Genomic DNA, 238335 nt, shown 5'->3' with positions numbered 1-238335 from the left:
AAACAAAGTTACTGAACGATGTAGTGATTTTTGGTGTTGCCTCTACTTATAAAACAAGTTATCTGGCAGATGAAAAGGTGTTAGCTCAGTTTTCTCAATAACCTTTTTTCCTTTCCATCCTTAGACATGGTACCAAAATGACATTTCTTCTCATGTGTTTAAAGAGGTATCTTCTATGCCTCTTTCTGACTGAGAATTCCGTCTCTGGAACGCCCAATAGGGTGGAGCCCAGTGGTCATGTCTCCATGATGGGAGTAGAGTGATTAGTCACATTCACAGTGATTGATCTAGGCAGGAGCCAATCAGAGTTCTTCTCTGGCTTTTTTATTTTTTTAACTAGAACTGCGAGAGGTAGGGCTAGTGGTGGAACTGCATATATGAAACTCTAAAGCTGCTAATAGGCGTATTCCTTGGATTATCCGAGCCACTCCACTAACTTTCCAGTAAAGTCCCTGTTTTGCCTAAGGCATCCAGGCCACAATGAGAGAGAGTGAACTTGACTCACACAGAGAAGAGGTGAGTGAGAGGAGAATCCCGGCTGCCAATGCTCACCTGGATCACTGTCCTTCCCGTAATTTTATTATTCATCCGCTCCCTTCCATTATTTAAAATGTTCCAATACCCTTCCAGTAAATTCCCCTTTATTGCCAGATAGTTCTAGTTTGTTTGTCACTAGTGTCTCACAGAGCCCAGAAATAAAGCATCCTACTGGCCAGATGTAGCACCTGGTTAAAAACCTACGTGGGATTTTTCAGGTCCAAGCATAGGCAACTGCAAAGATTTGCTGGGTAGGGAAGCTGCTCTCCCACACCAGACAATGTGTACACACACATATCCATTCCATGGGGAAGATGGAACATTTCGGGGGCTGGTGCGTGTTCCTGTTTGGCCTCTTGGCTTATCCTAGAGCAGTGATTAAAGACTTGACTTTCCTTTTGGCGTGTTGTCTTAACTGAGCATCTCAACACCTGGCAACTCCGCTCGTGAAATAAACTCATCAGTGAAGGTGGGGTATCTATTTGCATTACATGATGCAACCACAACTTAGACACTTGAAGACATGCTTGTGATTTGGAAGGCTAAATCAACTGGAATATACACTTCTAGAAGTTTTTAACCTGACTTCTGTGGAAAGATATGAACATTTGCATCATAAAGTCCTAGATTGTTCATGCTACCCAGTCATTACATGCGTAAGTCACCACGGTAGCGACCACAAGTCACCATGACAACGCAATAAACTCTCATTTTGCTGCACTTTAAATGCTCTCCATTCTACAGATAAGAATGAAGGAGCATTCCTAACTTACCCTACTTTCGAATTATACTATTTTCCCATGATAGAGAGAAGGTACATAATCATGAATTATTTGAATGATAATCAAAATCATTTTCTAACTTGGTTCACAAAACAGTCTCTGCCCTTGATATTAAGGAGTGAGAACAAAGACTCATCAAAGTTAAGATGCAGAAACTGTCTGATTAACAGAGTTTTTAAATTAATTTACTTGTCTCTTAAACCCCGTATTTGTGTTGATTTTTTTTATTGAAGTATAGTTGATTTACAATGTTGTGTTAGTTTCAGATATACAGCAAAGTGATGCAGATATATATATATATATATATATATATATATATATATATACACACACACACACACACACACACACATATTCTTCTTCAGATTCTTTTCCCTTATAGGTTATTACAAAATGTTGAGTACAGTTCCCTGTGTTATACAGTAGGTCCGTGTTGGTTATCTATTTTATATATAGTAGTGTGTGTATGTTAATCCTATACTCCTAATTTATCCCTCCCCGCCCTTTCCCCTTTGGTAACCATAAGTTTGGGTCTCTATGTCTGTGGGTCTATTTCTGTTTCGTAAATAAGTTCATTTGTATCATAGTTTAGGTTCCACATATAAGTGATGTCATATGATATTTGTCTTTGTCTGGCTTACTTAGTATGATCATCTCTAGGTCCCTCCATATTGCTGCAAATGGCATTATTTCATTCTTTTTAATGGCTGAGTAGCATTCCATTGTATACATGTACCACATCTTCTCTATCCATTCCTCTTTTGATGAACATTTAAGTTGTTTCCATGTTTTGGCTGTTGTGAATAGTGCTGCAGTGAACATTGGGGTGCATATATCTTTTCAAATTATGGTTTTCTCTGGATATATGCCCAGGAGTGGGATTGCAGGATCATATGGTAGCTCTATGTTTCATTTTTTAAGGAACCTCCCTACTGTTCTCCATAGCTGCTGCACCAATTTACATTCCCACCAACAGTGTAGGAGAGTTCCTTTTTCTTCTGTGTTGATTTGCTTTTAATTAATTTCAAAAAATCTTCTTCCATTTTTTTCTTAACTAAGCTTCTTTGTTTCTCTTAAGGCCTACATTCAACCTTCTGTACGCCTTGGCAGGTACACCTGTGAATTTGCATAAGGACAGATGTGCTTGTGGCTGACTTTATGGTGATATGTTGCCTTAACACGCAACCATATGATAAGCCGAAAGCACAGGAAGTGAACAGCCAACCAGCTCACCTGACCAATCAAAGTGCTAACTGTCAATGTGAATCACAGCTGTCAGTTTAGGAACAGGTGCCGTTTCTGCTGAGACAAAGCCGGGAATGTCTTAACCACAATTCACAGGTAAAATAGATAAGGGCTAAGATGAGAAGGAGGGCCCGGGAGGGTCCAAGAAGGAGGTGAGACTTACGCTCAGTTTAGAACGTTAAGGGAGGAAATTTTTTTGAGAAAAGAGATGGATGGGGAGGCAACAGAAACCAAGGGTAGGATGTGGTCGGTTCTCCGATTCCCAAGTTGCATTTCTTTGGATGCTTATTCTTTGTGCCTAAGACTCTAGAGAGATGTACCTAGAAGATATAAAGGTGAACTTACTACCATGGTAACATCTTGACTTTCTCAGCTGTACCTTAATTATTTATTTTAATTGAATAAAAGAAATTAATCCTGCCACTTGCAACGACACAGATGGACCTGGACATTATGCTAAGTCAGCAAGACAGACACAGGAAAATGCTGCATGGTATCGCTTATATGTGGGATCTAAAAAAAATCAAACTCATAGAAACAGAAGGTAGAAGAGTAGTTGCCAGGGCTTGGGAGGCGGAAGAAACAGGGAGAGTTTGGTAAAAGGGTACAAATTTTCTAAGATGAAAAACCCGGTGACTATAGTTGATAACGCTGTATTGTATGGTAATTGGAATTTGCTAAGAGAGCAAAATGTAAACATTCTCACCAAAGAAAAAGAAAGATAAATATGTGAGGTGATGCATGTGTTAATTAAAAGGTCGGAATCCTTTCACACACAAAAAAAGTGTCTTTAACTTTATCCTTGGAGACATTAGGTGTCAGATGATGGCATCTCTTGTGAATCAGAATTTCTCCGTTTTCAGGAATACCATAGTAACAATGCCTTCTTTTTTCATCTGAGAATAACTTTTGGAATAATTAGAAAAATGTCATAGTATGACTCAAAATTTTTTCTCCCTCTGTCCTCTGAGGCTTGTATCGTGGACGCTGCCCTAGGAATTCAGGATTCCAGAAACTCTTGGTGGGTTAAGTCACCACATTCTCAATGAGATTACTCACCAGGATGCTTAACCGCTATCTGCTTCCTTTGATAAAGTCACTCCTGATTGTTTCAATGTGTGGATCTACCAATAAAATCATATCATTGCCCTTCTGTTACGTATCTATTCATACCCTGTGCTTATGACTGAGACAGTAACAGGGTGATGGCTCTATCTGATTCCCTCCTTCCAAGTGTCATCAGCCCCAATATAAAAAGGTTGTGAGATGTTTAAAACGGTTGTGAATAGAAAATTCACATTCTTGCTTCAGGTTGTGGAACTCCTAACCAGTCTACAGAGCCCCAAGCCCTGTAGCCGCAGCATTTGCTTCTGTGGAAGATGCTCCAACTACTTTACCTGTAAAACTGCTGTCGTCCAAGAGGAGTGGGCTCCTGCCCCTGGAATGCCGGGCTGTCACCCTTGGTTCTCCTGATACACTTACAATTTTGCTGAGGAAACAAATATACATACTTGAGCCATTAACCATGCAAGTAGACAGGATATAAGACTCTGTGTCTATATATGAAACGCTCCCATTCCGAAGGAAGGTTGAGTTTAGGTTAATTCACACAGAAAAACTAAATGGAAAGAGCAGTATAGGTTTCATGAAGGATTGAAGCCCTGGAGCCCCCAGAAGATCACGAAGAAGTTAATGGATTAAGGGGTACAGTCAGCATGCCCCTGTCCGAGATCGTGAAGTTGTGATCAGAGCAAGCGTCTTTGAAAGACAAATTCCGACCGCTGGAGAAAACCATGCCATGGAATTACTGAGAGTGGCACATCAGCTGCTTCTGTGTGGAAGCACAGAGGAGGGATGCCTCTTGCTAAATAATGTTGCAGCCACACGTGGCACAGAGTTCAGAGACCTCGGGGAGGCCAGGAGCAGATTCATCTATAAACTTCAGCCTTCACTCTCTTAAGAATGAGTTAGTATTATAGAAAACAAATGGGAAAGGGAGGCGGGGGAGAGATAAGTTAGAATTATGGGATTAAGAGATACAAATTACTATACATAAAATAGATAGGGACTTCCCTGGCAGTCCACTGGTTGAGACTCCGAGCTTGCACTTCAGGGGGCATGGGTTTGATCCCTGGTCGAGGAACTAAGATCCCGCATGCTGCGCGGCATGGCTAATAAATCAATAAACAAATAAATAAATGCATACATAAATAGATAAGCAACAAGGATTTACTGTATAACCCAGGGAACTATACTCAAGATCTTCAAACAATCTCTAATGGAAAATAATCTAAATATATATATATATGAACTAAATCACTTTGCTGCACATCTGAAACTAACACAATGTTGTAAATCAACTATACATCAATTTTTTAAAAAAAGAGTTAGTCTTGCAAAGAATGCCTTGAATGACTCAGGAAGGGAAAGGACTCTCCCAGAATTTGAAGTGAGTGCAGCAGAGAGTGGGTGTGCAGAACTTACAAAGGAAATGTCTGCAAACTGATCTCACCCTCTTAGCCCACTTATAAAAAGGTCATGAGAGTGGGAGCATCTTGAAGGATTTCTTTAAACAGAACGGTGCTGTGAACTCCAGCCACCTGCCCCCAAGCCCAGGGCCAGACCCTGGGGAGGGGGCAAAACCTGTGAGAGGGAAAAGGCTGGAGTGGCAGGAGGGGCGTAGACCACAGCCCTCCTGTCTGACCACGTGTTCTCCATCATGGCGGCCCCACCTGGGAAGAAAAGTCCAATGCCAAAACCGGCAGAAGTTTTGATTGTTCGCAGGACTGAGCCTTCTGATTAAGAAATCGAAACTCATTTTTTTCACCGACTGGTCCGTAAGACTGTTGTTCCTTGAGAGTGACCAGAAATGTCATCAATCTGACAGTTTTAATGGATGGACAGACTTGAGTCTGATGTGGTCGAAAAAGCCAAACTCTTTGCTTCAGATCAACAGAGGAAAAGCTTGCAGGAGAGCTGAGCAGGGCTGGAGGGAGTCACGATTCTCCCGCTAAACACAGAGACGCTAACCCTGCCGGCACGGATGCTGGAACGCAGTGTAGAAACAGGCAACAGAGGAACCGAGCTCCCCGTCCTAAATCATTATTTTGAATTTCTCCAGGGCAGAAGCCCAGACAGACACATGGCCGTTAAACTAAGGGCCAGGCATGGACAAAGTACAGCTAAGAGATTGAAGGAGTACGCTAGCCACGCTATCTGGCTTTGGTTACAAGCCCATGAAGTTGACTCTATTCTTGTTATACTTAAGTAGAACTTGTTTCTTTAACTCCAACCTCATGCTATGGTGTTGGACATTTCCTGTTCATCATTCTTTTCGTTGGAGCTGGTCCTGGTAAAGAGATAGTTCTCTATGACTCACAATCTCTGACTTCCTACTCCAGTTTGTTTTTTCTTTATTTGGTTGACCCAGGTCATAACGCCTCCATCAATATGAATGGGAAAATGAAAGAACCCAAAGAAAGCTGTCTTAAAAGTGAGCTTAAGTTGGTCTTATTTCCTTTTACCAAATATTTGTAACAGCTAAGGGAGCAGGTAGAGTGTTTTTACTGATACTTATTTTTTTCCCCCAATAATTTCTCTTTCTTCAGTATCCTAAGCAATTGGTTTGTTTTTTGGGTTTTTTATATAAATTTATTTATTTGTTTTTGGCTGCATTGGGTCTTCTTTGTTGCACGCGGGGTTTTCTCTACTTGTGGCGAGCGGGGGCTACTCTTTGTTGTGGTGCGTGGGCTTCTCATTGCGGTGGCTTCTCTTGTTGTGAAGCATGGGCTCTAGGCACGCGGGCTTCAGTAGTTGTGGCACGTGGGCTCAGTAGTTGTGGCACGAGGGCTCAGTAGTTGTGGCTCACAGGCTCTAGAGCGCAGGCTCAGTAGTTGTGGCACACGGGTTTAGTTGCCCCGCAGCATGTGGGTCTTCCCAGACCAGGGCTCGAACCCGCGTCCCCTGCATTGGCAGGTGGATTCTTAACCACTGTGCCAACAGGGAAACCCAGCAATTGGTTTTAAAATTATTCTGAAGTATACTGGGGTTCTTTGAGGCCAGAAGCCAAGACAGAATCTTCCAGTCTTTACTGATTTATATATTAGGGGGCCTCGTGTAATGACTTTTTCTAAAATGATTTCAGTTTTTTAAAAAATAACAGCATTTGAAAAGGATTGTGCTAGGCAGTGGCAACAAGGATTTGTTCTTAGCTTGCAGTCCTGCTGTTAGGCTTTTTCGTTTTAAGTATCAGAAGGAGAGAAGTACGTAGAAGGAGGCCGTGGAGAATGGCAGCAGGAGTCCGAGGACCGAGGAGGGTACTTCACAGCATGGGGGGCGGGGCCTCTTGTCCAGAAGAAGAAACAAAGTGGGGAGCCTGAATCCACTCGGCATCTTCTGGGGGAGCAGCGAGACCTCTTACGCTGGCTCTCAAGGGATGGCTTAGGGAGTACAGGAGCTGCCAAAATTGGGCCATTTAAGGGATTTTAAAAATTAACCTCACATCTGCCCTCACAGCTATAACTCAGAGGAACCCGGGGGAAAACATGCAGAGAGAGAAGCTCACTGCTTCCAGATCTACTCTGATGGTTTGATGTCATCCCAGAAGGGGGAGCCGAAAGGCCCTCAGAGGTCCCCTGGTCCAGTCTCCTTATTTGCAGATTTAATGGAGGGTTAGATTGAGGCTGGTTTCACTGACCACAGAGAGGCGACCTACAGCTGTGAACGGCAAGAGTGGCCAACCAGCCCGAGGTAAGCCCTCTAAAAATGGACATGCTGCTTTGTAAAGGGAATGATCTGAGGATCTTTAAAGACAGAACATCAGGAACTTGATACAACTGGTGAATTTTTTCACACGCTGTTTGCCCTGCATACGGATTCCCTGACATCATCTACCCAAAGCATTCAACCCTGAAGATATTCGGGGGGTGATAGCTGAAAAATATCTATGCGTAAATTACATGTTGCTATTTTTAACTTGAATTTGCATTAACGATTCCCTGTTCCCTTCTTTATCGGAGAAGGTGGGTGACTTCTGCTGAGCAAAATTTCCTCTTGAATAAGAGTCAGATTTAGTCCATTTGTGTCTGTCAGATTTAGTCCATTTGTATCTTTGTATCTTTAGTCCATTTGTATCTTCCAGTTTTTCTAGTGATTCCTCTTGAATTTACTGAGATCCTTAAAGGCTGAAGTAATAGAGGATAAATTATCTGAAAATAGTGCATGTTGTTTTAGTTCATGCAGGATCATTCAGTATTAAGCAGTTATTTCTCCAGTAGTAAACCAGGCAGTAAGCACTAAACAAAGTTCTGGGGGTACAGATGTAAATGTGACAGGGGCTTCCCTGGTGGTGCAGTGGTGAAGAATCCGCCTGCCAATGCAGGGTACATGGGTTCGAGCCCTGGTCCGGGAAGATCCCACATGCTGCCGAGCAACTAAGCCCGTGCGCCACAACTACTGAGCCTGCGTGCCACAACTACTGAGCCTGCGCTCTAGAGCCTGTGTGCCACAACTACTGAGCCCATGTGCCACAACTACTGAGCCTGCACTCTAGAGCCCGCGAACCACAACTACTGAGCCCACATGCCACAACTACTGAAGCCCGTGCACCTAGAGCCCGTGCTCTACAACAAAGAGAAGCCACCGCAATGAGAAGCCACTGCAGTGAGAAGCCCACGCGCTGCAACGAAGAGTAGCCCTAGCTCGCCACAACTAGAGAAAGCCCGCACACAGCAACAAAGACGCAACGTAGCCAAAAATAAAAATAAATAAATAAAATTTTAAAAATTTATTAAAAGAAAGAAATGCGACAGGGTTCTGCCCTCAAAGCTCACTCATGCAACCATTTAAGCATCCAGCATAACTGATTACTTTTAAAGCTCTGTTTGTGATTATCTCACCTTGTAAGAACCACGAAAGGTGAAACAGTGTTCCTGTGTGTTAGGGCTTCTGTTGTAAATCATTATGGACATGCTGATGTTTAGGGTTCAGAAATGCTTTAAGACATGCCATGGAATGTACTGGTCAGCACAAGAAGTACAGAGAAGTGGATTGAGGTCTGGTATGGTTCAGTATCGTACTCGCATGTAAAAATAAATGGGACAATAAGAGATCGGCCATTCCCATCTGCTGTAATGGCCTTAGGGGACAAGGGCCAGTGGGATATGAAGGACCCAAGCTGGGAGAAGAGCTCTGAAGAGTACTGAGTCCCATGCAGGGGCTGCAGCAGTGATATCTTGCTTATTCAGATGATATCTTTTTTATTACTTTGTATTGGAGTATAATTGATTTACAATGTTGTATTAGTTTCTGCTGTACAGCAAAGTGAATCAGTTATACATATATCCAGTCTTTTTTAGATTCTTTTCCCATATAGGTCATTACAGAGTATTGAGTAGAGTTCCCTGTGCTATACAGTAGGTCCTTGTTGTTTATCTGTTTTATATACAGCAGTGTGTATTTGTTAATCCCAATCTCCCAGTTTATCCCTCCCCCCCGCTTTCCTCCTTGGTAACCATAAGTCTGTTTTCTACATTCAGATGATATCTTAAGAGCCAATTTGGCCTTTCCCAAGCTTCCATAAGAACAAAAAAATTCACTAAAAGTGGAAGCCCAGGGACAGCCACGTCCTGGCTGGAGAAAGTCATCAACATTATTACATCCTTCTCCCATCAAATATTTCCTAAGGAGAGATGTCCAGCATCGAGAACCTTCTAACTACAGGGTCAGGGTTATGAAATTAGAGTTGGGCCAGTGCTTTCACTTGCAATTTTTATCATTTCCTTTTGTTCATCTCCTCATAAATAGCCTTTTTGTTTTCCAAAAGCCTGGTGTCAAAGAACGCTTCATGGGATTCAGTCACTCGGTGTGTGAGAACTGAAATTGCATGTCTGTAGATTATTCGTGTGAGCCCGCAGGAGTCCCCCTGGCCGCATTACAATTCGGAGAAATGCCACCACAGAGGTGTGCGATTGTGCTAGGTGATAGATCTCACTGTCAGTTATTTAAAAAGAAAATCAGGTGTGATTTGAGCTACGAGTACAACAGGTAATTTAGGAAATTGTGATGAAAGCAAAACTCCTTTCTTCGTCTCTAATTCCCACAGCACAAAGGATTTGTTCTACTCACAGGCAGACGTGCAGAACACTCTACCTTTTAAAAGGAAGAGGATTAGAAAATAAGGTATAGCCGTTCGAGAGCTCAGGAATGCTGGCAGCAAGGCAAGTTGCATCTGCGTGGCCACATCCAATAGCAGATGCACAGAGAGCCGAGGACCCAGTGCTCCCCAGGGACCCGGTTCTGTTTCCCAGCCCCACCCTATCAGAGACCAAGGTTGAGAATCCAGAGCAGCAGGGGGAATAAATCTATGCTAGATGATCAGAAGGGAGGAAGCAGTATCAGGTTCTGAAATCCAGGATCAAAGCCAGACACGGGTAAGCTAAGAAGCAGGCTGTTCAGAGCCAGGAGTGAAATGAACCCGACTTAACAGTCCAGATTCAAGGTGTCAAGTCAGAGCTGGGATCTGGTTAGGAAATGTGATGCTTGGGCAGGAAGCAGGAGGTAAATGGGAGGTAGCATCTTTGCCTACCCTCAGCCACTCCGTATCCTTACTCCTACTTGTCCAAGAGTAAAGGATGGCTCACCAGAAGTTTGAAAGGCAGCTAGAAATTCAGCTTCCCTGACACCCAAGCCTTCTCTTCCTGTCCCTAACTGCGATGAAAGCAGCTGCAGGATTTGTGGGCACCAGGCTGTTCCTCCTTTGCCGAAAGCTGCAGCAGTCAGAGGCTCTAGGCCCCAGTAGAGAAGCCCATAGGACAGCCAAACGGAAGCCTGAGCTTCCCCGTGGTCAACCTGACCTTTACTTTCTATTGTAGTATTTCTGCCCTCCGGGGAGGTCGGGTTCCTGAAAAATCTCCAAAAAGTAAAATGACACTTCATTTCTTTTTACTTTATCCGAAGGGAGAGAAAGAAAGAGGGAGGAGGGAGGGTAAGGGCAGAGACTGCCAGGGCAACCATATGCCGATTTGAATGAGGAAGAAGAATGAAAGAAAATGTTGCGTGTGAAATAATGGGGCTCTAGAACATTCTATCCAAAACTGACAAACTCAACACTGAAGTGGGATTTAGCTTGACTCTTACCACCTCAATAGCTGTTCTTCTACGCCCCAAATATGCCCAAAGTTGGGGTAATCATACGCATGTAGATGTTGAAAGGATGAATAGAAGAATGAATGGACTGATCGATCCACTAAATATGGAAAGTTGGGTGACGTCATTCAGAAGGATCATTGTAAAGTAGTGTGACAATTTAAAAGCTGACTTCTCTTAGCGTTATACTATGAAAAAGGTCGCAGACATACACGTTCACAAATAGGAAGGAACGCTCTTAAATACCCACACTTCTTAAAAGCTTCTGGCTTCCTTAAGTTTGTATTGAGAAACTCTACATGTCTCACAGTAATTTTCAAACATCACTGATTCCATGGGTGGACCCTCAGAGGGTGCTGGGGGGACAGATGTGATGACACATCGTAGATAGTGTATGGTGGGAGTGTGGTGCCCTTCAAGCTTGAATTTCTTAACATTTACAGAGCAGGTCATCTTACCACACTATCGGAATATTTTCCCAAGAGTAGGTGTGGTTTTCAATAGTTTTGCTAAAGAGTGGCATGTTACTCTTTCATGTTATTCTATTTCGAAAAATACAGTATTCTCAGCACTGTCTCCTGAAATATATATATGAAAATTCTGAAGTCAGGCTTGGTCTCAGAAAGATACTTCTGTGAGTTCACTTGTCCCAAATAACAAATAATTTTAGAAAAACGAAGTACGAGTTAAAGCATAAAGCATGACTGCAGGTATTATACAATCCAATACCTGGATTGAAACAAATATGTGAAAAGATATACTTAGTTGTATAAAGAGCTCACTTAAAATTTCACCATGAATATTGGATGCACTTCTAACTTTAAAATGATAGCATCTTCTGCACAACTATATCAACAGTCCATATGACCAAAAAAAAAAACCAAACAAACCCTTTTTAAACTATGAAATAATTCCTTCTACTGAGGACAGGATTACATTTTCTAGTAATGTTTAAATGGTTGGTTAAAATGTCAGAGCTCTTGTTCTCAGTGGAAAGTTTACTTTAGACTTGAAGTTGTCATCGTCTCCTTTGGCCTCTTCCAGAACTCTCCCCATCTTTTTCCTGCTGTCTGGTCCCTCCCGCCCCGGTTGTTCTGGAACTCTCACCCCGTGTTGCACTTCTGCTCCAGCCCCCACCACGCTGAATCTCAGACCTCCATCTCAGATCTCAGATCCCAAGTTTTCCTGGCTGGGTGCCCTTCCCTCTCCCCGCATCTGTCCTCCAAGGTCCCGAAGCAAACCAGCCTCTTAGGGTCAGCTCGTGTCCCTAAAGGATCTTCTAGAATGCTTTCCGTGTGTCCCAATGGGCCCACTCACCACGGCATGATGCTTCGTAATATAATTTACTTCAGTGGTTTGACCTGCCTCCATAAAAAGGTTAAACTCCTAGAGGGAGAACCATGCCTTTTTCTTCCTTTAACTCCCAGCAGCTGTTCAGCATTTGATTTGGAGGCTAGAAAACCTGTGTTAAAATCCAAGCTCTGTCATTTCATTCATGACTTCCCTGACTAGCATTCATTGGACGCAAGGTATGTCCGGTCTATGCTCCAATGGGGGAGTAAAAGCTTAGTCAGGCGTGGCTACCGCTTTCAAGGCAATATGGACTGAACTGTGTCTCCCCCAAAACTCAGATATTGTAGCCCTAACATCCAGTATGGCTGTAATTGGAGATGGCGGCTCTAAGGAAGTACTTAAGGCTAAATGATGTCATTAAGTGCAGGGCCCTGATCCGATAGGGTAGTGTCCTTATAAGAAGAGACCCCAGAATTTACTCTTGTGCCCTCTCTCTCTGCACACCCACGAAGGAAAGGCTATGTGAGGTCCTAGCGAGAAGCTGACCATCTACAAGCCAGGAAAAGAGCTCGCACCAGAAACCTACCCTGCTGGCACCTTGCCCTTGGACTTCCAGCCTCCAGAATGATGAGAAGATAAATTTCAGTTGTTGACGCCACGTAGTCTATGGTATTTTGTGACAGTACCCCGAGCAGACTAGTACGTAAAGAAATGAGGATTTAGGAGAAGAGGCACATGAGCTGTGTTAGGCAGCTGGCTTGTTAGCAGGATGTTGATCAACTTACATCAGATTGGTGGGAGCTTCCCACACAGCTACTTGTGACAGTGAAGCAAGCAAGAAACCCAGAAGCGGCCTTGCTGCCAGGCCTCGCAGAGATAGCTGGGAACCAGCCGCTGCTCTGGGCCCAGACGCTGGCAGCAGCTGGGGCACAGGTACAGGGAGTGATTGGGGCGATGAATGACATGGAAGTCTGAAGCTGCTTAAGAATGTGCTGGTCTAATAAATTGTACTGATATTTTTTTGGCTCCGTCTCCTAAAACAAAGGAAATAAAAGCAAAAATAAACAAATGGGACCTAATGAAACTTAAAAGCTTTTGCACAGCAAGGGAAACCATTGACAAAACCAAAAGACAACCTACTGAATGGGAGAAAATATTTGCAAATGATATGACCAGTAAGGGGTTAATATCCAACATACATAAACAGCTCATACAACTCAACATAGAAAGACAAACAGCCCAGTTAAAATACAGGCAGAAGAACTGAATAGACATTTTTCCAAAGAGAAAATGCAGATGGCTAACGGGCACATAAAAAGATGCTCAACGTCACTAATCATCAGGGAGATATAAATCAAACCACGATGAGATATCACCCCACATCTGTCAAAATGGGTATCATCAAAAAGAACACAAATAACAAATGTTGGCAAGGATGTAGAGAAAAAGAAACCCTGTACATTGTTGGTGGGAATGTAAATTGGTGCAGCCACTGTGGAAAACAGTGTGGAGGTTTCTCAAAAAACTAAAAATATAACTACCGTATGATCCAGCAATTCCACTCCTGGGTATATATAAAAAAAAAACCAAATAATTTGAAAAGATACATGTACCCCATAGCAGCATTATTTATAGTTGCCAAGGTATGGAAGCAACCTAATTGTCCATCAACAAATGAATGAATAAAGAAGATGTTTTATATATATATATATATATATATATATATATCTCCCAGCACTTGTTCAGCATTTGATTTGGAATACAGATATAGAGAACAAACTAGTGGTTACCAGTGGGGAGAGGGAAGGGGGGAGGGGAAAGATACGGGCAGGGGACTAAGAAGCACAAACTATTATGCATAAAATAAGCTACAAAGATATAATGTACAGCACAGGGAATACAGCCAATATTTTATAATAACTATAAGTGGAGTATAACCTTTACAAATTGTGAATCACTATAATGTATGTCTGTAACTTATATAATATTGTATAGCAACAACACTTCAATAAAAAAAGAAAACAAGAATGTGCTAGTCTAGTTGGAGGATTTGGCAAGGAAACGGCATGGTCCTGATCGTGGAGAGGAAGGCCTAGGCTGCTCAGAGCTCCCTGGATTCTGTCCTGGGGGTGCACTAGCCTCCACATCCATCAGATCTCAGGGGTTTTCCTAGAACCCATGGCCTTCTGGGAGCCCCTGAAACCAAGGCCTGCTTTCCTAAGCTCTTAGATGCTTAAGGAGCAGACAGCAGAGCCACTTATCTAAACAGTAATCTCAGCCTGGGCTCTCTTAGCCCCCCCTCCCTTCTCAGCCACTTCTCCCTGGAAACTAAAAATGAAATTGAGAAGAGGATCATTAAATCACAGAATTCAGCTGAGGCAGGAGCTGAGGCCTCAGGCCTACATGGAATTGATGAGAATAACTGGTCCACACCAGGATCTCCACCTCTGGTCATCCCATCTTTCGGGCGTCGGGAGTTGACAGACGGTATTCACTGGAGTGCACTTCACTGCCTTGATATGACTCAGCTTTTCTCGTAGCCTCTGTTTTGTCTTGTTTCATTTTTGTTCTTATGTCTCCCTCCTCTGTTAAATAAAAAGCCATCTGCCTATATCTGCAGTTCAGATTCCCAAAAGAGAGAATCCAATTTGGTCTTCAGACCCTTTTGGGGGGGATGCTTTCATGCAGGGCCGTTTGATGGTCCTGCTGGCCCCAGGCAGGCTGCCTTGTCTCCCTGCAGTGACCTGCTAGCAGGGCCCTCTCCCTCAAAGCGAGTGGCGAGAATCTGGGCATACAGAGGCAAGCCTGGCCTGCCTGTATTGATGGAATGCTCTCAGCTGCAAGTAAGACAATATCCAAATACAAGGAGCCCAAACACTAGGGAGTTATTTTTCTCCCCTAACAAGAGGCATGCAGGTGGTGGTCCTAGAGCTCAGAGGCTCTGTGACCCCGCTGAGGATCAAGCTCTTCACATCTTTCCCTCTGCCAAGCGGCTGGGCAGTAGTTGCAGCTGCTCAATTCCCCTGATGGCCCCCAGGAGGAGTCTTTATGTCTCATGGACAAAACGGGGTCATAGCACCACCTTGAGCGGCGAGAGAAGCCACCAAAGTGAGTAGCTGGCATTGCAGTGTCTACAGGGGCAGGTGGATTCTGATGACAGAATAGGGTAACACATCGTGTAGACAAGTGTCTTCTCTAACAAGAAAACAGGAACTTGCCACGCAGAGCTGTAAGTGCTGTAAGAATTTGCTAAGACACTATTTTGGATAAGTTACATAACCTCGTTGAGGCTCAGATGCCTAAATGGAAAATGAGAATAATGCCTACATCACAGAGCTGTTGTAGAGATCAGTACGAAATAATACAGTACAAAGTCTCTGCTTCAATACCTGACACCATAAATACACAATAAATACTTGTTGACCAAATAAAACAGCGTTCACCTGGAACATGATCCTCTTGGGTATTTTTGGATATTTGTTTTAAAAAAATCAACTTGACATGCAAAATAAAAGTAAACATAAAAAAATCCAAAGGCTGGCCTGGTAGGAATTACTTTAAAATGAAATCATGCTTCGTCGTATTTACAAGAAAGCTCTGTAACTACACTGAAGTGTCTAACACATTTCCCCTAGATCCTGGGAGTATCCATTGTCACCCTCCCTCAGGCGTGGAGACTCTGAATCACGTCCTGCTCCTTCCTGCAACTGGCTCGTTGCTAAAGTGTTGGGGGGTTTTGGTTGTTGTTTCTTAATTTGTGTGTGTTTGGCTGGTTTTTTTCCTCCACTGTAGAGTCTCTGGGACAGTCTGTGATCATTTCTCATCTGAAATAAGTCATATTAACTGGCAGTTTTGCCTCTAGACTCTGTTCCTCACAAGGCATTCAAAACACTAGTGAAATCCATTTCTCCCGCCTGCATCTTTGACAACATAATCGGTGGATGCTTCTGCAGTGGATTCAATTTATTCACATTTGATTTCAGGAGTCTTTATCAAAGTAGCCTAATTATATCGCCTCCCCGCTTCACTCACGGGTTCTTTCCCTGCCAGTTATGCAAAAGACATTTGGTTTTCTTCTCACTGCTCCAATTGGTCATCAAAGGTTCCTGCTCTCTCTACCCAACATCCAAGAATTCTTTTTCTGCAAAATTCATCTCCAAACCCACAACCTCCAGGAAACTCATACCAGCAATGATGGGAAGTCATATCTGTCCCACTAAACAGGACCATTTGAACATTTGGTCTTTAACAGGGCAGAAAAACCAATGGACACTGAGAAATCATTAGTTTTTTTCACTGGAATTGTAAGCGCTGCCATGCTCTGTGGGAGGCCTAGCCTCATGGTAATTCTATACATCTATGTAGTGCTTGAAAATCTCTGAAATACTTTCTCTTGCACAACTTCCTACTATTTCACTTAATGTAATGCCCTCCAAGTCTATCCATGTTGCTGCAAATGGCAAATTTTAGTTCCTTTTTATGGCTGAGTAGTATTCTGTTGTAGATATAATTTATACCACATCTTCTTTATCCATTCATCTGTTGATGGACACTTAGGTTGCTTCCATAGTGTGGCAATTGTAACTAATGTTACTATGAACATTGGGGTGCATGTATCTTTTCAAATTAGTGGTTTTTTTTATTGAAGTCATTGATTTACAATATTATATTAGTTTCAGGTGTACAACATAGTGATTCAATTTTTTATAGATTATACTCCATTTAAAGTTATTACAAAATAATAGCTATATTCCCTGTGCTGTACAATATATCCTTGTAGCTTATTTATTTTATACACAGTAGCTTGTATCTCTCAATCCCCTACACCTTTCTCACCCTTTCCCCCCACCTCCTCCCCACTGGTATCCACTAGTTTGTTCTCTGTAACTGTGAGTCTGTTTCTGTTCTTCTGTAAGTTAGGCTATGAGGATTCAACAACTCCAGTATCACGCATTGGCTTCTAGCAAGGGTCGAATTGGTTTCCTCAGTTGATGGTCACACGATGTACTGCCGGTAGGCAAGATTCTGGTTACACTAAAGGGTGGAAATTGAGGCCAGTGAGGATGAGAGAACGTGGTTGGATCTGCACCAACCCATTTCCACTGCAGAGCAAATGACTGAAGTGCCCGTCCTGAGTGGACAAGAAGGAAAACACTAAGAAATCTCTGTGGGTAAATGGTTGTGTCTAATGAAAAAGTATGACTTAAATCACTTTCTACAAATTTCTGTAAAAACATTCTCCAATTCAGAAGTTTTACAAATTAAACCAGGCTGTAACCCTCAACACATTTTAACACTGAGGTTTACGCTATGCAAATCTTGTGAATATGTATCTTCCTTGGCCATAAACAGGAATAGGAAGGTACAGGGATCTGAATCTATCTACAGTTTCTTCTTAAAAGGATGGTACCATTTTTGCTCGGAGACACTATTTACAAATAACTAAAATGATACATAGGTGGGGTTTTTTTGGCTTTGTTTTTGTCTTTATAAAATAAAATGGGTGTGGGACTTCCATGGCAGTCCAGTAGTTAGGACTCCACGCTTCCACTGCAGGCGGCCCGGGTTCAATTCGTGGTAGGGGAATTAAGATCCTGCATGCCACGCTGTGCAGCCAGAAACAAACAAACAAAAAAACCAAAAAAACCCATGCTTTCAAATCTCCCTTTCCCCACCCTTAGTGATATCTTGGGCAGATCCCAGAGCTTTCAGTGATGGCAGGTATTAAGAAGTTCACTCCAGTCACATTCTGTTTGAATCTTTTATCTTTTTTCTGTCCAGTGCCAAGTCCACCCCACCCTTGATTCTGGCATTTCCCTGTGGTTCACAGGATCTCTCCACATGCCGGGCTGTGGGGCCTCCAGAGCCCAGGTGGTAGGGAAGAGGGATTAGAGAAAAATGGTGTAACCTGTTTTACCTAATTGGTGCAGCTATAAGCTCCTCTTGGATATCAACACCCACTGGGTGGCCAGTATCCAATCTTCATGTGTGTTCCCAAACTTCCGAGGAAATATAGCTGGCTTTCCCAGGAACTTTCTCACCAAGCTCTGACACAGGAGTGCCAGTGTGAGCCCGTGAGTGTCTGCATCTTAGCAAGCTTGGGCGAGATGTACATCTTCCTTTCTGGCAGATCCACTGAGTGTGCATGGGAGGCTCCCGGGGAGACTTGGCTTCAGGGGCTGATGTACCAGTGATGGTATTAGCTTGTATAAAGACGAAAGGTCCTAGCAATGGGGAAGCATTTTTTCCTCTTTTACTGTTCAAATAGATTCCCTTCCTCTTCTTCCCTCACATATTTTACTTTTGAAAAAGTGGGAACAAGAATCCTGTGCTCACATATGATTCCTGGAAGAAATCTCTGTCCTTAGAAGAAACAAGTTAAACTGTGTCTCTACTTCCCATCTTTAAGTTTTCCTGAAAATCCATGGTAGGGATTTTACCAGGGATTTCCATGGTAAGAAATTTTGCCTGAATGCCTCTGCAAGTAAACCATCAAAAGGGGATGGGTTTGCATATAGGGAGAAATGAGGTGGAAGAGACATTCATTCATTCGTTCATTCTGGGCCAGGCACTGTTGGGTGATAGGGCTACTGAGACCAGTAAAAGGAGCAGGACTCTTCAGAGCTGACAGTCACATGATGGGATGGTTGCAGGCATAGAAAAAGGTTAATTACTGCATTGGTAACAGAGGCATGAACAGAGGGCCTTGGGAGCAGAGGACACTGGGCAACTCTCTGGTGTCTGGGAAGCTTGACAGGGAAGCAACATTTGACCTGTCATCAGTGATGGATGAGACGAGGGGGAAGAGACAAGTGAAATCTAAGTAAAGACCTGGTGCGTTTAGAGACTGGATGGAGTATCCTAGTGGAAACAGTATGCTGGTCATGGGGAGGCTTGAGGAGTGTGAGACCAGAGGCAAGGTGAGGTTAGTTTGTGGGTGGCCTTGAATGCTCACCTAAGGAGCTTTGACTCAGTGCAGAAAGCAATTGGGACTTGCAGAAGTTCTAAGTCAGGGGACTGATCAGATTGCTATAGAAGGATCATTTGAGTAGCACTGTTGAAAAGGATCTAAAGGGAGGTAGAGGCTGGAGGCAGGGAGTCCTCTCATCTGGGAGGCCCTTGTGGCCTTTGGGTTGCTGGCAGCTGATTCCCTACGCCTTTCTTTGCTTCCCTGTACCCCACTAGCGTCCCTTTCTTGATCTGCCCCTCCCCCCTTCCACTCCCTTACCTACTCTCCCTACTTCCTTTACTCTTTTCCTTTCTCCTCCACCCTTTCTTCCTGAGAGGACTGGGAAACCCTAATCCTGGACAGGCTAGAATAGATCCTTTTGCCTCCTTTCGTACTTAATACTTCAAGTAAAACTTTCTGATGAGAATGTGCTTCTGGAATAGACAGTTTTTATTCATGAAAGAACTGATAAACTTTGGCACTACACCATCCAGTGATGTGTTGGTGAACAAAGCCTGGCTATATTCACAGGTGGCAACAGGGTGTGGTCGTGAAATGACCTTGTTTACAGACTTAAGGCACCTTCTAGCTCATGCTATGGCGTCATCTCTACATCCTCTGGCAGTTTCCTTGGCGTCCCCCTCACACTCTGCTTTGTCCTACGGGGTGCGAGACGGTCGCACCAACAGTGAAGCTGCCTAATGCAGCTGGCCTGCTGGTACCACCCTGCTAGTTTGGACAAGTAGGAAAACTTTTCAGCAGGATCATAAGCAATGGGAGGTGAAAATTGCGCTCACACTGACCCTAAGAAGTGCTTGTCAAACACACAACTGCAAAAGGTACAGCGTAGTCATAGTTTCCTCCACAATTAGAAATGGAGTCACTTTTTTTTTTTTTTTTTTAATTACAATCAAGTCAACCTGAGTGTGAAGCAGACCGGCTATCAGGAAGAGTTAACACAATGCAAAAGTAATGGGCATTGTTTTTGTGAGTACAGAGCGGCACGTGCAAACTTTCGACTTGGCAGGAGTCTTTTTCAGACGTACCCTGATACATAGACGGTTATCAAGTTGATGATAAAGGATGTGTCAATCTTTAAGATTTTCTTTTGGTCTTTGCTCTTCTGTAGTATAGCATTTAGTTATTGCTTCATTAAACAAAACAAAAACAAAAAACACTCCACAACTTAATGGCTTTAAACAATGACCATGGATTATTTCTCACACATCTATGGGTCAGCTGGGCAGTTATGCTAAACTCAGTGGGGCTCGCTCACGTGTCCGTGGTCAGTTGGCAGACTGACCAAGAACTGGAGAGCCCAGGAGGTCTGAGCTCACTCCAGGTCCAGCCCACAGGCTAACCTAGGCTTGTGCCTGTGGAGGGGAAGCATTCCACTGGGTAGAGTAGAGTGTGCAAGCCTCCCTTTGGCCAGAGTTCATTAGTTCTCATATTAATAAATATGATGTATCCTAGATACACACCCTGTATCATCAGAATTTCTTTTTGCTGGAAGTAAAGGGATAGAGGAAGCGAAAGGGTATACTCTATGCACCCAAACTGCCACACCGTCACTTCTGCCAAATTTTGTTGGTCATCCCAGAACCAAGTGGTGGGGACGTTGGTTCCATCTCTTGATGGGAGGAGCTGCCAACGACAGGAGTAGAGATTTGAGGCCATAGTTTTGCAATGAATCTATCAATCTACTTTCTGGACAGTTATTCACATCCTTCTTACATCACATCCATCTTATGTTCACATTTTCCTCTCGCCCACAAGACTCCCCAACATCTCACCCAAATCACAGCATCAGCCTCAAAGTTTAGGATCTTATGATTTACAATAATACAATGTTATTCATACAACAGAATGTTATTCATACAACAGAATATTATTCAGTCTTAGAAAGGAAGAAAATTCTGATACATGGTACAACACAGATGAACCTTGAGGACATTTTGCTAAGGGAAATAAGCTAGTCACAAAAAGACTGTAAGATTCCACTTATACAAGGTACCTAGAGGAGTCAAATTCAGAGGGATAGAAAGTAGTCAGATCCATAGGTGGTTGCCAGGGGCTGGAGAGAGGGGTAAATGGGGAGTTGTTTAACGGTTCTAGTTGCAGTTTTGCAAGATGAAAAAGCTCTGGAGGTGGGCTTGCACAACAATGTGAACGTACTTAACACTACTGAACTGTACACTTAGAAATGGTTAAGATGGTAAATTTTATGGTATGTGTAATTTAGCACAATTTTTTTTAAAAGCAAAAAGTTACCATAGTTTAAATAAAACAAGACTAATTATACAACTATGATCTTACATCTATAATAAGAGATGAGTCAAGTAGGATAGGAAATTTCCAAGAGCTTCTTTTAACACACTAGTAATCACTGTACAGTACTCTCTTCCCCCAAATAAATGTTGGATCTGAGATTCTAGAAGATACCACCTGCTTCCAGTCCCCCAAACTCTGGGATTAAACCAGAGGAAGAAGCAAAATTTTTTAGAAACATAGTGAGTTTCTATGCATAACAATAGGATTTAAGAATTTTCCAGGGTTGTCGGCAAACTCTGTCCTCCTTCAAATGATTAATGATGACACACGTTTGTATTATGTAATACCTCCATCCAGTACCAAAGAGTCATCTGGGCCAACTTCTTTGCATTCTGGGGAACAGATGTTCCCTATTTATCATTGCTTTCCAGTGTTTAACTGGGTTTTTTTGTTTGTTTGTTTTGTTTTGTTTTGTTTTGTTTGCGGTACGCGGGCCTCTCACTGTTGTGGCCTCTCCCGCTGCGGAGCACAGGCTCCGGACGCGCAGGCTCAGCGGCCATGGCTCACGGGCCCAGCCGCTCCGCGGCATGTGGGATCCTCCCGGACCGGGGCATGAACCCGTGTCCCCTGCATCGGCAGGTGGACTCTCAACCACTGCGCCACCAGGGAAGCCCTTAACTGGTTTTTGATACCCTCATTTTAATATTTCTCCAGGATTATTTGTTATTCTTTTTGAGAGGTTCTCAGTCAAAATTTCTTGAGAATTCATATAAATAATACGTGTCTGCTGACTCGGCTTTGTATTTTTAAAACATTTTAGAGAACCCTTCCAATAGGCTATAGCAACCGATGGGATGGATTTGCAGCGTCCTGCTGACTACCCAACCAGGTTACCGTTAGCCAACTCTTCCCGTTCACAGGGATGAGCAGCGGGAAATTCACTGATCTATATTTGCCTAAAGTTTGAAGCTAGAGGGCCACATGTGACTTTCTGCCTCAGAAATCATTGCAATTGTGAAAGAAAGCATTGTATTTCCTTCGTGGTTTGGCCCCATTTTGCACTTCTTACAGAACCTTTGCTGGCTCATCCTCAGTCAGTCATAAAAGTCTGGTGAACTTTGAAATAGCTCTGCAATTTTTGTCTCTAGATACTTCTATCTTACCGTATTTTAAGGGCACGGTCTGGCTTGTGGGGAAAAAAAGGAGCCCCCAAATGCTCCCAATGCCTTTTGCAAAAAAAAGGACCCGCACCAAAAATTTCAGGTGGCTTTTAAAAGCCTCTTTTTTCCTCTCTGAGCATTTCTGATAACTATCTTTCCACTGCCTTTGTAAAGCCATGTAGGCTTCCCATGACCCAGTGGGACCTTGAACTCTGCTCATGAAAGGAGAACAAAGGAAGGGACCGGGGTGTACAGACTGCAACAGCAAATAAGAGTTTGGACTTCACCCGCGTTTTATTTGGCAATCCGCGGGGTGCCTCCTTCCCCTCCTGTGTTCACGGGGAGAGAAACGGGACCATCTGAGCCTAGAAGGCCACCCACTTTTGCTCGGAGGTCTAGGTCATAACCTTCACTTGAGGACGCCAGAGTGGCCTCACTCACTGACACTGTCCAAGGCCCCAGCATCATGGACAAGTCCCATTTCCCCAAAGATGGTTGTGGTCTAAGCCGTCCAGCAAAAACAGGGGCAGTTCTACATTTTTCTCTGTCAAGAGTTTTAGGGCTGCGAGTCTCGTTGGAACGGAGAGGCGGGAAGGCTGGAAGCACTCTGTTTTGACTCTGGCTTTGACTTTATAGTATACTGGAAAGACAGAGACATATGAAATGGAACTTTTACAAAGCGTACGTGGTTGGGGATGAGGTGAAGGGCGGGGGTGAGGGTTCTGGAAATCAGTGGTCTTGGCACGCCTACCCCTGACTAAGAATTTCCTGCAAAGAGTTAAAAGTCTTCCTACTACGAAGAGATGTAAAATCGCGTTGCCTGTGCTCCCAAAACGAAGACTCAGGATTCGGGGTCTTCAGGTTGCGCCATTCAGAGGCGAGCGCAGGGTTCAGGCACCGGCCGGGATCCAGGACCGCGCTCCTGCGCGCAGCGGGTCGCGACCACCTCTACTACCCTCCGCCCTGCCCGCTCCCTACCCCGGGTTGCGGGGGCGCGCGGACCGCCCGCCACCCAACCCGGGCCGCAGGGGGCGGGCCCGGGGGCGGGGCGGAGCCATGCGAGGAGGGGCGGGGCGAGGAGGGGCTGGCACGCCTGCGGCTCCGGCTCTGAGGAGACGGCGGGCGGCGCTAGAGGGAGCTGCTCGCTGCGCCGCCTCCGCCGCGCCGGCCCTCAGCGCCAGCTGCCCGGAGCGCCGCCCCAGCCCGCGCCGCCGCGATGGCGGAGGACAGCGAGTCCGCGGCCAGCCAGCAGAGCCTGGAGCTGGACGACCAGGACACGTGCGGGATCGACGGGGACAATGAGGAGGAGACGGAGCACGCCAAGGGGTAGGCGCGCCCGGGGCTCCTCGCGGGCGCCGGCTCCGGGGCGCGGCGGCCGCACCGCTGAGCGGCGGGCGGCCCCCCGCGTGGCTTTCGCGGGGCTCACGGGCGGCGGGAGGTCCGGGGGGCGCGTCTGGCTCGCGGAGCCGCGCGGCGGAGGCGAGGCCCCGGGTGGGCGGGGAGGCGCGGGGACCCGCCACGCCGCTGTCACCTGCCGCGCGGCCCGCCGGCCCTCGCGCGTTCCCATCCCGGCAGGCGTGAGACTCGGTGACACCGAGGGGGGCGCGGCGCCCTTCCCTTTGTGGCGGCCTGGCCGGTGGGAAGTGGTCCTCCTCTCTCCGCTCCTTGTCATCCTCTCCTGAAGTCCTCCCACCCCTCCCCCAGCCGCCACCACCACCGGGAGAAAAGAGTCGCTGATGGCGGGGAGCGGCTTGAGATTCGCTCCTGCCCGTTTCGGCGCCGCTGGCGGGGAGCTGCGGAAAGTTGTGCCTCCCCGGCCGCCCCGCCCCGCGCCGGGCCGGGCCGGGGGCGCCGGGGGTCCCGGCCAGGCTCCTGGGGACGCGCAGGTTCGCCGCCGCCGCCGAGCGGGTCCCATCTCTAGAAGTGGGTCAGCATCTCTAGAAGCGGGTCCGACCTTGATTTCAGCTCAGTCTTGGGGAGCAGCTCCCGCCGACCGGACCCGATCCTGCTTGCTGGTTGATGTCCAGAGCCATGCGTTTTAACACCTGATCAGGTTTCTTCCTCCTTTAACTGGCTCATTTTCTCCCTCGCAGACTTGATTTGCTCTCCGGTTGGAGAAAAGATTGCTTCCGGTGGTGGGGGGGGAGGGCATTGAAGTTCTGTTTTTGTAGGTAGAGGAGGTCATTTTAAATGCTGCCTGGGGTTTACGTTACCCTTTTACCCAGTTGAATGCGAACTATGAGCTGGCACCGAGCACTCATCCCCTTAGAAGTGAGATTTTACAAACCATGGTGACCGGGGAAGAAGTGGGTCAGCTTAAAAACATGATAGGGAGGCCGTAGTCACAGATGGCTTATTTATTCAGTTCATGGAGAGGATTCTTTAAATGATTGATGATTTAAAGTGTAAAGTATTTGCATTCTGTTTAACGTCTGCTTGAAGATTTGTTTAAGAAAGGAACTTTGAGCTTTAATGTGTTATAAAATATTAAAAGATCAAGAAAAAGAAAAGCTGACTAAATGTATCTTTCATTGGCATGAATATTTTTCAGTGGCAGCTGCAAGTACAGAATGTTATCAGTCTGGTCTAGAATGTTTTTTTTTTTAAGAGAGGAAAGGAAATTCTGCAGACATCTGAGCTCGACTTCTGTTTGTGCAGTGATAGAAATTTGTCTGTGATAGATAGCTAAATATAGATATGTTATTGAAACAGTGGCCCTGGTGCCAGCAGTGGGCCCAGATGCAAATATGTTGCATTACCCAAAAAACTTTTTAGCTCCTGTCTTTCTGGCAAAGGCCCTGGACGTCTGCCTTCTCCACTGTAATGTCTATTTGTTGTTCTTCATCCTTCGGAAGGTTTGATTATGTACTTCTTTGCTTATACAGTCAAGAATGTCCATGGTACAGAGAATTACTCATCTGTGTACCCATTGATCAGGACCTGCCCCCGGGAACCTTGCAGGAGGCTGTGCGAAGTTCCCAGATTAGCACCCAGAAGCATCTCCATGCCTTCTTCAGACATTTTCAGTTTTGGACACGGGCACGTTAATTATATGTTAGCACAGTTACTCAAAATTAGAGCTGCTCAGTGGACTGAAAGGTTTTCACCAAGAACAGATAACATGATTTCAGGTTCTAGAAGGAAGAAATGGTTGTAATGGGTTTATTGTAGTCTATTAAAATGTAAGGAGATTAGTGAAAATCCAAGTTGCTGTGCTAGTTGAACTGCTTTTCTGGATTTGAATTCAGATGCTGTGGCCAAATTTGGGAGAGTAATTGTGTTTTATTTGGCTCGGGTACTGATGATATGGCTCAGTGGAAACCTAGAGTTTTTTCTTAAGTAGCTCAAGTTTGTAAATGTTAAAATTTGAAAGACTCCTCTTTTTGACACCTGGCCTCTTCATTCCACCAGTTTAATCAGGTGACAAATAATGAGACTTTGGAGGAATGGGTATGTACACACTTTACCTTTTAAAGGTGAGTTATCACTTTGAGGCCACTAGGTATGGGTCAGTGCACAAAGCAGTCATTTACTAAATAGTACCCTTGTGGCCTATAAGAATTAATTCACCCACGCTATTGAGTATAATGTATTTACTGGCTGTTTTAGACATATTAAAACTGGAGCCTCAGGGAAAAGGAAATTACCAAATTAGACTCTTTTGTCCGCACAATGTAAATACTACTGTGTATGCTTTACTTACATTTTTGTAGAATTTTATTTTATGAATTAAAACATGTATTTCATTTTGTGGATAATGCCAGAAGTCCATAAATGAAATATGACTTTTGTTCAGTTAAAAGCAATGGCTGACATATTATAAAATACTTGCATTTCACTATCTCTGTATCTTATTTTTTGTGGAAAATGTGCTCTTCGTTTAACTTTTTGGTCCACCCAAGTATGAAAGTGGCACACCACTACCCAGATTTCATGAATTCCAAAAATCATGGGGGAGGGCAGGGATTGTCCATTTTAATTAGCAAGACTGAATTCAAAAAAGTGTAGCTTTATTATCTTCAAACAATATGCAGCAATTAGAAGTAGACCAATAGAGGATTACCGAGAAACATGCTTTAAATATTGCTTGAGCACATGATTTACAGTTAGGGGAAGTGTGTCTTTGTAAAGCGTTTGAGGGAACTTGAAAACTTTAAAGCATATTAAAAGTTCTAAGGTAGGACTGGCGGTCCAGTGGTTAGAATTCTGCACTTCTACTGCAGGAGACACGGGCTCGATCCCTAGTCAGGAAACTAAGGTCCTGACTGCTGCGCAGCGTGCCCCCACCACCCCAAAATGTTCTAAGGTAATCTGTCTACATAGGTAAGAATTACCTTCACCTGTCTTCTTCTCCTTGCCCCGTTGATCTGCGTCTTCTCCGTTTGTAAAATAGAGTGGGTCCTGGTCTTTATCTCTTAGCCTGCCTACCCCGCGTTAAGCATCGTTACTGCCCCGTGCCGGAAACGGGAGCACACAGTTGGCCCTACATGAAATTAGCATTCAAGTTGGCAAATCTCTCTCCTTGCTTTACCAACACTGGCTTGCAGAATGCATAGTTCCTGGATGAACTGATGTGTTTCATCTCCTTTTCACGCAGAGAGCCTTGCCCTCATTATTCACTGAGGTGAATAGAGACAGCTACCAAGAATATTTACATAGGGAATAAAATAAGCATATATGAAGGTGCCTATGTTGGCAGATAAATGACCAAATTATTCCCTGGGGTAGATCTGAAATAGTTTTGGTATTTGAGGGGTATTCCCAGACATTTTAAATAAATTATTTTTCTTAGAAAAATTAAAGATCTGGTATTTGGGAAAGATTAAAATTAAAACTTTGGAATCCTTTGAACAGAGACCCTAACCTCTCTTTTCTTACCCCCAATTTAAAGAGGAAAAATGGAAGTTATTCTGTGTGCACTGTGTTGTTAGTTCTGATTTTATCTGTTGTTGAGATGGGCGGTGGGAACTTCTCCTTAGTCAACTGTAGAGTCGGTGGGAAGATGCAAAAAATTACTGTAACTCTCCAGAGATTTTTCTTGTCCTGGAAAACTTTAGGGCTAATTCAGAGCTGCTTCTCTGAAACGTGATCTGTTATCAATAGTATAAAAATCTAAATGGAAGGGTGAGCTAACAGCCTTTGCCCAAGCAACCTCCCAATTTAGGGAATGACATTTAAAAGTATTAAATGTCGGTTCAGGCTTAACATTTGAAAGGGTGACATCACCCTGAGGCCCGGAACAAACTTCTTGCAGAGCTTGGCTAAACTCTAGAAAGTCTCCAAGTATAGGCCACCTACTGTGCCATCTTGAAATTGTTTATTAACCTGAATGTACACAGTAGATATTTACGAGTTCGAGTTGTTACTGGGTTAACCCTGGGGTTGGAACCAGGTTCTGTACCAAGTTCAAGAAAGAGGTTGGTTGGTTGGTTTGCGGTTACTCCCATTGAAAATATGTAAATGACTTTTACTCATTGTCTTGTAAAATATGCTTATTAAAAATGCAAACAGGGCTTCCCTGGTGGCTCAGTGGTTGAGAGTCCGCCTGCAGATGCAGGGGACACAGGTTCGTGCCCCGGTCCGGGAAGATCCCACATGCCGCGGAGCGGCTGGGCCCGTGAGCCATGGCCGCTGAGCCTGCGTGTCCGGAGCCTGTGCTCCGCAGCGGGAGAGGCCACAACAGTGAGAGGCCCACATACTGGAAAAAAAAAAAAAAATGCAAACAGTAAAGTATATGGAGAGTAAAAGCCCCCATCGTCTCATTTCTAAGAGCTACCACTATTGACAGTGTAATCAAGTCAGACTTATTTATATACATATATATACACCTACACGCATATTTACATAAATAAGGTCGTACTTTATACTTTATACACAGACGCTTTTGTTATCTATTACTTTCCACTGACAATTTGCATTTATATGTATCTGTTTATATGTATATATAAATGTATATTTAGCATAAATAGGATCATACTTTACATAGACTCATATTACGTTGTATTTTGCACTGACTGTGAGTGTTGTCTGCTAGACCTTTCTGCGGTGATGGAAATGTCCAATACAGAGGTCACTGGCCACTTGTGACCAGTGTGACTTAGGAGACGACTTTTAAATTTTATTCATTTTTAATTCATTTAAATTTAATAGCACCATGTGGGTCATGGCCATTGTGTTGGACAGCTCAGATCATATCCTGCCTTTGAATTTTTTAAGCCTTCTCGGTACTCAAAATATTTCCTTATTCTTTTCTTCTGTTTTGCAGAATATGTCAAGTTTCCATTCTTCCTTTTTTTTTTTCTCCTTCTAGTGGTTTAGGAGCTCTATATCCTATTTTTCTTCTTCTAGGAATTATCGTTAAAGTTCAAGCAAGCTTGCTTTTTTTCTGTATTTCTCTATCAATGTCAAAAATTAACCAATGTCCAAAATATCCTGTGTACTACCAAACAAGACAAACCATGTAGGATGTTTGGATTTCTCCTTCCTTTACATGTCCTAGATTTTGTTGAAATAATCTGAAATTTCAATTCCGTGTGCCTTCTTTTATTTTTGCCCTTATGTCATATTAAAGCTTTTTCTTAACTATTAACATTACAGTCACATCCATAGTATCAAAAACTTCTTAAACTTTCCTGACTGCATTACTGTTTTCATTGCTTACCACTATTTCTTATAAACTACACCCCCTCCTTTTCTTCTTTGATTATTTTCTCCCTTAATTTTTTTATTAGAGTAGGTGGATGATATATTTTCTAACTTCTTATATGTCTGAAGATGCCTCTTTTTGCTCTTACGCATGAACCAGAGTCTGGGTGTAAGTGTAATTCTGTGATAATCGTTTTCCTTCAAACTCCAGAAACATTGTTTTATTATCTTCTAGCATTTAGTGGAACAGATGTTTCTCTGCCAGTCTCTTCTCTTTCTTTTATAGGTAGCCGTATTCTTTTTCTTTGTTTTGACTTGTTTTTAGTCTAGAAGCTGGTAGGATTTTTCTTCCAATTTTCCCAAAACTCAAGTGTTTCCACATCCTTTAACCTTCCAGGATCACTTTTTTCTTTAATATCTAACAAAATGGCTCAAGCTCATACGTATTTGTGGCGGTCTCGTGGGGACCGAGGTTTTCGTGGTCCTCCAGCACGTCCATGTGGCCCCAGCTGCCCCATCACTAGCTCCTAATGCTTTGGGTCCTATAGCATTTCTCCCCAGACCTTTGACCCTGGTGGAATCCAGTCAGCTCTCTTTCATCCCCCTCCCCCGGCAGGAACCACTAATACAGGGCTGTCCTGCACAGCATTTGCTGAAGCTTTAGTGAATCAAGAGTGCAGATATTTGATTATAGCCTAGGGCAGAAAACAACTTCCAGCTCAATGTCAGACATCATTGTTCACCAAAGGGATTTACTGGCGTCCATCCTCCGCTCCCCCCATAGGCCACGGCCTCCCTCAGTGTCCCTCTGAGAGTGGTCTCTTAATCCTCTGACCTCTGCCTCTTCTCCAAGTTCAAGGTCCAGCTCCGGTGTGCTTTCTTTCATGACATCTTCTCTGGTCATTAGAACTGAGGGTGACAACCCCTGGCGAAGGCCCTGGGACCCTTACTGAGTGTATCCTTCACACGTGCCTTTCTACCAGTCGCTCTGTCTCCCAGCCATCTTCTCAGGCAAACCCTTGTTTTACAGGAAGGAAGCTCTGGCTCCTAGGTAAGTGACTTCTCCAGGGTCACATGGTGTGTTGTAGGTGGGAACAGAGTTTTTGGTGTCTCTCTCTTCTTTTTTTTTTTTTTTTTCCTTTGGCCTTACCACGCAGCTTGTGGGATCTTAGTTCCCCAACCAGGGATTGAGCCCACGCCCTCAGCAGTGAAAGCGCTGAGTCCTAACCACTGGACCTCCAAGGAACTCCTGGTGTCTCTTGTTTAACATGTATGTGTAACATCTGCACGCTGGCTCACATAAAAGATTTTATTTTACACGTACAGTAGGTTGTCTTGAAATAAAGCATGGCTGAAATTTATTAGAATTGAGGACCAGCAGGTCAGGAAGGCGGGTCTGTCTGTCTGTCTAGCCTTCCCTCCATCAGTCCGCTACCAGCAGGCTGGGTCCAGGCAGGGGTGGCAGAGGGTGAGCCGGCAGCCGGAGGGGGTTGTCACATGGTACAACATGGCCATTTAGGGCCAGGTCTTCAGGGAGGTCTGGAATCAAAGTAATTTTCAGAGAAGGAGATAATAAGCAAGGCTGGCACCTCAAAACATGCCTACAGAACACGAGACATGTGTCTACCTGTCTGCTCACCCCAGTCCTTGTAATATCTGGGAATTGCACACATAGGTAGCTTCATGAAGGTCACTTGAGTGGATTCCAGTGGTTCCCCATCTTCACTGACAGGCTAACTTCTAACTTAAAAGATGTTCCCCTGTGTGCATTATGAAGACGTGAAGGATTTCCTTTTCCTATTTCTGCTTTTGAAGGATGTGGACTGTGGCATTCTTAGTTGTGCTCTTTGCTGTATAGGACCCAGCATGGGAAAATGATAGCTCATCTTTTGAACTCCTCCTGCTATGGGCTTCTTTCCTTGTATATACTTTTTTTTTTTCTCACTGAATCATTATAATAACAGGTGAGGAGACTAAGGCCTCTCCAGGTTTAAATAACTTGCCCAGGCCACATCTTGGATTCAGACTTAGGTCTTGGGGCCTCTTGCTGTCTGACTGTCCGACCCCTGCCTGTTCACAAACTGCATGGTCTAGTGGACTCTCAATACAGAGCAGTTTGTTTGATAATGTTTCAAGTTCATCTCCCCATATGTTGTAGATTACCAGCTTCAGTGCCTCTGGAGCCAAGATTCACCAGCGTAATGGGCATACTATTGGGTTGGCCAAAAAGTTCGTTTGGGTTTTCCGTTAGATGTGATGGAAAAACCCACATGAACTTTTGGGCCAACCTAATAAATGTCAGTGAATTTAAAAGGAAATAAATGCATACATTTCTTTGTTTTAAAAGACATTGCACCTCGATTATAGAAGACCCTTTCGGAGTTTGTCTTTTGGTCTCGTCAAAGGACTGCGTTTAATGATAGCATCAGTAGTTGCAATAAGATCCTTTTTCTTCTATGCTGCTTTTCTGGCTGTCTCTTCTCCTTTCTGGTTCGAGTTCCGTGTAGCCCACAGTAGCCTGTCACATGCCAGCATCCTTTCCCTCCCGCACTGCCGTTGTTCACGCCTCCACCAAGTCAGATTTTTGTAAGAAGCAACGTGGGCTTAGGAATCTGGTTACTGAACATCTCTGGGTGGTAGCACTGCCGGAGGAAGCCGCGTCAGCCCCTCAGTACCCGGTACCCCAGCTCCACGGCCCGGCCTGTGGAGCGCCCGCCACGGGTAGCGCTTCTGGGCGACGCTTTGAGTTCCTCTCAGTTGGTGGCCCGTCATGGGAGAGAACCACAGCACACGGTCACCCGGTGCGGGCCCCAAGCTGAGCTGGGATTTACCTTTGCAAATTCTGTTTTGTAAGCACATTGCACTTCTATTGCTGGCTTGAACACACACGCCAGGGGAATGTGGGCTCCTCTATTCTGTGTTCACTCCATGGTCAAGTTCATGTACTGCTTTCCCAGAGAAAGATGGCAACTCAGTTACTATGATACTTTCCCACAATTTCTTCATTTAGTGTTTGGCGGTGGGGTAGATACTTGCTCTTTACTGCCCGTGGGTATTTATTAACATTTTAAAGAAACCGAAGAAAGAGCCCCTGAAAGCAGAGTTCCTTTTTTATTTTTCCAGTTGAAGTTTTTTAAAAAAACCTTTTTGCAAAAATGCATCATTTCTAAAATTGAACATTAGAATGTATCACCAAGCAAAAAGACAATGACTTGGCATATTCATTTACACATTTTCCAATTCATATATGTTTACAAAAATGCAAATATACTGCTTCTCTGGTACTGGAAATTCCTGTTTGTCACTTGATGTGCCAGGACCATCTTTCCAGGGTGTTACAGAGCCTTCTCCGGAGTCACGGGAACTGGCTGGCTAGTCCATCATATGACTCTGTGGAGATAATAGAATATCCTCGTCTGTTCAGTCTCCTGTTGTTGGGTCCCAGTGGCTGAGGCCATTAGTGGCCCCTTCTTCCAAAGGAGCAGGGCCAGGGTGTGCTTGTTTGAGATGGTAAGTCTCCGTGGACCAGGTGAGCCCGGCACACGTGCCAGGGATCCTGGGGATGGCCGAGAGCAGGTGAAGGATCTTCTTCCGGCAGAACTTCCCCACTGAGGGAAGCGAGACTTTCCTGTGAGCGCGACGTGGGCTTCTGTGTCCCGTGCTGCTGTTATTTTGGGACTCGACCCGCACAGCTCGACCTGTACACTAACTAATAGAGCATCTGTATATTACCTTTGATTTTGTAGACACCTTCATTTTTAATTATTATTTTTCAAATAGGTAGTATGAGCATATGGTACAAACTTCAAAAGGCATAAAAAGGGTATCCAGTGAAAAGGAAGTCTCATTCTGCCAGCCCTGAGCTTCCCTCCCTGTGAGCAGCTCCTGATGCCAGTTCTTGGCACGCCCTCCTGGTGGCATTCTGTACACATACAAGGATGCAGGGCAGGTGCATGCGTGCATGGGCGTGCTTACGTGTGCACGGACATTCACCAGCAGTGGGAATGTGACCTTCCATTGCTGCACCTTGATTTTTCACCTAACAGTGTATCTTGGAAATCCTTGCATATATATTATATATCAAAACCCATAGACCACCCTCATTTTTTATTTATTTTTTGGGCCGTGCTGCACAGCTTGGGGGATCTTAGTTCCCTGACCAGGGATTGAACCCAGGCCCTCGGCAGTGAAGGTGTGGAGTCCGAACCACTGGACCACCGGGAATTCCCCCAACCTCATTTTTTAAAAGGCTGCATGCCATTGTTGAATGGATGTCCCATTTCTCATTTAATCTGTCCCCTGTTCATAGATCATGAGATTGTTTCCAATCTTTTGTGCTAACAGACAGCACTGAAATGAGTATCCTAGGATGTATAGCACTTCTCCAGAATATTTCTTCATAAATATCTTAAAAAGCTTTCCAGATAACAAGTTTTAAGGAGGCGGTGTGGTGTGTGGAAATGAGTATTAAACCAGGAATCAAGAAAGTCCTGTCACTCACTCTCAGTTGGATGTTGGAATACTGGTCAGTGCATCTCTCTGGGTAGGAGTGTCTTGTCGGGAAATTGAAGCATTTGGCTCTCAAACTGTTAGGATCTAACAGGGATTTAACAAGTACACACGTGGTCCTGGGCCTGGTCCCTACCCTCAGGGATAAGGACCACAGACCTTGTGCCACGGGTGCTGTCAGGCCCCCAGAGCTCCTTGGATTGACTTTCTGCTTCCATAGCCCAAAGGTCAGGGGGCATGATAAACGTAGGCAGAAGAGAGATCCCTGTCCTGCCCATCTCCTGGCTTGTCCCACTTTTTAGCTGTACTTCTAGGCACTGCCAGCTGTTGTTTCTCTATTAGACACTTTCTCTGAGCCCTGGGGTGTTTCTGTGCTTTTTACATTTATTTTATTTTATTTTCTTAATTTATCTTAATGAAGTATAGTTGATTTACAGCGTTGTTTTAATTTCTGCTGTACGGCAAAGTTATACATATACATATTCTTTTTCATATTCTTTTCCATTGTGGTTTGTCACAGGATATTGAATATAGTTCCCTGTGCTCTACAGTAGGACGTTGTTTTATATCCATTCTGTATATAATAGTTTGCATATGCTTGTGCTTTTAAAAAATGTCCTTGTCTCTTTCCTCTGCCACTGCAAAGTGGACCGTGACCTCTGGCTCCCTTCTGGATCTGGGAGGTCCTGTCCTTTGTGTTTGAGAACTCCAAGTCCACCTTTGTGATTCCTGGAGAAGAGAGACACCTGTGCGACCTCTGCTTGGCCTCTGACCCTTGACTGTCCACTGAAATCATGTTTTCTCTGCATCCCATTTCTGGCCTTTGTACTTGGTCTCATATCCCAGACTCATCGCTCAGCCCTTCCACTCGAGGTCGAGCTGGTGTTTTCTCTGTTCCGGTGTTTCTACCCCTTCGGAGCCATCAGTCCCTGGAATCCCTCCAGGCTAGATGGGATTTGACCATCACCTTCTTGCTCTTGGCGCCTCCTGGCCCCTCCTTGCAGATTTAACGGCCTGAGACAGTGATTTGCCCTTCCCGCCAGGCATGTCTTGCCCCTTACTTCTTCACCAGATTTTTCTAGGGGAGAGGGGAAGCCTAATATTTTGCTACGTTCATTTGGAACGTTCATTTAATGAAAGAATTGAGTAGGTCCATGGGCAGCATCGGAATATACAAAAGAGAGAGTAAAAAATGAGTATTGGATTTAGCAAGGGAATTCACAAATAGGAATATCATTTGAAAAGCACTGAATTGTGAACTTTGCTGACACATTAATCTTATTATCTGTAACAGCGCTAATACAATATTGAAATGAATCTCAGCCAGAAAAAAACATTTTTTTTGACTTGTTAATCGTCTTCCTTCAGTAAACTCTGGAAGGCCCAGAAATGAGAAAAGTCATAGAAGTAGGAGCTAGTGTGAATGGGCTATTCTTCTATCAGAAAAACATTTGTGAGCATGAGTAAGAAAAGGCTGTAGGAAATAGGGTAGTTTTTCACTAATCTAGACTGTCTCGAAGGTTACACTCTGCCAACAAGCTTAACCTTTTTAGAAAACTTGATTTTTCTGCTTGTTTTGTTCACCATTTTATCTTTTGGAACAGTTTTACCTAAGATGCAAGGAAGTAAGCCTTTAAGAAATTTGCTTGTGGAATAGCTGGGCAATTTGAATGTAGTTTTTCAGTTACATGTAGTGATCTTAAAGATATCCAAACAATTTTTAGGAGCATTTTACATATTTCTTCCTTTATTCTGATCTTGGATAATCTGCAAAGACAGGTCTTACTTCACAAACTAAATTTCACAGTAGACTGGTTTCTGGCCAATGAGTATTGATAAAATTTTATGATGAGTTAACATTAACTCTTATTAGAATTGGGTTTTTATGGGAAGTAGGCCCTAAATGTGTTGAATAATAATGAAATACTTGTGGAAAGAGAAGGCTAATGAGAGAGAACGTATTTTCCCACATTTAGATTATAGTAAGAGGGAAAAGAACTAAAACGTTGGAAACAGCCCAGTCTCTAAAAAAGGGGAATTGGTTAGCAAACTCTAGACCAGAAGCTAGCAAAGGGAATCATCTAGGTCCTACTCCAGCTGGGCCCGGATTGCTCAGGGCTTATTGGTCAGCCACTGCCGGGAGCCAGCCACCCTCTGCTGCTGACACCCATGGAAATATTGGAATTGTTGGCTGGTCCTACCGTGACCTCTACCCAATGCTCCAGCCTCAGTAGCTACCGCTGCCTGCCTCCTTGGCTGACCTTTATAATGATAAGGATCATTGTCAGGTTTCCACCCCTCACTGATCATAAACTTCTAGGGCAGCTTTGAGCTCGGAACCCTCCAAGGGCTTCTCCGTGACATACTGCTTTGACCAGAGATGATGTGGCTTTAAAGAACTTCTGACAGGTGTTTCCTCCATCAGCCCCAGGAGGGGAAGGAAGGTACAGAGCAAGGGATGAAGCTCCCGCGTCGAAGAGGTGGCTGAAATCCTGCTGGAGGTCAGGCCGTGACAAAGCCAGCGGCCTGGTTAGCTTCTTGCTCTGAACTGTGCATCACGCTTGTGCAGGAAGCGGGTGAAGAAGTCGTGACTGGAGTCGCACACATGAGCCACTGACAAAACAGACTCACTCGTGGGCCTTCAAGAACCTGAACTATAGATAAAATCCATTCTTGAGTTGGGCGGCCGGGTGATCAGCTTGTATCAGATGGGTGCCCCAGTCCAGCATGAGAACAGCCTGTGGCCAATACCCAGGAGAGTTGGAGTCTGCCACAGCCACCTGCCCCGCAGCTGTGGCTGTGAGTTCTCTTCCATCACCTGGGCACTGTGATGCTGCTCTGGGTTACCTTTTTCATAAACTGTGCCCAAACTGCCTCATGTGTTTTCTCTCCTGGGTAGTGCATTTCCCTCTAAATAAAGTGATTTGGTATCCCAAACAGAACACACATACACACCTAAGCACACACACACACACACACACACACACACTAAAGATCTGTTACCATTCAATAAAAGACAACTAGGCTAATAAAAAGTGTTCACAGGGGCTTCCCTGGTGGCGCAGTGGTTGAGAGTCCGCCTGCCGATGCAGGGGACACGGGTTCGTGCCCTGGTCCGGGAAGATCCCACATGACGCGCAGAGGCTGGGCCCGTGAGCCATGGCCGCTGAGCCTGCGCGTCCGGAGCCTGTTGCTCCGCAACGGGAGAGGCCACAACAGTGAGAGGCCCGCGTACCGCAAAAAAAAAAAAAAAAGTGTTCACAAAAGAAGAGGTCATTCCCCAAAGAAGACCTCAAGATTGCCAATAAATATCTAAACAGATATTCATCCAGTGGAAACGCATAAACAAGAGATGATATATTGTAGTAATTACCTGAATCCTGGAGCCTGATTGGCTGATTTGAGTCCTTGGCTCTGCCATTATTTAGCTGTGATTTTCAGCAAGTTACTTAACCTCTATGTCTTGCAGTTTCCTCTTCTATAAAATGGGATTAACTATAATTGTAGGACTTAACCTCACAAGGTTGTTGTGACAATTTACAAGGTTGATATATATAAGGTGCTTACACGGTGAGTGCACTAAAGTGTTAGCTGCTCTGACAATGACCGTGACGATGATGACAATGACAGTGATGATGGTGATGATGGTGGTAATGATGGTGGGAGTGATGATGGTGGTGATGTTGATGGTGGTGGTGATGGTGATGATGATAGTGATGATGTGGATGATAGTTATGGTGGGGATGCCAGATTGTTTCCAAATTGCTTGTACCAGCATTATATAAATATTACCTTTCCTCACATTCTTCTGATATTATTAGACTTGAAAACGTTTGGCGAGTCAGTGGATAAAAAGTAGAATCTGAAGTGGGTTTCATTTTCAGTTTCCTTGCTGCTGGTGAGGTTGAGCATCCTTTCATAAGTTTATTGGCTGTTAGGGTTTCCTCTTTTGTGAATCATTTATTCGTATCCTCAGCCCATTCTTCTCTCAGTGTTTTGTCTTCCTATTGATTTTTGCATTGATTTCTCATTCACCCAGCAAATATTTATTTTATACCTCAGACACTGTTTTAGGTGCTAAGAATACAACGGAAAAGGCTGTCTTATGGATCTTATGTTCTAGTCAGAGGAAGACAAATAAATAAATAATACGTTTTTAGCTAGCGATAAGTTATATGAAGAAAAGTAAAGCAGGATAATCATAATAATAGCTAGCATTGACTGAGTGATTTCTCTTTGACAACTATTGATACTAATGTATTAGCTCATTTTATCCTGACAATTTTTGTAACACCATTCATTGAAAGCTTCATCCTTTTGCAGGTATGGAAACTGAAGCACAGAGAGGTTAAGTAAAATATTCCAAGTCACACAGCTAGGAAGTAGTGGAGCCAGGATTCAAAACCAGGTGGTCTGAATCTAGCTAATGCCTGCAGTCTTGACCTGGATATTATGTTGCCGGTCTATACTATGCTGGAGATAAAATGTGAATGGGAAAAGAGCTTTTTATATGTTCTGACTTAATATTTTATCATGTGCTTTATAAATACCTCCCCTACTTCTGTAGTTTTAAAATTTTGTCTATAATCACTTTGCCACAAAATATTTAACTTTGATTTTGTCAGGTTACCCCTTTTTATCTTACGGTTTGTACTTTTGGGTCCTTATTTAAGGAATTCTTTTCTTCACTGATATTATGAAGTTATTGTCATTCTTCTGCTTATTCATTCAACAGATATTTATTTGACCATATATGCCAGACGCTGTACTAGGCATGGTTAGATGTTAGCAAAACCAACAAAAATCATTGCCTTCGGTCTTAATCATTGCCTTAATCACCGCCTTTGGTTTTGTTTTCCATGTTTGGGTATTTAACTTATTTGGAATTTGTTTTTGTGATTATTGGGTAGTAGCAAACTAATTTAATTTTTTCTGTATAGAAAGTCAGTTTTTCTGATACTATTTATTTAAAACTTTATGCTTTCACTACTGATTCATGATGTAATCATTATCATATATCAAGTTCTTGTATGCTGTGAGTTGTAACTGGTCTGTCTACTTCATTTCTTTGATCTGTTTATCTGTTCTTGAGCTCTGTTGTATCTTGATAATGTTTTAGTTGCAGAGGCATTGTGGTTTTTATAGACAACTTAGAAAATGCATGAAAATACAGCAGCGATTAAAATCACCTATAATCCCACCATTTTCTATGCAGCAAGTTGGAAATCAAGGGGGAAAATTTTGTAAAATGATTATAATATCAAACTACTAATGGTCCTTGTGGGGAGGAGCTAAGTGATCTCTCTGGTGGAATCCTGTGAAATCTCAATTTTTTCTTATCTTTGGGGTTTGCATACCGTGAATCGAGCTCTTAAATAATGTATTAGGTACGACAGGCTAAGCTGCTGTAACCCTGTGGTGGACCCCACGCCATACGGCACGTGGGATCTTAGTTCCCCGACCAGGGATGGAACCCACACCCCCTGCAGTGGAAGTGCGGAGTCTTGACCACTGGACCACCAGGGAGGTCCCAGTTTTTTTCCGTATCGATGGGACAGTCCCAGACAGGTGTTCAAGTGGATGGCGAGGGAACTTCCCTTTATCCTGTCCATCAGATGCTGCCTCCTCCTGTCACGTGGTTCTGCCGTCCTCTACTGTCTCATTCTATACCTGCCTTCAGTCGGCCCAGGGGAGGGGGAGCCTGGAGGAGCAGCCCCGGAGCCTGTCTGGGCCAGCAGGAAGCGGCAGGCTCGCGTCCACTCCCATCCCGCTGGCTGGGACTCAGCCACATGGCCGCACCTGACTGCCAGCGGTGGGGAAGTGTGGTCTCGCTGACACGCTGTGAGCTCCCGGACGAAGGGGGGATGGATCTCTGTGGGCAGCTGGCGGTCTCTCTCTCACTCGTTTCTCCTGGGGCAACTGTAAAACGTTTACAGTTTCCTGTAAAATGTGTTACTTTGCTCATTCCATTAAGTCCTGTCTGCAGAATCCCTGTATATATCTTTGAAGAGATTTCCTGGATGTGCTTATTAAACTTAGTTTGACATTTCCGTGGCTGACAAGGAGTTTGTTGGTTTGCACTTGGGGTTTGAATGTGCCAAAGATTCTCTTTAGGCACAGACGGAAGTATCTTTCCTTCCTGGGGTAGCAAAACGGAGAGGCTTTTCCTTATGGATTTTTTGTACGAATTCTTGGGGAGGTGGGAAATGGAACTTCTGTTCTTAAAGAGGCAAGAGATCTTTGTAAAAAGGCTGCATGATTTCCATGGTTAAACGTCTGGGACTCAGTAATCAGCCTCAGGCACTTAAGAGTCTGAATCTTTTTCTTCATCAGATTTCGAAGAAGGATCTTCTTGAGCTGGGATTTTCCTCTATTATCCTGAGCCCTTTGCAGCATCTTATCACCCCCCGGGGACAGGAATTTCCATCTGCCAGTTTTTCAACAGCTTTGATGAGATATAGTCCACATACCCTGTGATTCACCCATTTAAAGTGTACAATCCAGCGGCTTTCAGTATATTCACAGAGTTGTACAACTATCACCGCAATCAATTATAGAACATTTTCGTCACCCCAGACTGAAACTCCACATCCCTCCTTTGTAACTGGCTTCTTTCATTTGGTGTAATGTTTTCACAGCTCATCTATGTTGTTGCATGTATCAATACTTTTTTTTATTTACAATTTTTTATTGCTGAATTAATATTTATTATATGGATATACCACATTTCCTTTATTCATTTATCAGTTGATGGATATTTGGGTGGTTTATACTTTTTGGCAGTTATGAAGAATGTTGCTATGAACATCTGTATACAAGTGACTGTGTGCACAAATATTTTCATTTCTCTTAGTCGTAGACCTAGGAGTGGAACTGCTAAGTCATGTGGTAAATCTTTGTTTAGCGTTTTGAGGGACTGCCAGGCTGTTTCCAAAGCGCCTGCACCATTTTCCATTCCCACCAGCAGTGTGTGAGGGTTCCAGTTTCTCCACATCCTCGCCAACACTTGTTATTATCTTTTTTGGTTGCAGTTGTCGTAGTGAGGGACTAGTGGTATGCCTGTCAGCTCTGATTCCCAAATTCTAGTCTCTTTGAGGCTAGACCCCTTCCACCCTTCCCCTGCACCCAACACAGTGCTGAGCACATACTAGATGGCTCAGTAAATACATGATAATAGGCTGCAATCAACTTTACCATGCAGGTAGGGAGAATTGTAGCTTTCAGAGATAGTCTCCTTCCTGGCAGTGTGTGACTGGAGCTACCCCAAGGATTATTCATTCATTCAACAAACATTTGTTATAAAAATCTACTAGTGTCAGGCATTAAATCATTAGCGACCTTAGGGATACACAGGAATAGTTTTCTTCTGTACCCTGCACACACTGACACGAATGCGCACATAAATCACAAGCGCAGCACAGCAAGTTCCCCACTTTATGAGGTGCCAACCCTGGGAACACTGAGGGAGGAAAACCCGAAATAGTCAGACTCCCAAACCAGAGAATGTACAAAACCATACTATCCATGGCATATTTCTAGCTCTGGTATCTGGCTGTGATATGTTTGTTTAAGCCCAATTGCTAGTCAGATATTTATGGAAGTCCTTAACTACTAGATGATTTTAAACATAAACATCACAATACATAGTACAGATTTGATTCTACTGATGGAAACAAACTGCTCATTTGGGGGTGGGAATGCATTACTGTTTTTAGACCACGAGGGTGCCACTTGGCGGGGTCTTCTCGTATCTCTAAAAATGAACACTAGTTTCTATTCCAGGATTAGGGAGAAGAGGGAAACACGAATCTATAGCTCATGCGCTTGTCTTTTAAACACTTTTTCTCACTATTGAACACGGCTTTCATGCTTTGACTCTGCAGAGGAATGAATTACTTTAACTCAGAAAGTTTTCTGATTTTAACACATGAATAACTGCCTGTCTGTCTGTGACGTAGATTGTGGGTGATGAGGCTGGCCCTTGGGATCCTCTAAGTGGTAAAGACCAAGCCCACAATTCTGTCATGTTAAGTCAGCAAAACTTGGTCTCCCCCGGCACTACACGCAGCACGTGGGGACCTCTACTCCTCGGAGGCCTCTCGGGCCTCAGCTGAAGGAGGCCCATCCCCTCCCGATGCGTCATCTTGACAAGGCCCTGGGGCTCGCTGGGAGGGGAAGTCTGCAAAGAAGAAGGTGTGGCGGCCCTCACGTGCTCTCACCTGGCAGCAGCACCTGTTCCATCCTCAACTTCCATTGGCTCAGCCTGCTTGGGCCTACTTTTCTCACTTGGGGGGTGGGGTGGGATGCGGAGTGTATGCGTCATCCTCTGGAATGTCCACAGGAGGGGAATTCAGAAATATCAGTGAGCACAGATAGTGTTCACCTGAGTAGGAAAACCGCAGTTCTCCTTCTGTGTTCTCCTGACTCTCACTGCTGTCACCCTCAGCGCTTCGGACACCAGGCGTCGGCGCCTCCCCACACCGAGCATTCCTGCAGCGCTAGCGTGGGCTGGGGTCCTACCATATAACTCGATTCTGACACTATCTGCCTGGAGGCAGCGTCAGATCCCACAGGTTGAGGGCTCAGTCCTGCCAGACTGCCCTCTCCCCACTTCAGATGCCAATGCTAAGTCCAGGTTGTCACCTGTGCTTCTGACCGATCAGCTACAAATTGGAGTTTCCTAAGATCCCCTCCTCGGATTCAATTAATTTGAATCCACAGAACTCAGGAAAACACTTTCTACTGTTCACCAGTTGATTGTGAAAGAACGTGGTAAAGGATGGAGATGAACACCCAGATGGGCGAGGTGTGCGGGGGACGGGTGTCCATGCCCTGTCCGGGCACCACCCTCCCGACACCTCCGTGTGATCACCAGCCTGGAAGCTCTCTGAACCCTGCACTTCTGGGGACTTCTGTGAAGGCTTACGATCGATCATTAACTCCATTTCCAGCCCCTCTCCCCTCTCTGGAGAACTGGGGACGGAGCTGAAAATGTCAGGCTTCTGATCATGGCTTGGTCTTTGTGGTGACCATCCAGGAGCCCACGCAGAGGCACTGCACTGGAACCAAAGACACTGCTCGCTCCCAGGAAATTCCCAGGGTTTTAGGAGCTCTGTGCCAGGGACTGGGGTCAAAGACCAATAGATATTTTCTCTATTATTTCACACATTTTTTAAAGAAATGGGAGACCTTCTGTTCTTAGGCAGCTTACACTCTAGTGGGGAAAGAGGTAAGAGCACTGGGTTTTGAGCGTGCCTAAATCTTTTTTTTTTGAAGTGTAGTTGATTTACAACGTTGTGTGAATTTCTGCTATACAACAAAGTGATTCAGTTATACATATATACATATACATTCTTTTTTTTTCTTTTCCATTATAGTTTTTCACAGGATATTGAATACAGTTCTCTGTGCTGTACAGTAGGACCTTGTTGTTTATCCATTCTATATATAACAGTTTACATCTGCTGACCCCAACCTCCCACCCCAGCCCTCCCCCAACCCCCTCCCCCTTGGCAACCACGTGTCTGTTCTCTATGTCCATGATTCTGTTTCTGTTTCATAGGTAGGTTCATTTGTGTCATATTTGAGATTACACATATAAGTGATATCATATGGTATTTGTCTTTCTCTTTCTGACTTACTGCACTTAGTATGACAATCTCTAGGTCCATTCATGTTGCTGCAAATGGCTTTATTTAATTCTTTTTATGGCTGAGTCGTACTCCATTGTATATATGGAATACCACATCTTCTTTATTCATCTGTCAATGGACATTTAGGTTGTTTCCACATATTGGCTATTGTGAATAGTGCTGCTATGAACTTAGGGGTGCGTGTATCTTTTTTGAATTATAGTTTTGTCTGGATATATGCCCAGGAGTGGGATTGCTGGATCATATGGCAACTCTATTTTTATTTTTCTGAGGAACCTCCATACTGTTTTCCACAGTGGCTACACCAGCTTACATTCCCACCAACAGTGTAGGAGGGTTTCCTTTTCTCCACACCCTCCCCAGCATTTATTGTTTGTAGATTTTGTGATGATGGCTATTCTGACCGGTGTTAGGTGATACCTCATTGTAGTTTTGATTTGCATTTCTCTAATGATTAGCAATGTGGAGCATTCTTTGATGTGTCTATTGTCTTGGCCTAAATCTTGAACGAAAAGCAATCTGCCAGGAAATGAAGGAGAGAAGGGTGTCCTGGCAGAGGAAACAACATGCCTAAATGTGTGATAAGAACAGTACCTATCAGTTATTGAATGGCTTACTCCATGCCAGACGCTAAGCTACACACTGTGCAGGCTCCGCCTCCTTTAATTTCCCATAAGCCTCCCATCTGTGTGTTGTCTGTTGCCTTAAGAATATATGCTCCATAGGGCAGGACGTTGCTTTGTTCATTGCTGTATCTTGATGTTCCAGTAGCTTGCTGTTTAATAAGCCAGCAACCATTTTATTAGGCTCACAGATTCTGTGGGTTAGGAATTTGGAAAGGGCATGGCTGGAGGGAGTTCTGGCTGGGGATCTCATGGGGTCACAGTCAGATTTCAGCTCAGGCTTCAGTCAGCTGAAGGCTCCCCTGCAGTGGACGCCCGGGGGGGCTCACTCACATGACTGTCCGTCCATGCTGGCTGTTGACTAGAGCCCACCCATGTGGCCTCGCCAGCATGCACACCTCTAGAAGTGGGTGGGAGCTTCTCACCTAGACTGGGAAGTCATATATTGACACATTTGTTGTGAATGATTGGTTGTGAGTCACAAGCCCATCCACATTCAAGGGGAGGGGAGCTAGATTCCATCGTTCATTGGGAGGAGTCTCTAAAAAATTTGAGGATGTATTGAAAACTACCACAGTCCATCTTCTGGCCATTAAAAGTATGCACATTCTCCCACAAGTAGAATACATTTACCCTCCCTGAGGCTCTCCTGCAAATCATATCGCGTTTTGGCTTATATATGAGGCTCAGGCTTGAAGTGCAGGATCTCATCATCTAAACCAAGTCTAGGTGGATGAGGGCCCTCAGAGTCCATCTCAATACCTGTAAAATGAGCAGGTATGTTGTCTGCTCCCCACATGCCCGTTGTGGAAGGGTGGACAGGTATAGGGGAGCCACGGTGGTGGTTCCATTCAAAAAGGGGGAAGTAGCACAGCACAGCCAGTGGTCCATAGCCGTTCTGAAATCCAGCCAGGAACCTGTCGCCAGTCCCTTGGTTTGAGTTCAGTCCTAATCTTCAGGAGCTGCTCTCCATGGCTCTGGCCTCTGTCCCTTGGGCTGTGGGTTCTGCCCTTTAAATCCTCCTTCCAAAAGAAAAGATGACTTTGCATCTGAGTGAGTGACCTTCTCTGTCTGCTTCCTGCCTGTAAAAGGCTGAGGGTCCAAAGGCCTCTTTGCATTTTGTCCTGTTCTGTCTCTTTCAAGCTGGTGTAATTCTTTAAAAAATGTACTGGACTTCCTGTTTCAATGTATAATCCAGCTGTCCCCAACCTTTTTGGCACCATGGACCAGTTTCATGGAAGACAGTTTTTCCACGGACGGGGAGGGGTGGGGGGATGCGTCAGGCGGTAATGCAAGCAATGGGGAGAGGCAGATGAAGCTTCGCTCTCTCACCCGCTGTTCACCTCTAATAGTGTGGCCCAGTTCCCAACGGCTGCAGACGGGTACCAGTCTGCAGCCCGGGGGTTGGGGACCACTGTACTGCACAAAAGCCACACCCACCAACCTCTTCTTCAAGATAAGCTTTTCTCTACCTTGGTCTTTATGTGAGGCTGAATGTCCAGAAGATTTAGAAGCTGTACTGTTTAGAGACAGAATAGAAGAGGCACATCCTTCAGAAACCGAGAGGGTGTTTTGTCTGTTTGAAATGGTCTATGGAACACCACCTTGAAGATTTTCTGAGGTCCTAACCACAGCTGCATTCCAGGTTTGACTTTCTGTCCTGAGACCATTTCTTAATATGTACAGCCTTTGCCTTCTGGGGATGCTGGGGATGAGGGACAGTTTAATTTTGAGTCTAACAAGCCCTGCCTGGGCCCGTGTATTCTCTAACTTCCTCTCAACTGCTGAGAAGCTCATTCTTGAGTTAATGTCTCTCTGCTCTCATTTTCACAGCTGGGAGAAGCCAGCACGATTTCAGCCTTCTGCCCAGAAATCGTTTTAGATTTTCATGCTCATTACGTCCATTCTCTATTTCCCACGTTATCTCTGGCGGCAGTTTTATAAACATTCCTCTACTACATAACGGGGGTCCCCTTCCGTCGATCTTCCCATATCACTTCCTTTACTTTCCCAGGCCCTCACCACCAGCCTCCTTGAGACCGTCAGGCTTCTGCTTACAGTCGCCGCAGGCTCTTTCCATCTGGTCTGAAAGCCAGGGCCGCGTGTTTCGGGTTTTAGTTACAGCAGCCCTCCACTTTCACACCCCACGTATCTGGCTGAGTTTTTATTGCTGCATGCAACACCGTTACAGGCCTGGTGACACAAAACAACGTTGCTTTATCAGGCTTGCAGATCCGGTGGGGGAGAAGGCTGGGAAAGGCAGTTCCTCATCCAGGGTCTCTTGTGCGCTTACAGACGGATGTTGCCTTGGGCTGGAGTCTTCTGCAGACTTGACCACGCTGGGCATTCATGAGGGTTCCCTCCCGTGGCTTCAGCGGGTGGTCTCAGGGCAGTCAGACCTCTTACGTGGCTCCTGGCTGCCCCCAGACTTGAGCATCCCAAGGGAGCCATGTGGAAAGTGCGTGGTCTTTTGTGACCTAGTCTCAGAAGTCATGTAGTGTCACTTACACTGCGTTACGAGCAAGTGACGAGCCTGCCCAGACTCAAGAGGAGGGAAAGAGACTCCCACCTCTCGATGGGAGAAGCATCAAAGAATTGGAAGACGTATTTCGAAACCGCTTGCACCCGGAGCAGTGTCTGGCAGCAAGGCCTTGCCATGCAATCGTATCCAGCGAGTAGGCACTTCCGCCTCTTATTATATCTGCTTGTTAGTCTTTGGGCGCTCAGTGTGGCCCCTGTAATAACAAGCTGTGTTATAAAGGGGCTTTCTTGTATTTGAAACGTACTTTTGGAAAGTAGGAATACAGGACTTCACATTCTACACACTTTATTCCAAATGAATTAGAAAGCTAAATATTTTTCCCCAAAAGTCATAAAGCTAAAAGAGAAAAAGTTACAGAAGGATACTTATGTAATTTTGGAATTGGGAAGGCTTTCTAAGCAAGATTTGAAAGCCAAAAAACCACAAGGGAAAAATTTTAAGTATTAGACCCCATAAAATTTTTAATTGTCTGTACAGGAAAAAATACCATAAATTAAGTGGAATGCTAAAAACTAAACTGTGTATTTACAGTCTAAACAATGGACACCAAACTAGGCAATGGAATATAAGCAGAGGGTAGTATCTCTCATAGGCCTGTTGTGAGGATTAAATGAGATTAAAGTGCCCAAAGTAAAAATTCTTAATAAATGACAGGTTCTATCCATGCTTTTATAAAGGACACCTACAAATCATTGCTTTTTAAGATGGCTAATGGAAAAAGGATATGAATGAGCTATTCGTGGAAAAATATAAATGCTCTGTAAACATATAAAAAGATATGTAGGGCTTCCCTGGTGGCGCAGTGGTTGAGAATCCGCCTGCCAATGCAGGGGACATGGGTTCAATCTCTGCTCTGGAAAGATCCCACATGCCGCGGAGCAACTAAGCCCGTGCACCGCAACTGCTGAGCCTGCGCTCTAGAGCCCGCGAGCCACGACTACTGAGCCCACGTGCCACAACTACTGAAGCCCGCGCGCCTAGAGCCTGTGCTCTGCAACAAGAGAAGCCACTGCAATGAGAAGCCCTCGCACTGCAGTGAAGAGTAGCCCTGGCTCATGCAACTAGAGAAGGCCCACGCATAGCAACAAAGACCCAACGCAGCCAAAAATAAATAAATAAAATAAATAAATTTATTTTTAGAAAAAGATATGTAGCCTCACCCCTGGTTAACTAAAGGAACATTAAATCTACAGTGAAATTTTTTCTACCTTTCAGATTGTCAGGTATGAAAAAGAATGGTTATATTTCAGTGCTGGCAAAGACATAGGGAAATTGCTGTTCTCATTTACTGTTTGGTCCTTTGTTCTTCTACAGGTAAGGTAATTTTTCCTCTCCGGCTCTTTTCATCTTTGATTTTCTGTAGTTTGAGAATGATTTGCCAAGATGCCATTTTAGGGGCATTTATCCTGTTTGGTGTTCTCTGAGCTTCTTGGACCTGTGGGTTAGCACCTGCTTTTGACTTGCGGAAATCCCCAGTCATTATTGTTTCAAGTATTTCTTCCATTTCTTCCTCTCTTCTCCTTCTGGTTCTCCCATTACACATATGTTATACTCTCTGTAGTTTTCCCACAGTCCTCGGATGTTCCGTTCTGTTTTTTCCATCTTTGTTCTCTTTGCTTTTCAGGTTTAGGGGGGTCTCTGAGGTTTCCACTGCTGTATCCTCAAGCTCAGAGATTCTTTCCTCAGCCACGTCCAGTCTGCCAATAAGCCCATCAAAGACATCCTTCATTTCTGTTGCAGCGTTTTTGATTCTTCTCGGTTCTTTCTTAGGATTTCCATCTCTGCTTACATCGCCTGTCTGTTCTCACGTGCTATCTACTTTGTCCATTTGAGCCCTTAGCATATTAATCAGAGTTGTTTCGAATCCCATGCCTGATCATTCCACCGTCCCTGCCACGTCTGGCTCTGATGCTTGCTGTATCTTTCCCAGGCGTGTTTTTGGCCTTTTGGAATGCCTTGTAGTTTTTTCTTGATAGCCAGACATGATGTCCTGGGTGAAAGGAACTGCTGTAAGTAGGCCTTTGGTCATGTGGTGGTGAGGCGTGTGGGGCGGGAGGCATTGCGGGGTCCTGTGATCTGGCCTCAGTCTTTCAGTGATCCTGCGCCTCTGGACCGTGAGCTCACAAATGTGAACAGGATGGCTAACGGGGGCTGGAGCCAGGTATTTCTTTTCCCCAGATTAGTTAAGCTCTGACCGTAGCCCAGCTGCTTAGGCTCTGGTTGACTAGTTTCTGCTGAGGACAGACCTTGTTAAGAAGCACAGAATGTCTGGCATTTTTCAGAAATGATTCCTCTTCCCCTCCCTCTACCAGAAGCATGAGGGGATTTTTCTCTGCTCTCTACTGTGGGAACCTGACTGCGCTCCTGAGGGTAGAACTCACAAAAGCGTGGGAGACCCTGTGACTGGGCTCCTAACTCTGGGTCTTGTTCACATGTAGCCTCCAGGGCTCTGTGAATTGCGGTCCAGGGGTTCCTGCCTGAGCCCTGGCTCCCATGGAGGTTTCCACGCGTGAGTCTCTGCTCCCAGAAGCTGTCTCTCCAATCTTGGGGGCAGCAGTTTGTCCTGTGTCCCTGCCTCCCACCCTTAGGGATCTCAGAAGAACTGTTGACTTTTCAGTCTGCTGGGATGGAGTGGTGACTTCCAAGCTCCTTGTATTCAGAACCAGAAACTGATTTACTGTTGGTATAGTGGAAACTGGAAGAGTATTTAGTAAAGCAGGCTTAACTATCCACTAAAACTAAAAATGTGCATGCCCTTTGACCTCACATTTCCACCTTTGGACAAACTAGCATGAATGCACAAAGATGTAAGTACCAGAATATTTTTTTGCAGCAGCATATTTTATGTAGGAATGGTTACATAAAATATGATACACTGACACAATGGAATGCTACCCAGTTGCTAAAAAGAAATGAGGTAGCTCAATATATCCTGACATGGAAAGAAAGAAATCCAAGACACATTTGTTAAATGGAAGGAGAAAAGGAGCCAAGTTTCAAAATAGTGTGTTTAAGATTCAATTTTTGTTGAAAACTTACTCGTAGTAAAAACGAAGGCATGCTTAGAGAAGAAAGGCTATTTTAGAAGAATTTATACCAGAAGAACTATTGGCTGCCTTTGAGGGACCCTGTTATAAGGCTGTTAATTAATGACATTTGTGTCTTATATAATGAATATGTATTTGATAATTAGGCAAAAATTCAAGAAAGAAAATAGGAACAGATAGAGCTAATTAAGAACAATAGAACAGAATTGCTTATTTCCATCACTTTTCCCTGCATCAGGGGATAATGCAATAATAATGACTCAAAATTTGAATTTACCTTCTGGGAATACTGTGGGAGAGTAGGCCCAAAGAAAGGGAAATTTTAAATCTCCTTGTGTCTCTTTTTCTCTTTCAGAAGATTACAGCTCTAATATGACAAGGGTTCCAAACAGAAATGTTTTGCCAGTGAACTTTTTTTTTCCTGTAGAGTTTTTTTATTGTTAATCCTTCTAATAAAAATCTTTATCAGGAAAAAAGCCACCCCCTGCAGAGATGCCCTTTCTTTGGTTCTCTTGTGTCAAGATTAGTGGTTTGTTGTGCCCAAGAGATGTTTATAATGGAATATTTTATGACATGTATCTCTCCCTGAAAAGGCTGATTTAAAAGTAAGTTAGTGGAGCAGTGATACCTGTGAAAGCTATTTGACTTTGGCGATAAAATAGAGTTTATTGCTACAGTTTTCCTGCTTCAGTGACATCTAAGCACCCTGCAGGATGACTGAGCGTAGACTAATATTCTTCTGGGTTCCTGGACCCAGTTCCAGTGGGGAGGTAGGGGTGGAGGGTTCTCACATAGCACCAAGCAATTCTCAGACGCCAGCTGGGTGTCCTGAAATTCATCTCAGTTCTGACACCGTCTATGCAGAGACAGCATCAGATCCCACAGGTTAGGGGCTCAGTCCCACGAGACTATCCCCCCCGACCCCTCCAAGGTGTAAACCCAGGTTGTCACATGTGCTTCTGACCGGGCTACAGATTGGAGGTTCCTAAGACCCCCTTCTTAGATTCGGTCAATTTGTTAGAGCAGCTCACAGAGAAACATTTACTTTCTAGATCACCTGTTTATTATAAAAGGATGGAACTCAGGAACTGTCAGATGGAAGAGGTGCCCAGGGCAAGGTGTGGGGAAGGGGCACAGAGCTTCCGTGTCCTCTCCAGGCGACACTGTCCCCAAACCTCCCCTTGGAGAGAAATCACCAACCTGGAAGCTCTCTGAACCCCCATCCTTTTGGGTTTTTATGGAGGCTTCGTTATATAGGCATGATTGGTTACATCATTGGCCATTGGTGTTTGATTCAACCTCCAGCCCCTCTCCCCTCCCTGAGGTCAGGGAGGTGGGATTGAAAATTCCAGCCCTCTAATCACAGGGTTGGCTCCCCTGGCGACCTGCCCCCGTCCTTAGGTGCTTCGAGAAGTGACCTTCTTAACATGACATAAGGGACACCTACCTTAAAGTTCTAATCTTTTAGGAAACTCCAAGGAGTTTGGAAGCCGTGACCCAGGAACCATGGATCAAGAGCAAATATAGATGAAAAATATATATTTTGGTCATCTGCAAATATATATATATTTTTATCAATCAGAATATTGCACATCCTAACGTAGTTTTTCCCTCCTGTGTATAACATGTGTTTTTCCTAAATGATTAATTTCATGCAATTCAGATTTTACATAATGACCTGTTGTTGTTTTTACAAACCCTGTGAATTTCCTAACAGGAGTCCCGGAGGTGACCTGGGTGCCAAAAAGAAAAAGAAGAAACAGAAGAGAAAAAAGGAGAAACCGAATTCCGGAGGCACCAAGTCAGACTCGGCATCTGATTCCCAGGAGATTAAAATTCAGCCGCCTTCAAAAGTGAGAACCATGTTTTCTTTTAACCTCCGTGGTGTCCCATGTGTGTGAAAGCGGGTCCGGGCAGCTTAGGCGAGTGCCCTGTTGGCTCAGAGGTGTAGTTAGGGTGTTGCCGTGACTGTGTACTGTGTGGTCACAGCAGGTTTACAGCCTTCCCAGGACTGACGTTGGCACCCAGAAAACTAAGAGGTCCGTGCTGGGCTTCTATGTCTGTGTGTTTTCTGCCCACATCCCCCCTTTCTCAGTGAATTAGTACATAGGTTGTAGTCATAGAAGAAAGTCTCACGGTGACCTTGTTAGATTTTTGTTTCTGGTTTTGGGGGAATTTTTTTTGTAGTTACGCTTAATATTTGATTCCCTTTTGTTCAGAAGATATTCACATTTTCATGTTTCTGGGTGTCTAATTACCTGAATAACACAGCACCATCTGGCAGCAGGTTTCAGCAGGAGCAACCATGGGTAAGTCTCACGTTGACTTTGCCTTGGACCAGTCTGCAGTGGCCATTCTTAATTCTATTGCCAAGGGTAGGAAGTAACCCATTTTGGACCAAACCAGAAGTGGTCCTACTGGGCCCTGCATCTCTGTATGCTTCTGGAGATGCCGATGCCAGGCGCCACTTCCCTGGGGCCACCCATCATCCTGGCTGTGAACAGAGACCTCGTGTGCTGGGCCCAAGGAAACAGAGTCCTCGATGCCAGAAACTCACAGCGAAAAGGGGTAGAGTTAGAAGCATAGCAAAGCAGAGGTCATCTGATTGTTGTAGCTCCAAGTAAGTTGGGCAGTGCGTGGTGTCATGGCAGGAGCTCAGTCCTGCCCCAAAGCTCTCAAGCTGTGAGCCTTTGCCAGGCTCTGCCCCTCCTTAAGCTCATTTCATCTGCAGCTTGGGGACATGCCTCCTCCCCAGCTCATAGGCTGTTAATGAGGTCACAATCAGACCATCTTTATAATGTGGTTTTTATACCATGTAAAGCAGCGGTCCCCAGCCTTTTCGGCACCAGGGACCGGTTTCGTGGAAGACAGTTTTTCCACGGACCAGGGCCGGGGGGATGGTTTTGGGATGATTCAAGCGCATTACATTTATTGTGCACTTGATTTCTATTATTATTACATTGTAATATATAATAAAATAATTATACAACTCACCATAATTCTGACGGGAGGCGGAGCTCAGGCGGTAACACGAGCGATGGGGAGCGGCTGTAAATACAGATGAAGCTTCGCTCAGTCGCCCGCCACTCGCCTCCTGCTGTGCAGCCCGATTCCTAACAGGCCACGGGCCGGTACCAGTCCATGGCCTGGGGGGTGGGACCTCTGCTGCGGAGCACTGTGTATACATGGCAGTTGTTACCGTTACACCAGTTTTGTGGGGTCTCAGGTTTTCTTCTTGCACAAACTTTACATCTTACGACATTGAGTGAGTCTTGCAGGTAGTTTTGCTGTCGTTGTTACCTGTTTTACACATAAGGACCAGGAATCACTGGGAAGGAAAATTCCTTGCCCCAATTTTTCCCTGATTGCCTTTGTGGGGTGAGAAGAAAGTGCAGTTTCCCTCACTAGCTTTTCAACTTGCTTCTCTGGTAATAAATAGTCTATCCACAGACATAAGTTCCAAGGTAACTCATATAAGGTGCACCATAAGCTGGCAAGATATCTTGTCCATTTCTCATCGTTGCTTCATCAGACAAATGTGGTGTTATTTACATGCAGTTGTGACCATCTCCTTATTCTTTCTGTCATCACCATCAGCTGCTGCCCAGCCCTGTACCCCTGGTGATTTAGGGCCCTTCCCCTGCCTCTGGTCACTTATAAGAAACTACAGAATGGGAATCGGGGATTAGCAGAGGCAAACTAGTATGTGTAGGATGGATAAACAACAAAGTCCTACTGTATAGCGCAGGAAACTATATTCAATATCCTGTGGCAAACCACAATGGAAAAGAATATGAAAAAAATACATATATGTATAACTGAGTCACGTTGCTGTACAGCAGGAATTAACACAGCATTGTAAATCAACTATACTTCAATAAATTTTAAAAAAATAAAAAATAAAATGAGTGGGTGGTTGGAATTTAAAAAAAAAAAGAAGAAAAAGAAACTACAGCCAAGCAAGGCAGGAGGAACTGCTACCGTGGTATGGTAGAGAAATTCTTTTCTTTTTTCATGAAGACTAAGTCAAAATTGTTTTAATGTGGGCTTTTCACTGCATTTTAAAAACTGCGGCTCCTTTCCCTGAAACTGATGTCAGCTCTACATAACACCGTCATTTACAGTGACCTTTAGAGATTCTTCAGTTTAGAGAATGTTGCAGTCTACGCTCAAGAACCAAAATAAAATGATATTTGGGTTCTTGTACACTTCTTAGTGATGAAGGACTTGAACATTTTTTCCAAGGTATTAAATTGGAAAATAATGGGCAAAGAGTACAGTTGGTGTTCAGTATTTCCCAAGGAACAGATATGGAGGAAAAGAGGCATGTCTGACTCTTACACCAGCATATGATAGTGGGAGGCTAATGCGGGGTCAGCACACATTCTTACCTTTCCAAACACCCCGTGTGGTGCTGCTCTGGTAGGTGGTTGGATAGGTTTAAGAATTTATCATAGCTGAGTTTTCCTTACTGCTCTGTCGCTATGGATTTGAAAGTTGTACTTACTTGAATCTACTTTGAGTGTCATCTATAAAAATATTGACTCACGGGGCTTCCCTGGTGGTGCAGTGGTTGAGAGTCCGCCTGCCGATGCAGGGGACACGGGTTCGTGTGCCAGTCCGGGAAGATCCCACGTGCCACGGAGCGGCTGGACCCGTGAGCCATGGCCCCGCTAAGCCTGCGCGTCTGGAGCCTGTGCTCCGCAACGGGAGAGGCCACAGCAGTGAGAGGCCCGCATACGGCAAAAAAAAAAAAAAGAGTCACTATATTGTACACCTGAAGCTAATATAATATTGTGAATCAACCTAACTTCAGTAAAAAACGAAAGCATTTAATAGTGAGCATTGGAATATGACTATTTCATGAATGGTGATTTCATGTAAAGACTGCTGGTCAACCTGCCAAGGCAGAAACCACTCTGAAGGCTTCTTCATGCAGACGGGGTACCATCATTGGCTCCTTTGGAACAAAGATGCTGATGCATGTTTGTTACAAAAGGGTTGGAGTTTGGTATAGCCCTGTTAGAGGATTTAACTCAAATAGCAGGAAAGAAGGGTTACCATGGCAAATTCGGTGCAGATACTGTAGGTATATTTTTGTAAGACTGGGTTCTACGTGGCCTATTTTAAGATAAAGGGGTGCATGTTCAAGCATTACTAGCTGAAATACGCTGTGCTCTCACCCTATGTAAGTTGCAGATCTCCTAGTTGATTGCACTGTTGGGAGTTCAAGTGAATGTAAATTTCATTTTGCTAGAAATCAGTTACTTTTCTGTGGGAGGTTCAAAAGAGGCCCAAACAAGAGAAATATAAATATACAGTAAATTAGAACAACAAAACTATTTTGTTAAATTAGTACGTGTAACTGATATATATGAACCTGATGATTCAGACCTCAATCAAAATATAAGATGAACGGCTTACAGAATTTGTGGCAGTCCTGGGTGAGGCTGTTAGACTTCCAAGAGGAGACATTAAGACTTTAACCTACCTCTGGTTAGACTCCAGCACTTTGTTTCTTGGAATCATTTTAGGGGCAAGAATCTTAAGGGAACCCAGTGAGTAAAGCCACCACAGGATGGTCTGTATTAAATAAACCCTGTTTTGTACTGGGTCAAACAAGCAGGCTTCCAGATTCAAAGATTTGCTCCAGACCACAGAGTTCAGAGTCAAAACGGAACAGAAGTCCAGAGCTGCTGTTAATAAACCATTGAGGATCGATGGTACCTTTCCTTGGTGCCCATGGTGTTGACATACAGGGAAACCGAAGACTCTGAGACTCCTTCTAACAAATTCTGAGCCCACAGTGAAGAGCATTCTTTGTATGGCATCAAAATTCTAAAATGAATCAATAATTTCACATGTTGAAAAAACCTCACTGATTTCCATATTCAGTCCTACATGCCACTTGCTCATTTCAGTTATAGTCTCATTTTCCATGAGGGATTTCTGCCCCCCCCCCAAAAAAAAGAGCTGCGGGATCTTCAGAGATGACAGGAATATTGGCTTTGAGGAAGGAACTTTAGTATTTAAAGGCATTGTCAATTTTATAGACTGAGGATACGTATTACTTAAAAGGGAGGTTGTTTCCACCACTTGGGTTGGGGGGAAAAGGCTTTTATGGTTGCAGAAGATCTGAATCCATAGAGGAAACTGCACATCCTCGTGGCCTCTGGAGGGGGCGTCAGGATTGGCAGAGGGCGGGGTGTGGTCCAGGAGGAGGCATCCTTAGAGAGTCCTTTGTTGATGCACTTCCTTCCCAGCCCGGCACTAAGTTCAGATTTCTTTCTTTCTTTTTTTTTTTTTTTGCGTTACACGGGCCTCTTCCGTTGAGGAGCACAGGCTCCGGACGCGCACGTTCAGCGGCCATGGCTGACGGGCCCAGCCGCTCCGCGGCACGTGGGATCTTCCCGGACCGGGGCACGAACCCGCGTCCCCTGCATCGTCAGGCGGACTCTTAACCACTGCGCCACCAGGGAAGCCCCCTCTTTCTTTCTTTTTATGAACTAAAATGTCCCTCGTCTGCCTGGTTTCCGTTCTAGAAGTTATTTCCTTTGTCCCCACGTTGCTCCTCCCGAGCATTAACCCCAACAGTGGAGCCGAGGCTGGAGTCTGACTGGCTGCTGTATGATGGTAGCATTTGCACTGCAGGGCACTCCTCTCTGCTGCTCCGCCCACACGAGTAATTAATGGTGAGGACCGAGGACCCTTTGCAGATGGGTGGGAAACTGAAGCAGAGAGTGGTTCGGTTTACTTGAGAGTTCCCAGACTGTCAGAGCCCCATTGAAGCTATAGGACTGTTGTTGCCTTCAACCTAATACATTTGCTTATATTTTAATACGTTAGCATCCTTGAGCCCAAGGGCCAGACTTAGAGGAGGGTTGTGCATTTCTCCAGCGAACGCCGTGTAGTCTCCAGTGCAGGTGCACGTGGACCTGCCCCAGGTTTGGGAGCAGCGGCAGCTTCCTCATATTTTGTGTCTGTGTGTCTTTGCTGTTGTAGAATCCCACCATTCCAATGCAGAAGTTGCAGGATATCCAGAGGGCAATGGAGCTGTTATCCGCATGCCAGGGCCCCGCCAGGAACATTGATGAGGCTGCCAAACACAGATACCAGTTTTGGGACACACAGCCGGTACCCAAACTAAGTAAGCTTTTCTGCCTTTTCCCCCAAAAAACAAAGCTGGGTTAACAACAAACAAAAAAACACAAAAGAGACTTGACTTCACTTATATGATTTGTTTTAGACCACAGATTCGAAATTTATACAAAAGTCATATTTTTCTTCTTAAAATAAGTGTTGGGTGGCGACATTGGCTTTCAGTAACAACAATTTTAATCTAACTCCTGTCCCTATAAAGAAATCTAATTTCCCCACACTTCAAACATTAGTGTATTAAATATATGTATATAAGAGGGGTCTCACCCACCCCCAGTTTTTTGGTTCTGATCTTCATGGAGTGGTTTTTCTTCTGCATAAATTTTTAGCAATCTCACACCTCAGTTATCCCAAAAGACACAGAAAATTTGCCCTATTAAATCTTACTGAAATGGAAAATTTTGCTCTGTTTAACAATAGGATTCTGAACACTCACCCATGTTGTTAATTATTACCAATGTGATAACATTCCAGTATAATAAGCGAATTGGGACACCCCGTGAAGGCCTTCATAAGTGCTCTGGGTCGTGTAGAAATCTGTAATAGGCCTCTTTCCCTCAGTGCCCGGCTTGCTCCATCACATTTCACTTAAACTTTTACCACTTAAGGTTCTGTAAACTTAATAATTTAATAATTATTAAATTAATAATTAATAAAGAAACTTAATAATTTCATTGTTACTCTTTCACATTATGCCAGAAAAAAGATGATATAAATGTATAAAAATGTTTTTCAATGTATTACAAGCTAAACCTGCTGCTTTGTCGTACGTTTATATGAAGATACATATTTCCATATATTATTTCCATACTTTTCTTCCTTGATAGTTCCAGTTCAAAATCTGTATAATAGAAGGTACTCGTTGCCATCCCAAACTCTTATTAGCCCAGTTATGTACACATAGTCAGTTTTAACAAATATAAAGCAAGGAACAATCCTTCTCTGTGCCTTCAAATAATGGGTTTCAAACTTTTTAAAAAGTGACCTTTCGTTTTCCACCCTTGCCCACGCCAAGCAGCTTCAAAATCGTGAGCTTCAGAGCATGAAAGAAAGAAGAAAGCAATTATCTTTGCTTGATATTTTTCTTTCAGGCTCTAGAAATTATTTGGTAGTGGAGGAAGACCTTCTAGAATGAATTTACTGGATTTTAAATGACATTGAGTTGAGTGACCATTAGCTACAGGGGTGTAGATTTATTGATCTGAATGTATTGGGTTGGGCTAAATTTTGCTGGGGCCTTTTGGGTCAGTGCCCAGGGGAGAAAATTCTCTTCCAGCTGGCGCCTCACCCCAGCGCACCTCTTTGGGAAGACTTCCCCGCCGCTCACCTCGTTTCGGCCCCTCCCCTAAATCCCTGCAGTGTTCTCGGGTTCCTAGAATGTTCTTTACATACCTCAATTAAGGCAACACCAGGTTAATGGTGGAAGAGGGAGCCTGAGGTCGGGGAGAACGTTTGAAAGTCAGGGAGACTCTGCCTCTTCGTTTCTCTCCAGAGCCACGTCCCAGTTCAGTCAAACACACCCAGCTGCTTGGAGCTGCTTGCGTGGGGTGGGCCCCCGGTGTTGTTATGTGGATCAGACAAGCCCTGAGCAACTCCCAAGGAACCCCAGGGGAACAGCTGGGAATCTGGCTTCTAGGGCTGACCCTGGAGCCTGAGGTATTCACTTGGGGATGAGCTGGTGGAGTGGAGATAAGATGAACGTGCAGAGTTAGGGATTAGGAAATAGAGAAGAAGAAACCCCTTGGGGCTGGTACAAACCCTGTGACTTCCCCCCTGTGAAAAGGTCTGTGATGGTAATAACTGTACCTGAAGCTCATTTATTCAGCAGATGTTTATTGAGTGTCTCCCACTAAATGCCAGGCACTGGGGCGCAGACCCGGGAAACAGTGGTAGGAAAGTAGGATAAACGGTGGGCGCGCGGTGAGGACATACTCCACGTAGGAAGAAGCTTTAGTCGGGGAGGATGCTGTGAGGACGTTATGTGTAAGGCTATGGCTGAAAAAATGCCAGCGGCCAGCCGTGTGAAAGACCGGGAATGGGCCTTCTGGGCAGAGGCCCAGTCGGAGGGAGGGCAGTGGGCCCGAAGCCCTGAGGGCAGGGCTGGGTAGATGTGTTGACGGTGGCCAGGCAAGCAGTGGCCCCGATCAAGGGCTTGGACTTTATCCCAACCTCACTGGGAAGCTCCGGAGGAAGAAGTGGGAAAGGGCGCCTTTGTGGAAATCGCTGGAGACACTGATGGCTTGAACTGTGCTGCCAGCAGCCCAGACAGAAGTAAACAGTCCTGAAATTAATTTTGAACTTTGCTGGGAGGGGTCAGGTCACTGCAGCCCTTGCCCCCCGTTGGTTGAAAAAGCAGTTAAACAGAAAACATCTCTAAGGCGGTCATATCAAGCCTGTGTCGCCGGCAGTTGTGCTGAATGATTAATCTGTAATCTAGGAGTTCAGACTGAGAAGTCACCATTGTTTCGTAATGTCCAGTTTGCCAGTGGATGACAGAGGATTTCTCCCGTAACTGTCCACTAGCAGTTACCCTCCACCTTGCGTAACCACCCTGCTTCGCACTGGCAGCAGCTGAAACGATACAGTACTTTTAAGGATTATGTGGAACTCAAGAGCCCTAAGCACGCTTTTGTTTCCTGTAACTGACCATTTTGGATCGTCAGGAAACTCTGTAATTGAATCGTCTCTCTTTTTGTCTTTATTTTTCCCCTCCTCCCCGTCCCAGATGAAGTAATAACATCTCATGGCGCAATTGAAGCTGATAAAGAAAACGTGCGTCAAGAACCGTATTCCCTGCCGCAGGGCTTTATGTGGGACACTTTAGATTTGGGTAACGCCGAAGTGGTGAGTAAAACCTTCGACCTCGTTCCCCGACTTGGCGTGGGTTGCTTCTGCGCTGGTCCCAAGCATCACAGGCAGGACGCTTCTTTGGTCTCGTAGCTCAGGGAGCTGTACACGCTGCTGAATGAGAATTACGTGGAGGATGACGACAACATGTTCCGCTTTGACTACTCGCCCGAGTTCCTGCTGTGGTGAGTCTCGCCGGTCACGTGTGCTTGCTGGGGACAGGGCGAGGGGGGGTCGGCCTGTCTCTGTCTGTCCCTGTGTTCCTGGACACTCACCGCATCTGTTTTCCTTGCCTGCACTGACTTCAGGGCTCTGCGTCCCCCAGGCTGGCTCCTCCAGTGGCACTGTGGAGTCAGGGTATCTTCGAACAAAAAGCTAGTGGGGTTCATCAGCGCCATTCCCGCGAACATTCGGATCTACGACAGGTACATAGTGAAGCTTGTCAGTTTTGATACATTGCTTCTCCAAGAACTGTGGTTAGAATAGGCTTTTTTTTGGTTTTGGCCGTGCCGCGCGGCATGTGGGATCTTAGCTCCCCAACCAGGGATGGAACCCGCGGCCCCTGCAGTGGAAGCGCAGAGTCCTAACCACTGGACCGCCAGGGAATCCCCTAGAATAGGCTTTTTGAAATGACTGAATGCAGGCTGCTGATGTTGAGGGAGGTTGTGTGCGTGGGGAGGGCAGAGGTGTATGGAACTGTACTTGCTGCTCTGTTTTGCTGGGAACCTAAAAGTGCTCTAAAAAATAAAGTTAAAAATAATTCATAAAAAACAGGTTGTGAACAGTGACCAAAAAAAAAAGAGCTGTATTTTTCTCTATCTCTTTTTCTGTCTCTGCTTCTCAGTCTCATACATGCACACACAGGTATGTATATATGTCCGTAGCAGAAAAAACAAAACTGTAAATAGGTATTTCAGATTTGTTTCTGGGGAAAATAATTACTCGAGGGATTCTTTTTAAGTCTTTCTATCCACAGATATGTCTGTTCCATTTTTGCTCTGGGTCTTCAGCCCAGAAAGTCAAAGATACAGTTATGAAACGCGAAGATCTAATGCGTAATAGGTCTCTTCACCTTTCAATGTACTGGGTGAGCTTATTTACTGCTAAAAAGCATTTGATCTCAAGGAATATTTTGTGCCAAATGAAATGCCTCCGTATCTGGAACCAGAGCAGAGGATGGGCTTTGGAGCTCTAGAAGGTTTATGGTCGCTCAGAAAAGCACCAGCTCTGGCCTGGTCGAGGCACTTCCCAGGGATCCTGGGTATTGCATTATGCTCCAAAGCAACGTCCTATTAGATTCTGCATCTGGGTGACCCAGATGTCGTAACTGTATACATTACAGGAAAAACAGATATAGAAACTTTGAGGCACAGCTGATCCAGTTTCTACACTGAAAATTCAGAAGAGACCAAAGTTCTCAAATTTATTTAGAACAAGAGGGTTTGCTTCTCCACAGCCTGGAGTTTTGATCATTTTGGTGGGGGAGTGTGGAAAATAGCTAAATCTGTGAAATATCTAAAAGATAGGATATTTTTCTTAAATATTGTGTTAAAGGAGGGCTTTCAGTTTCTCATTCTTTGAAATGTTATAGGTGTTGTCTTGTTTTTGAAAATGTTTTCCTCTTAACGGTGGCTCTAATTTTCAACACCTTTATTTCTTAGCGTGAAGAAGATGGTCGAAATCAACTTCCTTTGTGTTCATAAGAAATTGAGGTCCAAACGGGTAGCCCCAGTGTTGATTCGAGAAATAACCAGAAGAGTGAACCTGGAAGGGATTTTCCAGGCCGTTTATACTGCTGGAGTGGTTCTTCCCAAGCCAGTGGCCACATGCAGGTAATAGCGTCCCACCTTTATCTTGCACGTCACCTGTACCTAACGCTTTGAGCCTCCCTCCCATGTTGCTGCAAGTATTACTCTCCACCGGCGTAACCCAGAGGGACTTTGGCTGACCCGTGATGATGTGGTTGGTGGGTAGCAGAGATGGAGATAGAACCAAGAACCACTAGCCCAGTACTCTCGCAGTAAACCCCACAGTCACGTGATACTAATGGTGCTACATCTCCATTTCTGTGTCTCTTCCATTTGAAAGCATAGTCTCTGCCTTGGGAAACCCAGGGCATCAGTTATCTCGGGATGCCCTGTAGTACGATTTTCTTTCCTTCTCTAACACTCACTGTCACACCAGTGCTATCAGGAACTACTCCGAAAGCTTGATAAACATCAGCTGAAAAACCCGCTAAAGCTGTTTTTATTTCTTCATCTGCTCTTATCAAGCTTTTAAAGGTTAATCTAGTAAGAAAATTGTTTATCAGATTGTCACTTGAATAACCTGTTCCTACAGCCTCAGAAAGAGTTTCTCCCTCTGTTATTTTTATTGACTCAAATAAGATGAAACTTCAGGAAAACAGAGTATAAAAGACAAAACTGTAAAATGACTCTCTCCTATTAACTTATTCATAAATAAACAGAATAAATAAGACTTCACAGGTGTTATTTTAATATAATCATTCATCCGAGTACCTAAACTAGAAACACTTAAGAAATTCAAGCTTGTTTTTCAAAAAGTTGTCTTCTTTGGTGTGCGTTATATAAATGTGAAGGCTACTAAACTTAAGGAGAGTTTTTTCATGTTTTTAAACTTTTTGGTTTGCTATCTTAGAATCTGTGATGCTCATTCAATACTTACAGACTGAGCATTATCAATATTCCTTCTGCAATTCTAAGATTTCTCTTTATTGAAAGAGATGGACGGTTACAAACAACAAAGGAACATAACTGGGACATCATTTAGAGGTCAAAAATGACAGATAAAATAATTGCATAGGAAGAGGGCCAGCACCCAGCACTGCACTGGGCCCAACATAAGTGTCCATTCACTGCTTCTATAACAGCTGAGCTTAGACAAAGGTGAAAAACTTGGAGAGTCAGAAATCAGTTAGATCTTAAAATCTGTATTGTATTCCAGATACTGGCATCGATCACTAAACCCCAGAAAATTGGTAGAAGTGAAATTTTCTCACTTGAGTAGAAATATGACTTTGCAGAGAACAATGAAGCTGTACAGACTTCCAGATGTAAGTAAGAATGATTTGCAGTTTTTCAAAGCTGTTAATAACTGAAACTTTTAATGTAGAAAAGAATTATTTGCAGGAAGCTAAAAACTGGCTCATGGGTCTGAGGATGTGAATATGCAGCTAAAAAGACTGCATAGAACTCTGGGGCCAGAAAAAAGGAGGTGGGGTTTTTTTTTTTTAAGGCTTTTTAAAGTTCTTCAGCTTGGGGTTGGAAGGGCTTGAATTCCAGACATGTAAGTTTTGAAATTTTGAGTATTTATATTCTGTTTAGGAAGAGGAAAGAAAAGTTCAGGTTTCTGATGATATCTTAACACATGGAACTAAGGAATAAGGTTTAAAGAAGAAACCCGGGGAGAGGAAATAATGTCTCATTAAATTAGCATATTTTTAAACTAGTAAATTCCCAGTGTGAAAAATTGTCTCTTAATAAGTGGAAATTTAAACGTGCTTATCAGTCTTAGCTTTGTTCAGGGCTCAGATGGTGAATGAATTATCTATCGCTACATAACAAATTACCACAAATGTAGAAGTTCAGACCAACACATGTGCTATCTCTTGGGTTCTGTGGGTCAGGAATCAAGGCACTGCTTAGCTGAGGCCTTTGCTTCAGGGTTTCTCATAAAACTGTCATTAAGGTGTCAGCCAGGGTCGGGGCCTCCTCTGAAAACTCGACCGGGGATGGATCCACTTCCAAGCTCACATGGCTGTTGGCAGCCTTGAGTTCTCTGTGGGCAGTTGGCCTGGGGTCCTCAGTTCCTTGCCGGCCATCGGCCTGAGGCTGCCTCAGCTCCTGGTCGGCTGGGGTTCTCTGTAGCTTAGCTTACAGCACAGCGGCTTGCTTCATCGAACCCAGCGAGGAGAGTCTACAGAGAGCATCTGCTAGCAAGATGGAAGTTAGAACGCTGCATAGTCAATTAAAGTGGAATCACTGTTGCTGTATGTCATTGGTTAGAAGCAAGTCACAGGCCCCACCCACACTCGAGACAAGTGGATGGCGGGGACATGAACTCCAGGAGGGCAGGCATCACTGGGGCCATCGTGGAATCTGTCCGCCAAAGATGGGATCTTTTGTGTAAAGTTTTGGTTTCGTCAGAGCTATTCTTTCTTTTGGGTTGTAGTAGATATTTTAACTCGATTGAGGGATTCTTGTGCAATATAGCCATGTTCCTCCCAAAGAAGGAGAGGACTTCACCTGTGGAAGGTGCAGCCAACTCTAGCGCCTTTTGTCTTGGGCCGGTTGTGTGTTTACCAAATGCATGTGATCAGCGGCTGCAGGAATTGATGTCTTTTTTCTGATGACAGACCAGAATCAACTAATTGCTGACTCACGCAGAATTTCATAAGGAGAAAAGTGGAGGTGAAGGAAACCAGGTGTTGGAGATGTCAGGGTCATCATTCCGAGGCTCCGCCACCTGGTAGAGGGCCTGGAAGGCACTGTCTCCCTTCTGCCTAAGCTGTAGTTGCAGACAGTGGGGCTTGAACTATGAACTCACTGCCTATCTGTGAGGTCAAGGACAGAGGGGGGAACGTAGATCAGAACAGAGATAAATAAAAAGCACAGATGACATAATGAAGGAGGGTCCACGTGTCCTGAGGAAGAAGGACCAGGCCCCCTCAAGTTGGGGTGACAGAATTGAAGGTAAGTGTATGGAGACATGTGCACTGAAATGGAGATGCAGGAAACTGCTCTGAGGGGTCACACCATGATCATGACCATCGTAATTTACTGATCAGCTAGAAATAATTTCTGCTAGTGGCCGAGACCCAGAGCCACTGAGCGGGACAGAGTCATGTAGAGGCACAAGTGGCCATGAGAAATAAAGAGGAACAAGGGAGGCACAGTGCACAGCTAAGACAGGACACCATTGATTCTCAGCCTCCTCCTTGCAAATTGTCAAATACTTTGCCGTATGTGAGTTGAAATAAGAACTGGAGGCGTGCCTACTTTCTTCACTAGGGCCGAATGCTGTTCTACTTTGGTCTCCCCAGATTTAAGTTTCTTGAGCCTAAACCTGTCTAGTTGTGGGTAAGGAAAGTGCCCCCTTACACATAGTTGCCTAACGTAGACTGAAGAATAAGGAATTTTAGTAGCTGGCGTTGGTTTATTCAGGATGATTAGAATTAGAGGTACTGAAAGTTAGTTTTGACTTGACTTTTTCCATCAGCCTTCATATTTTTGTACAAGCATCCATCAACTCATAGGTAACAAAGTTTTGACAAGTTGGTGATAAATTGCTGGTGGGGCGGGCATTGGTGGTGAAACCAGACCTTGGCATCTTGGTTGTGGTTAACCTAGTTTCCTTGGTGGAGCAGTCCTCTTCTGGCCATGTTGCTATGGTGATTGCCTTTTTTCTTCCCTAATAAGTTGAAGTTTATAAAGTGCTGTCACGTATATTGTTCAGTATATTCTTCCAACCAACTTTTGAAGTCAGTATTCTTATCCCCATCGTACAGATGCAAAGACCGAGGCTTGTGAAGTTTGATGCTTAGACCAGGGCCTGTCACTAATAAGTGGAGGACTTGGAAGGCAGGCCCTAGACGTCCATGTTTCTCCTGTGAGGTCCCTTTGCCTCCACCCTCACCTCTAACACAACTGCCTTGGGGGCACCAAGGCCCAGTCCAACCAGACGTCTCACTGTGCCGTCATTAGAGACCAGGTTGAGGCAGGAAGGGATGAGTGTCAAGGTCCAAACACCTCTCATGGGTGTGTTCCAGCCTCCCTTCCTCCTTTTAAGTCATAGGGAAGGAAAGAAAACTAAAGAGTAAATTATAAAAAAAAAGAGAGAGAGAAGATAGAAGAGATGCAAGTAGAGACACTGGAAAATTGGAAGGTGCTTCCAGCAGCCACCATGGTGTCAGCTCCTGAGTTAGAAGCTGGACGAGGCAGCATACACCAGACCGCCTCCTTCTCTCCCGAGGGCCCAGGTGGATGATGCCCCCTCTGGCAACTGCATCATTTAAGAACATTTTTGTACCGTGAAGCATAAAGACAAGAACCTTACTGAATACAGCTTTTGCTCTTTGATTCTATCTCGTTTTCTGATTTGCCAGGCCCGTTTCTGCTTACCGTGCCGGCTTTACATCTTTGCTGTGGACATCTGACTATAAAAGTCAACATTGATTGCAGCCAGCATTATGCCAGACAGTTAACATCCATTATCTCATTTATTATCTACACCAATCAGAGAGGGCGGGTGACTGTCCCCAATCACAGAAGAGGACATTGAGACACCAGATTGATCTGCCCAGAGTCTTCCAATCAGGACAGAACCATCCCCGGGGCCCATGCCATTAGCTACTGTTACCTGCGAGACTAAGGTTTTCCCAAGAGGAACACAGTTTCCTACCCTTTCAGTGTTGGTTTGTTTTTAATTTGGTGTTGAGAATTTCCAAATCACGTTGGGTTTTTTTTTTTTTTTTTTTTTAGTCGGTGCTCTTCAAGGTGAAGGAATTTGAAGCAGATAAAAAGCGGGAGTCAGGTTAATCTCCCAGTGTCTTTACATTGTGTTGCAAGAACTTTACGCCTGGGAAGACATGCTAAGACTCAGGTGTTCTCGATTTAGTAACTGTCGATGTTTTTTTAGTGTTTAACGTCCTACTGCTCCTTCTTAAATCAAATAAATAATCATAATCATTGCCGACATCTCTACTGTGGAATCTTAGCTCCAAATCAGTTCACACCACATAGTTTGACAGAGAACGGCACTGCTTCTGTTTTTCAATAGGGCTCTGAGCTTTGTTTCCTTATGTACTTACAAGCAGATTTTACGCAGATTTCAGTGCATATAGAGTCCAACAAGCAATGCATATTAGTTGGATGGTGGGAAAGTATCTGATTCAGAAATAGAGTTTGTTTTTGTAAGTTAAGATTTTCTCAGTTACTGGAAGTTTTTTCTGCTTCTTATTGAAGTCTCAGAAAACATTGCCACTTGATTCTTTCAGATTATGCCAAAGCTGAGATTTTTGTCTAGGTATAGAATTTCCCCCACCTCTTCCTGAAGACAACAGCTATTATATAAGATATGATTCTTTTTTTGTTTTTGGCGGCACTGGGCAGCTTGCAGGATCTCAATTCCCTGACCAGGGATCGAACCTGGGCCACAGTAGTGAAAGCCCGGAATCCTAACCACTAGGCCACCAGGGAACTCCCTAAAATATAATTTTATATTTTAAAATTTATTTCGTGCTTCTGTAGATTTCTTGGAGAGGATGTGACTTTCTGATATTAGAAAGAAACAAGTTTAGGCTCTGAGACGCATAAGCCATTGTTAATCAGCAAAAGTAAATATTCTTCCCCTGTTTCTAGGACCTTATATGTTTTTATAGCTGGATATAGTCTGATGTTCTCTCCTGCTTTAATGCTCCTGTAAAAACTTGTTTGAAGTGCTTGGAAATTACCAAGTTTATGTGTTTTCTCCCTGCCGGTTTGCCAAACAATACTGTTTTCACTGAGTCTTCCTTATCTAAATTCTATTACCCATTTTTCTGACCTTCAGAGACCTGAGGTAGCAGTTCTCAAAGTGTGGTCCAGGGATCCCTTGAAGTTCCCAGAAACCTCTGGGGGGCCTGTGAAGTCAGTTTTTTATAAAACACAAAAGTATAATTTGCATCTTTCATTTCATTGTCTTATAAGTGCACTGTGCAGTCTTCCAGAGGCTATATGGAATGTGAGCTTATACATTCTTTTTTTTAAAATTTCTAATTTAGTTTCTAATATGATAAATGCGGATAAATATAACCCATGTAGGCAAAGCTCTTTGGGAGTACTGAATAATTTTTAAGAGCATAACAAAGTCCCAGAACAAAATATTTGAGAACTGCCGCTTTAAGGGTGTCTTCTGGGCAGAAAGGATGTTGATTTTAGTGATTACACAGTATGAAAATTCAGTGAATAAGAACTGTGCTGCAGAAGCATATTTTGCTCCAAAAAGGAGTTGGCCAGCTTCAGTCTTCATTTCTGAATGTTCTCTATGAACAGAGAAGATGTATCCTGTTGCTTTCATTAGTTAATCTCATTGCTTGATATTATTGATTCTTACTGAACCAGTAACAAAAGAAAGAACAATCTGATGTTGAGAAAGGCTGTTTAAAAATGTATCAAGGTCATCCTCATAGTAAAAAATAATCTTTTCAAATGACTGCAGTATACATTTGGTATGGCTTTGGCCTTCCTACCAGCATTTAGAAATGTATATTTATTTCATGTAACACCATTTAGCAATCACATAGGTTTCCTCTTCCCATGAATTGCAGTGTAGAAATGCTCCGAATAACTAAAATTGGCTTAGGGAAACAAAAGAAAAATACAGTTTCACTCCTGGCTTGTACTTAAATGCCAGGCTGTAGAAATATCATCTCTTCAGAGCTGACAGTGACTTTTTTCCGTGTCTGCAGCCTTCACCTCACCTTTTTGGGTAAATGATTGTGCTAAAAACCTAGGAATCCATTCATTCATTCAACACCTATTCAGGCCATTATTAACCAAGGGTTAAGCCTTGGGTGGAACCTGGGACCTGGAGATTTCGGGTCCTTTGGCTTTGAGATCCACAGAAATACTAAAAGTATGAGTTCTCTATTAAATGTCAAGGACTTAAATTCTCTCAATTTAGAATATTAAACTATTTTAGCTGCATTACTGCATCTTTGTAGATTCCATAAATCATAACTGAGTGGCACATAGTAAATACTCAGCTAAGGACTGCTGGGTCTGTAAACACAAAGCCCATCTCCTCCCAAAGTGAATCAGTAATCAATCAGCAGTTCTTGTCACAGAACGTTAGAAACCTCAGCACAACTACTAACATCCATCAGAGCCGACACTCAAAATGAAAACCCATTTTCCACCTTGGTCTTCTCCCCTACCAGTAGTCTGGGGGCATGCAGGAATTGTGATGATCTAATTTTAAAGGCAGTTTTTAATTTTAAAGTACTTAGATAAACAACAAGGTCCTAATGTACAGCACAGGGAACTATATTCAATATCCTGTGATAAACCATAATGGAAAAGAATATAAAAAAAGAATGTATATATATGTATAACTGAGTCACTTTGCTGTACAACAGAGATTGGCACATTATAAATCAACTATACTTCAATTAAAAAAAATTCTAAAAGTACTTAGTGGTAATTTAGGACAGAAAAGATAGAATAGCACTATTTATATGCAAGTTATTTGTCACTTAAAATTTATCCAATATTTCTTCAAGAAAAAAAAATATCGAGTTAACTGGGAAAATGCAGTTGTATTTGTATTAAGTTTTTTCTTTGTACAAACAAGCAAATGTAGTGACCTTTCTCACTTCTGTTGTCAAGTATCCTGGTGTCTGTACACTTCCTATAGTTGCTGTCTGGAGCTCTTTTAAGGATAAGACTTGAACAAATCCAAATGGGGACTTGTCCTGACCTTGAGGGTTTGTTATTCCCATGGCCTAATGTAAAAATTTTGATGTTCTGGAATGATGGATTCAGATGCCTATTCTGATCACCTTTTAATCAAAAGATGGCATAAGAGACCAGGGCCACTACTTGGCAACCAGCCATTCATTCTTGGCAATTAAAATGCTTCCCTTCCCATACTGACCGATATGATTTTTACTTTTCTTTCATTTTTATTGCTCACGAGAACAGAAGAGCTACATCTTTTCCACGGGCTATTGGACAAAAAGTTTCTCAGCCATTTTCAACTGTTGTTTTCAAAATGTCAGACGTGGCAGTCTTAAAAGCGTGATCCTCCGGAACACATGCTGAGATTGTTCTGCCCTATCGTGTAGGCTGTTAAAGTTCTTGGCATGGGGATATAGATGAACTTGTAGTGTTCCCGTTGGTTTTGTCTGGGTCATGGACAATACTGACCAAAGACCTGGTACACAGAGATAGGATAGAACATGTCGTGTAGCTTATGTTCTAAACTAGTGGTTCTCAAGCTTTATGTGTATACGAATCACCAGGGGATCTTGTGAAACTGCACGTCCTGACTTGGTAGGTCTGCGGTGGGCCCAAGATTCTGCAGTTCTGACAAGCTCCCATGGGATGCTAATATTGCTGGTCTGGGGATCATGCTTTGACGCCAAGTTTGTTTACTCCTCTTATTTAAACCTCCCAACTTTTTTTGTTTTAATAAATTTATTTATTTTATTTTATTTTATTTTTTTGGCTGTGTTGGGTCTTCATTGCTGCAAGTGGGCTTTCTCTAGTGGCGGCGAGCAAGGGCTACTCTTCGTTGCTGTGCGCGGGCTTCTCATTGTGGTGGCTTCTCTTGTTGCGGAGCACAGGCTGTAGGCACGTGGACTTCAGTAGTTGGCGGCGCACAGGCTCAGTAGTTGTGTCTCACGGGCTCTAGAGCGCAGGCTCAGTAGTTGTGGCGTACGGGCTTAGTTGCTCTGCAGCATGTGGGATATTCCTGGACCAGGGCTCGAACCCGTGTCCCCTGCATTGGCAGGCGGATTCTTAACCACTGTGCCACCAGGGAAGCCCGTCCCAACTGGTTTTGTTTTCACTCCAACAGGTTACAAAAACTTCAGGCTTGAGGCCAATGGAACCAAGAGATATCAAAGCTGTTCAAGAACTAACCAACAGTTACCTGAAGCAGTTTCATCTAGCCCCGGTGATGGATGAAGAGGAAGTAGCCCACTGGTTCCTCCCCCAGGAGCACATCATTGACACTTTTGTAGTGGAGGTAAAGAGAAGGTGATAAGATAGTACAGAGAAGTATGAGAACGCTGTGCAACTGAGTCCATTTTCCAGAAGGATCATAGAGTGTCCATTCCCTTCCTGCCCACATGACCCAGTGCTTCTGAACCAGCTTCCTGCTCACCCTTTCAGAACCAGCTGTTCTTACAGCTTCCATTCCTGGCAGAAGAGCACACTTTTACTACTTGATCATGGGGAATCAGGGTTCTGATCTGCTCTGTTGTTGTCTGTGTGACTAATTGCTTTTCTTAGTTTTGAAAAGGCCAGTTTGGATGATCTCATCTGAGAAGGATGTGTCCCAAAGTTTAATATTGTTTTGCTTTTGCAAAACTGGTTGGAACTGAACTGCCTTTGTTCAAGATGGCATAATTCAACCACTTCACTCAACCCTTGTCTTCTTGATTTGTAAAAGGTTTTTTTTTGGTTTTTTGTTTGTTTGTTTTTTGGCCATGCTGTGCAGCTTGCAGGATCTTAGTTCCCCAACCAGGGATAGAACCTGGGTCCCTGGAAGTGAGAGCACCAGGTCTTAAACACTGGACCACCAGGGAATTCCCTGTCAAAGTTTTATATAGCCTGAATACTGATACTTTGTATTGTGGTCCATTTCTGGGTTCTCTATTCTGTTCCATTGATCTCTGTGTCTGTTTCCTCACCAATACCACATTGTCTTAATTACTGTAATTGTATAGTAAGCCTTGATACCAGGTAGAGTGATTCCTCCTACTTTATTCTTCTTTGTCAAGATTATTTTAGCTAATCTAGTTCCTTTGCCTTTGCATGTAAATTTTAGAATAAGCTTGTCGTTATCTACAAAAGACCTTGCTGGGATTTTGATAAGAATTACATTAACTCTGTAGATTAATTTAGGTAGAATTAACAAGTCTTCCAATCCATGAACATGGCATGTCTCCATTTATTTAGGTCTTCTAAAATTTATTTTGTCAGCATTCTGTAATTTTCAGCATCCAGATCCTGTATATATTTTTTAAAGTGTTTACCTAAATACTTCATTTCCTTGGAGTGATTATAAATGGTATTATGTTTTTAATTTTGGTTTCCACATGTTTATTTTTAGTATGTAGAAATGTAATTGGTTTTTCTTTGTTGCTCTTGTATCCTGCAGGCTTGCTGAAATCACTTATTAGTTCCAGGAATTTACTTGGAGATTTCTTGGGATTTCCACATAGACAATTGTGTCATCTACAAATAGGGTCAGTTTTATTTCTTCCCTTCCCATGTGTATGCCTTTTCTTCCTTTCTCTTGCCTTATTGCAGGGGCTAGATATTCCAGTACTTTATTGAATAAGAGTGGTAAAGATCAACATCCTTGCCTTGTTCCTGTTATTAGGGGAAAAGCATTCAGTCTTACCCCATGAATCTTATTCCATGATGTTAGCTGTAGGTTTTTCATGGAAGCACCTTACTGATTTGAGAAAATTCCCAACTTGTTGAGAGTTCTTATTATAAATGGGTGTTGGATTTTGTCCAGTGCCTTTTCTGCTTCAATTCATACAATCATGATTTTTCTTCTTCATTTATTGATTTTCATTTATTGATTTTCAAATGTTTGACCACCCTTGCATACCTAGAAAAATTATCCACTTGGTTATGGTATATAATTTTTATACATTGTTGGATTTGAGGTGCTGATATTTTGTTGAGTATTTGCTGAGTTCATGAGAGATACTGGTCTGCAGTTTCTTTTTTTGTACTGTCTTTGTTTGGTTTTGGTATCAAGATACTACTGGCCTCATAAGATGAGTTGGGAAGTATGACCTCCTCTTCTGTTTTCTAGAAGAAATTATATAGAATTGGTGTTAATTCCTTAAATGTTTGCTAGAATTCTCCAGTTGAAACCATCTGACCTTAGAGAATTCTTTTGTGTTGAAATAATGAATTCACTTTCTTTTATGATTATAGGACTGTTCATCTTGTTTGAGTTTTAATACAGTTTAGAAGAATTGGTCTGCTTCTTCTAAATTGTCAAATTTGTAAGAATAAAGTTGTTCATAGTATTCCCTTTTAATGGCTACAGAATCTGTAGTCATAGCCCTTATTTAATTCTGGTAGTTCTGTCAGTTAATGAGAGGGGTGTGGAAGTCCCCAACTATAACTCTGGATTTGTCTTTTTCCCCTTCAGTTCTGTCAGTTTTTCTTGATGTCTCTGGAGGGTCTTGTTTGGTACTTATACATGTTGGACCTGCATGAGTTTCTAGTGGATTGATCATTTTATCATCATGTAATACCCCTCTTTGTCTTCAGTAGTTCTCTTTGCTCTGAAGTCTACTTCCTTGTATATTAATACAGGCAGACCTCGTTTTATTGCATGTCGCTTTATTGTACTAAGCAGATACTGCATTTTTTACAAATCGAAAGTTTGTGATAACCCTGCGTCCAGCAAGTCTGTTGGTGCCATTTTTTCCAACAGCGTTTGCTCACTTTGTTTCTCTGTGTCACATTTTGGTAATTCTTGCAATATTTCAAACTTTTTCATTATGGTTAGATTTGTTATGGTGATCTTTGATGTTACTACTTCTAGTCGCTGAAAGTTCAGATGACGGTTAGCATTTTTTAGCAATAAAGTGTTTTTAAATTAAGGTATGTACATTGTTTTCTAGGCATAATGCTATTGCATACTTAACAGACTACAGTATAGTGTGAACAAAAGTTTCATATAAACTGGGGAAACAAAAAAATTCATGTGACTCGCTTTATTGCAATATTCGCTTTATTGAGGGGTCTGGAACCAAACCCACAGCATCTCTGAGGTATATGTGTATAGCCACTTCTACTTTTTTAAAATTCATGTTTGCATGGTATATCTGTTTCAGTCCCTTTACTTTCAACCCATCTATGTCATTGAATTTGAAGTGAATTTCTTGTAAACGGTATATATTTGGGCCATATTTCCTTATCCACTCTGCCAGAATCTTTTGATTGGTGTTTTTTGGCATTTACATTTGATGATTATTGATATGTTAGAGCTTAAGTCTTCTATATTATAATACATGTTTTCTGTTTGTTTCTTCTGGTTTCTGTCCCTCTGTTTCTGTTTCCTTGCCTTCCTGTTCCTTGAACATTTTTGGATGTCTTGATTTATTTATAGTGCATTTGAGTATATCTGTGTAGGTCTCATGATGGTTGCTCTGGGTATTACAGTGTACAGATGTGACTTATCACAGTCTTCTGGTATCCATGTTGTACCACTTCAAGTGACTTTACTTCTCTTTACTTTTTCATCATTTTTTTCACATCTTTATTAGAGTAAAATTGCTTTACAATGTTGTGTTAGTTTCTGCTGTACAGTCTCATTGTTTAAATATCACTGTCTTGAGTATCAGATGGTGTCATAATTTTTGTTTCAATCATCGTGTCATTTATAAAACTCATGAGAAGAAGCATAGCTCAAAGTATGTACCCAGATTTCTGTTCCTTCTTCCTTCCTTCCTTTCTGATGCTCCATGATGCTTTCTTTTATGATTTCCTTTCTATTTGAAGGATGTACTTCATCCAGTCTTAAAGGTATGTCTGCTAGCAGCAAATTCTTTTAGTTTTCATTTGTCTGAGAATGTCCTTATTTCCCCTTCTTTCCTGAAGAAAGTTTTGCCAGATACAGAATTCATGGTGGACGGTTCTTTTCTTTCAGCTCTTGTGCCACTTGCTTCTGGCCTCTGTGGTTTCAGGTGAGCAGTCTGCTGTCATTTGAATTAGTATTTCCCCATAGGTAATGTGTTGTTTCTCTGTGGCTACTTTCAAGATCTCTCTCCGTCTTTAGTTTTTGGAAATTTCATTATGATGTGTCTTGGTGTGGATTTCTTTGGGTTTATCCTGTTAGAGTTCACATGGCTTCTTGAATCTACTATGTCCGTTTTGCCAGATTTGGGAAGTTTTCAGCCATTGTCTCTTTCAGCCCCACATTTTCTTCTTTCCCTCTGGGACTCCAATGATATGAATGGTGAAACTTTTGTTACTGCCCCACAGATCCCTGAGGCTTAATTCTTTTTTTTTTTTTCATTCTGTTTTCTCTCTTGTTTCAGATTGGGTAAATTCAAGTTCAGTGATTCTATCCTCTGTCATCTCCACTCTACTGTTGAGCCCATCCAGTGATTTTTTTTTCCTCTAATTTCTGCTGTGGTGTTTTCAAGTTGAAAATCCTTAATAAAGCTGAAAATTTAGGTCTTTAAGTCATCTCTCACTTTTGCTTAACATCTTTAATTTCATAATGTTTGAAAAAAAGGTTTAACGAATCAGAAGCACTCAAAAACCAGATAATACATCCTCTGGAATTTTCTGCTAAAACAAATATTAGCAATGGCATATGTGGTCTAGCCTCCGCAGCTGTATACTTCAAATATATCATGGTTTGAATTATATGCAGACTTGCATAGGTCACTGCAGGTAATAGAAACAATGCAAACAATATTGGCTAATTTCTTGTATTGAAAGTGTACCAGTGATGACAAAACAAACACCATCTTTTGCATCCCTTTTGATTTTTGATAGCTTCAGATTTTCTCAGTTATTCACACACATATATTTTGGTGCAGTACCAGTGCCTTTTTACAAGCTTCTAAAAAACTAGCTTCCAAATCCTATCCAACTTCACTTTAAGCTGATACAATTCCTGCCTTGTGCCAAGAAGATTATTATACAGTATCCTTTAGTTGGAAAAGGTAGCCTTCTAATCCTTGGTGCTCTTATTCCTGCAAAAACAATGAATTTACTTTTATCACTGTCCCATAAGTCTAGAGAGACTCATTAGTCAACCAGAGAGCGTTCCTTTTAGAACATTCTGCTTCGTAAGAACTTGATGCTAGTTGCTGACGAGCACTTAGGCTGAGGCACAGCTCCACGCTCTTCCTTGGCCTCTGCCCAGCATATGGTAAGGGGCTCCACATCAGACCTGGAGAGCGGAGCATGAGCTGTTGCTTTTCATTCTAACGGAAAGCTGTGGTGCAAGTCAGAGATCAAGACGTGAGCTGAGATGCCTGGATGAAACTTGTTCAAGGAGATGTTTACCTGACATTGCCTTTGTTCTTTAGAACTCCAGTGGTAAACTAACTGACTTCCTGAGCTTCTACACGCTCCCCTCCACAGTCATGCATCACCCCGCCCACAAGAGCCTCAAAGCCGCCTACTCCTTCTACAATATCCACACAGAGACGCCGCTGCTGGACCTCATGAACGACGCGCTCATCATCGCCAAGCTGGTATGCAGCTCACTCCTTGTCATCCCGTGTGTGTCTCCAAATACGTATATTGGAATATATAAAACATCTTGTATTTTCTTCCACACGGTGGGGGGATTTGTTTGAGATACTTCTTACTGTTGACAGTCAAAGGAAGAATTTTGATAAGAGGTTTTTTTTTTAAATTTAATGGCTATTTTCATCATTAATTCTGTTGTAACTTAACCAAAAAGACATTTTGTACAAATTAGAAACTTGTAACCCTTATATAAAGATACACGAAATTCATAATATAAGGAATATAAGAAAACTAACGTGATCCCATGATACAGGCATACCTTGGAGATATTGTGGGTTTGGTTCCAGATGGTTCCAGATCACTGCAGTAAAGCAAGCGTCGCAATAAAGCGAGAGCCACACAAGTGTTTTGGCTCCCAGTGCATATAAAAGTTATCTTTACACTATAGTGTAGTCTGTTAAGTGTGCACTAGCACATTTAAACAATGTACAGACCTTAATTTAAAATACTTCATTGCTAAAAAAAAAAATGCTAACCATCATCTGAGCCTTCAGCGAGTTGTAGTCGTATCAGAGATCACAGATCACCATAACAAATGTAATAATGAAAAAGTTTGAAATATTACAAGAATTACCAAAGTGGAACACAGAGACACGAAGTGAGCAAATGCTATTGGAAAAATGACTCTGATAGACTTGCTCGATGCAAGGTTGCCATAGACCTTCAATTTGTAAAAAACCCAGAATCTGTGAAACTCAATAAAACAAGGTCTGTCTGTATGGGGAAAATATGAGTGTATTGCAGTGAATAATTGGCAACAGTAGTTTTCTGATTCAAATAAATAGTCTGTGAATTTTAAAATTAAAGAAATTTAATTTTAACTATTGGAGTTATTATTATTAAAAGGATTTGAAATGAAAAGAATTAAATTCAAAATGTTCCTTACAATATTTGCATTATTTTTCTATTTCCTCAGTGTGGTAGTAAGGATAATTGTTAAATTCTTGCTACAAATAAACATTTTTCTTTAAAAAGAAATTGAAATCAGCTGATGGGGACATTTTGATGTAATTGCTGAGTGAGAAGATAAATATTGTTCACGAGAAATTGGGAGCAACCCTTCAAAAGTGTCTTCCTTGTAGTCTTCTAGTATTTGATCATTGGAAACATTTTTTTTAATCTATTATAAGTGGATCCCTAAATCAGCATTCTTCTTTGCTTCTTTGATCTTGTAGCTCATTTTCAACTACCTCCCCAAAAAGGCCAGTAATAAGTTATTTAAGGTAAAACCCCTGAGAAATAGAAATGTAGGTGCTTCATCTATATCACATTTTGCATAGTATTATCTAAGCTTTTTTTAAATTCTGTTTTTACTATTGAAATGTTACTAAATTTATTTCCCATTATCAGCCCAAGACAGATACACGATTTAAAGTCTTTACAGCTTTGATTTCTTGGCGTAGGTTCAGGTAAGTCAGAACGTAGAAAGGCCAGTAACTAACAGTTCTGGTGATAGAGCCATCTAGGCAGCTGTTTGCTTCAAAAACAGGGACAAGGGCTTCCCTGGTGGTGCAGTGGTTGAGAGTCTGCCTGCCGATGCGGGGGACACGGGTTTGTGCCCGGGTCCGGGAAGATCCCACATGCCGTGGAGCGGCTGGGCCCGTGAGCCATGGCCGCTGAGCCTGCGCGTGCGGAGCCTGTGCTCCGCAATGGGAGAGGCCACAACACTGAGAGGCCCACACACCGCAAAAAAAAAAAAAAAAGAGTAGCCCCCACTTGACCCAACTAGAGCAAAGCCTGCACACAGCAATGAAGACCCAACGCAGCCAAAAATAAAATAAATAAATAAAATAAATTAAAAAAAAAAACAGGGACAAAATATTTCCTGAAATTTTAATAGATTCTTTTTTGTCAGCCATCAGACTGCACTTTTCGATTCAGCATTTCTGGATAATCTTGCTAACTCCATCAGATTCACTGCTTGCTAGTTTAATAAGACAGTTTTGAACTGAATTCCTAACCCATACTATATATTGCAGACATTAAACCTTATAAATGCATTATCATTTCAAGCTATTAGTAGGGGAATGAAATGTTATACTGAAATACATAATATACAAAACACTCTAATCCTTTGAAACTTTAAAATTAAATTTTTTTTACATTGACAGAAAGGATTTGATGTATTCAATGCACTAGATTTGATGGAAAATAAGACATTCTTGGAAAAACTCAAGTTTGGCATAGGCGATGGCAATTTACAGTATTACTTGTACAACTGGAGGTGTCCAGGGACAGAGTCCGAAAAGGTAAGTGAAGTTGATAAACCTTTGTAAACTTGATAAATTTACCTAGAAAATCCCATATTTGCTTCTCTTCGGATTGTTGAGAGGTTTTTTCTTTAGTAGCTTTTTAAAAATATAGCTCTATTGTACTACATTATAATTTTTCTTGCTCACTTGTTTTTGCTATTCCGTTTCTTCCCTCCCTTTAGGTTGGACTCGTATTACAGTAGATGGATATTTCTATTTCTAGAACTCTGATGTCATCATTTGTTAATATCCTAGTTAATGATTCCTGGAACTGCCATTCCAAAGAATAAAAGCACAACCTAAGTGACATCGAAGTGTCAGTAACAGAAAAGATGGAAAAACATCGATTGGTGACCAATAGAACACATTTCTAGCTAGAATGTTAACATTCATCCTTTTTTTCGCTGTTGACCCATTTGTAGGAGGGATGGAGGGAGGATACAAAGAGCACATTCCTCTAATTTTCAACCTTCTGACTGTCTCCCAATGAAGAGAAGGTATTTGTCCCTCTCTAGAAAAATGGACGGCTTTTCTATGGATTGAACAGAAATCACAGAATCGTGTAGGAAAATCTTTGCCATTGTGTGGAGATAAACTGCTGCCTTTCTGTTTATTAAGTGAGGGTCTGTGGGTCCATGTAGCAGAATGAGGGAGCCATTTGGAAAGGGTTTACTTATGTCACTGCACATGATCTCATCGGGGACACCTATGGAGCCAGCATTTCTGTAACGCAGTGATGAGCGGTAGGTGTTAAAGTGAAGAGTGAGATAAAAATGTACTGGTTGACTATTTCTCTAGAAGCAAAGTTGCCAAATCAATAAACACACAAATGGGTACTTTGATCTTCAGCAGGTTCGTGGCTTGGTTCCAAAGCAAGGTTTGGGGCAAACATTGTGTTCTCTGAAGAGCACACAACCCTGACAAACTAGACTGTTCTGCTCCTGCAGAGACTCTCTTCTTCTCAGCAACAGCCAGGATACGTGAGGAAAAGAAAAATCAAAGCCCTCAAGTCAGAAGACATGCCCAGTGGCGTTTATGAGTGCCATCAGGACACTGATAATTTGAATGTTTTTTATTACTTATGCAGAATTGCACATATTTCTTTATCCTGACTCTAATTTATCATGAAAGCTGTCGTGCTCTAGGAAGATGTCTTAATTGTAAATAAGTCTTGTGGTTTTGTTACTGATGGTGTTTTTATCTAGGATTTGAAAATCCAAGTTTCTCGGTGTACATAGATAATGTATATATCACCAATAGCCCAAGGGGAAAAAGATGCTGGACAAGGCCACCTAAAACGGCCTCGACTCAAATACCACAAAGTAGATACTTCTTCCTGCCTTTATGTACCAGTGCCTAGGCCGTTCAGTCCAGAAAAATCTAATTACCTTCGACAACAGGATGCCCTTCCTTCATGTTACAAGTAGTCAAAGGACACAATCATACCTTATAAAAACAGGCAGGAGCTGGCACACTGTGGCCCATGAGCTAAACTCAGCACAGCGCCTGTTTTTGTACAGCCCACGAGCTAAGAATGGTGTTTACATTTTTGAATGGTTGAGGAGGAAAAAAAAAAAGTTTTGTGACATAAAAATTACAGGAAATTCAGATTTCAGCATCCATAAATAAAGTTTTATGGGAACAAGGCCTCATTCATTCATGTGTTGCCTGTACGTGGCAGGCAGGGTTGAGTTGTTCCGACAGAGACTGTGGACCCAAAGGCCTAAACCTGGCCCTTTAGGGAAAAAGTTCTGTTGCCTCTGATTTCCTCTAAAAATCAGAAAGCCTCTTTCTGCAGCTTCCCGTCATCCTGAAGGCCACCCCACAGCTGTGGCACCCTGGGACCTCCACTAGGGGGCATGCGTGGGCTCCGAAGTCGTCCTTAATTTAGGACACCACAGTTTTCCTTCTCGAAGACGCGAGAGAAGACTTCTCCTATAGGATGATTCAAACCCAATTGCGTTACCTTTCTTTTCCTAACGTGAGGAGGATGCCTGCAGAAGCAGAAGTGAACCAATTCACTGAAACACCAGAATTAAGTAAACAAGATTTTTAACATAATCCAGAGTCGAGGCTCCAGTTGGGAATTACGTTCCACTCATTTTTATGGCAATCTTAACATGAAGTAGGTTTTCGAATAATTGCAGGATTGTCCCTCAGAAATTGTGTCACGGGCTCACCCCATGACAAAACTGTGGCATTGTTCCTCTGTTCACTTACATAATTGCAGTTAATAGAGTTCATGTTCTTTTACTCAGTAATTTTTAAATACAGTAATTTATAAATTATTAGCACATTTGCCACTTTATAATGCCTCTTTATAATTTACGCATGTTACCAATGAGCATTTTAAAGTAGAAAATCAGTACAGCTGCTTGTGTTTATAAAGTAGCCGTTAGAACTAAATTTCAGTGCAATACACAGTGTCTTACAGATTCAAAAAACCCACACCACCCCGTGTCCTTTGTCAGTAATGGAAATGCTCTGGTCCATGACGTACCCTTGCCCACACACCCCACCATTTTTTGGTCAAGATGGCATTCAGTAAATTTAAACGGAGGTGGCATAATCCACAGATCAACCAGAATTTAGGCTGAAAATAAACCTTGGCAAGCCAGTACCTTTCCCGTAAATTACAGAAAGCACCTTTCCAAACACGTGCTGGAAAGAGCGGATGCGTTAACAGAGCACCGATCCTGTTCATATACTAACACGAGCGACCCCGGTCATGGCAGACCCACCTCTGAGCATCCAAGCTCCTCCACTTATTTTTTTATTCTCTTCCCGCTTTATTTCACCTAATTACCATCATACTTTGGATACATGCTAAAGTCCCAAGGAGGTAAGTTAACCGTGTAAAGGAGTGAATTCTTACCTAGTCAGAATAGCTTATCTGGCAATTTTGATAGATGTTTAGCCTTTCTCCCAAGCCCACGCTTAGGCCTGCCTACAAAGAAAGGCAAACTGACAGTAAAAAATAATAATGTATTGTTTCTGAGGACAGTGTATTGCTTGGCATTTACCATCTTTCCTTTACAACTGATGGTGCACCTGCCATCCAGCTTCATCTCCCCCGCCAACTAGAACCGTGTCTGTGTGGCCTATTTGCCAAGTTCGGACAGAAAGATGTCCAGTGTTGCAGGATACAGATATCCTTGCTCACAAGCATCGTGCCAGCCTTTTAAAAAGGGAATTTATACAAGCATGGACATTAGTTTCAATAAAGTTTTGTTTTGATACTCATACTGCTGAACATTCTCTGCACTTAGTGTCCCTAAGCTTCAGCCTATCTGTGTTCTACAGTCAGAGAATCTTACACATTCGAAAGGAACGATACTAAACAGTGTCCCAAGAATATATGTAAAAGTCATTTTATTCGCGGCTTCTCTACGAGGTGGCGTTTTACAACTGTATGAAGTGACAGGTTTATACAAGGTTACTTTGAAGCCGTTTTTTTACTTTTGGGTGGCTTCCTTATCTTATTGGGGTTTGGAATCAGTTTCTTTATTTTCAGGGGTTGTAACACTGCAGCCTGCTGACCCTCAGCAAGCTTTCTCTTGGATTTAGGGAGGTCTTCGAAGGAAGTGTCCAAAATCTCTTTGTCTTGGCTTTCCAAAGACTCCATCTCCGGGTTCTCTCCAGGGTCTTCAAGTGTGTCTCGGAGCCACGGCACGTCCAGACGGGGGACTCTGGGGATGATGGCCCTCACTTCCTCCGCAAAGGCAGCGGTGTTTCTTTTGAACCCCAAGGCCAGGACGCACGTCAAGCCCATGGCGGGTGCGAGCCTCTCGCTGAGCCGGGGCACCTGGCAGGCAGGGACACCTCTGCTGGCGCTCAGCGGCACCAGGTGCGCGGTGACGATGGCCGGCTTGGCCGACTTGCACGCCAAGACCAAGAGCAGCTCGTTCCTCTCCAAGGCTCTGGTGACCTCATTGATGCCGATGGCAAGCTGCTTTCTGACGTCGGCAGGGGTCCACCCTGATGCCTGGGGCTCACCTTCTGGCTTTTCCTCCTTCAGACCCTCACCAGTGTCCACATCCATGCTGCACGTGTCTCCGCTTTGTGTTTTCAAAGCGGGCTGCTTTCTCTTTCTCTTCCTGTCCTCAGTCTTCTGAAGCCCAAGAGATTTAATCCTGTCCTCCAGGGTCTGTAGTATGAAGTGCATATCCTCCCTGTCCAGGGCACCCCAGCGGATGGTATACGGGTTGTTCAATGATGTCTTCACAGGTAAAGGTCTGGTCTTCCGCACAGAGCCCCTCCCTGGTGCCTGGGGGGCTGCGGCCATTCTGAAGACCCTTCACAGGAGCAAAACGACAAAGGAAAACACGTGTTAACTAGACATGCACACCTTAAGGATATCTTGGCTGTGCCCTTTCTGATTTTGAAAAGGCTAAAGGAAGCCTACTTATATACGACATATATACACATACATATATATATGTGACCATACATCTAACTTCTCTTTTAAGTTTTCCCCATTTTTTTCTGTGATTCGGTCTTCATTCATATACACGCAATTTATGAATGTTTTGCGTTACTGTGATCATACTGAAATCTATTTATTTCCTTTAAAATGTTCCATGTTGCTACTTGTTCATAATTATTTATCCTCTTCAGGACCTCTGGTATTAGTCTGATAGATTTGTTACCATTTTCTGTATTGCCCTCTACTTAGGCTTCCGTCCATCCATTCAGCAAATATTCACTGAGCACCTCCAACTCTTGAGTCACGGGTACCGGGTTTCAGCCTTGAGCAAGTTCCCACCACCACCTCTGTGAGTCCCCGAGTCCGCCTGCCTCAGCACACAGTCTCTAAGGGCCGTGGAAGCCTCTGCCATTCATAATTAACCAGCTGTGGTTTTTTTTAAGAACTGGGACCATAATGTATGCACATGACTAAAAGTCCAAATGATGCTTTCATTCTGTGCCCTTTGGTAAGTCTCCTTCCCTCCCTGGACCCTAAGTTTCTTGTCTGTCTTTCCTAAAACACGATACACAGATTCCCCCTTCCCCTGATAGGTCCAAGCTGGCCGTTCCTCTGGCTGACAATGTGATGAAATCTAGGGAAATATCGTAATGAAATTTAAAGATATTAATCCATTAAGGCAAAATAGTAACAGGGATCCTTGCTGGGGAAATGTTATAAACCACTGTTCAGAGGAGCATGTCCTGTTTGTCCTGCCCAGAGGCAACTGCATATTCCTCTTTCTTCCCTCAGTTTTCTTCCTGGGCTCAGCCGGGAACCACAGGGACCCAAGGTGCAGAATTGAAGGAAGTTAAACAAGCCAGCTCTGGAGAAGTCTGGTTTTGGAACTGTTCCTGTTTTCAGGTAACCAGATTTTCTCATTCCAGGTCATTCATCCCACGCACACCTGCTACCCGCTTCCCCAAGCACCCCTGGCAGGATGAAAAAAAATGAAATCTCCTTCAATCAAACACCCTCCTAAGAGCCCGGCTGCTGCTGCTGAGGAGCGGGTGTCCCGTGGAGTGTGTCATAAGGCACGTTCTCCAAGAATTATTTGGTTCTCACCCGATTCCTGCGTGATGGCCCTGTGTGTGGAGGAGGAAACAGACTCAGGTTAAGTACCATGCCAGAGTCACAGCTGGTTTCCCAAATCCAAATTTTATGCTCTTTCAATCTTGGCTGCACCTAAAAAATAATCTGTGACTTTACAAAAGACAGAGATGGTTGGTCCGTACCCCAGGTCTGCTGAATCAGAATCCTGGGGAATACAGCAGGGCACCTGTACTTGTCAAAAGGCTGCCCAGCTTAATGTGATACAGAACCGGAATTGGGCACCATTGGTGTAGGACAGGGGGCCTTTCCACAGTGGAAAGGCCTGAGACAGGGTCTCCTGACCTCCACCGGCCTTAGACGTTCCTCCTACATCACCTTCTCACGGAACACCAAAACTCAGCTCCCTGGGGTGTGAGCTCAGACCTCGTTCGTGTCAGCGTTGCCCACTGCTAGAGACTCGGCGTCTGCCCCCTAAGCTGCTTCCTTCCGGTGCAGCCCCCCCCCCCCATCCCCATCATCCCCGTGCAAAGCAGGAGGCAGCTCATCCAAATCCAAGGAAGTGACTGGCAGAGGCTGGCACCAGGTTGAAGATGGTCAGGAAAAGGGAAATAAACGACCAAGGAGCAAACATGAGGCTCTATCGGAGCTCTGCCAGACCACAAACTGCAGTTCATGTGCCTCAGCATTCAAACAGGGAGTAAGTACTTACAGTCACGTGCTGCTCTGGGCATCAGCTCCTCCTGTCTTCAGAATCTAGGCGAGGAAGACAAGAGCCAAGTGGTTCAGATAAGTAGAGTCTCATGGGATATAATCCAAAACCGAAGTGGAACAAGTAACAGCTTTGGAGGAGAAAATGGGGAAGGCCTTGCTGAGGTGCCTTTGGAGGCCGCTGCTGCCCATGAGGTCAAGTGCACACTCACTGGAGTGACATCCAAGGGCCCCCATGTCACCATCAGCCTACCTCCTTACACCCCACCATGGAACCACATACTGTTTAATGAGGTCACCAGTTCCTCCCCTCCATGGCTTTACGCACATTCCCTCTGCCTGGGGAACTATTCCCACCCTCAGCCCTACCACCACCTTTCTTACTTGAACAAGTATTTGTGGATTATCCACAATGCACCAAGCCAGAAAGATGATGAATTAAAGCAAAAACAGCCACTGAGCTCATTGGGCTTAGAATCTATGTGGGAGACTTACCCACAAGTAAAATATAAGATGTGATGCACATTAAGGTCAGGGACCTACAGGATCCTGAGCAGAGGCCTGACTCAGTTGAGGGGGTCAGGAAGGGCCTCCCCGAGGAAGTGACCTTTTAACCCACATGTGACACCAAAGGGAGTACCTATTCGGAAGAGCATCCCAGGGAACTGCATTAAAGGAAATGATGTCAGTGTTGCCGGGGCAGAGATGCTAGAGAGAGCGGAGAGAGCGGGAAAGGCGAGGAAGGACCAGACGGTGAATACACTTGCAAACCCTACAGTGGGAAGCGGTTGTAACGTTCAAAGCAGAGGAGTGGCGTGGCTGGAAAGGCGGCACAGAAAGATCTTTGGGGATTCGGCCCAGGAGGAGTCCTTTGCCACGACCGGAAGCAGCAAAGAGGCTCCAGAGTAGTCCTGGTGAGTGACGGTGGCCTTAGCTAGAGTCGCCGCAGAGGGGATGGACGGAAATGCATGCTACTTGAAACAGTTAAGAGGTGCAATCCGCCCGACTCAGTGATGAACTCGGGGTAAAGCAGAAGAAGGACTCAGGGAGGACTCCGAGTTTCTGGATCTGGTAGCCGACCCCCGAGTTACTCTCTTCCTATGGCCTGCCGCCTCTCTATCGAGTGCCTACTTACTTCACTACTTAACACACGCGACTGGAGTCATTTTCTGGTCCCCCTCCACTTCTAGACCGCGGAGTACAGAAGGGCCAGGGTGGGGCTTTACCTATTTCTCGTACCCGACAGACGCTCAACTCCAGGCAGAGAGCGGAGCGTGAGCCGAGGCCGGGACGCAGGAAAACACGCCGGTACGGGCGGGGGCGGACCCAGGGACGGGGAGCCTGGGAGACCTTGCGCGCACCCGGCCCAGTGCCAGGCTCGATCCCCACCAGCGGCCCCTCCGGATCTCAGACCCCAGCGCAGACCCTCACTCACAGTCGTCCCTGCGCCGGTTCCACGTGGGCCGCGCTGTGCGTACGCAGAGCCCACGCCTTCCCGGGCCCCGCCTTCCGACGCGGTGGGGCGGGGGAAGGGGAGGAGGAACGGCTCAGAGAACACGTTTCATTCTTCTGCATCGGGCCATTTCCAAACGGGAAAGTCGGCCCAGGGCGTCGCGACAGAGCGACGAAAAGTTTCTATAAAAACCCTGAGTTTAGGAGCGGGTCGGAGGCTCTGAATAAGGCCCTCCAGCGGCAGTGCGCAGGCGCATTGTGTGTCTCGCGAGACTTCAGGTTGCCTGGTAACCGGCCACCTGCTCTCCCGGTTGCCCTGTCTGGGGAGCATTGTACCGCGGTTAGACTCCGGAACCTGGCGGTGCCGGCTGACGCCGCTTTCTTCTAACCCAATTTCTACCTTTCAGTGCCTGGCAGTCTGAGCCCCTCACTTTTCTGCTTTTGGCTTGCCTAAGGGACGCAAAATTCTGACCCAGTTCCCCCATCACCGAGCCTCTGCCGAATCCCCGGCACCGTGGAAATCAAGATAAATGGGGGATGGGGAGGTGGATTGAGGAAACCACGTGTTTACAGGCACCAATGTAGGAGATCTTGAGCCCCGGAAAGAGGAGAATAAAGGTTATCTTGAGTTGCGACAGCGGTTCAGAAAACTCCACCAGATGTCTGCTGTGGCTACTCCAGCCAATGGAGACTTTAATAGTTACGAATGGAGTCGCTGAGAAGTCATGGGCAATTGTAAGTCAGCTGAAGAACACTTTCAAGGTCAGGGGTCTGAATCTGTTGATTTACCCTTGTCGAGAACCAAGACCGAAACCTTAGGTTGCTTCTGACCCAGTGAGCTTCCTCCCTCCCTACCCCCTTTCTTTTCCCTTTCCAGTCTAACTTAGCACTTTTATTCCTCTTCTAAATATCTTCCTCCTTTTCTCAATCTCTTCTTCACTGCTCGTTTTGTTTCCCATTCTTTGGTCTAGTTTCTGTGTTTTCAGTTTTCATCACCGACATAGTACCCGACTGGCCGTAAACAAAACGGAAAGCTATGCGTGTGGTCAGAGTATTACAGGTTAGACGGGGTAAAGAGCAATTTTTTTAAAATCACCATTAGAAAAATTAAAAAGAATGAATTTACGAGTTTGAGTGTAACAACAGGCTTTTGTTTCATAAAATGAATAGTGAGAAATCGTCATGATGAGTTGCAAACATGCAGTTCTAAACTAGTCTCAGATCACAAACAGTTTTGGGCAGCCCGACCTCGTTGCCCAACAGAATTCCTCTGTTCTTGAAATGTCACTGACTGTCCTGATTCATCTCTGCCCTGTTTCTGTCATGTCTGTCACCTTATTCATTAGAAACAAGATGGGTGTTTTGGGCATTGGAAGGCAAGAAACTCGTGTCTTGTGATTTTTTAATAAATACTTAAAATTTTGGGGCTTCCTTTGTGGCACAGTGGTTAAGAATCTGCCTGCCAATGCAGGGGACATGGGTTCGAGCCCTGGTCTGGGAATATCCCACGTGCCATGGAGCAACTAAGCCCGTGTGCCACAACTACTGAGCCTGCACTCTAGAGCCCGTGAGCCACAACTACTGAGCCCGCATGCTGCAACTACTGAAGCTTGCATGGCTAGGGCCCGTAGTCTGCAACAAGAGAAGCTACCGCAATGAGAAGCCCGTGCACTGCAACAAAGAGTAGTCCCCACTCATTGCAATTAGAGAAAGCCCACGTGCAGCAACGAAGACCCAACACAGCCAAAAAATAAAAATAAATAAAATAAATTTATTTTTAAAAATACTTAAAATTTTTGGTGGGGACTAGCCTTTATACTACCACTGATAAAGGCTGTGACCCTAGATCCTAAGGCAGATCAAGTGAAAAAAAAGGTCTATTTATAAAGATTCAGACAGTAGGTCCAACCACAGTGTTACCTGTGTTAGGTAATAGCTTAGACTTCATAAATCACTCAACCCTTGAAACTATTAAACTCTTGAAAGAGCTTCAGCACCCCCAGAATAATGTTTTAAATTTTAAGGCTAATTACTCCCAAATCGATACAGTTTTGAAAGTAATAACTCTGGCTTTTGTTGTGGTAAATTGCTAATTATGGTTATCTTTGTTAGATTTAAATTGAATTAGATTAACCTTGGACCCAGTAATTTTTTGGCTTCTTATGTGGTCAGTGCAAACAGTTATACTTAATGGTGGCAAAGCTGAGATTAAAATGTTAAATGTAAGAGTCAACTGCAAAGTCATTATTTTTTTTTCAAAGTAATGAAAACATAGTACTTCATCTACTGTAAAATTATAGGCTAATGACTTAGTCCTACAGAGTGCCTCTCAAACATTCAATGAACCCATGCTGATTTAAGAAATGATAAAGTATCATTTCAAAGGTAAATAATGAACGTAAATCACATTTTAAGTAATGCCACCAAATATAAGGTTTTAAAGCTCAGTAGAAATTTTTGGATAAAAAGATGAGAAATTATTCAATCAAATTGGAAGGTAATTATAATTTTAAAAGAATGAACTATTTGTGAATCTTATGTTTTAAAAATAATCTGATAAGTATTTTAAAATCTAAAAAAATAATAATAAAGTCTTCTCAGATCTAGCTTTTAAGCTGTAAGACAAATAGAAACACGTATCTGATTGAAATGCTAGAGTAATGGGAAAAAAATATGTCTACGTTTTTGTACCCCTAAGGTTTCAGACTTGTAGCCTGAGCATCTTCTCTGCTTATAGTTGCTCTATGAAAATTCGCAGCCACTACACCCATGGCTCTGGAGCAAGACCAGCTAAGGTCAAGATCTTAAGTTCATCACTAACTAGTCACATGACCCTAAAGCAACCTAATTAACCCTGTCTATGAAGTGATAAAAATAGTACCTGTTGTGAGGATTAGAAGAAATAATCTACTCAAAATGCTTAGTACAGTGCCTGGCACATACAAACTGCTTAGTAAATGGAATTGCTTAATCTAGTGACAATCTGAATTAGGAATTAGGTTAATAAAAATTAAGCCTCGGGCTTCCCTGGTGGTACAGTGGTTGAGCGTCCGCCTGTCGATGCAGGGGACGCGGGTTCGTGCCCCGGTCTGGAAAGATCCCATATGCTGCGGAGCGGCTGGGCCCGTGAGCCATGACCGCTGAGCCTGTGCGTCCGGAGCCTGTGCTCCGCAACGGGAGAGGCCACGACAGTGAGAGGGCCGCGTACCGAAAAAAAAAAAAAAAATTGAGCCTCTATGATTTTAGTGCTTCTGTTCTATTTTAAGACTAATCAATATAATTTCCACAAAAATTTTGCTAAAATGAATGACTACATTTCAAAGGTGATTTCTCTCCCGTTTGTATCACACAAACATTGCAACAAAAAAGTAAAAAGAAAAATAATTGTCCCATGACCCAATTACTTCAAAACACATTTCCTTTCAGTGTTTCCTTATAATTTGTTTCACATTTAAATGTGCACTTACATTGTTAAATAATATAGATTAAATTTTGTGTTGTCATTTTCTTTCCATATAACATTTTTTCCCCATATTTCCCAAGCATAGTCTTCAAGTTATCACTTTAACTCATATTTGGTATCCTATTCTAATCAGTTTACTTTTTAATAGTAGCTGTTACTGTTATTTTACCGTGTAGAACCTCAACTTGATCTTTGAATATAAAACGTTATTTTTATATTCATTCTAGAATTGGACTGTGGTTAGATTTATATGCTTGCCATGATGTAAGAATGATTTAAGAGACTTGGTGATAAGTTATGTCATTAGCCACAATGTTTTGATGAAAGAAAGTTAGCAACAAGAAAGTTTGTCAATAGAAGAATATAAGAGAATTGAGCACCAGATTCTTCTTTCCCTCTGTGGCATCCTAATCTTTGCTCTGTGTGTGTGTATTAGAGTTCTCCAGAGAAGCAGAACCAGTAGGAGATAACAGACGTGAATTATGGAGCCTGAGATGTGCCACAATCTGCTCTCTGCCAGCTGGGAACCCAGGAAAGCTGGTGATGTCGTTCCAGTTTAAACCCAATGGCCTGACAATCAGGGGAGCTGATGGTGTGAATCCCAGTCCAAGGGCAGGAGAAGGTGAGATGGGATGTCCCAGCTCAATCAGGGAAGCAAGAAGCAAGGGGAGAAATTCCTCCTTCCTCTGACTTTTGTTCTATTCAGGCCCTCAGTGGATAGGATGATGCCCACCTGCATTGGGGAGGGGGATCTACTTTACTGAGTCCACTGATTCAACTGCTAATCGCATCCAGAAACACCCCCAGAGACACACAAAGGAATAATGAAATAATGTTTAATCGGGCCAGTCAAGTTGACACATAAAATTAACCATCACAGTGTGATGATTGCTATATCATACATAACAGTTGTTATACAAACAATAATCAGTTATTTTAAAATCAGTGACTAGAAGAACTTTAGTGATGAGCTGCAAAATCAATGACCTTTTCAGTCTGCAGGTAACAAAGCATCCTCCTGAAAGTCGTTATTCAATAGTTACTATCTGTCGTTAAAGTCCGGATCTTTTCCATGATTGGCTCATTTGCCTATACAGCATCTCAGCAAAATCCCAAGGGCTTTCTGTACTTGCCCTTTGCCATCCTCTGAATTCTGGCACTGGCCCTCAAGCTTGTCCTCTCAAGCTCACGGTTTAGTGGTGGCCTAACTGTGCCAAGGTCAAGAGCTCCACGGCCTCTGCACCCCTCCACACCCCAGTCTCCCTGACAAAGCCACGCCTGCATGGGGATCCAAGCAGTGCAGCTCACCGAGGCCTCAGGGCTGTGCCCCACAGAGGGAAGCTGGGATGTGTCCCCAGCCCAGCACAGACTCCCAAGTGCGTCCCTTTGGCCACTTCTTCCACCCACACATCGGAAGTAGTGGCAGAGCCACAGAAAGAACCAATTTGCCCCAGGCTGTGTCCAAAGGAAACTCCATCCACTGGGCAACCTCCGAAGGATAAGCCCTCCCAGCCTTTCCTCCGAAGGACCAGCAGGGGGCTTCGTCACCAGCTTCAAGTTCAAGTTCATCCTGAAACAGCCGTGTTTCAGGTTTGTCAGAAGGAACCTGAAGCAGAGGCCGATGGCAGGCACTCACACCTCGTGGAGCGAGAACAGGGGCAGGGAAAAAGAAAACACGTGGGGAGACCAGGCCGCGCTCACTACACTTGAAGATCATGAGCGTCACGGAGCCCAGGGAGAAGGTGCAGAAGATCGACCAGGTGCTGGAAGGAAACAGCGGCCAGTGAGGGCTGAACAGGAAACCTGCGCTGCTCCGGATGCAGGGCAGCCCGGCCGAGAGGACCTGGCGCAGGGGTCCAGCCGGTCACAGCCATCGCTCAGCGCAGTCCCGTTTCAGTGGACAGCCACACGTCCGCGGGCTTGGAAAGCACTCCCTCCAAAACTCACTGCAGCTTCACCTTCAAAAGGTGGCCGGGAGGCTCCAGGGAGACGCGAGCCTCCAGGAGCCCCGTTTGCGTCGGGGCCGCCTCCCTCTGCTGCTCGTCCTTCGCCTGCTCTTCTCCCGTGCTTGTGGGTGAGGGGAGCCAGTGCGGCGAGATGGCAGTATGGCACCGTATCAGAGCCCTGAAGGGGTTCTTCCCGGGAAAATCTCATAGGTGAGCTTTACCGAGGGCCTGACGAGCATTAGAGCCACGTGTATGACAAAAAGAGTTTGGGGTTTATCAGAAGAGAGCTGGGAGGTCCCTGAAACATGCAGGCAGCAGGGGTGCAGGATGCCCTTTGGATGACAGGACACTAACTGTGGCTGCAGGGTGGAGAAGCCATGGGATAAGCGGCCAAGTTTCCTTGTGTTTCGAAAGTGGGCTTTTACCCCAGGGATTGGAAGTGAGGGAGACAGCAAGAAAAAAGTCAGCTCAAATGTCACTGGCTGCTTGGTGACCTCTCCTTCGTAATTTTTTACATTCTACGTGATTAATTCCAGAATACAAAAATGGGAGCATGCTTTGCCAAGTTGTTTTTTGTGCTAGAGTTTCAGTGCAATGCCGAGAAAAATTCCAGAACTTTCTTCTATGGAACGTGACTCATGGATGTTAAAATTTCTATAGAAGAGCAAAGTGCCAAAGACAATCCTTCCTGAAGAACAAAATTGAGAGGCTTTAATGATTAAGACAGTGTGATGGGGGCTTCCCTGGTGGCGCAGTGGTTAAGAATCCGCCTACCAGAACACTCTATGACAAAATCACAGCGAGATCCTTTCTGACCCCCCTCCTAGAGAAATGGAAATAAAACCAAAAATAAACAAAGGGGACCTAATGAAACTCAAAAGCTTTTGCACAGCAAAGGAAACCATAAACAACCCTCAGAATGGGAGAAAATATTTGCAAATGAAGCAACTGACAAAGGATTAATCGCCAAAATTTACAAGCAGCTCATGAAGCTCAATATCAAAAAAACAAACAACCCAATCCAAAAATGGGCAGAAGACTTAAATAGATATTTCTCCAAAGAAGACATACAGATTGCCAACAAACACATGAAAGGATGCTCAACATCATTAATCATTAGTGAAATGCAAATCAAAACTACAATGAGGTATCACCTCACACTGGTCAGAATGGCCGTCATCAAAAAATCTACAAAGAATAAATGCTGGAGAGGGTGTGGAGAAAAGGGAACCCTTTTGCACTGTTGGTGGGAATGTAAATTGGTACAGCCACTATGGAGAACAGTATGGAGTTTCCTCAAAAAAACTAAAAATAGAACTACCATGCGACCCAGCAATCCCACTACTGGGCATCTACCCTGAGAAAACCATAATTCAAAAAGAGTCATGTACCACAATGTTCATTGCAGCTCTACTTACAATAGCCAGGACATGGAAGCAACCTAAGTGTCCATCGACAGATGAATGGATAAAGAAGATGTGGCACATATATACAATGGAACATTACTCAGCCATAAAAGGAAACGAAAATGAGTTATTTGTAGTGAGGTGGATGGACCTAGAGTCTGTCATACAGAGTGAAGTAAGTCAGAAAGAGAAAAACAAATACCATATGCGAACACATATATATGGAATCTAAAAAAAAAAAAAAGGGTTCTGAAGAACCTAGGGGCAGGACAGGAATAAAGATGCAGACGTAGAGAATGGACGTGAGGACACGGGGAGGGGAAGAGTAAGCTGAGACGAAGTGAGAGAGAGGCATGGACATATACACACTACCAAACGTAAAATAGATAGCTAGTGGGAAGCAACAGCATAGCACAGGGAGATCAGCTCAGTGCTTTGTGACCACCTAGAGGGGTGGGATAGGGAGGGTGGGAGGGAGACGCAAGAGGGAGGGGATATGGGGATATATGTATATGTATAGCTGATTCACTTTGTTATACAGCAGAAACTAACACACCATTGTAAAGCAATTATACTCCAATAAAGGTGTTAAAAAAAAAAAAAAAGGAATCCGCCTGCCAATTCAGGGGACACAGGTTCGGTCCCTGGTCTGGGAAGATCCCACGTGCACCACAACTACTGAAGCCCGCTCACCTAGAGCCTATGCTCCGCAACAAGAGAAGCCACCGCAATGAGAAGCCCGTGCACCGCAACGAAGAGTAGCCCCCGCTCGCCGCAACTAGAGAAAGCCCGTGTGGCAGAAACAAAGACACAACGCACCCCCCACCCCCCAAAAAAGAAGACAGTGTGGTGTAGGTGGAGGGATAAACAAATGCAGAGGCCAAAAAACGATTCTAACTATTCTATGTTGCCCCTCATGTTTGCTCCTAAACCCACTCTAATCAGGCTTGCCCCCCTCCCGCGATGACTGCATCACCACGTCCCTTTAGGTCATCAGTGATCTTGACAATGACCTAAATCCCGTTGTTAATTCTCAGTTCTCATCTAACCTAACACACTTTCTCACTCCTTAAGCTTTCTCAACACCGCATTCTCTTGGTTTTTCTCTTACTTGAGTGATCACTTCTCTGCCTCCTTTGCTCCTTCTTCCTCTTCTCCCCAAACATTTGGTGTTGGGATTTCCCATGGCTCACTCCTCAGTTCTCTCTCCTTTTCTCCTCTATACACATTTCTTTTCTAGGGCCATCCTGTCTCCAGGTTCTAAACACCATCTCTATGACCATGAGTCCCAGATTTATATACCCAGCCCAGTCGAGACTTGAATATCTACCTGCCTATTCGGCGTCTCCACTTGGATGTCTGATATCTCAAACGCAGCATGTCCAAAACTCCACTTCTGATCTTTGCCACCCCACCAAGCCTACTCCACCTATGGTCCTTCCGGTTACTCAGGGCAAGCATCTTGGAGTTATCCTGACGCCTCTCTTTCTCACATTGCACGTAGAATCTCTCAGGGACTCCTGTTGACTCTACCTTCAAAATACATCCAGAATCTGAACGACTTCTCACTACCTCTGCTGCTACGACCTGAGTTGGAGACCCCCATAAGTTCTCCCCTGGATTATTATTACAGTAAGAATCTTGCTTCCAACCGTGTTCTTTGTAGTCATAGCAACAGGAGTGATCCTTTAAAAAAGTAAGTCAGATCATGTCAGTCCTCACTCAAAACCATTCAGTGGTTCTGTTTCACTCCCACTTGAAGCCAGATGCCTTTGTGCAAGGTCTCATATGATCTGGTCTCCATCTCTTTCGCTCTTACCTCCTCTCTTGCTCCTCTGCTCTGGCCACGCTGGCCCCTCGCTGTTCCTCACATCTGCCAGGAAGCTCATTCCTTAGGGACTTTGTACTGGACGCTGCTTTTGCAAGGGAAACACTTCCCCAGGGATCTTCCAGGTCAGCTCCCTCATCTCCTTCAGTTTTTACTCAAATGTCATCTTCCCGAGAGGCATACCCTGATCACCGTATTTACAGTTGCAAGTCATCTCCTCACTCCACATACACAAGATCCTCCATCCCTTTGCTCTGCTCTTTTTAAAAATAACACCTATCACCTAACATCTTTTAATAGACTATATAATTTGCTTATTATATGTGTTTATTATCTGTCATCCCCTACCAGGATGTGACACAGGGATAGGGATCCTTGTTTGTTTTGCTGACTGATGATTCTCAGAAACCTAGAATGGTGCCTGGCTCATGTTGGCACTCAGTAACTATTTGAATGAATGAATGAATGAATAAGGCAGATAGGATGGATTGGAAAGAGGAGAGTCACAAAGGTAAAGGGAATGTTCTGTTTCTTAAACTGGCGGTATGTTCATACATGTGCCCTTTATTTTTAAAATTTTACTTATGTATGTATGCATACTGGTTTATAATCAATATTTAATTACATAGTAAAAAAAAAAAAGAACTTGATTGTCCAACTTGACTGACTCCCTAAGGGTTCCACAAAGCTGAGTTTTCACTATACCTAGTATGTCATTATCGCTGAATAGAGGACACCAGTGTTTCCATTGTCTCTTTCTTTTTGCTCCTTGAGACAGGCCATCAATGGCTCTGGCATCCAGTCGGAGGATGGTAAGAGAAGAACATGTTTTGAAAAGAGTTCTTAAAAGAACCTTCTAGACTCAGAGGATAAAATGGAGGATAAAAAAATATCTTTTCTCTCCTCTTCTTCCGATTTCTTATAATGACTATAATGCCAAATTATCTCGGCTGCAAATGCACACCGATATTGGACCTCACTGCAGTATTTCCCTGCTGACACACTGATAAACAGGGCTCTCCCCAGCAGACAAGAGCGCTCGCTGTTCTTAAGCTGCTGTTTCCTTTGCGCCTTTGTGTTTCTCATAGTCGGGAAATTAGAAAGAAAAAAAAAATCCTGCCCAGTACATTTTTCTTTCTCTTCTTTTCTTTTTTTTTGGCCATGCCACAAGGCTTGTGGGATTTTAGTTCCCCAACCAGGGATCACCAGGGATCGAATGGGGCCCTCAGCAGTGAAAGTGCAGAGTCCTAACCACTGGACTGCCAGGGAATTCCCCCCAGTATATTTTTCTAAAATTTGTTTTTGTTCTTTATTTGGAAACTCATTGATTTCACCATGGAAATATTTTCGAGGAGAAAATAAAAAATCAAGGGATTTACATGAAAAAATAGCAAATAATTTTTAAATGTAATTTTATGCAAAAACAAGCTACGGTGTTTCGGGGCCTCGAATTGCTATACGTTGTTGCATTGTTAGACATTTCAAATCAGTAACTTTCTTAAAACTAAGTTTGCCGTTTCTTCCAGTCACTTTGCCCCACTAAGGCTTCTATGTAAATATAGAGTCCGAAATGAACTCCTCGGAAGACCAGAAAATGCAGTTCCAGTTCTTTGAAAATTTAATCAAATGTGAATCAAAACCCCATTCTGTGTCTGCAGACTTGGAGTGACACTGGGTTTGTTCCCCTGGAGAATGGGGTCAACTTGAAGAGTCCTGTGCTTTTTACCCTAATTCGGGGTGTTTGCAGCGCGTATTCAGAATCTAAGTGGCCTAACGAGGAGAAAAGAGACAAACTACCACCAGCCTTTTTCATTCCTGATGGGCTGTGCGTAGAGACCGGTGGGGAGACCAGAGAGGTCTGAAGAAACACCTGCCTGCCTTCCAGGTTTTTAGGAATCATGCAGAGGACAGAGATACATATCAAAAGAAATCCCAAGTGAGGTCCGTGCCCCAGGGAGACAGACCTCTCTGGATTTCCTGCAAACAACCTCTTGAGAAAGAATAGGGCAGCGAGCCAGAGGCGGAGTAGAACTCATTTGAATTCCTGTCCCTTAGCTTTGCCCAGCCAGGCGCCGCGGGCAGGGCGGGCGCCGCTCACCGCCCAGCCCCGCTCTCCAAGGGCAGCGACCAATGGGAGACGGGCGGGCCCGAGAGCACGGCCAATGGGAACCGGCGGGCGGAGGCGCGCTGCCCTTTAAGGAGCGGCGGGCCGCGGCGTCGGGGGAGTCCAGCGCCTGGGGTGGCGCAGCGTTCGGGCGTCGCGCAACCGTGTCCCCGCAGGTGAGCTGGGGGTGCGTCGGCCGCGGGGGGTGGGGAGAGGCGTGCTTCCTGCAGGGAAGCGCTCGAGTGGGGCGTGGGGCCGGCGTGATACCCCCCCGGATGGCACGGCGCTTCGGGCAGCCCAGGGTGCTCGCCCCCGCAAGCCGTCTGCGGGGACCCCGAGACACGCCCACCCCATCGCGACCGCCCCGTGGTTGCCGGTAGCCAGCGGTGGTGCCAGCTGTTGACGGCGAACCTAGCTCCCTATGGCAACTCTTGTGAACCCCGGGGATTGGTTAGACGCAAAATAGGCATGGGCCGAGGGGGAGGGCGGGCGCCGAGTTGCTCCGGGAAGATCCTCCGGCTCTTCCCATCCTGGAGAAGAAGGTGTAGGCGCCTGCGGTCTCACCCGCGCCCCTTGTTCCTTGGTGTGTCCAGGGGCTCTCCCAGGCAAGTGCAGTCTGGAAAACCACGATCTAAAAATACTGTTTTTATGATCTTTGGGAAAAAAATGTTCAGTGTGGAAATTTGCAGGAAAGCACAAATATAAGGTAAAACCATCAGGTATTCCTTCACCCAAGTGATAACCACGTTAACTGTCTATGTGCGCATGTGCATATATATGTGCGTGTTTATACACATACCGATTTTGCTATTTATATAGTTTTGCTCCTTTTTTTTGCATTATGAGCGTTTTGTCAAAACTAAATATTCTTTAAAATGTTTTAAATGTCTGCATTGGGTGCATGGCAGGATGCACCCGATGCGAGTGTCGGTGGTGACACGGGGGTCACTGCTACATTAGGGGCGGGGTCGGGGGCCTTGTGAAACCTGAAAACATGAACAGAAGGTCTGAGGAGAGGCCTTCAGGCAGTTGTTTTGAAGAGCCTCGAGTACAGATGCGGGGGAAATGAAGTGCACGCACATTCAGCCGGGATGCTGAGGACCCAGCTCCAGGAGAGTCAGCTCAGCGGAGGCTGAAATTGCTCACCAAAAGCACTGAGCCCAGCTCTACAGCAGCGCGGGAACATGAAACTTTCCCTTTGGCCCAGAATGCTTGGAATCGAATGTAAACAGCTGTACGTCTAAAGCTGTGGCTCACCTATGGTAACTCTCAGGCCCTCCTAATATCCACTCACGCATCATGCATTCCTTCAACAAGGAGGCGCAGGGCTCAGATGGGTTCCTACCACCTGCCGAGGCTCTTGCTACCAAGATGAATGTTTGTGCCTGTCCTCTAGCATGGTTGCGTGGGGGAACAAATAAATACGTTTCCAGCAGACTTTGTGCCGGGTCCTAATAAATGCTGTCCGGGGCTGCCTGCAACCCTTCCCTGCCTCTGTCCATCCCCCAGGCGCTGACCCCCCAGGCTCAGCTAAGCACCATCTCCTCTGCGAAGCTTCTTCCACACCCGCTGCTGCTCCTTCCTCTGTGGTCCCAGAGCACCCACTGCTCCTCCGTTAGAGCAGGTATCCCAGGTCACTGTGACCTGCTCATCTCCCGCTAGATGCCGAGATCTGTGAGAGCCGGCTGCCCTGCTCACCCCTGTGTGCTCCGCCAAGGCCTGGCCCATCAGGGGTGTTCGATGCGTGGCGAATAGTACGATACAAGTGATGAGCTCTGGGTGGGCAGAGTTAACAGAATGAAATCAAGACTATCTACGTTATTAATCTTGTTTAATCCTCACACTTCCCTGCTGAGGTTGATATTATCCTTTTTTTGGCCGAAGCTGAATCTCAGAGGAACTTCATTGCTTGTGCAGAGTCCCGTGGCAGTGTGTCTCAAAGCTAGATTCAAATCCAGGTTCCTGATGCAAGGCCGTTGTTTTTCCCACGGCAGCTCGTCATGGTTGGACTGGGGGAGCTGTACATTGGAACTACCACGTACAGCAGGAGTGTATCAAGTTGGGACGCTAGGGAAGGGCATGCTGGAGAGGAAGAGCGGTCCTGGGCCCTGCTCTGGAATGGGCTTCTCTCTACCTGGGGAGGGAGGAGGGAGGGGACCCCTGAAATTGCCTGGGAAACTGTCAGGGGCTGCATTCTTGTGTGGAGCGGGTCCGAGACATTCATGGGATCACCAAATGGTTCCCTACCCTCAAAACGTGAAGCACAATTTTCCAGAAACTCCTTCCTGGAAGGCAGGGACTTAGCATGGTTTTTAAGAAGCCTTAGAATTCTAATCGAGTCTTAGCTTGCCAAAAGGCACTGAGTTGCTGTCATTGGAAAATGGCATGAGACTTGACAGCAAACAACACCTGAGATGCCTGCCAACCCTGCAGGGGAGGATCCCTATGCCTCTGGACAGCCTAGCCCTGCTCTGCCCTTAGGAAGCTGAGGGCAGTAATGTGGCATTTTAACTTTGTCCTTGTTATAGACACGATATGTGCACATTATAGGAAATTTAGAGAGTACAGACAGTAAACAAACAAACAGGAAACTTACCAATAATCAGAGGCAATTAGTATTGACACGTTTTAGTATATATTTTCTATTCATTGTTTTCTAAAAGCTGAGTGTATACTAACATTTGTTAAGTCATAAAAAGCACTTTTCACATCTTGTTTCATTGCAAGTACTTTTTGCATTTTATTCTAGAACTTTTTTTTTCAAAAAGCCTTATAATAAAAATTGTAGCAGCTGTACTTTATTGAACACTCATTATGTGCCAGGCACTATTTAAAATATTTTGCGTGTGTTGTTGTCAACTTATATCCTCATAAATAAGTTTTACAAGTGGGTGGGTGGTGGTATTGTAGCATATTGTCCCATATTTCAGATGAAGAAACAGACACACAGAGGTTAAGTAACCTGCCCAAGACCACCACCCACCCAGCTCTTAAGTGCTGAAGCTGAGAGTCAAACCAAGGCAGTCTAGGTCCAGGGCTTGTGTTCTTAACCATGATATTATCTATAAAGCAGCTGACAATTTCCTAGAAAAAAACTCAGATGAGGCAGGGGGTCTGTGCTTCATCCTAGTCACATGTACCCACACTTCTCAGATCCCCATAAAGATTGATTAGGTGGCTGGGCTATTTTCAAGGATATTTAGGGTAGAGACACTGGTCTCTGGCTTACAAGTGATTTTTGTTCATCGCAATACAACTATTCTAGTTGTGCTACTGTCCTGTCTTTGGAGGTTGATGGAAGTTTTACCCAGCAACTCTGCTGAGATCACAGGGATTCTGATGTCACAGTGGTCTCTCCACTTTCTCTACCAGGTCTTTGGATCAAAAGGGAGCTCTGGCTTCAGAGAAGGAAAGTAGTAGGTAGGGGTAGAATGCTTCTTTGAACCTCTCTTGTTTCATACACAGGCTGCTGACAATTCCCGCCTACTCCTGATTTCAAACAAATAACACAAGAATGGAAAAAAGAAAAGAATGGGGAAAAATGGAGAAAAAAAAGAATGGAACAATTCCATTGTTCAAAGTAATCAACAAAGCCTTTGTATATAAACTAAGAGGTTAAAAGGAGAAAGGAATAAATCTGCTAGGAGCACCTTATCCCTATGTGGAACAGTACAGGGGAAGGGGATGGCTGCTGGCCGAGCCCCGGGCTGAGAACCCTCGGCCAGCCCTAGTGGCTTGGGAACTAGGCAGGTCAGGGTTTTCAGAGGTAAGTCATGAATGGGGAGGACAGGTTTATTATTCAGTATATTTATATACAGAATTTCCGGGAAGTCAGTTTCTTTTTACTAATCAGCTAAGTTGACTGAACAACTTCTCTTTTCTGGAAATCAATTGAAATAAGTCTTAGAAGTTTTGGTCTCAATTTTTAAAGGAATCTATACAGGCAACTCAGCGCAATCAGAAGTACTACCCTCAGAAACTAGCTAGTCCACTCAATAGGTATAAATAATACTGCTGTTGAAGCATGTGGGCAGAGAGGCGCTGGGAGATGAATGCCCTGGACAAAGATATTCATTGGCAGCAAAGCTATTGCATACAGCAAAGTGTAGATTTTGGAAGAAGAGGAGGACGTGCTCATGAGGTGATCAAGAAAGTGAAGGTAATGCCATCTAAAAAAATTAATAGAAACTTGTATTTATATACTTCTAACTTATGAGAAAAACTTTGCGTTGGAATTTCTCAGATATAATTTTTTTGCATGTTTTTCTTTTACCTTTTCACCATCTTCAACCATTCTTCCCCCCACCTCTGGCAACTACCGATTTGCTCTCTGTTTCTATTAATTTCTTTTTATTTTTAGAGTCCACATATAAGTGAGATCATACAGTATTTATCTTTCTGCGTCTGATTTATTTCACTTAGCATAATGTCCTCCAAGTCCATCCATATTGTTGCAAATGTCGATAGCTCCTTCTTTTTTTTTTTTTTTTTTTTTTTGTGGTACGTGGGCCTCTCACTGTTGTGGCCTCTCCCGTTGCGGAGCACAGGCTCAGTGGCCATGGCTCACGGGCCCAGCCGCTCCGCGGCATGTGGGATCTTCCCGGGCTGGGGCACGAACCCGCGTCCCCTGCATCGGCAGGCGGACTCCCAACCACTGCACCACCAGGGAAGCCCGATAGCTCCTTCTTTTTCATGGTTGATTAATATTCTGTTATATCTATATAATGGAATATTTTATATATATATATATATATATATATATATATATATATATATATATATATATATATATATATAAAACATTCTTTATCCATTCATCCATCAACGGATACTTAGGTTGCTTCCATGTCTTGGCTATTGTAAATACAGCTGCAGTGTACACAGTGGGTGCAGATATCCCTTTGAGATAGTGATTTCATTTCCTTTAGATAAATACCCAGAAGTGGGATTGCTGGATCGTATGGTAGTTATTTTTTAAATTTTTTGAGGAAACTTCATACTGTTTTCCACAGTGCCTGCACCAATTTACAGTCCCACCAACAGCGTATAGGGTTTCCTTTTCTCCACACCCTCCTCAACGTTTGTTATTTCTTGTCTCTTAGATGATAGCCATTCTGACAGGTATGACGTGATATCTCACTGTTGTTTTGATTTACATTTCTGTGTTGGTTAATGGTGTGGCCACCTGTATGTCTTCTGTGGAAAAATCTCCTGGCTATTTTTAAATCAAATTGTTTCCTTTTGCTTTTTTTTTTTTTTTTTTTTTTGCTTTTGAGTCATATGAGTTCTTTATATATTTTGAATATATATATTCAAAGGCCCCTTAGACATATGATTTGCAAATATTTTGTCCCACTCAGCCTTTTCATTTTGTTTATTTTTGCTTTAGCTAGTTTTACTCTTGGTGTCAAATCCAAAATAAATCATTAAGATTGATGTTAAGGAGCTTATTCTCTGTCTTTTTCTAGTTGTTTTACAGCTTTAAGCCTTACGTTCAAATTTTTAATTCGTTTTGAGTTGATTTTTGTATATGGTGTAAGGTGGGGTCCAGTTTCATTTTTTTTTGCATGTTCTCTTCAGTTTTCTCAGCACCGTTAATTGAAGACACTGTCCTTTCCCCATTGTATATTCTTGGCTCCTTTGTCATAAATTACAAAGGGTTTATTTCTGGGCTCTTGATTCTGTTTCATTGATCTATGTGTCTGTTTTTATGCCAATACCATACTGTTTTGCTTACTATAGCTTGTAATATTGTTTGAAATCAGGAATTATGATGCCTCCAACTTTGTTCTTCTTTCTCAAGATTGCTTTGGCTTTTGTGGCTCCATACACATTTTAGGATTGCTTTTTCTATTTCTGTGAAAAATGCCATTGGAATTTTGATAGGGATTGAGTTGAATTTGTATTGATAGATGACTTTGGGTAGGATGAACATTTTACTACTATTAATTCTTCCTATCCATGCACATGGAATATCTTTCCATTTATTCATGTCTTCTTCAGTTTTTAAACATAGATAAATTAAACATTTTAAATATTAACTCATTGTTGACCAGGAGATTTTTGCAGAAACTAACACCTGTGGCCAGCGATTTGTTACGTAAATGAATATTGAAATGTCTCTGGTCAATAACATTCGGGTAACAAAAGATGTGTTAATATGTCTGTGGTCAGTAATGTGTTAAGAATTTTATTTAGTTCTCCGTATCTAATACGTGGGTACATTGTCTATGTAGCAGGTAAGGACCAGGAGAAGTGTCCACGAATTAAAATAGGTTAGGATAATTCTGGTGGAACCAGAGCAGTAATAGTTCATTTCTGTTTGAAAGCTCCCTCCTCCTCTTTACGTTTCCCCAAAGCAGATGGACCTGCCGAAAGTTAGCAAATGCACACTTTGTGCCTTTTTGCTTTAGGCTGATTTTGAAAAGGCGGCCAAAGACATGAGGAAGCTGAAAACCAGGCCAGATGATGAGGAACTAAAAGAACCCTATGGGCTCTACAAACAATCTGTAATTGGAGATGTAGATACTGGTACTGGGTTGTCATTTAAAAAATAACAATACGTTTCACTGAACAGTGTTTCTAGAAGCATACAGTAAAAAGTAACCCTGAAAATATATCTGTCCTCCTTTTGGCAGAGTGTCCAGGACTGTTAAATCTAAAAGGCAAGGCTAAGTGGGAAGCTTGGAACCTCAGCAAGGTGGTTAATTTGTAAATAAGTGAAACAAACCTTCTTAATTTCCCAATAACATCGGTCAGTGAGTCAATCTGTTTGTATCTTTCTAGGATTATCAAAGGCAGATGCCATGAGTGCCTGTATTTCTAAAGCAAAAGAGCTAATAGAAAAATATGGAATATAGAATTCAGTATGTGAGAAAATTTTCCTTTTGAAGACTTCATGATGGTACCATGACCTAATATTTTGGGGAGAAATGCACGGTTAACTCTTTATGTATCATCCATATTTTTGCTAGTAACATGAATTGTAATTCCTATTTAGAGGTATGCTGAAACTACATATTTAATGAAATTTTTAAATTTTCAGGTGATTTTTAAAAGTTCTTTTTAAAAAAGTGTTGCTCTGATGGTACGTTGTTGGACTTATGACCAAATTGGACTTACGGACGCACTGTCAGAATGGAACTCGTTCGTATGTAGGGGACTTAACTTACTAAGTTTTGCCTAAAGACATTAACAGCTGTTCTTTTGGCTTCTGTTTTTTCTGCAGTGAGGTGGTCTTACTGGTATAATCAGAACAGTTTATTAAGAACTAATCACAAGACTCTTTGTTTCACTGTGTAGCACTGGGTTTCACACTTACACAGGGCTTTGGCAGTCACAGGCACACCTGGTTCCAGTCCCAGTTCGGTGACTTATTTACTAGGTAACCTGAGGCAAGTTACCGAAGCTTGCTAAGCTCATCTGTGGAGTAGGGGGAAAATGTCAGTCTCACAGGGGTGTAAGAACTGAATGAGGTAACTGTAGTTACCCTACGTCCATTTTAAAGCATACACTGTATAAAAGCTGACAGTAATGGTCTTCATGACAATTTTTTTTGTTTTGTTTTTTAGATTCCATATATATGTGTTAGCATACGGTATTTGTTTTTCTCTTTCTGACTTACTTCACTCTGTATAACAGACTCTAGGTCCATTCACCTCACTACAAATAACTCAATTTCGTTTCTTTTCATGGCTGAGTAATATTCCATTGTATATATGTGCCACATCTTCTTTATCCATTCATCTGTCGTTGGACACTTAGGTTGCTTCCATGTCCTGGCTATTGTAAATAGAGCTGCAATGAACATTGTGGTACATGACTCTTTTTGAATTATGGTTTTCTCAGGGTATATGCACAGTAGTGGGATTGCTGGGTCGTATGATAGTTCTATTTTTAGTTTTTTTGAGGAACCTCCATACTGTTCTCCATAGTGGCTGTATCAATTTACATTCCCACCAACAGTGCAAGAGGGTTCCCTTTTCTCCGCACCCTCTCCAGCATTTATTGTTTCTAGATTTTTTGATGATGGCCATTCTGACCAGTGTGAGGTGATACCTCATTGTAGTTTTGATTTGCATTTCACTAATGATTAATGATGTTGAGCATTCTTTCATGTGTTTGTTGGCAATCTGTGTATCTTCTTTGGAGAAATTTAGGTCTATTTAGGTCTTCTGCCCATTTTTGGATTGGGTTGTTTGTTTTTTTGATATTGAGCTTCATGAGCTGCTTGTAAATTTTGGCGATTAATTTTGTCAGTTGCTTCATTTGCAAATATTTTCTCCCATTCTGAGGGTTGTCTTTTGGTCTTGTTTATGGTTTCCTTTGCTGTGCAAAATCTTTTGAGTTTCATTAGGTCCCATTTGTTTATTTTTGTTTTTATTTCCATTTCTCTAGGAGGTGGGTCAGAAAGGATCTTGCTGTGATTTATGTCATAGAGTGTCCTACCTGTGTTTTCCTCTAAGAGTTTGATAGTCTCTGGCCTTACATTTAGGTCTTTAATCCATTTTGAGTTTATTTTTGTGTATGCTGTTGGGGAGTGTTCTAATTTCATTCTTTTACATGTAGCTGTCCAGTTTTCCCAGCACCACTTATTAAAGAGGCTCTCTTTTCTCCACTGTATATTCTTGCCTCCTTTATCAAAGATAAGGTGACCACATGTGTGTGGGTTTATCTCTGGGCTTTCTATCCTGTTCCATTGATCTCTCTTTCTGTTTTTGTGCCGGTACCATACTGTCTTGATGACTGTAGCTTTGTAGTATAGTCTGAAGTCAGGGAGCCTGATTCCTCCAGCTCCGTTTTTCTTTCTCAAGATTGCTTTGGCTATTCGGGGTCTTTTGTCTTTCCATACAAATTGTGAAATTTTTTGTTTTAGTTCTGTGAAAAATGCCAGTGGTAGTTTGATAGGGATTGCATTGAATCTGTAGATTGCTTTGGGTAGTAGAGTCATTTTCACAATGTTGATTCTTCCAATCCAAGAACATGGTATGTCTCTCCATCTATTTGTATCATCTTTAATTTCTTTCATCGGTGTCTTATAATTTTCTGCATACAGGTCTTTTGTCTCCTTAGGTAGGTTTATTCCTAGATATTTTATTCTTTTTGTTGCAATGGTAAATGGGAGTGTTTTCTTAATTTCACTTTCAGATTCTTCATCATTAGTGTATAGGAATGCAAGAGATTTCTGTGCATTAACTTTGTATCCTGCTACTTTCCCAAATTCATTGATTAGCTCTAGTAGTTTTCTGGTAGCATCTTTAGGATTCTCTATAGTATAGTGTCATGTCATCTGCAAACAGTGACAGCTTTACTTCTTCTTTTCTGATTTGGATTCCTTTTATTTCTTTTTCTTCTCTGATTGCTGTAGCTAAAACTTCCAAAACTATGTTGAATAAGAGTGGTGAGAGTGGGCAACCTTGTCTTGTTCCTGATCTTAGTGGAAATGGTTTCAGTTTTTCACCATTGCGGACGATGTTGGCCGTGTTTGTCATATATGGCCTTTATTCTGTTGCGGTAAGGTCCCTCTATGCCTACTCTCTGGAGAGTTTTTATCATAAATGGGTGTTGAATGTTGTCAAAAGCTTTTTCTGCATCTATTGAGATGATCATATGGTTTTTATTCTTCAGGTTGTTAATATGGTGTATCACATTGATTGATTTGCATATATTGAAGAATCCTTGCATTCCTGGAATAAACCCCACTTGGTCATGGTGTATAATCCTTTTAATGTGCTGTTGGATTCTGTTTGCTAGTATTTTGTTGAGGATTTTTGCGTCTATGTTCATCAGAGATATTGGCTTGTAGTTTTCTTTCTTTGTGACATTTTTGTCTGGTTTTGGTATCAGGATGATGGTGGCCTCGTAGAATGAGTTTGGGAGTGTTCCTCGCTCTGCTATATTTTGGAAGAGTTTGAGAAGGATAGGTGTTAGCTCTTCTCTAAATGTTTGATGGAATTCTCCTGTGAAGCCATCTGGTCCTGGGCTTTTGTTTGTTGGAAGATTTTAAATCACAGTTTCAATTTCAGTACTTGTGATTGGTCTGTTTGTATTTTCTATTTCTTCCTGGTTCAGTCTCAGAAGGTTGTGCATTTCTAAGAATTTGTCCATTTCTTCTAGTTTGTCCATTTTATTGGCATATAGTTGCTTGTAGTAATCTCACTTGAGGTTATTTTTAGCTCAAATTTATTACATGAATTCTAACTCAAAACCCAAAACTGCCCCCATAATGAAATGTATATTATTTGCACTTGGTTAAAAAGGAATGATACATTCTAAAAAATACCTCCTGTGTGCACTTTAATCTTATGTACTAAGACTCTCTATATACTATTTTTAAATCATAACAAAAACATGAACCCATATTATGTGATCCTAAATATATCCATGCTTTAAAAGGTGACATTTTAGTGTATAATGCTGTGTCAAGCAGTTTAAGCCATAAGGAAGAGACATCGGTTGCATCAAGTAGGGGGGTTTATTGCGAAGATCAGTGGGAGATAACAAATCAAGATACCGATTGGACAGCCAGGATTCCAAGAGACAAACACGGTCTGGGAATTGCTGGAGATCGCAGGATGCACGCAGCTCTGGGTATATGGTGCCTCTTCATTCCCTGTGAATCCTGTCTGTAGTGTTCTGTCATTGCTCCGTCTCAGATAATTTTCCGTATTTCCCTTTTTATTCTTGTCTGTTTCCAACTGTTGCGCTTTCTCCCTACATCTGAGGCAGCCTGTTGGGTGTGTTTGACCCTCTGTACGCCAAGGGCTGTCCATGGTAGGCTCGCCCTGGGTCCCTGTCTGTCACCACCAGAGCAACAGCAGGACCACACAGAGACAATGGGCAGTCCAGGTCGGAGGAACCCCTTAGAGGAGAACCAGGGCTATGGGCATTCCGAGGACTTGCCAGGACAGGCAGCAATGATTAGTCGGGACTGTCTTATTTTTAAAAAAATTTTTTTGTGTGTGTGGTACGCGGGCCTCTCACTGTTGTGGCCTCTCCCGTTGCGGAGCACAGGCTCCGGACGCACAGGCTCAGCGGCCATGGCTCACGGGCCCAGCCGCTCCGTGGCATGTGGGATCCTCCTGGACCGGTGCACGAACCGTATCCCCTGCAACGGCAGGTGGACTCTCAACCACTGCGCCACCAGGGAAGCCCGGGACTGTCTTATTTTAACAAAGCAGTAGGCTGCTTTTCCTCATTGAATGGGATGACCCTATATTTCAAAAGATGAAATCAGGCTTTGAGCCACAGTGTGTTTATGAAACAATCATTTCATTTCAAGCACTTCCCCTGTCTATCATTTTCACTGTCAAAATAACTGAAGGGAAGAAATGGATCACTGACCAAGCAGGAACTTCATTGACAGAGCTTCCACAGATGAGACTCAAATGAGATTCTAATATGAAGAAGAAAGACCCTCCCAGAAGTATTCTCGACTGGTTTGTCTTTCATCCCCCAGATACTTAAATGCTCTGTGGGGAAATACATTTGTAGGTAACAAATCACCCTGACAGTAGCAAATGTATCTTTTTCCAATCTCTGAATCAAACTCATAAGCTACTCTGAAAACTGAAGAGGAGTATCGGATAATCATTTGGACTATTTTAAGACCTAGAGGGAAAATATCCAACAACAGTGAAGCATCGATACTTCTAGAGACTTGGTTATGTAACTCTTGATGAAGATCTCGTTGGAAGGTTCCAAAAGGTAAAAGTGGCATCCTGGAAGCGCACGAATATCAAAACTTCCACTGGTTACATCTTCCCAGGCTAAAAAGAAACAGAATTATATTCAATAACAAATGACACCACCACCAATAGAAGATTAACTTCCAGATGTTACATTTCTAAGAGCTGCCACCAGTGATTGAGTTACTTCCAAGGTCTCAGGTTCCATATATCCTGTATTTTTTTTTTTTTTTTTTTTTGCGGTACGCGGGCCTCTCACTATGTGGCCTCTCACGTTGCGGAGCACAGGCTCTGGACGCACAGGCTCAGTGGCCATGGCTCACGGGCCCAGCCACTCCGCAGCATGTGGAATCTTCCCGGACCGGGGCACGAACCCGTGTCCCCTGCATCGGCAGGCGGACTCTCAACCACTGCGCCACCAGGGAAGCCCTATCCTGTATTTTTAATTTCTCAGAGACCTATCAGTATACAGCAGTATTACCTGCCTTCTCTCATTTCATACACAACCAACATCTCTCCATTTACACTAAATAAAACTTGGGCCAATTTTCTACTCCATGTAAACGCTAGTTGACATTAGCTGAAGAATCATCAGATATCTCAATAAAATACCTCAAACCATCAAAATAATTTCACCTTCCAAATCTGCTGGTGTATCTTCAGATACAGTAATGCATGTTGAGCCATGTTAACTCACAAGAAAGAACAGCCTCAGAGGGTGTATCAAAGCTGCAAACATAGAAGAGCTGGGTGGGAACTTTTCACAATAGACATGCCCAGAACCTTTTCCTATTAATAACTTCATTTATTTATTAAAAAATTTATTTATTTATATTTTTGGCTGCGTTGGGTCTTAGTGGCGGTGCACGGGCTTCTCACTGCGGTGACTTCTCTTGTTGCGGAGCATGGGCTCTAGGCACACGGTCTTCAGTAGTTGTGGAATGAGAGCTCAGTAGTTGTGGCACCCTGGCTTAGTTGTTCCGTGGCATGTGGGATCTTCCCGGACCAGGGCTCGAACCCGTGTCCCCTGCATTGGCAGGCGGACTCTCAACCACTGCGCCACCAGGGAAGCCCTAATAACTTCATTTAAATCAAACATGGCGTGTCCTCACTTCTTTCCCTTTTGCTATTTACAGCAATACAAACATTTTTTTATCCATGGTTCTTACCTGTCAGCACCTGTCTGAGAGTCACTGTGGTCCAGGCTATTTTCCAAGATCATCTGGCTTCTAGAACAATGCCAGTGGCAGCAGGATGGCACCTGGGCACCCAGTCCAGCTCAGGGTGAGGCTGGTTATATAGTATCTTTAAGCGTCATTCCCCCAAAATGACCACCTCTCTATTCCCCAGCCCTCCGTTGTCCGGCAGAGGGTTGCTGTGTACAGAAGAGAAGCAGGTTTATGGAAGCAGGGCCCCTGAGTTGGTTCCACCAATTCTCAGTTTAATCACAACAGCAGGAAATATTGACTGAGCTCGGTGCTGGGTGCTGTGTTAGCCCCTAGGGACACTCAAATAAATAAGCACAGTCCCTTTCCTCCTGCAGTTTAGAGACTGGCTGGGGAGACAGACATTAATTAAATCATCGGACGACTGGAGAAATGTGTCACCAAGTTCAGGGTCATCTGTGAGCTCTTGACAGGTGGGGGTAGGGTGTCATCAAGCAGGGACTCCCTGGGAAATGGACCTGAGATCTGAATAAATAGGAAAAACTTGGCAAAGGGGAGAGAGGCAGCAGGGGAAGAGGGAACAGATGAGCACAAACCAATGGCTATTGTTCCAAGAGCGAATGGGGAATTGGGACAAACTGAGGTAGAAAAAGCAAGCAAGGGCCAAGTGTAGGCCTCATGAAGGACTTCGGTCATAAGACAGCCAGGAAGCCCCCAAGAGGATTTAAGGGAGGCAAATCATGACCAAACTTGACTGTTATCCCTCTGGGTATAATGTGAGGGACACATTGTAATGTGGGACTGAAAGGGGCAAAGGGTTGTTTCAATCGTCCAGGCAAGAATTCCCACTTCTGCTCAGAATGTAGAAAACTAGGAACATGACTCGTAGCCTAAGGAGGAACAAAAGCCCAACAGACTGCAACATCGTAACTTCTCTCGAGCCCATCAGAGAGCTGCGTTTGCAAGGCAAACTAGAAACCGAACTCCAGGGAAGGTCAGGCCCCTCTAAGCAGAGGTGGTACATGTGGACTGGCTCACATGGGCAAAGCATGGAGGAAGGGGTACCTGCTGTCCATGTGGGTAAGAAGAAATCCGCTAAAATGTGCAAGTGCTGGAGACCAAGCGTGGGGTGGTGTGTCAGATGCAGTTCACACTGACTCACAGGCTCCCGTCCATGGGCCCCCACTAGGGGTGTCACGAGAAAGACTGGGAACAAGGCGAGAGGCCAGAAAGAGCCTTCTCTGTGGGGCAGGTGGGCAGCAGGAAAGTGGATGTGACCATGAACTGGGCACTAACCCTGCCCCCTGCCCAAGTCCTCCCCTCCTACTAAGCAGGCCTCAGCTGCTGGAGTCGGGGCATCAAACACTTCCACCCCCAGGCGCAGGAGGAGACCCACAGATGTAGAGGATAGAAGCATTAACCCTCTACCCTTGGGGAAGGAGTGCGAAAGGGTCTTGGGGCCACAATTCTTTTTCTTTGTTTAAATAAAGGTGACAGATCATGAGTCATTTTTATTGGATAAGCTTGAGAAACACAACTACACATCTAATTCCCTTTAAATACCAGTTTCCCATAGAAGTTCTCTCTTGCTCCATTTTCTTTTTTTTCTTTTTGCTCTCTTTTTTTTTTTCAGGCATGCCATGTGGCACGTGGGATCTTAGTTCCCCGACCAGGGATCGAACCTGTGCCCCTTGCATTGAAAGCACAGAGTCTTAACCACTGGACTGCCAGGAAGTCCCCGGGGCCACAGTTGTATACAAAAACCAAGAAAACTGGCTAGGATGTCCAAGAACTCCCCATGTTACCCCAGAGGCTAGCACCTCACATAGGGTACCAAGCAACAGCTGTCTGTCAGTGGCGCGAGCCTGGGGAGAGACTGTGCTATGAGGCATAGAGAAGACAGGAAAATTGAGAAAAATTCTCCAGCAGCCCAGACTCCACAGTACGCACACAGTAACTTGGGAGCAGTGTTGTCCTGGAGTAACCATAGTAACAACAAAATCCAAACACAGCTCATCTCCAGTCTGGGTTGACCCAACTCCCCACATTAATGGCCTGACAGAAGAGGGGATGTGCTCAAATCCAATTTGTAAAAAATACGTATGTCAGTTTCGTGCATGATATCTAGCTTTCAATCCAAAAAATTGATCAGACACAAAAGAAGGCAAAAAATAATTCCATTGTCAAGTGCCAAAGCAATCCAAAGAATCAGACTCAGATAAGACCCAGATGTCAAAACTATCAGACACAGGCTTTACACGACCTACGGTTCAGATGTCAAAGCATTTCATGGAAAAGGTAGGCATGCATGAACAAACGGGGAAGTTCATTAGAGAGATGAAGGCTGTGAGAGCCCAAAAGAAATTCTAGAAAGAAGCAGCAACAGCAAGGAGGCATTCCTTTGTGAAGCTCATCAGGAGACCTGACACAGCTGAGGAAAGAATCAGTGAACCTGAAGATGGTTAATAGCAATTACCCAAACTGAAACATACAGGGAAAAGGGCTAAAAAAAGAGAACATCTGAGAGCCCTGGGACAATATCAGGCAGCCTGACATGTGGTGTCGTCAGGGTCCCAGACGGAGAAGAGAGCAGCACCTTAGGCCAGGTAGGGCAGGAGGACAGCTTAAGTGAGGTGGGAGCTGACAAAGCTTTCCCACCTGTCACAGATTTGCATTTTGGCCGCCAGGCTCTGAGCCTTGGGGTTGGGTGATGGGAAAGAGCTGAGAGACATTCTGATTTCATTTCTATTGGAAAAACCTGAGAGCTACAGCGAGGCAGAGAGAACAGAATAGACTGAGCAAGGGGAAGGGGCAGGAGTGAAAAGAGAAGACTGCAATGAGCAGGCCTGGGGAGAACGTTTGGGATTTGGGGAGAGGAAGCGAAGCGTTGTGAGTAGCTACTGTGATTTGATTCTCTGGGGAGAGGGGGAGAACGTTACAGAGTTTTTGTTGGTTTTTTTGTTCTCTGAGTGGAATATCCCTGTGAGTGATTTGTCTTATTTTTGGTTTGGAGGAGGTTTCTTTTGAGAGCTCTTGGGAATTTAGCAGAAGTACTTTATAATACTGCTGCCTCGGCATCCACGCTGCGTGGCCAAGTGGCCTGTGGGAGCTTTGCACGACACTAGCCCTTCCTGTGGGCACACGTAGCGTCACAAATAAGGGTCAGTTCCTGGGAATTGCCTGGCGGTCCAGTGACTAGGACTCTGCGCTCTCGGTGCCGAGGGCCCGAGTTCGATCTCTGGTTGGGGAACTGAGATCCCACAAGCCGTGCAGCTTGGCAAAAAAAAGTGAGTTCCTCATAGGACCCTCCCAACAGCTTTTGTGATAGGTTTCTTCTGGCCTCCCAGAGCCTTCCCTCGTGTGCCTCTTAGAAAACTCTCCCGTGAAGTTTACCAAAACCCGCTCTTTGGGGTTTGAATTGACCAGTTTGGCCTATAGCCCGGGAACCCCAAAGCCCTCCACCCATGCATAAAGCACCCCCTAATAAGGGCATGTCCTTCAGGTCCTGCCACCTCTCTGCCTGCAGCCCGCCTTGACCTCTCTGTGCGGCCCCTCCAGTTGTGCCGTGGACATCCTCCAGGACCTGAGTTGTGAGCTTCTCTATTTCACTTTCTCTTGGGGTCTGTTATTGAACTTCTGCTCCCTTTCCAACACCCAGGGTTCTTCTTAACAAATGTTAGTTCAACAAAGTCACTAGAGCCTTTGGTAGTGAATTGTTTTGTTGTGTTTGGTTTTTAAAATTGCATGAGGTTTGTGAGGTGCCGTGCTGTCTCCTAAACACGGTCCCCTTGAATCCCCACCACCACACCTGGAGAGAGTTACTCTCATCAGATGAGACCCTTGCTGTGAATCTCACAGCTACTAAGCGAAGGGTTTGGATCCTGGGAAGCAGACTCTACGGACGGCATGCTTGTGCGAGGCTTAATGATTAAAAAGCAGCTTTTGCCTACGGTATCACTTCAGTGAATGCCCACGGGGGTTTGGATTTTGCCTTCGTTACCAGCGGGAGCTGGAGGAGGAGATCAGGGAACTCTGAGAACTTCTGCGAAGCACAAGGGTAGCAAGGATGGCTTCAGCACCTTCCAGATGCAGTGCCCTTCACAGGCATGTGGCTTTGTACATAGCCTCAGGCCTCACTGGCTTTATTGGTCTAGGTGGTGGCTCAGCTGTTCAGCTGTACGGTGGGACTGCTGTTAAGAGCACTTCTCACCCGGGGATACATCAGGTGCTCTGGTCAGTATCGTGAGCTGGGCGGTTGTATTGATTCTGGTACAGCATATGCGTTAGAGCAGGCCACTTCTCACATTGGTAATTCCACTCGGGCTGCTGGGAGGGATGCAGTTGTTGGGAGACCATCCTTGGATAAAAACGCTCAGTAGCATCTTAACAAGAGGATCCAGCAAGACCCTGGCCCGCCCCTTCTGATTTCTGGGCTTCTGCCACGGTCACAGGTCCGTGGCCGGACGGGTGTTTCTTGGATTCTGACTCTGTGCTAAGCCAGGAACACAGACAGCTCAGCCCTGTGAGGACCACGTTTGCTTAGATGGGGTAGAAATGGAGAGAGATGGTCAGACTTGGGGCAGCTGGGAGACGGATGGTGGACCTAGTGATAGAGTAGAGGTGGGCATTAGGGTGAATGCGGGGATGTGATGAACGCGATTGTCTCTGTTCTCAAGGTGCTTCAAATCTGCTCCACTTTTTTTTTTTTTTAAAGCTATTTGTGTAAACTTCTAGTCACAGGCAGTGCCCAAGGTGGCGCTAGGCCCAGTTCCAGGCTTTTTTGGTGGAAATAAACACAGGCCCAAGCATCTACCTCCTCCACAGAGGAGACAAAGCCCAGACAAACTAGAAGAAATGCATGACGGTAGATAACGGTGACCAAGGGCTGCATGCTGGCCCCATAGTGCCTGCCATGGGGAAGTTAGAATAGGAAGAACCGTTTGTAGGTTCCGATTATTGGGGCCAGCATCTGGAATGTTAGGACGTCAGTCCTGTTAGAAGAGTCAAGTGTCAATGAGACATCTCAGGAGACAGAGGAATGGTCATGTACCATGGAGCCAATGAGCTCTGGAACAAAATTCCCAGAAAAGCAAACCACTCCCCGGTCCTGGGTCACCTCCACACTTAATAAGTGGGGATCCCCTTTTGCTGACCCCCTAAGATGAAAATCCTTTGGCATTAGTAATTTATTCAGCAAATATTTATGTGATAAAACATACATTTTTTTTTGAAGAAAAAGATGCTCTATTCATCCTTGATTGATGTAATTTCCAGGCCCAGCTCCATTCTAAGGCAGCAAAAATATTACAGGTGGGCCTCAAAGGGAAGGAAGTCAAACTGCCTTCCTGGATAAGCAGCCCCAGAGAACCGCCAACCTGCATCTTCCATAGATAATTATATATCAGAAAAAAACTTGTCTTGATTACTTACATGGAATTACTAACAATGGGACTATCTGTCACCAGTTTGGGAAATGGTTGGTAAAATGCCTTGTCATCAACAAAATCCACAGGAGTGCCTCCCAAATCCTTTAGGAGACAGGTAATTTGTTCTTCTGACAGATCTTCGGAAAAACAAAGCCTGGCCTTTGACTTAAAACATTAAGAACATTAGTCTGATGTTTCATGTAACACACCTGTTCAGACACCAAAAGCTATCCCACTCTCCCTTTTGGTGATTTCAAGAATTCTCTGATCCAGTTAGTTTGCTGAAAGTTAAGTTCTCATCTGCCTCAGAATGAAAGAAAATACACTTAGAGTCAATATTAGCTTGGAGATGCTAGGGCCAGTGCAGGCACTGACCAGAAACAGTTAAAGTGCATTTCAGAGGAGAGGAGAGAAGATACTGAAAGAGATTTGTGGGTGTTTCATTAACCAATAGTATCGTTCATTAATCCTTCATTCCGCTGGATCAAAATTCACCAGATAGGAAAATAACAACTTGATTTCCGCCCCCTCACATTTCCCTCCTTTCCACCACCCTCCCTCAGGAAAACGAAATTACTTACATGAGGAGCACTATACCTGACACAAATAAATGCACCGGTTCTAGCTTATATTTTTCTTTTAGATGTAGCACGGGCATAAAAGTAACATAAGATCCGATACTACATTTAGGGAAGAAAAACATGATAATAACTGTTCAACCAAACTCTTGATAATCCATCGGGACTCCACAAGAACACGCATCATGCGCACGGCAATGGTCATGAAATAGTCCAAAGAAAAGCATACCTTAGTTGATAACTAACTTATTTGTAAAAGGTATATTTTCAATGATTTATAGCAGCATGAGAAGTGTTTCAAGACATCCTAGGTAATTCAAACTAAGATCTGGTACTGATTTCCACAATGTCTTAAAATTAATTTCAATTTCCTTTTCTCTGTGAAAGATAGATATATCACTATGTCTTTAATAATAGTTATCAGCAGTTCTCAAAGTACAGTCTGGGGACTTCCAGGAATTCCTGAGACGTTCTCACGTGGTCTATGAGGTTTTATCAGGTGGCCTATGAGGTTAAAACTAGTTTAGGATAATACTAAAATATCGTTTGCCTTTAAAACTCTCATTTTTTCATGAGAGCATTGTTGAATTTTCCATACCGCATTTGTGATACGGGGTATTGCCGCAGTTGGAATGCAGAGACAGAAGGGAGAATCTAGCTGCCTTCTAATAAGCCAGATGTTAAAGATATGCCAAAGTGTAAAATGGTGCTACTCTTCTCACTATGTTTTTTGGAAAAATATATTCTTTTACATAAAATATATATTCTTTATGTCAGCATATAAGGGATTTATTAATGTTAAGTCAAGTATTTTTATAAATTTATTTATTTATTTTTTGGCTGTGTTGGGTCTTTGTTGCTGCGTGTGGGCTTTCTCTAGTTGCGGCGAGTGGGAGCTACTCTTTGTTGAGGTGCGCGGGCTTCTCATTGCGGTGGCTTCTCTTGTTGCAGAGCACAGGCTCTAGGCACGTGGGCTTCAGTAGTTGTGGCACGCAGGCTCAGTAGTTGTGTCTCGTGGGCTCTAGAGCGCAGGCTCAGTAGTTGTGGTGCACGGGCTTAGTTGCTCTGTGGCATGTGGGATCTTCCTGGACCAGGACTTGAACCTGTATCCCCTGCATTGGCAGGTGGATTATTTTATTTTATTTTTTTTTGCGGTATGCGGGCCTCTCACTGTTGTGGCCTCTCCCATTGCGGAGCACAGGCTCCGGACGCGCAGGCCCAGCGGCCGTGGCTCAGGGGCCCAGCCGCTCCGCGGCATGTGGGATCTTCCCGGACGGGGGCACAACCCCATGTCCCCTGCATTGGCAGGCGGACTCTCAACCACTGCGCCACCAGGGAAGCCCAGCAGGTGGATTCTTAACCACTGAGCTACCAGGGAAGTCTCAAGTGTTTTTAAAGTTTCATAGTTTTAATTTCTAATATGGTAAATATTGACAGATATATCACACATAAAACCTCATTGAGGTCCTCAATGTTTTTTAGAAGTATTAAAATAGTGCTGGGACCAAAAAGTTTATGGGCTGCTGTGCACATTATGTAGTTATATTTTGTAGACAATATTGCCAGAGGTAATTTTTTGTAACTATATTTGGAGGATGAAGAAAGGGCAACTCAGTCCCATGTTCACTGCTGATGGAGTGTAAATTGCAGGTAATTTGGAAATATATATCAAGAGCTTTATCAATGTCATATCAATAACCTAAATTCTGGAGATATGTCCTTAGGAAATTTATAAGAGGTGTATACTAAATTTTCTACAAAAGTGTTAATTGAAGTGCTTTCGTAACAGAAAACACTTTTCTCTCCACAAAAGGGGATTGATAAAGTCATGAAGCAGTGTAATCTGACAGCAGTAAAAGGTCTCCACAGCAATAGTAAGTGGGGAAAAAAATCAGGAAAAAATATAAAATAGGATCTCATAATGCAAAAATACTATGAAGCCACATCACAATTCTGAAGGCTTATCTAGGATACTGGATACTTTTTATTTTTCATTTTTTGCTGGAGCATATCTATAAATATTGGGTTAGCCAATAAGTTTGTTCGTTTTTTCCCATAAGATGGCTCTAGCAGCACTTGGTTGTCTTTAACTTCATTAAAAACAATCTTGTTAGATTGCATGTGACAGCTGTCATATCAGTGTGCATTTAAAAAAGACATCAAAATTGGTGAATTTTTGTCTAACCATTTTGATATTGAAGGTGGAAGAAAAAAGCAACATTTTCGGCATATTATGCTTTATTATTTCAAGAAAGGTAAAAGCTCAACTGAAATGCCCCGAAGGATTTGCGCAGTGTATGGAGAAGGTGCTGTGACTGATCGAACGTGTCAAAAATGGTTTCACGCTGGAGATTTCTCGCTGGACGATGCTCCACAGTCAGGTAGACCAGTTGAAGTTAACAGCGATCAAATTGAAACAATAAATGAGAACAGTCAACGTCATACCACGCGGGAGATAGCCGACATACTCAAAAATACCCAAGTGAAACGTTGAAAATCATTTGCACCAGCTTAGTTATGTGAATCACGTCGATGTTTAGGTTCCACAGAAGTTAAGCGACAAAAATCTCCTTGACCATAGTTCCTCATGCGATTCTCTCCTTAAACGTAATGAAAACGTTCCGTTTTTAAAACAAATTGTGACGAGCGATGAAAAGTGGTTACTGTACAATAATGTGGAACGGAAGAGCTCGTGGGGCAAGTGAAGTGAACCACCACCAACCACAACAAAGTCCGGTCTTCATCCAAAGAAGGTGATGTTGTGTATATGGTGGGATTGGAAGGGAGTCCTCTATTATGAGCTCCTTCCGGAAAACCAAACATTAATTCCAACAAGTACTGCTCCCAGTTAGATCAACTAAAAGCAGCACTCACCAAAAAGCGTCCAGAATTTGTCAACAGAAAACGTATAATCTTCCATTAGTATAACGCAAGACCACAGGTTTCTGTGATGAGCAGGCAAAAACTGTTAGAGCTTGGCTGGGAAGTTCTGATTCAACTGCTGTATTCACCAGACATCGCACCTTCATATTTCTGTTTATTTAGGTCTTTACAAAATTCTCTTAATGGAAAAAATTTCAATTCCCTGGAAGACTGTAAAAGGCACCTGGAACAGTTCTTTGCTCAAAAAGTTTTAGGAAGATGGAATTATGAAGTTGCCTGAAAAATGGTAGAAGGTAGTGGAACAAAAGGGTGAATACGTTGTTCAATAAAGTTCTTGGGGAAAATGAAAAATGTGTCTTTTATTTTAACTTAAAAACTGAAGGCACGTTTGGCCAACCCAATATATATAATATAGTAGCCAAAATTATTGAGTCCTTACCATAATACCAAGTAACTTATGATTATTATCCATTTAATCCTCACAAATGGGAACCATTATTATTCCAGCTTTACAGAGAAGGAAACTTAATTTAGAAGCCTAAGGAAGTTGCCCAAGTTCGAACGGAGTAGGAGGCAGACAGAACTCCAGAATTCATGACCTAACCGTACAATTCTATAACTTAGCTTAAGAAACATATACTATTTATATCCTTTTTAAATTTTAAAAATAAATGGAATATAAGTTGCTGCCTAGAGTCTTGATTTTACAAGTCTTGATTTTTTTTTTTCCTAAAAGGATAAAAGGTAAGAAGACTACACAGGCCATTTGTAAGAGCTGTGGCTGGTTAAAATTACCCAACATGCTGGGACTGTTTTCAAAGGAGAAGATACCAAGCGGAGCCTAGGATTTACACACTCCTGAAAAACAGATTTCAGTTAATCTCACCACCTGACATTTCTATCTTTTTGGTCCCTACTGCAGGGCTTCTTTTGGTCTGACTTTCTCATCTGAGAACAGCTATAACCATATTGAATCAATCATTCTTTCAAGCAGTGGTGAAGCAGTGTAACCAAAACAAAGGCATGCATCCCACAAGACACAAAGGACAACATTAACCATAGATTTGTGGTGGAAGAAACTCCCCCAAATGTCTTTCAAAACAGAGATTAAATACCTGTGGCCAAAAAATGCAAAATTTTCACCCTGGAGGACCGGCAGCAGAGCACAGGCAATTTCATCAACCATCTGGTAGATGTCACTTGGAAAAGGATCTTCCAGCCAACTTTCTCTCCCAGCAAGCCTTATGGCATGCACTGGAGATTGAGGAAGACAGTTAATACATAGAGACAGCGAGAGGAATGCTGTGATACTGTGAGAGAGCTTATGTTAATATGATGGGAGCAGTTTCAAAGACATGAATAGCAATGGTCAATGTAAGGAGAGAAAAGTTTTGGAATTTGCTGACTAGAAAGAGCACAAAGTACAGCAGACTAAGTATCTGAAAAATATTCTCCAACTATAAAACATTTAGAAATACTAGCTGAGTCACATGTGTGCAGAGTTTGGCTCACAATAAGGTAAATGGAATACCTAGAAGAAAAAAAATAAGAGGGAGTGAAAATTCCAGTCATGAGCCTGTGCTAACAGAACGGCTGTTTATTGCTTGTATCAGGAAAATAAAATACCAGGTTTAAAGGGTGGCCAAGAGGGACAAGGCATTGGAGTGCCTTAAATTTTTGAGAAAGGCAGATAGACCAATGGAACAAAATAGAGAGCTTAGAATCAATATTGTGAAAGTACTATACTACCCAAAGCAATCTAAAGATTCAATGCAATCCCTACCAAATTACCAGTGGCATTCTTCACAGAATTAGAACAAATAAGTTAAAAATATGTATGGAAACAACAAAAGACCCTGATAGCCAAAACAATCTTGAGAAAGAAGAACAGAGCTGGAGGAATCACACTCCCTGTCTGGACTACAAAGCTACAGTAATCAAGACAGTATGGTACTGGCACAAAAACAGAAATATAGATCAACGGTACAGGATAGAAAGCCCAGAGATAAACCCACACACATATGGTCACCTAATTTATGACAAAGGAGGCAAGAACATACAATGGAGAAAAGACAGCCTCTTCAATAAGTGGTGCTGGGGAAACTGGACAGCTACATGTAAAAGAGTGAAATTAGAACACTACCTAACACCATAGACAAAAATGAACTCCAAATGGATTAAAGACCTGAATGTAAGACCAGACACTCTAAAACTCTTAGAGTAAAACATAGTAAAAACACTCTTTGACGTAAACCACAGCAAGTGGTCTTTTTTGACCCACCTCCTAGAGTAATGAAAATAAAAACAAAAATAAACTATGAGACCTAATGAAACCTAAAAGCTTTTGCACAGCAAAGAAAACCATAAACAAGATGAAAAGACAACCCTCAGAATGGGAGAAAATATTTGCAAATGAAGCAACGGACAAAAGATTAATCTCCAAAATATACAAACAGCCCATGAAGTTCAATATCAAAAAAACAAACAACCCAATCCGAAAATGGGCAGAAGACCTAAATAGACATTTTAGCAAAGAAGACATACAGATGGCCAAGAGGCACATGAAAGGATGCTCAACATCACTATTAGAGAAATGCAAATCAAAACTACAATGAGGTATCATCTCACACCGGTCAGAATGGCCATCATCAAAAAAATCTACAAACAATAAATGCTGGAGAGGGTGTGGAGAAAAGGGAACCCTTTGGCACTGTTGGTGGGAATGTAAATTGATACAGCCACTGTGGAGAACAGTATGGAGGTTCCTTAAAAAACTACAAATAGAACTACCATATGACCCAGCAATCCCACTCCTGGGCATATACCCTGAGAAAATGATAATATTAATATTAATTAATTAATTAATATTAATGTTAATAAATATGCATGTTTTAATTTCTAAGGCAAGCCTTTAAAAGAACAGAAACACATGATATGCCACCCAAACTGGAAGAGAGGAATGTTTAGTGAATCAGAAAGAAACGAGAAAAGTAAGGAAAAACATAGAACAGGTAAAACAAGCAGAAAATACAAGATAGCAGATTTAAACCCCAAATATCAGTGACTGTGTTTTATATTACATATTAATGGACTAAATTCTCTAGGAATGATGCAAAATTATCAGATTTGGTTAAATGCTGTGTGTATGAGACATATCTAGTAAGATATTACTCTTATGATTTTGAAATAATTTCAAATGTGAAATATTCACTGCCAGGCTCTGGCACAGAAGAAACAAGTTCTGAAAGATGACTAGCTACCAGCTAGGCAGTGGAAAAGAAGGCATGGAGAATGGAGTGCCAGAGAACAAGGCAGAAAGAACAACAGGTGCCTTAGCCCCAGAAGTGAGATGGTGCATGGTCAGTTCAGAAACTGAAAGGATGTGGATTTGTATATGGATGGAGGGCAGAGCATGGATGGGAAGGTGGTGAAAGAACAAGCAAGTATATAAGTAGGAGACAGATTGTGAATGACCTTGTGAGCAAGCAACTTGAAAGGTTTGGGACTTGATCTTAACAACGATGAGAATCCATGGAAAGGTACACTGACCAGAATCACCTTTCAGGATGATGCCTCTGACTACAAGGTCATGGCAAAGAGAAAGTTAGGAGGCTCTTGTAAGATCTAGGAGAGAAAGGATGATACTTGGGGTAATCCTAACATTAGGAAACACTTAAAGAACAGTTACTAAGGGCCAGGCATCACTCATAATTTTAATATGTATTAAGTCTTTAATTTTCACAATTATGTGGACATTCTTCCCCCCACATGGTGAAGGTATTATTATAAAATATTATAAAATTATTATTTTATTTTATTTGTTTTTATGGCTGCACTGTGAGGCTTGTGGGATCTTGGTTCCCTGACCAGGGATCGAACCCATGCCCCCTGCAGTGGAAGCACGGAGTCCTAACCACTGGACTGCCGGGGAATTCCCAAGGTATTATTATTATCTACATTTTGAAAATGAAGAAACTAAGGCACAGAGATGTTAAGTGAGTAAAAGACACATGTTGGCAAGGAGTAGACCCAGATAGCCTGGTTCCAGAAGTTGTGCTCTTAAACCCCAGTATACGCCACCACACTCTGCATTGTGCATCGCGTGCCACAGCTGCTTCCACCCCTGGAGTCCATGGGATTTGGTGATTTATTAGATATGAGGAGTGTGGGAGAGCTCCAAACAGGATGACTCCCAGCTTTCTGGCTTAGGCAACAGACAGAGTGTGTGGTGATGTCATTTCTAGAGACAGAAAACAGGAGAAGTGGATTTGGGGGAAAGGTGGTGTGTTTCGTTTCGGATTGTTAAGGTTAAGGTATCTGTGAGGCATCTGTGGGGGGATTTCCAGAGAGTATTTGGCTGTAGGGATCTGGATCTCAGGAGAGTGTCTGGGAGTAGATTTGGGGATTGTCTGCCTCAAGGGGAGGGCATGAGAAGGCCTGCAGAGAACTGAGAACAGTGTTCTCAACTGGGAGTGGAGGCTGGGGAGGCGTAAGAGACTCCACGCCATATCAGACATGTACGGCGGACGCTCTTTCTAGAAGAAATGCCCCTGCCTATTTATTGCATTTGTGCCTGGTGCCATTGTGGGAGTGGAGGTGAGGGTTGTGGATGCCCTCTCTCAAACCCACCCATAGATTCCGTAAGGGTCAGTGGGTTTCAGGTTAAGAGCGACAAGAAAATGGGTGAGGACAGAGCTCCAGGATTCACTAGTATCGAATCCAAGGGAAGCTTGGATGGGGCAGCCAGGAAATTAGGAAAAGTGAGCAAGAAGCCCCCTCAGGAAGAGGGCCCTCTGCCGCAGCTTGGGCCCTACACTCTGGACAGTGGTGTAGACATCATTTCAGCAGGACAGTGCTGGCTGAGGGTCTCAAAAAAACACCTACAAGTGCAACTTTATAGGGAGATATTTAAGACTCCAGCTTTTTTTTTTTTTTTTAATGAGCTGACCATTTTTGCCAGAGTGCAGCGTGGTCATGCTACAGACACATGAATGAGATTGGCAAATTCTCTGAGAACCTGCCCTTCAAAGCTACCACCGCATCCCCTCTTAGTGACTTTTAGTACATCCAGTGTTTTCTCCTGAAATCTCTCCAATATGGGTCAAGTTGCCAGAGACTCCTACACCTGCTGTTTGCCCCGCGGACTGGGGTGTGCCTCTCCTGATCCATCCAGACTGCGGTCTTGGCCTTTGGCTCTCTGCCTTGGCCGTACAGCTTGGAGAAGTCTTGTTCTCGGGCAGAGTTGTTGTCAAACAGAGTAAAGACCAGCACTTACAATGAAGAGGCCGCTTAAGTTCAATGCCTCCCAAATGTAGAGACTTCAGGCCCAGGAGCTGTGGGCGTGCAGGATTCCTGGACCATTCCTTTGCCCCATTCAGATGCTCCACTGTCTGTGGACAGCTCAGGAGAAATGGGTTGCATATTTGCTGAAGAGACCACCAGGGAATGAAGTCTGCCCGTGTAGACATCCTGTATGCATTTTATTCTAAATGAATTAGAAAGCTAAATATTTTTTCCCAAAAGTTATAAAGCTAAAAGTGAAAAGGTTATAGGAAGATACTTATGTAATGTTGGAATTGGGAAGACTTTCTAAGCAAGGTAGCCGTAAGGCCATAAGGGAAAATTTTAAATAGTAGACCCCATAAAAATTTTGTGTCTATAAAGGAGAAAATACCATAAATTAAGCTGAATGCTAAAAACTAAACTGGGTAAAGTATTTGCAGTCTGAACAATAGACAACAAACTAGGCAATGGAATATAAGCAGAGGGGAGTATCTCTCATAGGCCTGTTGTGAGGATTAAATGAGATTAAAGTGCCCAAAGTAAAAATTCTTAATAAATGACAGGTTCTATCCATGCTTTTATAAAGGACACCTACAAATCATTGTTTAAAAAGATGGATAATGGAAAAAGGATATGAATGAGCTATTTGTGGAAAAATATAAATGGCCCATAAACATATGAAAAGATATGTAGCCCCACTCCTGGTTAAATAAAGGAACATTAAATCTACAGTGAGATTTTTTTCTACCTTTCAGATTGTCGGGGATGAAAAAGAATGGTTATATTTCAGTGCTGGCAAAGACATAGGGAAATTGCTGTTCTCATTTACTGTTTGGTCCTTTGTTCTTCTACAGGTAAGGTAATTTTTCCTCTCCGGCTCTTTTCATCTTTGATTTTCTGTAGTTTGAGAATGATTTGCCAAGATGCCATTTTAGGGGCATTTATCCTGTTTGGTGTTCTCTGAGCTTCTTGGACCTGTGGGTTAGCACCTGCTTTTGACTTGCGGAAATCCCCAGTCATTATTGTTTCAAGTATTTCTTCCATTTCTTCCTCTCTTCTCCTTCTGGTTCTCCCATTACACATATGTTATACTCTCTGTAGTTTTCCCACAGTCCTCGGATGTTCTGTTCTGCTTTTTCCATCTTTGTTCTCTTTGCTTTTCAGGTTTAGGGGGGTCTCTGAGGTTTCCACTGCTGTATCCTCAAGCTCAGAGATTCTTTCCTCAGCCACGTCCAGTCTACCAATAAGCCCATCAAAGACATTCTTCATTTCTGTTGCAGCGCTTTTGATTTTTCTTGGTTCTTTCTTAGGATTTCCATCTCTGCTTACATCGCCCGTCTGTTCGCACGTGCTGTCTGCTTTGTCCATTTGAGCCCTTAGCATATTAATCAGAGTTGTTTCGAATCCCATGCCTGATCATTCCACCGTCCCTGCCACGTCTGGCTCTGATGCTTGCGGTATCTTTCCCAGGCGTGTTTTTGGCCTTTTGGAATGCCTTGTAGTTTTTTCCTGATAGCCAGACATGATGTCCTGGGTGAAAGGAACTGCTGTAAGTAGGCCTTTGGTCATGTGGTGGTGAGGCGTGTGGGGCGGGAGGCATTGCGGGGTCCTGTGATCCAGCCTCAGTCTTTCAGTGATCCTGCGCCTCTGGACCGTGAGCTCACAAATGTGAACAGGATGGCTAACGGGGGCTGGAGCCAGGTATTTCTTTTCCCCAGATTAGTTAAGCTCTGACCGTAGCCCAGGCTCTGACCGTAGGCCAGCTGCTTAGGCTCTGGTTGACTAGTTTCTGCTGAGGACAGACCTTGTTAAGAAGCACAGAACGTCTGGCGTTTTTCAGAAATGATTCCTCTTCCCCTCCCTCTACCAGAAGCACGAGGGGATTTTTCTCTGCTCTCTACTGTGGGAACCTGACTGCGCTCCTGAGGGTAGAACTCACAAAAGCGTGGGAGACCCTGTGACTGGGCTCCTGACTCTGGGTCTTGTTTACATGTAGCCTCCAGGGCTTTGTGAATTGCGGTCCAGGGGTTCCTGCCTGAGCGCTGGCTCCCATGGAGGTTACCACGCGTGAGTCTCTGCTCCCAGAAGCTGTCTCTCCAATCTTGGGGGCAGCAGTTTGTCCTGTGTCCCTGCCTCCCACCCTTAGGGATCTCAGAAGAACTGTTGACTTTTCAGTCTGCTGGGATGGAGTGGTAATCCGTGGTAATCAGCCTCCGGAACAGGCTGATTAACTGTACATTTTCTTTTTTGGGGGCCGCACCTCGTGGCTTGTGGGATCTTAGTTCCCCAGCCAGGGATCGTACCCACGACCTCGGCAGTGAAATCTCGGAGCCCTCACCACTGGACCGCCGGGGAATTCCCCAGACGAGGGCCTCTCGAAAGCTGCATCTGCAGTGTTTCCTTAGCGGCCTCCTCCACCCAAGCCGACACCACTGTGGGGAGCTGGAGGCGTCTGGGCTACTTCTCACATCTCAGCCACCCCGAGGCAGTGGCAAAGCACACACCTCTGTGGGCCTGGATTTCCCCCACGGCCTCAGGGGATGGGTGTGAGATCCGAGGACAGTATGAACGAGGAAAGGAGGGGTGCTGGGCCCTGTGGTCTCCAAGGCGCCTTTTGGTTCTGACATTCTTCGATTTCATGACTTGCCAAGTTGGAAAATGGCATGCGATGCGCCTGTGCTCCTTCACCCCCACCGGGTCAGTTCTACCTCCGTACCTCCTCCTGGGGTCTCAACCCAGCCCCACGAAAAGAAAGGGTGAGATGCTTTTGACTCAGAAGAAAAACAGGGCACGGAAGATGGTGTCGTTGGTGCTATTCCCAGGATTTGGAATGCCACTGCTCCAACGGGCCAAGCTTTCTCTGGCCTGTGGCCTCCTTTTCTCTCCTGTTGCTTTTCTCCACGTTCTAGAACGTGCGGCGCCTTCCCTCGCTGCATTCTCTCCCAGCTCCTTCTCAACTCCTACTTCCAGCAAGTTGAACGAAGGACCCCAGCTTTTCAACTCTCAGGGCTTCCCAGTGGAAAACTGACTCTACATCCTCAGACACTCTGCAGTGTCAGCAACAGCTACAGTGGTACCCAGGGTGGACTCCCAAGATGACAAGTCATTCGTCCGTCGTGGAGAGTACCTATAAGACCAAGATGGCAGGCCGCAGGCTGCTTCCAGCCTCAGCACAGTCTGCCACAGGCTAGCTTTCCTTCACCACCATTAGACCCCAGGATGGCCTTGGCCTTCTCCCATCACTGCCTTTTCTTCTGGAGTTCCTTGCCCATCAAAGAAGGCTTCCGTGCCTCCTGTAAAAATTTCTTCACCTCTTTCTCTACTAGCAGTTCCACGTGCTAAGGATTATTGGGTGGGGCAGCCCTCCTTGAGTTAGAAAAGGTCCATACTCTCCTTAGGGCCATAGGTGGCTATCTGGCCCCAGCTCACTTAACTAAGAGGAGGGACTTTGTTGAACAGCCAGCAGGCTCCCACCGCCAGCAGCTTTCCCTAAATTTCCACATTACCTGGCCCTGTCTGTCTGTCTCCTTTACTGTCTCCACACCTCTCCCTCCCCTGCCCTCTCTTCCTCCCTCTCTTCTTTCCTTCCTCATCCTCTACTGCTTTCTTTCTATGCATATGTTAATGGTAAAGAAAAAAAAGGAGTCGGTCATGCTTTTACGCCTAGATTTTTAACTTAGGAAAGGACTTGACCTTTTCTGTCACCCAGTATCTTGATTAAGTACATCCAGAAATCTGAACTTATGACCCTTAAAAAGTTAGGAACCACTGATTTCTAGCAATTATTCTTCCTAAGTACAAAATCCAAAGTCAGTAAAATCGCTGAACGAGATCAATACTTTCCTTCCTTGATAGGTATCAGAACGAAGAAAGCTGTTTTTCTCATGAGATAGAAAGGTAGAGAGGAATTTAATTTCCACTTCTCTGAATTTAAGAACATTTTGACCTCATGCCTTCTGAGAACCCCTTTAGAAATCCCTTCTCATGCCAGAAATGGCAGTAGTGAGAAGCCTAATGTACGTGGCACTTTGACCAGCAAGTCACAAAATTCTCTGCGATGCACCTGTTGGGGTAGTTTTCACTTACAGGATTTATTTGTGTTCTTGTTGAGAAGCATCATGCTAAGATTTCCACAAACTGCCTATTACCTTCCGGGCAATAAGGCAACACACGAAAGATGCTGGACAGTAAAGATGCTGGACAGTATCCGTACGGCCCTAGGGCAGTTTTCATTAAAGTTTTCATCTTTGTTTTATAGATTATGTGTGGTAACAAGAGGAACCCTGTACACCACTAAAAAATCATTCTGTGAAAGACAGAAAATAACACGATAAATTAAGCGAAAGTAAAATAGCTTTTCCTCAATGCAGAACGTCTAGGTAGCTGCAGTTTAGAATGACTAGAAAGGTACAGGGAGGGCTTTGAAGCCGACATGCCGAGTTCATCTCCCAACTCTACCATCTAACCAGCTCTGTGACCTGGGGCCAGTTACTGAATCTCTCTGTGCCATATGGGGTTACCGTGAGAATTCGGGAGTCTCAAATGTTAGCTGTAGTCCTTTTGGTTAGAAAGAAATACACCAACATTGTAATATGTTTGGTATTTGAGCATGAAACCATAGGTGACTTAATTTTTCCTACTTAGGATAATTTCCTAAATGTTGTTTAATGAACGTGTACCACTTTCAAATAAAAAAAAAAAGAAAAAGAAATTCATCCAGAGTTTCCATTTCGGAATCCACTTGGATTCCATTTTCCAATGGACCCAACTTATTCTGGTAATAAATTATTCCTACCTTTCTATCCTAGAGTTCTACCTCGGTTGTAACAATAGAATTCTATTTTGTTAGTTACTAGTCATTGGTACTATTCTTACTAGTTTGTTTAGTATTAGTATTATTATTTTTTTTTTTATTTTATTATTATTATTTTTTTTGCGGTACGCAGGCCTCTCACTGTTGTGGCCTCTCCTGTTGCAGAGCACAGGCTCCGGATGCGCAGCCTCAGCGGCCATGGCTTACGGGCCCAGCCGCTCCGCAGCATGTGGGATCTTCCCGGACCGGGGCACGAACCCGCGTCCCCTGCATCGGCAGGCGGACTCTCAACCACTGCGCCACCAGGGAAGCCCAGTATTAGTATTATTCATTCATTCATCTACCCACCCATCCGTGCTAGGTCTTCGGTGCTAAGTGACACAAAGACGATAAACACGGGCAGTTCTGCCTCCTTGACTTCATCGTCTTGTAAGGAGACAAGGGGCGTGAGAAAACTGTGACAAGTGCTGAAATAAAAGGGCTCTATCAGGGGAAGGACCTCTCACCCAGATTGGAGGCGGTGGAGACCGTGACGAAAGTCTTCCTCTGAAATGTGGCCCAGCTGAGCAAGAGGAAGAGTGGAAGCCAACCAGGAAAAAAGCATCGGGCTGGCTTGTGGGGAGAGCCACATGCGGCCAGTGAGAAGCCTTAACGGTCTGAAAACAGGTCAATTAGGTGTGGAGGTTGGAAGCTTTCAGAGAAGACGCCCAAGGACTAAACAATGACGAGGTCATGAAGGGCCATGCGGAACACTGGGTGGCATCAACGCTTCGTTTTCAGAATGATAGGGAACTTCCAAGAGTTTTACCAGCGAGGCAGCTTTCAGATTTGCGGTTTAGAAAGCTCACTCTGGCCGCAGTGAAGATAATGGGTCGGAAGGGACGAGAGCGGAGGCTGGGAAACCAGCGTGGAAGTTGGGTGAGGCCTGGGAAGGTCCCAAGGTCGGGAGCTTCTGTCCCTGTGGAGTTGGGGCATGACACCCTCTCCATACAGATGTTTGTCCCACACCCTGGGAAGCTGTCTGAACCCTCTGCTACTGGGATTCTGCGGACGCTTCGTCACTAGGCACGATGGAACATTAGCTCCATTTCTAGCCCCTCTCCCTTCTCTGGAGGATGTGGGGTTAGGGCTGAAAATTCCAAACTTGATCTTTTTGGTGACCAGCCCCCATCCAGGAGCTCACCCAGAGTCGCCTCAGTGGAACAAAAGATGCGCCCAGTCCTCTCGTCACTTAGGAATTTACAAGGATTTTAGGAGCCCTGTGTCAGAGACGGGGGTCAGAGATGAATATGAGAGCAAGAGATGCTTCTGGGGGGGGGGGTCTCACACTTAGGAAGTTGTGAAACCGTGCCATCCAGATTGGGACTTGAACCCACATTCTTCTAACTTAGGTCGCACACCTGGTCTCAGGACTTAATGAAGCTCGGGTTCTTGATGTCTCATCGCAGAAAGAATTCAGTGAGAGACAAAGTGATAGGTAAGAAGTGGATTTATTTAGAGAGAAACACACTCCACAGAGTGTGGGCCATCTCAGAAGGCAAGAGCAACACCAGGGTATGGGGTTCTCTGTCTTTATATAGGGCTGGGTAATTTCACGGGCTAATGAGTGGGAGGAGTATTCCAGCTATTTTGGAGAAGGGGCGGGGATTTCCAGGAATTGGGCCACCGCCCACTTTTTGACCTTTATGGTCAGCCTTGGAACTGTCATGGCGCCTGTGGGTGTGTCATTTAGCTTGCTGACGTGTTACAGTGAGCGTTTACTGAGACTCAAGGTCTAGTGGAAGTCGACTCATCCACCATCTTGGACCTGTTTGGTTCTAATCAGTTTACGTCGTGTCCTCGGGCTATGTCATTCTTTTAAAGGTTGTGCCCTGCCCCCTTCCCTCCTGTTTCAGTTACAAGGGTTTCAGGAACTCTGTGCTAGCAACTGAGGACAGATGTGTGTGTGTGTGTGTGTGTGTGTGTGTGTGTCTGTGTGTCTGTGTGTCTGTGTCTGTGTGTCTGTGTGTGTGTATAGTTTTTTCCCCATGATCTGACCCCAGAGATTATGGTTTAACTGGAATGGGGTGGGGTCCAGGCATCAGTATTGTTTAAATAATGCCTTGTGCTATTCCAGTGCACAGCCTGGCTAGAGAACCAATGAATGTGGAAGAATAAATACATGGTTAGTGAGTAATCAGCTGCTTCTTGACAAGCATCACCAAGTGCAACTTAATGGCAGAAACGAAACAGGTTTCTGATCCCCTGGAGAGAGGGGTCCTCCCCAAGTGCTCACTCATACTGGGGATGTCCTGCCAAGCTGGGGAGCCTGGCCCTCTTGCTGCTTCAGTCTGAAACCGGCAACTGCGTGTTGGGACAGCTCTTCTCCAGTATCTAGTATGGAACAGGACTGGGGTTCTCTTGCCATCATGGACCAAAGCCTGTGGGCCAAGTCCCAACACAGAACAGACACCCTACTATGAGTGACTGCCAACGCCGCTCTCCACAGCACCATACTGGTTAGCTGGCACAAGCACTTATGAAAAGTGGCCAAAAGGAGCTGAGAGGAAAGTGGCTTACCCAGTTTTTAAGAAAGATTGGCACCCGCTATGCTCCCCATAAGGCACATTGGGAAAGCACTGGTCACACGGACTCAGCGAACCAAAACTGCATCTCGTGGTCCCAAGGGCCATGTTTCTGAAGTGAGTCTTGCTGCAGAGAGATACCGTCGCATTTAGAACATTCGAGCTAATTACTGAGAGCTTTCCAGATAAAAACTGCCTGACCAACTTCCTTGGATTGAATCTGAACCTGTAGCAAAATGTCCAAAGTGGCAGGCCACGGCTGACCCTCATGCTTACTTCGAGACTACGGATGGTTACGGCTTCATCTATTCCATGTCAGTGTCCACTTCCTACCGCTGCTCTAACAGATCACCACAAACGGTGTAAAACAACATGAGTTTATCCTGTTACGGTTCTGGAAGCCAGAAGTCTGAAACGGGTCTTATCTGGTAAAACCAAGGGGTTAGCAGGGTCGTGTTCCTTTTGGAGACTCTTGGGGCTTTATGTATTCTATGCTCCTTCCTTGCACGTCTCAGGCCTCTGCTTCCTTCATCACATCTTCTCTGACTCTGACTTGCCTTCTCCCCTCTTTAAGATACCGGGCGATTACATGGGGTCCACCTAGGTTTTCCAGGATAATGTCCACATATCAAGTTCTTAATCACATCTGCAGTGTTTCTTTAGCCATATAAGGTACCACGTCCACAGGTTCCAGGAATAAGGATGTGGTTGCCTTTGCAGACAATTATTCTACCACAGTAATTTTTTTTTAAAAGCATTATCAGATTCAGAAGACCTCCTATGCCCAGCACCCAGTGGTGTGCCAAACCTGGAAGACAGACAGTGACAGAAATCCTGACCATAGAGGTACAGATAAATGACTTGAAACAAGTGCTAAATAAGATGACCCCGGGCAGCATGGGAAAGGCATAAAAGAGGCTTACCAATCTATTTATCCTTTCCACAATGTGTTTGTTCTGAAAAGGCACACTTTTGTTTTGTTTTTTAAATGTTCACATCTTTTGCCTAATTTTATTATTTTTATTTTTTTTGCCTAATTTTAATTGTCTTGTCTTAATATTGAGAATTCATTATATACTGTGGACATAAGTCCTTTATTTTGTGTATGTTTTGCAGACTTAGTCTCCCAGTCAGTGCCTTGCCTTTTCTTTCATTTTTTAAAATATTTATTTATTTATTTTTGGCTGTATTGGGTCTTTGTTTTTGTGCGCGGGCTTTCTCTAGTTGCGGCGAGCAGGGGCTACTCTTTGTTGCGTGCGTGGGCTTCTCATTGCAGTGGCTTCTCTTGTTGCAGAGCACGGGCTCTAGGCGCGCAGGTTCAGTAGTTGTGGCACATGGGCTCAGTAGTTGCGGCTCACAGGCTCTAGAGCACAGGCTCAGTAGTTGTGGCGCACGGGCTTACTTGTTCCGTGGCATGTGGGATCTTCCTGGACCAGGGCTTGAACCCGTGTCCCCTGCCTTGGCAGGTGGATTCTTAACCACTGTGCCACCAGGGAAGTCCCAAAGGCACAGTTTTGAACTGGGAAAAACTAACGGAGCTTCGTGGGGCAGGTAGTTCTGGAAAACAGGACCTGAAGTTGAATGAATTGATATATGTGAGCTCGTAACCCAAAAGCTATTTAAAGGTCAGAACTTATCAATGGGAACAAAAAGTCTTATCAGTGACAAAAAAGTTATAATGAAAATGATATCTTTCAGCTAGTTAATTTCAAAGCCTCAAGGCTCACTGATCTGGGGGGACTTCGTAAGTCTCCCGGGGTTTAATTGTCTTCTTTGCACGTTAGCACTTGGGCAGTTTCTGCAGTGATGCCAGGCAGCACTGGAACACGTCTTCTATGGTGGTGGTGGCAGGGAGGGGACCCAGAAGCTGACCCCAGGACCAGGCTCCAAGTCCCAGGAGGTGATTCAGGAGGGAAAGAGCCGCTGGCAGGGGAGTGGGGGAAGGGAGCAAGGACGGAAGAGAGCCAGTTGCCTGCGTCATCCAATGAGTTACTGCTGCACGTGAGCAAAGATTAACCTCAGGTTGATTCCTCCCTGCGGAAGCAGGTGGCTGGGCCTTTGATACCTCTCCGCCCCAGGCACCATCATTTCTTGGCATTTTCACTCAACTCAGTGAGAGGCAAAGGACTCCAGAGGCAAGAGAAAGCCCCTCGGGCCACAGAATGCAGATCTAGCAGTTCAAAGTGATGGGCGTGGGGGGACTAACCTCTACACAATCTCTACACAACCGCTGCAATAGTTTCAAGTGGGGCTCTTTCTTCCCCTGCGTAGTACAGTAAGTCCCCTACATACGAACCTTCAAGTTGCGAACTTTCCAAGATGCGAACGTGCGTTCCATCAGTGTCAGGCGTGAGTGGAATTGCCGCTCGCCCTCCATCTCCTATCGCTGACGATCCTTCAGCTCTACCGTCGCCCACCTCCTCTCCCTCCTCCAGTCAGTAACTCTTCTTGCCGGCTCACTCGATGTCAGCCCCTGGATGCCAGCTGTTGTGCTGTACTACTGTCCTTTTCAAGGGACTGTACTGTAAGAGTAAAAATGTCTTCTTTATTTTTTGTGTTTGTTTTTTATGTATTATTTGTGTGAAAAGTATTCTAAACCTATTACAGTACAGTACTATATAGCCGATTGTGTTAGTCGGGTACCTAGGCTAGCTCTGTTGGACTTACGAACAAACTGGACTCACGAACGCGCTCTCAGAACAGAACTCGTTTGTATGTAGGGGACTTACTGTAGTTCTGCTACCACGGTTAAAACGGGAAGAACCAGACCAAGGCGGGCACCAACGGAATGCTACTGCAGTTATATTTTAGAACAGAATGGGATGATTATTGGAGACCAAGTTTCATGGCTTTTGTGTCTCAAAACATTCCATTGAAGTCTGCATGTTGGAGTCTTTTGTAAAATGACACTTACATATGTAGAATCAAACAGTGGATTTTTAAAAAGATAATGACAGGTAATACAAAGAAGTAAGGCTAGTAAGCATAAATTTTCACTTTGTGGACTTCCTTGTCATCACATTCCCTCTGTCTGTTGTAGTAATAGAAAGTATTGTCCCGTCTCTGAAGTTTCTTCACATATCCTGTCTCTGGCCAACGATCTACCTGTATATTGAAAACCAGAGTACCAATATTGTAATGTTGATGTTCTTTTTATATAATATTTCACTATCAAACAGTTAAAAACACAAGTCACATCAAACAATTAAAGTACAACATTAAATTTAAAACTACTTGAGCTCTTAGTGATATCTTACACACACACACACACACACACACACACACACACACACAACACACACAACATACGTTAAGTGGCAGCCTTATACTGCAGGGCAACTAATTCAGATCCCAATTTCTACTCTGCAGCCAAGATAAAACATTCAAAATAATCTAAACTTTATCCTTATGTTTACAAACTATTTTAAGCATTATTACTTACTAACTTCTAAAAATAATACCCAAGGAGGAAATTAGGGCTAGGCCCAGGCCACAGGGGTGACTAAAGGAAGCAGTTAGACTAGAGATATCTAAATCTCTACATCTAGAAAATCTCTATATCTAGAGAAATACACGTGTATTTCCTCATGTCCATGTTTCAAGTTCACACCTGCAAACTCAATTTTTCATAGAAATTGAGGTCATGAACATAGTCCTTAGCAATCTCTTCTTACCTTCTCCCCACTAGTCTCTCGTTCGCCACATTGGTTTGCTTACTTGATCGTTCGGCTCGATCTTTTTGGACATTTTCCTCCCCTTCCTCTCTGAATTCGCGTTATGCTTTCTTGCTCAGGTCAGTGCATTTTTGCTGTGGTTAGGTATGTTGCTTCTGGATTGTGTGACATGTACTCCACCACTGTCAAGACCCTAGTATTTCCCTTTTGTGTTCCCGGCATAAAAAACAAGTCCTGTCCTTCAACATCATCTCTACAGGCAGCTACTCATTCTCCAATCCCCCACTTATAAATCACAGCTTCCAAACTGGAACACGAACATGCCACGCATACAAAAGAACACACATCCTTTATTTTCTAGCAACATATTTTCGCTTTCTTCTGTGGTCTCGTTTATTTAGGAGTTAGCAAAAACGGGTAGCAGCCTATCTGGTAAACCTTGGCAGGCTCTCTGACACGTACATCATAGAGAAAAGCAATGCTTTCCATCACTTAGGTCAAGCCTGCCCTTTGTTGCTTCCATTACCCTCAGCAGAGAAAGGAAGAAGTTCTCAAGATACCGTTACCGCTGTCTTCCTCTTGGGGCCAAGAGGCTCTCTCATTTAGTAGGGTCCCCCAACCACCTTATTCAGTGAAGAAACAGTACACTGCTGCTGCTTCAGAATACCCACAGCACTTTATGTGGGATTGAGGAAGGAGACAGATGGGCCCAGGCTGAGCAGCTGCAACCAGCCTCCTGCTGACACCTCGAGATAAGAGGCCAGCAGGAGCAGAGCCCTGATTGGGTGGAAGACAACGTGACCACAGTCTTCTCATTCTTGTGGCAAAGGGGATTTTCCAGCTGGACACGTGCGCAGAGAAGGTCCTCAGTCTCGGGAGGTGCCAAAGGAGAGAGGAGCCACCAGCCCATAATATGTCCTGCCAACCTCCCAGAAACCTTCACGCTGGAATCCATCTTGGCTGAGAGATACGTGTGCACCCACCAGGAAGGACCCTGAGTCGGGCCAACTGTGAGCACGAACAGGACAATTGGCCAGAGGTAACCCAGAAGACTGCCCCCATGTAAGCGATCTCAGCCACCCCTATTGCGTGCAACTCTGAGTCTGCCTGTGTGTTCTTCAACACGTACTTTACTCCCAATGAACACTTTATCTGCTTCACAATCTTTGTCACTTTGCTGAATTATTTCTTCAAAGAAGACAAGGACTGAGGTCCTGCTTCCAGCTGCCTCACCCTAGGAAATCGGGGGGGCTTCCAAACAGATGTGCTGGTCCTGCCTCATCAACCTCTAGGATTTTTTCTTTCTATAACCCTTTGCTCTTTCATAATTTTTTCTTCTTGGCTTTCTACCCATCACTCCCATTCAACCTAGGAAACCTTCATTCCTTAGAGAATGGTGGAGGCGGGTGCTATGGTCCTCAAGTCAGCGCTCCTTGGGCAGGAGATCAGTAAGCACTAATAGTGCCCATAAGGACGTGTGCTTTAGGTAAGGACAAGAACATCACCCAAACCCTTCAGACCACTGCCAATCAAGGCAAGCCTTCAGTTATCCTCCTGTCCATCCTTTAAGGCCCACTGCAAATGCCTCTCGGGGCATGAAGCCCTTTTGGAAGATTGTCCATGAAGGAAGAAAATTTTATCTTCCTTTAATTTGGGGGGGCATATATTTTCACTTGCATAAGTTTTTATTGTTCGTCACTCTTAATCTTCCACTCCAAGATACAGGAATAATAAAAGCTATCATTCACTGAACACCATTCATTCACTCAACAAACTACTACTGAGCACTACAATAGGAGGCACTTGCAACACATGGTTTCATTTTGTTCCTGAGACAATTTTCTAAAGCAGGCAGTGGCATCGCCATTTTACACTTGAGCTCAGTAAGGGTTACGAACCCTGTTCAGGGTTCCCTAGCCAAGGAGGAGAGCCAGGATGCAAGGCCTGGGCAGACTGATTCCAAATCCTGTACTCTAAATTTCTTGAGGTCAGGCACTTGCTTTTATATTTATCTTTTTAAAGCACCTGGCACAGAAATTTGCACATGGCGGGTACCCAATAAATATACACTGAAGTGAAATGCAAAACCTCTCTACAACTGTCAAGTCATACAGTGGATCGGGCTGTTACACACACACACACACACACACACACACACACACACAACCCTCAGGTGCTTTTTGGGACTTCCCCTTTAAGGGTGTTGTTTGTGTTCCCTTAAATCTGATCTTATCTCAGTCTCTTATCTCTTATCTGATCTCAGTCACAGCAGTTTCTGGGGTGGTTGGTGGTGTCGGTGCATCAGCGCCTGTGTGATCACCTTGCCTATATGATCCTGGCTCTTACACCCCTTTCAGGGGCATTGCCTATCCCAATCTCAAGGCAAGTGTATGAAGCTTATGTTTGAACTGTATTAAAATGCTGATGCTTGTGTTTTACAACTATTTAGAAGCCACAGATGATAGAGTAATGAAAACTCCCTTTTGGTAATGGGTACCAAAGAGTAAAATGCTAGTAGATATGAAGAAATGGATATGTGAAAGTCATAGTCAGCCATCAAACCCTCATTTGATCAGTATGTTTAATTTCATTCCTTACCACCCCACATAATCTCTACTGAATTAACATCCGTTAAATGAAAGAGTCTATTACATTTTAGCTCTGTATTGCCTCCATCTTTTTTCCTATCTACTTTTTTAGGACGTGTTAAGTAGAGATCAAAGAGTAGAATGAAGGAAGAAAAAGAATATGGGGATCTGAAAAACCCACCTAAGAATTAGTCTCTGAACAATGGTGAGTTAACAATAAAAAAACATAAAACAAAAATAAAAAACAAGTTAATAATAAACACTTTGTTGCAACCTCAGCTCTAAAAATTAAAATACATTTATGAATACTATGTTATATTCTATAATATCCTTCCGAACTCAGCCTCCTCGTATTCAGTAGAATAAATGAATTTTAAAAATCACATTATAAACTGGGGCCGTATCTAGATTTTGGTATAATCTTTGAAAAGCAAAACCATGTCTCTAGTCTCTCAAGAAAGTCTGGATACCGCGATGAAGAGTGGCCCCCGCTTGCCACAACTAGAGAAAGCCCTCGCACAGAAACGAAGATGCAACACAGCAAAAAAATAAAATAATTAATAAACTCCTACCCCCAACATCTTCTAAAAAAAAAAGAAAGTCTGGAATACACAACCAAAGTCGGGAGATTTTGTCACCTACAGAAGAATTGAACCCCTTTATAATTTGTGGTAAAAATAAAAAAGAAACAGGAAAGAAATAATAGTTCCACAGCAAACTGAATATCTGATAATAGAATTACCTTAGGGAGAGAAAATGACTCTGCTTTGATGGTCTACCATAAAAGATTCACAGCGCAGTTGTCAGTAAAAGCTAGAAAATTCTTAATGTTTCTGTGCTGAGGAACCACCTCTTGCCTCAGTCAGCCTGAAAATCATTCTTCTGGGCCTCAGCTCCTCATCAGTAAAACGAGAGGCTGGAGTAGAATTCCCTTTTAGTATTCTCTGGTTCTTTGTTGGTGGTGGGTTTTTTTGTTTGTTTGTTTGTTTTTATTAATTAATTAATTAATTTATGGCTGTGTTGGGTCTTCGTTTCTGTGTGAGGGCTTTCTCTAGTTGCGGCGAGCGGGGCCCACTCTTCATCGCGGTGCGTGGGCCTCTCACTGTCGCGGCCTCTCGTTGCGGAGCACAGGCTCCGGACGCGCAGGCTCAGTAATTGTGGCTCACGGGCCCAGTTGCTCCGCGGCATGTGGGATCTTCCCAGACCAGGGCTCGAACCTGTGTTCCCTGCATTGGTAGGCAGATTCTCAACCACTGCGCCACCAGGGAAGCCCTGGTGTGGGGTTTTTTTTTTTTTTTTTTTTTTTAGTGCTTTTCACCACCTAACAAACTCATATTGAGTTCAGGTTTGTAGAGGCATAAGTCTTACCATAGCAACTTGCTTCACTTGTTTATATTCAATTTCATCTCGATATCCTGCGTGTTGAAATCTGTACAGATTTTCTATCTCTTCTGACCACTTTTTGGCATGACTTACTGATTTTGGTTTCACGTCAGAACTAGCCATGCCTACAGAGGTCTTATTACCAGTTATTTCTGAAAGATGTGAAAACAACATTAATAGATAACATAATAGTGACAGTTTGGGAAATCCCTTTAAGAATGGACAAAACTAGCATTTAAAAAAAATTAGAGAGTTAAGAATCCCATTAAATATATTAGATTTTTAAACATTCAATTCCAAGAGTGAGAAGGATTCATGTTCTATTTTGGAAATAAAATAAAATCAACCCTGAAAGATACATAAATTTGCATTCAGAGTTACAGAGTGCTGTCCTAAATGCTGCAGACTAATTCTGCTATTTCAGACAATAGTTTATACATTTCTGAAATCACACTCCTGGTTTTAACTGCTCAGGAGATTGTCAAAATATCCCACCACCATTTCATTTAATCATATTCAAAACTTTATCTCCCTTTTTGTCCGTTAAGGGAATGTAAGATCAGTCTTCTCACTCTCTTCCTTTTCTTCTTACTGGGAAGCAATGGTTTCTTCCTCTTCCTTTTCTTGACTGTTTGGAAACATGCCAGTCACTGCAGTCCACTGACTTAGGCCACTGTGTCCTGATGTGAGAAGATGGACTACTGACACAGTCAATGACAGCTGTGTGGCTGTCCTGACACTGAGATCCCTGACTTTAAAACAATGTAGTCCTTAAAATTAAATTTTCAGCTCTAGTTCACGTAACAGTCTAGTCACCAAACTTGTATAGCCAGTTTTTCAAAGACATAATCTTGCACTTGTGTTTTTGGTGACTTCTTATTTTATTACCAAAATATATCATTCATTTAACATTTATTATTATATGTAATATTATATAATACCTATTATATACAATATATGTATATTTTAATATTATATAATTATTATATATTAATATATGTTACAGTCATTTATTAAAATAAAGTGCCCAGAATTTTCACCATGATTCCTTGAATTCATTCTTCTATTTAAATATGTTTCTATTGGCTGAAATACATTAAAATCAGACCTAATAAAGTAGGTCTCATCCTGTAAATGAATTCAAAGTTTTGAATTTTTTCAGTTATAATTACAAATGCTTATTGCGTTTTGTTGTTGTTGTTGTTTTTTTGCGGTAAGCAGGCCTCTCACTGTTGTGGCCTCTCCCAGGCTCTGGACGCGCAGGCTCAGCGGCCATGGCTCGTGGGCCCAGCCGCTCCGCGGCATGTGGGATCCTCCCGGACCGGGGCACGAACCCGTGTCCCCTACATCGGCAGGCGGACTCTCAACCACTGCGCCACCAGGGAAGCCCAGCAGTGACACTATCTTAATTTTTGTTTCACCCAAGCCATTTCTGCTTGAGGCTTGGCTTTTTGATATATAATAAAATACTTCTATTTACTCAAAGTCATTCAAAAAGTATTTTCCGGGCTTCCCTGATGGCGCAGTGATTGAGAGTCCGCCTGCCGATGCAGGGGACACGGGTTCGTGCCCCGGTCCGGGAAGATCCCACACGCCGCGGAGCGGCTGGGCCCGTGCGCCATGGCCGTTGAGCCTGCGCGTCCGGAGCCTGTGCTCTGCAACGGGAGAGGCCACAACAGTGAGAGGCCCGCGTACCGCAAAAAAAAAAAAAAAAAAAAAAGTATTTTCCTAAATGTTATCTATGTAACCTTTCATCATTTTCAAACATTTAATAGAGCAGAAAAATATGCTGCATTCAGCTTAACTACTGGGGAAATCGCCATTTTTCTCAGTAGAAATATGCATCCCCCTAAACATATCAGGCATTTGGGAGTTCCCTGGCAGTCCAGTGGTTAGGGCTCTGTGCTTCCACGTCAGGGGGCACAGGTTCAATCCCTGCACAGGGGAACTAAGATCCCGCATGCCACGCGGCCAAATAAATAAATAAACATATCAGGCATTTCAATACTCTGCTTTCCCAAAATATCTAAAGGGGACATGAGTGTATTTTCACCATAAGAGGAACCCTAGTGGCTATACTATATGGTGATGGTGTAAATTCTTTTGGTCTCTCTTACCACTTACTACTTATTAAAAACAGAATGCAACTAAAAATAGGAAAGATCAACTTAAAATTCCTTAAAGATTTCCGTGATTTCCAGAAATTCACTGGCAGCACTAATTCTGCTGGTAGCCTTCAGCACTGCGAAAGTTAGCGGTTTCTTTAATGACAGCTGTGGCAAAAAATAATTTATATAAAATACATTTGACCTCTGTAATACTAAGCTGTGTCTGGAAAAACAGGAAATGGCAATGCCTGACTCTCTAGTTTGCAAAAATCAAATTTTATTAAACAGTATTAGGGTTTATGTGGGTATTTAAAAATCCCACCAATATTAAGTCCGTGACAATCTGAGGTTTTAATCTAACAGAAGCCTTTGATGTAATTTCAAACTCCCTTCTATGCAAAAAGCCATCCATCACCTTCTTCTAGCTCTGAAAAGTGCTTTTACTTTTATAGTCGTATTAAAACCCCAAGAGCTATAAGAAAGGCTAATCTTCCATTTCTTTCCCCATTTTATTTTTTCCATTCCTAGACACAGCGGAATACGGGCGGAGGGGCCCTTTAACTAGCATGTAACCTGGACCAAGTCAGTTCACTCTCTCGGGCCTCTGCTTCCTGAACCGAGAAGAGGTCTCACTAGATTATCTCTACAGTTCTTACACTTCCCTTCCCAAAGTTTTTGGGGGTTCAGCTGAACAACAGAATTGGTTTCCATAACAGGCCTTGGTGGTCCACGGTCCAGGTGTGCTAGTGTGCATCTGCACAGCAGAAAGTCCCTCCTTTCGGGGACCCCGCGAGCTGACCGATGGGGCTTCTCTGGTCCCTCAAACTTTTTTTTTTCTTCTTCCAGAAATCAACAATCACGTCTGTAAGGTACAATCTGCCTAGAGAAGGCTGAGATGGAGAAAGTATCCTAAACCCTGGGGATCAAATGACTGACCTGCAGGAGGAACTCAGAAAGGAGCCCCCAGAATCGAGACCCCTAAAGACAAAGGGGGCGCGGAAACTACGGAGACTCGAATTAAAGACCCTTCCTAAAAAAAGAGGAAACGAGAAAAAAGAGGAGCGAGGTGGACAGATCTCAGGTACCCAGAAGGAGCAGCGGGGCAGAAGGGGCGGAGCCTGGGCTTCGGGGCGGGGCCTGGCAGGCACAGGGGCGGGGCGGGCAGGGCCCGGCCCCGCAGTGACACGCCCACTCACCCGTGGGTCCTGCTCGCCCGGGTAACCCTCGCTCGGCCACCCTTGAGAGGCCGGGGCGCCCCGCCTGGGAGCTCGCCAGCGAGTCCGGTGGTGCTCGTGTTCTCCACTCGGGATCCGTGGGCTGGGCTGGGCCAGCGAGAGGCCAACTGTAGCGGCCTCGGCGACACTCGCTTCGCCCGGCAACGCCCAGCGCAGCACGAGCGCGCAACTCTTTCAGGCCCCTTTGTGCTCGCTCAGGCCCCGCCCCCTGCGATCGGGCCTTTGTGCGCAAGCGCGTGGGCGGGGCCCAGTTTGGAGAGTGAAAGTCGATCGCAGGGTGGAGCCTTGCAACTTCTCAACCCCACTTCGAGGTGGAGAGAGGACTGCTTGCCGCTGCATCAATCACAGACGGAATTCCTTAAAAAAGCCGGTCAGAGAACAGAGACCATTGGTGCTTCTGGTCCCTGATGGTAGATACCTCCTATCTGTCCCACCTCTTCTTATTTTGTTGGAATTAAATGAGCCAATCCACTGGGTCGAGCACAGTGCCTGACAATTAGTAAACCTATGAGAAATGACACCTATAGCTTTATCTTTTCCCAACATTACCTACATTATTAATCATTTAAAAGACTGCCTATTTACTTACAACTCACAAATTTATTTCCTTAGACCAGATCTCTCTCCAAATTCTAGACTTGTGTAACCAACGTGTATTCAACGTCTGTCTGGTTGTCCAAAACAGCCACCCTCCGAGCACCCACCCTCAAACCTGCCCCTTCCACGCTCTCCCCCTTTCGGTAGGTGGTCCCTAGAGTCCACTTTCTCTGGCCCTCCATCAGCAAAATATCCATCCATCCGCAAAACCTGTTGGCTCTACTGATCCCATCCAGCGCAATCCACCATCACCTTTCCCCCTCTGGTTATTGCAATAGTTCCCAACAGGCTCTTCTTGTCCCCTGCAGTCCATTCTCAACAAAACAATAGGTTCCATCTTGTTAAAACCTAAACAAGATTATGTCATTTCTCTCTCCCAATCCTGCAATGGCTTCCCGTTTTACAGAGTAAAAACCAACAAAGCCCTACAAGATTTGCATGCAATCCCTCCTCCCTTGCTCTGTAGCCGGGGATCACTCTGCTCCAGCCACACTGGCCTGGCTGTTCCTCGCCCTGCTCCCACATTAAGGATTTAGATGTAGCTGCTTCCTCTGCCTGGAATGGTCTTCATTTATTCCCTTGGCTAACTTCCTTGTTTTTAAGTCTTTGTTGATATCTCAACTTGCCCATCCCAATCCCTGTAGCTCTCTCTTCCCATCACGTTCTCTATCTGTCTTACTATGTTCTCGTGTTTCTTTTTTCCACAAGACTTATCGCCTTCTAATATACTATTTATATTGCTTGCTTCTTTTTTTCCCTTTTCTTAGCATAATGCTTTTTTATATTGCTTGTTTCTTTTTCTTTCTTTTTTTTTTTTGCGGTACGTGGGCCTCTCACTGCTGTGGCCTCTCCCGTTGCGGAGCACAGGCTCTGGACGCGCAGGCTCAGCGGCCATGGCTCACGGGCCCAGCCGCTCCGCGGCATGTGGGATCTTCCCAGACCGGGGCAAGAACACTTGTCCCCTGCATCGGCAGGTGGACTCTCAACCACTGCACCACCAGGGAAGCCCTATATTGCTTGTTTCTTAATTTTATTATTTATCTTTCACTAGAATGTAGTTTCCATCAAGAGAGAGATCTTGTTAACTAAATTCCTAGAACAGTGCTTAGCACTCAGTAGGTACTAAAACAATATATTCTGAATAAATATCTTTCACTACCACTGCCACTATGATGCTGTGGAAGCGGTACAGCATGGTGCCTAGGACATTGGCATCTAGGGCATGACCTTGGATTTGAATCTGGGTTCTACTACTTAAACTAAGTTTCCTTAATTGTAAAATGAAGACAAAAACTGTACCTATCTGATGGGGTTGTTGTGAGGATGAAGAAATAAATATACACCTAAATGTATTTAGGACAGCATCTGGAACTGCATAAACGATGTCGATAGATATTATTTCCACTAGAACGTGCGCTCCATTACCGCATGGGCTTTGCTTTGCTCACCGCTGAATCTTTAGTGTCTAGAACGGTGTCTAGCACATAGTAGATGGTCAACAAGTATTTGTTAAATGAAAAAATGAATTCTCACTATCGTATTTCCTGGAGTGTTGCAGTAGCTCCCTACCCAGACACCCAGCCCCAGACTGAGTGGTCTTTCTAAACTTGAATCCAGTGGTTCTCAAACTTTAGCATCTATCAGAATCGCCTGGAGGGAAGGTGTGTTAAAACAGACTGCCATGGGACTTCCCTGGTGGTCCAGTGGTTAAGACTCCGCGCTTCCAGCACAGGGGGTGCGGGTTCCATCCATGGTTGGGGAACTAAGACCCCACATGCCAAGTGGCACGGCCAAACAACCAAACAAAAACAATCAAACAAAAAAACCCCCCAAAAGACTGTTGGGCCCATCCCCAGAGTTTCTGATTCAGTAGATCTGGGCTGGGGGAGAGAATTTTCATTTCTAACCCATTTCCAAATATACTACTGGTGATGTTCTTCCAGGTGTCATATTTTGAGAAATACTGCTCTAATCTCACCTGTCACTGCCTTGTTTCAAACCACCCTGGCTTGCCACTGTCACTCAAGTTAGAGTTTCAACTCCTTGGCTTGGTGTACAAGACCTTCTTGATTTGGTCCTTTCCTTAAAATAATTTTCTTATTGGTGTGCAGTTGATGTACAAGATTATATAAGTTTCAGGTGTACAACATAGTGATTCACAATATTTAAATGTTATACTGCACTTATGGTTATTATAAAATCTTGGCTATAGTCGCTGTGTTGTACAATATATCCTTGTAGCTTGTATATTTTATACATAGTAGTTTGTACCTCTTAATCCCCTACCCCTATCTTGCCCCTGCCTGCTTCCCTCTCCCTACTGGTAACCACTAGTTTGTTCTCTATATCTGTGAGTCTGTTGCTTTTTTGTTATATTCACTAGTTTTAAAAATTTTTTTAGATTCTACAAATAAGCGATATCATACAGTATTTGTCTTTCTCTATCTACCTTATTTCACTTAGCATAATGCCCTCCAAGTCCATCCATGTTGTTGCAAATGACAAAATTTCATTCTTTTTTTATGGCTGAGTAGTAGTTCACTTTATATATATATATATATCTATCTCCTCTTATTTACCCATTCATCTGGTGATGGACACTTAGGTTGATTCCATATCTTGGTAATTGTAAATAATGCTGCTATGAACCTTGGAGTGCATGTATCTTTTCGAATTAGTGGGGATTTTTTTTTTTTTTTGATATATACCCAGGAGTGGAATTGCTGGGTCATATGAAAGTTCTATTTTTAGTTTTTTGAGAAACTTCCATACTGTTTTCCACAGTGGCTGCACCAATTTACATTCCCCCCAACAGTGTACAAGGGATCTCTTTTCTCCACACCTTCACCAATATTTATTTGTGTTCTTTTTGATGATAGTCATTCTGGTGTAAGGTGATATCTCATTGTGGTACTAATTTGCATTTCTCTGTTGATTAATGATGTTGAGCATCTTTTCATGTCCCTGTTGGCCAGCTGTCTGTCTTCTTTGGAAAAATGTCTGTTCAGGTCTTCTACCCATTTTTAAATTAGATTGTTTGTTTTTTTGCTGTTGAGTTGTATGAGCTGTTTAAATATTTTGTATATTAACCCCTTATAGGTCGTATTACTTGCAAATATTTTCTCCCATTTAGTAGGTTATCTTTTGGGCTTGTTGACGGTTTCCTAGCTGCGCAAAAGTTTTTAAGCTTAATTAGTCCCATCTGTTTATTTTGCTTTTATTTCCTTTGCTTTAGGAGACAGACCTCCAAAAACATTGTGACAATCTTTTATTTTAACTTTATCATTTATTTATTTATTTGGCTGCGTTGGGTCTAAGTTGCTGCGCGCGGGCTTTCTCTTGTTGCGGCGAGCGGGGGCTGCTCTTCGTTGTGGTGCGCGGGCTTCTTATTGCAGTGGCTTCTCTTGTTGTGGAGCACAGGCTCTAGGCACACAGGCTTCAGTAGTTGTGGCACGTGGGCTCAGTAGTTGTGGTGCGTGGGCTCAGTAGTTGTGGCTCGCAGGCTCTAGAGCACAGGCTCAGTAGTTGTGGTGCATGGGCTTAGCTGCTCCGCGGCATGTGGGATCTTCCCGGGCCAGGGCTCGAACCCGTGTCCCCTGCATTGGCAGGTGGATTCTTAACGACTGCACCACCAGGGAGGTCCCACATTGTGACAATTTATGTCAGAGTGTTACGCCTATGTTTTCTTTTAGGAATCTTATGGCTTCTGGTGTTACATTTAGGTCTTTAATCTATTTTGAGTTATTTTTGTATATGATGTTAGAAGTGTTCTAATTTCATTTTTTACATGTAGCTGTCCAGTTTTCCCAACAACACCATTGAAGAGACTGTCTTTTCTCCATTGTATATCCTTGCCTTCTTTGTTGTAGATTAATTAACCATAAATGTGTGGTTTATTTCTGGGCTCTCTGTCCTGTTCCACTGATCTATGTGTCTGTTCTTGTGCCAGTATCATACTGTTTTGATTACTGTAGTTTTGTAGTCCAGTCTGAAGTCAGGGAGTGTGATTCCTCCAGCTCTGTTCTTTCTCAAGATCGTTTTGGCTATCAGGGTCTTTGGTGTTTCCATACAAATTTTAAAACTATTTGTTATAGTTCTGTGAAAAATGCCCTTGATATTTTGATAGGGAATGCTTTGAATCTATAGATTGCCTTGGGTAGCATGGTCATTTTAACAATATTAATTCTTCCAATCCATGAACATGGTATATCTTTCCATCTGTTTGTGTCGTCTTCAATTTCTTTCATCACTGTCTTATAGTTTTCCAAGTACAGGTTTTTTACCACCTTCAGTAGGCTTATTCCTAGGTATTTTATTCTTTTTGATGTGATTGTAAATGGGATTGTTTCCTTAATTTCTCTGTCCAATAGCTCATTGTTAGTGTACAGAAATGCAACTGATTTCTGTTTATTAATTTTATGTCCTGGAACTTTACCAAATTCATTGATGAGCTCTAGTAGTTTTCTAGTGGCATCTTTAGGGTTTTCTATGTATAGTATCATGTCATCTGTAAACAGCAATAGTTTTACTTCTTCTTTCCAATTTGGATTCCTTTTATTTCTTTTTCTTGTCTGACTGTTGTGGCTAGGACTCCCAATACTATGTTGAATAAAAGTGGCAAGAGTGGGCAACTTTGTCTTCTCCCTGTTCTTAGAGGAAGTGCTTTCAGCTTTTCACCATTGAGTTTGATGTTAGCTGTGGGCTCGTTATATATGGCCTTTATTATGCTGAGGCATGTTCCCTCTATGCCCACTTTCTGGAGGGTTTTTATCATAAATGGATGTTGAATTTTGTCAAAAGCTTTTTATTGAGACAATTATATGATTTTTATTCTTCAATTTGTTAATGTGGTATATCACATTGATTTGTGGATACTGAAAAATACTTGCATCCCTGGGATAAATTCCACTTGATCATGCTATATGATCCTTTTAATGTAATGTTGGATTCAGTTTGTTAATATTTTGTTGAGGATTTTTGCATCTATACTCCTCAGTGATACTGGTCTGTAATTTTTGTGTGTGTGTGATCTCTTTAATTTTGGCATCAGGGCGATGCTGGCCTTGTAGAATAAATTTGGAAGCATTCCTCCCTCTGCAATTTTTTGGAATAGGTTGAGAAGGTTAGGTGTTAACTCTTTTGTAAATGTTTGGTAGAATTCACCTGTGAAGCCATCTGGCCCTGGACTTTTGGGGAGTTTCCTTTTTATTATTACTGATTCAGTTTCATTACTGGCAATTGGTCTGTTCATATTTTCTATTTCTTCCTGGTTCAGTCTTGGAAGATTGTGCATTTCTAGAAATGTGTCCATTCCTTCTAGGTTGTCCGTACTATTGGCATATAGTTGTTTGTAGTATTCTCTTATAACCCTTGGTATTTTTGTGGTATCAGTTGTAACTTCTTATTTTTCATTTCTGATTTTATAGATTTGGGCCCTCACGCTTTTTTTTCTTGATGAGTCTGGCTAAAGACTTGTCAATTTTGCTTATCTTTTCAAAGAATCAGATCATTGATCTTTTCTATATATATATATTTTTTAGTCTCTATTTCATTTTTGTTTTTTTTTTTTTTGTGGTATGCGGGCCTCTCACTGCCGTGGCCTCTCCCACCGCGGAGCACAGGCTCCGGACGCGCAGGCCCAGAGGCCATGGCTCACGGGCCCAGCCGCTCCGCAGCACGTGGGATCTTCTCGGACCAGGGCACGAACCCACGTCCCCTGCATCAGCAGGCAGACTCTCAACCACTGCCCACCAGGGAAGCCCTCTATTTCATTTATTTCTCCTCTGATCTTTATAATTTCTTTCCTTCTACTAACTTTGGGTTTTGTTTGTTCTTCTTTTTCTGGTTCTTTTAGGTATAAGGATAGGTTGTTTATTTGAGATTTTTCTTATTTCCTGAGGTAAGCTTTTATCGCTATAAACTTCCCTCTTAGAACTGCTTTTGCTTCATTCCATAGATTTTGGATCATTGTGTTTTCATTTTCATTTGTCTCCAGGTATTTTTTGATTTCCTCTTTGATTTCTTCAGTGATCCTTTGGTTGCTTAGTAGCATATTGTTTAGCCTCCGAGTGCTTGTGGGTTTTTTTCTTGTAGTTGATTTCTAGTCTCATAGCATAGTGGTAAGAAAAGATGTTTGATATGATTTCAATTTTCTTAAATGTACTGACGCTTGTTTTGTGGCCTAGCTTGTGATCTATCCTGGAAAATGTTCCATATGCACTTGAAAAAAATGTGTATTCTGCTACTTTGGGATGGAATGCTCTATAAAAATCAATTAAGTCCATCTGGTCTAGTGCATCATTTAAGGCCAGTGTTTCCTTATTGATTTTCTGTCTGGATGATCTATTAATTTAACTGGGGTGTTAAATTCCCCTATTATCATTACGTTACTGTCTTTTCTCCCTTTATATCTGTTAATATTTGCTTTATGTATTTAGATGCTCCAATATTGTGTGCCTATGTACTTAAAATTGTTATAATTTCTTCTTGGATAGACCCCTTGATCCTTATGTATTATCCTTCCTTGTCTATTATAACAGCCTTTATTTTAAATTTACTTTGTCTGATATAAGTATTGCTACTCCGGCTTTCTTTTGATTTCCATTTGGATGGAATATCTTTTTCTATCCCTTCAGTTTCAATCTGTGTGTGTCTTTAAGTCTGAAGGGATTCTCTTACAGGCAGCATATATATGAGTCTTGTTTTTGTATCCAATCAGCCACTCTATGTCTTTTGATTGGAGCATTTAGTCCATTTACATTTAAGGTAATTATTGATATATATATGTTCTTATTGCCATTTTGTTAATTGTTTGGGAGTTGTTTTTGTGGGTCTTTTTTTTCCCTTCTTTTGTTCTCTTGCAATTTGATGATTATCTTTAGTGTTATATTTGGATTCCTTTTTCCTTTTTTTTTTTTGCAGTATGCGGGCCTCTCACTGTTGTGGCCTCTCCCGTTGCGGAGCACAGGCTCCGGACGCGCAGGCTCAGCGGCCATGGCTCACGGGTCCAGCCGCTTCACGGCATGTGGGATCCTCCCGGATCGGGGCACGAACCCGTGTCCCCTGCATCTGCAGGCGGACTCTCAACCACTGCGCCACCAGGGAAGCCCTCCTTTTTCCTTTTTTATGTGTATCTATTATAGATTTTTGGTTTGTGGTTACCATGAGGTTTTTAAATAAATAAATGTGTGTGTGTGATTGTTTTAAGTTGCTGATTAATTTTAAATGCATCTTAACTCTGCATTTATACTCTCCTCTGCTCACAATTACTATTTTTGATATCATATTTAATTTCTAACTGTTTTGTGTATCCCTTAACTGCATATTGTGAATATAGATGATTTTACTTATATTATCTTTTAACTTTCCTACTGTCTTTGTGTGTGGATGATTCACTACCTTTACTGTATATTTGCCTTTACTGATGAGCTTTTTCCTTTTATAATTTTCAGATTTCCAGATGTGGCCTATCCTTTTTCACTTAGAGAAGTTCCTTTAACATTCCTTGTAAAGCTGGCTTGGTGATGGTGAACTCTTAGCTTTTGCTTGTCTGTAAAGATTTTGATCTCTCCATCAAATCTGAATGAGAGCCTTGCTGTAGAGTATTCTTGGTTGTAGATTTTCCCCTTTCATCACTTTAAATATATCGTGCCACTCCTTCTGGCTTGCAGAATATCTGCTGAAATGTCATCTGATAGCCTTATCAGAGTTCTCTTATACATTACTTGTTATTTTTCCTTGCTGCTTTTAATATTCTCTCTTTATGTTTAATTTTTGCCATTTTAATTACAATGTGTCTTGGTGTGTTCCTCTTTGGGTAAATCCTGTATGGGTCTCTCTGTGCTTCCTGGACTTGGATATCTGTTTCCTTTCCCAGGTTGGGGAAGTTTTCAGCTGCTACATCTTCAAGTATGTTCTCAGCCCCTGTATCTCTTTCTTCTCCTTCTGAGACCCCTATAATGTGAATATTAGTATGCTTTATGTTTTCCCAGAGATCTCTTAAACTGTCCTCATTTCTTTTCATTATTTTTTTCTGTTCAGCATCAGTGATTTTCACTACTCTGTCTTCCAGGTTGCTGATTTGTTCCTTTGTATTGTTGATGCCTTCTAGTGCATTTTTCATTTCAGTTATTATATTCTTAATTTCTGGTTGTTCTTTACAGTTTATAACTCTTTGTTAAAAACTTCTAACTTCTCACTCTGTGTATCCATTCTTCTCCCGTGTTCTTTGACCATCTTACCTATCACTACCCCGAACTCTTTCTTGGGTAGATTGCCTATCTCCACTTCACTTAGCTCTTCTTCTGGGATTTTATCTTGTTCCTTCATTTGGAACATGTTCCTCTGTCACCTCATTTTGCCTAGGTTACTGTTTTTATTTTTATGTGTCTGGTAGATTGGTTGTTTCCTGACCTTAGAGAACTGGCCTTTTGTAGGAGATATCCTGTGCATCCCATCAGCACACTCCCCTCTTGTCACCCGATCTATAGGTTCCCTCTTATGAGGGCTGTTTGGTCCTTCTGTTGTGGCAGGCTGACTATGTAGGCAGGTTGGTAGGCTTGGTTGGCCCCTGGTCTGGTTTGTTGCCAGGCCCTGCCTTGTATGGAGGCTGCCAGCCACTGGCTGGTAGGACCAGATCACGAGGTGGCTGACTGCAGAACCCTGTGTGTAGGGGTGGTCCTGGGGCTAGTGCTGACTCACTGGTAGGAGGAGTCCGGGTCCAGAAGACTTTGGAGCTGTTGCTACCCACTGGTGGGTGAAACCAGGTCCTGGAGCTAATGCCAGTCTACTGGCAGGCAGAGTTGGCTCCTGCAATCTTGTTGCATGGCCCGGGGTTGGGGTGGGGTGGGGTCTCAGAGCTGGTGTCAGATTGCTGGTGGGTGGGGCTGGTTCCTGACACAGCTGGAGGCAGGGTCTGGGGCATCTTGAAGCTTTTATTGGCCTGCTAGTGGGCAGGGCCAGGGCTCAGCTGGTCCCAGTGCAGGGTCTGATCTCCTGGTAGGCAGGCTGGGTCCACAGGCTGTGGAGCTGTGGTTTTCTCGTGACTGGTGTCTGCTCCCCAGTGGGTGAGGATGGTCTAGAGGCTAGAGCAGGCTCGCTGGAGACTGGAGCCAGGCCCAGGGGAGTATGGGGCCAGTGCCCGCCCACTGGTGGGTGGAGCTATGTCCTGGGCCCTCTGGTAGGCAGGGCTGTGTCCAGTAGCGGCTGGGGGCTCAGGAGGTAGTGAGGCAGCCTGTCTGCTGGTAGGTAGGGCCGTGGGCCCATGCAGTTAGTTGCTTGGCCTAAGGCATCCCCGCACTTGCCCCTGTAGGCTGTGGGGCCAGGGCAGGGCTGGGTCCTGGGACTCATAAGCTAGAGAAAGGGTTCCGTACTGGTGCTTGCCAGCGCCAGTGTCCACAAGGTAGAGCAAGCTCCTAAAACTGGCTCCGAGTGTCTGCGTCTCCAGGAAGAGCTGCAGTCGCCTCCTGCCTCTCTGGGAGACTGTCCAAGATCAGCAGGTAGGTTTGACCCAGGCTCCTATTAAATTACAGCTTCTGGGAATTCCCTGGTGGTCTAGTGGTTAGGACTCTGCACTCTCACTGCCAAGAGCCCAGGTTTGATCCCTGGTTGGGGAATTCAAATCCCGCAAGCCGTGCAACGCAGCCAATAAAAATAAAAAACATTTCAGCTTCTGCTCTAGGTCCCGGTGTGCATGAGATTTTGTGTGTGCCTTTGAAGACTGAAGTCTCTATTTCCCCCAGTCCTCTGGCACTCCCGAGAGCATACAGTTTTCGTTTTCTTGTGATGAGAACTTTTAATACCCACTTCCTCAGCCACTGTCAAGTATACAGTACAGTATTGTCAACTATAGTCGCTGTGCTGTACATTACAATTCCCGTGATTTTTTTCATCTTATAACTGGAAGTCTGTACCTTCTGACCACCTTCAGTCATCTCTCCCACCCCTCCCCCACCTCTGGCAACCACCAGTCCGTTCTTTGTTTCTATGAGTGCAATTTCTTTAAAGTCCACATATCAGTGAGATCATACAGTAGTAAATACCCCGAATAAATAATAATAGCTAATATTTATTGAGCTCTTACAGTTTTCCAGGACGTTGTGTGGACTTCATTGTTACCACCATTTTAAGATGAGAAAGCTGAGTTATGCAGAGGTTACCTTAACCAAGATCACATAAATAGTAGTGGCTCAGATGCAGCGCTATCCAGAGCCTGTATTTTTTATAAAAGAATAGCATAGGATACAGTAAATTTATAATGCAAGTTGTTTATATTGTCAACTGAAGAAAAGAAATCACAACCTAAAAGTTGAGACTTATGTTTTATTTGGCAGACTGAGGACTTAAGCCTGGGATACAGCCTCTCAGATAGCTCTCAGGGTCTGTTTCAAAGAGGTAAGGGAGGAGCTAGGATATATAGGAGTTTCTGCAAAAAACAAAACAACAACAAATCAGGTAGTCAAACATCAAAAAATTATGGCTAATTAAAGAAAAACCAGACATCTCCTTGAGTGCGTTTCTATGTATGGGAGGATGCAAGAGTCTGGGCTTACTGAAATTATTCCCTTGATCTGCACCTTAACTATCTAGGGCTGGTATCCTATTTTTCTCCATCCTGAATCCCCTCAGGGTGCATTGTTGGGGGGGGGGGGTAACTGCAGTGGCTGATTTCTCGATGGCTGAAACATCCTCTGCTGACTGATATGGCAAGTGACATTCTTCCTCCACACTATGGACAACGATTTATAAGTACATAAAATTAAGAAAAAGATATTCTGTACTGAGTTCCTAACAAAAACTTGTATCTACCTCAATAAGTAGTTTTTAGGTATTTAACATAAACTTAATAGCAGTTTTCTGTCCTTCTGGGACAGAATAAATTGAGGACTTGGAAGTCCAAAGAGCTTTGAGATTGCAGAAGGATAGAAATTCCCAGCTGGGGAAGGAGGACATAGCAATGACTAATCATGTTTCACTCTTTTCTTTACGAGCAACCACAAGAGGCATTTCTCCTGGGACTTAGTATCCAGGTAATTGGGCTTCTTCCGAAAGTCCATTTCATCTGTATTGTGAGGATGCCAAAGTCTAGTAAGTGACTGAATCTTCCTCTACAAGAGCCAATATTACATGTGCTTGGGCTATGCTTACCCATCTTTACTATTTTATACCCTATCTTTTAATCCTGACTCTCTGTTTGCCTTTATTCTCTTGTCCTGTATCCATTGTTTAGAGGAGGGAATAAACACGGGGACAAATAAATAAGAATACGAGCCTCATCTTGACCTGTATGGCCAGGAGCTTCATTGTCAGAGGTAGACACACTGGATTCTGCAAATACCAGGCTCAGTGCAAGATTTGGTTTTAGGTATAGACAGCCTAGTCACAGCGACAGCCTTCTTTTATCCTATGACAAACCATCTTATGCCAAATCAAAGGTGTTGGCAATGTACACTAGCAGGGTGTTTTACTCAGATTCGTGACAATGTGTCCACACCTCCTCCCTTTTCTCCCCCCCCTCCTCCTTAGCATTTCACCAGACTCTGTATTTGAATAGAACTGTCTGCCGTGGCTGCAGGGAACACGCCGATATTCTCTGAGGGTGGCATTCTGATTCTTGTTTTCCCTGGCTAGAACGCATTGTTACTGAATTTATTCCTACATTATCTTGTGTCTCTGTGGAAAGTTCTGCAAAGTTCTTGTCTCCAAACAGATTGAAAATGACTCGTAGGCGCATCTTAGTCGTCTCTGTCATCACGGCAGGGCTTGTTCGGTGCTGTGCACAAAGTAGGACTTCAAGTATTGGAGTTGTGATTAATAATACTGTGGTGTCTAAGGAGACTTGCTGCTAAGGGGCGCCGGTAATGCCATTGTGACTATTCGGTGAATGTTAATACTTTAGCAAACCTTTTCATAAAGTTGCTTTGGTGGTGAAAAAATTCCAGACCTTTCGCCCATTACCCTATCAATCTTTTTTCTTTTATACATCTAACTTCCAAAAGAAAAAAAAATGTTAGAAAAAAGAAAAAGGTCAAAAGGGGTGGAGGTAGGGGAGACTAGCAGCTCAGCTCTCCTTGGGATCTTTACTTATCTACCTTAAGATCATGCATCTGAGCTGTGATCATCAGGGATCGTGGATTTACTCCGTTTGTAGATTACGTATAAAGGGAAGCAGGGACTAAGAGTTTTCGAATCTACCACAAGCCTGATACCGTTTTCTCACACAATTCTGACATTTATCCTATAAGGTAGACATTGGGAAGGGACAAGAAAGAGGAAGAGAAGCAAAAGAAGGCTTGCAGGATCGCAGCTGACAAGCAGGAAGTGGAATGCATCCGATTTCAAAGCCAAGCGCCGCATCCCTGGGTGGAGCCGCCTGTTCTGGGTGTTGTCTCCCTTGGTGTTCTCGATCCTGCACAGACACGGGCAACTCTTCACCAGAGTGACACCGTGTTGTGTCAAGGTATCCGGGAGGAGCCTCACTCCTCGCGCTGCACCCTAGATTCCTCCACCCGGCCTCCCAGCTCTGAGCGCAGGGTAGCCCAATTAGTTGGTTTCACCCCGCAGGTCGCGGGCTGCGGGAACTGACTGGAAGCTCCTTGGCGCTGCCCCCCTCCCGCCCCCCGGGCCGAGGGGCTGCTATGATTGGACGTGGCTGCGCCCGGCCGGCCAATGGTGAGGCGCTGGCAGCTTCCCGGAAGTGGCGGCGCGGCCGGCGGCGGCTAGGGCTTCCGTTGCTTTCTAGGCTGCGGGCCAGTCGGGCCGGGTTGGCGGACGCAATGAGCTGCTTCGAGGGGCAGATGGCCGAGTATCCAACCATCTCCATAGACCGCTTCGACCGGGAGAACCTGAGGGCCCGCGCCTACTTCCTGTCCCACTGCCACAAAGGTGAGCGAGCGCAGCGCGCCGCCCAGTCCCGGGGAGCCGGGTTGCGCGGGTTCGGGCCCCGCAGCGAGGTCGCCCAGGGGCTGGAGGGAGGGAAGGCGGGGGTCGGGGTCCTTCAGGAGGGAGTTCAGGCTTTGGGAGGCCAGGGGAGAGACTAGCGACTCGCCTTGTCCCGGCGGGCTCTTCAGCCCGTCTGACGCTTTAATTCCTCATCGGTACCGCGGGACAGAACAGCGACTCCCAGTTGTCACTGACCCAAGCCACTTTGATCAGGCACAACTATTCGATTTGGGGGGAAGTTCTCCCAAGGCCCAATAGTCAGAGGTTGGCAAGGATTACTTAGTTCTTCCCCCATATCCTCGCGATCATGTTATAAAGACAAGTTTAGATGAAATTGTGCCATACCCGCAGACATTAATTAGCAAGCATGCACGCACTCAAATTAAACATCCTGTCTGTAAGCTCGGCGAAGTGCAAGCTCCGCCTCCTTATAGATGTTCTTTTCCCCTATGAAAGGTTCATTTTGGTCTAGAGGTAGGATGCGGTTTACTTTACAGACGGCCAGGTCAGGCAACCAGAATACCAAGATTTCACAGCTGGAGGCGGTTAGGACTTAAGCTTGGAGCATCACCCCCTAATGATATGGTCCCGAGGCTAGATGCTCCAGGCAAGACTGGAGCGTTTCTAAAACATTTTAGCCGGTCTCCAGAGCTGGAGCAACACTAACTTCACAACCACTGTCCATTTTTAACGTCTAGTATGCTGACTGACACGTCACTAACTTTACCTATGAAAACAGGTTTAATATTCATTGTGCTAATTAGCACGGCCTTGGGCATTGACCAGAGATGAAGCTTAACTGAAGCGTTCTAGAAGCTTACTCTTGGAGTGTGGACTCCCAGAGTAGCTTAAGCAGGATGCCCCCAACCCCTCTTCTGAGGAGTGACTCAGATACATATTCACGTATATATCACACGGTGTGATTTTAAAGTAAATTACAGATATCAAAACATGCCCTTCATCACACAGTTGGTGTGAAGATCAGCTGTTGTGTGTGGAATCACTCACTTTAACCTGGTGTAAATCATTGAAATTTCTGCTTTTGGGGAATGGCTCTGCTTTCTGGTTCTAAGTCCCTAATTCTCTCTCTTTAATGACGAAAATCTGGACCTCCTCTATCAATTTGCTAAAAAAGCACATGAGCCTCTGTGAGGGTCTTTCTGCTTCTTTTTGAGGACAATATTTTTGTTTTTGTCTTGTTTTTCATTGAGAAGCCACTGGTGGAGGAGGATATTTTTACCTTTTGTGTTGAGTCTGCCAGCATTTCTGAACTCACATGTGGTGGCCACAATTAAAGAATGGATTTGGGTTTGGCCTTCATGTTTTGGAGTAGTGAGTTTGGAGAATGAGTTCATCTAGAGGAATTTGTTCGTTTGTTTTTCTATTTGTGTATTTATATTATTTATTGATTTTACTTTTTAAATTGAAGTGTAGTTGTGAAGGCAGCGTCATTAGTTTGTACATTAAGCAAGACTCTCTCCTGTCCAGCAGTGTATACTAACTTTTCCTGTGCTCTAATCCCACGTGGGTCTGTTTTCCCAATGAGGAGGTAAACTGATCAAGGGCAAGAACTCAACTTCTGCTTTCTGAGGTTTGCCACATTACCTACTGGTGGTTTTTAACCTTTTTGGGAAACAAGACTTCTTTGGATGTGCCATGGACTGAATTGTGTCCCCCCCCAATTCATGTATTGAATCCCTGACCCCCAGTGTGACTGTATTTGGAGAAAGGGCTTTTAGGAGGTGATTAAGGTTAAATGAGGTCATAGGGGTGGGGTCCTAATTTGATAGGCTTGGTGACCTTCGAAGAAAAGGAAGAGAGATCTCACACTGAGGAGAGGCCATGTGAGCACACAGCAAGAAGGGGGCTCTTTATAAGGCAGGAGAGGCCTTGCCAGAAACCAACCTTGGCACCTTGATCTTGGACTTTAGCTTCCAGAACTGTTAGAAATACATTCTGTTTAAGCTACCCTGCCTGAGCTGAGTAATATAGAATATCTGACAAGGTCCATGGACTCTTGTTAAAAAAAAATGCACATGAGCATGTTAACATCACAGTTTGATAGAAGTTGAGGTGGGCCATGGACCCGCTTGATGCCTCTTTATGGCCCATCTGGAACCCAGCGCTGTGCTCAGGGCAGAATTGACTAAGCACCAGTGAGGCCTGGAGGACACGAGAGGACCCGTGGCCTGAGATAGTGGCCCAGCGTGGGGGAGGACCCCTTCTGGAGACCACTTAAGATGATTTATTCTGGTCGAGGAAAAGGAAAGAGGCCCTGGAAGGGAGATGCTGGGTGCAGTCCTAGCATCACAAAGTAAACTCCCCAGATTCCCTTGACTGGGGTGGTGGGCTGGGTTGTCTTGATAGGACGGGTTGCTGCGCACTGAGGTAGTTGGGAAGCCTGGAGCAGAGTCCTGAGTCAGCCTTGTGTTTGCCGTGACTCAGACTCTCTGGAAACCCCCATAAGGGAGAGTCCTGCCCTGGCATGCACTCATTGGCCCTAAAAGCATGGACCAGGAGTGACCTGAGGAGATGCACACTGTGAGGGGGCAGGTGGACTGTCCTGTGGCGGCACGTGTTTGGTCAACGTCGCCCACTTGAGGTGTGGTGACGGCCTTGTTTTCAAGAGTTAAGGATTGTCACATACAAATTTGAGGGCACATGTGTTGGTGGTAATTAGGATAATTAGATTTTTTTCTTGTGGTTTATTGTTAGGCTGTTTAACATTGTCTCCCCATCAACCCAGCTGGACTGCCTTTGCCGTTTGCCTTCATCAAGGGTGGTAACAGGCAGTGTTTACATAAATTAATCAAAATGCAGATGAAAGTCATTTTTGGTAAATGATTTGAGGAGGAAAAGACTTTCAAAATAATCTACTTGGTTATAGTTTTTTTTTTAAGTAAAATTAACTTTCCAGCAGCATTTATGTATTAATCTTAAAAGAGCTGGAAAAAAGTTATATAGAGAAAATAATTTTGTATAATTAGCTTTAAACTTATCAGTTTTTAGAAAACTTATAATGAAGATTGTTAATTCGTGGTGAGACAGCAGTTTTCATGGCTGAATAATATTTCATTGTGCATATATACCACATCTTCTTTATGCATTCATTCACTGATGGACACTTAGGTTGTTTCCATGTCTTGGCTATTGTAAATAATGCTTCAGTGAACCTGGGGGTGCAGATGTCTTTTTGAGTTAGTGTTTTTGTTTTCTTTAGTTAAGTACCCAGACGTGGAATTGCTGGATCATATGATAGTTCTGTTTTTAATTTTTTGAGGAACCTCCATACTGTTTCCCATAGTGGCTGCACCAATTTACGTTCCTACCAACAGTGCACAAGGGTTCCCATTTCTCCACATCCTTTTCAACATTTGTTATTTTTCTTTTTGATAATAGCCAGTCTAATGGGTGTGAGGTGGTATCTCATTGTGGTTTTGATTTGCATTTTCCTGATGATTAATGATGTGGAACATCTTTTCATGTGCCCGTTGGCCATCTGTATGTCTTGGGGAAAATGTCTATTCAGATCTGCCCATTAAAAAAATCAGATTGTTTTTTTGCTGTTGAGTTATGAGTTCTTCATATATTTTGGATATTAGTCCCTTATCAGATACATGATTTGCAAATGTTTTCTCCTATTCAGTAGGTTTTTTCATTTCGTTGATGCTTTCCTTTGCTGTGCAAAAACTTTTTAATTTGATGTCATTTGCTTAGTTTTGCTTTTGGTGTCAGATTCAAAAGATCACCACCAAGACCTATGTCAAGGAGCTTACGGCCTATGTTTTCTTCTAGAAATTTTATGGTTTCAGATCTTAGATTCAAGTCTTTAATCTATTTTGAGTTAATTTTTGTGTGTGGTGTATAAGGTAATGGTTAGGTTTCATTCTTTTGCATGTGGCTGTCCAGTTTTCCTACCACCATTTATTGAAGAGACTGTCCTTTCCCCATCATATATTCTTGGTTTCTTTATCATATATTCTCAGTAATTGACACTATATGTGTGGCTTTATTTCTGGGCTTGCTATTCTGTTCTGTTGATCTATGTGTTTTTATGCCAGTACCATACTGTTTTAATTACTATACATTTGAAACAATACATTTTGTAACCAGGGAGCATGTCTCCAGTTTTGTTTTTTTTTCAAGATTGCTTTGGCTATTTGGGGTTCTTTTGTGGTTCTATACAAATTTTATGATTATTTGTTCTGTTCCTATGAAAAATGCCATTGGAATTTTGATATGGGTTGCACTGAACCTGTTGATTGCTTTGGGTAGTATGGGCAATTTAACAGTATTGATTCTTTCAATCTATGAGCATGGAATAGCTTTACATTTATTTGTGTCATCAATTTCTTTTATTAATGCATGTAGTTTTCAATATACCGGTCTTCCTTGGTTAAATTTATTCCTACATATTTTATTCTTTTTGATGTAGCTGTGAATGGGATCATTTTCTTAATTTCTCTTTCTGATGGTTATTTGTGTGTAGAAATGCAGCAGACTTCTGTATGTTGATATCCTGCAACTTTACTGAATTCCTTTATTCTAACAGTTTTTTGTTTTTAATAGATCTTTATTGGAGTATAATTGCTTCACAATACTGTGTTAGTTTCTGTTGCACAACAAAGCGAATCAGCCATATGCATACACATGTCCCCATATCTCCTCCCTCTTGCGTCTCCCTCCCACCCTCCCTATCCCACCCCTCTAGGTGGTCACAAAGCACCAAGCTGATCCCCCTGTGCTATGCTGCTGCTTCCCACTAGCTAACTATTTTACATTCGGTAGTGTATATATGTTTTTTTTTTTAACTTTCGAATTTTATTTTTTTACACAGGTTCTTATTAGTTATCCATTTTATACATATTACTGTATATATGTCAATCCCAATCTCCCAATTCGGTAGTATATATATGTCGATGCTACTCTCACTTTGCCCCAGCTTCACCCTCCCACCCCATGTCCTCAAGTTCATTCTCTATGTCTACATCTTTATTGCTGCCCTGCCACTAGGTTCATCAGTACCGGTTTTTTAGATTCCACATATATGCGTTAGCATGTGGTATTTGTTTTTCTCTTTCTGACTTACTTCACTCTGTATGACAGACTTAGGTCCATCCACCTCACCACAAATAACTCAATTTCGTTTCTTTTTATGGCTGAGTGAGATTCCATTGTATATATGTACCACATCTTCTTTATCCATTCGTCTGTCAATGGACACCTAGGTTGCTTCCTAGTCCTGGCTATTGTAAATAGTGCTGCAGTGTGGTACATGACTGTTTTTGAATTATGGTTTTCTCAGGGTATATACCCAATAGTGGGATTGCTGGGTCGTTTGGTAGTTCTATTTTTAGTTTTTTAAGGAACCTCCATACTGTTTTCCATAGTGGTTGTATCAATTGACATTCCCACCAACAGTGCAGGAGGGTTCCCTTTTCACCACACCCTCTCCAGCATTTATTGTTTCTAGATTTTTTGATAATGGCCATTCTGACCAGCATGAGGGGATACCTCACTGTAGTTTTGATTTACGTTTCTCTGATAATTAGAGATGCTGAGCATCTTTTCACGTGCCTCTTGGCCATCTGTATGTCTTCTTTGCTGAAATGTCTATTTAGGTCTTCTGCCCATTTTTTAACTGGGTTGTTTGTTTTTTTGATATTGAGCTCCATGAGCTGTTTGTATATTCTGGAGATTAATCCTTTGTCTGTTGTTTTCATTTGCAAATATTTTCTCCCATTCTGAGGGTTGTCTTTATGTCTTGTTTATGGTTTTCTTTGCTGTGCAAAAGCTTTTAAGTTTAATTAAGTCCTATTTGTTTATTTTTGTTTTTATTTCCATTACTCAAGAGGTGGGTCAAAAAAGATCTGGCTGTGGTTTATGTCAAAGAGTGTTTTTCCTATGGCTTCCTCTAAGAGTTTTGTAGTGTCTGGTCTTACATTCAGGTCTTTAATCCATTTGGAATTTATTTTTGTCTATGGTGTTAGGTAGTGTTCTAATTTCACTCTTTTACATGTAGCTGTCCAGTTTTCCCAGCACCACTTATTGAAGAGGCTGTCTTTTCTCCATTGTATGTTCTTGCTTCCTTTGTCGTAAATTAGGTGACCATATGTGTGTGGGTTTATCTCTGGGCATTCTATCCTGTACCATTGATCTATATTTCTATTTTTGTGCCAGTACCAAACTGTCTTGATTGCTGTAGCTTTGTAGTATAGTTTGAAGTCGGGGAGCCTGATTCCTCCAACTCCATTTTTCTTTCTCAAGATTGCTTTGGCTATTTGGGGTCTTTTGTGTTTCCATACGAACTGTAAATTTTTTTTTTATAATTCTGTGAAGAATGCCATTGGTAGTTTGATGGGGATTGCATTGAATCTGTAGATTGCTTTGGGTCGTGTAGTCATTTTCACAACATTGATTCTTCCAATCCAAGAACATGGTATCTTTCTCCATCTGTTTTATGTCATCTTTGATTTCTTTCATCAGTGGTTTATAGTTTTCTGAGTACAAGTCTTTTGCCTCCTTAGGCAGGTTTATTCCTAAGTATTTTATTTTTTTGTTGCAATGGTAAATGGGAGTGTTTCCTTAATTTCTCTTTCTGATTTTTCATTGTTGATGTATAGGAATGCAAGAGATTTCTGTGCATTAATTTTGTATCCTGCAACCTTGCCAAATTCATTGATTAGTTCTAGTAGTTTTCTGGTGGCATCTTGAGGATTTTCTATGTATAGTATCATGTCATTGGCAAACAGTGACAGTTTTACTTCCTTTCCAATTTGTATTCCTTTTATTTCTTTTTCTTCTCTGATTGCTGTGGCTAGGAATTCCAATAGTATGTTGAATAAGAGTGGTGAGAGTGGACATCCTTGTCTTGTTCCTGATCTTAGTGGAAATGCTTTCAGTTTTTCACCATTGAGGATGATGTTGGCTGTGGGTTTGTCATATGTGGCGTTTATTTTGTTGAGGTAGGTTCCCTCTATGCCCACTTTCTGGAGAGTTTTTATCATAAATTGGTGTTGAATTTTGTCAAAAACTTTTTCTGCATCTATTGAGTTGATCATATGGTTTTTATTCCTTAATTTGTTAATGTGGTGTATCACATTGATTGATTTGCGTACATCGAAGAATTCTTGCATCCCTGGGATAAATCCCACTTGATCATGGTGTATGATCCTCTTAATGTGCTGTTGGATTCTCTTTGCTAGTATTTTGTTCAGGATTTTTGCATCTATGTTCATCAGGGATATTGGTCTATAATTTTCTTTTTTTGTGATATCTTCTTCTGGTTTTGGTATCAAGGTGATGGTGGCCTCGTACAATGTATGTGGGAGTGTCCCTCCCTCTGCAACTTTTTGGAAGAGTTTAAGAAGGATTGGTGTTAGCTCTTCACTAAATGTTTGATAGAATTCGCCTGTGAAGCCATCTGGTCCTGGACTTTTGTTTGTTAGAAGATTTTTAATTACAGTTTCAATTTCATTGCTTGTGATAGGTCTGTATATATTTTCTAATTCGTCCTTTTTCAGCCTTGGAAAGTTGTACCTTTCCAAGAATTTGTCCATTTCTTTGTGTTTGTCCATTTTATTGGCATATAGTTGTTTGTAGTAGTCTCTTATATTCCTTTGTATTTCTGCAGTGTCACTTGTGATTTCTCCTTTTTCATTTCTAATTTTATTGATTTGCGTCCTCTGCCTTTTTTTCCTTGATGAGTCCGGCCAAGGGTTTCTCAATTTTTTTTATCTTCTCAAAGAACCAGCTTTTAGTTTTATTGATCTTTGCTATTGTTTTCTTCGTTTCTATTTCATTATTTCTGCTCTGATCTTTATGATTTCTTTCCTTATACTGACTTTGAGTTTTCCTTGTTCTTCTTTCTCTAGTTGTTTTAAGTGTAGGGTTAGATTATTTATTTGAGAGTTTTCTTGTTTCTTGAGGTGAGATTGAACTGCTCTCAACTTCCCTCTTAGAACTTCTTTTGCTGCGTCCCATAGGTTTTGGGTCATTGTGTTTTCGCTGTCATTTGTTTCTATGTATTTTTAAATTTCTTCTTTGATTTCTTCTGTGATGTCTTAGTTATTTAGTAGTGCACTGTTTAGCCTCCATGTATTTGTGTTTTTTACAGTTTTTTTCCTGTAATTGATTTCCAATCTCATAGTGTTGTGGTCAGAAAAGATGCTTGAACTATTTCAATTTTCTTAAGTTTTCCGAGGCTTGATTTGTCACCCAAGATGTGATCCATCCTGGAGAATGTTCCATGTGCACTTGAGAAGAAAGTGTATTCTGCCACTTTTGGGTGGAATGTTCTATAAATATCAATTAGATCTATCTGATATATTGTGTCATTTAAAGCTTGTGTTTTCTTACTTATTTTCTGTTTGGATGATCTGTCCATTGGTGTAAGTGGGGTGTTAAAGTCCCCTACTGTTAACGTGTTACTGTCTATTTCTCCTTTCATGGTTGCTAGCATTTGCCTTACGTATTGAGGTGCTCCTGTGTTGTGTGCATAAACATTTATAATTGTTATATCTTCTTCTTGGATTGATCCTTTGATCAGTATGTAGTGTCCCTCCTTATCTCTTGTAACACTCTTTATTTTAAAGTCTATTTTATCTGATATAAGTATTGCTACCCTAGCTTTCTTTTGATTTCCATTTGCATGCAATATCTTTTTCCATCCCTTCACTTTCAGTCCATATGTGTCCCTAGGTCTGAACTGGGTCTCTTGTAGACAGCATATATATGGATCTCGTTTTTGTATCCATTCAGCCAGTCTGTGTCTTTTGGTTGGGGCATTTAATCCATTTACATTCAAGGTTATTATCAATATGTATGTTCCTATTACCATTTTCTTAATTGTTTTGGATTTGTTTTTGTGGGTCTTTTTCTTCTTTTGTGTTTCCTGCTTAGAGAAGTTTCTTTAGCATTTATTGTAAAGCTGGTTTGGTGGTGCTGAATTCTCTTAGCTTTTGCCTGTCTGAAAACCTTTTCACTTCTCCATCGAATCTGAATGAGATCCTTGCTGGATAGAGTAATCTTGGTTGTAGGTTTTTCTCTTTCATCACTTTAAGTATATCCTGCCACTGCCTTCTGGCTGCAGAGTTTCTGCTGAAAAATCAGCTGATAACCTCATGGGGATTCCTTTGTATGTTATTTTTTGTTTTTCCATTGCTGCTTTTAATATTTTTTCTTTGAATTTAATTTTTGTTAGTTTGATTAATATGTGTCTTGGTGTGTTTCTCCTAGGGTTTATCCTGTATGGGACTCCCTGTGCTTCCTGGACTTGGGTGACTATTTCCTTTCCCTGTTAGAGAAGTTTTCAACTATAATCTGTTCAAATATTTTCTCAGACCCTTTCTTTTTCTCTTCTTCTTCTGGGACCCCTATAATTTGAATGTTGGTGCGTTTAGTGTTGTCCCAGAGGTCTCTGAGATTGTCCTCAATTCTTTTCATTCTTTTTTCTTTATTCTGCTCCTCAGCAGTTATTTCCACCATTTTGTCTTCCAGCTCACCTATTCGTTCTTCTGCCTCCGTTATTCTGTTATTGATTCCTTCTAGTGTATTTTTCATTTCAGTTATTGTGTTGTTTATCTCTGTTTGTTTGTTCCTTAGTTCTTCTAGATCTTTGTTAAACATTTCTTGTATTTTCTCGATCCGTGCCTCCATTCTATTTCCGAGATTCTGGATCATCTTTACTGTCATTACTCTGAATTCTTGTTCTGCTAGGTTGCCTATTTCCTCTTCATTTATTTGGTTTTGTAGGTTTTTACCTGTCTCCTTCATCTGTGACATATTTGTGTGCTGTCTCATTTTTTTTTTTTTTTTTTTTTTTTTACGAGTGGGATTGTGTTCTTGTCTTACTGGTTGTTTGGCCTGCGGCTTCCAACACTGGAGTCTGTAGGCTATTGGGTGGAGCTGGATCTTGGTGCTGAGATGAGGAACGCCATGAGCCCTCACTCTGATGAATATTCCCTGGGGTCTGAGGTTCTCTGTTAGTCCAGTGGTTCAGACTTGAAGCTCCCACTGCAGGAGCTTTGGCCCGACCCTGGGCTTGTGATCCAAGATCCCGCAAGCTGCATGGGGCGGCAAAAAAAAAAAAAAAAAAAAGAACAATAACAAAGTAAAAAATAAAATTAGACTAGGAAACTAACAGATATGTTAGAAAGAATATAAAAATAAAAATATAGATGAATCAACAACTGGAAGGTACATCAGTACCACAATAGTAAAAAAAGAGGAGGAGGGAAAAGAAGAAAAAGGGGGGAAGGCCTTGGCTGTGGAGGGCGGGGCCTAAGCAAGGGCGAGGTTTGGGTGGTGGGCGGGGCCTATGCTCAGGACCCACAGGGCTGGAAAAGGTCCTGGGGGCCGTGTGGGGTGGGGCTTAGGCTCAAGGAACAGAAGGGGCCCAGGCGTGCCCCCCACCCCTGGTCTCAGAGGGCAGGGGACCTCACCTGGGAGCCCATCAGGCTTCCTGGGCTCTAGTGGGTGGAGCAATCACCCTCCGCTCCTCTCCCGCTCCTCCTGGATGACTCCTCCCACCTGCCTCTCCTGATCTCCCCAGCCTCCCTCTTATGCCTCCAGGACCCATGTGGCCTGGATCAGGCTTTGGGGGGGTGGGTACTGGTTTGGGAGCTCAGCAGGCTCCCTGGCCCAAGTGGGCTGGGAGATTGCCCTCCACTCCTCTCCTGCTCTTCCCAGAGGGCCCCTCCCTCCTGCCTCTCCTGATCTCCCTGGCCTCAGGGGCACTGATCCTGTCTGGCACCCACTTCTCCTCCCCTCTCAGTCCCCCTACATCCTACCGGTTCACTTTGGAGTTCCTCCCGTCTCCTTGGGCGTCAGAGTTCCCCACCCGCGGCCTTCAGGCACCCTAGTTGTGGGGAGATGCTAACTCTGCGTCTTCCGACACTGCCATCTTGACCAATATTCCTCTAACAGTTTTTTGATGGTCTTTAGTATTTTCTATATATGTATCATGTTATCTGTAAATAGTGCCAGTTTTACTTCTTCCTTTCAACTTTGCATGCTTTTTCTTTCTTTTTCTTACCTAATTCCTATGGCTGGAATTTATAATATTATGTTGAATAAAAGGGCAAGAATGGGTGTTCTTGTCTTATTTCTGATCTTAGAGAAATAGCTTTCAGCTTTTCACCACTGATTATGATGTTTGCTGAGAGCTTGTCACATATGGTCTTTATTATATTGAAGTTTGTTCCCTCTATACCTGATTTATTGAGAGTTTTTATCATAAATGGATGTCAAGTTTTGTCCAGTGCTTTTTGTGCATCTGTTGAGATGATTATATGGTTTTTTGTCCTTCATTTTGTTCATGTGATTATAACATTGACTGATTTGTGGATGTTGAACCAAATTTGCATCCCTGGAATAAATCCCACTAAATCATGGTGTATGATCCTTTTAATGTGTTGTTGAATTCTGTTTGCTAATATCTTGTTGAGGATTTTTTTCATCTATGTTCATCAGGGATATTGGTCTGTAATTTGTGTGATGTCCTTGTCTGGTTTTGGTATCAGGGTAATGCTAGCCTCATAAATTGAGTTCTTTGAATGTTTGTAGAATTCACTAGCAAAGCCATCTGGTCCGGGAATTTTGTTTGTTGGATTTTTAAAGTTACTGATATTAGTAGAGATATTTAGTATCCTTACTAGTTATCAGTCTATTCCGATTTTCTGTTTCACCATAATTCAGTCTTGGTAGGTTGTATGTTTCTAAGAATTTATCCATTTCTTCTAGGTTGTCCACTTTGTTGGTGTGTAATTGTTCATAGTAGTCTCTTACCCTTTCTTTTCCGTTTTAAGAGTTGTAATAGCTCCTGTTTCATTTCTGATTTTATTTATTTGAGTCCTATCTCTCCCTCCCTCCCTCCCTCCCTCCCTCTCTCCCTCTCTCTCTCTCTCTCTCTCTCTCTCCCCCCCCTTCTCCTTTGTTGCTTAGTCTAGCAAAGGCTTGTCAATTTTGTTTACCTTTTCAAAGAACCAGCTCTTAGTTTCACAACTTAGTTTCTCTGTTGCCTTTTTAGTCTGTTTTTTATTTATTTTTGTTCTAATCTTGGTTATTTCCTTCCTTCTGCTAATTTTGGGCTTTGTTTGTTCTTCTTTTTCTAGTTTCTTGGGTTGTAAAGTTAGGTTGGTTATTTGAGATTTTTCTTGTTTCTTGAGGTAGGCATTTGTCTCTTGACCTTCCCCCTTAGAACTGCTTTTTCTGCAACCCACAAATTTTGGTATGTTTTATTTCCATTCTCAGTCGTCTCAAGGTATTTTAAAATTTCTCTTTTGATTTATTCTTTGACCCATTGGTTGTTCAGTAGCATGTTGTTTAATCTCCACTTATTTGTGAATTTTCCAGTTTTCTTCTTGTAATTAATTTTAGTTTCATACCATTGTAGTTGGAAAAGATGCTTGATATGATTTTAATCATCTTAAATTTATTGAGACTCATTTTGTGGTCTAATATATGGTCTATCCTGGAAAATGTTCCATGTGCACTTGAGAAGATTGTGTGTTCTGTTGCCTTTGCATGAAGCGTTCTTTATATATTTGTGAAGTTCATCTGATCTTATGTGTTGTTTAGGTCCAATGTTTTGTTACTGATTTTCTGACTGAATGATCCATCCATTGACTTAAGTGCAGTATTAAAGTCCCCTGCTCTTACTGTATTGCTGTCTATTTCTCCTTTTAAGTCTGTTAATATTTGCTTTATGTATTTAGATGTTCCTCTGTTGGGTGCATAAATGTTTACAAACGTTATATCCTCTTGTTGGATGGACCCAACAAGAGGATATAACATTTGTAAATATTACATTATCATATGTAATATGATAATGTCTCTTATTAGAGTCTTTGTTTTAAAGTCTGTTTTGTCTAAGTATAGTTACTCCAGCTTTCTTTTGGTTTTTATTTGGAATTAAGATAATTAGAATTGGTTTGATTTAACTAAGCAATTTCAAAATGTTTGGTTCTTGTTATCTGGGCTTTTGCATGCTAAAGATTCAAAATGTAATATTATAATGCACTATATATTTAATGTACCATTTGGTTTAAATGTTACCTTTCTTTAAAAGTCACCTTTCTGTGTTTGTTAATTTGGCAAGCTGTGGAGCAAGCCTCTGTGGGTAGCAATAACCCACCTTTCAACACAGCAGTCACAGTAGGCTGAGAAGATAATGAAACTCTTCTTATTCTGGCCTAAGCCTGAATGGTTTTCTCAAGGATTCCATGGAAGCAAACTTGAATTTCTAGATGGACTAACTTTAGTGACTGGAATTGCAGAGGTCACAGAGAGCATGTGGTTGGATTGAAATGAAAGAAGAGAGTAAAGGAAAGTGATGGAAGCAGTTCTGAATGAGGTCATGCATTCTCCTGTGGCTACTCTGAGTGATTTAGCCCTAAGATGCGGAGGATCATTCTCCTTTTAAATGGCTTCTGTTGGCTCAGAGATGGTCAACTTTTAGTGGTTCTTTTCCTATTTTCAGTGGATTCTTCATCTGCAGAAGCAAGAGCCAGTAGCTCATACAAATCAGTGCTCCTATCAAAGTGAACCTCTCATTTATTTTCTCTTAAAAGGAAGCCTAAAAAGAACAGACAGCTCAGTTTCCTTGGGCCAAGGAATCCTCTGAAAAAGATAATGTATTTATGATTTCTGATTCTTTTGTTTTCAGATCACATGAAAGGATTAAGAGCCCCTACCTTGAAAAGAAGGTTGGAGTGCAGGTAATTTCTTTTCTTTTCTTTTTTAAAATTATTTACTGGGCTGAGCTGGGGCTTAGTTGTGGCATGTGGGATCTTCGTTGTGGCATGTGGATCTTTAGTTGCGGCATGTGGGAACTTTAGTTGCAGCATACAGACTCTTAGTTGTGGCATGTGGGATCTAGTTCCCTGGCCAGGGATTGAACCCAGGTCCCCTGCATTGGGAGCGTGGAGCCTTAGCCACTGGACCGCCGGGGAGGTCCCCAGGTAATTTCCTTTGCTATTTATTTGTGTGTTCTATTTTTTTAAGTAAAAATTTTAATTGAGCTGTAACATCTACATAGAAAAGTACTCACATCATATGGGAATAGTCTGATGAACTTTTACAAGTGAACACATGTGTAGTGTCTGCCCAGTCCAAGAAATGGAACAGCATCAATATCCTGGGACAGAACCCTGTCCCTCCCCCAGTCAGTCTTCCCCACCCACAGGTAACCTCTCTTCTGACTTTTGTCATCATCGTTTAGCTTTGGTTGTTTTTGAACTTTATTTAAATAGAATCATACTGAATAGACTCTTCTACTTGTTTTCTTTTACTTAACATTATATTTGAATGATTCATCCATGCTATTGGGTGCAGTAATAGTCTGTTCATTTTTATTTCTGTAAGAGTGTGTCTGTGTGTGTGCGTAAATGATTGTTCCTTTATAAAGAGTCATATAATATTGTTGGATCCTTTCTTAAAGCTGAGTCATTGCATTCTTTTCCTGCAGTCATTGCCTAAGTCAGATTCCAAATTCTCAAGATATATGCAGTTGACCCTTGAACAACACAGTGGTTAGGGGCACCGACCTTCTATGAGGTCAAAAATCCACATATAACTTTATAGTTGGCCCTCCCTATCCTGGTTCCGCATCTATGGGTTCAACTAACTGCAGATTGTGTAGTACTATGGTACTTATTTAGTGAAGAAAAAAATTCCATGCATAAGTGGACCCTCCCAGTTGAAATCCATGTTGTTCAAGGGTCAACTGTATATAGAAAGGACCCTATTGACTTTTTGACTATTTGATCTTTGACTTAGCAGGCTTCTTTGCTAAGTGATATCAATAGTCTGTGTTTTTGATAATGGTAGCTAATATTTATTAAAAATATATATTCATGGGCTTCCCTGGTGGTGCAGTGGTTGAGAGTCCGCCTGCCGATGCAGGGGACACGGGTTTGTGCCCCAGTCCAGGAAGATCCCACATGCCGCAGGGTAGCTGGGCCCGTGAGCCATGGCCACTGAGCCTGCACTCCACAACGAGAGAGGCCACAACAGTGAGAGGCCCGCGTATTGCAAAAAAAAAAAAAGAGGAAAAAATATATATATTCATACTAGATGTTGAAGATACAGTAGTGAGGAAAATAGGCAAAAATCCCTCTCTTCTTGGAGCTGACATTCTCCTTAGAGCCTCTTGATAATATTTTGAATAGATACTATTATTATTTCTATCTTACAGATGAGGAAACTGAGGAACCAGAAGGGTTAAATTAGTTGCCCAAGGTCACGCAGCCAGTAAGTGGCAGGACCAGGATTCCCACCAGGTCTGTCTGATTTTAGAGCCTATGTATTAGTTATCTATTGCTGCGTAACAAACTACCCCCAAACTCAGTGACTTAAAACAACACTAATCATGTATTCTCTCTGTCTGTTTCTATGGGTCAGGAGTTCTGACAGGGTACAGTGGGGATGGCTGGTTTCTGCCTGACTGGGTGTCGTATGGGGGCTGACATTACCTGAAGGCTCATTCATTCAATGTCTGACATCTGGGCTGGGGAGACTCAAACAGTTGGGGCACTTTGGGCATCTCTGTCTCTAAAAAATAGCTCTTCAGCATAGTGGTTTCAGAATAGCAGGACTTCTTAAATGGAAACTAAAAAAAAAAGTGTATGTCCCAAGAGAGGGCCAGCGGCAGCCACACTGCCTGGAGATCTAGCCTCGAAAGGCCTGCTGTATTATGTCCATCACATTCTGTTGGCTAAGGCAGTTACAAAGCTCTGTCTGGGTTCAAGGGGAGGTTAACACAGATGCCTCCTGTCAGTGGGGGAATTTCCATGACCACTTTGTAAGAAGACGGTGTGTGGTTAGGGTGTATACATCAGTGTGGGCATCTCTGGAAAGTATGATCCGCTGTAGACTGTATTCCTAACCTCTGAACTGGAGTGTTGAATTTTTAAAGATTGTCATGAAGTTGATTTCTGCCCACTAAACATAAACAGAATAGATTTATATGAAGTAAAAGGCAGCCGTCTCCTGTCCCACTTCCCGTTCTGCAGAGGTAGTTTACCATTGGGTGGTATCTCTCCAGACATACCTGATTGTCTAAAACCTGTGTCTTTAAGATGAGAATGGTGAGGACCAGCCTTTGAGGAGGTCAGAGGACACAGTATTTTCCCTCCTCTGCTTCTTGCCCGTCCCTTTATAGTCTCGATGGGACTGAGGTGGGCACTGGAGTATTGGCCTGCCAGCTCAGTTTCTGAATTATTCAAGGCAACTGACATACTTTGAAACATATTTCCTAGTCACCCAGATGTCTTATTCTCGATTTTTTTGGTCTCTTGTTTTCAGCTTGAAGGTGTACTTATACTGTTCGCCTGTTACTAAAGAGCTGTTGTTAACGAGCCCGAGGTACAGATTTTGGGAGAAACGAATCGTAAGTTTTATTTTTTGAATGACACTAATTCTTCTTTCCAAGTGGGAAATATGTTTCGAGGTGTATTGAGCAAAGCATTGGCATTATTCAAAGCCCGCTTCCGCCACACTGTATCTACCCGCAGTAATTACAGTGTTGCTGGTTAGCCTTTGTAATTCATTAGTTTGGAAGAGGTTGGCATTTTATCGCTGCTGATTTTTCTTTCTTGTCCCTCAACATGTTGACCTAGATTCTTAGTTTTGTCTAATCTCACAGGCTCTCTTGCTGAGTTACGTTTTATTACTTTAAAGTATAAAACATTCATTGACATAATTGATAAATCCTTTTATTTAGATCATGGGATAGATTAGGAAAAACAAACAGAATTTATGGGTTATAATAAGAAAGGGATAACAATCAGAATGAAAATAGAATGGATACTTTTGAATGTGGCAGAATAAAATGGATCTATCCAACAGAAGGTAAAGGGGAGAAAAAAGCATGGCACGTTGAAAATGCGAAGATGGTGGCAAAAGTTCTATTATAACAGTAATCGCTATGAATATGAATGGATTTACTTCAACCCTGGATCAAAAGACAAATTCTTGGTTTGGGCTAAAAAAAAAAAAAAAGATCCACCAGTCTTGGTCTACAAGAGACATAAATTGCTCTAAAGGAAAAATGCAGGTTAAAGGGGAAAAAATAAAAAGGAAAAAATATAATGAACAATTAGAAGCTAAACATGCCAGAGTGGCAACTTTCATATCATACAGAGATTGAAGGCAAAAAAAAATACCATAAGCGTCACAGAAGGTGTTATTTACTATTAAAAGGAACTACCTTTTAATAGTATCAAGAAGATATGAACATAAATGCAATTGACAAAGTAGCCTCAACCTGGATGCAGTAGTACCTGACCACCCAGTGCTTGAGCAGAGGAAGAACCACGAGGAGCAGATAGCATCAGGGTTTGTGATATGGATTAAACGGTCAGGAACTGGGGGTGCTGGCAGAGAAGTCTGAACAAGCATCACCAGGAATGTTTGATGTCTGATTGCTGGCAGCTTTCTGCTCCCACCTCCACTTGCCCCACATCTGGGCAAACTGATTAAAAAAAAAAAAAAGCCTCCCCCTTCCTTGGTGCCTACATGGATTTCAAACATGCAAGCCCAGGCCCACCCCGTAACCACGATAAAAACCAGGGCCACCTGCTCCCATTTTCTCAGGTCACACAAACCACTTCCTCCCAGCCTGCTCTCCCCAGAAAGTCCCACAGTGAACATACCGCAGTGTTTTCACACTCTCTTCGTTCATGTGTGGCATCTTCAGTCTTAGCCTCTGATCTGTCAGTTGGGTGGGATCCGTCCCCCCTCTGCAGAGGGACACAACAGCAAGGCTGTAACCTTGGCCTTGGTATTAGGCCTGAAGTTACTGTGGGTCAATCTGGCCACCAGTCAGGAAGGAAAGCTGAAAAAGAAGGAGAGAAGAGCAGAGGCAGGCTGGAGTCCACAGGGACAAATGGGGACCCATGTCTGCCTCCCGCTCCTCGGTCACTGAGTTCCACACACGTGGCCCAGGGCTCCAAGAAGCTCGGGAGGATGCCCAGCGGAAGACGGAGCTGCGGCCGTACTGCCCATGTCAGTGAGGTAAGCCAACAGATCAACAGCGTACCTGAGCTGTTATAATTTCTGGTGCCTTTCAGAGCATTGAAAAATGGCTGCTGGTTCACTTCTGCCTTCCAAATCTCACACAGGTGTTTCTTGTGGCCACTGCTAACCTGGAAGTGTACGTGGAAGGGGCTTGTAGGATCATTCCAGGTCAGCTGAGTGGATGTAGTTCAAGGCCACCTCATAATCTAAGGGAGAAAGGGTAGCTGGAGAGCTACCCAGACCATTCTCAGAAGCTGAGAGCTACCCAGACCACTCTCAGAAGCTGAGAAATGAAGGAGACAGGAAGTAAGTGAATATACAGAAGATTTAAATGGCGTAATTAATACATGCGAACCAATCGAAACACAGAGCTTTAAACCGAACAGAGAAGAGATCTTTGGGTAAACTTGGAACGTTTATCAAAACTGAGCATGTACTACGTCACTAAAGAAGTTTCAAGGAACCCTAGTGATCTGTTCTTTTACCATAATACAATGGTAAAAGATGGTAATACGATGGTAATACAATGATGTTGGAAATCAGACATACAAGGAGAGTTAAAATCATCCCATACATATGGGAGCTAAATGCATACCACAAGCAACTCTAGGTTAAAGAGGAAATTGTAAAGAAAAACATACAATACTTAGGACTGATGGACAATGAAAGTGTGACATGTCAAAGTGTGTGGAGCACAGCTAAGTTAGTACTTGAAGGGAAATTGAGAGCATTAAATGCATTTCTTAGAAAACAGACTGGAACTAAATGGAATAAGTCTTTGACTCAAGAAGAATGAAAAGGAGCAACAAAGCAAACCTAAGGATATGTGAAAGAAGAAAATAATAGAGAGAAAAGGACAGGTTAGTGATATAGAGACTAACTACCACAGAAAATAAAAGGGAAGATTAACAAAAGTAAAAGCTGGTTTCTAGAGAAATAGAGGTAAATTTAGGGACTTCCTGGTGGTCCAGCAGTTAAGACTCTGTGCTTCCAATGCAGGGGATGCGGGTTTGATTTCTGGTTGGGGAACTAAGATCCCACATGCCGCACAGTGTGGCCAAAGCAAAGAAACAAAACAAACAAAAGAAAACAAAACGAAATAGAGATAAATCTTGCCAAGATCGATTAAAAGAACAAAGATGCATATAAAAATACAGAATGATAAAAAGGAAAATACCTATTAATAATAGCAGTGCCTTGTCTTGAAAATTAATATGATAGTATATTCAATAATTTAGACACAGTGGATAAATACTGGAAAAGTAGGAAAATACCAAATTGAGGGAAGAAAAGTAGACCACTTGAATAAAGAAGTAGGCGTCAAAGACATTAAAACAGTTTTCAAAGATCTCTTCTTCAAAAAAGCCCCACACCCAGATGGTTTTATAGGTGCGTTTTGCCAAATGTTCAAAGAACAAATGATCCCTATTGTAGGAGAGACTAAAAAGATAAGCTGCTCAACCTCACTGGCAGGATGGATAGTGATAGTAAGTGGGGGGAAAAAGGCCATTTCACGTGTGAATATCCTAATTAAGGTCATAGCTGACTGAATCTCGCAGTATTAAAAAATAGTGTATCATGAATACAGTGTGTTTATTCCAGAAATGCAAGGATATTTTCACACCTGAATTTCAGTCACTGTAAATCTTATGACATCAGTGGGCTAAAAAGGTGGGAAATTCTGTTTATTCATCAGCTACTTACTGGATGCCTCTCTGTGCTCCTCGCTCTTCTAGTAAAATGTGCACGTACACTCCGACCTTTTCATAGCAGCTCAAATCTGTGAATTAGGCCAACACACCGTGGACTGATGGCAGACTGTGTTCTGCAGCAGAAAACCTAAACACATAGAATACATGGGGAGGTGAAGGGAGGGAAATTGAATTCATAGATGTAGGATTGCTGTGTCTGAGGATGTGTAAGTTTATAAGGCATTCAATCCATATTGCCACATCAACTTCAGGAAAGGTGCTGTGTTAGCTTTATCATGTTTTGGGGCTGTTAAACCATTATTATAGTGAAATCAGAAATTGTTCCACAGAGAGTCTGTAACGTCTCTTAGTTCCCTTTCTGTGTTTGAGATGGCAAAGGCATATAAAGCCATGAAAACCCATGAAAATGTATAATGCAATGTATACATGACCTCTTATTTTATTTTAATAGATATCCATTGAAATTGAAACTCCTACCCAGATATCTTTAGTCGATGAAGCGTCAGGCGAGGTAACTAAATATTAAATACTGTGTGTTTAAAAATTATTATTATACTCAGCATTAAATGATTGTTTATCTTTCTCCTTGATTTGATTGCTCATGTAACCAGAAATAACATTTATAGTAAATGAGTGAGTTTGTAGGGAAAAAACGTTTGTGATGTATTTATTTTCTACATCCAAAGGACTGGACCATGTGGGAACTGCTTCTGTTTAGTGTCACATGCTAACTATAGGAGCTCCATAGAAATGATGTTACCATACAGTGTGATTGTCACATTCATTAAGTTTATTATAATGTTCAGGATATAAAACCGTGCTTAATGTTTTTACAGCAAATTTATGTATATTGTGATCTTTTTCTTCTGAATCATTTTCGTATTCAAGAAAAAGACATTGTCCAAGTGGATCCAATTTATTTTTTTGTCCTTAAATTTAGAGGCAGGTATTTTGTGTTGTGCATTTATCTTTCTTAATACTAAGTAGGAGTACCAACCCACCTTTTCTGTATTTATTTATTTTTATCTCAAATTATACCTAGGGCTAGGCGTTGTTTTCCTATCTTATGGCAAATCTAGTTAATATTTGTTCCGTAGCCCGATTAGAACCTGCTCTGTGGACACATTTAACTCTGAAGGGTGTCCTTGGTGGTGTGACTGTGATGGGACAGGGGCCGACATTTTACTTGTCCTCCCTGGAGGAGATCAGGCATTGGAGTACTTCTAGACTTACTGTCCTGAGGGAGGGGAAAGAGATGGCCTGAACCTTCCTAAATGCCATCCTGAGCTCAGTTAGCTGACACTTTTGGGGATATGCTGTCAGTGCCGGTGGCCTGTAATGTGTGTTGGTGAAAGGCTTTCTCAGAATCGGGCACCGGGCAGCAGGTGGCTCTTGGTGAGCTGAGTCCAGCCGCTCCGCTCTTGCCCTTTCCATTTCTCCTCTTCCACTGAGACTTGTGTGTCTCCAGCTCCAACCAGCGAGAAAGCCCCTTCTAAAGGGCCTTTGGAACGAACGATGTCAGACATCCAGGGGGAGTTACCATGGTCGAGTGGAGAGCTGACGCATCCAGAGCTCTGCCCCACCACGTACTGAGCCCCGAGAGGCTGTAGTGCCCATGAGGCTCCGCCTAACAGGACAGTACAGCGTGCTGCATGGTGACTTGGGACCAGGCTGCATCAGACTTTTTTTTTTTTTAACTGTCCGTGTGGCTTGCAGGAACCTAGTTCCCTGACCAGGGATTGAACCCGTGCTCCTTGCAGTGGAAGCGTGGAGTTCTAACCACTTGACTGCCAGGAAATTCCTTTTTATTTTTATTTTTTTAAATAACAGCTTTATTGAGACATAATTCACATACCGTACCATTCACCCCAGTTAAAGTACACTGTTCAATGGCTTTTAGTGTATTCACAGAGTTGTGTATCCATCACCACAATCAATTTCAGAATATTTTCATTGCCCAGAAAGAAGTACGGGACCCTGTTTCTCCCTCCCCCCAGCTCCTGGCCGCTGCTAGTCTAGTGTAAGTCTCTGTGGATTTGCCCATTCTGGACATCGTATTTAAATGGACTCATACAGTGTGCGGTCTTTCGTGACTTCTTTCACTTTGCATAATGCTTTCAGTGTTTATCCATGGTGTAGGATGTATCAGTTCTTCATTTCTTTTTTTGGCCAAAGAATATTCCATCGTGTGGCTAGACCACATTTTGCCGGTTCAGTCGTCAGCCAGTAGACATTTTGGCTGCTTCTCCCCTGGCTAGTGTGAATAACGCTGCGGTGAACATTCACGTTTTGTGTGGACCTGAGTTTTCGCGTCTCTCGTGTGTATACCCAAGAGTGGAATTGCTGTGTCACACTGTAACTCTCCGTTTAACCATTTGTTTGTGGGTGAGGATTCCACTTGTTTCCAGGGTTTGGAGAGTGGGGAAATGAGGAGAAAGGCACACCACGTTCTTGGGAAGTAGTTGTGTGTGTTGTATTCAGGAGGGCTTTGTTTAGCTGGGTCCCAATGATAACTTGTATGATTATTATTTTCTTCTTTTATTTTCTTTTTAGAAGGAAGAGATTGTTGTGACTCTCTTACCAGCTGGTCATTGCCCAGGATCAGTTATGTAAGGGGCTCATCTATTTTGCCCATTTATTTTGTGTAGATATGTATTATATTTGTGGAAATAAACTTGTAGGGTCTAGAAAATAACCTGTACAGGGAGGTTCGAGTCTTATGATGGCAATTCCTGTAATCTTTGCTTCCAAATTGAACTTGGGGGACTGAGGTGCAGGTCACGTTCGAAACGTGGCTTTCTTACAATGGAAGTCTTCAGTAGCAGTCTTTCCACTGGCTTTGCATTTTCCCATCACATGGATTTTTCTCTCCATGAGCAGGGATGATCTCAGTACACAGTGGAAGGTGCGGATGTATTTCAGAGGACATTTCTTGCAAACTCAGCGATATCTCCATCATGTTATTATTTTCCCCCTTTGGGAAGAGGTGCAGCTGAGTGCCTGGTGTGGTTTAGTGCTGTGGAAGTTCCATTATCATAGTGGCTGTGCTTGGCAGGCAACATGGGCTGTGGATTTAGTATATATTTGCTTTATTAGGATTTTGTCTGAGACTTAGAAGTCACTGAGGTCTGTACCCTTTTCAGGTTTTTATTTCAGGGCAACAATGGGACCGTCTTGTACACGGGAGACTTCAGATTGGCAAAAGGAGAAGCTGCCCGAATGGAGCTCCTGCACTCCGGGGGCAGGTACTCTGGGCTTTACGTAATTCTTGAATGTTAAGGCTGCACTGTTTTAAAGGTTTCATTGTTCTCCCCCCTCCCCCCAAATATAAGCCTTTGTTTCTATTAGAAATCTAACTCGATTATAATAATATTTGTAACAGTAAAGCAAACTTTTCCTCTTGAAACGAGGTAATGGTAACATTCCGTGTGCTGACTGCGGTAGTAGTTACGTGAATTGGTCACAAGTCACTGAACCACATATGCAAAATCTGTGTTATTTTGTTATATGGAAATCATTTCCTGACAAAGTTGTTAATAAAAAAAAAATTCCAAATGGACCATCCATTTGGATGTCTCAGATTTTCTCTCTCTAACGAAGAGTTTAGATTTTATCCATATTTTCTTTCCCATGAGGTGAGTCACACCCCTTGTTTCATTTTTGTTTTCAGAGTGAAGGACATCCAGAGTGTGTACTTAGACACGACTTTCTGCGATCCGAAATACTACCAAATTCCTAGTCGGGTACGTCTCCCTGGAGCACGGCCCGCATTTCTTAGAGGGAAGCTTGTGGGATTACAGATCGCATGGTGATTGTCTCCATTTGCGTGAATATCTGGGAATCCTGAGAATGGAACAGCGTTAACTGCCTTTGAACCTTCCTGCCCAGGAGGAGTGTCTGCACGGGATCCTGGAGCTGGTTCGCAGCTGGATCACGCGGAGTCCCTACCACGTAGTGTGGCTGAGCTGCAAGGCCGCCTACGGGTACGAGTATCTCTTCACCAACCTCAGCGAGGAGTTCGGAGTCCAGGTGCCTGACGGCTCTTTCTTTCCTCTTGGTCCTGTCCATCCTCCCAACTCTGCCTTTCCCCTCCTTCCCCCTTGCCCCCCAAAGCCCCCCCCTCCCCAGACTGGAAACCGTGACAGCCTTTGTCGTCTTTGTTTATTCGTTTCCTCTTGGGAGGAATTGACAGTGGGAAGAGCCCTTTGGTGAAAAGTCCCCTAAAGGAAGTAGTTTTTCAAAACTGTGGGTCATGAAATAAATTCAGTGTTTGTGACCAGCAATGAGAATAAAATTGAACTAGGAAATATCTGAGTGTATTGCTTACAGTCAGAATAAACATTGTCCTGTGAAAATTTATGTGGGGAATCAGACACGTACCTATCTAGATCTTCCTCGACTTAACCACAGGGCTACAGCCCAATAAATGCATCATAAGTTGAAAATCTCATTGAGTCAAAATGTATTTAAATACCCCTGACCCACTGAACACCATAGCTTAGCCTCAGCTACCTTAAACCTGCTCAGACTTGAGGACACGGGGAGGGGGAAGGGGAAGCTGGGACGAAGTGAGAGAGTGGCATGGACATATATACACTACCAAATGTAAAGTAGATAGCCAGTGGGAAGCAGCCGCATAGCACAGGGAGATCAGCTCGGTGCTTTGTGATCACCTAGAGGGGTGGGATAGGGAGGGTGGGAGGGAGACGCAAGAGGGAGGGGATATGGGGATATATGTATACATAGAGCTGATTCACTTTGTTGTACAGCAGAAACTAACGCGACATTGTAACGTAGTTATACTCCAATAAAGATGTAAAAAAGAAAAGCGCTCGCAACACTTGGATTAGCCTACAGTTGGGCAAAATCACGTAACGCAAAGCCTATCTTACAGTAAAGTGGGGAGTGTCTCGGGTAATTTATCGAGTGCTGTAGTGAAAGTGAAAACCAGAAGGGTTGCCTGGGTCCAGAACGGTGGTCGGCGTGTGGACGGTGGCCGTTCACCCGCGGGATCGCGTGGCTCACTGAGGCGGCAGCTGGCTGCGGTGCTGACCAGCATCATGAGAGAGGATCGTACCGCCAGCTCAGGAAAAGATCGTAACTCAGAATCCGAAGTCCGTTTTCTACTGGATGCATATTGGTTTCTCACCATCGCAAAGCCGAATAATCCTGGGTCGAGCATCTCAATTTGGGACCGTCTGTACATACATGCTGCGTATGCATCCTCGGTTGCCGTGGAAACATATTTCTTACCGGGGGTCATGGTCAGAAGTGTGTGAAGAACGCTGTCCTGAGGCACTGAGCCCCCTCCCCATGGACGATTCACATCAGGTCAGGCTGGGAGCCAGTGTTCACCCGTCCCTTCCAGGTGGCTCGATGCTGGGCTCTCGGGACCCCGGGCAGCCGGGTGAGCATGCCAAGTGCTTCCTGCAGCGCCCGCTTCCCATGAGAGGAGATGGAGTTTTGGTGGCGACTCTGGACAAAACGAAACGCTGGAACGAGTCGGACATTTAAATTCTACTTCATTCGTCAACTTTTACTGTCTATCCCCCAGCTAACAGACTTGTGCTAAGAACTTAGCACTTATATACAACGTAATTTAGTAAAACTGAAAAGATCTAGTGCTTCTGCATTTGCAATTTAAAAAATTCCTCCCTCCCTCCCTAAGCCCTTACTTCCTAAGCCCTTCTTTCCTTAATTTCTTCCTTCCTTAAGTTTTTGTGTCCAAATGTTTTTGGTGAAAAGCTGCCAATTCTCCATTTGGGGAAGGACTTGCTTTCGTTCTGAGATTGTCGTTCTTATGTTCTTTGGTGTTCAAATGGTCCTTTAACTTAAAATCACAGTGGTAATAGGTTGTATGTTGCACACATTTTACTATTTGCTTTTTTTTTTTCTCACGTCCTCTCTTGGCAAAATACAAAGGTAGCAACCACTTACCAGTCCCAAATTTGTTTTGTGAATTTTAGTGGTGTGTGAAATCGAAACGACTGGAAGCTCCTCCAGCTCTGAGGCCTCATAGGGAGAAACCCTGGGCTGAGGAGGGGTCCAGGGATGGAGGTGGGGGAAGAGAAGGCAGGCCTTAGGAAGGTGACCCCGGAAGCACCCCAGGGTGAGCCCTCTTTCAAGTCTCTTAATCCCTCTGTAGGGGTTAGAAACAATTCTAGAGAAGGAATTTTAAAAGGGAGAAGAGTGAGGTTTTTTCATTTAAAAATTTATTTATTTATTTATTTATGTCCATGCCGGGCGGCATGCGGGATCTTTGTTCCCCGACCAGGGATCGAACCTGCGCCCCCTTGCAGTGGAAGCGTGGAGTCTTAACGACTGGACCACCAGGGAAGGCCCTGGTGAGGTCTTTTGATAGAGGGACCTAAGAGATGATTTATGGCAACCTTTTCAAGCATCTTCATTTTTGTGAGGATGAAAGTTTCTCCCTGTCTCTGTACATCTCAGAATTTGCCTCTTTCATATCCTTCTTAGGCCAGAAAAGTCAATTCCTTGTTACTTCTTGTTACTGATTAGTAAACAGGTAGTGAGAGGAATAAGGATAAGTTACAGGATATCACAGGATAAGTAAGAAGTCATGCTCGGGTTCTTTTTTAATTTATTTATTTATTTTTGGATCTGTTGGGTCTTCGTTGCTGCGCGCGGGCTTTCTCTAGTTGCGGCGAGCGGGAGCTGCTCTTTGTTGCAGTGCACAGGTTTCTCATTGCGGTGGTTTCTCTTGTTGCAGAGCACAGGCTCTAGGTGCGCGGGCTTCAGTAGTTGCAGTACGCAGGCTCAGTAGTTGTGGCTCACGGGCTCTAGGTGCGCGGGCTTCAGTAGTTGTGGCGCACGGGCTTAGTTGCTCCGCGGCATGTGGCATCTTCCAGGACCAGGGCTCGAGCCTGTGTCCCCTGCATTGGCAGGCGGATTCTTAACCACTGCGCCACCAGGGAAGTCTCATGCTCGGGTTCTTGCTATAGCTGTCTTGGTATTAATTACCACAGCGATTTAACATTATTCTAAAGTGTTTTGTTATTCAGACTTCAAAATGAGCATACTTTTTTGAGGAGTGCTATTTCATTATCCTTGTATTAATCTAAGTATTTGCTATTTACTCAAAACTACCCAGAAAACGATTCAAGTAAAACCGACATGTGGGTTTTAACAATTTAAAACATATTCGCTTTAAAATTCTAAAGGTGGCTGAGGTTTGTTTTGTTTTGTTTTGCTTTTTTGCATCTGCCCTCCTCCTTTTCATCCAATAAAAAGGTGTGTGGAAAGGGAGGACCTGGGTCTCCACTTCCTCGTCCCACTGGCCTCCCTCTCCCCCAGCTGCCCGTATGCAGCGTGTTGTGTGTGTCTTCATGAGCAAGTGATTCATTTGTTTAGTATTTTATTTTATTTATTTTTTGTTTGTGCCTCATGGCTTGCGGGATCTTCGTTCCCTGACCAGGGATCAAACCCGGGCCCCGGCCGTGGAAGTGCCAAGTCCTAACCACTGGACCGCCAGGGAATCCCATGAGCAAGTGATTCTTGATTGTTCTCTGCAGTACACCCCATATTTAGAATAAAGCTTGACATAGAGCAGGTGCACAATAAATATGAATCGAATGACTCTTGATGGATCGATCCAATGAAATCCACCAGCCGAGTCGCCAGACTTTTCATTACCACCCACAACGGGTGGTAACGCAGACTGCTGGAAATGGGATCTCAGCGTCCTGCGTTGAAATAGCTGAAAACTAGGCTTCGAGGAAGAAGAAAGACTTAGTTTTAACTGGATGATTTGCCCTTGCCTAATTACCCTTGAACACTTTATTTACAGGAAATACAGTTCCAATAATGTGCTTTATTTATGTTGTTTTCCTCAGGTTCACGTGAATAAACTAGACATGTTTCGAAACATGCCTGACATTCTTCATCATCTCACAACAGACCGTGACACTCAGATCCATGCGTGTCGGCATCCAAAGGTATGTGGTGAAGTGTTTCTCTTATTGTTAGTGTGATCCATGAAAAACAGAATTTTAGGTCCAGAAGGAATCTCAAATTCCATTTTGTTGGCTCTTCAATTTACAAACGTAAAAACTGAGGCTGAGATCTTGTTCGTAGATCAAGGTCATGCAACTACACATCACTGTATTCCATTACCATAAACTTCCTAATTAGGAAACAGACACAGATATTCAGTACTTTTAGTTTCTTTTTACATCTTTATTGGAGTATAATTGCTTTACAATGGTATGTTAGTTTCTGCTTTATAACAAAGTGAATCAGTTATACATATACATATGTTCCCATATCTCTTCCCTCTTGCGTCTCCCTCCCTCCCACCCTCCCTATCCCACCCCTCTGGGTGGTCACAAAGCACCGAGCTGATCTCCCTGTGCTATGTACCTGCTTCCCACTAGCTATCTATTTTACGTTTGGTAGTGTATATATGTCCATGCCATTCTCTTGCTTTGTCACAGCTTACCCTTCCCCCTCCCCATATCCTCAAGTCCACTCTCTAGTAGGTCTGTGTCTTTATTCCTGTTTTACCCCTAGGTTCTTCATGACATTTTTTTTTCTTAAATTCCATATATATGTGTTAGCATACGGTATTTGTCTTTCTCTTTCTGACTTACTTCACTCTGTATGACAGACTCTAGGTCCATCCACCTCATTACAAATAGCTCAATTTCGTTTCTTTTTATGGCTGAGTAATATTCCATTGTATATATGTGCCACATCTTCTTTATCCATTCATCCGATAATGGACACTTAGGTTGTTTCCGTCTCCGGGCTATTGTAAATAGAGCTGCAATGAACATTTTGGTACATGACTCTTTTTGAATTATGGTTTTCTCAGGGTATATGCCCAGTAGTGGGATTGCTGGGTCATATGGTAGTTCTATTTGTAGTTTTTTAAGGAACCTCCATACTGTTCTCCATAGTGGCTGTACCAATTCACATTCGCACCAGCAGTGCAAGAGTGTTCCCTTTTCTCCACACCCTCTCCAGCATTTATTGTTTCTAGATTTTTTGATTATGGCCATTCTGACTGGTGTGAGATGATATCTCATTGTAGTTTTGATTTGCATTTCTCTAATGATTAATGATGTTGAGCATTCTTTCATGTGTTTGTTGGCAATCTGTATATCTTCTTTGCAGGAATGTCTATTTAGGTCTTCTGCCCATTTTTGGATTGGGTTGTTTGGTTTTTTGTTATTGAGCTGCATGAGCTGCTTATAAATTTTGGAGATTAATCCTTTGTCAGTTGCTTCATTTGCAAATATTTTCTCCCATTCTGAGGGTTGTCTTTTGGTCTTGTTTATGGTTTCCTTTGCTGTGCAAAAGCTTTGAAGTTTCATTAGGTCCCATTTGTTTATTTTTGTTTTTATTTCCATTACTCTAGGGTCAAAAAGGATCTTGCTGTGATATATGTCATAGAGTGTTCTGCCTATGTTTTCCTCTAAGAGTTTGATAGTTTCTAGCCTTACATTTAGGTCTTTAATACATTTTGAGCTTATTTTTGTGTATGGTGTTAGGGAGTGATCTAATCTCATACTTTTACATGTACCTGTCCAGTTTTCCCAGCACCACTTATTCAAGAGGCTGTCCTTTCTCCACTGTACATTCCTGCCTCCTTTATCAAAGATAAGGTGTCCATATGTGTGTGGGTTTATCTCTGGGCTTTCTGTCCTGTTCCATTGATCTATATTTCTGTTTTTGTGCCAGCACCATACTGTCTTGATTACTGTAGCTTTGTGGTATAGTCTGAAGTCAGGGAGCCTGATTCCTCCAGCTCCGTTTTTCTTTCTCAAGATTGCTTTGGCTATTCGGGGTCTTTGGTGTTTCCATACAAATTGTGAAATTTTTTGTTCTAGTTCTGTGAAAAATACCAGTGGTAGTTTGATAAGGATTGCATTGAATCTGTAGATTGCTTTGGGTAGTAGAGTCATTTTCACAATGTTGATTCTCCAATCCAAGAACATGGTATATCTCTCCATCTATTTGTATCATCTTTAATTTCTTTCATCAGTGTCTTATAATTTTCTGCATACAGGTCTTTTGTCTCCTTAGGTAGATTTATTCCTAGATATTTTATTCTTTTTGTTGCAGTGGTAAATGGGAGTGTTTTCTTGATTTCACTTTCAGATTTTTCATCATTAGTGTATAGGAATGCCAGAGATTTCTGTGCATTAATTTTGTATCCTGCTACTTTCCCAAATTCATTGATTAGCTCTAGTAGTTTTCTGGTAGCATATTTAGGATTCTCTATGTATAGTATCATGTCATCTGGAAACAGTGACAGCTTTACTTCTTCTTTTCCAATTTGGATTCCTTTTATTTCCTTTTCTTCTCTGATTGCTGTGGCTAAAACTTCCAAAACTATGTTGAATAAGAGTGGTGCGAGTGGGCAGCCTTGTCTTGTTCCTGATCTTAGTGGAAATGCTTTCAGTTTTTCACCATTGAGGATGATGTTGGCTGTGGGTTTGTCATATATGGCCTTTATTATGTTGAGGAAAGTTCCCTCTGTGCCTACTTTCTGGAGGGTTTTTATCATAAATGGGTGTTGAATTTTGTTGAAAGCTTTCTCTGCATCTATTGAGATGATCATACGGTTTTTCTCCTTCAGTTTGTTAATATGGTGTATCACGTTGAATGATTTGCTTATATTGAAGAATCCTTGCATTCCTGGAATAAACTCCACTTGATCATGGTGTATGATCCATTTAATGTGCTGTTGGATTCTGTTTGCTAGCATTTTGTTGAGGATTTTTACATCTATGTTCATCAGTGATATTGGCCTGTGGTTTTCTTTCTTTGTGACATCCTTGTCTGGTTTGGTATCAGGGTGATGGTGGCCTCGTAGAATGAGTTTGGGAGTGTTCCTCCCTCTGCTATATTTTGGAAGAGTTTGAGAAGGATAGGTGCTACCTCTTCTCCAAAAGTTTGGTAGAATTCTCCTGTGAAGCCATCTGGTCCTGGGCTTTTGTTTGTTGGAAGATTTTTAATCACAGTTTCAATTTCCATGCTTGTGATTGGTCTATTCATATTTTCTATTTCTTCCTGATTCAGTCTCGGCAGGTTGTGCATTTCTAAGAATTTGTCCATTTCTTCCAGGTTGTCCATTTTATTGGCATAGAGTTGCTTGTAGTAATCTCTCATGATCTTTTGTATTTCTGTAATGTCAGTTGTTACTTCTCCTTTTTCATTTCTAATTCTATTGATTTGAGTCTTCTCCCTTTTTTTCTTGATGAGTCTGGCTAATGGTTTATCAATTTTCCTTATCTTCTCAAAGAACCAGCTTTTAGTTTTATTGATCTTTGCTATCGTTTCCTTCATTTCTTTTTCATTTATTTCTGATCTGATTTTTATGATTTCTTTCCTTCTGCTAACTTTGGGGGTTTTTGTTCTTCTTTCTCTAATTGCTTTAGGTGCAAGGTTAGGTTGTTTATTCGAGATGTTTGCTGTTTCTTAAGGTAGGATTGTATTGCTATAAACTTCCCTCTTAGAACTGCTTTTGCTTCATCCCATAGGTTTTGGGTCATCATGTCTCCACTGTCATTTGTTTCTAGGTATTTTTTAATTTCCTGTTTGATTTCTTCAGTGATCACTTCGTTATTAAGGAGTGTATTGTTTAGCCTCCATGTGTTTCTGTTTTTTACAGATCTTTTCCTGTAATTGATATCTAGTCTCATAGCGTTGTGGTCAGAAAAGATACTTGATACAATTTCAATTTTCTTAAATTTACCAAGGCTTGATTTGTGACCCAAGATATGATCTATTCTGGAGAATTTTCCATGAGCACTTGAGAAAAATGTGTATTCTGTTGTTTTTGGATGGAATGTCCTGTAAATATCAATTAAGTCCATCTTGTTTAATGTATCATTTAAAGCTTGTGTTTCCTTATTTATTTTCATTTTGGATGATCTGTCCATTGGTGAAAGTGGGGGTGTTAAAGTCCCCTACTACGAATGTGTTACTGTCGATTTCCCCTTTTATGGCTGTTAGTATTTGCCTTATGTATTGAGGTGCTCCTATGTTGGGTGCATAAATATTTACAATTGTTATATCTTCTTCTTGGATCGATCCCTTGATCATTATGTAGTGTCCTTCTTTGTCTCTTCTAATAGTCTTTATTTTAAAGTCTATTTTGTCTGATATGAGAATTGCTACTCCAGCTTTCTTTTGGTTTCCATTTGCATGGAATATCTTTTTCCATCCCCTTACTTCAGTCTGTATGTGTCTCTAGGTCTGAAGTGGGTCTCTTGTAGACAGCATATATATGGGTCTAGTTTTTGTATCCATTCAGCCAATCTGTGTCTTTTGGTGGGAGCATTTAGTCCATTCACATTTAAGGTAATTATCGATATGTATGTTCCTATTCCCATTTTCTTAATTGTTTTGGGATCGTTATTGTAGATCTTTATCTTCTCTTGTGTTTCTTGCCTAGAGAAGTTCCTTTAGCATTTGTTGTAAAGCTGGTTTGGTGGTGCTGAACTCTCTCAGCTTTTGCTTGTCTGTAAAGGTTTTGATTTCTCCATCAAATCTGAATGAGATCCTTGCCGGGTAGAGTAATCTTGGTTGCAGGTTTTTCTCCTTCATCACTTTAAATATGTCTTGCCAGTCCCTTCTGGCTTGCAGAGTTTCTGCTGAAAGATCAGCTGTTAACCTTATGGGGATTCCCTTGTGTGTTATTTGTTGTTTTTCCCTTGCTGCTTTTAACATGTTTTCTTCGTATTTAATTTTTGACAGTTTGATTAATATGTGTCTTGGCGTATTTCTCCTTGGATTTATCCTGTATGGGACTCTCTGTGCTTCCTGGACTTGATTAACTATTTCCTTTCCCATATTAGGGAAGTTTTCAACTCTAATCTCTTCAAATATTCTCTCAGTCCCTTTCTTTTTCTCTTCTTCTTCTGGAACCCCTATAATTCGAATGTTGGTGCATTTAATGTTGTTCCAGAGGCCTCTGAGACTGTCCTCAGTTCTTTTCATTCTTTTTTCTTTATTCTGCTCTGCAGTAGTTATTTCCACTATTTTATCTTCCAGGTCACTTATCTGTTCTTCTGCCTCAGTTATTCTGCTATTGATCCCATCTAGAGTATTTTTAATTTCATTTATTGTGTTGTTCATCATTGCTTGTTTCATCTTTAGTTTTTCTAGGACCTTGTTAAATGTTTCTTGCATTTTCTCTATTCTATTTTCAAGATTTTGGATCATCTTTACTATCATTATTCTGAATTCTTTTTCAGGTAGACTGCCTATTTCCTCTTCATTTGTTAGGTCTGGTGGGTTTTTATCTTGCTCCTTCATCTGCTGTGTGTTTTTCTGTCTTCTCATTTTGCTTATCTTACTGTGTTTGGGGTCTCCTTTTTTGCAGGCTGCAGCTTTGTAGTTCCTGTTGTTTTTGGTGTCTGTCCCCAGTAGCTAAAGTTGGTTCAGTGGGTTGTGTAGGCTTCCTGGTGGAGGGGACTAGTGGCTGTGTTCTGGTGGATGAGGCTGGATCTTGTCTTTCTGGTGGGCAGGTGCACGTCTGGTGGTGTGTTTTGGGGTGTCTGTGGACTTATTATGATTTTAGGCAGCCTCTCTGCTAATGGGTGGGGTTGTGTTCCTGTCTTGCTAGTTGTTTGGCATAGTGTGTCCAGCACTGTAGCTTGCTGGTCGTTGAGTGGAGCTGGGTGCTAGTGTTGAGATGGAGATCTCTGGGAGATTTTCGCCATTTGATGTTATGTGGTGCTGGGAGGTCTCTTGTGCACCAGTATTCTGAAGTTGGCTCTCCCACCTCAGAGGCACAGCACTGACTCCTGGCTGCAGCACCAAGAGCCTTTCATCCCCATGGCTCAGAATAAAAGGGGAAAGAAAGAAAGAGAGAGAGAGAGAGAGAGGGAGGGAGGGAGGGAGGGAGGAAGGAAGGAAGGAGATAAAATAATATAATATAAAGATAAAATAAAATACAGTTATTAAAAGAAAAAATAATTATTAAGAAAAAAAATTTTTTTAAAGAAAAAAAAAAACATGGACGGATAGAACCCAAGGACAAATGTTGGAAGCAAAGCTATACAGACAAAATCTCACACAGAAGCATACACATACACACTCACAAAAAGAGGAAAAGGGGGAAAAAATCAGAAATCTTGCTCTCGAAGCCCACCTCCTCAATTTGGGATGATTCGTTTTCTATTCAGGTATTCCACAGATGCAGGTACATCAAATTGATTGTGGAGCTTTAATCCACTGCTTCTGAGGCTGCTGGGAGAGATTTCCCTTTCTCTTCTTTGTTCTCACAGCTCCGGGGTTCAGGTTTGGATTTGGCCCCGCCTCTGCGTGTAGGTCACAGGAGGGCGTCTGTTCTTCGCTCAGACAGGACGGGGTTAAAGGAGCAGCTGCTTCGGGGGCTCTGGCTCACTCAGGCCGGGGGGAGGGAGGAGCACGGAGGCAGGGCGAGCCTGCGGCGGCGGCAGAGGCCGGCGTGACATTGCACCAGCCTGAGGCGCGCCGTGCGTTCTCCCGGGGGAGTTTTCCCTGGATCCCGGGACCCTGGCAGTGGCGGGCTGTACAGGCTCCCCAGAATGGGGGTGTGGAGAGTGACCTGTGCTCGCACACAGGCTTCCTGGTGGCGGCAGCAGCAGCCTTAGTGTCTCATGCCCGTCTCTGGGGTCCGCGCTGTTAGCCGTGGCTCGCGCCCGTCTCTGGAGCTCCTTTAAGCAGCGCTCTTAATCCCCTCTCCTCGCGCACCAGGAAACAAAGAGGGAAGAAAAAGTCTCTTGCCTCTTCGGCAGCTCCAGACTTTTCCCGGACTCCCTCCCGGCTAGCCGTGGTACACTAACCCCCTGTAGGCTGTGTTCACGCCCCCAACCCCAGTCCTCTCCCTGCGCTCGGACCGGACCGAAGCCCGAGCCTCAGCTCCCAGCCCCGCCCGCCCCGGCGGGGGAGCAGACAAGCCTCTCGGGCTGGTGAGTGCCGATTGGCACTGATCCTCTGTGCGGGAATCTCTCCGCTTTGCCCCCACACCCCCGTTGCTGCGCTCTCCTCCACGGCTCCGAAGCTTCCCCCCTCCGCCACCCGCAGTCTCCGCCCGCAAAGGGGCTCCTAGTGTATGGAAACCTTCCCTCCTTCTTGGCTCCCTCCCACTGGTGCAGGTCCCATCCCTATCCTTTTGTCTCTGTTTATTCTTTTGCCCTACCCAAGTACGTGGGAGGTTTCTTGCCTTTTGGGAGGTCTGAGGTCTCCTGCCAGCGTTCAGTAGGTGTTCTGTAGGAGTTGTTCCCGTGTAGATGTATTTCTGGTGTATCTCTATTACAAAGGGTAGGTTTTTTGGGTTCTTTTTTCTGTTCCATTTCCTGAGACACAATGGGTCTTCAGCTGTGGCATGAGGATCACAGGGTTTGGTGTCCTTTCTTTCTTGGCTTAAGGCTTTTGTTCCTGCTAGTGTTGAAGGGTCTCCTGCAGAGGTGGTGGGGGGTGGGGGCTGTGGCTCACCGTGGGGCAAGGACACTGGCAGCAGAAGTTGTGGGAAGTACCCCTTGGCATGAGCCCTCCCAGAGTCTCAGTACTTTTAATTATTAATGAAATATATTTATACAATTGATACGTGTTTATTTGTAATGACTTATGTAATGAACAGTTTATTTGTAAGGAAATTAGTAACATGTTAGAGCTTATAATTTAAGAAAACAATCACAACCCGTTGTGATTTACTTTTTAAAAAAATAAATTTATTTATTTATTTATGTTTGGCTGCCTTAGGTCTTCGTTTCTGTGCAGGCTTTCTCTAGTTGCGGCGAGTGGGGGACTTCTCTTCCTTGCGAGGCGCAGGCTTCTCATTGCAGTGGCTTCTCTTGTTGCGGAGCACAGGCTCAAGGTGTGCGGGCTTCAGTAGTTGTGGCACGTGGGCTCAGTAGTTGTGGCTCGCAGGCTCCAGAGCACAGGCTCAGTATTTGTGGCTCACAGGCTTAGTTGTTCCGCGGCATGTGGGATCTTCCCGGACCAGGGCTTGAACCTGTGTCCCCTGCATTGGCAGGCGGATTCTCAACCACTGCGCCACCAGGAAAGCCCGTGATTTACTTCTGAGACTCATGACACGTGCGCATTTATAAACTTTATTTTCCTTCTCCTCATTTGAGATAAATGTCTAGATATAACTTTGCTTTGAATTTTGAAATAGTTACATGTATTGCTGGTCCAATTTCAAATGAATGTTTTTAGTGTCTTTGAAACTCACTGGTAATTGGTTTTCTGATGCCACCATAGAACTCCCTTCTCTTATTACCTGCCAGGTGTTAAATTTTAAATTGGCCTTTAACATTTCCATTTTAATTTATATTGTCATTCAATGTCACTGCTACTAATTAGTCATCTTACATGTAGGGGTATGTGTGATTCTAATTGTTCTCTAAATCTTTAGTCTTAGCATTCATATGCTGAGTAATTTTTATTTTAGTAAACAGTGCATTTATACATTTAGATAATCATTGTAACAGTAATATTAGGGCTTCCCTGGTGGCGCAGTGGTTGGGAATCCGCCTGCCAATGCAGGGGACACGGGTTCGAGCCCTGGTCCAGGAAGATCTCACATGCCGTGGAGCACCTAAACCCGTGCGCCACAACTACTGAGCCCATGCGCCCCAACTATTGAGGCTTGCATGCCTAGAGCCCGTGCTCTGCAACGAGAGGCCGCCGCAATGAGAAGCCCGTGCACCGCAACGAAGAGTAGCCCCCGCTTGACGCAACTGGAGAAAGCCCACGCACAGCAACAAAGGCCCAACACTGCCAAAAATAAAAATAAATAAAATAAATAAATTAAAAAATAAACAGTGATATTAGCTCCATCAGCCAAAATCCTAAAGTAAAGTTGCTCAGCACTAAAGTAAAGCAAAATTTAAAAACAACAACAACAAAAAACGATTCTTATCCATAGCATGGAAGATTCTATTTCAGACCACTGCAGGAGAGCTACTAGGTAAGAAATTACTTTTGATGATTGGTCAGCTGCATACTATAACTTGCATCATGAATTTATTTCATCATTCTGTTTGTATATGTACACATACACATGCAATGAATTAATGGATGGATAAAAACAATGTAGATACAAAGTAGAAACTGTTTTGTCCTTTTTCTTTTGGACTTGTAGTCTTTGCCCCTACCATGCCCCGTAAATATTTTAATTGGCAGATTTCTTTTTGGTCTAAATTTTCTCACAAACCACAAAGTAGCTTAACTCACCCCCTGTCATTTCCCACATGGCTACTCGCCTTGAAACACTACTTCTAGCAGCTTAAGGTATGTGTCTCAGGTCACATAGCCTTAAAAATATTCAACAGAGCAGCCTGCACAGCCCTGGAGCACTCATCCACAGCCTCGTGAGAAACAGCACCAAAAGTGCTCCAGTGATGTTTGATTTGGATGGAGTGTTCATGGTTTTGAAGGATTCCTATCTAAATGTAGTGTCTTTGGGAAAATAGTCGCATTGGTTTTCAACCTTTTAAAAACACATGTTACTTTCTTCTCCAACTTTATTTTGATAAATTTTAAAGCAGGGCTTCCCTGGTGGCGCAGTGGTTGAGAGTGCACCTGCCGATGCAGGGGACATGGGTTCGTGCCCCGGTCCGGGAGGATCCCACATGCCGCGGAGCGGCTGGGCCCGTGAGCCATGGCCGCTGAGCCTGCGCGTCTGGAGCCTGTGCTCCGCAACGGGAGAGGCCACGACAGTGAGAGGCCCGCGTGCCACAAAAAAAAAAAAAAAAAATTTAAAGCAGTAAATTTGTTAGACTAGTACAAAGAACACCATGTACTCTTTTATTTTAAATTGAAGTGTAGTTGATGTACAATGTTATATGTTACAGTTGTACAATGTAGTGATTCAGTTTTTAAAGGTTGTATTCCATTTATAGCTACTATAAAATATTGGCTCTATTCCGTGTGTTGTACCATATATCCTTGTAGCTCATTTTAAACCTAAGAGTTTGTACCTCTTAGTCCCATGCCCTTATTTGCCCCTCCCCCTTCCCTCTCCCCACTGATAACCACTAGTTTATTCTCTATATCTGTGAGTTTTGTTATATTCACTAGTTTGTTGTATTTTTTAGATTCTACATATATCATACAGTATTTGTCTTTCTCTGTCTGACTTATTTCACTTAGCATAATACCCTGCAAGTCCATCCATGTTGTTGCAGATGGCAAAATTTTATTCTTTTTTATGGCTGAGTAGTAGTTCATTGTATATATTTTTATACACCACATCTTCTTTATTCATTCATTTGTTGATGGACACTTAAGTTGATTCCGTATCTTGGCAGTTGTAAATAATGCTGCTATGAACATTGGGGTGCATGTATCTTTTCAAATTAGTGTTTTTGGTTTTTTTTCTGGATATATACCCGGGTGTGGAATCACTGGGTCATACAAACACCGCGTCTTCTTCCTCTGGCTTCCCGTGTGTTAACACCATCACGTCTGCTCCCTGACGTACTCTGTGTCTGTCTCTGTGTAACTAGCACCCCCATCCCCCAATCCACTTGAGAGTCAGTTGCAGATGCCATGACACTTTGCCATAAACAAGGACGTTCTCCTGCACGACCACAGTACAGTTCCCACACTCAGGAAGTTTAGCATTGATACGACCCTACTGGATGTGATGGAGTCCATATTCAAATTTCCCTAGTTGTCCCGATCATGTCCTTTATGGCTTGTGGAGGGAAGAGCAGGGCCTCCTGTTCTTAATACAGTCATCCAGGATTTTATTAAGAATCATCTTTTGCATTTGCTCAGGCCTCTTCAGTTTCTTTTCATGTAGATCAAGTCTCAAACCTTTTGCTTTTCTTTCATCACACTGACATATTTGAAGAGTTCAGGTCAGTTGTTTTGTGGAACATTCCTCAATTTGGGCTTACCTGTTTCCTCATGTCTGTATATATATATATTTTTTCATGTCTGAAAACCCATCTACATTTGTTTTTGAGGCCCTGCCTACAAACAGATTTGTTGAAAATATTAAACTGCTTTACTATATTTTTAAAATCTTTTTTAGGCAGAGGAATATTTTCAGTGGAATAAGTTACCCTGTGGCGTTACCTCCAGAAATAGAATTCCACTCCACACAATCAGCATTAAGCCATCCACTATGTGGTTTGGAGAAAGAGCCAGAAAAACCAATGTCATTGTGAGGTAAGCAAGGAGTGTCTTTCGAGAGAAACCTTGCCTTGAGGTAAATCGATAGTTGAAATGCAATCTAGCCTAAGCCTAAGAAGAGGATATATTATAATTGTAGAAAATAACTTCTGAAATTTAAACTCTATTTAAACTAAAGAGATGCGGCTTTCAAAGCTGTCTATTGGCTAATACCATTAGCCAGTATTGCCTGGGGTCTACTTGAGTTAGACAGATGAGAGGGTTAGAGACAGGGCCTCTTGCCTGGCAGAGAGTTAGGAACTGACGTTGTATGAAGTAGAAGCCTTTGGTGGAGTAGAGGAGTCCCATACTGATCACCACGTTTTAGCAAATTTCCTTAACGTTGGCCATTCAGAATGTCTACAAAAATTTACATTTCTGGAAAGAGTTCCCCCTTGTCCCAGGAAGAAATTCTTTTTGGTAAGGTGATTTCATACTGCAGGAGCCTGAATAAGAAGACTTGAAATTTAGAACTTAGCTTAGTTTTGATAAGTGACCTTTAATTTTGTGTTTTCATCTCACTTTAGGACTGGAGCGAGTTCGTACAGAGCCTGCTTTTCTTTTCACTCCTCCTACAGTGAGGTAAGAGGACCTCATATACTCCCCTTTGTGGCTTCTGCGGGCATCTCTTTTTCTACCGCTTAAGACAGGTTGTGGCTTTTCCTAAAGAAATTTAGGGAAGACATCTCAGTGGATGAGCTGTGTTACTAAGTCTAAAGGAAATTGCTATCATCACTTGTTTTCAGCCTAAACATTGAAGAAAACATATGATTAAGGTTTTCTTTCCAACTTGCTTTCTAAATGTATTTTAAATTCCCCACTTCAGTTCTGTTCATGTGTCGTAAAAAATCGTAAATCTGACTGTTTAGCACTTGGAACTGTATTCAGTGTCTTGTGATGACCTATAATGGAAAAGAATCTGAAGCTGTACACCTGAAACTAACACAATATTGTAAATCAACTATAGTTTAATAAATAAAATTAAAAAGCAAACAAGCAAAACATAAAAAGCTTCCCCAAGGAAGTAATAGTTAAGAAGATAAAAGAAGATACTCCAACATTATACAAGCCAGGGAATATGGCCAGTATTCTATAATAACTATATGTGGAGTATAACCTTTCAAAGTTGTAAATCACTGCATTGTGTACCTGTAACTTACATATAATATTGTACATCAACTATACTTCAGTAAGAAAAAAAGAAGATTGAAAAAAAAATAATCATAAATCTTATTTGAAGGAGTACTACAGATAAAATCTCATTATTGGTAGCCTTAGGGTACTGTGCAGATTCTTGGCCTCTTCCAAAATTTGATTGTACTGAAAAGCCGTTTAAAAAATTGTCCTGAATATTCAGCAATGAGGAAGAACAAAGGTGACTGAGGTGTAGACCCTGTCCTTAGGACATAGTATAGTAGAATTATTCAGTTGAAGAGGGCTTAAAATGGTATTGTTATGGTACTTTTTTTTTTGCCTGTGCCACACGAAATGCGGGATCTTAGTTCCCCGACCAGGGACCGAACCCGTGACCCCTGCAGTGGAAGCTGAGAGTCCTAACCACTGGACCGCCAGGAAAGTCCCCGTTATGGTACTTTTTATATAGGAAATTGACATACTAGAATGGGAACCTGACATATGTAATTTATTTGCAGAATCCTCATGCATTTCCAAAGTAAATGCTAGCATCTTACAAGTGCAGGGATTCAGTAATTTCATGTATTGGAGAAAAAGCAATATAAAAGCTGGCTTTTTATGACACTTTAAGTCATACATAATTTTAGTTTTGCCTTTTCTGCACTTAACGCATTTCCCTGATAGTGATTATTTTTGTATTGGGGGTACATGGATATAGCTCTGCAGCAGTGAGCATGGGCATGGTGATGATTTGAACAGGTGGATTCTTGCAGAGCTCCAGGTAGCAGCATTTTTTAAAAATTTTTTATTGAAGTATGGTTGGTTTACAATGTTGTTAGTTTCTGGTGTACAGTAAAGTGACTCAGTTATTTTTATATATATAAATATATATATTTATCTACATTCTTTTTCAGATTCTTTTCCCTTATAGGTTATTACAAAATATTGAATATAGTTCCCTGTGCCATACAGTAGGTCCTTGTTGTTTATCTATTTTATATATAGTAGTGTGTGTATCTGTTAATCCCAAACTCCTAACTTATCCCTCCCCTGCCCCCTTTCCCCTTGGTAACCATAAGATTGTTTTCTGTGTCTGTAAATAAGTTCATTTGTATCACTTTTTAGATTTCACATATAAGTGATATAATACTTGGCTTTCTCTGACTTTCTTCACTTAGTATGATAATCTCTGGGTCCGCCCATGTTGCTGCAAATGGCATTATTTCATTCTTTTTTATGGCTGAGTAATATCCCATTGTATATATGTACCACATCTTCTTTATCCATTCGTCTGTTGATGGACACTTAGGTTGCTTCCATGTCTTGGCGATTGTAAATTGTGCTGCTATGAACATTGGGGTCAGGTAGCAGCATTCTTTTCAAGTCAGCCAGAAAACTGTAAATGATTATTTGGTATCAAAGTACCCCAGTGACATCTCTCTTCAATAGCTGGGCTTAGCTTCCAGGTGCAAATGGATTATTTGAGAGTAGCCTGGAAGTAATTCATCTGGATGGTATAATCCAGTTAACGTTTTCTTTATCAGTTTATCCTGACTTTTACGTTGTTGTCAAAGCCCCTTCCTGGTGATCTGTCCTGGGCTAGGCATCTGGCCCAGCATCGCTGTTGCTCAACCTTCCTCTTACCCCTCAGCATCCTTTTCTGTCTCAGCCACAGGGAGGGCCTCTAATTGGGGAAAACTTTTCAGTCAAAACTGCTCTTATTTCTCTTCTTCAGTATAGTTAGCAGCCAAGTTGGGAAGCACAGCCTTCCTGGGATTCTATAAAGTTAGCTCCCAATGGGGAGGCATCTCCCTGCTGCTTGGGTAGAGGGGTGGAGCGGCTGACCTGCTTCCTCTCTTCCCTCTCTCCTCGGATGACAGCAGTTATCCTGCTTGTGGCGGGGTTACCTGAGCTCTGGTTACTCACCTTCTCTCACTGTGTCCAGTGAGAAGAGAGAGGCTTTCCGGAAAACTGCTTTAATTAATACGCCTATATCCTGTGTATAGAACACGCTGAACTATATTTAAAAATGTAAATAGTAGGGGGCATTCCCCAGCGGTCCAGTAGTTAGAACTCCACGCATCCACTGCAGGGGGCACGGGTTCCATCCCTGGTCAGGGAAGGAAGATCCCGCATGCCGCATGGCGAGACCCAAAAAAAAAGGAAAACAAATGTGAATAGATTTAAAGATCATTTCTTTTTTTTTTTTCCCCCCAAGTACGGTTGATCCTCATTATTTGCGGATTCCTCATTTACAAATCTGCCTGCTCACTGACATTTGTTTGAATCCCCACATCAGCGCGAGTGGCGCTCTGTGGTCATTTGCAGACGTGCACGGCAGGGCCGCAAAAGATTTGAGTCGTCCGACACGCACATTCCCGACTCAGGTCGCACATGGTGGCCTGCCTTCTTGTTTCAACTCCCGGGCTGTAAACGAGTGTCCTCTTTGCCGTCTCTTTACTGCTGCGTTTTCCATATTTGTGTGCTTTTTGGGGGTGATTTTGCCGTTTGAAACAGCCTCCAAGTGTAGCGCTGAAGTGCTCTCAAGTGTTCCTAAGCTCCAGGAAGGCCGAGATGTGCCCTGCTGAGGCGGTGCCTGTGTCGGGTAAGTTCTCTACAGGCGTGAGCTGCAGCGCCACTGGCTATGAGCTCAGTGTTCATGGATCAACAGTGTATTCTACGGACGATATCTTTAAAGAGAAGCACACATAAAAGAAGGTTGTGTACTTGATCGGTTGACAAAGCGCTGTGACTGGAGGTTCAGGGAAACACTGTATTTATTTCCCCCAGGAACAGTGGTCTACTGTCTGCAGTGGCTTATGGAGTGGAACTACTGCACAGAACCAGAACGGACTGTGTTAATGGGTAGTTTTAAGGCAGGCATCTGAAGAAAGGGCATCGGTGTGGACCAGTGGGAGAGGATGCCCTCTCCTGGGTACCTCTTGTCTCCTTGTGGCCACTTCATCTCTGAGTAGATAGGGGCCATTTCTGGTGTGGGTCTGACCAGACTCTCTTCATTCTTATTCCCTTCAAAAGCCTCAGATTTCTACCAGCCTCGACTCTGGATTGATTATGCAAATCATATAGGTTGTGGGCAAGGTAAATAATGGCTTCTTTTTGCATGCCTACTCTGAAAGTACAAAGGAAATTGTTTATGAGAAGTATCCAAAGAATGTATCTGTTCCTGTCTTTCCCCTTTGTCTTAAGGTTCCCATTTTATTTGAATATAGAGTTATTAATAATTCCTGGGTTCCCTACCTCTTTTGACTTGGTGCTTTATTTGAAAAAGTTGGGTGCTAATAACTACTTTGTGTCTCTGTCTCCCCATTTGCAGAAGGGAATAAAAATCTTTGTGTTGTCATTACCAACTTTGTAATAGACAGTTTTATTGAATGTTCAACTATGTGCCAGGTACCAGGGCTAAGCACTTTACCCACATTATCTCATTTATACTTTTAGATGAAGACTCTAAGACTCAGAGACGTTAGGTAACTTAACCGAGACCACAAGCTCACCAAGATCTAATAAGTGGCAAAGCAGAAGCTCTTCTGGGTTGTTAGAGGTGTTTTGAGGAATAGTGACAGAAGCCCTCCTGTTTAGCATTCTGAGCTTTGCAGAAAATCAAGGTATTCACGATGTTTTGGCATGCCCTTGTTTAGATTAGAATAAACCCTGAGAACAAATCAAGCAATCTCAAAGATGTGGTTCCCCTTGGTATTGCTAACGATTATGTCGGAGGAAAGAAATGCAACTCTAAGACCTTGTTTCCTTGTGCGTCTTAAATACTCAGATGAATCCTCACTTCCTTGAAGGGGATTGGTTAACTACGGGTGAGTGACCCTAGATAAGGGAACTAATGTCATCTGAAGAAACGGAGCCTCTGCATCCCATTCATCAGTGATCCTCACTCCTTACTGGAGAACAGAATCACCTGAAGAACGTCCAAACCTACTGACCTCCAGGCCCCATCATAGCTCAGTTAGGGGACTTTTGGGGTTGGGTCTGTCTTCTCCTAGGAGGTCCCCAGGTGCTCCCCACGTGCAGCTGGCATTGGGACCAGAGTCTTGAGAGACTTCTACTTCTCTTTCCCTGCATCCCTTTATCTGCTGCTCTAACGCTGGGGCTCTTCACCATAGAGATAACTGATGCATTTTATTTTCCTTCTTCCAGATTAAAGATTTCTTGAGCTACATCTATCCTGTGAATGTATATCCAAATGTCATCCCGTTAGGCACAACTATGGGTAAAGTTCAGGAAATGTGAGTAGTTACTACTTGTGGGACTTGTGTTTTTGGGCGGGATGGATCCAGAGAATAGTTTTGGGCCGGAAACCAGGGGCAAGGATGTAAAATGGGTGTGGCTGTAAATATGGTACTGGTTGGGAGTACATGGGCTTTCCTCACGTGAGTGTGTTAACATAAAATCCTAAACGCTTCTGGGAATCTGGCATAAGGAAGCCGTTGCGATACTGAATTCCCTGAATGCCAGAACGTGTTCCTCTATTGCTTAATAGGTTATTAGAATAGGACCTGCTTTTCTGCAGCGTAAGAACAAAGATAAAAGTTTTGCTTTCCCCCCAATCCTACAATTAGATGAATATCTACCAGGTTGTTTTAAGTGCTTGTATTTACCACTTTATTATACTGAATTTTTAAAAAAAATAAATTTATTTATTTATTTTTGTGGTACGCGGGCCTCTCACTGTTGTGGCCTTTCCCGTTGCGGAGCATAGGCTCCGGACACGCAGGCTCAGCGGCCGTGGCTCACGGGCCCAGCCGCTCCGCGGCATGTGGGATCTTTCCAGACCAGGGCACGAACCCATGTCCCCTGCATTGGCAGGCGGACTCTCAACCACTGCGCCACCAGGGAAGCCCCTAATTTTATTTATTTTTGGCTTTGTTGGGTGTTCGTTGCTGCACGCGCGCAGGCTTTCTCTAGTTGCGGCAAGAGGGAGCTACTCTGTCGCTGGGTGTGGGCTTCTCATTGTGGTGGCTTCTTTTTTGCGGAGCACAGGCTGTAGGCGCGCGGGCTTCAGTTGTGGCACGCGGGCTCAGTAGTTGTGGCTCACAGGCTGTAGAGCGCAGGCTCAGTAGTTGTGGCACACAGGCTTAGTTGCTCCGCGGCATGTGGGATCTTCCTGGACCAGGGCTCGTACCGTGCCCCCTGCATTGGCAGGTGGATTCTTAACCACTGTGCCACCAGGGAAGTCCCTGAAGTAATTTTTAATTATTAAACAATGCTTTTCAGTTTTGAAAAGTAGTGGTATGGTTTCCCCCATAGTTAGGTTTTTATAATCTCTAAAAGTGATGCTTACATTCCAGCAACTTCCCAACAGGAAAAATAAAATATTCGTATTCATTTCAGCTTAAAGCCTTTATGCCGATCTTCCCAAAGTACTGAGCCGAAGTATAAACCACTTGGAAAACTGAAGAGAGCAAGAACAATCCACCTAGACTCAGGTAAGAAGAATGACCTGCGTCCCAGGTGTGGGTTTCCCTGCAAGACCGCTTTTCAGGGTGCTCTGGTCTGTGAAAGCTGTCTTTTTTACTTTCTTCATGATGTCTTTGGAAGTGTAAAATTTTAAATTTTTGATGAAGTCCAATTTAATTTCTTTTATAGCTTGTGCTTTTTTTGCTTTTGGTGTCATATCTAAGAAACTGTTGCTTAACCCAAGGTAATGAAGATTTACTCTCATATTTTATCATTTCTGGGTAGTTTTGACTTTTTTCCTTATTATATAGGGTATTTTCCCACCTTTGTACACGTCTGTGGTAATTTTTTGAATGCCGTGACTATATGATGGTATATTTAATCTGTCGTACATGTTAGGTTATTTTGAACTTTTCACTTTTATAAATATTGTGATGAGCGACATTATATGTAAGTCTGTTTCACAGCTCTCATTATTGGGTTAAATTGTAGAAATTATGGTGCCTGATACATACATATTGCCCAATTGTTTTCCAGTAGCTTATACCAGTTTATACAGACATCAGCAGTACACGATGGTGGAAAGTACCTATGAATTATGACATTTGTCTTTTTTTATTAGGTTTAGGTGTGTTATCAGTTTGTGTAAATGTTAAGGATTTCAACACTTTACTGTGTTTTCTGTTATATGCCTTCCCATTTTCATAGAGAGAAATTTCAAAATTTTATATTGTCATAACAAAAAATACATAATGTCAGAATAAACTTCTAATAGTATAGAAACTTTACTTTTTTTTCCAGATACATACAGGTGAGTTAATGTGAAAATGTTTTGACAGATTATTTTTACAGTTGAAACATACCACGATACTGGTATAGTCACTGATCCAGAAGAACATGAAACTGTCCAACTTAGAGGTGATACAAAAAAGTTCCACAGAAAGGTAACTGGCACATTAGTGGAGGAGCTATAACAAATTAATCCGTGGCTCAAAATGAAGCCATAATTTGGAGACCAGGGTGACTCCGAGTATAGACCCTAGACATCTTAGTCACCTTAAGTCCTTTAGAAAAGAAGATAAATAGCTGTTTGTTTAAACAACTGTAGTTGTAATACAGAACACTGGACTTCGGTCTCCTGACTGCGCACCGTCACACATCTTCTCCGGGCCTCCCTCCTCACTGGTAAAATGGGAGCTGGATGACGGTTTCTATTCCCCCTCCGCCTCCATTTAAAAGCAGCTTTTAAAAATGCAGTTTTAAGCTACATCCTTTATCAGTGGGAAAATAGTTAACTTATAATTACCTGCTTCGTAACACGAGGTTCTGCACTAGAACATAAGCTGCCCTCTACAGTAAGTAGCCTCATGAGCATTTTATTTCCTTCTTCGAGGTTAGGTTAGGTGCCATTAGGGCGCAGGAAAGTATCTGTCTTCCCCCCAGTTCCGTGCCATGTCATTTTAATTTACGTAAATTTCATCCTCCACGTAAGGTCCTCATTTTCAGAATGTAAGTGGACGAGGCTCACTCCAGGCTAGTGCAGCATGCTTAAGACAGTAAAATGACACTAGATGTGGCTTATTAAGTGTCTTGGTTAAAGCTGACTCGATCTGTGTGTCCCCCAGTGTCTCTCATGGCCTGTGCTCTTGGCATAGGGCTGCATAACAATCACCAGAGACTGGGTGGCTACTTCTCACAGTTCTGGTGGCTGTTGGGATGTCCAAGCCCAAGGTGCTGGCAGATGTGGTTCCTGGTAGGGGCCCACTTCCTGGCTCTCAGCCACCTTCTCACTGTGCACTCACATGGCCTTTCCTCTGTGCATGGGCATGGAGAAGGTGAGAAATCTGCTTCCTCTTCTCACAGGGACACTAAAATCCCATCACACGGGTCCCCCCCCCATGAGCTAATTATCGTCTAAAGGCCCCACCTTCACATACCACCATCACACTGTAGTCAGAAATTCAAATTATGAATTTTGGGAGGACACAGACATTCAGCCTATATAACATGCATAAAGTAGGTATCAGAAAATGTTCACAGAAGGAAAATGTTAGGAAAAAATTGTCTCTGTTAGGTCAATCAGCCAACTCCTTGAGCATCTACTATCTGCAGAGCACAGCGAGTTTGCAAACGTCTCTCTTAGTCTGGGTGGTTCAAAAACCTAGCTGATGTACAGAATCGGCTGTAGAACTTAACTTTAAAAGTAAATTATTCCTACTTTCAGGGACTCAGTAGGTGTGAAATGAAATGTAGAAAGCTGTTTTATTTAAAAAGCTCTCCAGAGGAGAACCACTGATTAAGGCTCTGTGGCCTTATTTGGGGAGCACAGATCTTTAGTCTCAACGCACAGTCTGGCTTTATGACAAGTTGAAGGCTGGTAGATAAATTGTTCAGAATAGCCCAAGAATATAGGGCCTTTTAACTTCTCTTGGAAGAAGAGTGAACACCCACTAATTGCAATTCCATGAATTAAAAAATGTAGCTAAGAGCTACAAATTGGATTTTTAATTAGAAGCACAAATTGGTTCCTTTTGCATTGTGTTACCTACACACCTGTTCTGTTTATCCCACAGAGGAGGACGATGACAGTGACCTCTTTGATGATCCTCTGCCAGTACCTTTAAGGCACAAGATTCCAAACCAGCAAACTCTTCACCCTGAGGTATTTCCCACAACTGCGATATCACAAAACCAGCCTGAAAAACAGAGAGAAAGCACAGGATGCTTCAGAGCAGAGAGTATGCCAACTTTTCTTTGGGCAGACTTTATAGATTGTGAGGAATCCAACAGTGAAAGTGAAGAATCAGAAATCCCAGCTTCAGCTCAAGGAGACATGGGTCCTGTCCCACAGCTCCAGAAGAAGGCTGACGGGGAAGTACCACAGTGGGAAGTATTCTTTAAAAGAAGTGCTGACCTCACTGATGACTGTTTGGAAAACCTCCCGTCCTCCACAGAGGCAGGGGGCTCTCAGTCTCCGAAGCTTTTCAGTGACTCCTCTGATGGGGACTCAACTCACATCTCTTCCCAGACGTCTTCCCAGTCAACACACATATCAGAACAAGGAAGTCAAGGCTGGGACAGCCAGTCTGACACTGTTCTGTTATCTTCCCAAGAGAGAAATGGGGGTATGACCTCCTCGAGCAGACGCGTCTATAGGCCAGGAATCAACGACAATACTCTTGCCCCTCAGATCGAACAAAATGTACTTTGCCCAAAGGACACATATTCTGATTTGAAAAGCAGAGATCAAGATGTAAGTATAGCCTCTAGTGTTGGAGAAACAACTACTCTAAGCAGCGGGAAACACATGCCTCAGGAGAAAAGGCCACTAAACCTTAGCAGCAGCGCAGATTCACAAAGCTCCTCTGATTTTGAAATTCCCGCCACTCCAGAAGCCGAGCTACCTACACGAGAGCATTTACAACATTTCTATGAGAAGTTGGCAACAGGGGAGAGGATAGTAGTTGAAAAAAGAAAACGCTCACTTCATTCTAGAGCAACCACTAAAAAACCTATACCAAGAGATAACAGTCAAAATCCTAACAGATAAATTAAAATGGAATACTTAAAAATGTTCCTATAACCTAAAAGGTGGCAGTAAAGGGGAAACGGAGGACCAAAAAATAGAGGGAAAACACAGGAAACAAGATATGGGAGAACTAAATCCAAACCTATCAATAATTACATCAAAACAGGAAAAACCATAAACCAACTATATACTGTCTATAGGAAGCTGACTTCAAAAGACTTGGGTAGGTTTACCAGTGAAAGGATGGAAACCTTTACCATGTAAACATTACTTAAAAGAAAGATGGAGTGGCTATGTTACTAGTGATAAAGCATCCAGTTCACTGAGACAGAAGCCTAAAAGTACCGTACAACTTCGGAATATACAAAGCAAAAACAACTGAAAGGAGAAAGACACACTAATGCACAATTACAGCTGTAACAATCAGTCTACAGAATATCAGCAAGGATACAGAAGAACTGAACAGCACCGTCAACCAACTGGATTTAACTGACACTAAGAACACTTCACTTCATCCAACAGCAGAAGACACGCTTCTCAAGTTTACAAAGGACGACGTTCACCAAGACAGACCATATCCTGGGTTGTAAAAATACTTCAGATTTAAAGAATAAACTTGGATCTATTACCATAAACTGATGGCGATAGAAGAAAGTCAGCCCCTTACCTATCTCAGGTGTTCCATCACTTAAGAGTATTGATGTGAATACTGTGGTAAAATCAAAACCTAAAAGAAAATACTTACTTAAAAGGCATTCAGCTTCCTTAAAGTCCATCGATAGGTTATGTTTTTGCATAGTTATGTATGTGGATTTAATAAAGTTATTAGCAAATATTCATAAACCCTTTGGTTTGCTGGTATTTCATAGATTAAGAAAGCAAAAGCAGAGATTTCACTTCAAACAAGTTTAAGCAGAGTCTCTAAAAAACAATTTTCGGATCAATTAAACAATGAAATGCAGTATCACCATGCTACATTGTAATTAAACCAAAAATCAGTACTGGAGCCACAAAACTAATTAAGGTTGCAAGACTTAGGGTCAGCGGGAAAGGAAGATAAACTGGGTGTTCAGGGGAACCAATGTCAAGTGGACCCAGGAAGCCAACCCTCTCACTTGTCCAGAAGGGAATTTTCCATTCCCAAATGTTGGCAGAAGGATAAATTAGCCCTTGTCCATTGACATGGGAGAAAAACTGGACAGTGGCGACTACACTTCAAATTTCGGCTAAGAAACTGGCACCAGAGAGGGGTGAGGGGAAGGAACCGACACAATTATTAAGGGTCAGGGCTGAGAGTAAGGGTGCAACTCCTTCCTGACTGTTCTCTGAGGAATATGTTGAATCACAATTTATAGCAAGTGTCTCTGCCCTAAATTACTCAACAGTAAGTTTTATTAATATGTACACCAACACAGACTGGTCTGAGCATAGTAAGGTAGCTGAGGGCAGAGGTGTGTAAGCAAGAATGTGAAGTTTAAAGGGAACACTGACCCCTTTCTTTCTAGCTCAGATGCTACCCTGAGCTGCTGATGAAATACACTCTACAGACTCAGTATGACTGGGGCAGGAGTATATTACTCCATTTTGCCCAGCTCCCCGATGAGTACCATTACCTAAGTTCAAGGTGATGAATGTATAAGTCACTGGAGAGATCCAGTAGGGACTGCAAAACGTTCAATACTCATAACTACAACAGGCCTATTACAGGAACCCAGAGACTTCATTTTTAATCTTAGGCTCTAAAAACTAGTTACACTTCATAATTACACATCACATAATCAAATGTTACTACTACATACATTTGTATATATTCACTGACATTTAAGACTTCATTTTAATAGTATAGCTTATGATCCAAGGTGGGTGTTTAAAACATGCCTGTAAACATTCTTCTGAATATATTCTTAGCATTTTATAATCTCACCATGAATTTAATATTCCATACTGCCACATTTTCATTGTTGCTTCATAGGCAAGCCTGGCATAATAAACGCTGGCTGAACGAATTTAAGGGCTAAGCACTAGAACAGACGTCGATCAAAAAACTTGTAGTGACCACCAAATATTTTAAAGTACAGGTTTATAGTACAGAGTAATTACAGCTAATTCTTATATATGGTACTTACTCTGTGACAATGCTCGATTCTCTTACACACTCTCTCCTCCTCACAACCGCCCTTTGAGGTAGGTACACTTACTATCCCCACTCACAGATGAGGAGGTGAAGGCACAGGGAGGTCAGTCCGTGTAGTTCGTAAGGGGTGAAGCCACGACTCAAACAAGGCACTTCAGGCCCCTAGTCCATGCTCTTAACCACTCTGCACTAATGCCTCTCAAAAAGAGCATAGAAGTGGGCAGGGTTAATTACAGTGGCTACTTGATTTTTACTTCAAGAACTGTGACGTATGAAGAAGTGAAAAACAAGTTTCAAGATACCAAGATACGTCACAAAGGAAACCCAGTGGCTAGCTACATTTGCCTTAGAGAGGAATCCAGGACTTGGAAGTTTGTTTAAACTAACAAACATAGAAATGGATTTTTTAAAACAGTCTGCCTGAAGTTGGTCAAATATTTTAAAAGTAGTCAAGTTTAGTTTATGATCCTGGGGATGTTAATGTTCCCTAGCCGGTCTAAGCCTGTTTTTTCAGTATGCTGCCATAGGGAGGACGGCACCAACCTCACAGACTCATGAGAAGCACAGGAGTACGGATAAAGGGCTTAAGACTTGCTCAGAGATTATTAGCTCTAATTCTAAAATTCCTCTGTACTTCCAGGCAGTACTTAGCACAATATGTTTAAGTACCTGGTGACTAATAGTAATGCTCAAAACTTTTAAAAAGTATCCGTCTACCTTATGCTAAGTGTAAAATTCTACTTTGATATTCAAATGCATGAATCATGACAATAATAGACTTTCTTAAAAGTAACATTTAAAGGAATGGTATATAAACCTTTGGTTAATCTCAATAACAGGTAGTCATGAATACATCAATATTTTTCTGCCCTTTTTGTAGCCTTACTGGAAATGACAGTAAAATATTCAGAAATAAAGCTAAGCCATGATAAATAGAAAGTCAAATGCCAAACTAAATTTATTTTGCTAAAGAGAAACTGTTGAACTATAAGAAAAATAAGTGCAGTCTAGATTTTGTGCATATGTGGGGAAAAAACCCTGAGATTACCAATTGTGTACCACAATCCTCTTCTGGAGATACCGAGAACAACGGTACCGATACAACTTGAACAGTGGATTAATTTACAGTTTAAACTTGATCTAAATATTGCCCTTGAATATTTGCTTTATATTGAGAGAACAAATTCTGACAACTTAGGGAACTAAAGAAGCTAAATGTTGACTTAAAACAGTTAAAGCTCCGAACAGCTTCGTTTAAATAGTTTCTATCATTTTACTGCTTAAGTTCAGCTTTTCAGCAACTTAAGGGTAATGCAGGTTTTTAAAAATTTCAAAGGTTCATTACGTTTCTATTAATAAGGACAAGACAAAACGGGTTTACCGAAAACAGTCAACCTCCCTTTGTCCTCCAGCTTTACATTTCTTTAACAGAGAGTAGACAAGATCAAATAACTAGACAGTAAAACACTGACCTTTTAAAAAGAATGGTACAATTACATCTTTGAACCTGTGAGAATTATAATTCAAAGCAAGTTTGGCCTGTAAACCTGTGATGCTTTTTTACCACTGACGCCATGTGACTATTTTTTCATAAAGAAAAAAATGGCACTAAAAATATATATTTTTCCTTGACACCTTCGGCAAATTTTGGTGAGCAGACAGAATATACTCTGAGACTCCAAACATGTAAACAATTTACCCTATGTTATGAAAGAGCAAAATCCCGTGATAGCAATATAACAAAGTGTAGCTTCTCCCAAAAAAGAGGTTAAGGATGAAGATGTGAAGTGCTGCTTTCTTAAAGTCAGCTCAGCTTTACCCAAGCTTACTGTAGGTCATTAAAGCCTCGGGCAGGGACCTCTGGCAGAACTTAATTAAGAATACCAAGATTTAGACTTATCTGCTGCATTCGCCTTCATGTTGGACACCGTGATTAGAAGTCCCAGGATCAGAAAGAGATGAAAATATAGTTTTTCTGGACTGAGGTTTCACTACATAGGAAAAAACAAAAACAACAAAAAAACCCCAAACAATGAATATATTCCATTTCAGTCTTCATAGTTCAAGTAATAAATGGTCATAATTCAGACACACACTTTGGCCAAGCCAAGTTTAGCTTTATCACATTAAAAAAATTCATGTATAAAATAAGTATCAGTTCAAAATATAGATCACTTCTTAAAAAGGGCCTGCAGGCCCTTTATTTATTATAAAAATAATTAAATTTGGTGGAAAGGAAATGTTAAAATTACCTGAAAATTCAGAAAATGTAATGTTAATTATAGCGAGGAACATTATCGTTACATACAGCCGCTCTCAGGGGGCATCTCGTTTTACTGTGGAGGCCAGAGCTACTCAGCATGGACCGCCTACTTCATGTTATCAAGTGCTGCATCCCCCCTGCCTGGCACTCCAAAAAACCACCCTGGTCCCAACCGCCCCATCCTTTCAAAGAAGCATAACAGCTAGCCATTCTAGAATTTTAGGGAGAACATTTTGGGTATTTTTCTTCTACAGGATTAAAAAATATTTTAGAATTACTGGTTCAGACATCCACCGCTCCTAGTGGTCTAGATTGCTTCAAAATATTAAATCAAGCTGTAATTAAACTTTTTTACATTTAATTTTAGACCTTAAATTTCTATATCATTAAGACCTCAATGTTTTAATGAAAGTAGAAAATAGAGTATAATTCAGTATCACCTATTTGTCTCAAATACAAGTACAATGAGTAGTAAGTAGGTAAACAGGAATGACAATAACAAAAATAGAACTTGTGTATTTGTCCAATAAGAATTAACTCTATTTCTCTAAATTCAAGGTGTATGGCAAGTCGAATATTTGATCTTAGTGACTATTACATCATTAGTTTAACACTTAAACACTGAAGGAGGCAGTTCTCTATTCACACAGACTTCTTTCTACACAGATCTGTAAACAGTCTGAATATGTATATTTCAAATTAGTCTATGTGACCCTGTGTTCCTCTCTTCAGAAGCATCAGTAATGCATTTGGCCAATAGTCTGAAACACGAATTGTAAATTAACATAGTGTATAATCTTGATAATATGAAAAGAGTCCCAAATACTTATTTTTTAAAAATGGTAACATTAGGAAAAAAACTATAATCATCATCAGTTCTATTTCCTGAAAATTCAGTTGAGGTAACCTCTGCAAGTCACAGCTCCACATTTGCACACAGTTCTGGCCCTCTTTTTGGCTGGGCTGTGGTCAACAGAATCTGAAGATATATCTCCAGAACCTGAATACGTAGAAAAAGAAATACAGAAGAGTTAAGACAATTCATAATGAGTTTCAAATTTTCTTTCAGTTGTAAATTGACAGAATCTTTACAAACTGTCTTGAAAGGATGCTGTGGGCTAGTGAGAGGTAAAGTGTATGTTATTAGTCCATATTTATGAGAATGGATTTGTGAAATGATGAAACTTACTAGTAAAATCCAGTATACACGCATTCATTTCATAAATTGCTTAAGAGCCATAAAGCAAGGTCAAGTAGTAACAATACGTAAAGGGCATCATACTTAGAAAAACAAAGAAAAGAAAACACATGTTGTCACAGTAAAGCAAACAGAATTAAATGTTCTCTTTAAAAGCCAGATTCAGTTAGGAATGGAATAAGCTCATATGTGATTTAAATCATATTTTCAATCTTACGAATATACATCTTTCAGTAAATATTCAGAAATGTAGGCTTAAAATTTTTTAAATACAAGTAATATTGAGAAAAGATGTTATAATAAATAAGCTTCTGTATGGAAGTTCTGAAAAAAGCAGGCAGCAACATGCTATAGAAGAAAGAGCATTACTCAGCCCAAGATCAGGCAGACCTGGATTCTAGTATTAGCTCTGTCAGATTAGCTTTGTGCCCTCAGCAAAAAGACAAACTCTTACAGCCTCATTTTTTAAAACCTTAACATGAGTTTGGTTCAGATACTCTAAGGTCTTCTCCTATTCTGATTAGATTCTTCACACTGAAACTCCACCAAAGAAACTGTATTTGAAAATCATACCTTTCATTTGATAATCAAAAGTGAGCTCTTCTCCAGCATTTATAGTTCTCGTGGAAAATAATGCTATTCGGGGAAGACGGGTGTCGAGGTTATCAATGAAAACGTTGAACACCTGAAGATTCGGGTCACACTAAAAAGGAACATGAGAACCCACTGAAGTGAAATGGACATGAACGAGCTCTGCTACATGCTATATAAAATCTTTAATTTCCCAAAGTATTAGTTTTAAGTTCTGCTAGAAATTAACGTGCTTATTGCTTAGAGGGCTTTGAGGCATGCACATTTTAAAATACTGTGTTCCCTTACAGAAAATGTCAGACATACATAGAACTAGAGAAAATAATACAGTAAGTCCACATAGATCCACTATGCAACTTCAAAGCTTATTAACATTTTTGCCAATCTTGTTTCATCTAGTCCCAACTTCTTAATTGTTTTGGGGGAATTTTAATGCAAATGTTAGATAACATTATCATTTCACCTGTAAATATTTTAGTAAGGTATATATATATATTTTTTGTTGTTGTTGTTTTTTGCTTGTTTCTGAAATTTTTAATTTAATATTTTTGGAGCATGTTTCACAGCCGGTAACTAAAACCACAGAAGGTGCAACTGCAGATAAGGAGGGACTACTGTATCAAAAGTTTATTGAAGAGCCTAGAAAGATTCAAAAAATGCCCAAGTAGAACATCTAGACATAGAAATAGAATTATTGAAATTAAAAGTAAAACATGCTCTAGTAAGGCATATTTAAAGAACTTGAGTAACTTTTAAAAAAATCAAATCAGCATTGTAGAGCTCAAATTTCATGTTGCATGGGGTTTCATTTCTTAAACTTCTGTTTGGAATTGCTCAGCATTTCGAGAACTCGGCACTACATTCTAGCATATGCAAGAAAGATCTGGTGAATCATACTGAGAAATCAAAGTAACTATTTAATTGTCCTTGAATAGAATACATCTATTTGGAGAGTATCTCAATTTTATCGTTAAGAAAAAATTCAACATGTAAGTAAACCAGGAAACAAAGGAGTCAGAAGGTCCCTGACATTTCGTTACTAATCATAAACTAGTTTTTTGGTATAAAATCCATCAAAAGATTAACATGGTCTACCTCCTTATATGATCAGCTATAGAACTTATGCTCCAAGAAACATTTTCCTTGTAATCTATGCAATGGAGATAATGTCATCTCATCTATAGAATAATGTCAGTCTCACAAGCCTAATACTATGTTATCCATCTAGCACTTAGGAGGTGTCCAGTAACTCCTAACCTCCCTTACTTTTGGAAATAGTTTTTATAGAGTATAAGATTCTGGAGTTAAGGGTCCAAGTGTATTCTAAGTTCTTTTCAAACAAGAATTAAGAATACTAATTCATAGTTTAGAAAAGTAGCCCTAAATACTTCCTCTAGAAATTCTTAAATTTTATAAAAATGTTAACATGTTTACATTTTAAGAGAACACGGCAAATCCACCCTTCTTTAGTTGTGTATCCTAAATTTAGCTGTGTTTACTTCTGTAACCCATATAGTTATGTGTTAATTCTTAAACTTTTTACCTCTTAACTCCTCTGCTCATTAATTTCCTCCTCTATACGAGGTCAATACCTATCTGATAAAGTTGTTGGAAAGTGTAAATGAAGTAACATATGTAAAGAGTCCTGCAAAATGGATGTTATTTGGTAGGCACCTCGATGAATTTTCCTAAAACAGCAATAATACCAGGAATTAACAGAAGAGGCCCTTGTATTAAAATACTTTGGAGATAATAAAAGAGTATATAATTTAAAGATAATTATTCCTCAAGTATGGAAAATCTTTTAAAACAGTACTAATTAGTCCTGTCTATACTTTCTCTCTTACACTGTGATTCACAAAATGAGACACATTTCCATATCGAGCTGCATCCACTGTGAATTCATCAGATTCATAGTCCAGATCAAAGAGATATGTGATTCCTTTGTTGTCATATAACTGCCCCCGTCTTTCAGCTTCTTCACTTGTGATAACCTAAAAAGAAAAAACTATAGTATATTATATAGCTATTGCTGAAGAAACACCCATCCATAAATCTATTAGTTAACATATTAATGCCTTCAGGTGCATAAAAAGAAGTAAAAGTGCCATCAAAGTAAACATTCACATAAACTAAAAGAGCTAGATGAACAGAGGAGGGCAATCAGAGAGGAGAACGGGTGGCGCAAACGAAGTATGACTGTTCAAATGAGAGTGAGGACAACCCAACAATCAGCAAGCGGAAACAGTACCCACCTTCGATTCTCATTTATTTGATATGTTCAAAAAAGCTACACAACTACAGCTCTGTGTAAGACATAACAGAGTGTAAAGGACTAAATTTAGAAGTAGGTATGCTCTAAATAGGCTCTGAAGGCATATTTTTCCTATAACGAATCTGTGTACAGTTACAAATGGAAATTTACAAATACAGGAGAGAAGGTACATTAAATTTGCGGTCAACTGTTTGGAAAGTTTAGTTTTGTAGAATACGTGGTTTTCATGAAATTCTGTAGCTCACAACCATCATCTATACAGTTCTGCTCTGAAGAACACAGCCTGACCACACGCTCAGCTCAAGAAACCAAAAATGGCTCAAGTGATTCATGGTGTCAACCAAATTTAGCTGCCACATTCAGTAAACCAAAAGAAGAGAACAATTTGATTATACAAGGTCTAGTATTCTGAATAGTGATTTATAATAATCTGCCATTATCTAAAAATTTCAGGATCAAAATAGGGATGCAGTTTAACCTCAGAATTCTGGATGAATACAGATAATTAAAGGGGATCTAATTCCAAACAACTTTTAAAATACCTGGTTTGACAACCCCAGACATGCAGTCACACTCATTGTTCTAGCCACAGCTTAGCCCACCACTCAGTTTGAGGAAGTGTGGTGTACAGGTGAAGTGCAGCGATTCTGCAGCCTTGGTTTTGAACCTCGGCTCTTCTTTACTAACTAAGTGACCTTGGGCGAGCTGCTTAATTTTTCTGTGCCTCAGTTTCCTGCTGTACAATAATGGAGGAAATACTACCACCTCACAGAGTTGTTGAGAGAATTTAGTAAGAGTTGAAACGCAAGGTGCTTAGAATAGTATGCCTAAAATAGTATGTGGTAAACACTATTTTTTGTATATAAGCATTATAGGTATGAAAATAAATGTGCTCAGTAGTTGGTATTTTAGAGAATGGTCTTTGTAGCTGAGTTACAGATGCAAAGAGTTTGGATTTTTCTTATCGGTGGCTGCAATAAATGTTTTTTTTTTTTTTTTTTTTTTTTTTTGCGGTACGCGGGCCTCTCACTGCTGTGGCCTCTCCCGTTGCGGAGCACAGGCTCCGGACGCGCAGGCTCAGCGGCCATGGCTCACGGGCCCAGCCGCTCCGCGGCATGTGGGATTTTCCCGGACCGGGGCACGAACCCAAGTCCCCTGCATCGGCAGGCGGACTCTCAACCACTGCGCCACCAGGGAAGCCCAATAAATGTTTTTATGTGTACTTTACAATACTTGCTCATAAAACATTCATGTACTCTACAGTATCATTCATGCTGATGCAAAATTGAGTTTTGCCAACTACACTTAATCATATTTGGTCAAATGGGTGAAGTAAATTACAATTTAAAAGTTTCTAAGTCAGGATGTATTTAGATCTGATATTCTTCTTAGGACTTTTGTGTAAAAATACTGGTCATATTTTCAAAGTTGCAAATGCCAGTTTCAATGACTATGAGCGGGTGTTTGTTGAAAGGCGACTCTACTTCATTTGGCACTGCGTATAATTTTTTTGGTTCACATTCAAGTTTGTATTTCTCATGATGCCAGTGAACCCTTCCCTCAAACCTGAAGTCTGTACATATCTGCAAACGGTAACAGCAAAACGTACCAAGCGTGTTTGTTACTGAGGTAAAAGGCGGCGCCTCAAGAGCACGAGCCTCCCGCACACTGTGCGCTATGAGAGAAGCGAGCGTACCTCTCCGACATACTCCATGACAAAGCTCCTTCTCCTAATCTTCACGAGGGTCTTTACGCCCCAGCCACAGCCATTGCTGGTCCGAAAGATGCAAAGTGAATACTGCGTGCCTTTTTGGACAATCCTGTTGGGACAATCGGGTCCACACTGACACCTTGAGTTGCATTCGTAAATGGGGGTGCCAGGTGGGATTTTAATTTGCTGATTTTTATTATAAGCCAAAAGAACTCCAGCTTCAGCAGGACAACATTTCTCAAAGAAGCAATCTGTGCATGAACAACCAAAGGTGGCTTCATTCACTAAGCTGATTCCAGGAGCTGGTTTGTATTCATTAATGTAGTAGAAGTCTGAAGGGGGGCCCTCTAAGTCCACAGTATTTTCAACAAAAATCATTCCTTTGTGATTCTTCCTTCTGTTGAGTTCATCCTGCCATCTCTGCAGAGCTATCCTTTGTTTAGCCTTCTTTACAATGTATTCAGCAATGGCAGGTTTCAAAGCTCTGTGATTTTCTTTTAGAGTTATTGCTTTGCCTTTCTTTACCTGAGATAAATAATTATGCTTGTCATTAGAGAACTGCTGAAGCAGTAATGGGCACTTGAGATTTTGCAAAGGTTCCCAAGTATTTGTAGAATCTGGCCATCCTTTCCATTTTACAAGATAATATTCCATATCCTTAAAATATAAAAGAAAATGCAAATCAGATTATGACAGACCCAATTACTGAAAAGAATTTAATATCTTAAAGAGTAAGGTATTATCATTTTTCTTAATAAAGTTCAGAATACACAGTCACAAGTTACTAGCAGATGAAATACAAATCATAAAAATAAAACTATTTTTCTTTATATTACATAAACTATGCATAGAATTTAGATGTGGCATGACGTTTGACCAGAGACAAAAGAGTCGCACCTGGAGAAAGATAAAAGTACTGAAAGTCATGAATATGTTACCAAACAGTGATCAAGTGACACAAAATATATTGATCTTGATCATGGAAATAAGTTGTCCCAAAATGAATAATTTATGACCCAGCTCAGTGGCTTGCTTGGCCAGCACAGATGTAGGCATCCTCTAAGGTCCGTAATTTCATATTTTACACTGGCTGTGAGGGAAGTTCTTTTTCTCAATGTCCTGGGCACACATCCCCTAGATTTTCTAGAGTGAACTGTTCCATACAGTCATTCCTGGCTGCATGTGGCTATGGAGCACAGGAAATGTGGCTAGTCTGAATTGAGATGTGCTCTAAGTGTAATACACACTGCACTTCAACAACTCAGCACAAAAAAATAACGCACAATATTTGTTAATTTTTAAAAAATATTTCTTAATGTGTAAATATCGATTACACGTTGAAATAATATTTGGGGTTAAATTAAATATATTACTCAAAGCAATTTCACCTGTTTCTTTCCATTTTGTTTAACGTGGTTACAAGGAAATTTAAAATCATAGTCGTCCTTCGGTATTCACCAGAGGATTGGTTCCAGGACCCCTCTCGGAACCCAAAATCCACGGATGCTCAAGTCTCATATGTAAAAATGGCACAGCATTTGCATATAACCTACTCATATACTTTAAATCATCTCTAGATTACTTACAATATCTAATATAATGTGAATGCTATATAAATCGTTGCCAACACATGGCAAATTCAAGTTCTGCTTTGGAACTTTCTGGAATGTTTTTCTTTTGCAAGTATTTTCGATCCGGGGTTAGTTGAATCCTGGGATGCAGAACCAGAGGACACATAGGGCCGACTGTATACATATGTAGCTTGTACTATATTTCTATTGAACAGCACAATTCCAGAGAGTTCTTACCTTAGACTCACCCGCGGCTGGATTAGGTGGCAGGCCCTCAAGGCACCAAAGATCAAATACTTTGACTTATCCCTCAGACTGCTGCTGGCCACCATGGTACCTGAAATCTTGCCTTCCCACCCCAGTGACTGGCTACGTTTTCTTCCCTTAAAGCCAGGCAATGCTATGTTAAGTTTCTCTTAAAAAAGGTAGTCTAGTGTACGTAAGAAAAAAATTTTTCAAGCAGTCTCTCAATTTTGTCTTTGTTCTCTGGAATAGTGAACATATATCCACGAGTGCTAGGGTAAAAGGCCTTCTGAAATATGAAAGTGATTAAACTGCATTCTACGGTTTTTAGTTATTTTAATTCATAGATATTGATAAAAACTTAACTGGGATACATTTGCTTTTTCCTGAAATTTTTAATAAAGGTTTTATTATAAAGTAAGGATGTTTTACTACTCAGTTTATTAACGCCAAGTGGCCTGGCAGGTCTAGGCAATGTGGTATAAGCCGCACTGTGGAGGCACCACTGGGGGAGGGGCACTGAGGCAGCTTTGCAGGAGGTCACCTGCCGAGTGAGAGGGCTTATCTTCATCTCGAGGTTTTATTATATTCTACCCGATAAGCAGTAATGCTTGTTAATTAAAAGACCTTTGCTTCTTTGTGAAAACGGTCAAAATATGTTTTGTTAAAAAAAGTGGCTCAATTATGGTGTGCGCATATGCACAAAAACTGTACTTCTATGAAAATATATACTATGATTCCAGGAAAAAAAAAAGCCTAGACATATACTGAAGTGTCAGTCATACTGGCTCACTAAAACGTAACATGGATTTCTCCCTCCTGAGGTGACTACTACAATTCGGGATTGCTGTTGGCAGATATATGCTCAATAATAATGAGATCCACTTGGCAGTATCTAACATTACCGATTCCCCTTAATTATGAAAGTTAAAAATGTTTCTGATTCCAAAATAAAGCAATGCAACCCTGGTCCTCTTTTTTTTTTTTTCTCCTGCTGTAGTTTTTCCTACCATAGCCCTGGGTTATACCAAAGTTACCAGCAAACAATGAAAGAAACAGAAATGGTGGCTTCAAGTCAGATGATTAAGCTAAATTATCATTCAGCAAAACTAAAAACACTATGCCACTGTAGTCAACTTCCAAAATAATGTTTTATGATGAGTCGCTTGCAAGTTTTGTATGTTAATCACATGGTACCTACCTAATTTACGGATGGTAAAGATGCTTCAAAAACCTGAGTGCTACAGAAATATTAGTAACGTTTTATTTCTACTTTGTAGACTCCTTTTATTTTATAAGCCTTGTTTTACTTTTAAAATCAAAAAAAGATCTTTCCATTTTGAAAAATAAGATAATTTTATACAGAAAAATCAGTTTGACTTAACAAATTCAATTACTTCAATACCCTAAAATTTCAAATAAAAGTCAAAAATTTCTTAAGTCTCATAGGATATCAGTATCTTATTCAGATATGCAATCAACTCTTGATTACCTATAGAAATGGAGTGGAGTCATAAAAATGGTCTGCTAATCATTCCTGTATAATTTGGAATGCATCTTATTAATTTTTTTCTTCAAGACATTTTCCCCACTATGTTTAGCTTAGGTTAAATTCATTCAAATATTTTAGTATCTATTATGAGCATATGAAAGTTTGGTCACTAGAGGGTGTGATGAGATGCAAGGTAATACTAGCCTTTAGGAGCAAAATCTCGCTGGGAAAGGAAGGCAATAGTATGTAAAATAAGTAGCAGTGCAAGGTGGTACAATTTTAAATGCCAAAACAAATAAGACAATAGATACCACTAAAATACACAGAGGGAAATCAATATAGGTCAATGAGAAAAAGGTACAGAGGAAGTAGAACAAACTACACTGTGAAAGATTGATAGCATTTGTTGGGTAGGGCACAGGGCAGGCAGGATGAAAAACACAAGCAGAAGCCTGGAGCTAAGATTTGCGTGAAGTATCCAGAAAACAGTGAAGAGATGGACTTAGCCAGCTTTACAGTTTAGAACACTGAAGCGAGAGAGAGAACGGTAACGGCAAGGCAAGAGCAAATTCCGGACAGCTCTGAACACCTGACTTTATCGTAGGCCAATGGTTTTTACAATTCTTAGAAACCATGGTGTTTCTGTGGGGAGCTTCATTCCATGTAAATACATTTAATTCCATCTTGTCTACTAGGAACTGCACTTACACAATGCAAACACTCAGGGCTCTGTCTTTGGCCCCTTTTCACACTAAACAAGGGTTCATCTCTTTTGAGAATCTGAAGAAAGCTACAGACCTTCCCCTATCAAAAGTCACATGTATGATACAATGGGTAAATTCAGGATATGTGGATTCCAGACTAAGAATTCTTGCTCCAAATGTTCTCTCTGGGCAACCTCTTCACTCCAATGGTTTTAACTGTATGCTGATTCTCCCAAAATTTTAGCTGCAACCCCATATAGTCAATAGCCTACTGGATGTCTGTCCCACAGGTTCTTAATCAATCTATCTACATGGAACTCGCCACTGTTGTTCCTGAATGGTTTCTCTCTGTATTCGCCATCAATGGCAGCCTTACCCCCATCTACCTAGTCACACAAGTCGCAAACCACGTCAATCTCATCTCTTCCTTCCTCTCAACCCAACCCATCACCAAGTTTCTCCACATGCTTCTTCTGGCCCACCTCTTTCGCCAGAATGCCCGTTCCTGCAAGCCTTCAGCTTTGCCTGGATTAGGACACTGATCTCCTACCGGTTTCCCTGCCACCAGACTGATAACACTCCACTCTGTCCTTCTCTACTAACGTGTAGTTTTCTTATAAAAACAAAACATCCACAGTGCCAGCCATTCTGTTATTTTCTTGCTTAAAAATTTTAATGGCTCGCCCACTGCCTAAAGAATTAAGCTCAAACTTCCTATTATAACAAAGATCATTCTTGACTGGGTCCCTGATGCCTCCCTGACTCAACGTTCCAATGTGGCCCCATTCACACACCACCCTCCAGCCACACTGAACTGCTGTTAGTAACTGAACATGCCAGGCCTTTTCATACTTTTCTGTTGCTTTGTTCACACAGTTATTTCTAATTAGAATGTCTTCTTCCATTTGCCTACTGAACACTTATTTCAGTCTCATCTTTTATATGCAGAAAAACCTACTCATCTTTAAAACTCAGCTCAAATGTCATCTCTCCCGTGAAGTCTTCCCTCCCTCTGATTACTGCCAACTCGTGTTCCCATTTCTAATCTAAACTATAAGCCATTTGTGGGGAAGGAAAGAATCTTATTCTTTGCAGCCCCAGAACCAAGCACAATTCCCTACTATATCCTAGGCTTTGACTAAATGTTTCTGAATGTATAACGAAAAATACAACTACCAACACGTATGCAATATAAAAATCACAACAGTAACGATATGAATCCTTAAAAGAAATACAGGCTGCTCAACTTAACCTGGAGATAGCAATTCATGGTTTTTCAATATTTGTTCTGTCATCTGCTGTCTGTAGCCAGTAAGTGGTAGCTAGCACAAACACTTTGAAATACATATATATATGGGGGCACAAAAAAGAACAACAACAAAAATCTGCCTTCCCATTAGCTATTTTTCCCCTGCAAGTTTTGAAGTAATCACAGTATTCACTATTAGTGGTAGAACAGCCTTAATCTGATTATGAAAATCCCAGTGTTCCATGAGAACACAGTTCGAGAACTATTACAGTCAATGGAAAGTCACTAGATTTCCATACCAGTAACTGACAGAGGGTAGGAGTTTGGGGGCCTGGGTTAGAGGCCCAAGGCTGACACAAATGAACAACATGACCTTGGAGAAGTCCCTCTTGGAGCTCTGCTTTCCTGGTCTCTAAAATTCAGGTTTTAGTCTAATGATTTCTGTTATGCCAGTTCTTAACAAATCACTCTTAAGTGCAATCAGTCTTTTAGGAGTATGACTCTATTGTTAAATGTGGCTATTTTGTTAGTATGTGGTAGTACGTGTTAGTATGTGGTAGTATGTGGCCGTGCAGTATAGTGGTAGTCCTAGAGACACAGAATGATCTGGATACTTTAAGAAATCAAAGCTTTGGGTAGTATTTCTTTAATATTTGATTCCTAAGGGAGAAGCCCCACTGATGTGCATGGGTGTTCTTCACTGATGAGATGAGGATGTTAATAAAGAGAACCCAGTTTTGTCAGAAATTTTTCTGTATGAAGGGGTGACATGGCAAGAACACGGCACAGGAAACTCACACAGCAGTGAGACTACCACAGTTTACATCCTTTGAGTTCCACTGGACCTGACATGAGCTCATCACGGTAACCACCTGCTTGTTCCCCCAGCTAGCATTCTTTCCACTTCCCGAACTGGCTATTTCAGACCTCCTCCACTTCCCTCAGGAGTCCCTATCCCACCGCCTCCCCCGTTATTTTTAGTAGCACGTGACCCTAGCGTGGAGCTAGACAAGAAGGGGACCACAGATACAACAGGAGAGAGGCCCTTCCTCCGTCAATTACCCCCATCTCCTGTCCCTTCAGTCTCTTGCTCTCTCCTGATCCTCTCTAGCATCTGAATCTCCCTTATTTTTTTTTTTTTTTTGGTGGTACGCGGGCCTCTCACTGTTGTGGCCTCTCCCGTTGCGGAGCACAGGCTCCGGACGCGCAGGCTCAGCGGCCATGGCTCACGGGCCCAGCCGCTCCGCGGCATGTGGGATCTTCCCGGACCGGGGCACGAACCCGTGTCCCCTGCATCGGCAGGCGGACTCTCAACCACTGCGCCACCAGGGAAGCCCTCCCTTATTTTTTAAAGGCAAAATTAAACTAAATCTCCTTTGAGATATAAATGCTTGAATAAGTAAGGGATCTTGAAAAGATATGATAAATTACTAAAAGGTCAGAGATCGGAGACTAAGGTATAGTCTCAGTATAAGATGCTTTATAACATGCAATTTTTAAAATCATATTATCTACTCGGATTTTTTTTTAAATTAAAAATTATAAACACCCTTAGACCCTACATAGCCCTTCTTCAAAGCTAGAGTTCTGGAAAGAGTCACCCATACCACTTGACCCTACTTTCTCACCTCCAACTAATTCTTTAATTCATTCTATTTCGGCTTCTTCTATCCATACCACAGAAATGCTCTAAGGGTGTCAATGACCCGTCCATTGCTCAATCCAGAGGGAGCTTTATACTTCTTTGACCCACTGGGTATGACTCTATTTTACTGACATTATCTCCTCCTCAGGCTGCCGTGTTTACTCTTCTGATTTTCTTCCTACCTTTCCCGCCAGTTTTTCTCCGTTGCTTTGACAGTTCTTCCTGGGAGTACCACTTACTGTTCCTCAGTCCTGGCTCTTCACCCATTTTCTTTACTTGGATCACTGCAATGGCCTCTTACCCTTTCAATCCACTCACGGCACAACAGCCAGAGTGATATTTTCAACACTCCTCTCTCCCCAGGTCACTCCCCTGCTCAAAACTACAAAATATTTCCCTATTGCCCTTAAGATTAAGTCCAAAATTCCTTTCTTGGCCTACAAGAAAATGCACTTTCTGGGGCCTGCCCCATCCTTCCAGCCTCATTTCAATCCCTCTATGTTCCACTCACACTGCAAATTCCTTGAAGGAGTCAGGCTCTCTTCTGACTCAATACCCTCCCCCATTATCTTTTCACCCTTTAGTACTAAGTTTAAACATCAGTCCTTACGGACACCTGCCTACTCTCTCCAGGATGAGCTAGAGCCTTCTGTTACATTAGCCTTACCCCAACTATAATTAAGTCCTTCGTACAATGATATTTAAGGTTTTTCTACTCTCACTGAAAGATAGACCCCATGATATCAGGGACCACGCCTCTGTGTCATTCTCTGCTGAGATTGCTAGTGCCCAGTGCGTGACATGGTAGATGGTAGAAGACTGGAGAAATATCTGCAGAGTTAATGAAGGCGTAACTGTACCCAGTCCTGGGGCTTCAATCCCCATCTTCTTGCCAATCGCTTCAAGAGCAATGCTTCCACTTAGTTCTCACTCTTGATTTGGAGCCACATTTCCAACTATCTACTGGTCGTCTTACACTTAAATGCTCTCAACCTTCTTCTCCAACTTCAATCTAGTCTTCCTATCCTAATCCTCCTTAAGCCTCATCTTCCTATATTCCTGGGTCTTGGTGAACAGTATTACTCTCCACGCCATGGCAAGCTTTCCTAGATGTGGATCCCTCACTGCTGGATCCCCAGCCAACCCCCTGACCACTAAGCCACAGACTTAAATTTTACATCCGCTATAATTCAAAATATCACCAACTTATCTTTATCTTTATTGTTACTACTTTAGTTCAAGCACCATCTCTTCTTGCCCAGATTACTGCAACAGCCTTTCAGAATGTGTAAGTTATACATATGTCATTCCCCTTCCTGCCAATCCACGTTCCTCACTGCAGAGAGAAAACTCTCTGAATTGCACATCTGATAGCGTCACTCTTTTCAGAACCGTTCAGGTGACTACCCACTGCTGCAGGACGGCTGGAGTTCCTCTACTCGTCTCTCACTGTCTCCCACTTCCAGATCCTACCACCCCATTCTCTATGTTAAAGCCTTAAGGAAAGACTCTACTCATCTTATCAGGCCCCAGCTGGATATTATCTTTTCTGGGAAGCCTTCTCTGACCAGCCCAGGCATACCTCTCACAGATCACATCATGATGTCTGCCCTAACACTTATTATACTATTGCATTGGGTGATTTACTTGTCAATCTTTTTCACTGGGCTGTGAGTTCCTTAAGGTTAGGGACAGTTTCTCATGAACCTTTATTTTCCCACTGCCTAATGTAGTACCTGACACACAGAAGAAACTCAAATGTTTACTGAGTGAGACAACAGAAAGGTGAAACCAGAGATATCAGGCAATAAATTGCTGCTATAATTTAAGCGTGACGCTATGGAGGTCTAGTCTAACAGTGACGGTGAGGACTGGAGAAATCACTGACGCAACACCCAATTCAATTCATCAACCATGAACTAAATATCCATTACGTACTAGGGGCTATAGTAAGACACAGTCCTGGCCCTCAAATTGTTGCCAGTTCAGCAGGTATGAAACAAAGCTACAAAATGTGAACAGCTCTAGAATAATGACAAGAACAGTGCTTTATAAGTCCTGAATATAAAGCAATTAATTTTGCTAGAGGTGGGGAAGGGAAGAAGGCTCTATGGTTGGTGGTAACCTTTCAGTTGAACTTTGCAGGCCATGCAGATTTTGCAAGGAGAGAAGGGAAACAATATTTCAAAGAGGGAAGTGGATGAGAAAAGCAAAAGGGCACAAAGGTGCATGATGTGTTCAGATATTGGAATATAAGCTATGTTTGTTTTTTAGCTAGATTCTCAATGCTTAGAAGAGTGCTCAGCTCTTAGTAGATACTCAGTAAACCTTAGCTACATGGAAGAATTTACAAGTATATCAATGCGTAAGGAAGTAGGAAATGTTACAAGAGAACATACAAGTAGGATATGTTACAAGTAGGGTATGTTACAAGCTGGAAAGGGGGCTGGTGGCCAGATGATAACAGCCTTAGTCCAAAGGGTCTCAGCTTAGACTGGCAGACACCAGGGAGCCATTTAAAGGGCTAAAGGAAGGTCCTAATGCAATCAGAGCTGTGTTTCAGAAACAACTGTAATGGCTTTGAAGAATATGGTACTGAGACAGTGTCTTTCATGAGCTAAATGGAGGGGAACACAGAACAAAAGGATAGGGTGTTAAGATCTTTCACCTGCCCTGAACATGAGAGACAGACAGACAGAAAGACAGAAAAGGTAGAGGTACGTTCAAGTAATACTGGCTTACAGATTCAGTTATCTGTGCTAGGCAGGATAAGAATGAGGAATAGGGATCCCCTGGTGGCACAGTGGTTGAGAGTCCGCCTGCCGATGCAGGAGACACGGGTTCGTGCCCCGGTCTGGGAAGATCCCACATGCCGCGGAGCGGCTGGGCCCGTGAGCCATGGCCGCTGAACCTGTGCTCCGCAGCAGGAGAGGCCACAACAGTGAGAGGCCCGCGTACCGCAAAAAAAAAAAAAAAAAAAAAAAAAGAAGTGAGGAATATAAGTGGGTTGTAGGAGGACATAAGTGTGCAAAGCGTGCTTATTCCAAAGCAAGGAACCAAAAGGAGAAGGATGAAGGAGAAACTAGCAGCAAAAGTTACCCAAACTGAACTATAATACTCAGAATTCTGTAGCATAAGAAAGAAAACTGGCAGCTCCTTCAATGTAAGCACAGACTCCGTGGTAACTTACTCTGTCTGTCAAAGTATAACAGGAATGAACAGGAAAAGACAGAGAGGCAGAGACTACATAATATGATGACCTATTAGATTTAGAGGGTGGGGAGGAAGGAAGAATTAAAAAAGTATGAAATTATAAGGTTAGGTAACTGGGAGTATTATGATTCTGTCAAACTAGGTAGGGAACACTAGATCAGGACACAGATTTGAGGGAGGAAAATGGGTACAGTTTTGAATACGCCGAATGTGGTACCTGTAGGGTGTCCAGCTTAAAATGAAGCTCAGAAAGAAGTCAATGCCTCACGAAGATCTGAGGGTCATGAGCCAAATAGACAGAAGTAGAAACCACTGGGAAAGAGGTCGTCTGCAGAGCAGCTTCGAGGTGAGAAGGGGGCCAAGGACAGAGCCTTGGAGACTATGTATTAACACTTGAGAAGGACAGGGAAGAGACTGTAAAGGAGATTCAGAAAGAACAGTAAGAAAAACTGGTGGCGAAAAGAAGTGGAGATAGAGGTGAGTAACAATGATGAGAGTACACCCCTCTACGGCATGACCGCCGCAGGTCAGTCTCCGCTCACAGTAACCCCACGAGCCGGTGCTATAAAGATCGTCATCCCGTACGGGAAGCAGCGAAGGAGAGAACCTACGCAATGTGCTGAAGGTCACGCAACTAGTACATGGTAGAAGCAGAATGTGAACCAGAACCTAGGCAGTCTCTCCAAGACACGAGTTTCAGAGAAGAAAAGAGTAGCCAACAGTGTTAGGTGTTGCAAAGTGGCACAGTAAGATCTGAGGTCCTCGAGTTTGGCCTTGAGGAGGCCACTGACAGCCGTCAATCAGACAGAGAGGGTTAAAAAGTCAGTAACAAGTGGAAAGGCAAGCTACAGCAGAAATTTTTTGCAAACTGTGTATCTGATAAGGGACTATCTAGAATACACAAAGAACTGTTACAACTCAATATAAAAAGACAAACAGCCCAATTTAAGAAAACAGGTAAAGGATCTGAATAGACAGTTCTCCGGAGAAGATACACAAATGGCTACAAGCAGCAGTCCCCAACCTTTTTGGCACCAGGGACCGGTTTCGTGGAAGACAATGTTTCCATGGATTGGGGTGGGGGAGGCGGGGGGAGGATGGTTCAGGCGGTGACGTGAGCGACGGGGAGCGGCAGGTGAAGCCTCGCTCACTCCCCGGCCACTCACCTCCTGCTGTGAGGCCTGGTTCCTAACAGGCTGCGGACCGAGAGCTATAAGCACTTGAGAAGATGCTCAGCATCATTAGCCATCAGAGAAATGCAGATCAAAACCATGAGACACTCCATACCCACAAGGACAACTATAATCCAAAAGTCAGATAGTAGCAAGTATTGGTGAACATGTAGAAACTGAAACCCTCATACGCTGCTGGGGGGAATGTAAAATGGGGCGGTCACTTTGCAAAACAGTTTGACAGCTGCTCAAATGGTTAAACACAGAGGTACCATATAACCCAGCAATTCAACTCCTAGGTATATATCCAGGAGAAATGAAAACACGCCCACACAAAGGCTTGTACATGAATGTTCATAACAGCATTACTTATAATAGCCCCCAAACAGGAACAACCCAAATGTCCATCAAGCGATGAATGGATAAATTATATGTGATATATCCATACAATGGAATATTTGGCAATAAAAAAATGAAGTATTGATACGTGCTACAGCATGAATGGACCTTGAAAACATTATGTTAAATGCAGGAAGCCAATCATAAAGATCACATAAATATTGTACAATTCCATTTATATGAAATGTCCAAATAGGCAAATCTATTGAGACAGGGAGCCATTGAGATTCCAAATCTATTGAGATTAGTGGTCGCCTAGGGTTAGCGGGGAAAAGAGATGGGGAGGTTTGGGGGGTGATGGCTAAGCAGTATGGGGTTCTTTTTAGGGTAATGAAAATGTGCTACCATCTCCACAAAAAGTTTTAGAATAATTCTGAGAGGGTACAAAAACCTTAGAATTGTACAGTTTAAATTGGTGAATTGTAGGGTATGTGAATTATATGTCAATAAAGCCGTTTTTAAAAAGTTAATGGGAAATGAAGTAGAAGGAAAAGACAGGAAATGCTTGAGTGGGGATGGAAGACGTAAGAAAGATTTCGGAAGGTTAAGGAAGATCTGAATAGGTTTATTGATTAAGATAAAGCAGTGGAAAAACAGTGCTTGATACAAAAACGACATCAGAGAGCTTCCCTGGTGGCGCAGTGGTTGAGAGTCTGCCTGCCGATGCAGGGGACACAGGTTCGTGCCCCGGAGCGGCTGGGTCCGTGAGCCATGGCCGCTGAGCCTGCGCGTCCGGAGCCTGTGTTCCGCAACGGGAGAGGCCACAACAGTGAGAGGCCCGCGTACCGCAAAAAAAAAAGGACATCAGAGATTAAGCAAAGTCCTAAAGGGGATGGGTAGGAAGAAAAAAGAAAAATGGTGACACCTCTGAAAGAATGAACAAAGATACAGATAACTGGTGTGAAGGTAACTTGAAAGTTCATCCTTGAAGGATCCAGTGAGGCAGAAGTCTGCAGCTGAATATGAGAGGGGGAGGGATACAGTCAGAAGTCCAGAAAAGTAATAAAATTTGGGGAAACTGATGACAAAAATGGAAGGAGCAAGCAAAAGATAAAAAGCTTGTCAAGTAGAACTGAGCAGTGCAAGAATAGAAATAATATGTAACGGAACCAAGAAGTGTGATTATATGACACCTGTGGCTAGACTGGTCAGGCCAGGATTTATAAACTGAATTGGCAGATGACAGGGTTGTTTTGGGGTTGAAGGCTGCTGAGAGTGTAGGTGAAATGCTTCATCATAAAATCCCACTGAGTGGGGAAGTCAGTGACACCAAAAAGAAGATGGATGTTTCAAAGGAAGAATGGGATTTAATGACTGAATCCATATGGAGGATGAAAAAGAAGGAAAACAAAGAATTAAACAGGATTCCTGATTCATTCATCTGCAAGAATGGACAGATTAATTAATTGAAACAGAGTTCTTGTAGAGGAAGTAGACTACAGAAAGGTGAATTACTCAAAAATACATTGTAAGGTTTAGATTGAAAGAGCTTCTTGAAGAACAACCCTGTAGAGGAACAGAAACAAAGTGAGGCCCAGAGAAGTTAAATGACTTTACTGAAGTCATGAGGTTCTAGACGAAGCCTAGAAATGACTGTGAACTCCAGGCCATTTTATTGCACAACAGAACCTCACTGCTAGCAGGAGTTTGACAGGATGGCAGGAAATACAAACGGTGATGCTTCTTGAGGAGATTCAGTACCACTAAAATTGGCTTGAATTTCTAGGTTCATCTCAGGTGATAGTGGGGAAACATGATTCAGGAACAAAATGAATGACAGGAGAAGCCAATCTCAGATAAAACATTTGCTCTGGTAATCCACCTGGAGATAATCAAGAGTTGGATGTAGAATGATATTGATATAAGCACCTTGAAATATTCTAATATAAGAACATTTTATGCTTCAAAATCCTCTCAATGTTATTTGGCAAAACAGATGATAGGACACAACTTTATTATGGCCAAGAATTTTAACCATTAAGAAGAGTTCTGCTTACTTTTAAGGTTCTTTTTATGTCACAGAAATATGAAATACTGAATTGAAGTCTGATTAGGTCTCTTTTAAGGGTCTAGATATTTGCCTTACCTTTTCTACCTTGTAGTCACACAAGTATTCCACCTCATAATTGTTTAGATTCCTTTTGGTGATTCCAATCGATTTACATGTGAGCTTTTCTTTTCTACATAATTCCTGAAGAGTATCAAGTGAAACTAGGCAAGGCACACACCAAGCTACAATAAGAAAATAGAATTCTTTACTAGTGAAATAGCTACTCAATTAAAATAAAACAAAAAACCAAAAGAAAAAAAGGGGAAAACTCAAGACCCCTATATCCCCACCCTTCAAGTGGCAATTTTATAAGACTAAAAATTCATATGACAAGGAACCATATACACGTCTTTAAGAAAAAGTTAACCATTAAAGAACTCTCTTGGTAAATTGGTCTTCCTGGATTTTCTCATGGGTCTCTATCCTACATGTTTAACTGATGTCAATTTCTACTAGGCCCCCTGAACAAAATGTTTCATGTCTATAAGCTTGCATTAGATTATATATAGATGCAAAAGTCGAGATAATATTTTTGACTTTTTCATTGTATTCTACACAGAAATGCTCATTTAATAAAATGTAGATCTCAAGGACACGCTCATTATTGTTAGAAATACATCTTAAATATATTTTAAAATAATCTTACATTGTTAAAAAGTAACAATGTAAGATTCTTAGTTGAACAATAAGAACTGAAATCTAATTGAAATCTAATTCTATAGTTACATACTCATACATCACATGGCCTACTTTTCCCATTTTGGAAGGTTGCATAAAATTTTAACTCCGATTTTGCCCATGCTGCAATGTATTATTATCAAGGTCAATAAACCCAGGAGTTAAAATAAAACAACGGAGAGTATATTGAGTTTTGTTACTACTCATTTCCTATATTGCTTCCAAAGCCAAGAATGACAATACAGAGAGTATTCAATTTACATAATCCACACACCAAGCTTGAAGAAAGTCAGCCGTCCTCATGATCAACCTTGTAGAAGCCAATAACTAACTCTGCTGCGGAAGATTTTACCCTCAAATTCCCGTAAACAGTATGCTACCATACTGCATTTAAAGTATGTTAACACAAACTGATATTTAGAAACAGGTAATGAACCTGGCTTTATGGCTAGCGCTAGTAGAAGCACCAGGGAGGATCAAGAGGTCCTCTGCCCCAGCCTCCGCCAGGCCACCGAGCTGCATGATTTTAGGGAGGTTTCCATCTTTCTGGGTTTCAGCTTCGCTGAAAAAAATGGCAGGGTTGGAGTAAACTGGGATTACCAAACAAAATTTATCAGTAAACGCTGGCTTTACTTGGTAGCTCTCCAAGGTAGTGGTGATAACCTTTTGGGTTAGAGGTAATTTCCAGAGAGGAGAGAACAGCTGGTCTTCCTATAATCTCCCCTCGCCCTCCCCATCTCACACCGGGATTTCACGGTCAGAAACCCTCAAGTACGATTTCCACACGTGCCCCCAACCCCTTCCAAAAAAGGATGCATGATTCTAGACCAAGAAAGCGAAAAGGATTTTCCCCCAAAATATCTGGGGGGCGAGTCTGCTGGTGTTGGAGTGGTGGCTTGGGGGGAGGGGAGCGGCAGAATAGAAACGACCCCTTAAGACCCCTGTATTGACATAACCTCAGGATGTTTTGTGTAAAAGGTAACCTCATTATGCTGATCACATGCAGAGGAGGTTCCTCTGGGCTATCTACCCAGCGTGGATTTGTCTGCCGTTCCTACCATTTTCACCCAGTCCGAGTTACACGAGGATTCAAGACGCGACCCTCCACGGAAATGCTGTTTTGGGGAATAAGAAAACTTGGAACATAAAAAACTGCAAACCCCCTGCCCCCACGGCAGAAAAATAATTCATTGGTAAGATTAAACATTTCATGCCCACCACGAAAACTTGACACTAGTTCCACACTAACCCCGAGCGGAGGAAAAGTTGGGGGGTAATGAATCCATAATCCACGCAGACAGGCGCAGCGCTGGAAAATACCTTTCAATTCTATAAGGCAGTGAAAGTTCCCGTCCTTCAGCGCGCGCGCAAACACACGTTAGGCACCGAATTCTTCGGCGTCCACATAAATACCTCGCAAGTTACCGGGGTGGGGGGGGAACCGATTCCCGTAAGCCAGGGGCTGCCGCCGCCAGTACCCACTTACTGGGGTTCTCTGCAACGGGGACCCGCCCCTCCCGGTGCGTCCGCATCGGGGTGCATCCTCACTCAGCCTTCACACCTCTGCCCCGACCTCTCTCCGCTCGTCTGACACTGTGGTCACACTCACCCCACGGGGTCCTCCCGCTCCCCAGTTCCGAAGCCAGCCCGACCGCAAACGTCCCGCTCAAACCACCACAAAGGAGTCGCGCCCCCAGCGTGCCCACGGACCTCGAGCCGCGCCGGGCTCCGCCGGGGCCGCCCGGACGCCACCGCACGGCTGCCCCGCGGGGAGGGGGCTCGGGCGCGGCGGGCGGCGGGGGCCGGGCCGCCGGGTCGGCGGGCCGGCAGCGGTGCGCGCGGGCCGGGCCTCGCGGGGGTCGGGCGCGGGAGGGGACTGAGGGCAGCGGGCGGGCCGAGCCGCGAGGAGGGTCAGGGGCCGGGGGCAGGGAGGAGCCCGAGGCGCGCGTCTGGGGGCCGCGGTGTCAGTGGCGCGGGAGGCGGCGTTTCGCCGCGTCGCGCTCCGGCCGGCCCGCGCGTCCCGGCCCCGCTTCCCGGGCCTCGGGAGTTTGCCCGGCGGACGGGGGACAGTGCGGGGCGCCGCTCTCCAGCCCTCACCTCCTCGCGCCTCGGCCCCGGCCGCCGCCATCTTGAGGAGCTTTCATTCAAACTGGCGCGGTCTGACCGGATAGCTCAGCTGGCCTGACGCCCCGCCCCAGCCCGGCCCGCGCGGAACTCGGGGGCCGGGGCGGGGGACTAACCCGCGAGGCGTCCTGACGTCAGCGGAGGCCGACACAGCCGCGGCGGCGAGTGCGCCTGCGCCCCAAGTCTCCTCCGGGCGCTCGGAGGGGCGGGGCGCGGGGGTGGGGAGCGCTACCCTAGGTGAAGGGCCACCTGCCCTGGCCTGGCTGGCTTAGCGCCTGATTCAGGGTACCGACATTAGGCCTTCCCACGCTTGTTAGTTCTTCTACACGGGCGCTACGTGTACGTTATGCAAAATTGCAAACGCAGAGCGGAGCTATGCGGTGCAGAGTACGTTTGGCTCTCACACCTGCTCCTCAGCCACCTGAGCCCAACTGGCCATTGTTAACGTTTCCGTCCACGCTACGCCCCTAGATCACAGGTTCTCAAAATTGGCTGCACGTTGGGATCACTTACAGGTTTTGTATTTTGGTTTCACTCTCGGAGATTTGATAGGAATGGGGTGCAACCGGGACGTTGGAATTTTTTAAAGCTCCCCAGGTGATTCTAAGTGTGCAATTTGAAACCACTGTTCTAGATCAGTGCTTCTCACACTTGAATGGGCAGAGGAGTCTGGGCATCTGGTTAACATGCAGGTTCGAATTAGGTAGGTCTGGACTGGGACCTGAGGTTCTGCGTTTCTGACGAGCTCCCAGGCTACGTCCCACACCAGTAGCCGGGCTGAGGGATGCCCAGGTCCTCTCACCGGGCCCACACCGGTCTCCACCCCCCAGCCCGCCCCCATCCAGCCGTAGCACCGCATCCATGGTGATTGTTCTAAACAATCTGAGGCAGAAGTCTGCCAAGAGTAAATCGCGAAAGTTCGGTAGAAAGCCGTTTGACGTCTACCAAGGATTTTTAAAAGAAATTTGTGTAAAATAAAAAAATATTTTAAAGCATCCTGTGTAAGATTGACATGTTGTAAATAAACACAGAACATTAAAGGAATTAATTTGTTTTGATTACGTTATGAAATAGTGTCTAGTCATTTAAAAAGCTGTTTATGAAGTCTGGTGTCATGGAGAAGTGTTTAACAGAACTTCTTAAGGAAAACATATAAAAACAAAAAGCTGTAAACATACAGAGTTTCAACTGTGTAAGGAAATGTATAGGAAGATAGATAATAAGATCTCTGGGAAGTAGTTTCCTTTTTGATCTCTTGTTTTTACATATTTTCTATAATGAGCATCTTATTACCTTGATAATAAGGAATAAAAAGTCCTCCAACCTTATTACATGGAAGGCCTTTTGTGATATGGGGATTCCTGCCCACTTCTCAAGCCTCATTGCTCATCATCTCCTCCTGTTCTAATTCGTAACTTCCTCGAATATTCATTTCCCTGCTCCTTGTCTGCAGGACTGTTCTCTCTGCCTAGAAAATGCCTACTTTCCCCGTCTGTGCTAGGATTACTCCTACAGACCCTTTAAGACTTGGACAGAGGCTCACCTCCAGCCAAGCCTCTTTCTGGGGCTTCTCCCCCGCCCCCGAATGTACTCTCTGCTCTTCATATGTGTTCTTACACCTAGGAAGGAGGAGAGCATCCATCCTCACCAACTGCCCTCCTGGTTTTCCCCCCACCTCATTGGCCACTCTTCACTCCCCCTTCTGGCTCCCTTTCCTCTATCCAACCTAAATGCTGGGGTTCCTCAAGGCTTGGCCTTGAGACATTTCTCTTATGCTTTTTCCCTAAGTGACTGCCTCAATTCCCATGAACTTAAATATCTTTATGGTTAAGATTCCCAACTTTTTGTCTCCAGCCCTGACCTCTATTCCGAATTCCAGACTTGAATATCCACGGTGTCTAGCTGACACATCCACTTAGGTGTTAAATAAACATCTCAAATTGAACATACCCCTTATTTACCTGGGATAAATTCCAAGACCCCCAGTGGATGCCTGAAACCACAGATAGTACTGATCCCTATATATACTATGGTTTTTCCTATACATACATGCCTATGATTAAGTTTACTTTACCAATTAAGGGATTAACAACAATAATAGAACAGTTATACTGTAATGAAAGTTATGTGAATGTGGTCTCTCTCAAAATATCTTGTATGACTCCTCACTGTGTTCGTAACTATTGCAGTTTGAGGTGCGACAGCAGAACCAGCACAAATTTCTTTTTCCTATTTGTTTTTACTGAAGATGGTGGCAACCTCAGCATATGGCTTTTTCCCTTTCCTTGCTAAGTCGAGAACTTTCACCCTTTCACTTAAAGGAAGTACTTTATGGATTCTCTTTGGCATATATGAATTGCCAGCATCACTCCTCGTGTGCTCTGGGGTCATTGTTAAGTAAGATAAGAGTGACCTGAACACAAGCACTGTGATACTGTGACAGTCAATCTGATAACCCTCACGGCTACTAAATGACTAAGGGGCGAAATACGTTGGACAAAGGGATGATTCATGTCCCAGGTCGGCCAAGATGTCATCACGCTACTCAGAACAGTGTGCAATTGAAAACTTATTGATCATTTCTGGAATTTTCCATCTTGTATTTACAGACCAAGGTTGACTGTGGGTGACTGAAACCTCGGAAAGTGAAGCCTTGGGTGAGGGGACTAACTGTACTCATAAGAGTACCCTTGATTTTTGCCTCCTGACCTGGCCTTCTCCACGCTAGGCCCATGAACCATCTCATCTCCATACACTGGTGCCACCCGCTCAGGTGTTCAAGAAGTAAATCTAGTCGTCACTTCCTATCCTCATCCTCCAAATTAATTCCATTAGCGAGTCGTGTCAGTGCCGGGTCCAAAATACACCTTGATTCTGCCCCTTTTCTCTATCACTACTGCTCTTAGTACAGGCTGTCATTTCTCAACTGGAGTCCTGCAAAAGCCTATGTGGTGTCACTCCACTATTGCTCCCCTCCAGCCCATCTTCCATACAGCTGAAAAAGTAGCCTTAAACCGAAGTGGGACATGTCCTCCTTCTGCTCTAAGTTCCCAGTGTGCCTGGAATACAACCCTAACCTCTGATGGCCTACACAGCCTCGTGCGACTGCTCCCTGAGCCTTACTTTGTGCCCCTCTCCCTCTGCTTGCTGCTCTCTAGGACTTGTTTCACTGATTCAGAAATCTGCACTGTGCATCTATGTGCCAGGTACTGTACGAGGTGCTGGGAATATAACAATGGACAACCAAGAAACAGACCCTCTCCTCAGAGAGCTTATATCCTTGTGGGAGGAGCAGATAATAAACAAGGAAATAAATAACTTAAGGCAGCTCTAAATTACTTCCCAGTTCAGAGGACTCTCTCTCTCCACGTGGCTGGGTCTCAGCTTAAGTGTCACTTCTTCAGAGGCCTCTCCTGGTCACCCTGTCTAAAGGAGATATCTTTGGTCTTCTATTCTTTCTCCTTTGCACTCTTAAGTGCACTTATCAAAACTTGCAGTTATCTTGTCTGTTTTTTGGGTCTTGATCAGTTTCACTACAAATTTATAGAATGAATGTATTAGACTCTTTTGTAAGTCAATTGTTTCCTTTGTTTTTCTGGTTTTGGATCCCATTAATTCCAGAGGACAGATTAGGCCTTGTGTCTTCAACACGCATCACTGTGCCTACTGTCTAGAGTAGCAACTCTCAATGTATGGTACAGGGACCCTAAGACCCTTCCAGGGGCTCTTAAGTTCAAAACTATTTCACAATAATACCAAAATGATGTTATCTGCCTTCTTCACTCTCCTCTCACGAGTATATGAAGTTTTCCAGAGGTTACACAACTTAGATATTGAAACAGATTGAATGAAGAAGCAGATAGCAGAAAAGAGCAATCTTCTTAAGCCAGACATTAGAGAGATTTGAAAAATGTAAAACAATACCGCTCTTGCCACTAAATTTTTTTGAAAAGTTATTTTTCATAAAAATGTTACTTATATTAACATGTTTTATTTAAAAAATGATTTAAAAAATATCTTGGTTTTAATTTCTACATGGTAAATAACAATGTATATATAACAAATATACACAAAAGTTAGGTTCTCAATAATTTCTAAGAGTGTAAAGGAGTCATGAGACTAAAAAGTCTGGTAAATCCTGGCTATAAATGAAGAGGGAAATAAAAAGGCACTAAGAAGCATACACCAGTGTCCTCAAGAAAAAAATTAAAATACAGGATTATGCCTCCATATCCCAGTTTTTTTTCATAAAGACCACTGAAAATATATTTCTGGAGGGATATGGAATGTCTCCTTTCCCATTTAAACAGAGTTTCTTCTTCGAGAGGCAGAGAAGAATAGTAGAATGGACACCAGAAAATGTGAATTTAAATTAAAAAAAAGGGGGGGCACATAATGTGCTTAGGATAGTAAGCAATCAGAAGAAATTAAGTTTACCAAAAAAGCACCTGAATATTACTTCAAAATCCACCATTTATTTGCTGTGAGACCTTGGGAAGTTATTTAACTTCTCTGAATCTATTTCCATATCTAGAACACAGAAATAGGGAACTCCCGGGCAGTCCAGTGGTTAATACTCTGGGCTTTCGCTGCCAAGGGCCTGGGGGTTCAGTCCCTGGTCAGGAACTAAGATCCTGCAAGCCACACAGCGCAGCCAAAAACAAACAAACAAACAAAGTAGAACACAGAAATCATACATGCCACAGTACTCTCTCTATTGCAACTACTCATGTGGTAAAACCACAATTTAAAAAGGAAAAATGAATTAAAGCAAATTAACAGCAGTATTATTATAAATGTTACATGGTCACTCGCAGTTATTTTAGAAATCCTGGCATTTTCCCATAGGACTTGTTTTTGTGCTCTGATACTTTTTTCAATTTTTCTTTTTTTAATTAAAAAAAATTAATTAGTTAATTTTTTGGGTTGCATTGGGTCTTTGCTGCTGCACGCGGGCTTTCTCTAGTTGCGGAGAGCGGAGGCTACTCTTTGTTGTGGTGTGCGGGCTTCTCATTGCGGTGGCTTCTCTTGTTGCGGAGCACGGGCTCTAGGTGCACGGGCTTCAGTAGTTGTGGCACGTGGGCTCAGGAGTTGTGGCTCATGGGCTCTAGAGCGCAGCCTCAGTAGTTGTGGTGCACAGGCTTAGTTGCTCTGCGGCATGTGGGATCTTCCCAGACCAGGGCTCAAACCCGTGTCCCCTGCATTGGCAGGTGGATTCTTAACCACTGCGCCACCAGGGAAGTCCCTCAATCTTTAAAAACTCTTTGCGATGAAATATTTTGTGGCTTCCCAAGACTTTCATAGCATTACATATACTGTGAATATATTATGTGTTATTATATATCATATTGTTTACAGGCATTTCTTTCTGTATTTATATTTGGCTCCATCCTTTAGACAATGTCAGATATGTAAATAGGCAAAATTATAATTTGACATAACATTCTGCTGGTAAAAGCACTCAGGTGTTTAAACATATATGAGATACTGCAAAGATAATTAGAAAGTGATTGAAAAGATTATCAAGATGCTCACCAAAAATATCTTAACAGTTGTTACTCTGGGTGGTAGAATATAGGATGTTTTATATTATCTTCTTTTTAAATTTTAATTTTATAATGAACATGTATAATCAGAAAAATGTTAAAGGTATTCTCACCTTAAAAAAAAACTAGAAAATTTAATTGGCAAATCTTCCGTAAATTTAGAAGAAAAAAAAGAAAACTTGTTATTTGTGGATACAAGAAAATTTGGGAGTACAGTTGACTCTTGAGCAACACAGGTTGGAACTGTGCAGGTCCACTAACAGGCGGATTTTTTAAAATAAATAGGTACTACAAGAGCTCCGCGGTTGGTTAAACCTATGGACGTGGAACCACAGATATGGAGGGCTGACTGTAAAGCTATGTGTGGACTTCAAACTGCGTGGTGGATCGGCACCCCAACCCCCAAGTTGTTCAAGGATCAACTTTATATTTCACTGAGCAACAGAGCACTTTTGATGACAATTTCAAATTTGGTATGTTTGGGGGAAAAAAAACGTGCAAAGATGACCAATAAAGAAGCAGTGGTATTCCTTTCTCTTTCTACTGTATTTCTAAACAAACCATAAAATATGCAAAAGTTGTATTTACTGGCCATTGTCCTGTAGGATACAAAGATGACATTGTTATTTTTTCTTCCATGTAATTCACTTATTCAATAGACATTTACTGAACACCGATGTTCAGGGATTATTCTAGGGGCTAGGACATGATGGTGCCTAAAACTTAAGAGTCTCTTCCTTTCACAATGCTTAATAATCCAGTGGAGAAATAAGTAAATAAGCAGTCAAATAAGTAAATTATTACATGGATATGGAAGTAAAGAGAAATCTTGAATAAATCCTTATGATATTTTATTCTATAAGTTTCAATAATCTATTTCAGGGGTTGACAAACTTTTTCTGCAAAGGGCCAGACAGTAAATATTTAAAGCTCTGTGGGTCACACAGTCTGTTGCAACCATTCAACATTGCCATTAGAGTGGCAAACAACCACAAACAACACACACACGATTGAGTGTGGCTATGTTCTGGTAAAATTTTATTTACAAAGATAGGTGTGGGGTAGGACAGACACATTGCCAATAGTTTGCCAACCCCTGGTCTAAAGAGCTAACAATAACTACAAAATAAAATCCTACAGCACTTTTCCAAAGCATAACTGAAAGCATTTAGATGTAGCAGTTCAACTAGTTCAGCTGGTATCTTCCTATTTTCTGAAAATACTTAATGGCTTATATATAATTATTTTATTTCAAAGTTTTTGTAACTTGGGAAAAGATCATAAAAGATAACTAAGTACTCAGCCTTAGTCAAAAGGATATACCTTTGAGGCTCCCTCTTTGTGGACTTAGACTCATACCTTAATTTTCCTTGTGTTTCTGTCAATAATTTGATGCAGAATAATAATAAAAAATTTAAGTTTGGTTTCTGCATCTTTAGAAATAGAAGATTACTGCCATCTAACTCCATAAAAAGCAGCTATAATAATAAAGCACATCCCAAAGCTTGAACAGGTGGAAAATAGCACAGTTTTAAAATTTTACTGAGTAAAGATACTTCTTCTCAGTCTGCTGGGAAACAAGGAGAGAAATGAATGGAAATCCTCTCTTGGTAATAAAATCTAGAGTCTGATGTACACAGCTCACCTTCAAGCTCTCCCCTCAATACAGGCAGATTACTTGTCTTGTTTTACTAAGAGAATAATCTTTTTCCTTAGTAACCCACTGAGTATTCTCAATGCACTAGTCAACGTTTTCTGGTGAACAGAATGTGGCTAGCCCTCTCTTCAAAATAAAAAAATTTTTCAATTTCAAATGAGAAACATATCTGTTAGAGGGAAAAATCAAACTTAACATAATTGTAAAAAGAAAAAGTGCCTCTCCCCTATTTCCCTCCACCAAAGAAGCCACTGTTAAAAGAGTCTGGTGTTTAGTCTTCTATACTTTTCTCTACATATGTCACATGCATATTTATAAACAATTATTGAGTTTATGAGTTTAGTTTTTTCTTTTAAGCAAAAATGGTACCTTACTTTGCATATGGCTCTGCAATTTTGTTTCATTTAATATCA

The 238335-nt window shown here is 42.8% G+C and overlaps 5 protein-coding genes across 18 annotated transcripts; 2 read left to right on the top strand and 3 right to left on the bottom strand.

Moving 5' to 3' along the window:
* The first annotated feature begins 23489 nt into the window (after window positions 1–23489).
* Window positions 23490–79905, top strand: NMT2 (N-myristoyltransferase 2). 2 transcript variants are annotated; one of them, XM_060006285.1, is made up of 12 exons: window positions 23491–23708; window positions 51119–51254; window positions 56404–56548; window positions 59285–59403; window positions 59500–59591; window positions 59715–59831; window positions 61068–61238; window positions 62371–62479; window positions 69985–70155; window positions 75212–75379; window positions 77549–77686; window positions 77872–79905. In XM_060006285.1, exons 1-12 carry the CDS (start codon window positions 23599–23601, stop codon window positions 77890–77892), a joined length of 1497 nt encoding a protein of 498 aa, XP_059862268.1. In that variant the 5' UTR covers window positions 23491–23598; the 3' UTR covers window positions 77893–79905. The 2 variants fall into 2 exon arrangements, with proteins under 2 accessions (XP_059862269.1, XP_059862268.1); XM_060006286.1 differs by lacking the exon at window positions 77872–79905 and having other exon boundaries at window positions 23490–23708; window positions 75267–75379; window positions 77549–77682.
* Window positions 79906–81031: 1126 nt separating this feature from the next.
* RPP38 (ribonuclease P/MRP subunit p38) lies at window positions 81032–85890 on the bottom strand. Of its 6 annotated transcripts, none has more exons than XM_060006290.1 (3): window positions 85768–85890; window positions 83917–83960; window positions 81032–81984 (listed from the first exon to the last, which is right to left on the bottom strand). In XM_060006290.1, exon 3 carries the CDS (start codon window positions 81972–81974, stop codon window positions 81126–81128), a length of 849 nt encoding a protein of 282 aa, XP_059862273.1. In that variant the 5' UTR covers window positions 81975–81984; window positions 83917–83960; window positions 85768–85890; the 3' UTR covers window positions 81032–81125. The 6 variants fall into 6 exon arrangements, with proteins under 6 accessions (XP_059862273.1, XP_059862271.1, XP_059862272.1 ...); XM_060006288.1 differs by lacking the exon at window positions 85768–85890 and adding an exon at window positions 85155–85601; XM_060006289.1 differs by lacking the exon at window positions 85768–85890 and adding an exon at window positions 85351–85601.
* Window positions 84729–204712, top strand: DCLRE1C (DNA cross-link repair 1C). Of its 7 annotated transcripts, none has more exons than XM_060006281.1 (17): window positions 84729–84829; window positions 89267–89452; window positions 123893–123991; window positions 141114–141348; window positions 168705–168756; window positions 171344–171428; window positions 175220–175279; window positions 177322–177377; window positions 177912–178013; window positions 178439–178511; window positions 178657–178797; window positions 182622–182723; window positions 193775–193911; window positions 194442–194496; window positions 199219–199307; window positions 200413–200507; window positions 203052–204712. In XM_060006281.1, the coding sequence occupies exons 4-17, from the start codon at window positions 141195–141197 to the stop codon at window positions 204026–204028; spliced, it is 2178 nt and encodes a 725-aa protein (XP_059862264.1). In that variant the 5' UTR covers window positions 84729–84829; window positions 89267–89452; window positions 123893–123991; window positions 141114–141194; the 3' UTR covers window positions 204029–204712. The 7 variants fall into 7 exon arrangements, with proteins under 7 accessions (XP_059862264.1, XP_059862261.1, XP_059862262.1 ...); XM_060006278.1 differs by lacking the exon at window positions 84729–84829 and adding an exon at window positions 85959–86102; XM_060006280.1 differs by lacking the exon at window positions 84729–84829 and adding an exon at window positions 85983–86129.
* On the bottom strand, window positions 133313–141705 carry MEIG1 (meiosis/spermiogenesis associated 1). Its single transcript, XM_060006294.1, has 3 exons — window positions 141464–141705; window positions 138145–138311; window positions 133313–133619 (listed from the first exon to the last, which is right to left on the bottom strand). Exons 2-3 carry the CDS (start codon window positions 138280–138282, stop codon window positions 133491–133493), a joined length of 267 nt encoding a protein of 88 aa, XP_059862277.1. The 5' UTR covers window positions 138283–138311; window positions 141464–141705; the 3' UTR covers window positions 133313–133490.
* A 3156-nt stretch (window positions 204713–207868) lies between the features above and the next one.
* SUV39H2 (SUV39H2 histone lysine methyltransferase) lies at window positions 207869–228042 on the bottom strand. Of its 2 annotated transcripts, XM_060006293.2 has the most exons (6): window positions 227954–228042; window positions 214165–214836; window positions 212041–212187; window positions 210176–210305; window positions 209312–209404; window positions 207869–208132 (listed from the first exon to the last, which is right to left on the bottom strand). In XM_060006293.2, exons 2-6 carry the CDS (start codon window positions 214831–214833, stop codon window positions 208038–208040), a joined length of 1134 nt encoding a protein of 377 aa, XP_059862276.1. In that variant the 5' UTR covers window positions 214834–214836; window positions 227954–228042; the 3' UTR covers window positions 207869–208037. The 2 variants fall into 2 exon arrangements, with proteins under 2 accessions (XP_059862276.1, XP_069396593.1); XM_069540492.1 differs by lacking the exon at window positions 207869–208132 and having other exon boundaries at window positions 209123–209404.
* Window positions 228043–238335: the final 10293 nt, after the last annotated feature.

The sequence above is a fragment of the Delphinus delphis genome, chromosome 2 (genome assembly GCF_949987515.2).
Source record: "Delphinus delphis chromosome 2, mDelDel1.2, whole genome shotgun sequence".
NCBI classification, from domain to species: Eukaryota; Metazoa; Chordata; class Mammalia; order Artiodactyla; family Delphinidae; genus Delphinus; species Delphinus delphis.
The sequence above is the reverse complement of the archived record's forward strand: the minus strand, read 5'-3'. Positions and strand labels throughout refer to the sequence as shown.

Excerpts from the sequence above, each read along its gene's own strand:
- NMT2 (XM_060006285.1), top strand. The coding sequence starts at position 23,599 with ATGGCGGAGGACAGCGAGTCCGCGGCCAGCCAGCAGAGCCTGGAGCTG. Across the intron at positions 56,549-59,284 it reads ACAGCCGGTACCCAAACTAA|ATGAAGTAATAACATCTCAT; the intron begins GTAAGCTTTTCT and ends TCCCCGTCCCAG. Across the intron at positions 70,156-75,211 it reads TTGACACTTTTGTAGTGGAG|AACTCCAGTGGTAAACTAAC; the intron begins GTAAAGAGAAGG and ends TTTGTTCTTTAG.
- MEIG1 (XM_060006294.1), bottom strand. The coding sequence starts at position 138,282 with ATGGCTAGTTCTGACGTGAAACCAAAATCAGTAAGTCATGCCAAAAAG. Across the intron at positions 133,620-138,144 it reads AAGTGAAGCAAGTTGCTATG|GTAGATCGTTGGCCAGAGAC; the intron begins GTAAGACTTATG and ends TTCAATATACAG.
- DCLRE1C (XM_060006281.1), top strand. The coding sequence starts at position 141,195 with ATGACTGACCTGCAGGAGGAACTCAGAAAGGAGCCCCCAGAATCGAGA. Across the intron at positions 178,014-178,438 it reads CTCCTGCACTCCGGGGGCAG|AGTGAAGGACATCCAGAGTG; the intron begins GTACTCTGGGCT and ends TTTTGTTTTCAG. Across the intron at positions 194,497-199,218 it reads TTCACTCCTCCTACAGTGAG|ATTAAAGATTTCTTGAGCTA; the intron begins GTAAGAGGACCT and ends TCCTTCTTCCAG.
- SUV39H2 (XM_060006293.2), bottom strand. The coding sequence starts at position 214,833 with ATGGAATATTATCTTGTAAAATGGAAAGGATGGCCAGATTCTACAAAT. Across the intron at positions 212,188-214,164 it reads TCATGGAGTATGTCGGAGAG|GTTATCACAAGTGAAGAAGC; the intron begins GTACGCTCGCTT and ends TTTTCTTTTTAG. Across the intron at positions 208,133-209,311 it reads TGGAGCTGTGACTTGCAGAG|TGAAACCTCAGTCCAGAAAA; the intron begins GTTACCTCAACT and ends TTTCCTATGTAG.
- RPP38 (XM_060006290.1), bottom strand. The coding sequence starts at position 81,974 with ATGGCCGCAGCCCCCCAGGCACCAGGGAGGGGCTCTGTGCGGAAGACC.